This window comes from Asterias rubens, chromosome 3 (assembly GCF_902459465.1).
Source record: "Asterias rubens chromosome 3, eAstRub1.3, whole genome shotgun sequence".
Lineage (NCBI taxonomy): Eukaryota > Metazoa > Echinodermata > Asteroidea > Forcipulatida > Asteriidae > Asterias > Asterias rubens.
The window spans coordinates 14,540,552-14,805,775 of record NC_047064.1 but is presented as its reverse complement, the minus strand read 5'-3'; the positions used below and the strand labels follow the sequence as shown (position 1 = coordinate 14,805,775).

Here is a 265,224-nt window from a genome sequence, read left to right as displayed (position 1 = left end):
TTTTAATCGAAATATTGATATATCGCGATATGTCGCGATATCGATTAAATATCGCGATGTATTTGCTAGCTGAGACATCTTGCACCCCATAGGTTTGGAGTAAAACCAGAAGAATAGGTCATTAGAACACCTCTCTCATGCTATGACTGTCTCTTCTACAACTTTCACTTGGAGTTTGAAGACTGATAATGTCAAATTTAATTAATCGCGATTATATCGAATATCGCGATATATTGTTGGCGATATATCGTGATAAAATAAATCGATATCGCCCAAGCTTACTACGGAGCACAGCCAAGATCGAAAGCGTTTGATTTTTACCGAGGGAGGAAAACCGAATGGTCTGGGAAAACCCTTGTGGCACAGCAGAGAACCAACGATCAACTCAACTCACATATGGCCCTGGCCGGAATCACCTTGGTGAGAGGCGAGCGCTTTACGCACACGCTAACTATGCCACCACTTTTGAAAAAGTACATGTAAGCATTAAATTAATCCTATTTACAATGCCTTTAAAGACTTTTTACGCTTACAGATAATGAAGATACTGTAAGAGAGGAGAGCCACTAGTTCACATAATGTTTCATTTGTACTACTACAGGGATTTGGCAATATCAAAACAAAAAAATCGATACTTATATTACGTTTCTGTATTTCATTTTTTTTTTCTATTGAGTTCATGGCATTGACTAAGTACTTTTGGGGGGAAGATTGTGAATGTTATACAATCTTGCTCATGTCAACCATTTGAATTGGTCTCAAACTGCCAGTTTGCTGCTAAGTTGCAACTGTGATTTTTCTTCTTGATTCACTAGATCCTTTATGAGCAGATTGTAGAGGGTGCACTATATTGGAATCACCAGAGCCACATATAAAAAGAAATGCGTCAACTTGCGATTAGAAGCAACTTTGAGTCAACCGAAATGCATGGGCAAAAACAGGGTGCCAGCCTAGTCTAACCATAGGATTGCACTGCATTTAAACCCTAAAATGGTGTCCAGCAGCCAGAAAACTAGACCCTCTGCATGTCGCAACTCTCTCAGTACACAGCTCTGGGAATCTACCCTCTATAGACCTCTTGCACATGCCAGTACTGTCCGCCATTACGGGAAGCAACTTGGAAGTCAAAATGCACACAAAGGAAATGATCCCCAAGAGGCGGAAATGGTACCGCGCATTGTCTAGATGAGCATATCCAAAGAGTCTATTGATCACATTTCTTTCTAGGAGAACCAAAAATTCCTTTCAAAAGCCCAAACGGTGGTCAAGTTATACACATATTTGTAACTGGATAACTTTCTGTGGATGGATACATGAATAATGTACATGTAATGTGTATGGTACAGATAACATTGCATGCAAGGAACTTTTGGCAGAGTGCCACGGCTGCATAATCTGATAAGACATGATAGAACCAAAGGGAATTGGCAAGGGCATCTGACTCTAGTTTACAAGGTGTATTCCATGACCTTGTTTGGCTGCAGCTTCGATTTCATTTGACTGAGACAAACGACCCCAAACAAAACTACCCCCAGACAGTACTGGAGGACAAACCTAAAGTAAGAGATGTTTAATTTGCATCGGGGATAAAGAATATTAATTTTGATTTTTTAACCCCATATGTGTGTTCGCACTGTGTACTTTCCCGTGAAATTTTTTACACAGGACTTGGGAAAGTACCGACACAAATAGGTGTATGGGTAAAAACCAAAATTAAAAACCTTAAGTACATGTTGAGAGCAGTTATTCCTCAATGTTTCACTTATGTTGATTTATTAACTTAATGGGTAAAATTTGCAAACATAAGCAGATGAGTGAAAATTTGCATAAAAAAAAAAAAACATCTACCTATATGGCATTCCCATCCTTTATGTGATCCCCTGACCGGTGTATCATAAACTTGCAAGTGATACCAGGCTAAACAACATTTGATGGCTTCCAACATTTGAGGGTTGTGGCTGATCCACTCTAAATATGCGCTCAAGTAATGTAGCCTGCAAAAGTAGAATCAAGTCGTAGGCCTACAGCAACTGGTACCCTCTTATTTTTCTGATCATGTGACTTAGGGTGACTGTGTAAAAACTGAATTCTTTTTTTGGGGGAATCGCATCCAAATACTTGCATTTTGACATGCACGTACTAAGCGTCACACAAGCGCCATACAAGCAGTCAGAAGCTTTTACCGCAAGTGTGCGTAAAGCAGTCACTTTTGGGAACCAATCAGCATTGATTTTTAGCACACCCCTACCAGGGTTAAGTGACGAGAGGTATTGATATGGTGCGCTATCGATGGTAGCGATAACTTACAAGTATTACGTCAGTCCCCTTGCAATAGCTAGACGCTTCATTGAAATCTCAGTACAAACCCACTGTGTTGTTTCAATGCCACCTGCTACCACATATTCTCAAAGACATCATAATATGGCATATTCAAGAAAGTTTTAACTTATTTTCATATTATTTCCTTTAAAAAAGTATTTGGCTGTCAAAACACACAAAATTAAGCGCTGTGAGCAGCTTTACATTAACATTGCGCAGTGTAAGTTTCATTTTCCCACTAAGCTTTGCTTCCACACTTGTTCCTATTTTAACTTGGATTCAATTCATGGATTTTATGAATCCATTAAGTAAAGGCATCAAAATCTAGTTTTCTTTTCAACAACAACTGAATATTCATGTGTTCATCATAAATCATTTGGAGTTTGAAGCGTTTCATAAAGATAATAGAAACGGGTTGAAAGACAAGGATCTTGTGCACATGGAAAAGTTTGGCCCATACAATTTAATCAATGACGAATAAAGTATGTGGAACAACAACAAAAACTTCTGAAAAGTCGATGCCTGCTTGCAAATATTGCGCACGAAAAAGTGACTAACCCTTAAAAGTAACAAAATGAAGATAATCAGCTGTGATCACCGACAACTGATCGTACTTGATTCACTCGAATAGATCTTGCTCCATTGGTTTCTTGATCCAAGCGCCCAGTCCTGCCTTCTCAAAGCCCTGAACCATGACCGCCTTGGCTTGGTTGTAGTCCACGGCAAGAGCCTTGGCCTCTGCGTACGTCCTCGGAGGGGTAGCCTGTTGCTCTGTCGTCGTGGACAGCTTCCCGTACAAGCTCTTGAACGTCTCAAACAGCGATGATTTACAGACGCGCGATGGCTGCCCCACCTCCTGCTTTCCCGTCGTCGCATTGATCACTTCCAACTCGGCATCTTTTTCAGTCCAATTGACGCTGAAGTTGGGCGCCTTGCCCGGCTGGCGACTCTGAGTGTTACTCACCCCGCTAAGCATGGGGTGGTTGTGGTGAAATGAGGCGGGCAGCTCCTCCAGGGCACCCAGGCGGGCGTACAGGGCTCTGGAAAGATGATCGGAATGGTAGAGGGAGCCCAGAATGACGCTGTTCAAGTAGACTGGCTCGATGAAGTTACTTAGTAAGGACCCTTGCATACCCAGAACATTCCAACTGTAAAAAGAATACCAACAAATAAATTTTTATTGCAACACATCTCTTTATATCTTCTGAAGATGATACTCAATACACATTTATAACAAATAGTTTCTGTACTGAACACTGCCATGCCATACTCATAGTTAGGCATTAATACTTACATACATACACATATACCATGGCTAGACCTGATAATTGAACCCCTGATCAAATACAACTTAAATAAATCTATCGAGGGGTTTTTTGGTGATCTACTGTACATGTACATGTACTATCAAATTCAGTTAATGGTATAAACACAATTTAATTAGAGGTAAGAATCCTTAAAATTAGATCTACAAGAGCATTACATACATTGTAATTCATATTTAAAGGAGCTGTGTCATAAAATTCATCGCAGCCCCCCCCCCCCCTATACTCACAGTAACAAACTCAATTTGATTTTCCTGACAAGTACATGTATGCTTAAAGGAAGATTCAAAAAAATTAGTTGACAAATGCTAGTCTGGATGTGGACTAGGAAAACATTATTTAGGGGAAGTACATGTAACATCCCCACACCGGCCTTGGTCTTACAACAATTTCCACTCACAGTTTTCCTGTCATTTGGAAAAGAAGTTAACAGTTTTAGGCTTGATTTTTGTGTCGCATAAAATGTAAATGCTTACGTGCTAGTTTAAAGTTTTGTTGTACAGTGTAACAAGCTGTTCCCTTTTTGATGGGTCATAGCCATAGAGTTATATATAAGAACTAGAGGGCGCACTGGTGATGCTGCTCGCACAAACGCGACGGGACCGCAAGATGACAAGCGCGCCATTCTGTACGCGCGTTGAATATGAAATACACGTTTTGATTTTTTTTTACTGAACGCTCACGCGATGCTGTTTGTTCAACTTACAAAATGGCCGGACAAACGCACGCTGTGAGATGGCTGTTTTGTTAACTTAGAAAATGGCCGCCTGCCGGGGCGCATATATAGGCCAGTGCGCCCTCTAGTTCTTATATATAACTCTATGGTCATGTTTGTAGTACATGCAGGTGCAGGCCTAGAATTTCATCTTTGAGAGGGCAAGGCCATTTTCATTTTGCACAGGGCTCTTCCATTGCAAAATCATTAAGATTTTACTGGCAAAGCTAAATGTAGTGGCTTCAAGCCTGCGGTCCAGTGTTCATTTTGACCCCTGTATTAAATAAAAACCTGTGGATTAAATGTCATTGGCGATCTGTCATGAGGGGGGCAGGACAGTCCAAATTCCACACACACAATGAAAAGAGACTACACAGCTGGATGTAAAACATCCTGGAACACGAATAACCCTTCCAAATACCTGATCAGTCCCCACCTGCCTAACCCAAGTGGGTTATTTAGAAATCAATCTGTCACGTATGCCACCATCATCCAGACGTTACACATGTGGGTATGGCATTGAACTGTGGCAGCCAATGTTCATGGGTGAGGTATTTTGTTGGCAAAGCATAGTGCCACTGATACATGTGGGGCAAGAATGTACAGAATGAGAACATTCAAAAGCCTTGCAGCCATCAAAAGCTTTTTAGCCAGGTTAATTTTGTTGTCCTACTACATCATGAGGGATCAAGAAATACATTCATAAGGCCCATTTTCATGGCTCTGCTAACCACTGAATTCTGCGCTTACGATCACCATTCTCTGCTTACTTGCAAGCGCCGAATTTCTGCGCTACATGTAGCTGTGTAAGCTTAGAATGCCTAGTAACATGGAGTGCGCACGCGCACAAGCCAAAATTCACTGCTTAACTATGAAATACGCTTGATGTAAGCACAGAATTCCCTGCTACAGTAAGCGCCGATTCTGTGCTTAAGGTAAGCAGAGCCATGAAATTCGGCCCCGGTCTTGTTTTCCTCGGTCATTCATTGGTAATGCTGCACGGCAAAAAGTATCTTCTAATAAAATGAAAGATGATAGGATGGCTTTCAGAATTGATCCACTAAAAGTGTAGAGTACAATCTGCGTCCCAGCTGGACCCACACACAAGATGTTTTTTTCTAAGATAACTGATACATTAGTCGCAACATAATGCTCTCCTTCGGCCGGCATTTTATGTCTTTAAAGTACACGAACATGAACATAGAGTGCATATTTCTTGAGGCTCAACAACAGGCCTGGAATAACTAGCAGGCCCATTGCCCCCGGTCTTGGCCTTGGTGCCCCTTTAAAAGTTTCATTGCCCTGGTGCCCTTGAAATTTACAACTCCCTCACAGGGAGAAGGTGACCTTGCCCTTTCAAAAACGAAGCATACACAGCGTGAACATGATGCATTCATCACTTTACTCTAAACCCTAAGGGCTTCTCATGACGCCCCCATTCAAGAATACTCACATTCTCAAGACTTGGACAACTGCCAAAGCAGATCCGTTTATTCACAAATTGTCTACATATTTGGATAGGAATATTTTGTAAGTCACAATCAAGACATGTGCAATGAATTTCTTTTACCTTTAAGGGGAAAACTTTCAATCAAGTATCCAAAGAAATTGACAGGATGGATCATTTGTTTGTTTACAGTATTAAATTGGCATCACATTGTAAAAATTCTTTTACAGGCCTGGAGTTTGATCGTTGAAAGGACAAGGTCGTTTTCATTTTGCAAAGGGCACTTCCATTGGGAAATCTTAAAGTCTATTGCAAACTTTTGAAAGGGGATCCAAGGTCAAGGGCAATAGAGGTCATAGCCTTCGTGGCCTCCCATAATTTCATTCTAGGCCAGAGCTTGCAATATTTAATAACATAATTTTAACCATGTTCTCAAGAATAGATGGCATCTGTCTTTCGTAGTACATTGCCTTGGCATTATTCCGTCTTGCTCATGATGTCAACTCGTTCACACACAATTGAAACATGGAAAACATTATTACAAAACAAACAAATGGGAAACCTTTGGACTACAAAAATCAAACTTACAGGTAGAAACACCACAAATAAAGTGCTTACCATTTTGAAATGAAAAATAAAATTTGAGCAAAATCAAAACACATGTTCATGGTAGTGTCTACATGATCAACAAATTTTAACGAAATTTATATAAAAATTTCAAAAAATTCCGAACGTCTCCTTCAGCATGTTCTGAAATGGAAAAATGAAGTCAATGTACATTAAATAACGATTTCTACTACATAGTAGCTCCACAAAAACGATAACAGTTTGAAGAACTTTTTAAAAACAGTTTGAGCTGAACCACCAATTGCAGGTGCAGCGACCACAATAGGGGGGGTTTGTGTACATTGGTACAGTCAATGTCAAGAACTGGATGGCGTTATTTGACATGTAAATACTAAGAGTGATTGATAACTGGGCAATTCGTACCTGGCAAACATTTAACGGGTGCATGGTAACCCAGTTTATCAGGATGGTGGTTGATGTACATAATATGCACTGTCATAACCCTTTCAACCCCCCCCCCCCCCAACAAACAAAAGTCTGAACCCGCCATGAACTTCTCCGTGCAGGTAAAAATGGCGGGAAAATCAAGCGTGGTTTTGAATGATAGATGTATTAGACCAGCCTGCAAAGTGATATCATGTGGTGAATGTCACTCAGTTCCATGCATAGCTGTTCTACATGTAAATACATGCACCATGAATAACTAGTGCAGTTGCAGTGAAATGGTTCCAATTGGTCATATCATTCAACTCACTGGTTAAAAATACAAACTACGAATCTGAGACAATACAAGGTCTCAAACTATACAAAGTGTCAACATAAAACATGTCATGGGTTCGAATCCAACTCAAACTATTTGCCTGTGCTTTTCTTTTTCACAGAAGTCAGGAAAGTATACAGTGCTAACACACATCTGTTTATATGGTGAAACCAAAATGAATACTATTTATTCCTGATGCAAATTTAAAATTTATTAAAAATGTAAAACATTGTAATACAATAGTACAATTGTTTGAATAATCTTAAATAGTAAATCTTGTCTTTGGAACACAAATTTGAAATTTGAAATAAAAATGTAACCTTACCGTGACAACTTATCACTGCATGACATGGTCAAGAGACGTTCTCCCTGGAGGACCCCATCCCACGTCTGTATGAGTGGACCTGACCTGACTGGAATGGTGCCCTCGCCCGACTCAATCTTGGTGCGCAGCTGCCCTCTTGCCTTTCGGTTCGGATGCTTATCAGTGGAAGAGTTCTCTTCCCCCGTCGCTTCGTGGGGAGAGAAAATGCGAGCATCTCCGCAGGGCGACGTGCTGATGTACAGGTGAAACTGTATCCCAGCCTTGAGGGTGTAACCTTTTCCGGACGGGCTCGGAACAAAGATGGACTTCTCTCCCTCGTTCTGACTGATGTGCTCCAGGTGAGCGTAGAAGAACCTCATCAGGCCGCGTCTTGAGATGATCTCGGCGTGGGAATCGTTGATAGCGAGGCCCTGATCCGACATGTACTCCCCGTTGATGCATTTTGTGCCGGTACCAAGGGATATGACCTGAGCATCTTCAATCCCCTCTCCCTTGGTCATGACGATGCCGGCAGCGACCTTCCGTCTCGCCATGTTGCTGGGCAGCCCGCTGGTCAGATCGCTGAATTTGCCTTCTACTAAGGAATGCACGAGATCTGCAAGCACCTGCGGGACGTGCAACTGCAGGCCGTCACTCGGGATGGGTTGAAGACCTGGTAAAACCACAGGCGATATGTTGAATAATGCTGAGAGGGCTGCCTGAGCTGCCCGGGCCTTGGCAAGTTTCTTACTCCTTGCCGAGCCCTGAAATTTATGTTCGTCCACGATGGCTGCCATGATGAAATTCTTGGCGTGGCTCTGGCCGGATTCGGAGATCATCTCAAACTTGACGCCTTGTTTGAGTTCGTTCAGCATCATGATGGGGTTCTTCCTGCTGTCCGAGGACAGAGCACTTGCAGAGTTGAGAGGAGATGCAAGAAGGCTCATTTTGTTCCCATTTGGGGGTGATGACATTTCCGTCCCAGACGAGCTCTTGCTCTGTTGTTCCTTCTCAAACGCATTGAAAATCTTTGGATTCTCAAAGTTGTCTGCCGTGAAATCAGAATTGAACACTGGCTGTCCGACGACCCGAAGCACCTCAGATGGGTTAGGATGCTGGACAAACGAGTTAAGCACCACCTCCGCAGCGTGCATCTTGGCAAGTTTCTTGGAGCGACCGGTTCCTTGGAAGGCCTCGGAATTCACCTCTACCTCTACGGTGAATAGCGGCGCATGCACAGGCCCTGTCTGAAAGGCGGGTTTGAAAATCAGACCGGGCTTGATCTCATTGAGTTGCATGAGAGCGTTCTTGGGAAGCGGGGGACCCCTGGCACGTTTGGAGCGTTTCTTCTTGGGTTTCTCCTTCTGGATGTCGGCGTCGGCTTCGGGCATCTCCGGGTCGTCATCCTCGAGAGCTCTCTTGACTCCTTTCCCTTCTGCCCCATTTTGGTTGAGCTCCATCACTGGCTTCTCATCTGGGATGTTCTCTTTCATGATGACATTCTCACAGACAACGCTTTCTACATAAAAAAAAAAAAGAAAGCAAGAAAAATTAAGTTTTCATTTAGCTGGGTAAACAAAAATTATACCAACATGTTTGTCCTTGACTAAAAGTAGCTCTAAGCACTTTGTTGTGCTAAGCTACTTTTTGTGCTCAAGCAGCTCTGTGTAATTGGCCCAGTAATGCTCTATTAAGCGCTGCATGAAGGAAAAAAAGGAAAGCATTAAAACATGAAGATTCAGCAACCTACATGTACACTGTATTCTGAAAACGACACATTGGTTCACTAACTAACTCGCACACTTTTCTGATTGTACATTCACTTACGTATACACTTCATCCTCTGCATGCCTTCCTGCATCAACAGTTCATCACTCCAACATTCAACAAAATCCAACCCAATAATGAATGCTTTATGAAATACCCAGCCAGCCAGCCACACACACACAAACAGGCGCTGCAAATTCCTAAACTCCCCTTTCCAGTTGCCATAGTGACAGGCATTCAACCTCCATTACCCTCCCCCCCCCCCTAACAGGACTGAAACAAACAGAGGGTATCTTGGACTCACAACAGCATCTACACTAGTGTACAACATCCAAAAGTGATGACACTCGATCATAAATTTAAAAAACACATTTTTGATGGGTTCCTAGCAAAGAGTTGGCTCAGTTTTTTTGCTACCTGATTGATCGTTCCAGATGACCATGTTGATCGATTGTACAGAGTGTGAAATGTCTGCCAAGCAGGCTGCAAAGATCATATTGCTTTTTAACAAACGAATGACTCCCATATTTGGACTTGAATGACGAGTTACAAGTATAGTGCCCAATTTCATAAGCCTGTATGCAGCACAAAAACTTGCTTAGGACAACAAAATGTTCCTTAGCAGAAATAGGTTAGTGGGCCAGAACACCATATAGTGACCATTCCTGCAACCAGTACCCCTGTCATTTCTTTCTTAGCCATGAAATTTGCTTAGCAGAATTTTCTGCTCAACGGCTTTATAAAATTGGGGCAAGACACCGTACGCAGAGCCATGAAATTGGCCCCTGATTCAGTTCACGGCTTCACTCCTTACACGAAAGCACTGCATTGAAAAACAGTAATAATTTGAACTTACCGATGCAAATGTACAGTACGCATAAATTAAAGTTCAATATTGAGATATTTGCAATTAGTTGGCGCAAGACCTCATTGTACTTCGACTATAGTTGCTGAAGTAAACGAAACCCAACCTTGCCCCATACACAACCGTTTGCCAATGATGTGCTTTCCTTTGACCCTGAGGTGAAGTTTTAGCTTACAGTGTCTCCATGTACATGTACACTGACAGTACATACATGTGGGAAATGCACACTACAGTCAGGTTTACATGACAGGTTGCCTAATAAAATGCATATTACCAGGCTGATCAAGGAAGACTTCCAATGAGGCTGGCAGATTCCAATCTGCATTTGACAGGTGTATCAGAGTACACCTGTATGTTTTTTTTAAACGGGCAAGGGCACCAAGGCTTTTTCGCAATGGTAAAAGCCACCCTATGAGGACAAGGTAAATGTCTACTGTCAGCATTTTTTTGTTTTATGGGAGGGGGGGGGGGGCGTAATACATTGATGCCCTATCCACTTGACTGCAATGCTTGTATGTCAAAATTCTTACTGGACCAGAGTTTACTTTCCACGACCAGTATTGAAAGACTTATTGCTAAAAATATTTCACAAAGGGATATGTACAATGTACTCACAAAGATAATTACACAATGAAGTAGCCTACTAAAAAGTTGCTGAAAAACACAAGAGAAGACCATTGAGCTTGTTAACCAGCCCAATGCTGAATTCACTGGTCGCAGGCCTCCTGTCTAGCCCTAACATGGAGGTTTTTTCCTTCAGTCACTAGAAGTCACCAGGAACTAGGCTACATGTACAAGTTTCGTAAAGTACAACAAACTCCAAAGCATACACCTTGAATTCCTTTGTTTTCATTCCATACTAACCGCAATTTACTTAAACCACACACCTCTACAATTCTTGACACATCTCTTTGAATTTGATACACTGTTTTTGTATTACTAATAGGTCTTGCAGAAAGTCATACCCAATATTTCCCATCCAAAATTGTTTTCGAGTATAATCCTTTTTCCCACTTCAGTACAATGTACTCACAAAGATAATTACACAATGAAGTAGCCTACTGAAAAGTTGCTGAAAAACACAAGAGAAGACCATTGAGCTTGTTAACCAGCCCAATGCTGAATTCACTGGTCGCAGGCCTCCTGTCTAGCCCTAACATGGAGGTTTTTTCCTTCAGTCACTAGAAGTCACCAGGAACTAGGCTACATGTACAAGTTTCGTAAAGTACAACAAACTCCAAAGCATACACCTTGAATTCCTTTGTTTTCATTCCATACTAACCGCAATTTACTTAAACCACACACCGCTACAATTCTTGACACATCTCTTTGAATTTGATACACTGTTTTTGTATTACTAATAGGTCTTGCAGAAAGTCATACCCAATATTTCCCATCCAAAATTGTTTTCGAGTATAATCCTTTTTCCCACTTCAGAAACACAAAACATGTTAATACAACTGGGATCCACATGAATACCCGTGAGTTGAAAACCATTTAAAATCTTTCAAGCGAATAATCACTTTGTTTGTGGTCAAGGACCACTTTACAATCCAAAGGGCAAAGTACCCTTGAGTTGAACAAAAAGTTGTTTGCAGGGGACGAAAAGAGAGAAATGATATCCCTTTGAAAATTGTGCAACGTTGCACCTTCATACATTTATTGTATGTATCTACAGGCAACAAGCTTGTCGGTACTATGTAATTTGCATCAATGAACAATTAGGTGCAGAGGCCTTGAATTAACCCTCAGCGCCCACATCAATTGCCATGGTGCCCTATGCTTTTAATGTGGTGCCCTATGCTTTTACTGTGGTGCCCTTTGCAAAGTCCCAATACAAATTTACATTTTCCTCATTTTAAGTGCCCCCATACTAGAGCGTAATTGCTGTGCCCCTTCAAGAGCGAAGTTCAAGGCCTGGGTGCAGTCAGTTTTCCCACAGAAAGCCCCAAAGTACGCTTGAGATTAAATCACTTTTAAAATAAATGGCAACATAAATTTACTTGGTAAGGAGTACAGCAGCTTTCGGTATAAAGCATTTTAAGAATCATTTCAACTTGAAGTAATGCGGTTATGAAAATGTAAGTTTTTATCCCCCAAATTTGAACCTGAGTAGCATTACAAAGAGTAACGTCTCTCAGATTGTGTACCGGTATTCCAACTACCAATTATTCTCCCTGTGTGGATCAGACAACTACATTATACAACTGTTGCACACTGTGACGGGATCCATGGCGTTTTGTACACCCGAGGGGGAAAATGGCACCCGAGGCGAGGGTGTAAAACCCATGGACCCCAGTCACAGCGTGCAACATTTGTTTTGTTATACCTTTGTAAAATTGTTATTCCTCTTCTCGAAGTTCAGTTGTCATCTTCAAACATTATTACGACGGACTATTCATTGTTTGATAAGCAGACGAACAAGAAACAATTCCCTCGTACCCACGGTTGTTTCGTACACAGCGCTGGAAATCGACCAACGCTGGGAACGATCAAGGTGATGTACACCGGTGTACATCACTTTTCATGTTACCCGGCCCGTCGAGCCATGTAACATGCGTATTTGTTGCACGGCACGTGATTGGTTCTCGACCAATCAAACTTCACAATTTGTACAGAGGTATAACAATACATTTTGTTACACCTCTATAACAAATTGTGGAGTTTGATTGGTCGAGAACCAATCACGCGCCTAGCAAAAAATATGCATGTACCATGGCTGCACAGTGCGACGAGTAACATGAGTGATGTTAACCTGTGTACTTAAACTTGATCGTTCCCACCGTTGGTCAATTTCCAGCGATTTGTACGAAACGGCCGCGAGTTCGAGGGAACAGTGAATTATGGTTTCTTATTTGAACAACTGTTTGTCTGCTTATTAAACTACGCGCACTCCGTCGTTATAATACGTCTGAAGATGACAACATAAATTTGAGAATAGGAATAATCATGTTACCAAGGTATAACAAAAAAAATTGTTGCACGCTGTGATTTGGGGTCCATGGGTTTATGGACCCCGTCACAGCAAGCAACAATTGTAGTGGAATGTGACTAGTGAATACTGCCAATTGTGTACACAATGTAAACACAAACCTGCCTCAAAAACACTTCCAAAAAGATCATTATTGTAACTTATTAAAAATCAAACTCAGTATTTTTCATGCACTGTAAAATTTAACTTCCAATCCCCCATCAAAACAGCTCATAACAATTACCATAACTTACTGTGCAGTGTGAGCAGCCAAATTCTGCAATCATTTCCTTTCCTAATAACCGCTCGACTTCAAATCATTTCAATGGCTCAATAAAAAAAACGGGGCCGGTACTTGAAAGAGTGGTTTCCAAAGCACCATCAGATGTTCTCTAAATAATGAAGTTGGGCAAATAATGTGCTTTATAGTCCGAAACTAACACTAAGGGTTCAATCGTATTGACTGATAGCTATCTAGGCGTTGGGTTGTTCAGTGGGAAACGTCAATATAGACAAAGTGAAGCATCGGTGACCTGAGCTGACCTCATTCTTACAGCGCTTACCCGATACTTGGCAGTCAGAACAATAATGTCTAGTTGGGTGAATTAATGCATAATACAGGTCTCTGTATTATCTGTAATTTTCATCAATTGAACGGGTCCATAGATAACGACACTGTGGACGGATCATAATACTCGGAATAATATTCTTTTGAAAGGTTGAGCAAAGTCCATGATGTACGCCTGTCACGATACAGATTTTTGGACATACCAAAAACATTTTAACAAGTCCATACATGAAAATTGGTCAAAATGTAGTGTACATGTACAGGCACTGCATTATAGTGGTATGTATATGTCCATGTACAGGCATACTCATGTACAAGAGGAACATGGTGTGTAGTAGCCGACACCCCCCCGCCCCCCCACCCCATATTTGTAGTGAACAGAACACATATTTTACAATTTGTCTAAACTTAAAACTGTCTTTTATTTTCAAAAAAAAAAGAGACAATAACACAAGTTCAGTGGATTGGGAAATAAATGTTAAATCCTGATCTAATTCTCTCACTTGTGGACATTTTAGTTACCTTATTTTTTTCATGAACTTAAGGGACGTTAATGTATTTTAGGTGACTTTTGTTTTGGTAAATTTTAAACAAGAACTGAGCAATTGGGGCAAATTTTGTATGTAAATGTATGTAGATCTACAATGTATTGCATAAGCACCAGGTTAAGTGTTCCATAGGCACTTTGTGTTTTGCAGTGTTCTTCGTGTTTTTTTGAGGTTGTGATAATTTCCTTTTATTTTAGTTGGTTATCTACGCATGTCATTACTAACAAATACAACAAATCGTCTATCACTCACAGTCACAGCATGATGTTATTGTTTTCCAAACATCCCAAGTCTCTTTTAAATACTAACCCTAAACAAACTTCAAGGTCACTGCACAGTTATTTTAAATGTCAACAGAGGACCCTGTACGCTTTAGTCCTTGTCACATGGACTTGCACTTCAAGCGTGTTCTTAATGAATCACCGACAATAATATACCCTTACCTCTGACGAGGGTAGTGAGGAAAGCACACAGGATTTCCTAAACTTTGAAAGCGATCTACAAGTTTAGTATAGCAACGCCTATCCCAGGAGGCCCCATCACGCTACCTTATTCACTTGGTTACTGCATTAACTTTTCGGTAAACCTGGCGTACGAATAAACCTTATTGCAGGCTTCTCCCCGGGATTTTTAAGCACTGTGGTGTTTTGACCCAACCTTTTTTTTAGTTTGGCTAAAGGACCCTAAATTTAACTGAGGTCTTCGGAATGTTCTATACTTGGTATTCTGTGCATTCTGGAGCATTATAAATGTTTTATCTTGAAGATTTTTTTGGTGAAATTAGGAAAATAGTATAGTAAACAAAATTCAACATTTGACCAGGTGCGTTATTAAAGTTACAACACAGTGAGGTATTTCTAATTATTCAATTGAAGAACACCAGACAGCTGGATAGATTGCACGTTTCAGTTATCATGGAATTACATGTAATTTAATAATGTGTTAACAGTAATAAAAGCCTTTCCGAACGTCTTACACTGAACCAACCATGAAGCGAATCAAGGGTCAAGTAGGGGTCAAGATCCTTGAAAACCAACTGAATTAATGTGACACTGTAACTAAACCAATACACTTTTTTTTTTGGAGACACACATTCGTTCATGAATACTCTTTACTTGTTCACTTCATCAACCCAATTACCCAATAACTTAATACAACATGACATTTGGCCACGCGCACCCCTGTCCTTACACTGGTGCATCATTTCAACAAGAGAGGTCTGGTTTCCGCCCCCTACTGGTGAGTTTCCATTGATCTGGAACACCTCGCCAGCTTGGCCTGGAATAACACAGAGGCAATGGCCTCTGTTACCCTCAGGGTCGTGGCCTTGGTGCCCCTACAAAAGTTTCTCCATATACTTAAAGGCAGTGGACACTATTGGTAATTACTCAAAATAATAATTAGCGTAAAACCTTACTTGGTGACGAGTAATGTGGAGAGGTTGAATGATAGTACAAAACATTTTGAGAAACAGAAGTAATTTTCCACAAATTTGATTTTGAGACCTCAAGTTGAGAATTTAGAAGGGTGTTTTTTTCTTTCATAGTTATCTCGCAACTCCGACGACCAAACAAGCTCAAATTTCCACAGGTTTGTTATTTTATGCATAAATGTTGAGATACACCAAGTAAGAAGACTAGTCTTCGACAATTACCAATAGTGTCCATTGTCTTTAAGAATCTTTCAAATGAAAGTGCCTTTGCAACATGAAAACGGCCATGCCCTCTCAAAGATGAAATTCCAGCCATGCATCAGTGAGGGACTATGCCAATCTGTGAAGGAAGACCCGTGTCACCAAAAGTCCAATGTATCACACGTTGGAGTTATTTTGCTGTAGCCAAGTTCGTACAATATTTGTGATGACATTTTCATATGACACAATGTAAGGAAAAAATGACATACATGTGCACAGACAAAGAAAAATACGGAATTCAAAATGGTACAAAAAAGTCACATTTTACTGCTTAATTGTAACATGTCAAGTAAATAAATCATGGAGGTAGAATAAATCTAGTGTTCAACAAACTCTTTGAATGTTACACCTTTTTCTTAAGATTTGTAATACATAACAGGTTTCAGAATTATTTAAATATGGTGTGTTTAGCTGCGAACTTCAAATTCTACACACAAAGTGAACATTGTATGATTTAAAAGGTCCCAACATAAATGAAATAAAATCAGCTATCAAGGCCGTGTACAAAAAAGTTGCCATATTTGTACATTATCCGTGGCAATTATATGCAAAAGTTTTGTATGATTTTCAATTCAAATTTGTTCAAGAAAACAAATATGTAATAAGATATTCTGCTAATCGGGACATGCAATTTGTATTAGTCCTGCTCAAAAATGGCATACGAGCTTTACATTCAACAACACATCCCAAAAGGTCTCAAAATTGCATTTCTGACCCAGCACATCCGCATGAAAACAAATGCAAATGTCCTTGGCAAACTATTCATAAAATATTTACAAATATTTAGATTACCCTTAGTTAACCTTGGCATCAATTCTACTTGAACAAAGTCAGCCCAGTGTTCAAGTATGTAAACATTAAGTATACACACTGTCCGATGGCTGCTCTGGGTCAGTCAAATCAACAGTCAAAGTTGAACCAGTAAATTATTTCATCCTGCAAGATTGTGGCATACATGTAGCAAAATCGTTTAGAGTACATTGTCCCGAACAATTTTTCCGCACACAATGAAAGATAATCCTGACAACAAATGATAATTTTAGAGTGGCAATTGGTGCATTTTATTATAGCATTTTGCAATGCAATAAGTGTGTTGGAAATTTGTTCACTACAAAGACAAAGACCACTCCTCCAAGGCCACTCCAGACATGTACGGGACTAATTCTTCTGACTCATTTGAGTGGAACAAATTCTATCCAGTAATTTTAAAATTGTAACAACAGGAAAACAACAAACAATAAAGAGACATTCTGACTACGGAAGATGTTATTCCCCAGACTGCAGGAGGTGACAAGTCAAAAAACAAGCGTGAAATAAAAACACAACTCCATTGTACAAATTTATGGGGATCATAAAAGAGAACTGTTTTGGTTGCAGAAGTAGACCCAAAGAGGAGAAAGTTCACATCTGATTATGGCTGTAAAAAGTACAGGGTACATATTGTGATACTATTTTTATTTCTTTAAAAATAAAGATATATTAATATGAAGTTGTGCTCTTGATAGGTTTTGCATATCGTGTCTTAACTCTAAAGAATACATACATGTATGTACCGACTACAATACCAAAACAATCACTAGCTTGTTTTGGGTCTTTCTCTCAACTGCAAAATGTTATGTGTAATGCTTTGTAACTAACCGTTCCCCGTAAGGAGCAATTTTTATCATTTTTGCCAGATTTGTCAGCAGATTTGCCAAATTTTTACCACTTTCAAAAATCATGACACACATTCTAAGAGTGCGGATTTAATCTTCCATGGTTGCAACTTCGTCCTGAGCAGCTTGCGTAGGGCTTAAGGAGTTACGCTATTCAAATGCCACCCAGTAACTGGGACGCTGGTTCTAAAATTTACATTTGCGGTTCGCCCAAGATAATTTTTGTAAATCGAGTGCAACAGTGTCATGATTTTCAGAACACCCAGCCTAAAAAAAAATGCTCCCAAATGACACAATGTCTTGAAAAATTGCTTGGTTGCTTCTGGATGTGTCTAAGATGCAACAATAAGCATTGAATTGTTCTCACAATAATTTGTTGTGCTTAAAATTCATGATTTTTAAGTCAACAACGGACAGTATGTGTTCTAAGTTTTTGGAAGTCTTCAAATGTAAATATGACGAACTCTGGCTGAATGTGAACATAAGTTTTACACATTAATAAGTTTCCTTTCTTCAATTTACATGTTCTGAAATTTAAAATGAATGATTACATGTTTGTACCATAATATGTTACATGTAAAATGTTATAAACTATTTGGCGGACTATTACAGTTCCCCACTTGGCCGCCTACCATGGCAAGATCGGGTTGTTTGGGCACATGAGCTCATGGTACTCATGATTTAATTTAATGAACTCTGGGGACATCCCATGAACTCATGATTTAATTTTATGTATTCATGTGTCAATAAACATGTAGAAGTTTATGTGTCAAACAAATAAATCAGTGCAGAAATCAGTGCGCACAACGTACGTACGTTGCAAGTGCGGAGCACGGGCTTACTCGGTACGGTCCATGTGAGTTCTGCGTACTCACTGGACAGCTGGACTGGGGAAGTGCCGAGTAAGCACGGACTACGCACTTATGACGTGCGTAGCATGCACGTACTTAGTGCGCCGTCCGTGGAGCAAGTGACCGTTGGAAACATTAAAAAGGACTCACAGAGTCAGTGCGTTACGTTCGTTGTGCGCTCGTTGGCTGTAGAGGGCATGCGCGTCACCCGTACATCACCCGTACATCACCCGTACATCACCCGTACATCACCCGTACTGGGGGTGAATCCGTACGGGTGACGTAGAGAAAGTTCCTCATGCACTAAAAAGGCTACGTCGTGTATGCGTGCTCCCAAATCCGTACTGAGGCGGTACTCGCCACGTACGGATCCCCAAATCTTGCCCACGTTTTTGCAAGTAGACAGCACGCACTTGCACGTACGGCGGGTTGGGACCGCCGCTTTACAGGGTTTACAGAAGCTAATGGTGAAAGACTTCTCTTGAAATATTATTCCATAAAATGCTTTAGAAAACATTAAAACATTATCAATTCTCGATATCGAGAATTACAGATTTATTTTAAACACATGTCATGACATTGACACGGCGAAACCTGTGGAAACAAGGGTGGATTTTCCCATTATTTTCTCCCGACTCCGATGACCAATTGAGTCTAAATCTTCACAGGTTTGTTATTTAATATATAAGTTTTGATACACGAAGTGTGGGCCTTGGACAATACTGTTTACCGACCGAAAGTGTCCAATGGCTTTAATTTAATAATTTATAAACATTTTTCAAATAAATAATATAACAATGACTGTTGTGATGTGTGTATTTGCTGTTGCTTCCTGTAACCTACCACCCTGTGCAACTGTCTGTAGTGATTAGTTCCGTATTTGTTATGGTCTATCTTGCTATAAATTGCTTAATACAGAGCCATTCACCATCTCGAAATCTTTCACTTTGCACACACTTCACTTACTTACGTACACTACATATCATTCACAGTTCACCCTGCCTGCTGCAGTGCAGTGCTGAACCATTTCCTTCCTCCATTGTATTAAACGTAATCTACATCCAAAGCTACACATACAAATCTTAACCAATGTTACAACCCCTTTTAGGAATAAAATACATATTTTTCTTACCTCCTTCATTTTCAGCCATATTTGATGCCTAAAATGTAGCAAACAGTGCTCAGAAATTGCAGCAGTTCAAATGGTACGCATAAAAGCCACTGTCCATCAATTTCCTAAATCATGCCTTATTATTTAGTTTGGTTCCCATCCATCGGTCAACATGAAAACCAATGCGAAATGATGTCGGCGGAAACCAGACTTGTAACAACGCACGCTTGGTTTTCCCCATAACGCATTTTTACCACCTGCAAACATTAACTTGCGCCAGTCTTGTTGAGCTTTGGGGAATGCATGGGCGGGGTGGGGAGGGGGAGGGGGCATATAAGTCATGTATTCCAGTTTTTATATTTTAGATGTAACGAATTCAATAGCTCCGGTAATCGTCCTTTGTTTATTGAAGAGTTCTGATAGAAACATACATTTCTGTGAAAAAGATTTGCTTTATCAGGACGAAGAGTAATGGCCCAAGTGTAGTGCCTATAGTTTGCCCCTCATGCCTTTTGCTTGTACAAATAGTTTATCTTTTAACCTTTTCTAAAACCATGATTAACTGTATACAAGACTTGTCATAGCACCCACAAAATGGATTAAATCTGAAAGCTTCTGTTTCCATCTGAACTACAAAAAAACTTTCAAAGCCGATAAAAGGCCGACAATCTTAAGCCCACTTTTACTATTAACTTCAATTGCCAAAATCAATTAAGCCAACAAGGTGCACAAAATCCTAAAGAAAAAAATATAAAATAAAAAACCCGAACGATATTTTCATCACAATGTCACCAAGGATTTTTCAATATGATTGTGGAGCATTTTTGAAAACTGAGAATGGAATTGAATTTCCTTTATATGTGATGGACTTTTCCTTTATATAGCTGGTGCTAATAAACAAGGGCCTAAAATAACAATAACATTCAACACAATTGTTCAAGACTTTGAAAAATTGAGAATATGTACAGTCTGTTCAACATATGGGCAGATCCGAGAAAGGTCCAATTGTAACCTTTGTCACACACTACAAACAAAATTCAGCAATCATCCATAAGGACTTCAAACTATGGGTTTTGATGCATTGCATCGTGAAGTATCATTGATTTGGTTTGCAGTAACACCATTTATCTACTTTGCCGTCTACTAGAAGCTTAACTTGCTATAAATTTTTCTGACGCAGAGTAAAGTTCAGAATTCGGGAGACTACCTTGTTCTAAAAAGAACCATTCTTTATAAAGCATTCTTCATGGAGGTAGTAAATCGGAAGGGACTATATTACTTTCACTTACTGGATCAAGGGAACTTCTCATTACAACCTACTGCAACGCAGCGAGTCATTAATTGATCCCGATGTTTCAATAGACCGTATTGAATAACCCCTTTTTTGCTATGAAAGTTGCCATCCTGTATAGGGCAAACAGTATGCGCGTGAAAACGCGTTCATCAATGAAGCACGCAGCACGCAACATTCATGGTTTGATTTCTACGGCACATGCACGCACACACGAACACGTGTTCAATACGGTCTATTCAATACGGTCTATTAGTTTGCTGTAGTCATTGTCAAGATGTATTTTCCTGGCAGATGCCAAAACACTGGTATAAAAATCACTGGAATCAATGAGGATTCGACTTTCTAAATGTCCCATACACATTACTGTGCGAGTTCTAAGATTTATTCCACTTCAGTTTCTTGTTTGAAAACCTGGGGAGTAATTTTTAGCCAAGAGTGTTAAAAAAAAAACCAATGAAGTGACTGATGAATCATGAGGTATGCAATTCCTTTTTATTCTCAAAGTACTTTTCATGTCGCAAAATAACTGAGAGTTCTAAGACTTACCCCAGGTACAAATGTGACTAGAATCAAATGAAACCATTAAAATACTTATTTGAACATACCATTAAATTAGTTTTTAATTATCATTACACACAAACAAATTAACAATCATTTACAATGATTTTGATTTGATGGCATCTTGCCTAAAGTTTTAAAACTCAAGACAAATATTTGGGTTAACTGTGGATTTTCCATCATCTCATGAAGCTTCTTAGGCAGTTGCTACATGTTTAGAGAAAAAAAAATCCACATTTCCTATTTTGTGCAACTTCTTCCAAGTGAATGGTATTTAAGATTTTAAACTTTACATGGGGGTTAGCACACTGCAGGAACACCTCACAAAGGTCAAAATATACAAAGAAGAAATTGACCAGTGAAAATATCATGCAATATTATAAATGCTTCTGGCTCAAGGGCCCAATTTCAAAGAGCTGCTTACCACCAGAGAATGATTACTCTAGCCAAATTCTAATGTTACATGTAATTCTAATGTCACTGCTTTAAGCAATATGTTTCGCGCTAAAGACAGTGGACACTCTTGGTATTTGTCAAAGACTAGTCTTCTCTCTCAACATCTGCATAATAGAACAAACATGTGATGATTTTAGCTCAATTGGTCGTCGAAGTTGCCAGATATGAATGAAAAAAGAAGAAAAAACTTGTCACACGAAGTTGTGTGCTTTCAGATGCTTGATTTAGAGACCTCAAATTCTAAACTTGAGGTCTTGAAACCAAATTCTTGGAAAATTACTTCTTTCTCTAAAACTACGCCACTTTAGAGGGAGCTGTTTCTCACAATGTTTTTTTTTTTATGATCAACCTCTCCCCATTACTAGTTACCAGGTGAGGTTTTATGCTGATAATTATTTTGAGTAATTTGTTACCAATAGTGTCTGAAATTTAGCCAAGGTCGTTTCTGCTGGTAACAGTTACCCTGCTGGGAGCTGCAGGACATACTTGCACTCTTCCTCAGATAAAGTGGCCACATTCAAATGATGGTTAGTGACTTGTTTTAGGAGATGTTCAAATATAAAATAACAGTAAAATCAGGTATAAGGATAACTTCGTATTTTGGAATTGCTAGGTAAAAATACAACAATGGGTGAATGAAAAAAATATAGTAAGATTTGGGTGTGGAAACTAGCCCATTATTTCCATTCATGAATATTGATGGCAGACTTTGAAACACTTGGTGGCAACAGACATCCCAGGTAACTTTTCAATTGTTTGTGTAGAGTCTCGGCATGCACACACATCTAAACACAGTGGATTGCATTGACCTGGACAATTCTGCTGCTACCATGGTCCCCAAGAGTCTCCCATAGGCTTTTATACTGATTTTGATAAGTTTCAAACTGTCTAACTTTTGACTGTAGTTTTATTCAGGGCCCTATTTCATAGCTAGCTAGCTACTCAAGCAGAAAATACTACTTAAAAAAATCCTGCTTAGCAATAATAGACAGGACAGCAGTCACAAATTGTACATGTGACATGGTAATTTGGCTGGTAACCTTATTTTAGTGAGCATGAATTTGCTGTGCTCAGCTACTTTTTGTGCGGAAGATTCTCTGTGAAATTGTCGCCAGGTATGAGAAAGATTTCATGAAAAGATGAGTTTCTTTTTCCAATAACTCCAGGAGACATGGTGATAAATGTTTCATCCAACATGACGTACCGCAGAAAAAAACCTCAGAGATGTAAACATCGCTCATGGTTGGCAGGCTATCATTGCAAGTTGTGCCCGGTATGGGGCGAGAGTTTAAACCGCACGTATCGTGTAGGGTCTACACGGCCCATGCTCTTGCCATGTGTGTCACATTCCTTGTCTGCAATAATGATTAACACATTGCTGCTTGAAGATGGAGCCAGACTACTGCACTCTCACTCTCAAGTTTGACCATGATTCCATTGAGTCTGTATACATTCTACTGTTTATCTTCTTCGGTGTTGGCTGGTAGTTCAACTTTATTATCTTTATTAACCACAGTGTTCGCTGCCTCTTTGGTCCTTATGAAGGTACCCACCCGTTGACTGATGAGTATTGACCCGTAGACTGTCAGGGCCAGCATGCCGACTGTAAAGGTCCTGTAGCCAAAGTCTGCAACCTTTTTACCCAAAGACATGATGATGGTCTATGCGTAGACTTGATACAGACTTGATCAATACTGAAAAAGTGAAACCAATAATTCATTAAAAATAATAAAATGATTATATGGACGGAGGCCATTGGCACGCGAGTGTTACTCCCCTTGGGCCAAAATTCTCACTTTCTGCTTATTTCCAATGTTGAAATACAGCCCATTGAACTATGTCAGACAGTTTAACAGGGCACCATAATCGCAGAGTTCCGTGGTATTAAGCCTAAGCAGAGCCATGCAATGGACCCTTTTTAATACTCCTGGCTGATTTTGCTGACTGGCCAAAACTTGCAATTAAGGCATTGAGAAAGTAAAAAAGGGGCTTTGTTTCTGTAAGACCCCTTTTCCTTCTCAAGTTCTCTCAGCAGAGGCAGAGAGAGTCAAGCCCCATAAATCGGTCCAATCCACTCCGTATCCTTGACCCCAGCGCGTCTGAAATCAAAAGCTTTCGCTTTTTTTTCCCTATATTCTGTTGCTATCTGCAACTTCTGAAGCATTAGATCGGTAAGTTTCATGATGCAGATCGTTGCAGATGGTTTTTCAAGAAAGCAAAAGATTTTTATATCAGACGCGCTGGGGCCAAGGATACGGAGTGGATTGGACCGATTTATAGGGCTAAGAGAGTCAGTGCTTTTCGTCAATTCTTCAAAATTAGCCAGGCGGAAATCGCAATGGAAAAGTTTCCGTATGGCGCCACCACTTTTTCATTCGATATGAAATAATATAGTATCTAAGGAAAAGTTTCCGTATGGCGCCACCACTTTTTCATTCGAAATAGAATAATATAGTATCTAATTTACCTGATTGATATATCCCTTTTTGTAAAAATGAGTGAAAAAGTGGTGGCGCCATACGGAAAGTTATCCGTATCTAATTTACCTCAATGAGATATCCCTTTTTGTAAAAATGAGTGAAAAAGTGGTGGCGCCATACGGAAAGTTATCCGTGGGCTTTTCCATCCAAGTTCAAAACCCCTCTCATCTTTTGGGAGGGGGATGGAGAGAAACCAAAATGGCAGCGCCCATAGATGGGTAAAAAAAATCGTGATTACATAACCCACACTACAACAATCTTATTTCTGACAATGCATAAACAAATCTGATTCACTTTAAAGCTAAAACACATTGGGGCATGTATTTTGTTCACATGTAACTTAATTGACACATTTTTAAACAACAAGTTTCTTACTTTTGAAGAGTTTTTTTGGCGTGCACACACACCGCACAAGTGTCGTTTTGTTAGCTTCTAAAGTTCTAATATTGAACAATTGAGGGCGCTCTTCAAGATAACCGCGAAATCGAATTCAGAAAAACTAAACATTCAGAACTGCTGATCGATACAGAAAGACTTAGAGTCTTCGTTAAACCTTTGTAAGAAAATGACTGGCAATGACCCATTGGAAGATAGAAGGGTGGAGGATTTAGCTAACCAAGTTGCCGAAACATCGGATAAAAATGTTCCGGCCTTGCTACTTGCAATTCAAGGTTAGTTTAATAGTTTAAAAAACAGAATTAGCCAGCCGTGCCCATTTTGTTGGTTAATCGGCATTTGTCATGATTGTTACCAATACCATGGTAACTCCATTCAAGGATAGTCAATAATAATACTACCTACAAATTTTGCTAGATATCTCTTAACTTTTGGGCTGCTAAAACTGTATTCACTCCTAATTGTTTTGTTTATTTGTTTGGACTTAGAAATAAAGTGAATTGAATTGAATGTAACTTCAGCTGTAAATAACTAAATAACGCTACCCTTTGATTTGACCTTTTGTTTGGCTGCAAAATGAAATGCAGCTAGCTCCGTACTAGCTGGACCTAGCCCCACTTGTGTGGCCAAGGATAGCTGAATATTTAGCTATCCTTGGCCACACAAGTGGGGCTAAGCTTGACCCAGTAACTGGGGCGCTGATATGATACTTTTGTTAGAACTATTTTACTGTCACTGTTATTTTGACTGTCACTGTGTTTAGTGTTAGTAATTCTACCCATCAGCTTATTTTCTAAAAGTAGGGCACTGTAAGCCCTACTCCTTTTTATCGAAATTTGTCATTGTCGGTTGTAATTATTTTAGTTATTTTTGAAAGTTTAGCAGAAATCTCTACCGGAACCCCATTCATAATCAGAGCCATTCACCATTTTAAAGGCAGTGAACACTATTCTTGGTAATTACTCAAAATAATTGTTAAGCATAAAACTTAGTGGTAACAAGCAATGGAAAGCTGTTGAAAGTACGAAACAACGTTATGTGACAAGGGTGTCTTTTCTTCCACTATAGTATTATCTCGTACCCTCGATGACCAATTGAGTTAAAATTTTCACAGGCTTGTTATTTTATGCATATGTTGAGATACACCAAGTGAGAAGACTGGTCTTTGACAATTACGAATAGTGTACAGTGTCTTTAAATGCAGATTACACCCATTTAAATAAATTGTAATCACAGTCACACCGTAACTAAAGTTTCAAGTTAGTTTCCCCTCACTATTGTTTTCATTTTTTTTTATGTTGTATATGTTTGTTTTGCTTTCCCCCACTCCCCCCAGAGATCCTCGACAGTGTGGTACCTGGTTCCCACAAAGCAGCCAAAGTCAAGAAGGACATCTGGAATTATGATCTTCTGCAAAGTGTCCTCCTAGCACTGAGACAAGATTTCTCTCTGATTCAAGGAAAATGGAACACCGCTGCCTCACTAGCCAAGATACTTGCGTGAGTTAGGCCAAATCCGAATCCACGGCTGTGGCTACGGCTGTTGCTATGGGTGTTTCTATGGACGTCCTATACCTCAAGGCATGATGACGCAGAAATCTAGCCGTAGCTGTAGCCGCAAATGCAAACACGGCCTTAGATTCTGTGATATGATCCCATGATGGACAGGGCTTGATCTGTACGCTTGACCGCATGCCCGAAGCCAGTGATTTTAGCAATGGGCTAGTAAACTTATGACCACACAAGTCCCACGGTCTTGTGATTTTGCACAACATACCTCTTACTAAGGCCACATATAAAAAAATTGTTGATTGTCATTTTTTTTGCACATGGGGTAGGGAGGGAGTTTTTTTAATAAAAGTTTTGTTGGCATGCCAAATATCAATGGCAAACAGAGGGTTTGTGTGTTTTTGATGTTTTCGATAGTTTTGTTTTCAACAAATTTAACTCCTAGATGACATTTTCTGTAAACTTTTTTCAAACAACTAAGCACAGTGTAGCTTGGGTAAATATTTGAAGAATTGTTCGTGCTTTGCCAACATGAATAAAAACCTTCTTTAAACATTTTTATTTTTTTTTATTTTTTAAATGGGGTCAGGGGGTTTTGAACGGTCGGGCGAGAATGATCAACAATTTTTTTTTATGTGGCCTAATCTTCCTTTACAATACATATCAGCCTTTATATGAGGTGCCTTTTACCCAAGGTTACAAAGCGCCTACAAGAAGATGCAACAAAGAAGTCCAAACTCAAGATGTTCCAATGTGTCACACCATGGGACTGTATTTCCCCTGGCTGACTATACAGTGGACCGCTAAACCGAGACGATGACACGCAAAAATGTGAAATGTAAAGTGAAATAAAACAGTAGTGTGTTCAAAAGTTTACTTTGATTCCAATAATTATTCAAATCGGTTGAGTGTGATACCCCTTACTAATCTTCCTTACATGCATTAATACATTTCAGCATTTATATGAGGCGCCTTTTTCCCAAGGTTACTAAGCGTCTACAAGAAGATGCAACAAAGAAGTCCAAACTCAAGATGTTCCAATTTAAAGTGAAATAAAACAGTAATGTGTTCAAAAGTTTACTTTGATTCCGATAATTATTAAAATGTGTTGCGTGTGAAAACACAATAAATGAGATAGACCCTGTCTAAGTGTGCTTTGTAATTGGCCGTGAGGTATTGCAATAACTGCCTCAAACCATTTCATGTTCAATCTTACCAACCTCCAACCAGAAAACTCAGGAAGCCTCTGCCCAGCACTACCAGAATATTTACACCTAAAACCTAACGCATCACTAACTTTTCTTGACCCTACATAGACATTGTGCCGTCGGACTTGAGCCGACAGACACGTACGAGTACCATGCCATCTTCCTACCGGAGGCAGCGGAGAGACTTCTCATCCTGTCCCGCAACATCCAGTTCAGATACATGAAGATTCCCGAGAAGACGTTGACCCTGAAGGATGATCTCATCAAGGATTTCAAGGAAGCAATCGAAGCTCTACAGTGGCTCATCAGCGGACATGTGTTCCTCGCCATCTATGGTAAGAATGCCGGAGATGGTCAAGGGCTCGAATTTGGAAGACCATGGGACTTGTATCTCAAATTGTTTACTGAACCAACCAGAGATATTTTTACAAGACTAGAATTGGAATGAAAAAAAATAAAAATATTGGTTGTACATGCATCTGTTTCTCTCATGTATTTCTGATGTAGCCAGCAAAACACAATCTTTCCATCACCAAACATCTACCGCCGAAATGTTTCGAATCCAGGTCATGACACTTGTGCCCTTGAGCAAGGCACTTCAAAATTATTCGTAAAAAGTGGGGAAGGTAGTGCATTCTGCTCTACCAGCTAGGCTCCTAGTGGATGATACCAATGCCTCCATCCTGTACAGACTGTGAAGGGGGTAACCCTGTTTCAGCCCCAGGAGTAGGTGGCTCCTAGTGGATGATACCCAAGCCTACATCCATACAGACTGTGAAGGGGGTAGCCCTGTTTCAGCCCCAGGAGTAGGTGGCTCCTAGTGGATGATACCCATGCCTACATCCTTACGGACTGTGAAGGGGGTAACCCTGTTTCAGCCCCAGGAGTAGGTGGCTCCTAGTGGATGATACCCATGCCTACATCCATACGGACTGTTTCAGCCCCAGGAGTAGGTGGCTCCTAGTGGATGATACCCATGCCTACATCCATACGGACTGTGAAGGGGGTAACCCTGTTTCAGCCCCATGAGTAGGTGGCTCCTAGTGGATGATACCCATGCCTACATCCATACGGACTGTGAAGGGGGTAGCCCTGTTTGAGCCCCATGAGTAGGTGGCTCCTAGTGGATGATACCCAAGCCTACATCCATACGGACTGTGAAGGGGGTAGCCCTGTTTGAGCCCCATGAGTAGGTGGCTCCTAGTGGATGATACCCAAGCCTACATCCTTACAGACTGTGAAGGGGGTAACTCTGTTTCAGCCCAAGGAGTAGGTGGCTCCTAGTGGATGATACCCATGCCTACATCCATACAGACTGTGAAGGGGGTAACCCTGTTTCAGCCCCAGGAGTAGGTGGCTCCTAGTGGATGATACCCATGCCTACATCCTTAGGGACTGTGAAGGGGGTAACCCTGTTTCAGCCCCAGGAGTAGGTGGCTCCTAGTGGATGATACCCATGCCTACATCCATACAGACTGTGAAGGGGGTAACCCTGTTTCAGCCCCATGAGTAGGTGGCTCCTAGTGGATGATACCCAAGCCTACATCCTTACAGACTGTGAAGGGGGTAACTCTGTTTCAGCCCCAGGAGTAGGTGGCAATGTGCCCCTTGTGGCAGTTGATTTGGTTAAGAGCCTAAATAAGAAATTGTAGCCCTCACCTTGAAGTGGCTGTTGGGCCTGTTGATGTTGGCCGATATGTCATAAATAAATTATCGTGTCCATCATATCTCATATCATATCTCAGAATGGCTTATGGATAGTCTTGTGCTATTTTTGTATCTGCCTGTTGTTACATTTTCACATTTGGTGTGTTTTTTAAAAACTTGTGTGAGCAGTGCAATTTCTTCTTTTGGAGATCATTTAAGTTTTCTTATGTCTTATGTCTTATGTCCCGGGGCCGATTTCACAAAGGTCTAAGATTGGTCGTAGCTGCAAATCAATTGTAGTTGCTAAGAAAAGTGTGATGTCACACAATACTAATCCACCATGGTGATACTGAAAAATTGTCTTGCGATGAGTTTGATTGCTTTGTGAAATCGGCCACTGAAATGGTTTTGTCAACACAATGTGAAAGTGTTTTTTTTTTTTCAGTTCTTCGATCCAACTACCTCCTTCAGATGTTAATAACAGACGACAAAGAGACGGGAATTGTCATCTTGAGCATGTTCCAGAATGCAGTGAGAGTCAATCCGTAAGTCCACAAAGTGCACTCCATTAAAGACACTGGACACTATTGGTTACTGTCAAAGATCAGTCATTTCACTTGGTGTATCTCAACATATGCACAAAATTACAAACCTGTGAAAATTTGAGCTCAATTGGTCGTTGAAGTTGCGAGATATGAATGAAATAAAATACGCGCTTTTCACACAAAGTTGTGTGCTTCAGATGGTTGATTTCGAGACCTCAAAATCTAATTCTGAGGTCTCAAAATCAAATTTGTGGAAAATTACTTCAGAGGGAGCTGTTTTCTACAATTTATTATACTATAAACAGCTCTCCATTACTTGTTACCAAGTTAGTTTTTAGGCTAACAATTGTTTTGAGTAATTACCAATAGTGTCAACTGTCTCTAAAGAAAACTAAAATCATTGATTTGAGAGTTTCTAGACTCATCTTTTAAAAAGCTGCTTTTTGATCACCACAAGCAAAGCTCCTGCCAAAATATTTAGGGGTGCAAATTTTGTATCCATTGATCAGTTTCAGGATCTGAGCCAAGACCTACTGTCTTCTTTCAAGTACAGTAACCAATAGTGTATTGTAACGAAACCAAGGATGTCTCATAAGTGAACTTAATCACTGTAGGTTGCAAGCTTGATAAAACCTGTAAACAAGTGTTCTTGCTAGGTGAACCAGAAACACCAGGAATAATCCATACACTTCAATGATACATGTTAGTGTTTTGTGTTTTTTTATGGTCGCAACCAATCCTTGAACACAGGACAGACTGCTTTACTTTCCATCCGAAAGACAAAAGCAATTATGGTCGAGTCCAGTCTGGTGCAAGCTTCATCCATGTTATTCTGCATGACGAGACAGGTGCTGCTATCCTCACCTGTCCCGTCATGATGAATATGTAAAAAGGTCGCATGCTGCCAGAGTGTCGCTTTTCAAACACACATTTTATTTGTACTTAGAAGACTAGTATTTTTTTTAAAGCAACCACCTATTTGTCTTAATCACGGATGATTCGAAAGCAAAGCTGCCATTAATACCCCCCTCCCAGCAAATACGTTACACACATCAGCGCAACTACCAATAATCTCATTGTTAATAATTTATTTTTCGTTCCCCACCTTCTCCTCCAACCCCCTCCTCCTACCCCTTCCTCCTACTCCCTCCATCCATCCCCCAGTGAGGTGCTAAAGACACTAGATGAGAAAGTCGTACACAGTCTCCTTGATGAGGTGATCTACAAGCTATCAGCGTTTACTGATCCTGAGATTGGTGCGGCAGCAACGCGTGCCCTTGTCAATATCTCTGATGTACATCAACCTCTCATTCGATTACTCTACACTAGATACAAGTAAGTGCGAATAAACACCTAAATCACCTTTTTGTCTCAAAGCGCTTTCTTTTACCACAGAATTGTATGCAGAGCTATGTTCGGTGTTGTAGCTGGCCCAATTTTAGTGATGTGCTCTAAATCCAAATAAGTCCACAAAGGTTGAGCGGTTCACTTCAACAAAATTATTCATGTTTAGATATTGGGCCATCAATGCTGAAGTGCAATCTGGGGGAAATCTGTGCTGTGCAGCACAGTGTGTTTTGCTCAGAGTGCTGGGTGAAATTTGTTCGTTCTGGGCATGCCTGCTTGGCACTGCCCACCATGGCTACAAATCTGGCTATGTTTCAGTGTTGAAATCCTGTACAAACCCTGTTGAAACCTTGTAGGAATCAGGATAATGTAGGTTTAAGAACTGAGGATAGAACTAGTCGTGAAATACAGACCAGGATGGAATTGTTGTTGGTAGGCTTGCAAATTGCAATAAAACCTGGAAATCTGGTCTCTTATGATAAGTCTTTTCAAATTGCAACTTTAGGAAGTGTTTTGCTGTATGGTGGAATCCATGTGCAAGAATGAATAAATTAAGGGAATAAAAGGGTAGCAGCGAGTTCTTACACGGCCGTTTAAAGCCGGCAGGGTCGAATTGCCGTGTGATAAAGGCCCGAGCGGAAGATAAGATAAGGTAAGATAAGAACTTTATTATCCCACACTGGGGAAATTAAAACTGGCCATGATTCAAACAGTACAGACAAAAACGCTTAAAATTATTTAACAACAAACAGATAGATAAAAATATTAATTAAGAATATCAGGTATAAAAATATGTATTTAGCATGGATTAAAAATTATGCACAGCATACAAGGTAAAGGGTTTTTAGCGCACGGCATCGACCCTGCAAGGTTTTAAACAGACGTTTAAGAACGAGTCACTACTCTTTTATTCCCATTCATAAATGCCCTTTTCTTAAAAAACAAAAAAAACAAAACAATTACAGACACTTTGACAATTGAAAATTCGAGGTTTTAAATATTTGTTTCAAAAACTTTGTGAAGAGTCTGTTAAGCGTGGGTTGTGTGTACCCACTGCGCTTAGAAAAAGATTACGTGCGCGCTTAGAAATAGATTACATGCTGTTACTAATAGCTAGGAATTGCGTTACGCGTGATAATCTTGCGCGCCTGACACGCGGAAGCCAGCCGGTCATAAACACTGGTCATTATCAACCGTTTAAACACCCCCACGTGACGCGCTCTCCACCAATAGGAGTAGAGAAACTGTCTGGGGTATTTTTGAATGTAGAGTTTTGGATTTGTTGACAAGTTGTGGCGGTACATAATAATGTTCTTGGTATCATTCTTGCCTTGGCTTTTTTTTTCACAGAGGTTTGCGACCACTGTTGAGTCGATGGACTGGGAAAGGGTTCGGCCGTGACTTGAAGAGACTTCTGGCCTTACTGGACTCTGGAACAGCTCAACAGGCGGAGATGAAGGTGAGATGCTGCGATGGCTGACAGTTAAACCATAGCAACAAACAATGAATATTTATCGTTGGGTGGTCAGGTTGGTGTAGAGGTATCTTTTGTCACTGTCCACCTCTAGAACCCCGACTCGATTCACACCGGGGCACTATGTGGATTGGGCTTCAGTCCATACCTGATTGTGTGGGTTTTCTCTGGAACATTTCTCTGGGGTTTTCCTCGCTCATCTAAAACTGAATTGCTTTCCTTGTCTTCTCTCCATTGGGTTCATGGCTATGATAGTGATTAAGATCATTTCATCCTTCGCTTCACAACCAGAATAAATGGAATAAAATCACAAACAGATCTTGAAGTAAATGTGAATTGAATTGTTTTCCCTAAATTAACAACCTCACAGGAAGTGTAATTAAAGTTTAACCATCAAAATCGGTCTTATTCTGTCTGAGTTATTTGTAGTTTTGTATCAGAAGAGTTCGATCTGATAAGTTGAAATAAAAAAAAAAACCATTAACTTGCGAGGAGAGGAATTGGTAAACAAATATTTCTTTTAAGAATTATGAATTGACTGCCGCTTGTATATCTTGTTGTAGAGGCTTCATCAAGCAGCCAGAGCCATCCAAGCTGTATGGAGAGGATTTAGGTCCAGGAGGCAACTCAGGAAAGCTAATAATGCCTTTGCACGGTTGCAGAAGGGCTTCAGGTAAATACAGTCAGGACTTTCTCAAATATAGCTCGGACTGGCCCAACTATATCTGGGACTGTCCCAACTACAGATGGGACTGTAATGACATACAAGGCAATAACCTCTTCCAACTATTACGAATTGCTCGTAATTATTACGAATTTATCTTTTAAGCAAAACAAAAAAAGACAAAACCAAGTTACACTCATGTTGAGTCCAAGATTGAATAAATATGTATGAATAGGGGTAGCCTAACTACCCTGTGCTGGGAATGGTTCCAACTACCACTGGAACAGATGCAGGATTTAGGGTTTACATTGTTTAAAGGCACTATTGGTAATTACTCAAAATAATCATTAGCATAAAACCTTACTCGGTAACAAGTAATGGGGAGAGGTTGATAGTATCAAACATTGTAAGAAACAGCTCCCTCAAGTAACATAGGTTTTGAGAAAGAATTAAATTTCCACTAAAATATTTGAATTTGATTTTGAGACCTCAAAATTAAACTTTGAGGTCTCAAACTTTCTCAGGTTGGTTTTTTTAAAGGGAATGTACACATTTGGGAATTGTCAAAGACCAGTCTTCTGACTTGGTATATCCTATCATAAGCATAAAATAACAAGCCTGTGAACATTTGGGCTCAATTGATTAGCGAAGTTGCGAGAAAATGATGAAAGAAAAAACACCCTTGTTGGACGAATTTGTGTGCTTTCAGATAGGAATAAAAGACTTCTTGGTAAAAGTTTTAGTGAGACATTACCTCTTTCTGAAATTCTACGTTACTTCAGAGGGAGTTGTTTCCCACAATGTTTTATACTATCAACTATGTTGTTTATTATATACTATACTCCAATGCTCATTACCAAGTCAGTTTTTAAGTTAATATTTGTTTTGAGTAACTGCCAAACGTGTACCTTCCCTTTTAGTTAAGATATGGCCTCAAGTGAAAGTTTTAATTTTGTGTTGTTGATAAATCTCTTCAGAGAGAAGCAAGAGAAGCGAGATCTTCGAGCAGAGAAGGAGAAAGAACAGAGGGAGCTTCAGCATCAGCTACTGGTATCAAGAAGGCACGCTATCAGACACACTAGACAGAAACAACTAGATATGATCTCTGCTATGGCTCCTGGTAAGGTTCTGTTATTCCACGAGCGCCAGTGTTACAACGAATTTATCTATCAGTTTCACGTACGTCAACGCGCAAAGTTTCAATAAACGTTATTTTGCGATGAAGCGCACAAAGTTTAGAATGTAATTTGTCTGTATACGGAGCGTGACGCATTGACATTCACAATACGCACTGTGTAATAAAAACAGAGGAAGTAGTATATAAAACAGAGGAAGTAGTATATATGCTTTTATCCGCCTCGTAGTTCGAGCATCTGATTGGTGGATTAGCACGTACTGGAAGATAAAATAATATAACCTTTGTTGAATTGATTTAATTTGTTATTGCAGGCAAAGTTGACAAGTACCTTCAGATGTCTCAGATTGCGTCTGCAGTGAAGATCCAGGCACTATGGAGGGGAATTATTGAGAGACGTAAGCTCGGTTTAAGGAAGGCTACGGCACATCAAGTGAGAGCTGCCATCGCCATACAGAGAGTGGTGAGTGTGTGGTAGATTCTTAGATGAGCCATGTTTGAAGACTGTTTAGGCCACCTCTGCTCCTTGACTTTCAATGGTTTTTATATATGCTGAGCTGGAACTGAAAAGTAAACTGAAACCCACTGGGATTGGGTTTTAACAATCACTGAAACCTACCTATGTAGTAAAATCTTAAAAGAGTAGAAATTGTAGCTATTTGAAGCGCATTTGAAGCCGTTGGTCCCATGTGTTGTGTAATGCATGTAAAAGAACCCAGTGCACTTATCGGAAAGAGAAGGGGTTCGCCCCGGTGTTCCTGGCTGTGGCTGCTGTATGCGCCGTAGCACCTTGTAAAACCCTTTTAAGGTGCTAAATAATTGGGTCTCAGAATTCATCACTGCAATAACCTATCTTTCTGAAAGTTTGTATATACTCAGCGCCTTGAGTACCTTGTTTGGTAGATACGTGCGCTATATAAGACTTTGATATTATTATTATTTATTATTATTTTTGTTCTTGTTGATGATTCATTGTCCTTTTTGTACAGGTGCGTAGATTTTTGAAGAGACTGGAGGAGAAAAAGCGTGAGCCATTGTTGTTTCAGCCGCCCCCTGGTCTGACTGAAGAAAGACGAGTTGATCTACAACGAGAAATCGACCAACATAGAGAGGCACATCCTGTAAGCAACTCAACAATTTTGTCTCCTGTTTGTTTTCCTTTTTTGTGAGGGGGGAGGGAGGAGGGCTTGTCATTTCACTTGAGTCATCAGGAAAGACATCTATCTACAATAGGAGACTTTTGAGACGCTGGCAGCAGCAGCCATAACAGTCTTTTTTGCGGCTCTGAACATGCACGCGCATGCTCAGTATTGTGCGCGTAGGTCTGAGCACACGCAATGCTGTGAAAACGGACCGTCTAAAAGTCTCCCATTGCTTCTCATCACCCAAGAAGAAATAGACACATGCAAGGGTAGAACTTATTGATTTGAACAACTAGTGCTCTCGCAACTTTGACGACAAATTGAGTTCAAATTTTCAGTTTTGTTATTTTGTGCATATGTTGAGATACACCAAGTGAGAAGACTGGTCTTTGACAATTACCAATAGTACTGTCCAGTGTCTTTAACAGATTCAAATCAAATAAAAAATAAAAAATGCCCTGTCAGGCTTTCATGGAATCCTTTGCCAGAATTATCTTCTGATGATTAATGATGCACCTTGAACACTCAGCAGGGTGGATATGTGCGCATTACAATTCTTATTATATTTGTATTATTATTTTAATGTGTCTTGAAGCCGAAGCCGTTGAGTCGAGAGGCCCAGCAGGAACTCCATTCAGAGGCCCAGGAAATACTAGGAAGGTACTTGAGTGTCCGTATGGCTCATCGTAAGAACTACCAAAGAAGGGAAGCACTGCTAGCAACCCTCGAGACTGATGTCGACCTCTTGAGTGGTAAGTTCAAGTTTTGTGCAATGGAGAAATTGTAATAATTATTCCAATATGCAACTTAGGGTGCGTTCGATTGGGTTCCCGGGGTTGGCCCTGGTAAGGGGTTGCCACCAGTAAGTGTTCTGCGTATGGGACAGGTCAATGTCGGCTGGATCGAGGTGCATGACGCCACCATGAGAGGGCGAGTGATCGTTCAATTAGCTCTTGTCAGGGGCTCACTCGAATGAGCACCGCGGGGTCGACACGGGGAAGCTAATCGAACCTACCCTTAAAGAGAAGGTATACGTTTGGGTGTACATATTTATGAAGCAAAGTCTGTGACTGCTCTATATTCCGACAGTTTCGAAACCCCCTGATATGGTTTACTTTTACAAGCTAGGGTTAGGGTTTAGGTCAGGGTTAGGAAAACAGATAAGGGGTTTATCAAAACCCTATGTGCCGACAACCCTGTGTTCTGAAACCCCCTGATGGTTTGCGAGCTAGGGCTAGAGTTTCGGTTGGGGTTAGGAAAACACATTAGGGGTATAACAGGGATTCAAAACCCTATGTACCGACAACCCTGTGTTCTGAAACCCCCTGATAGTTTGCGAGCTAGGGCTTGAGTTTTGGTTGGGGTTAGGAAAACACATTAGGGGTATGGCAGGAATTCAAAACCCTATGTACCGACAACCCTGTGTTCTGAAACCCCCTGATGGTTTGCGAGCTAGGGCTTGAGTTTTGGTTGGGGTTAGGAAAACACATTAGGGGTATGGCAGGGATTCAAAACCCTATGTACCGACAACCCTGTGTTCTGAAACCCCCTGATGGTTATAAGCTAGAGTTTGGGTTAGGAAAACACACTAGGGGTACCGGAAAATAGGGTCGTCGAAATATAGGGATGTTGGAACACGGAGTTGTACCGGTAACTGCAAAACCAATCACAAAAACTCATCTCTGCCCTCATAGGTACCCATTTACATGTACCATGTGGCAGTGTCATGGCTGAGCGTTTAAGAGCACCGGATTCAAGCACTGGTGTTTGATCAGCGGGGTGTGGGTTCGGATCCCGGTCGTGACACTTGCTACATAAAAATGGGGAGGTAGTGCTTTCTGCTCTACCGGCCAGGCTTCGAATTGATGATACCCAAGCCTACATTCGTATGGACTGTGAAAGGGGTAACCCTGTTTCAGCCCTAGGAGTAGGTGGCAACGGCCTCTGGAAAAAATAATTGTAGCCCACACCTTGAAGTGGCCTTCAGGCCTTGTGTGTCAGGCGACTTGCATAACAAATGTATAAAAAAAACAGTAGGTGAAGAGGAATATTTGTAGTTGATCGTCTTGTTCAAGGAGACAAGTGTCATGACCGGGATTTGAACTCTCACCCTGACGATGAAGACGTTAGAGCTTACAGCGCATGTTGTAATTATTGTCTTTCAAACACATCTAAATAATTATTATTATCCTCAGATGCACCCAAACTACATGACCTGACCGAACGTGACATGCACAAATTCACTAGCCACTCAGCGCCCATCGCCGCTAAGGCATTAGCCAATCACAAGGAGCAAATGGTGATGCTTCGTCAGCCATGGTGGAAGAAGTTGAACGCTGCAGAGAGGACGGAGGAGGAGGTGGGGGAAGACTACGACTTCAATGTCTTCTGAAATCGGAGCTGTAACCGAGTAAAGCCCGGTTCATACTTCTTGCGAATGCAAAGCGCATTTTGGCACACATGGTTGTTTTCGCAGCGAATGTTTCGCGGGAGTTGAACACATTTCAACTGTTGCGAATTATTTGATGCAAATTGTGCTGTCAAATTTTTATTACATTCACATTCGCAGGAAGTATGAACTGGGCTTAATCTTTCCCAAACTTGAAATGTTTTACTCAAAGGGAAGGGGGGGAGACGAATTTGCAGTAGAGTTTGATAGTCAAATACCACGTTTGACAATTTTCTGATTTGAATCTGAATTCAGACGTTTTTAAAGTGTGCTTGGTTAAAGGCAGTGGACACTATTGGTAATTACTCAAAATAATTATTAGCATAAAACCTGACTTGGTGACGAGTAATGGGGAGAGGTTGATGGTATACAACATTGTGAGAAACGGCTCCCTCTGAAGTAATGTAGTTTTCGAGAAAGAAGTAATTTTCCACGAATTTGATTTCAAGACCTCAGATTTAGAAGTCTCGAAATCAACCATCTAAACACACACAACTTCTTGTGACAAGGCTGTTTTTTCTTTCATTAATATCTCGCATTTCGACGATGGATTGAGCTCAAATTTTCACAGGTTTGTTGTTTTATGCATATGTTGAGATACACCAAGTGAGAAGACTGGTCTTTAAAACAAATGCTCTAATTTTTGATCTACTTATCATGCACTGAGGAGACTGGTCCCAAATTGTCTGGGAGTTTATAAACTCCCGGAAATGCCAAGGTTTTTAATAAGTATGCCGAATTTTATAAAACTGCTTAAGCAGAAATTAAAGCTTAGCAGAACTAGTGTTAACATTAATAACGTTAAACTAGTTCTGCAAAGTACAGTTAGCAGGAAACCAGTCACACATTGCGTATGTGTAGCGTTTTTAATATCAACGTTTTGACGCGCTTAGCTACTTTTTGAGCTTATGCAGCTCTATTAACTTGGGCACAGGATCGAAGTTTCAGACTTTTGTGCCAGCATCGGTTCTTAACCCTGAAAAACCCAAAGATCCTTGCCCCCTGTTCCAACCGAGTTTGATAGATTCTGTGTTGTACAGCCAAGCCAACCATTCTAGGAAGCCAAGCACATCCTATCAGAATCCAAACGGTTGGGTTTTAAGTTTTACCTGGTACAGAATTCTGTTGTTTGTTTGAATGATTTTCCCATCAAGGAAACCTCGGCAAACTCCCACAAGGGATATAAACACCCAGCTGATGGCAACAGCAAATCTCTCTTTCACAAACATTGCTTTAACGTCTATGATTTTGAATTACACAAATCAAGAAATTGTGATTCACTAACTAGACAATATTTATTCTGGTCATTGTGAAATCGGCGGTTAGTGGGGGGATTCGAACCCACAACCATGTGATTGCAAGTCCTGCAAACTATAACCACTTGACCACGGTGACATTTTAATATAGTAATACATTTTCCTTTTGTGTAACATTTTACCGAGTAGGTAGTTTGTATCTGATTTATCATCACAGATTGTCGATGCATTAACTAGACGACAATACTTATTCTAGTCATTGTGAAATCAGCGGTTAGCTTGGGGATTCGTACCCACAACCTTGTGATTGCAAGTCCTGCAGTCTAACCACTTGACCATGTGGGGCTAGCTTAATAGCCAAAATGCCACAAGGTCAAACCTGTGAAAATTCAGTCTCAATCGGTCATCGGATTCATGAGAAAATAACGGGAATCCCACCCTTGTTTCCGCACGCTTGGCCGTGTCATGACACGTGTTTACTATAATCTGTAATTCCCGACGTCAAGAATTGATAATTGTTTTAATGTTTTCTCAAAAAGTAAAGCATTTCATGGAATAACATTTCAAGATAAGTCTTTTACCATTACCTTCTGTAAACCCTGTAAGTTATTTGTAAATCTGTGAACTTTTATTTTTTTTCTGTTCCAAAGTGTATAATGGCTTTAATCAATAGATTCCAGTTCCAAGAGTGCATTTTGAAAGATGGGGTACATTTAGTTTGAATAGCAGTACTGTTGAATAGATTTATCAAGCTCTCCCCTGAAACGGAGTTTCTTTAAAAACAAATGCCTTTTCTTATGAAATTTTTATAAAATTACTAAGAAACCAAAGATTAAGTGCAATAATGTTGTAAATAGTTTGTAGGTAATATTTATATGTGTAAATATTAATTTTGTTGTGTTAGGTACAACAAACTAATTACAAAGATTATGAGTAACATACCTTTAGATAGGGTCATTGTTTGGTTTTTGTCAACGTAGTGCCGATTGAACGATACATTAAAAGGTCACCTGTGAAAGTTTTAATTGTCTACTTGTTTAGAAGAAAAAAGGAAAAATGTCCTCAGCTTTGAACCTGTCCACATTTATCAAGGCAACAGCGGGTACCGGCTGTATCTCTGGCCACAGCATTCATGAACTGACACCATGGAAATTTGAATCTTCAAGCTGCCTTTAGGTGATCAATGGAGATTCATTTTTTTTCTACCAACTATCATTATAATCATCAGGGGCACCTCAGATGAAATAACTTTACTACCATTACCATCTTTATAACATGTAGCCTTTCGAATAAAAGGTACATAATTTGTAGTCACAGTCATTACCAAAGTTTGACCCAACCTTTAATTAGGCATTTACAATCCTAACTATTTCAAACGTTCAAAACCATCCAGGTTTGACAAGTTCAAGTAACAATTAAACCTCAAGAAAACAAAATCCACCATTGTCTGTTTTTTCTTCTTTGTCTTTCTCTTTATTTGTTCTGGTTGCAATCCAAAATAAGGGAAACATTTCATGCAATTCAAACAGTCATCTTGTACAGTCAACCCTTGTGATAACAAGATTGCTGGGACTGATCGATTTACCACGGGGTGTCGATTTAGCAGTCGCAACCGAGATTCCATGCACAACGTCACGCCAGAGGTGTTTATCCCTCATCATGTTTGGAAGGTCCACGATTTCAGCCTCTATCTCTCCCGATCATGTCGATGTAGTTGAGTGGTCGAGGTTCTCTATTAGGGCACACAGTAGTCTCCAGTATAACACGTCAAGAATGACCTGGTCTTTGGCACCAAAGCAGTGACCTGCAAAGCGGACTCTGCGTTGAGCAACAGTAGTAGAGATTGGTGGAATATCGCCGTAGATCTGTTCTTTGGTCTTGTGCTCACGCCATGAGATGTTCTGTACCCTCATAAGAAGCCTGGTGCATGTGCCGTCGGGGCGATCTTGAAACTCTTTTTTTATGGTCCAGGTTTCCACTCCATACAGAAGGATGCTCTCTACACAGGCTCTGAAGAAGACCAGCTTGGTTGTATTCGCTTTGTTTGAATGCCAGATGTTATGAAGCTTGTTGCAGGCATTCTAAGCTAAACCCTTGCGAATCAGGAAATCCTTCTTGCTAACGGCAACATAGGACCCAAGGTACCTGAAGTCGCCGACATCTTCGAGTTGTGTGCCATCACTGGAACATATTGGCAGGTGGTTGTCATCCTCATTGAATGTCATGTACTTGGTCTTCTTAATGTTGAGAAACAGATCGACCTTGGCTGCGGCAGTCTCAAGGGATGTTAAGAGGGCCTGTGCATCGCATAGTTCATCGGCGATGAGGGAAAGATCGTCTGCATAGTCAAGATGTAGGATGTAGTCCACCACAATCACAAAGAGGAATGGAGCCAATGTGTCCCCCTGAAGGATTCCTGCTGTTGTTAGAAACTTCTTAGTTGGACCGTCTGTAGTTTGGACAAAGCTTAGTGACTTCACCTACCCCTTTTGTGATGTCAATTGAGACAGACTTTGCCTCGATCGAACATCGAACACACGTACGTGCAAGTACATTCAATTCCTAGTCGTGAGTTTGCACGTTTCGAAAGAGGTTTTGTCTTACTGCTGCTAAATGCAGCAAAGCAACTAAAGATGGGGTCAGTTTGCAAAGTGGTTCGGTCCGACGTCTTATCCAGCGCTTTGCAGCAAACACTTCGAGCCGTCGTGCTTTGAGAATCAGGAATACACTACACATTTTGACATGAAGAGAAAAGTTCTTTTCTAAAACATGACGCCATCCCAACAATTTTTCCAGCAAGTGGGTAAGTTGAAGAAGGTACCTGAAAGACGTAACGAACCTAAAGGAGCATTTGCCTAACATGAAAAAAATCAGGTATTGTCTCAACTTTGAGGGCATGTTTTTAGCTTGCGCCAAGCGTCACTAACTTGTGTTGGCACTGCCCGCGATTCATCCCGCCTCGATTGACGTCACGAACAGCGCCCTCTCGGGTAGGGCTTTTTTTCGTATGTGTAAATAACATGGAAACTAATTTTTTTAAACCTTAGCTAATTGTTTATTCACATTCCACTCATCAAAACACATATTTTAGTGACAAAAGCTTTATTTTGACAAAATACCACTTCCAGGTGACTTTAAGACTGGAGTTGTAACTCTTTCTGTTCCTTGCTCTACACAAATTAATATGTACAATAACAATTATAGGGTTAAAAATAAAATGTAGTATTTTCCAGAATGTCAATGCTACTGCCAGCTTTTTACAACATAGTTAAGAAATTTTAATTTTTAAATTTAAAAAGCTCTAAAGCGAACATGAAAAGGTATAAAAGGACAATTTCAGGTGTTATTTCTTGAAGTATTTAAGTAAATTTAAGTCTTTGAGTTGTTTTGTCACAGCCTGATCCCATCCCTTATTAGCAGCTGGATTTATGGGCGATGGGTGCATAATCACCACCACTCTCACCCCATCTATACCCGCAGCTTCCAAAGCCTTCTTAGCGCGCTGCTCAGCAAACTTTCCAATTCCAACGACAACCTTGACTTCAAGAAGCTTCACCATCTTACAGACGAAATCGTCACCGAGTTCGACAATTTGTTTCCGCATTCCTACACGCATATCCGGCGGTGTGATATTCTTTCCAGTTTCGGACATGAAGACCAAGGAGCAGTGGTTGTAAACAAAAGCGTGACGGAAGAACTCTTCCGGTGTCTTGCAAAGTGTCTTCCATAAGCCCCAGAAACGACTGCCACTAACTTCCTTGCGGGGGCAGGAGAGGCCAACGATCTGTCTCTTGGGGTGCTCCTTTGGAGGTTTACCAACGTTTCCTGTAATGCCAAGAAAGTTGACAGCGGAGTCGTGTTCTCCAAAAGGTACCTTCCATGAAAAGAGAGGAAGAAACAAGATTAGGGAAATAAGATAGATTATCTAACAACATATGGAAAATAAAGAGGAATTATCAAGTTTACGTGACAACTGAACAAAATACTCAACTAGAAATTTCTTCCCCCATTTGGATGAAAAATAGAATTGAGATACCCAGAGTCTTAAGTCTAGAATTGGTTGCTGTCAGTACACACCCAAGTTCTTGTATCTCTGAAGTATTTTTCTTACCCTAGAGTGTATGTATTGAGGGATATTTGAACATGGGGTTGGCGGAACAGGAGTGTCAGAAGATAAACCAATCACCAAGTTGGCTGATTTGAATTTGGGTTGGGTGCATTTTAAGGATTTGCCCAATAAGTCAGAATCTGGTTTTGGTTTTTAATTTCTTAAAATGCAATATTCTAAAGAATTCCGAGGTAATAGATGGGTTCTTAGCCAAAATGCAAAGGGAGTTTAAAGGACAGGTCCGAATTGACGGCTATGGCTACATCTCTAGCTGAATCACTGGATATTTTGCATAGATGGGTTGCAATGCACCTTATTGACCGCCATCTTTGATGTATTACCAATGGAAAAGTGCAAGCGTGTATGAGCACTGAGCTGCGTGTGACTCTCAGCCAATGGTAGCATTTCATGCGTGCACAATTCATCAAAAATATGGCAGCCGATGACGTCTATTGCAATCCATCTATAGCTGAATTGGCCCCTTAGCAAAATTCGTAGCCATAGCAGCATTCTCCCTTAACAGTGGTCCACAAGCCAAATGCAAGTAAAAACAACTGCAGATGGGGACCAGTCAAAATTGTCGCCAAATTGTCCCCATTTCATTTGAAAGATTGACCAACCGGTGAAAATACAAATGGACTAGTAAAATGACACGCTATAACTGGCTCTGCTGGCCAGTCACTTAAACGTTAAGGGCAAACCCTACTAAAATACAAATGGACTAGTAAAATGACACGCTAACTGGCTCTGCTGGCCGGTCACTTAAACGTTAAGGGCAAACCCTACATAGCTGTAGCCGCATATACCTACAACAAGGCCTTAAAGTAACACGTTGCCTTGGATCGGTCGAGTTGGTCTTTGAAAAGCGTTTGTAACCATATGTTATAAAATGCATGACAGAATGATGTAAAAGTAGAATACAATGATCCACACAGTCATGCCTCAAAATTGCGTGGTTTTCATACCTCGACTAACACGGTCGGCCATTAACGGGAGTCAAATTTTTTACTCCCATAAATGGCCGACCATGTTTGCAAAGTAAAATGAAAACCACACAATTTCGAGGCAAATTTGCGTGGATCCTCATATTCTACTTTTAAAACACTTTCCAACCATATGCATTTTATAACAAACGATTACAAACGGCTTTTTAGAGACCAACTCGTCCGATCCAAGGCAACGTGTCCCTTCAAAAGTCGGTGCCCTAAAAACTTTGGAATGAAATACTGAAAATAATTACTCCATTTTGTGCCATTCCAAACGGTCCTGGATTCATTCCCAGGAACAAGATATCCTTGGTCGAGTTGCAATATTTCCTGATGTAGTCCTCGTGTGGTTCTCTGGCATACTCCAGAGGATTGTAGACGTATTCAATGGGCTTCTCAAACGTCAGCCCAACTACCTCTTCATTGAAAGGGGCGACAAGCTCACTAAGGAACCGCTCTGCAATACTGCTATTTGATGGTGGCACTTCATTCTTATTCGATGGTGGTACTTTGTCCGTAGTTACAGCATCTCTACTCTCAGTTACTTCATACTCTGCACTCTTTTCTGAAGCTGGAGTGAGAAGTTTTGCAGTTTTCGAAGAGGAGGGAGATTCCGTCTTACTTTTTCTTTTGGGAGGCATTTTTCTTTCAGTGCACTTGCTGCAGAGACTCCTTGGCTAAATTTTGTACCTGAACTGAAACCAATGAAACATTTGAAGAACAATTATAACTGGGTGTGTGTGTGTTCCTGTGTGTGTTTAAATAAGGGAATCAATGTGTGGTGAAGAGGTTTTCAACTAATTTTAAACCCCTTTCACAGAAAATTGTATTTTTTGACGATGTTTTTTAATTTCACTCAACAAAAAGGAAATACAAGCATTATGAATGTATTTTGAGTAGGGTGGGGAAAGCTTTAGGTAGTGTACAGTACACAGGAAACTACAGTTCTGGCTGGCGGAAAGGTTTCCGTACGGCGCCACCACTTTTTCATTTGATATGAAATAATACAGTACATGTATCTAATTTACCTCAATGAGATATCCCTTTTTGTAAAAACGAGTGAAAAAGTGGTGGCCCCATATGGAAAGTTATCCATGACTTTTAAAAATGTATACAATAAATTTGAATAAAAAGCCATTTAATTATGGATGCACCTTTCTGTATAGACCAAACAACACAATAATTCTTCAGAATGTCCTTAAAAACACAGCCCCCCCCCCCCCTTATACTTACGCTGCCCGAAACTACCATGAAATCTGCACGAGCCGGTCCGTCCACCATCGGTCACAGAGAGAAAAGAAGGAACAAACGTGCTCACATGTTGTTGTTGTTTTTATTGGCACAATACAAACGTTGCGGGCGCCCTTCTTTCTAAGAGGAAGTTTTCCACGAAAAATTTCTATTTCGCGTGCAGACGACACTTGTACAAGGAAGTAAATTTTTTCAGTGGCTTCTCAAGTTCCTAAAGTTTGGCGAAATGCTACGAATCATATGCGAATAAACTTCCACTGGTAGGAGGATCTAATGAGAAATCTGTCGCTCTGTCGCCATCATGCCGGAGCTAGAACATGTGATAGAAGAAGTGAAGAAGTTTCTAAAAGGTAATGTCAAAAGTTGAGAAGTTTCGTTCGTTTATTCTCTGCTGGGAGCTCGCTGTCATGCTGCAATTGCTTTGCTTTCAAGTTTCATATTGATCCATTCAACCATAGAGCGAGGACCAAACATTCAATTCAGTGCATTGCATGTGCGATGTCTTGTGCAGTGAGCAATCGTTGACACATTCTGTTGCATGTGGTTTCATATTCAGGCCTGTAGGCCTATTCTTCGTTTTTGAAAGGGCAAAAAGGTCTGGGAGCTGGAGGTAGATTGATTTCTACCTCCATGATTGATGTAACAAATAACGTGAATTAAATAAAGATATAATAAGATAAGTTTAATAATATGATTACTAAGTTATTGAGTTAGGTTTTGTATTTTGTAGCCTTTTTCCACTGTTCTTTATTCCTGATGCAAATGTAACTATTAAAAGAAAACATTGGTTGATTGCTACGGACATCATTTTCTTGTATGCGACATCAAATCAAATGTGAAATGTAGAGTTCCATGTCCAACAACCATCAGGTTGCAAACGGGTCACAGCTGGCCGGACAAATGATGCCACCATCAAGTTTTCTAATGCTTCACTCGTTGACAATGTGTCCCTTGCAGTCTGATCAGCAACCCCACAGTCACACTTTCGTGTTAAATCAATGTATCGGCTTATCATATGTTAACAAAATGTTATGAATTTAAATTTAGATGCTATTAATCTATGGAGGAAAAATTTGTTACAAAGTTTATCCAAGTAATTTTTTTAACAGTTATGTTTCCTCCTTAATAATTTTATCAACTGTTCGTTTTGCTCTTTGAACAATATGAAACAGCTTGAACAGCCAATCAAACTTTCTTCTTTCTAACTTTAAGTTTTAGATTGAAGGTTTCATTTTAATTTAGAAAGTGAAAGTACACATTCTTTTGAATCAAATAACAATTAAAAACAAGTTATTTAGATAATTTTGAAATGGACGTTGACATTACAACAAGCTTTATAAAATACAAATCTAATGTTAGTTTCTTGAACTTTTAAAACTTTTTACACTTTTTACTGGATAATTTCGTTACCTTACTTTGAAATCACCACAGAAAATAATTAAGAGGATGCTGATTTAGGCTGAATCCACCACGTAATTTCCACATTGGCTTGTTTTCCTGTTTGGTTTACCACCATTGTTGCAAACTGCTGCAATATACACTTTGATGAACCTCACATGAACTTTGACTTCAAGATCAAAAGGCCCTAAGTGGAGCTTTGAATGCTCATAACAGGATCCAATTGTATTTTAGTTTGCAGGGTTTTTCCCCTGGATTTTTCCAACTGTGTATTATAGACGTGTGGACTAGGAATTTGTGAAGCCTTGAATTGCCTTAATCACGCTGAAACAAGGTCCGGTGAATGTATTTTACTTGGTGTTTATCTCTGGTTTTCAGAAGGCCTACTATTTTATATTGGGTATTCTGTAAATGATGTTCTTCAAGTCCCACCCCCACCCTCGAAAAAGAAATTTAAAAAAGGAGAAACCATTATTTTGTTGGCGGATCCGCTAGCTTACAGTGCATGGGGAGTACCGTGAACCCATCAACAACAATAAATAAATCACTGATGAGAGACTCTGCTGTACAAGGTTGAGACGTCATCAGCCTAATTTGACTATTTTTTGCATTTACTTCTGCTAAACAAGTTTCATTCATGCTTAACAAGCTGGGTGGAGGCCTTGCTCTATGATCACCAACTTTAACGTTAAATGTTATAAAAATAACCAGTTTTTCACAGACAATTGGTTGAACTTTATACTTCCATTGACTCCACAGTCCGTAAAATCATAAAGTTGAAGGTTTTGAAAAGCTCAACAGGTGAAGCGGTTATGTTTTAGGATACCATGTTTTAGAGAAAGGGTTCTTGAAAGGATAAATAATATGAAAACTATAAAATGTCTAAAAACTTTTTAATCGGAAAAAGAAATAAGTGACAAACACTTAACTGAAGTCAGTTGTTCAATGGTCTTGATCAAAGAAGATTACAAACAATTGATTAGGCCTATGTTTGATTAAACAATGCAATTGTTTGTAATCTCTATTAGTGGCTTAAATTTATTATAGACTGCAAGTCTCACACACATATTTGAACCTGGTTTCATTGAAGTATCATAACACAAGACGAAATATACCCCTCTAGTCTAAAAGTTTTGTGATGATGCCAACTTCACCCCCTGCCCGCCCGTTGAAATGCCACTATGCCACTATGATTCAACTAGTATTAAGCCACTATTTTAATTCTAAGCCACAACCAACTGTCACAAAAGTCCTGTGGTTTAATACCAAAGTTCAGGCCTGATTCAGTTGCCTCCATGCCCCGGGTCATTGCCTCCTTGCCATTGAAATGGTTCGGTAAATGCTTCGGTAAAAATTTTCAATTTCCTCTTAGGGTGCCCTTACCCAAAGAGAAAACAAAAATGCTTTGGTGCCCTTGCCTTGTTTAAAACAAAGCCTACAGGCCTGAAAGTTCATAATACCTTTGCTGCATATTCTGTGAAAAACGTTATGAACTTAGCAGCATTACTGCTAATTTAATTGGGACCCCCCCTCCCCGTCATGATCCTTTTATTTAAAGGTATTCCCTAGTGCACAGCAAATCACAGAATTAGTCATAGGGGCATGAGACTCCCAAGGTCCCCATTTCCTTAGTGTTGGTGTCTCACTTAATACCTAGGCGCTGATCTTTATATAGTGGACATCAATTTAAGGTTTAAGGGAAGCAACACTTTGAAATGTGTGACACAAATGCTCTGTCAGTTTATTAAAGGTGAATGATTATAGAGAAACTTGTGAGTTTTCATCAGAAACAGATACTGACACTTGTGTGATGTTTTTACACTATATTCCGGATGAAACATTTTTCTGTAACCACAGTAACCACATCAAATTAATAACTTGAGTAATAATAATAATAGTAGACAGTAAAAAAGGAAGGAAAAAAAAAAGGGAAACTCAATTTTTGGAAAGGTACACACTTGGTAATTGTCAAAGACCAGTCTTCTCCCTTAGCATAAAATAACAAGCCTGTGAAAATTTGAGCTAAATTGGTCATCGAAGTTGTGAGAAAACGATGAGATGAATTTGTGTGCTATCAGGTAAGAATAAAGACTTTTATAGCTAGAAGTCTTTTATTATTTTAGTGAGAAATTACCTCTTTCTCAAAAGCTATGCTATTTCAGAGGGAGCCGTTTCTCACAATGTTTTATACTATCAACAGCTCTCCAATGCTCGTTACCAAGTCAGTTTGTAAGTTAATATTTGTTTTGAGTAATTACCAAACGTGTACCTTCCCTTTAAAAAAGAAGAAAGTGGTTTACATGCGTATTTACTATGTTACATAGTGTTGAACATTTTGACCTTTGCTGATATGATGTTGCGATGACTGTGTATGTTTTTTATTCCACTTAATCATAAGTTCAAAATTCAAAGTCTTGGTTATTCAACCGTCACATTCATTTATTTTTAGAACCCTTGTTTCCAGTTTAAACTTTTGGTGTTAAGGTTCACTGAAATCATTCAGATAAAATTTCTCACAACTTTCATCACAAAGACGCGTCGTCTTAAAATAAATTTTGATTTCCTTATCCCTGGCACATGTGGTCAAAACCCTCAGGCGGTTGGATTCTAAATCCGTTAACATTAAACTGACATGTGTTCCCTGGAGTTTTTCAGCACTTCCCTTTAAAATTAAGATGAACAAGAAAATGCTAAATTTAGAGCTCCACCGTTCACTTTGTATCCACTGAGATATGACAGCCGACAGAAAAAAAGTAAATAAAAATTGAAAGTACACTTATACTGACTGAAGAAATTCTACCAGTTATTTAATATCCTAAGACATCAAGGCGGGGCTCGAACCTCTGAAGCTTGTTTCCTTAAAGGCAGTGGACACTATCGGTAATTACTCACAATAATTATTAGCATAAAACCTTACTTAGTAACGAGTAATGGGGAGAGTTTAAAAGTATAAAACACTGTGAGAAAGCTCCCTCTGAGGTGACGTAGTTTTCGAGAAAGAAGTAATTTTCCACGAATTTGATTTCAAGACCTCAAGTTTAGAATTTGAGGTCTCGAAGTCAAGCATCTGAAAGCACAAAACTTTGTGTCACCATGGTGCGACAAGAGTGTTTTTTTTCTTTCATTCATATCTGGCAACTTCGACGATAGATTGAGCTCAAATTTTCACAGGTTTGTTATTTTATGCATATTGTTACCATCTGTGAAGACTAGTCTTTGACAATTACCAATAGTGTAGCCAAAATTAAGCTTGGGCGATATCACGATATTATCGAATATCGCGATATTAATTTGGAAACGATTTCGATATCGGATGGATTTGGTTTTAATCGAAATATCGATATATCGCGATATATCGCAATAATCGCGATATATCGCGATATCGATTAAATATCGCGATGTATTTGCTTGCTGAGACATCTTGTACCCCATAGGTTTGGAGTAAAACCAGAAGAATAGGTCATTAGAACACCTCTCTTATGCTATGACTGTCTCTTCTACAACTTTCACTTGGAGTTTGAAGACTGATGATGTCAAATTTAATTAATCGCGATTATATCGAATATCGCGATATAATGTCGGCGATATATCGTGAATAAAATAAATCGATATCGCCCAAGCTTAGCCAAAATACACAACAAAATATGCAGGCCTGGAATTTCTTCTTTGGCAAGGCAAGTCAATTTTCACTTTGCAAAGGGCACTTAAAGGGCAAGATGCCAAGACCTTCCCTCCCTTCCCTCAGTCATACTCTTTGATAAATGATTGTGATTTATTTTATTTTTTTAACTTTAGACAGCCCTTAAAGGCAGTGGACACTATTGGTATTGTCAAAGGCTAGCCTTCACAGTTGGTGTATCTCAACATATGCATAAAATAACTAACCTGTGAAAATTTGAGCTCAATCGGTCATCGAAGTTGCGAGATAATAATGAAAGAAAAAAACACCCTTGTCACCCGAAGTTGTGTGCGTTTAGATGGTTGATTTCGAGACCTCAAGTTCTAAACTTGAGGTCTCAAAATCAAATTCGTGGAAAATTACTTCTTTCTCGAAAACTATGGCACTTCAGAGGGAGCCGTTTCTCACATTGTTTTACACCATCACCCTTTCCCCAGTACTTGTTACCAAGAAAGGTTTTATGCTAATAATTATTTTGAGTAATTACCAATAGTGTCCAACTCTGCCTTTAAATGTAAATTTGAGCTATTATCATAAGTTGATCAGGTCTGCATAATAATGTAAGCAATATGAATCACACCATGGGGTCAAAGTATGTTCATATTGTTTACATTCATTATCTGAATGATCCTCTTCCATTGTATTATCTACACTTTTTATCTTCTATGTTGAAAAAAAAAGTGATACAAAGTTCAGACTATGCGGACATGAAATATATGCAGCCAAGTTAAAATGCAGCTAGAGTAAAACAATTTGAGGACTTTCTTTAAGGCCCTATAAGAACTTAGGTTTGTTTCTAAGTTAGATGAGATACTTTTGATTGACTTCAATTTGGAACTAATGAAACATTTTGTTATTGTTTGATGTAGAATTAAAGGCAGTGGACACTATTGGTAATTGTCAAAGACTAGCCTTCACAGTTGGTGTATCTCAACATATGCATAAAATAATAAACCTGTGAAAATTTGAGCTCAATCGGTCATCGAACTTGCGAGATGATAATGAAAGAAAAAACCCGCGCATGTCACATGAAGTTGTATGCGTTTAGATGGTTGATTTTGAGACCTCAAGTTCTAAATCTGAGGTCTCGAAATCAAATTCGTGGAAACTTACTTCTTTCACGAAAATTTAAACCGAGGGCCAAGATTGAAAAGCGATAAGCAAAGTGTGATGTCACAATACAAATTACTCATGCTAAATACAGATGCTAGATACATGTAGTGCATTATAAAATCAAGCCCTATTCATATTGGATAGGGCAGGGCCATTTTTATTCTGCAAAGGGGCACTTAGATTGCAAAGTCCATGTGAAACTTTTTAAAGGGGCACCTTGGCAATACCAAGACAATGAAGGCATCTGTAGCCCCTGTTTAAAGGCAGTGGACTCTATCGGTAAAATAATTTTGAGCATCAAAACTTACTTGGTAACAATTGCAATGGAGAGCTGATGATAGTATAAAACATTGTGAGAAACGACTCTCTCTGAAGTAACATATTTTTCGAGAAAGGAGTAATTTTCCCTGAATTTGATTTCGAGAACTTACAATTAGATTTTGAGGTCTCGAAATCAAGCATGTGAAATCACACAACTTCGTGCGACAAGGGTGTTTTATCTTTCATTGTTATCTCGCAACTTCGACGACTAATTGAGCTCAAATTTTCACTGGTGTGTTATTTTGTGCATGTGTTGAGATACACCAAATGAGAAGACTGGTCTTTGACAATTACCAAAGGTGTCCAGTGCCTTAAATTCATTGACCTGATTAAGTTAAAAAGTTAAAACAAATTGTTTCCTAATGATTAATACCACATTTTGTTCCTTCTAGATGTTGGGGATTACCTATCTATCACCCTCAAGAAGGAAAAACTGCAGAAGGAGACTAACTTTAAGCGAGAAAAACTTCTTAAAGATGTTGAAAGTATCCTGGATAAGCTCTCCCCTCCACTGATTGAGGAGGAAGAGGAGGAGCAAGGTAATAAGGAAGAAATTGTTCGGGACTCGAGGCATTTCATATATTATAGAATTTATGGTAATAAGATAATAATAAATTTTATAAGGCGCTGGTATCTAGAAAACTATTCACTGTGCTATGAATATGACCAAGGGAAAAATTAATGGGAGGCTTGACTAAAGAGGTAAGTTTTGAGATTGGATTTGAATGAAGAAATGTCAGGTTGTGATCTAAGGGTTTAAGGCTGCAACCAAGAAACATCTAATGTTTGTGTCTACTTACGGTAGATTTTGTGCAGAGAACTGTCTTGCCTTATATTCTACTAGCGCGGAGTAGATTTTTGAAATTCGGGAAACTTCTCAGTTCTGAAAAGAACTGTCCGAAATTGTGTACAATGTGGATATGTTATATTAAAATAGTGTTTTAGAAGTTAAATTATTAGTTGGTAATAACGAGAAACTTACACTATTGATGTGAAAAGCTGTCACCATGAAGTTTTGAAAGTTATCGTAATCTGCCTTTTAGGATGAGATACTAAAATACAATGATCATAACGAATCTGTTTACACTACTTTCTTTATAAATACAAACATTTATTTTTTAAGGGACATTTACAGAATAAGGTTACGAGCCAAACTACCATGTCACAAGTACAATTTATAAGTGGTATCTCCTGCTCATTTTTGCTTATCAGAAAAGTGTTAAGCAATATCTTTTCTTATTCTTAAGCAGCTCTTTAAAAAGAAAAAGTTAGAAACTCTTTCTTCAAAAAAACATAAACAGGTGTTGTCCCTTTCATTTTTACTTTTATTGGAGTAGAACTTATTTTTTATTTTATAGAACTGATCTTGTCATTCTTGTCGGCCAAACCACTCTCCTCCTCCCACCCCACATTTACTTTGGTAGTGTGTGGTACGTGAAGTATGTCAGTGAACTCCAGATCACACTGTACGTGCATCCGTCTACAAACATACTCTAAGTTGTACATGCTCCATTGTAGTCAGAATGTATTTTTAATTTATATATATGGGGTGGGGGCGACATATTTTAAATGTCAGAAGATTTTATCTCTCAACTTCCTGATATTTTCAGCTCCATTTGTGACCTTAACCACATTAATTCAATCGTTTTTTGTTCTTCGGCCATTAATATTGATGAATTCCCAGTCGGCCGTGTGTCATAAGTCACCTGCGTAATAATCACGACCCCAAGATTTTAAATTCAGCATTTCCTCAGCCACGATGACAGCGCTGGCCAGCACCGTGGTTGCCCCTGATAAAAGTCTCCCCCCGAGAGTCAGGCTGAGAAGAAACGTCACTTCCGTTTTTGTCTTCCTCTGAAGGGAACGCTTAGCAGCAGCTGTTGCAAAAAATGTGAATAGATATGTTAAGCTTTTAACAGTTTGTTTGGCAGGTCATAGTTTGAGGTTGGGGGATACAGGCTGGATGGGAGTTAAGTAACATTTTGAAATTTGCTAACAGTGCTAACAGATCGGTGTAAGTGGGTAAAAACCACAAATGAGTATTCTTTATCACCGATGCAAACCCAACACCTATTAAATCGTTTGGAGTACCCGCTGCTAAAAACAAAGGATTTGAACTGCCTCCTAGCCACTGGGCAATCTCGGTGGTCTAGTTGGTATGACACTGCTCTAGAATTGCAAAGGTCGTGGGTTCGAATCCCACCTGAGTAACATGCAATTTTTTTTCACAGAACTCTGGTAAGTTCTGAGTATACAGTGCTCACCTCACAGACATTGGTGTATATGGGTAAAAACCCGAAATAAATATTTTGAAATTCAATTTCAGGTTTTGCAAGGTAGGATTTATTTATCTTTCTAAGGGTCATCGTAACTCAAACACCCTGTTGTTCATTTTGTTTTCTTATTGCAAACATAGCTATATAGTAATTAAAGACACTGGACACTACTGGTAATTGTCAAAGACCACTTCTCACTTGGTGTATCTCAACATATGCATAAAATAACAAAGCTGTGAAAATTTGAGCTCAATTGGTCGTCGAAGTTGCGAGATAATAATGAAAGAAAAAACACCCTTGTCACCTGGAGTTGTGTTCTTTCAGATGCTTCATTTCGGGACCTCAAAATTAGATTTTGAGATCAAATTCATGGAAAATTACTTCTTTCTCAAAAACTATGGTACTTCAGAGGGAGCCTGTTCTCATAATGTGTTATACTGACAACAGCTCTCTAATGCTCATTACCAAGTCAGTTTTTATGCTAATAATTATTTTGAGTAATTACCAATAATGTTCACTACCTTTAAAGGGGGCACCTCAGTGAAGATAATAGGCCTATCGGTTGAAAGTTGTCAATGTTCCATTTAGATAATCTGAACTTTTTCGGAGAGTTTTCATTGTAAGGGTGTACTTTTTGAGAGATCTCATTTTGGAAAACTTAAAGGCAGCAACTGTCAATAATATAGACAACATTACGCCTCCCTATACTGTTTTGCAAAAGTTTGGGCGACAGTCGTGCGCCTTTATGAGCAAATATTTGGCATGGGGCAGAGGAAGCTTCAAATAGTCTACAAGTACAACTGATTTGTTTTCCTGTCACCCTTTAAAGTTGCAAATCCCTTTGGAATAAAACCCTTTGCAAGATCCTTGCAAAACCTAAAATTAAATTTCATATTATTTACTAAATTCCTTTCCACCCGGTTTACCCCACTCAAAATGACATGTATATGACCTGCCCTACAAACTGTTAAAGCATGAAACTCTAGATTATACCAAAAGAGTATTTCTACACTTAAAAAAAATTCACTGTGACATTGTGCATGTAGTTGAACCAGTCCTAGAGTTCATTTTACTTTCCAAAAAATATATTTTGTTTACCCCCTACTACAATAGCTTTTGTTATTGTGCACTTTCTGTATAACTCTTTTGCATGAACTGCATACATACACTTTCTAAGGGTTGAAGCCTTATCCTGTGTGCAGTAACTTTTGCCCAAGTTTACCTGTTTACCTTGTTTGGGCATTCAGGTTTCAGTGTTTCTTTCTTGCCTTTCACATGGTAGATCCCAGTTAAATTCCTCTCTTCAGAGGGGTGCCTTGCATTAAAGATTGGCTTTTCATTTACAAGCTGATAATTGCGTGTTTTTTCCAAATTCAAGTTTTTGTATTTTTCGGTTTGCCCCCACATTCCCAGATTTAATCTGAGGTATCTTCAACATGTTCTATGCACAGGCATCTTGTCTCATTACTAGTAAAAAAGTAGTTAGATGTATAATTATTAATAATAATAACCAGGGACTCTTAATAAGGGAATAAAAGGGTAGTGGCCTTCTCGCATGGCCACGACCACAACCCTACAAGGTTTTAAACTGCAGTTTAAGAACGTGTCACATAAATGCCTTTTTAGTTATAATGCGTAATCAAGTATTAAACTCAGTAAAACATTGATCAGTTTTTCCGACGTCCTTGAGCATGTGCTTTTAAAACTGAGACAGTTTTCGGAGATGCATTCGTGCGCGTGCTATGCATCTAAACTTATCCAAAAACAACCTGTTATAAACAGCTCCAGCTGGTCATAATCAACCGTTGAAACACTCCCTCGTGACGCGCTCTCCACCAATAGGAATAGCGAAATTGTCTGAGGTATTTATGAATTTTATTTTAATGGCAACCTTTGACAGACTGTTCCTGCACAAGCCATGGATTACTTGAGTGCTGATTTAGTACATGATCAATTGGATTATGATTCAATAAGTTAAAATGTCGTTACAGAGAATTTGTTGAATTAAATCAGTGTTGAATATTGATTTCCATGGCTATACATTAAGGACATTCATTACAGTCAGGTTAATCAAAATTTGTTCTAAAAATTTGACATATTTGGAAGTTTCCCTCAGCCAAGTAAACACATTGTATTCCTTTCTTAAATTGTATCTAAAAAAAAAAACTTGTTTTTATCTAGAGAACCTGTTACAAGATGGCAAGGAACTGCCTTTTGAACGAAAATCTTATTCAATTAAGTCACAAGAAAAGCACTTGCAGTCAAAGTATTGAGTAGAATGCATGGGTACAACAGCTATTTTGATGAATAAACATACAGAGAGTACACAAGTGTTGACACACCACCATGTAGAGTTAGCACAATGGAGGATGCACCAGACGAAAGATTACAAAGAATAGGATTTATGGGGGAAATCCCCCTCGCTGTTCATATGCTGATTAAAACGAAACAAGACTTTGGCACCAAACTGTGTACAGTGTACCAAATAGAGTGTACTATCATAGACTCTTCCTTGCTCTACCTCCATGCTCTATGGTACTGTACATTGTATTTCCATGGAGGTGGAGTGGTATTTCCTTGTGTAGGGATCGATCAAATTGCATCATTATTTTGTTTCCAAGTTATCATTGCCTGATCAATGACAATATGGTCATTTCCTTCCTGTGTCATGATTAAACAAGGAACAGACATTTTTGTTTTCATAGGGTCCCGGACTTGAAATTTTAGACTCTTAAATCTTTGAGGAGATTTTGTTATTTGATTATTTTTCTTTTGGGTGGAGGGTAAGTCACACTGCAGCGGTGACGAAAATGATAACGATCATGACGCAAAGAGAACGCATTCTATTGGTTGAATTGCTCCATGCATTCTATTGGTTGAATTGCTCCATGCAGAATATGCCCACGCTTATTCAACCGATCGAGGGCCTGTTTTGATAACATTCTCGTTGTCATTATTGAGGCCTGTGTGACCGGGGCCCTAAGACAAACAAAGAGTCTGCTATTGAGTCTATAGAAGTTTGATTGTCTTTGGTATGGATAATCAGCCTTTCATTTCAATTGCCAAGGCGATGGTCAATAGTAACCTTAACCTAGTCTAAAACAAATTGAAGAAATTAAGTTTATCCCCCCCCCCCCTTATTTTTATTGGGTGAGGTTTTGTTAGAAATTAATATTTCTCAGGATTAATATACCATCTTTTAGTACCAGCCAAAACTTTTAGCGAAGTAAAAAAAATATATATTATAATTATTATAATGATAATAGTAATAGTAATATTTGGTTTGTATATTAGCGATACAAACCATGTCTCAAAGCGCTTCCAACATTATTACCCTGATCACTTGGCCATTTCATTCCTAAAACCATCTGAGCTCCCTGGAATACAGCCTGTGTCGCCAAATATGTAACGCACTAAGCTAAACCATGGCTAAACCAACCACAAGAACCATCTCTGCCCTAACAGGCACCCATTTACCCTGGTTGGAGAGAAGCAATTATAGCAAAGTGTCTTGCTCAGGGACACAATTGTCATGACCGGGATTTGATCCCATACTCTGCTGAACAGAAACACCTGAGCTTGAGTTTGGTGCTCTTATCTGCTCGGCCACGACACCTCGAAATGAGACATTAATTGTATTTTTTTTTTTCAAGTTTTAAAGGAGGGAAGTCTTTATTTGTCAAGCAGAATCTCAGCTGAGCAATTACCAGGACTTGTTTTACACTGCTGTTAAAAATTAATTGGTTTTGGTTTGATTTGAACAAGGAGGAAGGAACACTCAGTCTTTGTTGAGGCTCTCCTTGATTTTGTGTACTTAAGCACATGTTGCCATTGCTGGTTTTTTTTTTTTCAGGGTGTGTTTTTTAAACAAATGAAAAGCAATGAACTTCGGGAAGGATTTCCTGTGATTAAATTGTCGTGAAGCCTAGAACACATGTCACGTACTCTCAGTTTAATTCTGCACACAACTTCCTGTCGTCCAATAATGAACAAAAGTTTGGTTTTTATTTGGAGGCGGTATAGGTAATATTTAATGGGTGATGGGGGAGGGCTCTTCATGGAGATTAAATTGGGATAAAGGCCAAGTGAAAAAAAAAAAACAGTTGATCATCCTGCATAGTTTTTGAGAAAGAGGTAATTTCTCACTTACAATAAATATTTTAAGTGAATTCTAGACCTCAGCTCGGAACTTCGAACTTTCACAGGTTTGTTATTTTACGCAAATGTTGAGATACCCCAAGTGAGAATACTGGTGTTTATAACAATTACCAATAGTGTCAATTGCCTTATTAAAGCCCCCCTAAAATAAAGAAATGAGATCTATCCTAAAGGGAGATAACTTCTACAGAATATTTTTAGTACCTTCCAGGTAATAGTTTTATTTTACCCTAAAGTCAAGAGAGATGGTCGCAAAACACTGCATGACTAACTCTGGTTGACTCAGGGCCTGGGTCTGATTTCTATTCAATAATACACATTAAGATGCATCATGAGATTGGGTATTTAGCTTATGTTTCCTTGACCTTGACATTCAATGCATCTTCATCACACTCCCAATAGACATCTGAATCAGATAAGGGAGGTGCCCATCCATCACAGTAAATGGATTTTCTCCAACAGCAGTGGAAATCCAGGTTTATGTGTCATGATACACGCTCAGCAAATGCCTTTTAGCTCGCAGACCATGTTACTGGGGTCAACATAGGGTGCGTTCGACTCACGGTGCTTGTTCGTGTGAGCCCCGTGACAAGAGCTAACTGAACAATCATTCGCCCTCTCGTGGTGACGTTATGCACCTCTCGGGCCAGTCCCAATGGGAGACTTTGGGACGCTAGGTGGCAGCAGACTTACCAGGTAGATTTCCATTGTTTACGTAGTTCTGAGCATGCGCACATGACCGAGAACAATGGATTTACCTGGTAAGTCTGCTGCCACCAAGCGTCCCAAAAGTCTCCCATTGAGCCGTTTCAAAAGCAGGGCACTTATAGGGCTGACCTGGGTGAGCCTCTGGAATGACGTCAATGCTATTTCGAACGTTGGCAGGGGTAGACCCGAGGAAGCTAATCAAACACATAGAAAGAGCTGATGGGTAATACATGATGTTGACCAATCTGGAATAGAGTGCACCTGATATACGCCAAATTTTGGCAGCCATCTGGGCTCAATTTCATGGCTCATGCTAACCATATCTAAAGAATCTGCACTTATGTCAGGGAATTCTGTGCTTACGTCAAGCATTTCAGAGGTTGCAGGGAATTTTTGCTTTGTGTGCGTACTCCCGGTAACTATTAGGCATTCCGAAGGCCAAAACATAGAAAGTGACTGGAATGGGAGACAATTCACATGCGAGTGGTGCAGCCATGAGGGCCTTTTCCAAATTGTTTTGTGGTTTTGTTGATGAACTATTCATAGAGTATGAAACGTGCATTAATGTAAGCTGACCTGCTGACCCCCGTCGATTCTAATTGGTTTGGACTTTTGCTATCTTTTAGCAATAGCAATAGTTGAGATTATAATGATACACTTTAGAAACCTGCAAACAAGTTGGAAAAGGCCCGCGTGGCTTCGCCACTCTCGTGTTTAGTCTCCCGTTCCAGTCGCTTGGGACCGTGGCTCTATGAAGCTGTCCAAGCCACAACGGCCTTGACCAAAGTCTACCCTTAATTAAACTGACAAGTAATCTCTGTCTTCATAACCACACGACAACATCTCTTGGGACAGATCTTCTTAAGGACAGTGGACACTAATTGGTAATTGTCAAAGACCAGTCTTCTCACTTGGTGTATTTCAACATTAGCATTGAATAACAAACCTGTAAGAATTTGAGCACAATCGGTCGTCAAAGTTGGGAGATAATAATGAAAGAAAAAACACCCTTGTCACACGGAGTGTACTCTTTCAGATGTTTGATTTCGAGACCTCAAATTCTAAATCTGAGGTCTCAAAATTAAATTTGTGAAAAATTACTTCTTTCTCGAAAACTACGTCACTTCAGAGGGAGTCGTTTCTCACAATGTTTTGTACTATCAACCTCTCCCCAATACTTGTTACCAAGTAAGATTGTGTACCCACCACACATTTTCTCACAGTCTCTTTTTGTATCCATTTGTAGAAGAGTATGCCGATGTGGACCTACCTATGAGTCCAAGCTCGGAGCACATCCAAGAAGAAGGGGAACTTGAAGAGCTGTACGAGGACACGGTTCCAGCCGAGTCGACCCACAGCAACGACTCATCTCACAACTCAGAGGAAGAGCAGGAAGATAATAAGATTGGAACTATTGACCTCGATGGTGATCCATACGGTGGGGAACCATGTCATTTGATTAATAATGATCATATTAATTATACCTATAGTTCTTATACAGACCCCCTTGTGCTCTCACATGCGCCTTTCTTGTTTGCCATTTTTGGGGTCAAAATCATCCACAAATATGTACAAATATCTGAATCTGAAACTGATAAAAATGGTTGATGCGCCTTTTAATCAGAGGTGTCCGTGTTGTGTAAGGGTCTAGAAATCAATATAGACCCCCTTGCATAACGTGAAGTGCTGTCATAACACTGAGGTCACACGCACTTTTTTAGGCACAAAGAACAGCTATCGTCCAATGAACCTCTTACTTTTGGCCTCTGGGATGGTGCTTTTTGAGAGTGTGACGTCATATATTGGTGTCTATAGACGATGTGACCTGTGACATCACATGTTTACAAAAGAGCCACTAAGCTTGGACTTCCTGCAGGCTTGATTTGTACACAGCTCAATGGAAGAAAATATAAAATCTTTTATTTTATGGAGATTGCACTGTCTAATTCTTGTCAACTTTTGATATGATTAAAGGAGGCACATCTCAAAACTTGTCCAGCTTTTACTTTCATAACTCTTGGTTTTATGTGGAAATTATGACACAAAATGACAACATTCCCATAGGACCAGTGTAGTACAGTGCCTGCCATAATACTTAAATAATGTACACAAGGTCACACTTATTGTAAACAAGGTCTATAGCACTTTACAATATTATCATATCAATGTACTTTACATGAGTTCTCTAGTCATTGTACCCATAATATGCCTGTAATCTTTCTCCAGCTCCCTGGGGAGTATACAGCCCTGGGCACTCCAAAGGCTCTGTTGCAAACACTATGACAACTTCTACCCTTGCTGGTACCCATTTATACCCCTGGGTGAAGAGAAGCACTATGTATTGAAACCACCACCACAATCCAATGACTTAACCACCAGAACTTGAATTCAGCCATGATCCATACCCATTTCTCTATGACGTTGTGTCGTGGCAGAGCGGTCAAACGCACTTGACTCAAGCTCTGGTGTTTCTAATGGTCCATTGTGTTGTGTACATGTACATGTATGGCACTTAAAAGAACCTAACCTTTCTCAGCTCCCTGGGTAGTATACAGCCCTGGGCACTTCAAAGGCTTTTTTGCAAACACTATGACAACCTCTACACTCGCTGGTACCCATTTATACCCCTGGGTGAAGAGAAGCACTTGTATTGAAACCACAGGAATTGAAGTCACAATCCAATGACTTAACCACCAGAACTTGAATTCTGTGTGCTAAATCCCTCGGCCATGATCTATGCTCACTTCTCTTTGACTTTGTGTCGTGGCAGAACTGTCAAACGCACTTGACTCAAGCTCTGGTGTTTCTAATGGTCCATTGTGTTGTGTACATGTACATGTATGGCACTTAAAAAGAACATAATACAATATTTATGCACAGGGATTACTCCTTCAATATTGTGTTATTGGTATCCATAGCAACTGCATAAGAGATTACTGTTTTTAACTGCATTATTCAGAGACAAGGCTATACAACCATCTCTCAACCTTCGTTCTGCAAACAGATATCTCCTTCAAGAAATCAAGTCTAATCGCACCTGGGTGGACAGATCTTTTTCTATTGCGGCACCACGTCTCTGGAATCAACTACCTCTTCACATCAGAACATCCACTTCTATTCACTCTTTCAAAACATCTCTCAAAACACACCTCATGTTGATAGATCTGTTCTTCTGTATGTAATCTGTTCTTTGTGATTTTTGTTTGAGTTTCTTTGTAATGGTGCCCTGAGCACTTTTGTGGATATGTGCGCTCTATAAAATGTTGTTATTATTATTTTTATTATTATTATACTTATTAATCAACTTGGTAGATTTTTTACAAGTGGTTGGTTTTGGGTTCCCCTCCTCCCCCTTCCCTAAAATATAGATATTTGTCAATATGATCTTCATCTGATTCATGTCGAAATTAATAAGTAAACTTCGTCTTTCATTTTAGGGGATGTAAAGGTCAACCCCATTGCTGCGTCAGATTTGACTTCACCGAGTAAAGAGGGATTCCTCGACAAGAAAAGGAAAGGTACAGTGTTAAAATTAACTTAGAGTTTCAGAAATTTTACCTCCCAACTTTCAGTGAAGAGATTGGTCCCTAAAAATCCAAGTGCCAATTCTTGTATTCCTGCTATATACGCTTGCATCCATGCAATGCAAAACTTGTAATCGTTTTTTCGAACTTCTACAGGTTTGACAGTTTATGTTATATGGTGGATTACATACACTTTTTGCTGGCAAAACCAATTCTGTAATGTTCCTTCAGCGCCTTGTATCCTTTGGCAACTTGGCGCTTTATAAATACTGTTATTATTATTATTACTATTATTATTATTATTATTATTATTATTATTATTATTATTATTATTATTATTATTATTATTATTATTATTATTATTATTATTATTATTATTATTATTATTTTAAGAGGAGCACATTTAGATTAGTTGACTTGATTAAGGGTCATCAGTCAACATCCAGAATTCCAGGCACCAATATTTCTCATGGTGGCTGGTAAGTGTCACTAGAAGTGCTTCGTTAGGGCAGCCCCAATTACTTGGATTATTGACTCGGAAGCCTGGATGCCTGCATAGGGGGGGGGGAAGTAAGGGGGAGGCACTGCAGTAGAGGTCATGAGGGGATTGACCATTCAGTTAATATTAGAAAAAAAGAATCTCGCCTTCACTGTGCTTCCTCCCCCCCCCCCCCATCTTCATCAATTCCAAAATTAAGATAGGAGTTCTACATTCATAACTATAGGACACTTTGGGCGTTTCACGTGTCGCTTTGCATTGCATTTTAGTATTAGAAAAATGAATCCTGCCTAAACTGTGCTCCTTAATTCACCCCCCCCCTCCCATTTATCTGCTGTAGCATGACACTCTCAATGCAAGACCTTTCTAAATCACCTTCCATTCTTTTGGACAGTAGGGCAGTTTGGGCTACAGGGTTGGCAGAAGCGATACTGTATCATCAAGGCCAACGTCCTGTACTACTACAAGAGGAAGACGGATAAGGAGCAGTGCAACCAGATTGTCTTGACTGGATACCAGGGGCGGGAGGCCCCAGAGTTTGAAAAGAAGAACAAGAGGAAAGACTGTCTGTTTGAGGTGGTGTGCCCGGCCAAGAGGTCCTATCAGGTTCGACAATTAGTCCCTATTATTTGCCTCTTTTAATGGCACTATGGTGGATTTCAAAAAAGACTAATCTTATCCGAGTCAGGACGAGTTATTCGCCCTAACTTAGGAATAGCCGCACATTTTTTATATCTTCTTGGACGAGTCCCAAGTGAGAAACACTGTGAGAAACAGCTTTCTTTGAAGTAATGTAGTTTTTGAGAAAGAGGTAGTTTCTCACTAAATTTTTTAAAGACTTCATATCTGCAGCCTTTTTATGCATCTGAAAGCACACAAAAAGCACACAAAATTGTGCAGCAAGGTTTTTTTTCCCTTCATTCTCTTGCTACTTCGATGACCAATTGAGTCCAGATTTTCACAAAGTGAGTATACTGGTCTCTGACAATTACCAAAGGTGTCTAGTTTGGTAGAAAGTACCTTGGTTATAATATACAGTACAGCAGCTTTCGATTGTATAAGGCATTTTGAGAATCATTTCTCTTTGAAGTATTGTGGTTAAGGGAAAACAACAGTTTTTATCCCCCTCATTTGGATCTGAAGTTACTAATAGTACGGATTATATTTCCTGCTTGGACATAACCACTTTAGATTTTCTGTGATACCTACAAAAAACCCGATCACGTTTTGCAATGAAATTTTTACAGGTTAGTCTATATTTATATAGGATTAAAACAGTCATACGGTTTAAAAAACCAAAGGTATACTTTTCCCTCTAATGAAAACATAAAACATATTGTCAAGCAGTTAGGGTACTTTGATGTGGAACCATCATTTAAAGTCACCTGGAAATAGAATATTTTTTCTTTCAAACATAAGAGTATATGCTTACGAACAATAAAACAATTTTGTTAGTAATTGTTTGTCACGATTTATATGTTTAAAAAATATATAAAGTTGTTTGGGGGGCTGACTCCGCCTACCCCTTTTGTGACGTCAATCGAGGCAGACTATAGTATATAGTAAACACACGTGCAAAGTACATGTATGTCCAAGTCGTGAGTTGGTACATTTCAAAAAGTGTTTTTCTGCATTCAGCAGCAATACACCTGGTCGGCATTGCCGGAAAATAACAAATTGAAACGTACAAACTCACGACTTGGTCCGTACATGTACTTTGCAATTGTGTTTACTCTACGCATTACAGGCAAAGTCTGCCTCGATCGACGTCACGAACAGCGCCCTCTCGGGTCGGGGTCTACTCTTAAATTTGTAAATAACATAAGAACTGATTTTTTTAAACCTTAGTTAACTGTTTATTCACATTCCACTCATCAAAACACATATATTAGTGACAAAAGCTTTATTTTGAAAAAATACCACTTCCAGGTGACTTTAATACTTTAATTGGCAGGCCATCTTGAGTTAGAATTGCTGATGCAAGTGCTGCCCAGACTTTCACAGGAATGAATAGGAGCTCCACCTTTGCACCAAAAAGCTTGCAAGAATTGTAACTACACATCACATAGTTTATGTGTCATTCTCCAGGCCATCTGGCATGTGGCCCTCCAGTGGGGGCAATAATGAATGACGTGGCCCGGGGTGGAGGGCAATAATGAATGACCATGAGCAGTAGCAAGAAGACGCTCCCAGGGTTGCTTTATTAAAAAGGAGTTAATGGGTCTTATGAAGCAAAATCACATTTGATATCTCCCTTTCCCTGTACCCTCTATTTTCTTGTAGTAGAATGTTGATCCGATTCTAAGTCATTCTGGGCCCAATTGCATGATTTTTTTTCAAAAACAGGTTACCAGCCAACATTCCTTAAAGATTGCACTGTTGCGACTGGTGCCCCACTTGTTTTTTTCCATAGCAAAGAAATTTGTTAAGCACTATTTTCTGCTTGACAGCTTTATGAAATTGGGGCTAGGTCTTGTGCTAATGTGATCACACTGGCCAAGCTGAACGCTACGCGCGCATTAGGCGTGGTATGAGGTGCATGCTGGTCTATAGCTAGCAATCAAGTTTGATCAATAGCTAGACCAGCATGCACTTTACTCAACAGTGAGCGCTTGCAGGTCTTTGGCCCTTTACCTTTGGCGCCCTTTACAGTGTGTGATTCTATGGGCTGTAAGCGCAGAATTCTGCGATAAGCATGTGTGTAATTGGCCACTAAGTTTGCTTATAAATAGCTTCAGCTAGACCAGTTTCATACTTCATGCAAAAGCAAAAGCACGGCAAGTTTTCCTGTGATACAATTTGATAAAAGGGGTGTGCTGATTATTTCGTCACTACAATTTGCTTAGTATGAGCCAGTGTTGCTGGTTAACATAACCTTTTAGACATTTCACCATTAATAATGTCAATTACTATCAATTTTTCTATTTACAGTTCATTGCTCAGAATAAGAAGGAAATGCACGATTGGATAAAAGCCATAGCGTTCGCCAGCAAACTTGCACCAAGCTCAATAGGTATGATAAGAAATCTGATAGAAATCTTACTATGGCCTGACGTACGTCGACCCTGGCAGAGTCAAGATGTAAGGTTGAGTCACACTGCAGGGATAATGAAAACGATAACGATAACGACTTAAAGAGAATGCATTCTTTTGGTTGAATTGCTCCACGTAGAATACGCTCACGCTTATTCAACCAATCGAGGCGCTTATTTTTAACATACTCGTTTTCGTTCTCGTTATCAAGGCCTATGTGACCGAGCCTTTAGGCCATTAACTATTTTTCACATTGATACTATAGGTCATTTTGGTTGGTAAGCAGTTTCTGAGTGGTCTAGGGCGGTGGACTAGAGTTTACAGAATAAGGGTTCGAATTTCTGGCCTAGTTGTTAGTCTTGAAACCTGTGTCCTTGAGCAAGATATAATAATTGCTTCTCTCCACCCAGGAGTACAAATGGGTACTGTTGAGAGCTGGGGAGTAACTTGCAATGGACTGCCGTCCTGTCCAGGGGGAATAGAAACATTTCAGTTGGGTAGTGCCCAGGAAACAGGATGTAGACATTTCTATAGACTGTGCAAGTCTCCCGCAAGTGTAGCGCACATTTGAACTTCTGGGACCATTGTGGTCCCAATCTTACAGAGTTTTATGATGGGGAGATTTTTTTCGTCCATTATTTTAGTTTAACGTACCTAAAGACCATAAAAATTACATATGTTGTTGAAAATGTAATACTAATTAACAACAAATATAGAAGTACAAATAAATTCAACAATATAACGAAAAAAAAACCGATATGAAAACTTGACCTCAGGTCAAGTTACTTGAAAAAAATTAAGAATCTTTGCCCATCTCTGATCACGAAACTTACGCAGACGCTTGTTTTGTTCGTGCACGCAGGATGAACAGCCTTTTCATTTGTCATTTAAGCGTCAGCTTCCTCTTTTAACTGCATCACGCATTAATCTAACGCCCTCGCGAACATTGTGCGTCCGCGTAAAACCCAGCTTTTGATAAGTTCGCAATCTGAGTTGCAACAGGGGTTTCAAAAAGTTTAAGATCAAATAAACATCCTTGTCCCAGAATGTTCCGTTTGTCTAAACATAAACTATAACCGATTAATTGCATAAATGTTTAAAAAGCTAAAACTAAACTGAACAAGCTCTAATGAGTATTTTTGTTGTTCAAATTCGGTATTTAGAATAAATTAATGCAACGATTTGATTTGATAAAAAACAAGTTTTTTGTTTGTAGTGTTTTCTCGCTCTGATGCACGCGAGACTTGCATAGTCAATTGCAACGTCACTTTTTGCAAACCAAGGCTTTGCAAGATTGGATAACTATGGGAAGCCGTAAATGCAAAACAAAAATAGCAAATTTTTATGCTAAGCAAAAAAATTAATGTGGCACTAGACACAACAATGACAACTTTATGGACTGTTGGCTGGTGACCAGTTTCTGCTAAGCTATAACCGATCTGTGCTTACAAAGTTTGTATGATTACAGGCTTTATGAAATTGGGGCCTGGTCTTTTGTTGTTGAGATAAATGCATCAGTATCCATTAGGCCTACGGGAAACCTAGACTGGAGACTTCTTGTTTAATTCCTCATTCCTTCTTTCATCAGACCCTCTTGCCAAGTCAACGCCAAACAACTCTGGAGGCAGCGAAGAGATGTTGGACTATGACGACACGTCCATCCCGGTGATAAACAACAACGAGGCAGACGACGACGACGGCTACGGCGAGACATACGAGGAGCTGGATAACTATCAGTCGACTAAGACCGGCATCCTGCCTCCTCCAGAGATTCCAGTCACAAACATTGAGGAGGAGGAACCTGAACCGATCGATGAGGATATTTATGAAGATGTGTCTGGTCAATCAAGCGATCCCCTACCGCCACCTGTAACAGTACCATCACGTCCAGCAAAATCGGCCGCAAACTTGCCCCTCCCTCCGGAGCCGTCGACTGCACCCCCCGTGCCGACCACGCACAGACCCCCGCCTAGTCTACCCGTAGTGGAGAAACAGCCCGTGACGCCCTACTCGCCTCACACACAAATCAAAGGTAAGAATGAGAAGAATCTCAAGAATGACACAAAGTCATCTGTGAAAGGAGGGGGCAAACCCCCGCCGCCGATACCGACACGAGCTGAGACGACAAGTTTGCCCAAGAGAGAGTTGTGGGAAGAAGATTATGAGAATATTTACATCGGGTTGTGGGACTGCATGGCTGATGACAAGGATGAATTGGAATTTAAACGAGGCGAGATGGTGCATATTATAAGTAAGGAATACGACACATTCAGCTGGTGGATAGGAGAGAGAAATAACAAAGTGGGTCTGGTGCCCAAGGACTATCTAATGAAAGCATACATGATTTGATAAAGGCTCCAATCTATACGGTGTTTTGTTTACTAATGCTGATCTGAACTTTCCTTTGGGGACTGTGCTTTTACTCTGTCTAATGCACACCTTTTCCCCATCTCTTGGTCATTGTTAACTAAGCTATCCTTTTTGGGATATTCTGTGACCCTGTCTTCCATAAGGTTTCATTGTCACAATTGGTCCCCCACTCCTTTTGTTGCTAAGCAAATAAACTGCTATACTTTATAATGGATATTATGTGACCCTGTCTTCCAATCAGGGCCCAGTTTCATAAGCCCTGTAAGCTCAAAAACTTGCTAAGCACAGACAACTGGTTACCAGCTAAAATTCCATAAGGTTTCATTGTCACAATTGGTTCCCACTCCTTTTGTTGCTAAGCAAATAAATTGCTAAGCAGTATTTTCTGCTTGTTAGCTTAATGAAGTTGGGCCCAGAATATCAATCAGGAAACCTTCAAGACACTGGACACAATTGGTAATTGTCAAAGACCAGTCTTCTCACTTGGTGTATCTCAAGATATGCATAAAATAACAAACCTGTGAAAGTTTTAGCATGATTGGTCGTCGGGAGTTGCTTGATAACTATGAAAGAAAAAAACCCACCCTTGTTACACAAAATTGTGAGCTTTCGGATGCTTAATTCGAGACCGAGACGAGACCTCAAATTCTAAACTTGAGGTCTTGAAATCACATTCATGGAAAATTACTTCTTTCTCGAAAACTACGTCACTTCAGAGGGAGCCGTTTCTAACAATGTTTTATACTATCAACCTCTCCCCATTACTCACTACCAAGTGAGGTTTTTTGCTGATAGTTATTTTGAGTAATTACCAATAGTGTCCACTGCCTTTTAATGCGTATTGTCAACTAATATCAAACCAGTAGGGGAGATGGCTTTTTAAGCATTCGATCCATCATCATTCATCAGTGGCATGAACAAGAACATTGTCAACTGATAACAAAAAGGGGAGGGAAGAAAAGATAAATTGGGTAGGGGTGGTATGGCTTTCAATTGGAGACCTTAGATGGTCCTTTTTAACAATGGTGCGCTTGCTCAGACCTACACCCACAATACTGAGCATGCACTCACACGCTCGGAGCCGCAAAAAAGGACCGTTATGTCTGCTGCCACCACTGTCTCAAAAGTCTCCTACAGAACCTCAGTAACATTTGAAGGGAAGCTTTCCCATATCAATATCCTCAAACCCTGGTAGTTCTAATGGAAATCTGGAAAAGTACCTGATTCCTTTAAAGCAGCTCTATGAAATTGGGCCCTAGCCATTAGCTTTTTTCTTTTAGTTTATACCATAGGTAATTTTGGCTGGTATGCTAATTCTATGTTAGCCCTATTTGGAGTGAATTATTGTTGTATACATTTAAAACGGCTGTTTATCTCACTGCTGAGGTGCCAACTGTGTGTATATGTATCTTAAACTACATTGGTATATTACAAATCATTTCCATGTGATATTGATATGAAAAAGGACTACAACTTCCTGTTCAACAAGAAATTATAATGAAAATTTACATCAAAAAACTAATTCTTGCTGAAATTCACTTCCTTTGAAAGAGGAAATAGGAATCACTCTGGTTCGATTTCTTTGGGTTAATTGTAAAATGTGGAACAAATTTCTCTTTATCTGTTGCTCTATCGCTGCCCTTGAAGGATATGACATTATAAAGTTGTTACAATATCTTCCTATACTAATTGGTAACGGAATAACAGAGTAGGCAACAAGGTCTTAGGGCCATGTCACACCTGGCAACCAGTTCAAGGCAATCTCCATGATGATAAAGGCATTCACATTTGAATGTTGACACATTTTTCTCGGGGATGGAAATACAATTTGTCAGCAATAACGCATGTACTATGGATAACAAAAAAAAGTTAAATTTCACTCCTCTACACTACCAATGTGGTCCTGGAGCATGTGTAACCCAGAAAAAGGGTACCCTTAGAAAACTAATGACTTAAAACTAATTTAAAAAAAACACTAACTGTTGGGGCACTTGCCTGAACAAATGAGCCCTTACTACACATGCACTGATGTTGGTTGCCTCCTAGTTGCTTGCAAAGTTTGCCTCGTGTGCGAAGGACCTTAGACCGCAGTATTGTGGCCATGCGTTTGAGGACTAGGTCCTTTAGGGCACAGCCACGACCCAACAAGGTTTTCAAAGGCCGTTTACGACTTTCCATTTCAAATATCATAAAACTTTTACAATTTGTGAACAACTCTGATAGTTTAGCCTCTAGCTCACTTTGACTCTGTGCTGAACTTCTATCGATGTTGAAGGCTATAGGTAGCTCTTCTGACAAAATTCAAATTCTTGGTCAGAACGGATGAACTGTCCCAGGTATTTATGAACTTAATAATCAAAGATTACCTAGAATAAGTTGGTATCATCCCAAAATATTTATGCTTTTTGGAATTGTGCTGCAAAAAGTATTAAAATGTTCTCTCTATCATTATCTCGCTTAAAAGTATCTTTGAGACTAGAAAAGATTTTCTAAGACGTAACAAATGATTCCTGGAAGGGGAGAAGTGGTAGATTTATAGGTTTTCACTTTGAATCTCCAGGAATTTGTTTTTTTATCCTTTTTGTGGTTTTCCATTTCTTCAGTTTTTGTAAAGTTAATGGCTTTTGTGGATTTCCATTCCTTTTGGTTTTTGTAAAGTTTAAGGCTTTTGTGGTTTTCCATTGCAGCTCTCTATCATCCCAATCATTTATTGTTAGTCATAGTATTTTTTAATGTTATCTTCTCCATGTCAACAATCTATCATGCTAACTAAAATGTGTCATGTAATTTGTAAATTTTAGAGATTTTGTGACGATTTGAACGACTTAAATTGAAATCCTAAATAAATGTGGTATTTTTCTATGTATTTTTTCAGTTTTGTGGGAATGCAAAAATAATGTACATAATTTCACTTCAGTACAATGCCATCATAATTTTAAATGAATAATCCTCTTTGAATAAAAATTATGTAAAAAAAACAGAGAAAAAAAGACGCTGGACACTATTGGTAATTGTCTAAGACCAGTCCTCTCACATGGTGTATCTCAACATAAGCATAAACCTGTGAAAATTTGAGCTCAACTGGTCGTTGAAGTTGGGAGAGAATAGTTGAAGAAAAAAACGCCCCTGTCACATGAAGTTGTGTGCTATTAGATGCTTGATTCGAGACCTCAAAATCTAATTCTAATGTCTCAAAATCAAATTTGTGGAAAATTACTTCTCCAAAACAGCGTAACTTCAGAAGGAGCCGTTTCTCACAATGTTTTATACTATCAACAGCTCTCCATTGATCATAACAAATAAGTTTTTATGCTAACAATAATGTTGGGTGATGACCGATAGTGTCCACTGCCTTTAAACTACATGTATATTCCTAAAATACCGTTACTACAAAGTGCAGTATGATGGCATTGTATTATCAGTTGTATAAAACAGTTTATACCAAATAAAGTATTTCCACTTAAAAAACTGATTTCAAAGGGTATTTGCTGTTATGTGTAAGAATTTTATAGCAACTTTCCTCCAGCTCTCAACGTTTTTTTCTGCAATTATTGCTGAATCTACTAAAATATTTTGACTGATGGAAGTCGAATGGCAAATCTGTGGGCTCTCAGATAAGACTGGTGTACAGGGGTCTGATTTAAGAGCACCATTTACTGGTTTGTATCAGTGGGATTGGTTAAAGACAATGGGCACCTTTGGTAATTGTCAAAGATCAGTCTTCTTACTTGGTGTATCTCAACAGATGCACAAAATAACAAACCTGTGAAGATTTGAACTCAATTGGTTGTTGAGGTTGCGAGATAATAATGGAAGACAAAACACCCATGTCACACCATGGAGGTAGAATAACGAAGTTATGTGCTTTCAGATGCTTGAGGTCTTATTCTGAGGTCTCAAAATCAAATTCAAACATTTAAGTGGAAAATTACTTCTTTCTCGAAAACTACATGACTTCAGAGTGCGCCGTTTCTCACAATGTTTTATACTCTCAACAGCTCTCATTTGCTAAATACCAAGTCGGTTTTTATGCGAACAATTATTTTGAGTAATTACCAAGAGTGTCCCTTGCCTATACATGTAATCGCAAAGTATACCTTTGGTTTTTGGAACGGTTTTATTGTTTTAATTAGTCCAATATAAATGTAGATGTATACAATCAAATTATCTTGTGATTATTTCATTTTAAAAGATGGTCGTGTTTCTGAGATATCACGGGGAAAGTCTGGAAAACTACTGGGGGTGTGGGGGCGTAGACTTGGGGCCTATATGTGGGAGGGGGTAGGTCTTGAAAAGCACATCTAGGGATATTGAGGGGGGGGAGATGGGGGCCATGTTGGAAGGGGGGAGATGGGGGCCATGTTGGAAGGGGGGGGGAGAGTTTTGAATCCTTAGGAAAGGGTAACTTCTACAGTGTGGAATTAAAAATCAAACACAATTTTAGACGCAAAGCATATACAAATACACATACAAAATGCTTTATTGTAACTAAAAAATATTGCCTGGAGAGGCAGTTGATAAAAATTACGAATTCCTTGCCAAGTTTTTATAACATCGGTTGATCTACATGTAAATAACTCCATGGGATTTTTTTGACAGACTAACGGACAGACTTAAGTAATCATATTGAATTAATTATTGATTTACAGGAAACGTCAAGTTGCAATGAATCATGCCATCTTCATGGGGGTCACAGGAATAGCCCCTCCAAAACCCAAATATTACCGGTCTCCGCTGGGAATGCCGATGATTTGCCAAACCAAACACGACATCCCCCCAAAAAACTTTGCGGTAAAAATGTGAACTTCTTAGTAAATCTTAAGCGGGATTAAACAACTACATACAAAGCCCAACTACAGCCACAACATGCAAGTTTTAAAATAAATACTCATTGGGCGAAACAGCACAAACATTTTTTGAAGATCGTGCAATTTAGGTGCATAGTAATACTCTCTGTGAACATTTTAATAACAGCTTGTGGCTGAATCGCTCAAAATAATCACACCACAAAGCAATTTTGTTAGCCAGAATTGGTTACCAGCCATAACACCGTCTCACTCTAACTGGTTCCCTGCTCGTTTTTTCTGTGCGGTAATTTATTCCAAAAGAATAATTTTTCAGGAAAGTGAGAAAAGATGAAACACAATAGTCTCCCACCTTTAACATTCCATTGCTAGTCGTAATTCAGTGAATATTAATACGCCTCGTACCAATTCATGATCGACAAATCTCGCTGGTAAATTGACCATCCTTTGGCACCTGCTTGTTTTTGTTGTTTACCAAGTACACACCTCTTATCAACACACAGGGTAAGTATGCATGCATAGGGTGCGTTCGTTTAGCTTCCCCGGGTCGACCCCGGTGTGTGGCGTTTTTTTTGTCCAGGACGAACGTGGGTAATTATCTGCACACGTTCATCCTGGGAAAAAAAAACGCCTTACACCGGGGTCGACCCGGGGAAGCTAAACGAACGCACCCATTGTAGACTACTACCAGCATGCGCTTTATGAAGCAAACAAGGAACTGTTGCACATATGCAATGATCGCTAGCTACATGCGCAATGATCGCTAGCTACATGCGCAATGATCGCTAGCTACATGCGCAATGATCGCTAGCTACATGCGCAATGATCGCTAGCTACATGCGCAATGATCGCTAGCTACCTGCGCAATGATCGCTAGCTACATACGCAATGATCGCTAGCTACATGCGCAATGATCGCTAGCTACATACGCAATGATCGCTAGCTACATACGCATGAAAAGATGGTTGCACACACAAGTTTCAATCATTGTATATAATATTCCAAAACTCCATGAAGTATAGTAAAAACAAATATAACATGATTCTTTTGGTTTTACCCTCTCACCGATGTGTATTAGCACTGTATACTCAGTACTTCCCCGAGTCCTGTGAAAAAAACCAATCACAGGCATATTGACTAGTGCCCGCTAAGGTACCATTCCCGCAAAACACACGCGCGCGCGCTCACAAGCCTATATTTATTAGTTCATCCCACGTGACCAGGTTTCAGCCAACCAGAATACAGAACAAACAAGAGGTGTGTTATAACTTCACCTAGTCACTTCGTTTTTTTTTTTCCCCCCCGAGGCAAAGGAACTACCTTGTGAACCCTGAATGACAAGGGGAGCTAATATTACCAAATGTACTAGCTAAATTTTATACAGTAGTCACTTGACAAGCAGCCACAAACATTAATGGAACAGAAATTAATTTACTTTTAAATGAGACCATGATTCAAATCATACTTGGTTCATGTCCAGTGAACAATGCATTGAGCCAATCTTAGGTAATACTTAAAAAGAGCAGATTTAAACCACGGTCTCTGGCATACAGTTCATCTTTTCCAAAATAATTATACTGAAGTAAATTGTTTCCCTTTCTGGGACAAAAAAGCAATGAACCAATTTACATGAAAAATAATTTTAAATTGGGTTCCTTTAGAGTGCACAATTCATTGAAAAAATCTGACATCAATTCACATCAATTCACAAATTACAGAACACTATAAGTAAAAAATCATCCTGAGGTATCGTTTCAAATGAAGCACATACAAACATAATTGTAGCACTTCGCACTATTGACAGAAAATTTTCTCAAAATACCCATATTCTACCAACAAGCTCTCACGGCATCAGCACGCAAGATCGTAATACTGTCAGTACGCATGCTCAAACCATAGAAATAGAACCCGGAGAACGCCGTGTTTGTCATTGTGGGAGCGGTTTCGTTGAGAGATCTATTTTATGGACGCGCATATGCCACTTATTTACATGTGAATGGCAAAATATTTTGCCATATACAGTAGGCGTCACATTGACCAACGACAACACATCTTGCTGTTTTGCCATACATGCGTGTCATGCGAGGCTCATTTTGCCATACACACGAATCACGCGATGATCAATTTTTCTTTTTGTCTCTCTTACAAATAAAATGTGCCTCAAACTTTGTAAACCACTAAGTGTCATGTGGCTGGCGCGACATGTCAACCACTTCCCAGGATGCCCTGAAAATAGCATCTCTTGGCCTTTACTCCAGAGGGCGCACTATATTTGGCACTCTATTGCAAATTGCTTTCCGATCATTATGCTCTTCCAATGATGATATATTGGTTCAACGGCAACTTGTAGCTGCAGCCTACTTTATAGAGCAATGACATTGTTTGTAAAGCGAGTATAGGTGGACCAGGTCAAAAGCTGTAAAACCTCACATGCATGTTCGGCGGGTCACCAAATTTGGCGTCTCAAGGTGTTCATTTGTTTACTTGTTTAACAAGCTCTAAGATTGGTACCACTCGACACATTCTTCACATTAGTCTTCTGTCCACCTTCTTTTTGTTTTACTGCACTCGGATGTTTCTGAGCGATAAAAGTGAAAGAAAACCCCACAGGTAGCAAAAACAATAAAGGACATGCAAATTAAATTACTGTACAATTCTTCAACAAGGTTTATTTATTTTATTTTGTAAGCAAATTTTTAAAATCTTGTTAATTGAAATACACACTCCTTGGTCCAGAAAGGGGGGTTAAAGAAATTAACTAATACAGCATTGTGTTCAACTATTACAGCAATGTGTTCGATATGGCAGAAATTTTACGGTAAATTGACATTGTTTGCGTACTTCTTAATTCTGCACATACTTCCAAGAACACTCAATAAACCTGGTAATTTTGCTGCCATCTAGCGCCCACAAAAGTCCCCAAATGCAAGTTTGCAGAAAAGTATGCCGTCTCGCAAAACCAATTTCATAGAACTATTATTTATTAACCACACAAAAATTGCTAAGCACTTGAGGTGTGCTAAGCAAAAACAAGCAGGGAACCAACAGGCCTGGAATTACACGGGGGGCTGTTGCCTTGGTGCTACTTCAAAGTGTCATGCAAAATTTTAAGATTTGCCAATGCAAGTGCCCTTGGCAAACGTAAAATGGCCTTGCCCCCTCAAAGATGACATACAAGGCCTGAACAAAACCAATCAAAACCGGTGTCTAACAGATAGCATTCTTGCTGGTCAGATAAATCTGCTTAGTAATATTTTTCATTGGCACATTTTTTTAACAGCTCTTTTAAAATTTGGATAAATGGGTTCGGAGGGACTTCCTGATTTATGGTCTTACGTTTTTTCTATTTACAGTATTTACAAGACTTATCTGTACAGTTGACTAGACTGTACACGATTAAGTGGGGAATTTTGTTTTAAACATTTCTACAAGTATACTATTCTAGTGCATTTAAAACGGGGGCGGGGCAGGGAGAAGAAAAAAAAAGAAAACAAAAAGAAAACAAACACAAACAAAAACCACTACTTGACAAGTTAAAAAGCAATGGGACAATCATTCTTCATTAAAAATACAAACAGGAACAATTCAACACATCAAGTCAGCGAGCGTCCAATCGGAGTGTGTCGACGAACTGTGCGTTTAGTTATATTTCTTTTAAACATCAATGTTTTCACCGGCTCATCATAATTTAATTCTTCTTTCGCTAGAAGCCTCCGGACTTAAAATTGATTGAATTGAAACTCACATTAACGAGGAGTTAGTCAAATCTTTTTGTACATACACGTATATATTTGGCAACATGGCGTGTTGGTTGGATGAAAGGGAGTTTGCCAGCACCAGAATACTGCTTTAACGTTGTTTTTTCAAGCGAGAAACAAAATGTCGTCCAGTTGCGAGTTTGAGTGTGCAGATTGCGTCTTCTTCCAAATAACTCCTTTTTTTGCAACTCTTGAATGAAATCTCATAAAAAGAAAGCAAAAATATACAATCTGGCCAGTTCATCCATCGAGAAATCCTTTTCTTGTCCACTTTTTTATTCCCAATGTAAAATTGAGTTTTTATTTTTGTGTTAGAAAACTCACTACGCTTTGGTCTCTTTCTCTTTCTCTTTGGCTGTTATAGCGTCCCTCATGTCTTCTTCTTTAGACTCCGTGTGCCACGTCAATCTCTCTTCGTAGAATGCGATGACGACCTGGGGACACTTCACATTGGCTTCTTTCGCTCGGACCAAGTCGGCGCGGTCACTGCCTTTCCTACAAAAAAATAAAAGAAGGAAAACAAATTGGTCAAATGAGTTGGCTAAATCAGTGTTGAGAGCATGTCCATTTCATTCAAAGGCACTGGACAGTTTGTATACTTTGAATAGGACCCTACCATTTCATTAGGAATATAAGTTCAGAATCTTTTTCCGTAGCTCCAAGGATTTTCTCTGGTTCCAGTTTTCTGTCAAAGCCCTCGGGCTCTGTCGAGCTTGCGCTTGGTGTGCATTCTAGCGTCTGGCCCTGTAAATAAGAATGGCAAAGAATTAGTTACAAATATTCTGCTGTATGTTTCCCTTCAAGCAAATACAAACTGCTCGTCCTGAAACACATCAGGTTTTTTTTTTTTAAACCAATAATTTTATTTGAAGATAGGGTGCCTGACATAGTTTAGCAAACATAACTTGCGACTGTCCGTTTAAACCGTTTCTACAAATTCCAATCGGAACTAGGAGCCCATCTCAGCACACTTTCAAGGACTAAAAGTATATATATATCTTCTTCTTTTTTTGGCGTCTGGCAATTTTTCGCCTTGTTTTTCTCTACTTTTGTCCTTGGTGGTATAGAGTGCTTTTGTGGGGGTTTGTTCTATATACATACATGTATGTATTTGTTTCTCTCTAGTTCTGTGTTTTGCTGTTTCTACAGGGCCCCCAGGGAGAACAGTGTTTTTACACTGATGGGGCTACCCTGTATAAATAATACTTAATAATAATATAAGTTATCACACAAGCGCAAGTGGAATACGGAAAAATATAGCGCTTCGGCCTCGTTGGATATGGGACACACAAGACATTAGCCGTGCAACATAGGTTTTTATCACCACTCCATTCTGCGAATCAGATTGGAGGATTAGCGCGTACTTGAAGATAATAAACAATAACACTGTAATCCAGTCTTTACAGTCTGTATATTCAGTAAACCACAGGTAAATCACTCCGTTGGGATTCGAACTTGTGACCTTTGCATTGCCATAGCAGATCTCTTACCAGCTAGCCCGATGGCTAGAGGCAGTTCAAATCCTTAGCAGCGTATATTAATAACAACTAGTTCTTAGCACACTTTTACAATAACGTATCAATGCGCTTTACATTAGTGCCCTGGTCATTGGGCCAATATCATTTCTTTTTTGATCTTTCTCAACTCCATGGGGAGTATACAACCCTGGGTTGCAGTGGCTTTTCAAACACAATATCAACCTCTACCCTCGCACGTACCCATTTTTACTCTTGGGTGAAGAGAAGCACTTGTAGTAAATTACCTTGCTCAAGGACAATAGTGTCACGACCAGGATTCGAACCCCCAGAGCTTGAATTCGATGCTCTAAACACAGGGTTCAAATTTGACACTGGACAACTGGCCGAGGCAAATGATTTCAGTGATTGGCCAGTAAACTCTGAACAGGACAAGTCTAGTGGTCTTGTTTATTAACATCTTTGTCTTTAAAGACTGAAGCCCAAGGTTGAGTCTCACAAATATATTTCAATCCAAGTCATGACACCACATGATTTAAAGGATTTGGATACTTTTTGTTACACAAAACACAATGTCCACAGATTGACAATAAACTTACAGTTTGAAGATAATGATGGTAGAAAGTATACCTTAAAATATTAGTTGCCGAGGTGCTGTAATTTGGGAGAAATTAGCAAAACAATGGCATGAACATATAATTTACGAGCTAAAATAATTGTTGTCTCCTGTGACAAAAATGAGTAAAAAATTTAAATTTTCGTCTCCTGAGACAAAAATTATTTTTGTGACTTGTTTTACTCATTAGTCAAAAACTACAGCACCTCAGTAAGTAGTATTTCAAGGGAAGCTTTCTGCTATCATTATCTTCAAATATTGTGAGTTTAATGTAAATCTGTGGACATTGTGTTTTGTGTCCTACAAAAAGTATCCAGACCCTTTGATTAAAAAAAGGATTTGACCTTACCGCCGTCATCTTTGCCATTTTAGGAACTCCTTCACCACCGTTGAGTTTGCGTTTATTCGCTTGCTGAGGTAATTTGACCGAGTCAAGGTATACCTGGATGAGCTCTGGACAATCAAGATTCTCCTCGGGTTCCCATGTGTTCTGGTCACTGAATAACCATAGAAAAAAACATGCAAGCGTATTTTAGTTTTGGTTATCTCATGAGTCCCTGAGCTTGTTCGCTTGTTCACACTAGTCTGTGGTCCATAGTAAAGGCATTGAACACGTTTGGTAATTGTCCAAAACCAGTCTTTTCACTTGGTGTTTCCCAACAAAAGCATAAAATTACAAGCCTGTGAAAATTTTGGCTCAACTGGTCATCAAAGTTGCAAGAAAATGATGAAAGAAAAAACATCCTTGTTGAACGAATTTGTGTGTTTCAGATAGGAATAATAGACTTCTGGCTGGAAGGCTGGAATTCTTTTATTACTTTAGCGAGAAATTACCCATTTCTCAAAATCTATGCTACTTCAGTGGGAGACGTTTCTCATGTTTTATACTATCAACTGCTCTCCAATGCTCATAACCAAGTATGTTTTTATGTTACTATTTGTTTTGAGTAACTACTAAACGTATACATTCCCTTTAAATGGAGATGCTTATGACGCTGAACTTATCAGTCTTGCGGAGAACTTTCGACTAGTCCTCAGGCCAAATTTCATAGAGCTGCTAAGCACCCAAATTTGCTTAGCATGCTATTTCTTCCTTGATAAAAACTGGCTTACTAACCAAATTTATTCAGCTGTTGTTTGCTTATCCTGAAAATCACGTGTAAGTTTGGTTGGTATTCCTGTTTTTATCGAGACAAAAATGTCATTCTACGCAAATGTTTGTGCTTGGCAAATCTATGAAATTGGAGAACGCTATTGACTTTAGAGTCAGTCCTCGAGTGCTTCAAAAGGGAATATTGTTATCGTTGTTTGCTTCTCATATGCAACTGTAGCAGAAAAAGCCCTATCACTACCCCAATGTTCCAATGGGCAGGGTACACTGTGAAGTAAAAGGAACTTAAAGCACGGGTGATTAGCGTAGAAGTTGTGACTATCGTTTGCTTACTGATTGACTATTTGAGGTGCGACTTGTCAAGTAGCATATACTTCATTAGTCGCCTAGGCTTGGATGACCTCAAAAACCTACTTGTTAAACAGATTGAGAAGAAAAAAAAATCCCCTTTAAAGGTAAGGGCGAGTAATAAATTTCACTAGTCCCCCAGGCTTAAAAGGACAAAATGGCAACTAGGCTGTTTGTGATAAAGGACTATTTTATCCTGCCCATGTATATTGTACACCACTGTGTTATCTTCCTACTATTAAAGGCAGTGGACACTATTGGTAATTACTCAAAATAATAATCATCATAAAACCTTTCTTTATTACCAGTAATGGGGAGAGGTTGATAGTACAAAACATTGTGAGAAACAGCTCCCTCTGAAGTGAAGTAGTTTTTGAGAAAGAAGTAATTTTCCATGAATTTGATTTTGAGACCTCAAGTTTAGAACTTGAGGTCTCAAAATCAAGCATCAGAAAGCACACAACTTCGTGTGACAAGGGTGTTTTTTTCTTTCATTAGTATCTCGCAACTTCTACAACCGATTGAGCTCAAATTTTCACAGGTTTGTTATTTCATGCATATGTTGAGATACACCAAGTGAGAAGACTGGTCTTTGACAATTACCAATAGTGTCCACTGTCTTTAAGTGGTATGAAAGAATAAAGACCTTGGTCACGAGCTAGGAAAGCAACCATCGTATACTGCCTTAGTTATTTTCTAGACTCATATCACTTTATGACTAGACTTACTCTGGGTAGCCTTTCCATTTGAGGAGGTACTCTACTTTGCCTCCTTTAACCCTCCTGTTGAGGACCTTCTCCACCTGGTAAGCTTCCTCTTCCTCCTCGTCAGCTGCGCTGCCCTCAGCCATCGGGTCTTTATCCTCCTTCTTCGACATGGATTTATCTTTGCTCTTTGGGTTACTTCTTCCCATTATTTTCTGACGACCTTGTGCTGATAAATCACGGCTCTGTAGAAAGGCAACACAAAAACAAGTACGTTAATACTACATGTATCAGTAACCGACATTGGAAAGATTGAACAGATAAATGTTCTGATTAAATAAAGGCAGTGAGAAACAGCTCTCTGAAGTGCTGTATTTTTTGAGAAAGAATTAACTTTCCACGAATTTGATTTCGAGACCTCAGATTTAGAATTTGAGGTCTCGAAATCATGCATCTGAAAGCACACAACTTCGTGTGACCATGGTGCGCCAAGGCTGTTTTTTTCTTTCATTAATATCTCGCGACTTTGACGACCATATTTTCACAGGTGTTATTTTATGCATATGTTGAGATACACCAACTGTGAAGACTAGTCTTTGACAATTACCAATAGTGTCCAGTGTCTTTAACACACAACACACATGGTAGTGAATTGTTCCCTTGAGTAGCAGAGCAAAATGCTCCCCAAAATGGATCAGTTGTTACTCAAAAATCAGCATTGCTACTAAATATTGGCATTCAGTGCCCACAAAACTATGCAAAATTGTTGGACGTCATGATTTTTGAAAGTGGTAAGACTAGCTGTCGAAATTGTACGTGTTGGACCTGAAAGTCGTTCGAGTTTGAGTCGTAACCCTCCGGCATCGCCGTCGGCAGGAGGGTTACGTTATCGCAACTATAAACTGCTCACTGCTAATGAAATTCATATTAGAACAATTTTTTTTTATTATGCAATACTTTCCTCTGTCTCTGAAACGAAGTGATATTTGATTTAAAATGTCACGACCAAAATAATTAATAGACATAAATCAAATGTGTTTTACAATTTGACATACATGCTGAAAATTGTGCTTGGCTTGCTTTTTTCCCAGACTTACACAGCTGACAAGTGACAGCAGACTCAGCCCAAATTTTCCGCAGTCTTTTTTCATTTCATGTATGTGGGGCCTCTATTTTATCAAACAAAACATGAACACTGTGACTGTCTGCTCTACCAGTCGAGCAGTACAATCATTTTAGATTTTTTAAATAGATTTAACTTATTTAACCCAATCCACCATGACCATCATCCACTTTCTTACACTTAAGGTTTGATGGGATTTTTAACATTGTAGGCTTATGCCTTTTAACACCCCATTTTGTATCCATTTTCATTCAGGTATTTGTCGAAGCTGTTTTTGAACTGATTGGTTGTCTTGGCTTTGAGTTTGACCACTTTGGCTGGGAGTCTATTCCGGTTATCTACAACTCGTTGCGTGAACACCACAGTATGAATATACTCTTGTGGAGGGATGTACTTATTGGAAGATAGATAGATTATTTAGATAGATAGAAATCACATGACAATTGAATGACAAACAACAATGGTATGCAATTGCAATTGCATGCAATGCAACAATGTCGATCCAGGAATTTTATGACTTAAAAAAAGCTACAACAACTTGCAAGTTCCACATCTTCCTCATTAATAGGCTAGCACTTGGTAATAAAATTTAATTTTAGGTTTTTGTTTCAACTGAATGAAAACCAAGGGGAACCCTACAAACGACCTGTGCCACTGTTTATTGCAACCCTTGCAAACACATGCAATAAACACATGCAATATCCGTCGGTGTCGGTGTCGGCGACACACAATACATTTGGGTCGGCCAATCGTTAGAACACACATGTCATTTCGTTTAAAAAACTGTTTATTTAATTTTAATAACATATAAAACACCGTTCAGTCAATTAACTCAAATAAAACTAAACATTTATGTATGTTTAGAAGTTTACTAATACACATCAAGGAGACAGAAAGACAAGAAACTTACAGTCTTTTACTTCTTAGGTGATTCTCAAGATTGTGAAGCATGCATCCGAGCACACGAACAAGGCGGGAAAACAGACTCATACAACAACCTGCAATTAGTTGATATAGCGCCCCCTTGCGTTGAACTGCGGCTCTCCTATCCTACATCACAAAAAGGGGGTGGGGCCAGGTGGGGGATGGTGTGGTGAGAGTAGAGGCTTTAGACATGCTTTTTGCTGTTCGGTTTGGTCATGGTCAAACCAACTACCTCTATGGTCAAACATGGAGGTAGGAATCAAACTACGTCTATGTTATAATAGATGTTGAATTTGCATCGGGATAAAGAATATTAATTTTGGTTTTTGCCACACACCGATGTGTGTTAGCACTGTATTTTCAGTACTTTCCCGAGTCCTGTGAACAAATATCACAGGCATGTTACTCGGGTGGGATTCGAACCAACGACCCTTGCAATTCTAGAGCAGTGTCTTACCAACTAGACTACCGAGGTTGCCCGGTAGCTAGAGGCAGTTCGAATCCTATGTTTTGGCAGCGGGACCACAACGATATAATAGACGTTAAATTTGCATTGGGGATGAAGAATATTAATTCTGTTTTTTTACCCATACACCGATGTGTGTTAGCACTGTATACTCAGTAATTTACCCCTCTGTTTAAACCATTAAAATGTCAATCAGGTGAAAGGAAAAAAAACCACCATAATTTGTACTGTTCCTTGATACCCAAATTCATATGCGCTCTGGTTGGCAGGCATTGGGTTTGATTAGCAGGCATGCTTGGTAGGCACACCTTTTTTTAATTGAGTCAAAATTACAATAAAACTCAATTTTCTATTTCACATATTGGTCTCTGATTATAAGTTAATCAAAGTCACATCACCAATTGTATACCTCAAAGATGAGCCGGCCCCCACCTCCCCCATTATGGGAAGTAGAATTAGTCTGAGTGTTTCCAAAGATCATCCCAAGGAAAATCTATTGAATAGGCCACCACTGTTTCCATCCTGAGTCACTTGCCTATTCGGCACCCACTATAACAACAAGCTAAATCCCAACTCATTTACAAAAACATCCCCCCATTCATAACCAACCCCGCCCGCCCACTCCTCCATAAACACAACACATCACATGTAGTCTTGGTGCAAGACGTTTCTCGTTTCCTTTTCACGCACACCGCGGCCAATTCACCGACAGCGCGCGCACCGACTCACCTCTGCGGTGGACTATAAGTCAGGTGAGTCGGTGCGCGCGCTGTCGGTGAATTGGCCGCGGTGTGCGTGAAAAGGAAACGAGAAACGTCTTGCACCAAGACTACATCACATGGAGCTTTTCAACGAGAGGGCGCTGTCCAACAAGACCGTTCACAATGTTTAAAGTCTGGTACCTTCAAAGGACAACAGTAATTATCACTTTAGGAGTAGTGGAACCATACGACTGGAATGCAGACAACCTTGTTTTTTGTTATGAGCGCGAGGTTGACCCGTCCGTGGGTTGACCACAACAATACAATACAATCAGGAGGGCAGCGGAAGTGTTTAGTTGCATTATTTTCAACAGAGAGACCGGTGATGCTGTGCACAATGTCAACGTTGTGTTGATTGGGCCGTGTTGGTTTGGGGGTAATTTTTGGGTCTAAACATGGGAAAGCTGCTTTATTTTGTTTCACATCTGTATCTGTTTAGTGTGGTGACTGCAAGTGTGTGTGTTCATCGGCCACCAGGCCGAGACGAGGTAGGCAAAATACATTTTCTTGCTATGTTTTTTTAGTTACACAATCACGATTAACGTGTCAAACAAATTTATAGTTGCGATAATCGTAACCCTCCATCCTCCCGACGGTCGGAGACCGGAGGGTTACGACACAAGACTGATATTATCGGTGTAACTAGCAGTTTTTACCAGTTTTTGCCAGACTCGTGATCAGATTCGTCCTTTTTTTCCACTTTCCAAAATCATGACAGACATTCTAAACACATGGAGTTGATCTTTATTGTATGACAACGTCATCTGGAACCCTTAAAACAACATCATGAAAATATTTGGCAGAAAAAACGACAAAAACTTACCAAAAGACTGACCGAATATATCCATAATCCATAGCGGGGCCAACTAGTGATTTTGAACGTCGCACTTGCTTGGCAACAACCAATCAGCGTGACCCAACCAAACACGCATCTGGACGAGCCATGGCTGTCGTATGCGTATCGGCCATTCCAGCTTGCAAACTCACCGCCTGTGTGTGTAAGCACCGATTCACGGACCGAAAAAGAAAAAGGTGTATCTCTTAATTTGAGTCATTGTAGACCCAGTGACTGGGGCGGTCCTACTACTTGCCGTCAACTCGCCGACTTGCCGTCAACTCGCCGTCAACTCATTTTCGTGCCGTCAACTCAATAAATTTACATGAAAAATCTATAAAAGGGGCACGGAAGTGTTAAGTCTGGGCTAAACTACATATTTCTCATGGTTTTCGGTAAGCGCTAGATTCCTTCTTTTGAAATGTTGACATTATAATAATTAATAGGCCTATGACCGATAATGTCAAAATTTCGAAAAAAGGAATCTAGCGCCCCAGTCACTGGTTCTAATCTTATTGTGGTAAATTATTTACTATTATATATTATTACATATCGAATAAAAAAAGTGGTGGCATGAGGCGTGATACAGAAACTTTTCAAAATTATTTATGATTAAAACATTGTTTTTGTATGAATTGTAAACTTTTTCAAGTGATTTTCTAAGATACCCGTGCATGATGTGTAGATAGAAACATTAGATAGTGTCTTACTTTCATATGCCGCCTGTGTCTTACAGGTATAACTACAGGGTCCAATTTCATGGCTCTGCTTACCGCCAAATCTGCGCTTACGATCGCGATTCCCCCGAATTTCTGCGCTAGCCTTGTAAGCGTAGAATGTGGAGAACGCACGCGCAGACGCCCAAATTCGCCGCTAACCCGTGAAATACGCTTGCCGTAAGCACAGAATTCCCTGCTTCCGTAAGCGCCGATTCTGTGCTTACGGTAAGCAGAGCCAAGAAATTTGGCCCAGATTGTTTCGACAGACGGACAGACATTCACATACATATTTATAGTTCTGTTTTCAAGAGGAAACAAAATCGTGGTATAGTTGACTTTTGGTACGAATGCAGTTAATTGAGTAAAACACTGACGATGCGCAAAACACTCATTGTAGATCATACAGCTCAGCAATGAGTCAATGACTAGTCCATAGACACTGTTTAAGTGGACTTGTCGTTATGGCAAAAGTACAGCAGCTCCGGTTTACTGAAATTGAGATTACAGGAAATTGAGATTACAATTTAATTCAACTGCATTTATCTCTTCCCCTGAGCCAGAATCATATAAAGTCTTGGTAAAAAGGTATTCTACAGAATGGAATGCCTAAAATGGTGTAATATAATTGCTTCTTTTAAAGACACTAGACGCTATTGGTAATTGTCAAAGACCAGTTCGTCTCACTTGGTGTATCTCAACATATGCACAAAATAACAAACCTGTGAAAATTTGAGCTCAATCGATCGTTGAAGTTGCGAGATAAAAAATGAAAGAAAAAACACCCTTGTCACATGAAGTTGTGTGCTTTCAGATGCTTGATTTCAAGACCTCAAATTCTAAATCTGAGGTCTCGATATCAAATCCGTGGAAAATTACTTCTTTCTCGAAAACTACATCACTTCAGAGGGAGCCGTTTTTCACAATGTTTTATACTATCAACCTGTACCCATTACTCAGAATCAAGAAAGGTTTTATGATGATAATAATTTTGAGTAATTACCAAAAGTGTCCATTCAAATCAATTCAAGAATACATTTTATTTCCATACTTCCATAAAAGAATAACAACAGTTACATGTATTAGGAGTAAAGCAAAACATATCATTAAGTAAGAGTAAACATGAATAAATTAATAGAGGGCGGGGCTGTTTTGGTAAGCATTTAGCTTGTAAAAAACATCCAGACAGACAAGAAAACAAGACAACCAGACAGGCAGACAAACAGACAAAAGGGCAGATGAACATAATACATGACACAATGAATTCGTAATAAAAGCGACAGGATGCCAGAACAGTTTAAGCTGAAATTAAATCACATTGAAAATTAAAGTGTCAAATTACGTTAAATTGCTTTAAAAAAATAAGCTGGTCCCAGTGGTCCGTTGGTGCTGCAAGTTATGTTCAGGCTTTTTTCCCCCCTTTTTGTTTATACCATACATGTAGATCTTGTTTTGCTACTAATCTGTTAACTTCAACTTCAGACTTTGGTTTTATTTGGAATGTGGAAAATTGTTGCAAGTATTTTTTAAATGATTCAAATGGAGCCAATCGCAAGTTAGATTTGAATGATGTGGTACAATGAATACCAGACCTACCAAGTCTCACGCATTAGGCGTGAGACTCACGCATTTGGGCTCTGTCTCACGCTCACACGCACAGCAACTATTTTCTCACGCATTGGGGCCAGACACCGGGGAAATTTTTTTTTAACGACAATGCCTTGCCAAATCGCCGGGGGGGGGGGGGGGTGGTGGTGAGCTTTGAAAAATTTCACACATAGCTGGCCTCTGGACTTGGCATCTCTGGACGAAGCTTAGTCACATGTGACTGCTTTTACAATGTGAATTCCTTTGACTATAGAGATAGAACTTGTCTAGTTCAAATGGTTCAGGGCACGTTTTTGTGTGATTTTGTAAGCAACCTTAGACACAACACACAATTCTGAATGAACATGTCACATGTTATTAATGGTAAAATCGTACCATGTTTTATTGCCCATCCTGAGGTTGTTGAACAATAGCTTGCCCGGATCATGTGATGTACATTACAGAAATGTCCAATTAGAGTAATCTCCTGTGGCCAATTATGTCACGGGCATGGCACCAAACATGATACTAAATCGTACCAGCAAAATGCTTACTTCAAATTTTCTGCAGCCATCTATTTGTCAGAAAGAAATGATACACGGCTTCAGATCAAGTGGTTCTTTTGCAATTACTACCCTATCTTAGTCACAAATGACTGCCTTTACAATATGTGAATTCCTTTGACTATAACGTTTCTAGTTCAACAAATGGTTCAGGACACGCTTTTGTGTGATTTTGCAAGCAACCGGAGACACAATACACAATTCTGAATGAACACATGTTAATGGTAAAATCGTACCATGCTTTGTCCAATCTGAGGTTGCTGAACAACAGCTTGCCCGAATCATGCAATGTACATTACAGAAATATCCAATTGGAGTATTCTCTTGTGACCAATCAAGTCATGGCACCAGACATGATTCAAAATTTAACCCGCAAATTGGCTCACTTCAAAGTTTCTGTCAGACATTGTTTTACTAATTTCTCAAAAACTACAGCACTTCAGTAAATAGTATTTCAAGGGAGGCTTTCTACTATCATTATCTTCAAACTGTGCAAGTTTAACGTAATCTTTAAGTTTTGTGTTAGAAAAAAGTACATTGACCCTTTAAAGCCATTGGACCCTTTCGGTTCAGAAAAAAAATTAAAAGTTCACAGATTTACAAATAACTTACAGAGTTTACAGAAAGCAATGGTGAAAGACTTCTCTTGAAATATTATTCCATGAAATGCTTGACTTTTTGAGAAAACAGCAAAACAATATAAATTCTCGTTAACGAGAATTACGGATTTATTTTAAACACATGTCATGACACGGCGAAACGCGCGGAAACAAGGGTGGGTTTTTCCGTTGTTTTCTCCCGACTCCGATGACCGATTGAGCCTAAATTTTTCACAGGTTTGTTATTTGATATAGAAGTTGTGGTACACAAAGTGTGGGCCTTGGACAACACTGTTTACCGAAAGGGTCCAATGGCTTTAAGGCAAACCTCAACTATTTGTGATAGGCCAAATGTCTAGACTGTGGTTCTGAATCATCCCTTTCATGATATATAAACACGTACAACTCACTCTTTTATTTCATAAAGTACACTAACAAGTAAACTTTAAGGCAATGTTAGGTCATACCATAGTATACAAGTACTCCAAAAATTAATGGATGACCCTGAAAACTTTTTAAAGTAGGTAAAAAGCACAGCAGCTGTCGATTTTTTTGAGAAAGGATTCCCTTCCAAGAAATTTGTTTTTTAAAATTTTGTACCCTTATACATTTGAATCTGTACATTTGAATCTGAGAAACAATCACGCATGAATCAAATTCTCGGATAACTGAGGGATGGTGTCCGCTTGCAACTGCTGCAGCCAGATAGTTTACTGAGCACTGTAACCTCACTAAACGTGGATGGATTTCACTTTTTTGGTAACAATACGGGGACATTTTTTTGCTGGGTTCTCAGCAAGCACAACCCTGTTCAGCTGAAACTTTTTTAACTTTGACTTTTAGTGTATCTTTGTACTTGCTTATGACCCAACCTTTATGAGCACAATTTCATAGAGCTGCTCTTCGGAGAACACATTACTGAGAAACAAAAGAGGAAGTCGTGAGTCAACAAGGGCTCACCCCGCATCTTGAAGTACCAGTCATAACAGGAACAGGAAGCCCATTTATTGTTATTCTTGATGGATACTATTATGTTTCATAGAAAAATAGAAATCGTAGAAATTGATGCTCACTTATAAAAGGGTGAAGCAGTTAACCATCATTGGTATTTGGTAATCATGATTCAGCCCTTTGTTGTTGTTGTTGTAACAAACATTAAGGGCTCCTTTATGTGGGAAATTACTGAAACATTTTAAGGGACTTAAGCCATGTTCATACTTCCTGCGAATGCGAATTCGATGCGATTTTGACAAGAGAGTTGCTAAGCACAACTCAATACTATGAATTATTTGTTGCGAATTTGTAACGTCAACATTCGTATCGCATTCGCATTTGCAGGAAGTATGAACCGGGCTTATAAAGGCAGGGTAAACTCTTGGTTGTTGTTAAAGGCAGTGGACACTATTGGTAATTTAGTCAAAATAATTATTAGCATAAAACCTTACTTGGTAGCGAGTAATGGAGAGCTGTTGATAGTATAAAACATTGTGAGAAACGGCTCCCTCTGAAGTGGAGTAGTTTTTAAGAAAGAAGTAATTTTCCACGAATTGTGTTTTCGAGGTCACGAAATCAAGCATCTGAATGCACGAAACTCCGTGTGACATGGGTGTTTTTTCTTTCATTATTATCTCAGAACTTCAACAACCAATTGAGCTCACATTTTCCAGGTTTGTTATTTTATGCATATGTTGAGATACACCAAGTGAGGAGACTGGTCTTTGACAATTACCAATAGTGTCCATTGTCCACTTGATTTACCCCAATGATATAATGCATAAAATAAGAAATTTGTGAAATCTTGGGCTCAATTGGTCATCAAAGTTGCAAGAAAATAATGAAAGAAAAAACACCGTTGTTTCTCAATCTTAATATAAACCACAAGGGAAACTGACTGGGTAAATTTGTAAATGATTTTTGGGGGTTGAACAAAGAATCGAACCAACGACCTCCGGATTAATGTGCTGGCGCTCTACCAACTGAGGTATCTAGCCCTGTATTGGCGGTGTCCCTATATTGTCAATATCTTTGTTCGGGGGTGCCAGTCAGAAGCCATACAACCGTTAACTGCCGTGTAGCCAGGGATCACACCCAAATTACGATACAACCTGGGAAGCGGCAGCTAGGGGATCACCTTAAGGGGATGCGACTTTTTGTTTCTAGTCAATTCTTTGTTCAACCCCAAAAATCATTTACAAATTTACCCAGTCAGTTTCCCTTGTGGTTTATATTGATATCTGAAACAAAAAGTCTGTACCAGTATGTTTTTTTGGTGCATCAATGACCAAATAGATAATAACAATAAAAAACTGTTCCGTTTCACTGGTTTCACATCATGTAGGTTTGGTTCACACATATCCTGAGGTGCTCAAAAACACTCTCAGTTGAAGCTGAAAAGAAAATCTGTCTGAATTTTAATAATAGTTTTTGTAGAGCAGGTCCATGAGCGGCGTTTGCAGCGGTTACCGGTGCTATATAAGTTTCCATAATTATTTTTTGAAAATTGTATTTATAAACTCTATGAACACCTGCCCTTTTGTATTAAGCTCTGGAATTATATAAAGTTTAATTTTTTTTTTTTTACAAAACAGAACCATAGGTTGGATAATGCTGCTGAGAAAAAAACAGATGTCATACGGTGAAGGGTTTGATTTTAATCTAAAATGAAATAGTTAAAGATGTGCTTTGATGCGCCTGAGATGAGAAACATAATGACTCTTTAATTTAATCCTAAGTTAGGAAGAGTGTTGTGAAATCGACTGCTGGCATCTTAATTACGTGGCCCAGTGGATAAGAGCACTAGACTTAGCTCTTGTGGTTTCTGATTAGGGTTATTTTAGGTACTTAACATACCATAGAGCAAGGAAACATACAGACCAAGACACTGGACACAATTGATAATTGTCAAAGACCAGTCTTGTTACTTGGTGTATCTCAACATATGCATAAAATAACAAACCTGTGAAAATTTGAGCTCCATTGGTCATCGAAGTTGGATAATAGTGAAAGAAAAAACACCCTTGTCACACGAAGTTGTGTGCTTTCAGATGCTTGATTTCAGGTCTCGAAATCAAATACATGGAAAATTACTTCCGTCTCGAAAACTTTGTTACTTCAGAGGGAGCCGTTTCTAACAATGTTTTATACTATCAACCTCTCCCCATTACTCGTTATCCAGTAAGGTTTTATGCTAATAAATATTTTGAGTAAATACCAACTAATGTCCACTGCCTTTAAACAACCATTGGAAAATGGGTTCCATTTCTGAAGTTGATCCCTCCCTTTAAAGTTACTATCAAACATTCTGCTGCATCAATTGTGTAACCTTTGACTATGCAATAGCTGAAGAGGTCAAGGCAACTATCCAGACATTGGAATAATTATACAGTATGATGAGGGTTTTCACCCAGGATTTCGCAAAATGCTGAATGGACAGGAGGTCCACAGAATGTTTATTAGCAGCTGGTTAACGTACAGGTTGTAAGAGCCTAAACGCCGAGTCACACTGCAGCGATAACGAGAACGATAACGACCACGACGCACAGCGAACGCATTGTGCTGGTTGAATTGCTCCACGCAGAATACGCACACCCTCGTTATCGTTCTCGTTCTCGTTATCGTTATCGCTGCAGTGGGACTGGGCCTTAACAATACTGCGCAATCTGGACCATCTAAAACAGAAAATTATTTACAACTTTGGTGAATCAAAATCAAATAATAAATACTTAATATTTGAATTTTGTTGACATCGGCCTCAATTTGCGTGTATTGGCCACAATTGTTATGTGTTACCATGGTTACAGTCATTTCATTTCATTTTATTTGCCAGCAAACATGAAAAAACACAAACATGTATTAAAAAATTGCACATCAAAGATTTACAAGAAAAAGCAATATTACAATGGTTATAAAAAGAGAACAGCAAAAAATATGCAAAAACACTAGCAAATTACTGAGAAACCTGGCCTGGCCGCGGGCAGATATAAGGATTGTGTAGGAAACACCTCCAGTGGGGGTGGAACACAAAACACTACAGACGAAAAAAAAGACAAGAACCCTGGCAGGGAAAGCCAATAGTCACTTATTTGATTGTGTATCGGTCTGAATTTGCGTGTATTGCCCAGATAAGCAAGTTTGTGCATAGGGAGTCGGTGATACTGCACAAAATAATTTGTAAAGCTCATTAAAGGCAGTGGACACTATTGGTAATTACTCAAAACAATTATTAGCATAAAACCTTTCTTGGTGACAAGTAATGGGGAGAGGTTGGTGGTATAAAACATTGTGAGAAACAGCTCCCTCTGAAGTGCCATAGTTTTCGAGAAAGAAGTAATTTTCCACGAATTTGATTTCGAGACCTCGAAATCAACCATCTAAATGCACACAACTTCGTGTGACAAGGGTGTTTTCTTCTTTCATTATTATCTCGCAACTTTGATGACCCATTGAGCTCAAATTTTCACAGGTTCATTATTTTATGCATATGTTGAGATACACCAACTGTGAAGGCTAGTCTTTGACAATTACCAATAGTGTCCACTGCCTTTAATTACATATTTAGCAAGTTCAATCGCAGGTTAAAGAGTGTAACTTTGATATTGCTCCAAATCAGTCTGGAAAGGTGCAGCTGAAAATGTTACCTTTAAAGACACTGGATACTATTAGTAATTGTCAAAGACCAGTCTTCTCACTTGGTGTATATATCAACAAGATGCATAAAATAACAAACCTGTGAAAATTTGAGCTCCATTGGTCATCGAAGTTGCGAGATAATAGTGAAAGAAAAAACACTCTTTTCACACGAAGTTGTGTGCCTTCAGATGCTTGATTTTGGGACCTCAAATTCTAAATCTAAGGTCTTGAAATCAAATTCGTGGAAAAATACTTTTTTCTCGAAAAGTATGTCACTTCAGAGGGAGCGCTACTATCAACCTCTCCACATTACTCTTTACAAAGTAAAGTTTTATGCTAATAATTATTTTGAGTAATTACCAATAGTGTCCACTGCCTTTAAAGCTTGTGTTTATTGAAAAGCAGATGCTGGTACAATGAGCAGCGGACTGTGTATAATCATGCGGCACTTTTTCACATGGATGGATGAATGTTGCGTTCACTCCGGTGGAGCAAATTAGAGAGGGTTTGTAATTCTTTTACAGGCAGACAATTTTCTACATCCAGTTGGGCATGCTTTCTCATGTATAGAAAAGACTGTGAGGACATTATGCTTTTAATGATGGTTTTAGAAGATAAGTAGACAAAAGGGTAGATGACTGATTATTTTGAATGCATTTATATCAAAATAATACATTTAGGGTCTACAAGTGTTATTTCATTTACTTGATACTATCTCAGATGGACCTTGTTTTTGAAGAATTGTTCACAAATACCTCGTACAGTTTCACTATTCCTATTGGTCGAGAGCGCGTCATGTAGGGGGGTGTTTAAACAGTTGATAATGAACAGTGTTTATGGCCGGTTGTGAGCGGATACTCCACGCTGGTCTTGGTGCAAGACGTTTCTTGTTACGGGCGAGCGGGCGCGCTCTGTGTGAAAGGAAAACGAGAACTTGTTGCACCAAGACTATACGCGCACGAACGGAACCGGAAACTGTCATAAATAGGTTTCTCAGTCAAAACAATGCAACACACGTGCGTCGTACATGTACATACAGAGCTCAATCATGTCGGAAACGGATAAGTTTTACAGAGTTTCTTACTTTATTACGCCTTTTAACCAAAACAGCATTTATGAATGGGAATGAAAGAGTAGTGACGCGTTCTTTAACGGTCGTATAAAACCTTGCAGGGTTGTTGCCAAGTGATAAAGGCCCTTGCCTTCGGCTCAGGCCTTTATCAAACGGCAACGACCCAGCGTGTTTTAAACAGTCGTGAAAGAACTCGTCGCTACACTTTTATTCCCTTAATAATGGAATTAACTTTTATCTGTGAGTTTTCAGACTCAGTAATTGAAAACTAATTAAAAAATAAAACTGCTGGTGCAATACTTTTTCAGAATTTGATGCTTTTATCTGGCTATTATTGAATATTGCTTTTTAAACAGTAATCTGCTAAGCATGCTGAGCAAATACATTTGTGTGGAACCAGTCAATAACACTGCTCTTTTGGCTGGTAACCTGTGCCCAATTTCAAGGCTTTGATAAAGAGCAGAGCAATAAGGCCCTGCTACATGTATTTGCAACTTTTATAAGCGTTTTGGTATTTTGTAAATGATAGCATAAAGGAAAGACTTTAGGTCCAGTCTGTAATGATAATTTGTTCCGTACTGATTACTGTGCATCCAGGAGAAAGCAAACTAATTAGATTTCGCAAGGTTCATTCAAGCAGAATGACGTTCGACAGAATTTCCAAATTGCCATGAAAGGTTGTGAAGTCAAGCAGTGTACGGCCCTTAATGGCAAAACAGCCTTGCTAGAAAAATGACATTTTGAGAAAAAGCAAGTACAGAGGTGTTCGGTTTTGCCACTAACCGGGATGAAAGTGTAAAAATAGGAAAATATGCCAAGATGGAACATTATATAAACGATGTGACCGATGTTTACATTCAAACCGCCCTCTGTTGACAAAACACTATATACGTCATGTTTAGCCGGGCAAATGGCCAAAAGATGCATATAGTCATGGTAAGACTGCATACACTTTCTAGCTGGCTGCCAAAACACAAAGGTTTTGCCCGGCGGTATGCGCGCCAATCATGTTATGGTTTTTGTGTGACGTCAGAGGTCACATCGTCTATATTCACATCCAGACATAGCATGCCTTTGAAACATAAGAAAGGGAAAATCACCCACAATTTACTGGGAAAACATAAAATAATTTTTGAGTTTGGCTGTTTTGCCCGAGAAGGGCAGTGTAGCAGATGAAGAAGGTGAATTTGGGGTTTTTAGCATTAAATCACCACTCCACCCTTTGAGAATACACGTAGGCCTTGGTGCCCTTGCTCTTTCAAAACAAAAGCATGCATGCCTGTAAACCATAAGGGAAAACTGACTAGTTAATTTTTTAAAACTCACCCAGTCATTCTCCCCTGTGTTGTATTTCTTGATATTAAAATAGCCAAAAATCCCATCCCTTTTAGGTGATTGCCTGGCTTCCGCTTCCCAGGTTGTATCATAAACTCGGGTGTGATCCCTGGCTACAAAAACATGACAGTTACCGATTATATGGTTCTGGCTGGCGCTGGCCCCGAACAAAGTTACTGACAGGAATATCACCAACATAGGGCGGAAAAAATCATTTTGAAAAGCTCAGTTGGAAAATAAACCAGGTGTCATTGGTTTAAGTCCTGCTCCAGTGAATTTTTCTTTTTTTTTAAAACCCAATTTAGAATTTGTATTTATAAATAAAGCCCCAACAATATTACCCCAAATACTTCCCCGGGAATTGACTCCTGAAATATTGTCTGACATTTGCAGATAAAGTATGGCGTTCATTTGGACCAAACACCAACAGGCCGATTAAGAAAAAGAAGTGCGTCTCATCCCCTACGCATCCATGTGGAATATGAAGATGATGTTGATAAGCTACCTGCAGCTACCTCTTTTCTAGTCAAGGTAATGTCCGTTAGGTTCTCCCCAGGATTTGTAAAAACTTTCAGGGGGCATTCTGGAACCCAAAGTTGCAAGATTGGCCGAAGCACACTGAATTGAAACAATTTGCAACTTTTCTAAGCGTTTTGGTATTTTGTAAATGGCCCCATGAATTATGATACCATAAAGGAGAGACTTTGGGTCCAGTCTGTAATGATAATTTGTTATGTGGGTGTTTACTGTGCATCCAGGAGAAAGCAAACTAATTAGATTTTGCAAGGTTCATTCTGGCAGCATTTGTCGGAATGGTTTTATGTTATATAATGTATTCAGTACATTTATTTCAATGCTGTCATACAAAACAATAATACAATAGCGTACATTTATGTCGAAATTAAAACAAGCAATATAGTATATAATGAGGTATGATTAGGTACACAATACTTCAAAAAAAATAAACAAGTAGTAATTTAAAGACAACATTTAGGTGTAAGGTTAAAGCCATTGGACCCTTTCGGTACAGAAAAACAAAAAAAGTTCACAGATTTACAAATAATTTACAGGGTTTACAGAAGGTAATGGTGAAAGACTTCTCTTGAAATATTAGTCCATGAAATGCTTTACTTTTTTAGAAAACGGTAAAACAATATAAATTCTCGTTAACGAGAATTACGGATTTGTTATAAACACATGTCATGATACGGCGAAACGCGCGAAAACAGGAGTGGGTTTTCCCGATATTTTCTCCCGACTCCGATGTCCGATTGAGCCTAAATTTCCACAGGATTGTTATTTTATATATAAGTTGTGATACACGAAGTGTGGGACTTGGACAATACTGTTTACCGAAAGTGTATAATGGCTTTTAGCAAAATCCTTTTGTGCCCTAACCTGTTGACAGACAAACATGATACTAAGGAACACAAACAAAGACAAAGACAAGGGACAACATGGTCAGACGATAGGTGTAGGCATACAAACAACACAAAGGCGAGTCATCATTAAATGGGTTGTTCTAAAACCCCCTCGACCCACGACCCCCTCGACCATCGACTTTTGCGCGATCTTTTTTTTTGTACACCGAAATTGCCACAGTTCACAACCTCAGCCAATCACACACAAAATTGTGTATGCTGACATCGACTACCATGCCTCGCACATCACAACAACACAGCGTACGAGACACGTAGTATGCACGAAGCAAACTTCGCATGATTGGCTGCCGAGATCGGGCCTGTGCAATTGTGATGTACAAATAAAAAACCGCTGTATTTCCACGTGTGTCTCTTGGCCGATCCAAGATTATTATCCCAACTGGGAACCTGCATGTACCGCCCGAGTACGATTACGGCCAATTCATCAGTGATGATCAGGCGGACCCATTTCCGGCCGATCGCTCTCGTCCTGTGTACTATGGTACTACTAGTTGCTCTATAAGCGGAGCTCAAGGTTGTAGATCCGACCATGGAGTTAGAATTCTACCTCCATGACCCGCCCGACCGACCGAATGGCCACACGGTCGTGCTTGGGGTCCCCAATCGGTGTGCACTTGTCGTGCGGAAGCGGGGAGTAAATACTCCCAATTCTGTGTGGCTGATGCAGATAATATAACCGCAGTCTCAGACTTGAAGTCAAGTCTAGTCGTGGAAGGAAGTTGCGTCGCGGATCACACACTGTGAATTCTAAATCGGAGACTTAATTCTTACTCGGCCGTAAAGCAACATTTTATGAATTCGGAATTGGGACATTCTTCGAACACGGGGTGGACGTCGGAGAGTCGTGGGTCGTGGGTCGAGGGGGTTTTAGAACAACCCTCATTAAATGGACTCGTACGTTTCCCTATATTAATGGTTATGTGTGTAAGCACTGTATGCTCAGTTCTTTTCTGACTCCTGTACAAAAAATCACAGGTATTTTTGCTCGGGTGGGATTCGAACCCATGACCCTTGCAATTCTAGAGCAGTGTATTACCATATAGACCACCAAGATTGCCAGTTATTAATATATAATTGTTTTTACAAAGCTCTACTGTGCCATAAGTAGCATTCATAAATACCTCAGTGTCACATAACCACGGGATGTGGCTCCAAACAACAAATGTAAGAAAGACAACCAAGCCATGCACTCATGAACCGCACCCTAAACTAAGGCTACAAGGAATTCTTAAACTCACCCAACCATGGCACCCACTCTACAGAACAATAGTCACCTCTCAATGCACACACATACACCCTACATCAGCCCACTCATGTCTTCCCAAATAAGGACTTGTTCACTCAACTGGAGTTCACTGACTGCATCACAGAACTAAATGAATATTCATTGGGTCTCTAAACTCTTGACCAATAAAATAAATGAGGGAAATATTATGGTTTATTTACAACACTAGATCACTTGTGACACTCAGACAGTTTCGCTATTTCTATTGGTGGAAAGCGCGTCACGTGGGTGTGTATAAACCTTTGTTTATGACCAGTAAAAAGTGTTGAAACATTTTTATTTTCATTTTAAATGGATGTTTTATGATTTATGAGAGTTTGATCCTGTAAAAAAAATGTGCATATTTCATATTCCACATTTTGCACGTATTAGCTTGATTATTAGCTTGTGAGTCGTGCTTGAATGGTTTCTCAGTTTTTTCTGAGGGTCGGTATCTGTTAGCAAATGCTTTGGCCAGAGTTGTGGCTGGTACCTGCTGTCTCCTTCCTAAACAAGGATGGATTCAACGTTCTTTTGAAAAAAACAGTAACAGTTTGTTGCTGTTTTCTCAGACTCTGGATTTAGCTGAAAATTGTCAAGCGATTTTTGTTTTTGTGTGTGTGTGTGTGTGATAATTTTGTCTATCACCACACACTGACAAAAACAATCTATGAACTTCAGAGGCCTCAAAAAGTCCATGGCACACACAGCAATTGCCCTGGTGCCCTGTGCTTTTGCTGCAATGCCCTTTGCAAAGTTTAAGAGCAAATGTACATTATCATTTGCCTCAACGAAAGCCCCTTACCAGAGGAAAATTGCCATGCCTCTTCAAGAACGATGTACAAAACCTGTACACAATTTCCCTTTTATAGCCGAGAATGTATCAATTGCCACTCAAAAATCATCAGCTTCTACTCAATGTTAGCACTTAGTGTGCACAAAATAAGCTTCTGACTAAAAGTTGCTGGATGAAATCGATCCCTATATAAACCTTACCTTACCTTAAAATGGATACATAAACCTTTAGGGGAAAAGTTAAAAGACCACAATCTCCCTTTAAGGTTGATGCCTTCCTCTAAAGGCCGAGTCACACTGCAGCGATAACGAAAACAATAACGATCACGACGCAAAGAGAAAGCATTCTATTGTTTGAATTGCTCCACGAAGAACACGAACACGCTCATTCAACCAATGGAATGCATTATCTCGTTATTGTTATCGTTCTCATAATCGCTGCAGTGGGACCTAGCCTTTAGGAATTCATTTTTTCACATTACTTGATTTTTCTCCACTTACATGTACTTATAATGTAATTCCAGTGGACATAATCTGGCTATAAAATGTTGTACTTTCTACTCAACACCAGGATTATAAACCCTCGAATGCCCACAAATTGTTGTCATGAAACAAGTTAAACTGTTCTGACGATCAACATGGATTTTGACTTTTGACTCTCAGATTAAATCAATGCATTGCTGGGGAAAGATGTGGAGTTACCATGGTAACCCAAAGCTCTGTTGTGCTCCCGTTAAATGTCATTACTTGCGCATCAAGCTGGTAAGGCTGGGAGGGACGGAGTCGCTTGGGAAATGCAAAAGTGACGGTTATGTCTTGCCATCTGTTTTCACCATCATGAAAGTATATTAAGAATGTAACAGATAATTATGGGTTCATTAACGTTCCTGGTCAAATAAAGGGCGCCGGTTTGAATGGGTGGGGGGTGGGGTGTTCTGTGAGTCAATGGTTCTAAAACAGCACAAACACAAAATGATTTTTCTTGCAATGCTACTATTGATTTGAGTTGAAGGCATTCTTTGGTCGTTCAGACCAAGTAACACTGGGAGTGCTCAGTAAATTAAAGCGAGCATTGATTACTCAAGAGTGAGTGAAGAATGCCGGCCATTTGGATGTTGGCAAACTATCCAGAGCTTCTTAATAGAATGTAGGATGCCGCTAGAAACTGAAAAGCAAATACTGTTGCCATGGTGACTCGATGGTTAAGTTCAAAAGGTGACTCTCCTTGCTTTGAATTCTTTGGATATCCGTTCTTTACTCGTTAGTCAATGATTCCGTTGACGCACATTCTGCCTACATTGTTAGTCTCAATGTACAATTTGTTGAATTTTGTAATCACGTGATACGAAAAACCCAAATAAAACAAAAATTACCAAAACTACATGAGCAAAATAGAAAACCTACACATAGTCCTATAAGTTGCTGTTCATACATAAAAAAGGCAAATAGTAAAAAAGAAGAATGAAGAATTGAAGAATGTTTTTGTTTAGTTATTTGTTTTGTAAATCTTTCTGTCTTTGAGGGGGGGGGAAGGCATATCTCAGAATTATGGTCGGAAGAAACAACTAAAATAAATAGAACCTGGTAGTTTGTGTCAAAGGCACTGGACACTATTCATAATTACTCAAAATAGTTATTGCCATAAAACCTTACTTGGTAATGAGTATAAATGGGGTATAAAACAAAATTGAGAAACAGCTCCCCCTGAATGCTGAAGTAACGTAGTTTTTGAGAAAGAAGTAATTTCTCACTAAAATATTTGAATTTGATTGAGTCCTTAAATTAAGATTTTGAGTTCCCGAAAATAAGCATCTGAAAGCACACAACTTGTGCAACAAGGGTAAATTTTCTTCCATTATTCTCTCGCAACCTCAACGACCAATTGAGCTCAAATTTCACAGGTTTGTTATTTTATGCATAATTATGTTGAAATACACCAAATGAGAAGACTGGTCTGTGACAATTATTACCAAAGGTGTCCACTGCCTTTAATAGGGGCTGATTCAGGCCTTGAATTTTGTTCTTGAAGGGACACAGCAATTTTCTCGGTGGTAAAGGTCACATCTGAGGAAAACGTATTGGAACTTTGTAAAAGGCTCCACAGCAAAAGCACGGGGCACCACGGCAACTGCTGTGGATGCAGTGGGTTAAGTCATGGCCTGCTGTTTCTTGAATTGAGCTGTTTCGACTCAGACGTCCACTTTTAGAGAACACCAGTGAATTATTTATTTGTGTCAAAAGCATTTGAGTTTCAATTGGGCATCGCTTCTAGGTTCACCTGCAGCTATTTTAAAGTGATCTCTTAAAGGGAAAGGTTCTGACTAAAAATTGTGAAATGGTAGGGGTGTTTATATCTAGGCAAGACCTCAGGGCTAAAATGCAAGGCATCTGAAATCACACAACCTGTGCGACAAGGGGTGTTTTTTCCTCCAATATGCTCCTGCAACTTTGACAACCAATTGTTTTCAAATTTCCACAGGTTTTTTATTTTATGCAATATTAAGGGATTGTGTACCTTTGGTTATTGGAATCCCCTGGTTGTTTCAATCCTATACAGAGATACCTTTAAACTAAACCTATGGAATATGTAATTTCAAAATATAGGCCTACATGGTAGAATTTTCGAGATATTGCTGAAAATTGGGAGTGGTTTAAAACACGCACTAACCAGAGAAACGATACTGTCAGTAACGCTTCTCAGATTCAAACTTTGGGGGATAAAAACTAATATCTTTTCCCATAACCATGATAGCCGCAGTAGTTCAAGTGAAAACTTTCTCAAAATGCAGTAACGATAACGCGTACCAAGCATAAAACAGACCCTTTGTGAGAAAGCTGTGTAATCAGTCATGACTACTTATAGTCTATGTACAAAGCTACGCTGATGTGTATTGACACTTAAAGAGTTGTAATACTTCAAGCGTTAACTGTATCTCGGCTTTGGTGGATGTGATGATATGGAATTGGTGCTCCACGATTTGAAATGTTTCAGCGCAGATTTCCCGTGTTGAGCAGTGCCACATACCCAGGACTCCACCCAAGTATAGACCTTCAGTATTACACCCGCCCCCCTCGACACACACACATACAAGAAAACTATGGTGACGTTTCTCATTTATATTTACAGATTTATTAACATTTTACGTTCTACAATATTTACAAGCTCTGCCGTTAACTTTACTCTTGTTCTGCCTTCCTCTGGTGGGGGGGGGGGGAGATGTTCCGTTCTTCTCGTCTAACGGTCACGTGCGCTCACTCGCAGTGAGGTCCCAGTCCACCTTCATCAACTTCTCAAGTACCACCAGTGCGGGGCTTCTCCCAAGGCACAAGCCCTGTACATAAATACATAATGAACACCATTCTAACTACTCGGTCTATTTAAAACAAGTCATCTCATAATATCACAAAAGAATACAAACTTATTTCTCAGAGCCTTTGTTCCACTCGGGCCCATTAATTAAATACCGCAAGAATAGAGAAACACAATTTGAAATTCGGTTGGCTAACTCGCCCGTCTTGGATATTGAATCACATACTCTTTGCATTATTAAAGATTGGACAACGTTCTTCCAGTGACAGTAAATCAAATAAATTCTCTTAAACTGTACAATAAATGCAAGGTTCCACTTTAAATTTAACAACATTTAATATAAAGTTTAACTTACAGGAATACTGGCGAATCCTGGCTTTCTCGAAGTTCTGCTCAAAATTGCCACATATAACTCCACTGAAAACTATTGTTGGTTGAACTCTCACTAGTTCTCACTGCCAAAGGCTGGCTATGCCCTTTCTCCTAAGGCTCGCAATTTAAATCTTTGAGGCAGGATTCACACCCTCTCCTCAAGAAGCTCTGATGTCGAATGCCAAAAATACATATTCTATTCCCATGGGGCCTACACACCCTCCCAAACCAGAAAAGAAACTTAGGAATTTTATTTGTATTCCCCCTTAACTTTTTATCCCTGCTCACTTAAGCCTGCTCATGAATATTCATTGTTCCAAATAACCCTTAACTTCACCAATCAAAACCTTTGTTGAAGTCACATTACTTCTTTGCATAAAATAAGATGGCTCACCAAGTTTAAGGAATTTTGAGGCGCGGTTTGGCCACTCAAAATAAAAACTTGTTATCTTACAAGACAAATTTAAAGTACTATACATGCACTCTGGCCATACACAAATTATATTATGTTACTCTATTACCATAAGATCTGGAGTAATTTCCCTACTTTTGTTTCACTCTGTGCAAGCAGTGTGAGGACATGACACACATGCTTTTATTTGACTTTCTATAAAAGGTCTTAATTAAAGGTAGATTTATTTTTGGCATTCCTGCAAGAAATTTACGTTCCAAGTTACTACAAAATAACTCACTTGGCTAAAGTACACGACGAGCGCCGGACTGTAAGATTTGTGCAGTTTGTAAGGATTTCATAAAATTTGTTTGGCATTTTTTGGAACTCCTGGTAAATGGAGTAAATTGATCTGGGGTGGTCTCCAAAATAATTGGTCGCAAAAAGAAATATTCTGTTTATGATCTACTAACTCCATACACTCGTACTAGAAACCTCCGTTCTGCCAACAAAGACACCCTCGTTATTCCTAAAGTTACCACCAAAGCATATGGTCAACGTAGTTATCAGTTTGCTGCACCTCATTTATGGAACAATCTCCCTCTACACATCAAACAAGCCACCACGATCTCAAGTTTCAAGACTCTTCTCAAAACATATCTATTCAAATCTTCATATATACTTAATTATTCTTTTGTTTTCCCTCTGAGCGCTTAGAGACCTTCTTTTGGAGGTGTTAGGCGCTATAGAAATACGGTTGTTATTTATTATGTACTATTTAAAACATAAAAAAAAAATCAAACTTCATGTATGTTTCTCTTAACAAAATTTTGATTATCATAACAATGACATTTCAATTTATGACCTTACATGTATAGCACTGAGCCAATGATAGTTTTCTGAAGAGTTCAGTGAAATTGTGTGGCAAAGTATTGTTTCATATCCGGTTGATTCGTATGGAGAAATGTCAGAATAATTTGTTTTTGAGAATATTAATTCCTTCATTCAGCTCCCCTGAATTTTGTTCATCTTTAATATTTGTTTTCCTGTAGCCCCATACCCCATACCAAGAGTTGCTTTTAACCTTGTAAACTGGCATAACAAAGCCTCATCTCTCAGATTGTTAGTTTAAAGGAACACGTTGCCTTGGATGGGACGAGTTGGTCTATAAAAAGCATTGTAACCGTTTGTTAAAAGTAAAACACAATTAACTAACACGGTCGGCCATTTATGGGAGTAAAACATTTGACTCACATAAATGGCCGACCGTGTTTGTCGACAATGTAAAAGGACAACCGTGCAATTTCGAGGCTTGTTTGTGTGGATCATTGTATTCTACTTTTACAACATCTCTCTACTCATATGCCTTTTATAACAAACGGTTACAAACGCTTTTCAAAGACCAACTCGACCGATCCAAGGCAACGGGTTCCTTTAATTTTTTTAACGAAAATCACCAAAATCTTGTTTTTTCTTTCATGTTTTCCTTCAGAATGATCTGTTGCCCGCTGCCGTCTTACTTTTATCTCGTATGCTTAATGTTTGGTCGTCAGCTACAGGCCCTGTTAGGCTAAATAGGTAAGTCATCCATGTCCCCCATCGGTGCATACAGATTCGCTCAGGGCCCTTCCATAGAGCAGCTTCGTAGCCGATTTGGCGCTTACTGCGCGAGTTTACATTTCACAGCGCTGCTAACCGTTAATACACGAAAAAGTACTTTAATGCTAACCTTCTGGTGCCTACTGTATGAATTTTCAGCAAACTGTTCTGCCATAATTGGCACAAAAATCTGCCTACCGTTAAGCAGGGCCGTGAAATTGGATTCAGGGGCTGTTTTCACAAAGAGTCAAGATTGATCTAAATTGCAAATCAATGGTAGTTGCTAAGTAAAGTGTGATGTCACAATGCAAATCAATATGGTGATACTGACAATTTGTCTTACGATGATTTTTTATTGCTTTGAGAAATCGACCCCACTTGTGATAAAGTACTACCGGTACATACATGTGTACAGTGTAAGAACTCTGTTTTAGCATTACTATTGATTGTAATGAGGCAGATTTGTATTTGATATGTTGGTCCTTGAGGGCGCTGTTGTTTTATCTTGTCGTCATTTGTTTCTTTTCAGAGCATGTGCCTACTCGCATTACTACACCTTGCCTAATGATACCCATGAGTACTGCCTTGGTGCTTGTGGGAATGTCACACAATGTGGGCCTGTCACGATACCTAACAAACATCTTCATGTGAGTACAGAAACCCTAGAAATCTACCTTATAGGGTGTCATGGCCGAGGGGTATAAGAGCATCGAATTCAAGTTCTGGTGGTTGAAGTCATCGGAGTGTGGGTTCGAATCCTGGTCGTGGCACTTATGCCCTTGAGCAAGATACTGGGTGGGTTCGTTTAGGTTCCCTGGGTCGTCCCCGCCGTGCTCACTCGGGTGAGCCCCTGACAAGAGCTAATCGGACAATCACAATCACAATAATGATAATAAGAACTGCATATTATTATAATAAATAATAATAATAATAATAAGAACTGCATATTATTATATACTAGTACTACTCTGAATAGAATGAAACCACAGTGTGTTGTGTGTTACCTCATGATTGTTCATTTCACCGTTATTAATTGCTTCATATCCATTTTTCATTATTACTTCTAGGCGTGCTACACGTGTGATGAGAGCCAGAGCCAGTGTAAACAAAGCGGCGGGGAGACGGGTCCAGGGGTGGCTGACACGGATTTCATTCTCTACGTCACCGCGGAGATGACCTCTGATTGTCTGATAGAGGACACAACGGCGCATGCGTCTTTCTGTCAACTGGAGGCCACCCTGGATAGGTTTGTGACTTGAAATGTCATAAATAATTGTAATAATAACTAACCAATTTTCCAAGCGCATAACACATAGTGATTAAACATGTCCCTATGTGCCGTAGAGAAAAAAAGGCCAACAGAATATACAAGATACAAGATGTACTAGGTATCAAACAAAATGCATGAAAACAATGTGGGTCTGTAGAGCAACTTTAAAGTTAACAATGGAGTCAATGTTTTTTAAATGTTCCGGGAGATTGTTCCATAAGGTTGAGGCAGTGTGAGCGAAGCTGCGTTCACCATATGACTTGGTCAAAAATGGTGGAATAGGCCTAACAACATTTTTTCCCCTTCTTAATAGAACAAAAGATTTCTTGTAGGTGTGTACAATGTTAGCAGCTCTATCAAATAAGGAGGCGCAAAATTATTTGAACATTGATAAGCAATATTTTGAATGAAATGCGAGAGTGAATGGGTAGCCAGTGTAAGTCTCTTAGAGCAAGAGTTGAATTGTAGTGTAAAGTAATGCACACAAATACGGATATTGTGACTGTGTAAACAGACAAGACTGATGAGTGGCTCAGTTGCCTGGATGAATATTAATACGAATGAGATGGTAGCTTTGTCTTTATTTCAGGATTTGTTTACATCCTTTTGATGCAGAATAGGGAAGCAGCAGAACAGAAGAATACATTTACCCCTGACTGGTAGTAAATAGGAATCGTGGCTTTTTGTCACACTCATTGCACTGACTCGTTAACCATCCTTTGTTATACTAAACTGGGAGGCATTCTGGACCCAAAGTGTGGTCAAAATATTCTGAGTTGAAATGAGTTCCTTGGAATGTTGTTACGACTTGATGTTTTGCTTGGGTTTTAGTTCCCCTCTAAAAGTTCCCCACACACTTTACTACTGTCCAATGGAAGTGCCCTTTGCAAATGGAAAAAGGCCTTACCCTGTGTAAGATCAAATCCCAGGCCTGCTCTCTGTGTTCTGGTCGTCCATGTTTCATCGACAATGTGTTCCGACACGCATGTGAGTATAAAGACAGTATCAAATATGATGTCACCACTCAAAATTGCCCTACAACATGGCGTCTGTGAACGTGTACGTGTGCGTGCTTGTGCCATATACATGTAAATAAAACCGGGAAGGCTGCGTGCTGCGTGATTCAAACGTCCTGCCCTGCAAGATGGCCACTTCCATAGCAACAAAGGGGTTATTTGATACGATCTATACAATGTAGACCATGTTCGACCATGTGGTGGGCTATTGGTTCAGATTCCACCAAGGTACCCTTGTTGTTTCCCTCTAACCATTTTCATTTGTTATTTTCCGTGCAGGCCGATTGCTGGCTACATAAACCTGTGTCCGAGCGCTCTGAGCACCGATCCATCCCACCGCACCATGCAACTCACCACCGTACAGCATGAGATTATTCACTCATTGGTAGGTATTCATCAATATCCATCAAGCTGCTTAAAAGCAGTGGACACTATTGGTAATTACTCAAAATAATTATTAGCATAAAACCTTACTTGGTAACAAGTAATGGGGAGAGGTTGGTAGTATAAAACATTGTGAGAAACGGCTCCCTCTGAAGTGACATAGTTTTCGAGAAAGAAGTAATTTTCCACTAATTTGATTTCGAGACCTCAGATTTAGAACTTGAGGTCTCGAAGTCAAGCATCTAAAAGCACACAACTTTGTGTGACAAGGTGTTTTTTCTATCATTATTATTTCGCAACTTTGACAACCGGTTGAGCTCAAATGTTCACAGGTTTGTTATTTTATGCATAATTATGTTGAGATACACCAAATGAGAAGACTGGCCTTTCTAAGCAGAAGACAGTGGTCGAAAGTGTTCTGCTCAGCAACAAAAAGGCAGGATACCACTCACATTTTGTGACATATTGTTTTGACTGGTAACCATATTTTTGTTATGCTTAGCTACTTTTGGTGCTTTTAGCAGCTCGATGAAATTGGGCCCAGATGTCAGAAATATAATTTTTAAGCTATGGTTGTGCATCTACATCTCATAATTTTCATTGCGTAGACTTTGTGTGCGGCCCTATGATTAGAGACAGCTAGTCGAAATGTTGAGACCAATTATGAACTTGATCACTCCGCGATGAAGTTAATAACAAGACGTCCCCTCGATCCACTAAAGCAAAACACGTCTAAAGCAGAACCTACCCAACTCATTAGAGATAGCCATTACATGGTGTTACCGCAAACCTTTCTATATCGTATTTCCACCATGCAAAGTTTCAAATCCTACTAAAGCAAAACAAGTAGTCCCTGTCGATTTTCTACCTTCCGCACAGGTAGTAGTTAAAACGACGGACAGTTCCTGGGTGAAGAGAAGCTTATGGTTAAGCATCTTGCTCAATGGCACAAGTGTCACAACTGGGATTCGAACCCACATCCCGATGACTGAACCACAAGAGTTCGATGCTCCTATCCGCCCGGCCATGACACCTCACACTACTGCAACAGCTTTTCTAAAAGTTGCTGAAAAGGCCAATAGCCGTAAACAAAGTTGCAGGATTTAAGCACGCCTAAGCTGCTTCTGTTTATCTTGCTGCATCTTAAAAACGAAGATATGGTCAGCGTCCTGCTGTTGAATACAAATTAATAATAATAATAACAGGTATTGTGTAGTGTCTTACTTTTCATTTTTTTGTTTTTCCCTCAGGGTTTTACTGCCGCCTTATATGCCTTTTATCATGACAGTGAGGGTCTGCCGTTTACGCCTAGGGACCCATCAGGTCTACCACCGTTTAGTGAAAGGTAATTTATTACAAAACTGCATTGAAAACACATCTTATGACACGCCAACTTTTCTTTTTGGTCCATGAAAATCATTTGAAACGGTTTGTTATGAAATCAGTGTGGTTAGAAAGACGTTTTTAAAGTAGAATACAATGTTCCACACAAATATGCCTCGAAATTGCATGGTTTTCCTTAGTAGTAAACTAACACGGCACGCCTTTTTGTGAAGTCAAGTTTTTGACTCCATAAAATGGCCGAGCGTGTAAGTTCGCAAAGTAAAAGGAAAACCACGCAATTTCGAGGCATATTTGTATGGATCATTATATTCCACTTTTAAAACAACTTTCTAACCATATTGATTTCATAACAAACAGTTTTAAACGCTTTTCATAGACCAACTCGACCGATACAAGGCAACAGGTCCCTTGGAATTGGATGTTTATTTGCCACTGAGTGACTGGGAGAGTCTATGTTAATTTTTGATTTTTACCCATATACACTGATGTATGTAGCACAGTATACTCAGTACTTTCCCGAGTCCTGTGAAAAAAAATCACGGGGCATTTTACTCGGGTTGGATTCAAACCCACGACCTTTGCAATTCTAGAGCAGTGTCATACCAACTAGACCACCGAGATTGCCCGGTAGCTAGAGGCAGTTCGAATCCTATGTTTTAGCAGCGGGTACTGCAAACGATTTAATAGATGTTAAATTTGCATCTTTATCCCCGATGTTAAATTTGCATATTTATCCCCGATGCAAATTTAACATCTATTAAAGAGTCTATGTTGTTTGTTTGTGTTTCTTGACAGCCTTGGACTGTACCAATGGAGTGATAGGGTGATTAAAGAGCTTAAACGGACGGACTGGGATGTACGAGGAGGCCAGATAACACATACGATACACACAATGGTCACACCTAATGTTAGGGTAGGTGGATTACGTACAGAGTTCTATGTATTTAACCCAATGGGAAACTTTAGACTATCTGCCATTCACCAAGAGAGGGCGCTCTTCACCAGGTAATGTCAACAACTTAGGAATAGGAGAAGCGTGAGTGATGGTCACTGACAGCAAATACATTGCGTTTTGCGTGTTTTTGATTTTGTATTTAGATTTAGCCAAACTGTATTTTGTTTTTCATAACACAATGCCAGCATAAACCGCACTGTTCTGGAACAGGACGTACCGGACACGAGTTCCCCAAGGATAACAAGTGGTGTGCATGAGTTTTTGGGAGTGTTTCTTCTAGGGTAATTAGCAAAAATTCCAAAATGCTGACCTACAAAAAAATTGAGAAGAAATATGAAGTTTAGTGTATGACAATGTATCTGATTTAGTTTTCAAGAGGCTGAGAGACTTCTAAATATTTGTGGAGTATTTTTGAATTTTTAGCATTTACCATTGTTTGCTATAGGAGTTGTGCACCCTTACCTGGTAGGTCTGCTGCCCTCTAGTGACAGAGCTTTCAAAAAGTCTCCCATTGCATATATCTGTTAAAGACACTGGACACCTTTGGTTATTGTTAAAGACCAGTCTTCTCACTTGTTATATCTCAGCATATGCACAAAATAACAAACCTGCTGTCGATTTCACAAAGAGTTAGGACTCGTCTTATCTCGAGTTAGGACGAGTAACTCGTCCTAACTTAGGATTAATCTTAAGGTCTGCATGCTACAGTGCAGGGTTGGGACTCGTCCTAAGTCCTAAGATTAGTCTTAAGTTAAGAAGAGCTTTGTGAAATCGACGGCAGAACAAATTGATGTCAATTGGTCATCGAAGTTGCAAGATAATAACGGAGGAAAAAAAACACCCTTGTCACACGAAGTTGTGTGCTTTCAGAGTAGCGCAGATTTTGATAGTTCAAAGCATTTTGAGAATAATTTCACTTTGAAATTGTGGTTATGGAAAAGTATCAGTTTTTATCCCCAATAATTTGACTCTGAGAAGCGTTACAGACAGTAACATCTCTCAGATTTTGTATTCCAATTATGGATTATTCTTCCTGTATGGTCATAATTGCTCCTGATTATCTGCGGTTTCTTAAAAATGGGACTACCTTTTGAAATGAAATTGTCACAATTTATTATGATTGTATAATCTACATTAATATGGGATTAAAATAATCAATTGGTTAAAAAACCAACGTTATACTTTCCATTTAAGATGTTATGAGCTACAAAACTCTAGTGTCCTTAATTTGAGCCTTGTTGTAATCTAACCCTTGAGTGGTTTCAATGATGATCTTATAATAAAGTAGCAAGGGAAACTAAAATGAATTTTTAAACAAATTTACAGAGGGAGGCTAGAGCGCATTTTGACTGCCCAGTCATGGTTGGAATGGAAGTAGAGAACAACGGAGGTTACGGAACAAAATTAACTCATTTTGAAAAAAGACTTCTGGAGGTAAGGTTTAGTATTAGTAGGATTTGAAACTTTGCATGGTGGAAATTCGATATAGAAAGGTTTGCGGTAACACCATGTAATGACCATCTCTAATGAGTTGGGGTGGTTCTGAAAAGAACCGTCAGCTTTCTCCAGAAGACGATCAGAACATACTGATCGAAACGTCGAGTTGAAACCAACGGTTCTTTTTAGAACCACCCCAACTCATTAGAGATAGTCATGACATGGTGTTACTGCAAACCTTTCTATAGGTTTAGTATTGGTAAATCTTTCTGGTAATGAAACCAAGGGACTCTTAAAAGAGTGACTAGTGCCATGACTCCCAATTAGATACATGTACTTGTTTAGAGAAGATGAAGAAATAGTCAGTTTGAGATGTGCGCCATTTTTTCCCACGGATCGGTGTTTCCCTCCCAGGGGTTAGAGACGTTTGCAGAGCTAGCGGGTGATATGGCACGATGAAGGAGGAAAACCCACATAATATGTAGCATTTGAAAACATAATGATGGGCTTTTTCTGAGGTAGGGCCCACAGAGGTTAAAACAGGTTGGCAAGAAGATTAGGTAGCCAGCTTGCACGTTAACAATGGATTTGCATTGGTATGTCATTCATTTTCATACAGTAAGCACTGGAAGAATGGCATACCTTTTTGTGCTTTACATTTGCTTTGAAATGGAAACTCCCAAAGTAAGCACAAATGGGCCATTGAGCAGCAGTATGAAATGTTTGTGGTCTCCCTATTTTTTCAATACTTTTATTTGGTGTGCCAGTCAGAAGTCACAACAAAAGTTCTAAAATTGACTAGACCTGGGCCCAATTTCATGGCTCTGCTTACCGTAAGCACAGAATCGGCGCTTGCGGAAGCAGGGAATTCTGTGCTTACGGCAAGCGTATTTCACAGGTTTGCGGCGAATTTTGGCTTCTGCGCGTGCGTACTTCACGTTACTAGGCATTCTACGCTTACAAGGCTAGCGCAGAAATTCGGCGCTTGCACGTAAGCGGGGAATAAGAAAGGCGGTAAGCAGAGCCATGAAATTGGGCCCTGGATTTGAACCAACAATCGCCGGATTAACGTGCCGCCACTATAACCAACTGATGAGCTATCTAGCTTTATGATATTATCTGTCTCAATGCAAAGGCATGTCTTTAGGGACCATTGCTTACAAGCTCTGCTTCTAAAATAGATCCCTCTGCAGTCTCATAATTGTTTTCAGTTAGTTCTTGCTATATATCTTTACTGTAAAGTTGGTTTCTATAAATTGATCACTCTTGAGTGATAATGTCTATTGTTGTTTAATACTTTGGAAAATAAATAAACCTTAAACCTTGATGTTAGTGGTGTCCCTAGTCAATATCTTTGTTTGAGGGTGCCAGTCAGTAGCCAGAGAGTTGTTAACTGCCATGTAGCCAGGGATCTTACCCCCGGATTAATGTGCCTGTGATCTACCAAATGATTTATCTAGCCTTATGTTTGGGGTCTCTCCAGTTTGTCAATATCTTTGTTCTGAAAAAACAGTACTATGTTCGTTTGACAGAATGAAGCTATGACCGGGACACACACCCATGAGCGCGTCTTCTCTCGTCTGACTCTAGCCGTCTTAGAGGACACGGGATGGTACCAACCCAATTACGACATGGCTGACCCTCTGGACTGGGGCAAAGGACTTGGATGTGATTTTGTTAGAAAAAGCTGTAAATATTGGATGGATAAACAACGCGAATCGTAAGTGGAGTTGTGTCTCGTGTCTTGTCGAGAACGTTTTAGATTTCCTATGAATTATAACTTATTCAACTAAATGTACCTGTTGTGCATAAATTCGGACTTGTGGAAAATAATTACAGTTTTTACGAAGGCATCTTGTGGACAAGTTTGGAAGGTGGTGCATTCTGCTCTAGCAACAGGGCTTCTAGTGCCTTATGGACTGTGAACTTTCAGCCTCAGGTGGCAACGTGTCCCTGGTGACAGTTGATTTGGGTCGGTTGCCCAAATCAATTAAGTGTAGCCTTCACCTTGAAGTGGCCATTCGATCTTGTGAGTTTGGGTGATATCTCATTACAAAAAATTAAATTAAAAAACTTGGCATAGTTGAACCAAAGTGAGGTTTACAAATTTTAAAAGTTTGAAATGTAAAAGCATATGGGTTCTAAGCATTCAGGTTAGGTATCAATGTATATTCAGGTTGTGTATCCATCTACTTCTCTGTGTGGATTTGTTGTTTGAGAACTCCTCTTGCTATTTATTCTACTGCTGTTGAGTAGATTTCAGAATTCGGGAGACTTCTTATTCCTCTACGACGGCTAGAGCAATCTGGTTGAAATGTTGAAACCAATAAGAGCCCACTATGCGGCATTGAAGTTAATAACGAGAAGTTCACTAGGTGAAAGTTTAGTCCCGACCGATTTCCTACCTTCCACCCAGGTAGTAGTTAAAGCAGAACAGCTCTTTTCATAGCTAAGTAGTCTCCTGAATTCTGAAATCTACTCCTCAATAATAGAATAAATAGTAAAACAAGTTCTCAAAGAACAAAACTACAAAGCAGAGTAGATATATACACATGGTATAACAATGCAATTAAATGAGTTTAACATTCAAGTTTGGCCACTTTGTTTTGTTTTTTGGTCAACTGACAAGTTCCCCCCAAAAAGTCATTGTTTTTCTCCCTTTTTTTTCTTTACAGTCAGGAAAAATTGAGCCCTTTTTGTGATGTAATACGTGAAGAGCCATTCACATTGACGTGCAGTGTGGGTAGAAAGTCAGTAGCTCTGTGTAATCTACATCAATACAGCACGGACTTGGATCCCAAATATCAGGTACAGTGGAGACTACGTCACATGACTTCATTTACATGCCCATTAGGCCTGGGCGAATAATTTGAATATCCGGTTAATGGCGAATAGGTTTTCCTATCTGTAACCGCAAATGCCTTTTTTTTCTTAACCGTATGTCCGCAATGGGCGCGAATACCTATTTATAAACCGGATAGTCCTGTAATTACAACCAAGTAACCGGATATTCTTTAATATCCGAATATCCGCGGACGTCGGGCGACAACTGATAGGAATGTTTTGTCTGAATCCTTATGACACTTCTATTAAGACAGCATAAAACAGCATAAATTAAGTATTTAACTATGCGCACCTCCGTTAAGAGTTTAAACAATGACATTTCAAAGATTACAAAAGTTTTCCTTCACGTAGAGTCAATCACGATCAAAAGAAAAAGCAAATCGCCATCTTTAAATTAGACACTGTCTAAAACTAATATCAATCCGCTCAAAAGATCTCATTCACAAACGAACAGAGCCCCCCCCCCCCCCCTTTTTTTTAAGAAGGCGCCCTCTAGCGGGAAAAAAACTATTTGAATATCCGGTTAATTTCGGATACTTGGCCAGCGGTAACCGAATACCAAAATTTCACTATTCGCCCAGCACTAATGCCCATACACCGATGTGTGTTAGCACTGTATACTCGGTACTTTCCGGAGTCCTGTTAAAAAATATCACAGGCACATTACTTGGGTGGAATTCGAACCCAGGACCCTTGCAATTCTAGAGCAGTGTCTTGCCAACTAGACTACCGAGGTTGCCCGGTAGCTTAGAGGCAGCTAAAAAAGTACAATAACAATTATAATAATATTCTTTATCCCCGATGCAAATTTAACATCTATTATATTTCATATCCATGGTTTCACCACATTAAATAATCCCTAGCATACAATGCAAAATGCTAAATATTTGTAAAACACGAAAAATACTTAGAAGTCTTACATTTTTTTTGCAGTAAAGGGAAAATTGTTCATTGACTCTTGAACTTGAATCCTCTGCTTAATTTGATCTGGGGAGTCCCTGGGACTGTCCAAATAAAAAAAAAACGCCGCTTAACCCGCAGTGTAATTTTCCAAACGTCTGAGGCATCAATCTTAAAAATTGCCCCTACACCTCCCAGTAAATAGGACCATTTTATGTCATCTAAAATACCCTAAGTTGGAAGTCAACAACCCCCAGGTCACAATTGGGAAATGTTTTTACACTGTATCCATTCTCTTGGGTTCTCAAATCTGTCTAGAATAGAACATTTTGAAGGCCTACAAAATGAATGAGGCTGAACGCTCTGTTTACCAACGGACTGCACATGACGTCATTGACGACCATCTTTGATGACAGACAGCGAAAGCGTGGACACACTGCGTATAATATCTCTCAGCTGATAAGCCTTTCATGCATGCACGTTTCATCAACGATGGCAGCCAATGCTAGGGGTGTATTTTGCTTCCCAACTTAATTATTTGTATTCTTTTCTTACAGTATTTTGATTCATTGCCGGGAGTTAGTAGCGAAGATTTAGCAAAATATGGCGGAACGTCTGAGTTAGCAGATTATTGCCCTTTTCATCAGGTTGGTATATACTAATATTTATTAAAAAACTTGATATCATTGTTAGTTATGTGTGGTAATGAAACAAAATATTTTTCAAAAGTGCCTTGAAGCCTGTAACAATCTTTGGAGAAAAGATCAGTTTTGTTTTTTTATAGAAATTAAGACATTCATTTATCACTGGTATGTAAAATTCTTCATATGCATGATCGAGAGCCAGTTCTCACTGGTCCATTCACCATTACGTGCCAGTTGTAGCTTGACAATGTATTTCTGTTATCAATAAACTTCAACATTTCCTTTTTCTGTTAAAATGTTATGTTGCATTAAAGAATCAAATTCCTTTCAATTGTTTTGCAGCAATTTAATTATAAAGAACCAAGTGGTGCTAAAAAATCTACAACGTGTCAAATTTCAGCAAATACACCAAGTAAGTACGAAGGACGCATGGAGTGATGTGTTTAAACGGTGCACTCGTGTTGTGGGTCTGGGTTGTGGTTTTGGGGTTCAGCAAGACGTTTTATCACAATTGCTTTGTCTTTTGAATGGAGCCCTAAAAGGCTGGAAATCTTGTAAAATATTGCTGTTTGGAATTGCCGAGCACCTTGGTGGATAAGTGTGCTGTATGAAACTTTGTTGTTATTATCGTTGTGGTTATTAAACCAAATGTATATTTATACCTCGCCATGCAAGTCCTCAACTATAGTTATTGTCAGTATCATTCATCTTCTTAAAGACACTGGACACTATTGGTAATTGTCAAAGAGCAGTGTTCTCACTTTGTGTATCTCAACATATACATAAAATGACAAACCTGTGAAAATTTGAGCTTGATTGGTCGTCGGAGTTGCGATATAACCAATGAAAGAAAAAACAGCCTTGTCACACGCAGTTGTGTGCTTTCAGATGAAAATTACTTCTTTCTTAAAAACTACGTCACTTCAGAGGGAGCCGTTTCTCACAATGTTTTATACTATCAACCTCTCCCCGTTACTCGTTACCAAGTAAGGTTTCATGCTAATAATTATTTTGAGTTGTTACTAATAGTGTCCATTTAGTTGACTGTATTAACCATCTGACTTTATAAACTCTGCGATATCACAAATGTGATCAATTACAATTGACTATTTCAGGTAGAAGTGAGAATGTAGCCGCAGAGTATTATGGGATGGGGTCAACGTGTGTAGAGCACGGGGTAGCCTGGCGACAGTCACAGTGTGATCAATATCAAGCACAGCAAACATGGGGAGCAGGATGTTACCAGGTTAGCACACATATTCATCTGTTATCCACCTTCCTTACTCCATTTCTTGCATGCCTGCTTCTCGAAAACGTTGTAGCCGCATCCTTCGCAATTCAGCTCTAGCTGCGAGTAAGGACGATTAGCCCCCCAAATTATTATTTCTGCAAGTTATATTTGTTTTGGCCAATTCCACGGTTAAGCCTTGGTTCATACTTCCTGTGATTGCGAATGTTGTATGAATTTTGACGCCACAAATTCGCAAGGAATAATCCGTATCCGTCGCCCTGTGCTAAACTCCTGCAAAACATTCGCAAAATAAAAAATTTCAAGAATTATATCATGAGTTACCAATTTTGTGTGTCTTGTATATCATACATGACACATTTTTCTGGATCTCATCTTTGGTGCTGAAGTAGGTCTAGGTTTACCTTAACTTCTACGGGGATATTAGTTATTAAACCTTTTCAGTAAGGTAATTACAGCCCAAGGAACCTCACAAGTACATCCAAAAGGTAACCAGAATAACCATGGAATTGCCCTTTTAAAAATGTTGAGCATGCCAACCTGTTAATACTTGTGGCGCTATTTGTTCACTGGTTGTTTGTATGGTATGTTTTTTTGAAAACCAGACAATGGGAACGATCTCATTCTTCCAAATACCAACAGAAAAGTATCTCAGAAACGTAAATTTAGGGTTTTACTCATATACACCGATATGTGTTAGCCTTGTACACTCACTACTTTCCCAAGCTCTGTAAAAACAATCACATGCATATTGCTCGGGAGACATTCAAACCCCAGACCTTTGCAATGGACCCTTCCCATGAAATATGCTAATCACATTCACGCATGCGTACAGACCCTGTTGGTTGGCAAACGCCATAGAGTTGTGCACTAAGCAGACGCGCAATCGCGTCTGCGTCACGCACCCATTAGCCGTGTACATAACAGCGCGATGTTCCCTCATTTTGCCAACCAAAACGTTAGTGCGCACGCGCTATGTGCAATTTACATATTTCATGGGAAGGGTCTATTCCAGAGCAGTGTCATACCAACTAGACCACCGAGATTGCCCAGTAGCTAGAGGCAGTTTGAATCCTATATTTTAGCTGCAGTTAATGTTGCTTTATCTTCTGGGTGTCAATAAATTCCTTTTTTTTTCTTCACGCATTTCTTGTTAGTATTCTTGTGGTAAAGATGGCCTTAAAATCACCATAGAGGGGGTAAACTATTTGTGCTCCTGGGAAGGTCAGTCGATCGCAATCAGGGTTACGTCGTCAGAATACCTCCACACAGGAAAGATTGTCTGCCCGTCTTGTCAAGAACTCTGCGGATCATTATGTCCTCGAGGTTCCAAACGTGGAAAAACTCTGGAACTTACAGTTAGTGGTAAGCAGCGATCAGTCATGTTTTTGTGTGTTTGTTTTTTGATACACTGGTACCACAGACTCTTTTTTTATTGCAATGCACAATAAATTGTGTAATCTTCATGTATGTTTATTTCCAGTAAGAATAAACCATTAATGAATGAAGGGATGAATGATCTTTCTTAGCAGTAATTCGCTTGCCAAATGCCACTTAAGGCACTGGACACCTTTGGTAATTTTCAAAGACCAGTCTTCTCACTTGGTGTATCTCGACATATGCATAAAATAACAAACCTGTGAACATTTGAACTCAATTGGTCGTCAAAGTTGCGAGATGATAATGGAAGAAAAAACACCTGTGTCACACGAAGTTGTGTGCTTTCAGATGCTTGATTTCGGGACCTCAAAATCTCATTCTGAGGTCTCAAAGTCAAATTCGTGGAAAATTACTTCCGTACAGCCGTTTCTCTCAATGTTTTTTTACTATCAAAAGCTATCCATTGCTTGTTACCAAGTAAGTTTTTATGCTAACAATTATTTTGAGTAATTACCAATTAGTGTCCAGTGCCTTTAAAACACCTGAAGACCAGTCAAAAAATACTCTAGGTGGTCCGACTGGCTAGCGCTGTTTTGAAAAGCATCCCTTTTTCATTTGAAATATGGACTTCTGAAAAAGGTGGTGGACTAGTAAATGACAAGCTAACTGGTCCCGCTGGCCGACCACTGACAAAGTTGAGGGCAAAATCTGTAAGGGTGAAAGTAATATAATGCTACGGCTCTGGTGCTTCATCTGGATGTGGGTAAAGATAAATTTTGTTCATCGAATCCCGGTCGTGACACTTGTGTCCTTGAGCAAGACACTTTACCATTGCTTCTCTCCACCCAGGGGTAAAATGGGTATTGTGAGGGAAGAGATGGTTTATGTGATTGATAAGCTTTGAGCTTTGTAACTCGTAGCACTGGCTGTATACTCTCCAGGGAGCTGAGATGGTTTCAGGAATGATTTAAGGCCCAGTGACCAGCCGTCGATTTCACCAAACTCTTCCTAACTTAGGGATTAATCTTAGGACTTGGGATGAGTTAAATTCCGAATCGCAAGACCTACAAACACATTGAACCCATCCTGAGTTAGGACGGGTTTACTCGTCCTAACTTGAGATAGGATTAATCCTAGCGTTTCGTGAAGTCAGCTGCAGGGGTAATAATGTTTGAAGTGCTAAGAGACACCCTAGGGCTGTGGTTAAGCACTTTATGAAATCAATCTTTTTTACTATTATTATAAATATATATTTTGAGTTGAGGTGTTAGTTGTAAGACTATAGTACAACACTTCAACGCTCTGATTAGAGTTCTCTTATTGGAATTTGTAGCCTGAAACACTGTACTAATCTTGTCTGATCTACAGAACCCGGTGATGAAGGGGAATGTCCCAAGCTAGCTTACGATTCTATCGGAGTATGTTCAGAAGACTGTATCATTAGTGACCAGAGTTGCGGTTATGGCAAGAAGTGCTGCTCCAATGGCTGTGGGCATAGGTGCATGAAGATAGTCAAATCTTTATCAACAGGTAAGCTATTCAAATTCATTTCAATGGTTTCATATCGTAACAGGCTAGTGTATCTAAGCCTGGGCGACTAGTGAAATTAACTACTAGACTAATTTGCGCCTCAAATAATCGCGACTTTGACACTAGTCGCGGCCATTTTTGTATTCATAAGATGCATTGCCGCAGGCGGAATCTATGCTGGAAGAATTGAAGGATTGTTTCACTGATGTCTGATTTTGTTTTGTAAGTAAATTATCTTGTCGTGAGTAGTCGTGAGCCACACAATTGATTCATCAAGCAGGAAGTTGCGACCATTTTTGTAGTAGACGTGGCGGTATGGTTATTGAGTAATAAAATATAAACAAGTATTAGAGACTCGACTAAGCAATCAATAGTCATGACTTTGACAGTAGTTGCACTAGTCGCCCAGGCTTAAGTGTATCATCAGGGATGATCCAACTTGAATCCAATTTCTGGAATTTTCGTAGAACCTTTGTTCTAGTAGCGTGTCCAGGGCCCAATTTCATAGAGCTGCTAAGCATAAAAAAATTGCTTAGCATGAAATTTTGCCTTGATAAAAACAGGATTTCTCAACAAAATGTCCACGTGATTTTCAGGATAATCAAACAACAGCTGAATACAAGTACCAAGCAATAATCAACAAATGTAAAACTTGGTGAACTTGTTGGTAATCCTGTTTTTATCAAGGAAGAAATTTCATGCTAAGCAAATTGTCGTGCTTAGCAGGTCTATGAAATTGAGCCCTGGCCAACAGTCGAGAGAATCATATTCTGATGGCCAAGTCGTCAGAGGTGTGGGTTCGAATCCTTGTCGGGGAAACCTGTGTTCTTGGGTAACATACTTAAACTATTATGAGGAGTATACGGTAACCTGCCAGGGTAGAGGTTGTTGATGTGAATGATTGGAAATCCTTGCGCCAAGTTGGCTGATGGTCATAGTTGCTTATTATAGTTGATATTAAGTAATGCACTACAAGTGAAACTGACTGGGTAAATTTTCAATGATTTTTGGGTTTAACAAAGAGAAATTGACCGCAGCAGGATTTGAACCAGCGACTTAACTTGCCGGTGCTCTACAAACTGAGCTCTCTATCTAGCCTTATGCTGGCGGTCTCCCTATTTTGTCAATATCTTTTTTCGAGTGTGCCAGTCAGAAGCCATACAATTGTTAACTGCCATGAAGCCATGGTTCATACCCAATTGGTAGAGTGCTGCCACATAAATCCGAAGGCCGCTGCCTCGAATTCCAGTCGGGTTTTTTTTCATTTAACCGCAAATTGCTATTTATATTATTAAGGAAATAATCACAAAATTGCTCATTTTTGTTTACTTCCACAGATGAACCTTGTCCTGGTTTAGCCCCGGATGTCGCAAGGTCAAAGGTCACGGTAGTCACTGTTTTACTTTCATTGTCTTTCACTCTACTTTTCACAAATTTATCTTTATAATTTTGTTGCTTGCCTTAAAAAAGAATAACATTTCATAAAGCGACCAATTTCTTGTTCTTTTGTATCTTTGTACATTGCTCCAAAATTTGCCCACGTCATTCCTCTTTTGTTATTCTTGAGTGATTACCGAAACCATCAAACTCAAAAACTCATCGCCTCTCGCTTTTTAAAAATTAACTTCCGCAAAAGTATGTATTTAAACACTTCATCCCAATAAGCACATATTGTTGGTATTTTGATCAAATTTTGTTTAGTGCAAAGGTAAAAATATGGAGAAAAAAAATTGTTTGTAATGTACACGTAGAAACATTTAATTAGGAAAATATCATTTCAACACTTTGCGTTTACTTGAACCTTTTGGGTTGAGCTGTAGTAAGTCCAATCTTTCATGCTGTTGCAATCAGGTACAAGCAGGCGTGATGTTACTTTAATTTGATTTCTGATGTCTGTAAAACTACGCAAAAATGTTACTATACATATGCCTTTAAATCTCTCAACTGGGCCCAATTTCATAGAGCTGCTAAGCACAAAAATTTGCTTAGCATGAAATTTCTTCCTTGATAAAAACAGGATTACCAACTAAATTTCAACGTGATTTTCAGGATGAGCAAACAACAGCTGAAAACCAGTAACAAGGAATATGCAACAAATTGAAATTTGGTTGGTAATCCTGTTTTTACAAAGGTAGATATTCCATGCTTAGCAAATTTTTGTGCTTAGCAGCTCTATGAAATTGGGCCCAGGTTGCTGTTTGGGATTGGTCCCTATTTGTTTCAAAACTATTCCTATAAACCCCTACAGTATACAATTGTTGCACGCTGTGACTGGGTCAGAGGCGAAGCCAAGGGTCCCACTTTGTCTGAGGCGAAGCCAAGGGTCCCACTTTGTCCAAGGCGAAGCCAAGGGTCCCACTTTGTCCGAGGCGAAGCCAAGGGTCCCACTTTGTCCGAGGCGAAGCCAAGGGTCCCACTTTGTCCGAGGGCGAAGCCAAGGGTCCCACTTTCCCCGAGAGTATACAATCTTAATTATTTTAATTTCCTGGTTGTCTTAATTCTTTCACTTCCTCTCAGGGTGTTTTCACTTCTAAAACTGCCACTATTTAATCAGTCAACATGTAAATAGCAACGCACAGGCTTTTAGTAGTACATGTACCTCTGTAGAAAAACATGTTCAATTTGTCATTAAACAGATGATTTTTTTATTAAAGAATGAGCAAAGCGCAAAATGGCTGTTTTTTATTGTGGAGAACATTAGTTATGATGCGATCAAACAAATGAGTCTTTTATCGACCCAGGGTGTTTTTTTAGTTGTAAATACATTTAAAAAGAGCTTAATCTATGCTTTAATGCTGTAAAATCACATGTTGGTACCATTAAGTTGTGCAAGTAGAAACGCCAAGAGATGTGAGAAAAAGAAATTTAAAGTCAAATTGTTTATTGAACATGCATCAGCACAATTTTTGTCATTGTTTATTTTGACCCTTTTTGATGTTATTTATCAGGATGGAAATTGCCAAATGCCAATTATAAACAAACTAAGATAAATTTCGACATTAAAACCATACTTTTCAAAATTTCAACCCTTGGCCTACTTCGGCTTGTTTCACCATAATTTCCGACAAACGACTCGTTTAGCTTGATCGCATCACATTTCAGAGAACTATTTTCTGCTGTTAGAGGTTGTTGACTTCCTCCCTATGGGGATATAAATATAAAGGGTGGTAGCTTTAATAATTCAATAGGACAATTTGAGGCAAATTGCTCAACTTCTCTCAACTCATGTTGTATTTGTTTGATTACATCTCATACACATTTAGATTCGAAGTGGAGTGTTTTTTTATTTATTACGAGAACAATTTTGATGAAATTTAGCAGAAAAGGTTGTGCACAACATTAGTAGAGTGAAACTGCTTTTAAAGTCGACAGATTTGACGGTCATGGTGGAAATGGTTTTGCCTTAAAGGTTTTAATTTTTGCGGAATGTGAAAAACAATAAGTTTTGATCTCGTCCACACTCTGTTGTTTAAAAACAGTGAAAAATGAGCAAGGTTTTTTTTGGTCTCACTATTTTCCTTGCGACTCCGATGACCGACTGAGCTCAAATTTTCACAGCTTTGTTATGTTTATGTTGGGTTACACAACGTGCGAATACTGGTCTTATAACAATTGCGAATGTTATTCACATGCTTGTAAGGTTTTACAGTCAAACCCGTAGCATATTGTGAGGCCGTGGTCAGGTGGTCACAAAAATTAGTCACAACATTGAATATTCATAACAATCTTGTAAATATGTATGAGGTGTAATAAATTTGACTAACAATTTTTATAATGTCATGAAATAACTATTGGGAATTGCTGGTATTTTTTAATAAACAATTATTTATAAAGGTTAATGAAATTAAGTGTAGCTTAATAAGCACAGAGTAAATTACAATTATGTAAATGAAGCTGCATCCTGTTTGATGCAAGGCATGAAGACGACAAACAAACACCCTAACATACAAACAAATAACAAGTCAAACAAACAAACAAACAAACAAACAAACAAACAAACAAACATAAGCTGGGCATTTGATAACTGAGGTAAATTTGTTTAAGTAACAATAATTTAAGTAACAATTAAACATTTAACTGCGTAAATTATGTGCTTTTAAAAATTTGTCTTTTGTGCAATGGATTCTGAACTAACATTCTGCCATTCTCAAATTTGAGAAATCAAAGTGGCTTAGATTATTTTTAACACAATAAAGTCTGAATACGATTGAAATATTGAATAGATAAAAAAAGTAAATATATAACATGTTCCACCAGGTGTATTTTGATTTTTCGAGACAAAACATGTATCTTTTTGAAGACAAACCATTATGAGTTTGTGTTATTGTAATTTTCAATTGTATCGATGATTTGCCCCAGTTTTTGTTTGTTTTAAGAATTATTTCCCAACACACCAGTATATAGATTGTTTCCATTCTGTTATTTCCCAACACACCAGTATATAGATTGTTTCCATTCTGTTATTTGTTCAGATGTAGCTATTTTGTTTCTCTGGACTCTACTTTTACCAGTCTTGAAAACAATTTGAGCACATGGCTTAGTTTGCGGCTTGAGCTTCATCAGAAAATTAAAAAACTTTTTTCAATATTGGACTGGGAACAACTAGGGAATGGGCCCTTAGCCAGAGTCCAAGCCTTGAAGGGAATTAAGGCCTAGGACTGTGTAGGAATCAATGGCTGTGGCTAGGTTTGGCTAGGATACAGTTTATGCCTACACCGTTATGGTTCATCAACGTTTGGTGGACGAGTACTGTATATTCATTCCCACCCTTAAGTTTTCATAAAATAAAATAAAACACCAAGCAAAAAACCTTGATTATTTTGAATGTGGCAATCAAAATAAGCAATGGCGATATAGGGATCCTGAAGCGATGCTGGTAGAGTACAATAATTTCCACCCTCTAGTTTAAAAAAAAATGTAGGGATCTTGTGCCGATTTAGAGATCTTGAAGTGCTATTTCAGATGGAAAAATATTTCTGGAGGATTGGTACTGGTATGAGAAGTGAGCTTTCAGATTAAAACTTGTCTATGTTTCTGATAACAAGTAATTGCTTGTCGACTGCTACAGCAAAAGACACTAAAATCACGTACAACTGTAAATTACCACAAGTGTTGCATAAAACAAGAATGACTTGCCCAATGGCATGTTACTCTATGTGCAGTGCCGCCATATTTTTCATCTAGTGGAGGAAAAATGAAATAGCAAAGCTCAACAGCATATAATTGATTGTATTTGTGTTGCATTTTGAAACAGTATAGCATGTGTAAATATCTTGTTCTTTTATGTTGTAGTGCTTGAAGCACTTCAGTATTATTTAATCATGCAATACACAGGAGGGGGAAAATGGTTGTAAAAAAATAAAAAAATAAAAAGGCAATCGCAATTGGGTTATCCCGCTGCTAGATATTCATTTAATTTGACTCGTAATCCAAGGATTAACACCCATTTCAGACAGGTGCGCCAGAGTTGTGCCAAACCAAAAAGGTTAGGGGCGACTCTAGGTTGACCCAAATAAATTTCAGCCAGGAGAAATTAAAATAACATTTACATTGGCTCGGCTCATGACAAGATTGACGTCTAAAATCAAGGTGCTCCAGAGCCGTTCCAAACGACTGCAACAGTCCATCTTTCGACTTCTAGCGCATCCAGTTACTCCTGGACTGCAGGACTTGTAATCATAGGGATTTGGATTCTGATCCCTCGGCTAACTGCTGATTTGACAAGAATAAGTTTGTTGTCTAGTTACTGAATCACAATTTCTTGATTTGTGCGCTTCATAATCATAGACGTAACACCAATGTTTTCTGTGAATCAGCTCGGTGTTTATATCCCCTTGTCAGAGTTTGCCGAGTTCCCTTAACGGGAAGATCAATCATTCAAACGTGTATGCGCCAGACCACTATAAGTTCCATACAAAAATGCGCAAAGTTCCCTTATTTTGAAAACCAGTAGTGTCGTTTAGCTCCCGTCAGGGGCTCACCCGAGTGAGCACCACGGGGTAGACCCAGGAAAGCTAAACGAACGCACCCATTAGTAGTGTTACTTCGCATGTACCATGTGCAGTTTACATATTTCCTGGGACGAGTACATCGATTTCACATTATATTTAAACCTACTGTAATGTTGTTTTTTATGTGTATGTACATTATAATTTTGATCCACCGTGCTAAGATGTTAAGGTTTAAAAGACTTATATGCTTCATGAAAACAGGGTCCAATGTTATAATTCCTAACAAATATTGGGCCCGAGTTTAATTTGTTACTGCGTTTAATTATTGTTAATTATTAATTTATTTTTCATGGTAAAGTGAAAATTTATTATTTAATTTTAGCTTGAGCCAAAACCCATTATCTTTCTTCTTGCTTTTAAAACTTTAATCGACCACTTTTCTAATTATTTGGATGATTTGGATTTTTAACTTCATAGTGGCAATTGAAATAGAAACTGTAGTGTAAGTACCTCAACATTTGATAATAAAAATAAACACAATTACAGGATGTTCCTTTTTCCTTCTTTTGTGTTTGATGTGTAGTTCACATTCTTATTAAAGGGAAGGTACACATTTGGTAATTACTCAAAACAAATATTAACTTAAAACTGACTTGGTAACAAGCATTGGAGAGCTGTTGATAGTATAACACATTGTAGGAAACGACTTCCTTGTGAAGTAACGTAGTTTTTGAGAAAGGTAATTTTGACACTTTTCTAGCTAGAAGTTTTGTATTCCTATCTGAAAGCACACAAATTCGTCCAACAAGGGTGTTTTTTCTTTCATCGTTTTTTCTTTCATCATTTTCTCACAACTTTGATGACCGATTGAGCCCAAATTTTCACAGGCTTGTTATTTTATGCGTATGATGGGATACACCAAGTGAGAAGACTTGTCTTGACAATTACCAAACGTGTACCTTCCCTTTAAATAGCTCCATGGTTGTACCCCAACGCGTTCAACCCTTTGGGGACCCTTCATCCTATATATTCATCATAAAATGTCAAGACATTGCCAATATTGTTCATTTCTTTCATCGAAACAGAAAACAGAATGCTAGTTTTATATCTAGACATGACCTTAACTGTGACCTCTTTATCTTAAATTTCAAACACTCTGCTAGTTTTTCAAGGAAAATTGGCAACCACAAAAGAAAACAATCTTAAAACTGCACGCTTTGTTAATATTCGTGAAATTTAATATAATTTTATCACATTCATTCTACATTATGAATATTCAATAAAATAAAAAGAAGATTAATATCCAATGCAATTTTCAGCGGCTGCAACTTTTCACTATTAGAAAACGAAATCGATAAAGGTTATTTTTTAAATGATAATTAAAAAATTAAAATAGAAAGAATACAGTAATCCTACTGTACAGGAATTTTTTTGTATGTTACAGCAAAATTTGACAGCAAAGACCAATCAGAAATAACCGGGACAAATTGGATGAATGTAGAAATTAAAAAAATATGGCTGGTGTATGAGTTTTAACCACATACATAAAGAACCTATAGACGGACAGTAGGGGGCACCAAACTGTAAAATTTGGTACTTTCTCAAACCATGGGCGGAAGTTAACGTGGACCCGCTGCTTTTAGTACACGTTTTGGTATAACCTTGAGGCAGTGCCCACACTTCATAATTATGTTTAATAAATTTTCATGAGATATTGACCCGATGCTGGATTGTAACCTTAACATTTAAGACAACACTTCATAAATATTCCATATGACTGTTTACAAATGTTGGGCGTTGAGGTTTAACTGTTAAAATGTCATTTTTAAAACGACCTTTTTTCCGGGAAATCCAGTCTAGACTCACTCTGTTACACACAAGTTCATATTTTGGCCCGCCGTGTTGCGTACGCTCGCGTCGAATGCACACCAAACAACCGCGTATCGGTAGCACATAAGTCCATGCGATATGCGTCATCAACGCCCGCGCAAAAAACGCACTGACGCGCACTTTGGCTGGAAAGTCCGTGACGAACATATTTTCTTTGCAAAATCCTTCTACGAGAAAACAAGAGGTTCACATAATGTAGGAACTTGAAACACCATGTGGACGTACACAGGTCCACACAGCGTTTCTTACAGTGTTGAAGAATCGGTTTTTAGTTAAGAGTACAGAACAAAGGAATGTCCACAAAGTGACTGCAACACAGAGCTGGATGGTTCCCCTTTATTCTACACCTGGAACATCTCAAATGTTACAATTCAGGAAGTTTACAGACTTTATGCATCTCCAGAAATACAAAACTACAGGTTTGGAAACAATGCTTTGGTGTGTGCTTTACTTCTAAAGAAAATTTGACGGGAGCAAGAGACTTTTTACAAAATCAGGTAAAATTCCTGAGAAATCATATGCCTGAAATAACATTTACTTCATGCACAACCAAATAATTTATACTTTACAGATGATGAGGCCCATAATTTCTTCATCACATAATCCTTATCAATTTAAAGGCAGTGGACACTATTGCTAATTACTCAAAATAATTATCAGCATAAAACCTCACTTGGTAACGTGTAATGGGAGAGGTTGATAGTAGAAAACACTGTGAGAAACGGCTCCCTCTGAAGTGACTTAGTTTTCGAGAAAGAAGTAATTTTCCACGAATTTGATTTCGAGACCTCAGATTTAGAATTTGAGGTCTCGAAATCAAGCATCTGAAAGCACACAACTTCGTGTGACAAGGGTGTTTTTTTCTTTCATATCTCACAACTCCGAAGACCAACTAAGCTCAAGATTTCACAGGTTTGTTATTTTATGCATATGTTGAGATACACCAAGTGAAAAGACTGGCCTTTGACAATTACCGAAAGTGTCCAGTGTCTTTAAGATAGAACTAAAAATTGTCCATTGGCTTGTTAGTAACGTCTTAATTTGACTAGACTTAACCGTACATTGCCAGGTTTTGTACACAAACGGACAAAATGTTGAATTGTTTTATTTTTTATGCTTAAGTGCATAGCCACAATCACGGGTACACATTTGGTTTACAAAAACACAGAAAGAACAACAGATAAACATTGAGTAACTTTTTGCAGATTATTGTCTTTGACAAACTCCAGAACTTTGTAATTATTTGATGTATAAATAACAATGAGATAACTGCTACATCAGTGGTTTTCAAACGGTTGTCCATAAAAAAGGCACAAACAAAATTCGAACCATGATTATGTAATAGATGTTAAATTTGCATCGGGGATAAAGAATATTAGTTTTTTGTTTTTTTTAACCCATGCACCGATGTGTGTTAGCACTGTATACTCAGTACTTTCCCGAGTTCTGGGAAAAAAATATCACAGGCATGTTACTCGGGTGGGATTCGAACCCACGACCCTTGCAATGATTATGGCTGTGCACTTAGGTTTACTTTCCACGGTGCTCAAATCACTGGCCTCTGGTCCTTCGTAAATTTTGAGCCCTGACCTTACGTCACGCTGTCTAACAATAGAGTAAAGACAGAATAGCCCCCTTTTGCAATAAAAACGATAAAAACAATAGTTGTTGTTAACGTCTGCTTGTCTTGCCTCCTTTTCTCTTCCCGGCAAAGAGATGCTTGGGCATCTTACTCGGGATCTTACGATCAGCTTCACCTTTCTTGGCCAACATGTTGCTCTTGCGTTGGACGACCTTTCTCATTTTCTCCACCTTCGTTTGTTGCTGTGGGGGGGGGGGGGGGGGCGGGAGGAAGAAAAATCAAAGTGTTAAAAAAATTGTGCAAACTAAAAAAAATTCATCACCTAAAAACACTACGGGAAAGCTCCACTTAAGGGTTTATGAGTTTGGCCACAAAAAATTGAAAGTATACATCCTTTTCACAGAGTGGGTGCGTTTACATTAAATAACTGTGGCAGTGTTGTAGCCATGGTGGGTGGTGCTGGGGGAGCCTGCCAAGAACTAGAAAATTTTGCCCAGCACTCTGAGAAAAAAGACACTGTGCTGTACAGCACAGATTTCCCCCAGATTGCACTTCAAAAAATGATGGCCCCATATCTAAACATGAATCATTTTCTTGAACCGCTCACCCTTGGTGGACTAACTTGGATTTAGAGCCCACCACTAGAATTGGTCTAGCTACAACACTTTGCTTGGGTCATTATACTGAAAAAGGTGAACAATTTATATTTGAAATGTTGGCAGCATTGCACAGTTTGGGTAGGAGTTTAAATAAGGGTATCAAATACAATGGTGTTATAATAAGGGAATCGTAACTTATCCTCGTTTTCAAACTGAATTCGATGTTGGAGTCCTCTTTAAATTTATAAATGTTGATGAGATCAATAACGGACAAAGGACACTTACTACGCTGTCTCTAACGCCTGAGAGATCTCTTGGTACGCGCGTACTGCTGATAGAGCGCCCTCTAGAGTCTTTACGCTGTCTCTTAGCTACCACTGGTGTTCTGCTACGGGATCGTGTCCTGGTGTAGTGTCCCTAGAGAAAAAAAAAAAACCCAAAAAACACAAATGTATTTAAAACAATATTGGATCATCGGCTGTTCCTGTTGGGTGCCTCAAGACTGGTCCCCCGTATTTATCCACAAGGTTAAAAGACACTTTTGGTAATTGTCAAAGACCAGTCTTCTCACTTGGTGTATCTAAACACATGCATAAAATAACAAACCTTAATAAAAAAAATTAGAGCTCAATCGGTCGTCGAAGTTGCAAGATAATAATAAAAGAAAAAACACCCCTGTCACACAAAGTTGTTTGCTTGATTCATATGCTTGATTTCGAGACCTCAAATTCTAAATCCCAGGTCTCAAAATCGAATTTGTGGAAAATTACTTCTTTTACGAAAACTACGTTACTTCAGAGGGAGCCGTTTCTCACAATGTTTTATACTATCAACAGCTCCCCACTACCTAATACCAAGAAAGGTTTTAGGCTAACAATTCTTTTGAGTAATTACCAATAGTGTCCACTGCCTTTAAAGACAGGTACTGGCTTTTTAGAACCACTGATTTCAATGATACAATGATTTCATTGGATAAACATGCAGTGACGTAAACATGCAGTAGCGCATTGGGACACCCTTCGGGAGTGAAAAAGCACTATATAAAAACTTAACATTATTATTATTATTAACAACCACAAGAAAAGTCCAGCCTACACAAAGAAGGATGTGTTGTACTTACGTCCTCTGCTGGTTCAACCCCTAATTCTGTCATCTCAGACATGAATCTCTTCCTCTTGACCTTCAGAAACAAAACGGATTCAAGATTAATTAATTCATAATTTACATATTTTATCAATCTGCAAATACTTGGTTGCTTGAATCTCATTCCTGTTAAGTCGTCACAACCAGGCCTGATACTTCAAAGACAATTAACCGCTTTACAAATTTCTGCTCAGCAGAAATGAGCAGGATAACAGTAGGCAGGTAACCTTATTCTGGTAAGCATAATTTGGTTGTGCTTAGCTTTGAAAAAAAAAACACTGATCATTGCCACGGTGCACCTTAAAATGTTCTTAAAATGTTTGAGTCATAGAAATGCCCCTCACTAAGGAGAAACCGCCTTGCCCTTACAAGACTGAAGTACCGAGGCTGGGTGCCCCCTGCCAAAATTAGACGATCCAAAAAATAGTGAATATTCATTCAATAAAAAGACAACAGATACTTAAGCTATAATGTTTCACATCGGACCATAGACCCCTAAACTAATGACCTAATACATCCAGGGGTCTTGTGTTATTCAAATTGGGTGCAAGTGTTGACTATTGGCCTTTTCAAAAACTTGGCTTTGGCTTGAATATTCGTCTCAGGCTAGCGTGGCCTGGGGTTGATTCTACATTTGCATTATGCAGTGCGTACGCACTCAGGGATTCAGACATGAGAACGGAGCCTGAAGCTGAATCCAAAGCTGAAGCCGTGGTTTCTAAAAGGGCCTATGAGTCAATAATATTTCCAAACAGTGGTAAAGGCCTCGACTTCTGACCCCAAGCGACGTCTTACTTTGAGAGTCAATGGCATGATTTACTTACAGGTTGTGCTGGTCGAGGCATGTGAGGTTTATTAATGCGACGTTTCTCCTTTGATGCATTCATGATCAGTGTCTTCTTGTCACGAATCCTTGAAGAAAAAGAAAAAACACCAAACATTATTTTAAGTTTTCAATATTAAAGAGGGGCTCCAAAAAAATTCATGTTTATTTTTCAACAGTTAAAAAATCCATTGGCGAATATAAATCCCCAATAAACTCAAAAACTCTTTTCAAAATGATGTAGACCAATTTCTCTGAAAGTCAAACAATTTTTTCTAAGGACCACATTGTATTTTAAGACACTAGACACGTTTGACTCAAAGTACATATTAGCATAAAAACTCACTTGGTATCGAGCAACAGAGAGTTTTTGATAGTATGAATAGCTTGAAGTAAGAGAGATTTTGAGAAAGAGGTAATTTTTCACTCAAATATTTGAAACTGAGAAAAAATCAGGCCTGAAACTTGTAGGCCCAACAATTTTTGAAACAAAGTTGTTTTTTCCCTTCATTATTTTCTTTCAACTTTGATGACCAACTGGGCCCAAATTTGTTCAGTTTTAATTTTGTGCACATGTTGGGATACATCAAGTGAGAATAATGGTCTTTGACATTTACCAATAGTGTCTGGTGCCTTTAACTGACAAATGTAAATTAAACATTTAAAAACAAATAAAAAACAGAGAACGGACAAATTTGTCTTCTATTTCGTTCAGCAACTTCTTCGTTGATCTATCTACTCATAATTTGAATATATTTATAAAACTTGTAAAATGTGTAAGTTTAAATGTAGGGCAGCAATGAAATAAATGTGTGCACATACAAATCTACTTACTTCTTGGCAGTTTTTCTTATCTCCTTCATGTCATCATCTTCATCCTGAAAAAGGAGAAAACAAATCAAAAGCATCATTACCACTGAACAAAAACATCAACCCTCCTACTCTTGTTACCATTTTCCAGTGAGTTGACCAACCACTTAAAACTATTCACAGAGCTGCCAACATTTGCATCTTGCAATCAGAAATGTTATGTACAACAACTAGAGAGACATTTCAAATTACATTCAATGTAATAGAAAAAACTTTCCAAAATAGGGGGATTTTCAAATTTGATCATCAAAGCATGGAAAGTGTCATGGCCGAGTGGTTAAGAGCATCGAATTCAAGTTCTGGTGCTAATTCACCGGAGTGTGGGTTTGAATCCCGGTCGTGACACTTGTGTCCTTGAGCAAGATACTTTACTATAATTGCTTCTCTTCACCCAGGGGTATAAATGGGTACCTGCGAGGGTAGAGGTTGATATTGTGAATGAAAAAGCCTTTCAAGCGATATAAACTATTGCCCAGGTTGTATACTCTTAAGGGAGCTGAGAAACATAAAAGGGATGTTACATGTATTGGCCCTATGCCTAGGGCACTAAATGTAAAGCGCATTGATACAGTTATTGTGAAATGCGCTATATAAGAATTGGTTATTATGGAAAGATTGGTTTATTTTCAGGGAACTTTCTGCAGAATCAGGGAGAGTTGGCAGCTTTGCATTCCACTGCACTTGTTGTGAATGGTGACATTGGTTGTGCATAGAAATAACTGTACATTGTTTACTGTGTAATTCACCACATGATATAATATTGCAGGCTGGCATGGTTTTTGTATCATACAAAAACCACCACAGTGGATGGTATTGATTGGTCAGACAGTAGGAGGGTTGACCAGGTTGGCATAGTTTATCATTCAAAACCCACCACAGTGGATGATATTGACTGGTCAGACAGTAGGAGGGTTGACCAGGCTGGCATAGTTTATCATTCAAAACCCACCACAGTGGATGATATTGACTGGTCAGACAGTAGGAGGGTTGACCAGGCTGGCATAGTTTATCATTCAAAACCCACCACAGTGGATGATATTGACGTGTCAGACAATAGGAGGGTTGACCTAGTATTGGGTGATACATTCACCGCATGACATCACATAACACTCTGGCTATAGTTTATAATCATACAAAAACCACCACAGTGGATAATATTGACTGGTCAGACAGTAGGTGGGTTGACCAGGCTGGCATAGTTTATCATTCAAAACCCACCACAGTGGATGATATTGACTGGTCAGACAGTAGGAGGGTTGACCAGGCTGGCATAGTTTATCATTCAAAACCCACCACAGTGGATGATATTGACTGGTCAGACAGTAGGAGGGTTGACCAGGCTGGCATAGTTTATCATTCAAAACCCACCACAGTGGATGATATTGACTGGTCAGACAGTAGGAGGGTTGACCAGGTTGGCATAGTTTATCATTCAAAACCCACCACAGTGGATGATATTGACTGGTCAGACAGTAGGAGGGTTGACCAGGCTGGCATAGTTTATCATTCAAAACCCACCACAGTGGATGATATTGACTGGTCAGACAGTAGGAGGGTTGACCAGGCTGGCATAGTTTATCATTCAAAACCCACCACAGTGGATGATATTGACGTGTCAGACAATAGGAGGGTTGACCTAGTATTGGGTGATACATTCACCGCATGACATCACATAACACTCTGGCTATAGCTTATAAATCATACAAAAACCACCACAGTGGATAATATTGACTGGTCAGACAGTAGGTGGGTTGACCAGGCTGGCATAGTTTATCATTCAAAACCCACCACAGTGGATGATATTGACTGGTCAGACAGTAGGAGGGTTGACCAGGCTGGCATAGTTTATCATTCAAAACCCACCACAGTGGATGATATTGACTGGTCAGACAGTAGGAGGGTTGACCAGGCTGGCATAGTTTATCATTCAAAACCCACCACAGTGGATGATATTGACTTGTCAGACAGTAGGAGGGTTGACCAGACTGGCATAGTTTATCATTCAAAACCCACCACAGTGGATGATATTGACGTGTCAGACAATAGGAGGGTTGACCTAGTATTGGGTGATACATTCACCGCATGACATGACATCACATAACACTCTGGCTATAGTTTATAAATCATACAAAAACCACCACAGTGGATAATATTGACTGGTCAGACAGTAGGTGGGTTGACTGTGTACTGTGTAGATAAATTCAAACCATGATATTACATGAAAATTGCAGGCTGGCATAGTCTATCTGCCATTCAAAACTACCACAGTGGATGATGTCGACTGGTCAGACAGAAGAAGGGTTGACTGCGCACTGTGTAGATGCATTCACCACATGATATCGTAGTGCAGGCTGGCAAAGTTTATATATCAGTCAAAAACCACCAGTGTGGATGATATTGACTGGTCAGATAGTAGGAAAAACCACCAGTGTGGATGATATTGACTGGTCAAACTTACCGACTCGTCGTCATCGTACATCCCAGCCTGTTCTCTCAGCTCCTCCTCACGTTCCAACTCCTCCAGCTTGGCCTCGATCTCCGGATCCACGTAATCAATGATGTTGTGTCCCATCCACATCTCGGGAATGATGTCATCTTTCTCGTCCTCCTTGACGTCCCACTCCCTCTGGAGGTCCAGGATGTAATCGTCGGCTGCCTCCAGCTCGTAGTCTCGGTACAGCTTGCGTTTGGGTTGGTCTACGTCCATGGCGTGCTGGCTGGAGCGGTTGGCGATGGCAGCTGGGATGCATGGTGGCCTCGGCTGTTGGAATCCATATTGGAAATACAAATCAGTTTTTAATACATATATTATGTTAAGACAACACTCAAATCTCACCCATTTACAAGAGCCAATGATCATTGGAATATGGCGCCATATTAATGTACGATTGATTGATTGATTTAATAGGTTGGTTCATAGATTGGTAGGCACTCCAAAAATGGACAGAAATAGGTAGATCTGAACAAAAGAGAGTTTTTGTATCGTTAGAAAGAGTGCAAGAATCATGATGTGTGAGATGAAAGGGGATTGTGAAAGTGCGTTTCCAAATTCATATTTGTCACCCTTTCACTTTTCACTTGGCTCTGTCTAAATCAGGCTGGACACCTAAATCAGGCCTTGACACCTAAAAGGTACAGTCATAGATTGGTACATACTCCCAACAACAACAAGTAAAAACCAAAACAACAAAACTTAAAAAGATTTTTTTTTAAATATAGACAACATCAGTCACAACATCAGCCTTTCCAACAGAGGAGAACAAAGACCCTTAAAAAGTAATCTGCAATTATAATAAAACAGGAGAATCAAAACCAAATAAAGACAATTTTCTGACCTTGGTATCCCTCTGAGCTGGCATGGCGACTCGGAGACGATTAAGAACCTCTGTGACTTTCTTTCCCTTCATCTTCATATCAACTCTCTGGGCTAAGAGACGGTCACAAGCCTGCAAGGATGGGAGGACACAATACATCAGGGCCAAATTTCATAGAGCTGCTCAAGCATAAAAGGTAGCTCAGCAAAACAAAATAGCGCTTACCAGACGTGGGTTACCAGCCAAAATACCATGTCACATGCACAAATTGTGACGGGTAACCTACTCATTTCTGCTAGGCAGAAAATAAAGAAGCAATATTTCAGAGGGCCCAATTTCATAAGCCAATTTGAGATATGGCGGACAAAATACTATAACATTGTAAAGTTTGGGCAAATTTTTCTGAACACTCCCAAATCAAACAGTACACAAAGAGCTGCTTGAGCTGAATATTTCTAAAAAAAATTCTGCTAAGCAAAAATGAGCAGGGTACCAGTCACAGATTGTACATGACAAATTGTAATTTTAGCCGGTGTTATAAGTATAGTTTATTGTGGCTATTGGAGAGTGCATTGGTTGCTGTGGGTATAATACATTGTTCGCTGCATGTACAGTGCGCTGCGTTTGAAGTAGAAGAAAGACATTTTATGTGACATGCAATTGACCACTTTGTAAGGGCCGTTATAATTCTTAGTAGCCCACAGGGCAAGTTGAGAAGTGGTGTCTACTAACAAGCCCATAGCAGTTTTACTGGACCATGTACGCTGGGCTAGTGTTAAGGGTGAGCCCTGCACATCTTATCAATCCACATTCATTTAGGCCGTGTCCGAAACGACGACTTCGGCTACAGCTACGTCTAGATCAGCGCGTCTACCAGTGTTGAAGAATAGGCAGACGCGCGCGATCTAGCCGTAGCTGTAGCCGAAGTCGCCGTTTCGGACACGGCCTTAATGTCCGATGTTGGGGGTAAATGTAAATGACCTCTAACCTCTGTCTTGACCTCCATGACCCCGTCCTCGGTTACTGTGCTCATGCTGATAACTGGAATATCATCTTCCTTAAATTTATCGAGGAATGCCTTGAAATAAGATCAGACAAAGTCAAAATGAAATTAATTCCAATATGCTTTCAATTTGCTGCGATATTGCACCAACATCAGTTTCAGGTTGTATCGTAATCTGGCATGTGATCCTTGGCACACCGGAACAAAGATTCTTTATTTATTGGAGGATCTCAACATATGCATAAAACAACAAACCTGTGAAAATTTGGACTCAATTGGTCATCGAAGTTGCTAGAGAATAATGAAAGAAAAGACACCCTTGCTGCACAAATTTGTGTGCTTTCAGATGCCTAAACAAGGCTTCAGGCCTGAAGTTTATTAATATTTAAGTGAGAAATTACCTCTTTCTCAAATACTTCAGAGGGATCCGTTTCCCACAATGTTTTATATTATCAACAGCTCTCCATTGCTCGTTACCAAGTACGTTTTTATGCCAACAATTATTTTGAGTAGTTACCAGTAGTGTCCAGTGCCTTTAAATGACCCCACATACCTTTTTCTCAGGAGCTAGTTCATCCAAGGTCACGATGTCCGTCTTATTTGCGCACACAATCAGAGGCTTGTTAGAGAACAGCGGGCGGATACTTTCAAACAGCTCCACCTGTCAATCAAATTGAACACTTAATCCATCAGAACCCTCATAGTGGCAGACACTCCAAGAACAGGCCTCAACAAAACCCACAGCACCCTCAGCAATTGCTGTGGCGCCCTCTGCAAATTCCAACACAAATTTATTTTCCTCATAAAAGAATCCCAGTCATGACACCCGTTATTATTCCTTCCCTTCACCCAGGGGTATAAATGGCTACCGGCAAGTTGATATAGTGTATATATGTACAGGCCTCCAGAGCGCCTTCGGGCTCTATATTTACCAGGGTGAGAAAGATTACAGGAATTTTATGGGCCCAATGACCAAGGCCCAATTTCATAAGCGTTGCTTAAGGGGTAAGCAAATTTTCATACTTACTGTAGCAGACAAATTTGCTTAGGGGCAAGCGTATTTCACAGGTCAGCAAAAAAAAAAATGGGTGGCCATATTGCGCGTTTACCGTGGGTTTGCATTGTGACGTCTTTTATTTTCGTGTGGTAAGCACCGGAAGGATAGCATACCTTTTCATGTGCTTACGGTTAGCAGCGCTATGAAATGGAAATCACACAGTAAGCACAAAAACGGCCGCTAAGCAGCGCTATGAAAATGGGCCCAGGGCATCAATGTTAAGCGCTTTGATACATTATAATTTGCGCTATTTAAGAACTAGGTATTATTATTACTATACCTGCTCTTCGACGGAATGACCACACTGCTCCGACACGTCCAGGATGTAGAGTACAGCAGCCCTAAGATGAGCCAATGCCGTGATGGCTTGCATCTCAATGGTGTTCCTATCCTCCAATGGATGATCCAGGATTCCTGGTGTGTCCACGACCTGCCAGCGTAGGTAACGGTAATCCATGTGACCTACGTACAGAGACTTGGTGGTGAAGGCGTAGGGTTCAACTTCCACGTCTGCTCTGGTGACCTGATTCAAATGGAAAAGCATAAAATAACTTTGGGTTATGAACACTATTTTTGAGTGTTGAACAATCATGGGGGGGTGACATCAGAAGAATGAGTCTCATGGCCTAATGAAATTGAATGATCATATAAGACCACTGAATGCTAAACTGGTGAAATTGAACTACCCCTTTTGATTAAAGGCAGTGGACACTATTGGTAATTACTCAGAATAATTATTAGCATAAAACTTTACTTGGTAACGAGTAATTGGGAGAAGTTGATGGTATAAAACATTGTGAGAAATGGCTCCCTCTGAAGGAAGTAATTTTCCACGAATTTGATTTCGAGACCTCAAGTTTAGAATTTGAGGTCCTGAAATCAAGCATCTAAAATCACACAACTTCGTGTGACAAGGGTGTTTTTTCTTTCATTATTATCTCGCAACTTCGAGGACCGATTGAGCTCAAATTTTCACAGGTTTGTTATTTTATGCATATGTTGAGATACACCAACTGTGAAGACTAGTCTTTAACCGTTACCAATAGTGTCCACTGTCTTTAATGAATGCTGATTCAACGAAGCATTTTCTTTTCAAACCAAATTGAATGAGCCGAGTGTGAAAATGAATTGGATTTTTGTTAAAATTGGCCAAAACAAAACCTTAAAATGTTAAATAATATAATTCCAATACCTTGTTCATGAAGCTTGACTTTCCAACGTTGGGGAAACCACACAGCAACAGTGTGCGTGTGTTGGGATCGATCGACGGTAGACGAGACAAATGTTGGCGGACTTGTTCCAGATACTGTAAACTCTGATTCTGGCGTTTCATGATGGTGCACATGCGACCCATAGCAGCACGCTTGAGCTGCTTACAACGGTAAAGAGTGTCTCCATACTTCAAGAGGCGTACATAGTCACGGGCAACGCTGCAGAGAAAATATCAACAACTTATTGATAATCAGGCTTGATACTTAACTGATGCAATGAAGGCGATTGCCTCCGTGCCCTTTAGTTATTGGCTTGGTGCCCTTGAAATGTAGAAACATACAATTTCCTCAAAGGGTGCCCTTTACCAAGGAGAAAATGCCTTGATGCCCATTGCCCTTTCAAAAACAAAGCATACAGGCCTGGATAATAATTACAATAATTTGTGAGGCTCATCTTTCTCGCTCGCAGCCGTGAAGCTGAATTGCGAAGGACACGGCTACAACATGTTTGAGTCGCAGGCATGCAAGTGTGCCTGTGGCAGTCAGCCATATGTATGGCCATGGAAAATTGCCCGAGATTGAAAGTTTTTTACGGAGGAGCAAAAACGGTGGGCCCGGACAGTAAGGACATATGGTATGAGTGCAAAAAATAGTTAATGGCCTGATGTTTTTCGTCACTAGCAGAGTTTTTCCCAAATGACAATTTGAGAAAAAAATAAACCAATGCATTTTTCATTCACATAGAAATTCTGAGTCTTACTTGTCAATGAGATGTCTTGCAGTGTTGATCTGTCCAAGAGCGAGCTTGTAATGATCTTTGTCATAGAGAACATTCATTAGATCAGCATAAAACGGATGGATGTCCTATAAAAAAGCATCGATCAACATGATAAATAAAGTGTTTGCTTTGACAAAATACAACAAGGTCATCTATCACAAGGTGCAATGAAAACAAATTTGATTCTCAGCTTTGCTGATTTTACTAGAATAATTAGAAAGCTGTAATGTGATCCACTAACTGCTGCTTTATAGGTTGTATCATAAATTTGACTGTGATCCCTGGCTACACGGCAGTTAATGGTTGTACACGTTTGACTTATGACCAGCACCCCGAAAAAAGATATTGACAAAATACGTAGACCGCCAATACAGGGCTAAATAGCTCAGTTGGTAGAGCGCCGGTAAGCAAATCTAGAGGTCACAGGTTCAAATCCCACTGAAGTCAATTTGTCTTTGTTCAACCCAGCTGTCACCTCACTAAACATGGATGCATTGGACGATCATACAGAAATACTGCGACAGTTTTTTTTCTGTTAAGCAACTAGACCCTGTTTAGCTGACCTTTCTTATAGTTTTGCCTTTAAATCTGTATTCTGTTGACAAAAAACAAACATTGACCATGCTCATTTGTTGTAAACAAGATTAGTATCTTAACCCTCCTACTGATACACCATTCAAAACCATTCAATATCCACGAATGTCTACAACCCCATCGTTTTTTTACACACAATTTACCTGTGTGCATAACCCTAGCCGCATGGTTTCAGATGGTCAGCAAGCTGTTAAACAAATCCTGTAGTGTCTATGACATGGTGTGTGGTAACCTGGCAGTAATGAATTGGTCACCCCCACACCCCCTGATATCACCCAAAGTCATGACTTAGTGGGATCCTTGATGCACCACTTAAAACAATCCTCATAGGATGCTGTACCTGGTTTATCACTTTGTTTCAAAAAAGGCACCAATATTAATGAATCAAGACTACTTAGAATTTACTCACCTCTAATTTTGGAAAATCGGTGATAATCATCGTGAGTTTGTCATGGTAATTCTGCTGGGTGTATTTGACTTTGCGCATGTAAAATTGACGGATACGACTGATCTTGTAATGTTTGTGAACGACCGTAGGTGTCTTGCGCTGTGTCTTAGACAGCACAATGTCGATGAAGTCCTGTTGGTGAATAGAAACCAATTCAATGTTAGAATCACAAAACAGTGTGGAAAACAACACATTATTGACTTGAGAGAATTTTATTTTATGTGACTTGAAAGAATTTGGTTTTACGCGACATTACTAGCCGTGTACACAAAATTGTGTTTCTATTTAAAAATGATTTCGCCTCCTGGCATGCCTGGAGAAAGATCTAAGGCATAGGGCCAAGAAGCTGGCACTATTAATCGGGCTATATACTGCTTGAATTTGGGGTAAAAGAAAAACTGTTTTACTTTTAGAACTATGTGTGCTTTATAACATTAAAACAGAAATATAATTGCAAAACCTGACGTAAAGTCTGTAATTTTAACAAGAACAAAAAACACGAACTAATGGTCAGACGTCATCTTGGTTTAAAACTGTGTTTTGACCAGTCCATTATGATATGGGTAGATTTAGCGTTTACCAACAACAGAAGGCAGGCGACATGTGAGGACCTTCTCTACACTTGGTGCGTTCGATTAGCTTCCCTGGGTCGATCATGCGGTGCTCACTTGAGTAAGCCCATGACAAGAGCTAAACGTTAACACACGCGCCCTCTCTTTGTGACGTCATGCACCTGGGGCAAGCCCCCAAGTGACCCACTCCACAAGCAGGGCACTGGGAGCTGATCCGGTTGAGCCCCTGGAAGGACGACAAAGCTATTCGAATGTACCGGGGCAGACCGTGGTCGACCCAGGGAAGCTAATTGAACGCACCATCTGTGTGCACAGTTGAAGGTCTTTACACAAGGCCCGCTCTCTATTTTTAATGTTGTAAGCGCCAATATATCCTACCTTCATCATATGTATGTGTTGGGCGCGATCGGACAATCTATGCGATCGGTCGATCGCCCTGCCCTATTGAAAGATCTATTGGGCGCGCAGCAATCGGTCGATCGTGCAACAATCAGTCGATCGCGCAACAATCAGTCGATCGCCCAATGAACATCTTTGTGCAATTGATCGATCAAGGTACAAGTATTTTTTTGCGAGATCAGCCGATCGTGCAGGAAAAGTTTCGCGGGATCAACCGATTGTACAGGAAAAGTTTTGCGCGATCGACTGATCGTGCACGAATGGGTTTGGGCGATTGACCGATCGTGCAGGAATGGTCTCGCGCATTCGACCAATCGTGCAGGAATGTGCTTATGGACTGGTCTAAACACGGTTTTTAAGCCAAGATGGCATCCGACTGCTCCCTGTGAAAGTTCAGGGTTTTATTCTGGTTAAAAATTCAGACTTTTCGTGACATTTGAATTTGATGATTTAATATTTGTATATAAACCACACATTGACATAGTTCTAATAATTCTTTGGTTTATTTGCAGTTTTTGAGACATTTCAAACTTGTTGTCAGCGGCGTGTTGTTGGCACTCTGGTCTGGACTTGTTGTCGGCTTGGTCGGCTTGTTGTTCTTTTTTGGGGTCCTACTAAAAGCCGACAACTCGCCGACAACAAGTCCAGAGCGCCGACAACTCGCCGCCAACAAGTTTTAATTACCTCGAAAATTGCCAATATACCATAGATGTATTAGAACTATATGTGTTCTGTAATATAAACATAAATTTAATGGAAAAACTTCACGAAAAGTGTGAATTTTTAACCAGAAAAAAAACTGAACGTTCACGGAAAACGGTCGGACGCCATCTTGGCTTAAAATCGTGTTCGGACCAGTCCATTATGATGCGGGTGAGTCAGACTTAGCAATAGAGGGCGGGCGTCATGCACTGTGCACACTGCAGTGAAGGTCTTCACATGAAGCCCGCCCTCTGTTGTTGACAAGTGCTAAATCTACCCGTATCATAATGGTCTGGTCCAAACACGGTTTTTAAGCCACGATGGCGTCCGACCGCTTTTCGTGCAAGTGAAGTTTTTTTCTGGTTAAAAATTCACACTTTTTGTGAAGTTTTTCCATTAACTTTATGTTTATATTACAGAACACATATAGTTCTAATACATCTATGGTTTATTGGCCATTTTTGAGGTAATTAAAACTTGTTGGCGGCGAGTTGTCGGCACTCTGGACTTGTTGTCGGCGTTGTCGGCGAGTTGTCGGCTTTTAGTAGGACCGCTTTTTTGTTGTCAGCTTTTATATTTATTAGTTAGTAGAGTACAGTAGGACCGCCAACATACAGATTGCTTGTGTTGGAAGCGATATCGGATAACTTTCAAATGGCAACACCACTTTTTCACCAATCTTTACAAAAAGGGATAGGCCTATCTCATTGACTTGAGTCTTGAGTGACAATTGGATAACTTTCCGTATGGCGCCACCACTTTTTAGTTTTACCCTCATTTTTACAAAAAGGGATATCTCTTTGAGGTAAATAAAATTAGATACTATATTATTTCATATCGAATGAAAAAGTGGTGGCGCCATACGGAAACTTTTCCTGACAATTTGACAATTAATTAATAATATAGTAACAATATATTAATAATTAAATCAATCATATAAAAAAATCAGTCAATCAATACAAATCAAATTGATCAAATTCAAAATTTTTAAAAGAACGAAAGGTTACCTTTGACGTCGGAACGACGGTTATTTTCTTAAAATTATACATCGACATGATGGTTGCTATAGTAAGGAGACAAACACTGGTGAGAAAAAAAAACGACACTCTGTGAAAAACCGGTAAAACGCTACAAAAAATTACGGAAAATATACATTCCGTACCGCATGTACGTTCTTAATTAAAGAGCGTGTATTTCAGACACGTGGATTGCGACACCACCGAACGGTCTGGTTTCGTACAGCAATCCCTGTATCAAATAAGTAGGACAGCGGTAGAAGAAGAACCAGACTAGTAGAAGGCATACATACATGGTAATCCTACTGTTGCATAGCATCTCATGACAATAAAGCTGGGTACCATGCAGTATGCGTTTAGTCTCTTTTCAAACAGTTTTTTGCAGATGGCTCTCGCTTCGTCGCCACCACTTGAGGGACAGACGAAGGGGCGGCCGGAGTGGGAGAGGACCTCCATGGAGAGACTGGGAAGAGGGAATGTTCATCAAGATAACACAAATTGCCCAACTAGTTCAGAATATTTCCCCCACTTATTCAGTAAAAGCTGATTTGAAACGTGGACCCACTCATGCAAAATATTTCATGGTATGGGGATGGGGAGGGTGGGGGTCGCCCTCGTTTTTAGGGCGACTGACACTGGTGTATTTTGTCCAGTATCGGCATTAAAGGGAAGGTACACGTTTGGCAATTACTCAAAACTCTAAACAAATATTTACTTAAAAACTGACTTGGTAACGAGCATTCGAGAGCTGTTGATAGTATAAAACATTGTGAGAAACGACTCCCTCTGAAGTAGCATAGATTTTGAGAAAGAGGTAATTTCTCACTAAATTAATAAAATACTTCTAGCCAGAAGTCTTTTATCCCTATCCGAAAGCACACAAATTCGTCCAACAATGGTGTTTTTTCCCTCATTATTTTCTCTTTTAATAATTTGGGGTCCATTAAGTTTTCATATAGTCACGCACTCTTGTTTTTGCGGACTAGTATTTTCTGCAGCTTTATGAAAATTGGGCCAGGTCCTTCCATCGTAGCTAAACAAGGGCTTGCTTGGATGGGCCAATGTGCCAGGTCTAAAGTCCCCAAACCACGATGCGTTTAAATGTTAGACCATCGGGAAACATTCAAAAAGTATTGAAGAAGGAGCTTTTGTTGGATTTTCCTGACAGTGATGTGTTCAAGTGGGTGTGTGTGTGTGTGGGGGTGGGGGGGGGGTTTACATTTTGCATGAGTGTCCAACTTATAAACAAAAAGCATCAAAGTTTACGTGAAAGCGCCCCTGTCATATACAATGAGTAATAGCACTTCTCACTGCTGCCCGTGATCAATGTAGCTAAGGGAACCGTTCCACCACTGGCTTTTTCAAACAGTGTCATCTTCTTTGTGAAACCACGAGCCGCAGCCCCCCACCCCCCCTCCATAAAACAAAACAAAAACAACAGCAACGAACAAGCAAAACAGATCAAGACAAATAAACAAGTTTACACACATGCTCGAAACACCATAAGGTGTAGAAAGTATACCTTTGTTTTTGAACCCATCTCTCTAAATCCACATTAAATTAAAAGGGAATTTATATTTCATGTTATTATGCATTAATCAACAGATGAAGTGCTTCTTACAAAGAAAGTTGTTTCGGGGTAAATTTTGCATTTTTTAAAAAGTTTTATTCCTCTTTTTTGTATTGTTTACCCCCAAAACACCGGTGTGCAATGTATACTCAGTACTTTCCCGAATTTTGTGAACACAGCTCACAGGCATATTACTCGGCCGGTGGGATTCGAACCCAAGGATTAGTACTGCGAGATACAGTGCACTGCAGTGCTAACACACACGAGTGTACATGGGGTAAAAACCAAAATATATGTTTCGGAGTAATTACCAACGGTATACCCTCCACTTAAAGACTCTGGACACTATTGGCAATTGTCGAAGATATGTCTTCACACTTGGTGTATCTCAACATATGCATAAAATAACAAACCTGTAAAAATTTGAGCCCATCGGTCATCTTATTAATTAAAGAAGAAAAAACACCCTTGTCGCACCATGGTCACACAAAGTGTGTGCTTTCAGATGCTTGATTCGGATACCTCAAATTCTAAATCTGAGGTCTCGAGATCAAGTTCGTGGGAAATTTCTTCTTCTATCAACCTCTCCCCATTACTCGTTTAATCAAGAAAGGTTTTATGCGAGTAATTATTTTGAGTAATTACCAAGAGTGTCCACTGCCTTTAACAAGAATTCAAAGTTCATCACAAACTATTGAAATAATTTGCACTATTTAGGCGCGAAGTTAAAGTTTCATGTTTTAATGAACAGGATAAAGAAAATGTAAAGCAGGTAAACATTAAAATAATTGTATAATTGGAAAGATTTGTCCTATCTCTCACTATTAATTAATTTTCCAAGTGAATTTCCCCTCTTCATCCACAGTGAATTCCATGATGACAATAGTTCAATTAATTACATTTACAATAAATTAAATAATTTTATATACACTTAAACACTAGAACCAATCACATACGGCTGCTTAAACACACAAAAACAGCTTAGCACAAAACAATTTTTTTAACCAGAATATGGTTACCAGCCAAAATTCCATGTCAAAATGTACCACCTGTGACTGGTATGCTGGTTATTTTATAATTTTGTCTTATAAGAAAATTGTTAAGCAATGATAAAGCAGCTCTATGAAATTTGGCCTTGATTTGTACTTCGAGAATGCATGTTTAATATAGTTACGTAAAATAACACAATTATCTGTAACATAATATAATTAGCCTTTCCCATGAAATTACACATACACTCTCGGTTGGCAAAAGCCATATAGTTGTGCACGATGTGCAGCTGACAAATTTCGAAGGGTCTATTTTACATAATTTTTTATGTGCAAGCAGAGGCAATAAAGTAATATGAAATTTTGCCGTGATTTGTACTTCAAGAATGCATGTTAGTATAATTATTATACGTAAAATAATATAATTTGCTGTAATATAATATTTAGCCTTTCCCATGAAATATGTGTTAATTACATATACTGTTGGTTGGCAAAAAACATAGAGTTGTGCACGATGTGCAGCTTACATAATTTCGAAGAGAAGGGTATATTTTTACACAGTTATTACTACGTAAAGAAATGCTTGTTTAAAGGTGCCGAAATGTACCCCATAATACGATGATATTCAAAATCCTGTGCATGTTGGACCCACGTTCAACTGGACCCCCCCCCCCCACTAAATAATGCCATGGATTTTGTTTTGTCAACGTACTGATTTATAGACAAAATTGTTCCAGAACATTTTAGTTGAGTATTACATTGCGTATTGCTGATCAGAAAACGGCAACCCTTGCCGTGTTCATAAAGAAGAATCAATCCTAGTTCAGCGAGGTGATAGCATAAAGGCGGCGTTTCCTTCGACGTCCTTAGCCCGATTTCTAACCAACGGGGGCATATCAGACGAAACAACATCTCAAGATGCTTACTACCTTTTCAAAAGGCTTGGTGTCATACCAAAATAAGACCCTACACTTGAAGGCAGTGGACACTATTGGTAAGTATTCAAAATAATTATCAGAATAAAACCTCACTTGGGAACAAGTATTATGGGGAGAGGTTGATAGCATAAAACATTGTGAGAAACGGCTCCCTCTGAAGTGACGTAGTTTTCGAGAAAGAAGTAATTTTCCACGAATTTCATTTCGAGACCTCAAGTTTAGAATCTGAGGATTCGAAATCAAGCATCTGAAAGCACTCCACAACTTCGTGTGACAAGGGTGTTTTTCTTTCATAGTTATCTCGCAACTCCGACGACCAATCAAGCTCAAATTTTCACAGGTTTGTTATTTTGTGCATATGTTGAGATACACCAAGTACGAAGACTGGTCTTTGACCATTACCAATAGTGTCCACTGTCTTTTAAATGAGGCCGAGGGCGTTCAGGCATACATTTTTAGGGCGCATTGACTTTAACCGCAATTTCAGAATAATTTCGGGATGGTCGAGTATACACCTTTTTTAAAAAGCTTTAATCATTCCAAATTTGTTTAATAAATAATTTATTTAGATTTTTGACTGTTTTAGCAAACTTTAACAGCAACATTTTATGTTCTGAGCTCTCATAAGTAGGCCCCCTATTGTATTGCACACAAATTCTAGCTTCGCATCTTTATATATTCTTATTTTAGACATATTATTTGTGTACAAAGAGTTCAACTCAAATGAAACACATCATTCTCAATTTTAAAGTCATTCCTATTAACGAGGTTTATCTCTAACTTAACAAGTCTAGGTTTAAACCACAGATCTAAAGTATAAAAAAGAACATAGAAGGGAAACATTCACGGTTAACCACCACACCCCAAGTATGAAAGGGCACCATACAAAAATCTGTACATTATTGCAATAGATACAATTAAAAAGTTTACATGAAAGGGGTAGGCTGTGTTAGTGATTTAAATTTACTTAATAATTGTGTGTAACTATAGCCTATTCGAGTCGCCAAAAGAGAAGCAAGGACGTCCACACTCTGGCAAACACCCTGCCCCTTTTTGTTAAAGGGTTTGAATAAGTGGACATCCCACAGTGTCTATTCGTAGTGTTGAAGATTTTTTTTAAGTGCACAGAACAGAGGAATGTACAGATAGTGTTTGCAACACAGAGCTAGAGCTATCAACCATGTACGCGCCACGCACAACTCTCAGCCAATGGTTTCGGCTTATGACGTCACATCCAAGAGGTCTACTTCGGCCCTTCCATGGCAAAACAGCCTTACTCGAATATCTTTGTTTCTTACAATTGAGCCATTCTAAGTAATTGAGGGAATTTTTTTCCATTTCAAAGTTTCGAAGGCATACTATGTATGGATGTGAATAAACCAAATGCATTGACGTCATCCAGCCGCCATCTTCGAGGAAAAACGGTGACCAAACAATCGAGACGACAGATCTGTACACGCGGCGCACAGTATTGGCCAATGAACAACCTCCTTTTGACCACTAGGTGAGGGCGCCTTACTGAAATGACGTCATGTGCATAAGGTCTAGTGTCCTCACCTCTTGTGCACTTTCGCGTTTTTATGGCAATACAGTATCTCTGTATACTTTCATCAAAAATGAATTTTTCGAGTGAGAAAATGGCAGGGCTGACTTGTGCAAATACGTTTTCACTATATGCGGCTTCGTCTCAATGATATTTATCAGGGAACCTCTGCCACTAAAAAGTAATGGGAGACTTCGGAACGGTAGGTGGCAGCAGACTTAACAGGTAAATTTCCATACGTAGTTTTGAGCATGCGCACTTTACCTGGAAAGTCTGCTGCAACCAAGCGTCCCAAAAGTCTCTTATTGTCTACTGTCACAACTTATTTAACCAACTTATTAACCATAGATGCATGACATGTTATAATTTCCACGGTGATAAGTTTTACACAAGCCTAAAACTGTAAGGCTGTTTTTCACAGCTCGTTTAGTTAAAGTACAAAATCGTTAATACAGTATCACATTTTTAAATGATTTGGTGTGTTTGAGAAATTTCACTTCACTCCAGAAAACTAGCATAAGGAATTTGAAATAATCTTTAGTTTTCCTCGTCGGAAATCAACTAAAATTGCAAAGTAAACAGACTCTACTCCTTTGACGGCGAAGAGGGCGCTATTGTGACATTATCTTTTAGATTTGTTGTCCGCAACGTGCTGCAGCTGCCCGATGAAGTCATCTTCGTCCACTACGTCATCACCTAAAAAGTTAATTGACAAATCAATAATAAAAAATTGAAAATAAACATTTATTAGGTGCACACTCAGCATTTTCATGTAAGGTATGTGGGAGTACATTTTAATTATGATACCCACTCATTTGTTTACATAGCATCATGTACTGGGTGCTGTGGCGCAATATGACCAGGACCGCCAAGGCAAACCCCTTCTCTTTTCGATAAGTGCACTGGGTTCGTTTACGTGCGTTACACAACACACGGGACCAATTACGGCTTGTACGTCCCATCCGAAAGACGAAGCATCATTGTCAATCGTCTTGATTAAGGACAAATGTGTCACGAATAAGATTAGAACCCACACTCTGCTGATCAGAAATACCAGAGCGTGAGTCCGTTGCTCTTAACCGCTAGGTCACAAAACGCCACAATTACCTATTGTTTCTAAGTGAGTTTTTGTATTATGAAAGTTACTTCTTGTTTTTTATATTTGGGGGAAAAGAAAACTTGACTAGAGCGGGATTCGAACCAACGACCTCCAGATTAACGTGCACGCCCTCTACCAATTTTAAGCTATCTATTTGGCTAGATAGCTCAGTTGGTAGAGCGCCGGTACATTAATTCGGGGTCGTTGGTTCAAATCCCGCTCTATAGTCAAGTTTTCTTTATCAACCTCAAATCATTTAAAATCTAGCCAATTAATTTCCCCTGTGCTTTATTAATTGATTATATTTTAAATGACCAGTTCAGTTTTGTGAAATCCTACCGTTTTCTGACTTAGAGAGGGCCTCCCTCAGCTCCTTGACAAGTTTAAACTCCTCATCTTCCATCTTGGTTTCTTTCTCCTCCTCCTCAACATTACCAACATCTGCATCTTCGTCATCATCATCATCATCATCATCGTCGGCAGATTGGTCACCAGCATTTTGCAACCTGCTGATTTCTTCAAGCTCTTGCTCCATATCCGCATCTTCCTCCATATCCGCATCTTCATCTTTCTCGTCTCCATCTTCATCCGTTCCTTCCTCCTCCTCCTCATCATCATCATTCTCATCGTTTTCCCCATCAGAGTAATTGTCACCATCTGCTGGAGTGTTCTTGTCGATCACCTTATTGTCATCTTCATCATCATCATCTTCGTCATCCCTGTCTCTATCCTTCCCATCTGCAGTAGCTTCATTCTCAGCGCCTTCTTCATCATTATATTCAGTGTCTGGCTTCATACCTTCTTTAAGGCCATTAGTGTCTTCTTCATCACCATCGTCATCTTCGTCGCCGTCGCTGTCGTTATCATCATCATCTTCATCATCATATTTATTCTTAATGACATTATCTTCGTCGTCATCGTCGCTGTCGTAATAACCATCACCTCCTTCCTCCTGACTGTCACGTAGTATCTCGTTGGTCTGTTCTCCTTCTTCGTCATCACCATCATCGTCGTCGTCATCGTCGCTGTCATTGTCATCGTAGTTCAAATCTTCTGAGCTTTCAGTTGCGTCTGATTCCTTTCGGTTGATAAGTGACTGCAACTAAGATTTTAAAAAAGAAGAGAAATTGTTGATATATTATTTAAATAAAATTAACACCGATTATTCTTTTCAAAATGGAAGCAGAAGAGAAGGTTGATTTAAAGACAACCCATATGGTGACTCCTCACTCTTAAAGGGAAAGTATACGTTTGGTAAATCACTTTAATAATTAATGGCAATAAAAGTTGACTTGGTAAGAATTACAGCAGCTTGCAATAAAAAAGCGTTTTGAGAATCATTTTACTTCGAAGTAATGTGGTTTTGGAAAAAGATATACTGTCTTTATCTCCTGAAGTTGGATTCTAAACAATGTTACTGTCAGATACAATCCCAATATCGCTATTCCAAACGGATTATTATTCCAGTGTGGACATAACAGCTCCATATTTCTACAGGGTAGTTTTACTGTATATCTACACTCTACATAGGATTAAACCAGTTGAACGGTTGCAGAAACCAAAGCTATATTCTTCCCCTTTAAAGCCATTATACACTTTCGGAACAGAACAAAAAGTTCACAGATTTACAAATAACTTACAGAGTTTACAGAAGGTAATGGTGAAATACTTCTCTTGAAATATTATCCCATGAAATGCTTTACTTTTTGAGAAAACATTAAAACAATTATCAATTCTCGTTGTCGAGAATTACGGATTTATTTTAAACACATGTCATGACACGACGAAACGTGCGGAAACAAGGGTGGGTTTTCCCGTTATTTTCTCCCGACTCCGATGACCGATTGAGCCTACATTTTTACAGATTTGTAATTTTAAATATAAGTTGTGATACACGAAGTGTGGGCCTTTGGACAATACTGTTTACCAAAAGTGTCCAATGGCTTTAAACATGAATGTGCAATATGACAAAAGTTTGTTTTTAAACATTGGCGTAACATTGTTTAAAGTTAAGATGTCAAAAACCCACCAAAAATTCGATTCGAAGTTCAAGCTCAAGACTTGTTTTTTTTTTCTTTTTACTTACAATGTTGTAGATTTTGGTGATGAGAGTTTCAGTCTCCTCCTCAGTCGCCTCCCCGTCATCTGACAATGAATCTCCATCATGTGAAGCGCCCTCATCGGTAGCTCCTTCTTTCTCTTTATCGCTATCCTCTACGTCATTATCGTCATCTCCATCTTCATCTTCATCATCTCCTTCGTCATCTCCTTCGTCTCCTTCATCATCAACGTCGTCATCGTCGACGTCATCGTCATCGGTAGTCTGCTGTTCCTTAAGATTTGCCTCCCCTTTTTCATCGTGATCATTGTCACCATCATCATCGTCTTCTTCGTTGTCATCTTCAGCGTCTTCTGAATCTTCTTCATCCGCATTTGCATCTTTGACTTCCTCCACTCCTTCTTGACTCTGATCTTCATCACCATCATCATCATCTCCACTATCATCTTGAAGATTTTGGTTTAAAAGTTCTCCTTCAACATCTTCATCATCATCATCGTCGTCATCGTCTTCTTCGGTGGCGGCATCCTCTTTCATCTCCTTATTGTCAATGGTGTCGTTGCCATCGTCATCGTCATCATCATCATCATCATCATCACTTTCTTCTCCACCATCATCTTGAAGATTTTTGTTTAAGAGTTCTCCTTCAACATCTTCATCATTGTCATCGTCGTCAGTGTCGTCTTCGGTGGCGGCATCTCCTTTCTTCTCCTTATTGTCAATGGTGTCGTTGTCATCATCATCATCGTCGTCATCATCTTCAGTGACGTCGGCATCGGTGTCCATGATCTCAACTGTGACCGGTGGTGACTTTCTTGAGAGACTGTGCAGATCCTCCCCAAGCTGGTCATTTACGTCAGCCACCTCGTCTACCTACAATGAGAATAATGTATAATGGGATGTGAGGTATTGCATGGGTGAGATTGCAATATATATATTAGATTTTGTTCTTTTGGGGAACTTGTCTTGCTTTACATTTTACTACCGCGGAGTAGAGTTTCGGATTTCGGGAGACTTCTCAGTTCTGAAAAGAACTGTCCTGCTATAATAATCATGTGCTGCAGTTAGAACGGGGGGGGGGGGGGGTGGTTACGAGAGAGGGTGTTTGCTTTTTATTTATGCCAATTCATAACTTGACCCTTATAAACGTTTGAACCCATCACTGATTACCGTTTTTGTTAAATTGTCTGTAACTTTCTTGAGAATATAAAAAATGTTAGAGGACATTTTAGTTGGTAACCTTTTTATGGTAAGCATTTTATTTTTTGTGCTTAAGCAGCTCTATGACATTGTGTCCAGGATGATGTTTGCACAGTACCAATTAGAGGCAGAAGAAGCAGAATTACGTCGAGCCAAACGTTTGGAAAGGGGCACAATCCCAGAGTCCGCATGATACTACAGCTACGGTGGCCGCCTCAAGCCATGAGAGCATAAACAGGTTTGTTTCCAGTCACATCCAGCCTTCCGGAAGGCGCCTCGACTCCACTGTCTTTATATCAACTTGTAATGGAACATTTGTTAACGTGATATGAAAGAGAAGGCACCGTCTTGAAATGTCAAGAGGTCCATTGGGACACCTGTCTCACCCTCAGAGAGGCAACAACGAGGTGAACGGGAAAGATGCGAAGTGAAAAGACTCTGCATCACTTCGAGCCATCATCACCATCATGCATCTTAAAGGCACTGGACACTATTGGTAATTACTCAAAATAATTGTAAGCATAAAAACTTACTTGGTAATGAGCAATAATATAAAACATTATGAGGAACTGCTCCCCCCCGAAGTAAGGTAGTTCTGAAGTATAGTTTGCACTTGCACCCCAGCTTATTATAGACCGTTACAAGGTGCTTCAAATTATGTGCATGTCATGAGGATGGGTCTTACAGTTTAAAACAAAGCTCTACATACCTGCACAAAATTGTTTTTATAAGAATAACTAATGACCGCTTTGGGACTCCTTTGAATTTGGGTGTGAAAAGAACCGATACATATTCGGGGAAATGTGCTTTAAGATCACACCTTTAAAATATACTTGTTATACTTTAAAATGTCAATAACTACACTTTTGTAAAGGTTATTTCTATATAGGAAACCCTTTTGTGGTGCTGTAAATGTCCACAATGATTATGTTGCCGTTAAGCATATGAATGTAGTTTGTATTGTGGTCGTTTAAAGGCACTGCATGGACACTATTGGTAATTTCTCAAAATAATTGTTAGCATAAACAATTTACTTGGTAACGAGCAATGGAGAGCTGTTGTTAGTAGAAATTTAATAGGTTTAATTTCTCACTCAAATATAAGTTGACTTCAGGCCTGAAGCCTTTTATTATGCGTCTGAAAGCCTTAGCAACAAGTGTGTTTCTTTCATTATTCTCTTACAACTTTGATGACCAATTGAGTCCAAATTCCCTAGTTTTGTTATTTTATGCGTATGTTGAGATACAAATGATTATACTGGTCTTCTGGTGAGAATACCAAACGTGTCCAGTGGCTTTAAATATTTCAAGTTTTTGTTTAGCTCTAATTTTGTTCCCGCCTTCTTAAGTCTCCTGCCTCTTCCTCTTCGTTCCTTGAGAAGAAATAACAGTCTTGTGTTAGTGTACCATCCAATTAACATGACGGTGCGGGTTTTTAATAAAGAGGGCGAGGAGTGCCTGGGGCCGGCTAGATCGTCACCCAGAAAGGGACGACTTTTTATCTCGCTGTTTTGGTGTCGATAAAGTATCGTCGTTATTGATTTTTTTTGGCATGTCTCCCGGGGATTCCGTAGTTTGCATCCGGACCACAGTATGGTTTCGCATTTTAGTTAATAAATGAAGGCAATGATTGAGATGTGACAGATAATTCATTGTGATAGTCAGACTAAGCCAAAACATTTTTTTTACGTTGCTTTGAGAAGGAATAAAGTCAATAACAATAATTTAGAAGCGAAGTTTGTTCTAACCCCATAATAGTACAATTTCGAACATGTATTCATGCACAATAGTTTCTGTATTTAAGGCAATGTATACTTATGGTTTTTGGAACATTTCGAGTGTTTGTAAAATGCAGTTGTACACAATGATAATAGCTTGTAAAAGATATCAGTTGTTATGCCGCAAAATTTGAATCTGAGAAGCGTTACTGGCAGTTTCGCTTCTCAGACTGTGTGTTCCTAGTGAAGATTGTTCTTCCTGCGTGGACATATTAGGGAGTTTTCGTTTTCGACGACGGATGGTTCTGCGACGGTTTTCAGCCAAACGTTGTCGTTTTCAGCACAACGAAGATTCATCCCATGTACTGTTGTAGAAATTGAGGGACGACCGTCCTCAAAGCCGACGCATGCGCAGATGGCGCCAAATGTCATCATTACCGTCGCTGAACCATCCGTCGTCGAAAACGAAAACTCCCTAATAACTAGCTCCGGATTCGGTGACATCTAAAAAAAACTTTTAAAAACGTGACCACTTTTGAAATGAAATGAAATGCTCACACATTAGTTTTGCTAGCTGTATATCTACAATAGGATTTAAACAATCGAGCGGTTTCAAGTAACAATACAAGGTATACTTTGCCTTTAATTCTTCATGTTTCTACGTCAGTCGATACTAGTTCTCATTTATTTATTTATTTATTATGAAGATTATTCCCAAGGTAACTTAGTACCGTAATTGAATTATGCTTCAAATTATAGATGGGACTTGGCATCTGCTTTAGTTGTGATTCACAAGCGAGTCGAAGTCCAAACATCAAAAGCTCAATTAATGCTGTTAATTGTTTACAATATTCTCGTTAAAGTCATAGTGTTCCTAAGGGTGCACTCCACTAAATAAGGAGAAAACAAAGACCCCTTTTTATGAAATGAAGCCACGGGGAAAGATGAAATAAGATTATGCTCATCCTCAGAATCTCCAACTTGGACTAATGATGCGAATATGCTGATCACAAATACTGTCTTATACCTGCAGTGAAGAAAACTGATTATTCTTTACAAAGAAGGTGTGTGCGGGGGGGGCAGGCTTAATGAACAGACCTACGTGTTTGTTTGTTTGAGACGGTTCACTGGCTTTCAAGTTGAATAGGTGCGGCCTCGTTCCCAGGGGTGATCAATCTCGCCGTGCCATTTTCCCCTTAGCGCGTGCTGCTCGCTCATTCGTGTCGAGAGGTAGGCTCATAACTTACAAGATTTAGGCTTTAAAGATTTTCAAATTTTGCCTTTGAATTTGGGGAGTACCTCATGAATACAGGCCACAGGTCGTTTTTTTTTAAAGAATAAAACAGAAAGAATTTTTTTTTTTTTTTCTTTTTCTGGGGTAATAAGCAAAAACTCCAAATGGCTGACCTGCCAACACTTTAAAAGAAATCTGGAGTTCAGTGGTCTGAAAATATTTATCTTCGAAAAGTTTTCAAGAGGCTTAGAGACTCTAAATTTTGTGTATGAGTAATTTGTTAATGTTATGACGGGGATGGGGGGGGGGGGGCTTGGGAGGACGGCTGGGGGGGGGGGGGGGGAGGCTTCGACACACTACCAACCCCATACACGAAGCACTTACATCCACCACTCAGCATGATCAAAGTGTTCATTGGCAATTCGTCAATATGAAACGATATAGCTTACCCTTTTAGTGGGAATGTTTACGTCGTCCGCCGAACCATCTCCAGTCTTCTTTGACGTCTCCGCTAGAAAATAATGGAGAAATATGGAGGTTAAAAAAAATGACATTTAGAGTGCACTGTCTGACAAGTTAGTGTTTAAAATCGATTCAAGTGCTGCAGTTCCACGGGAAAAGGTGGCAATTTATTTTAAACTTTCTACAATTAAAGGTAGGATTTGGTATAGGGCCTAAGGCTAATAACACCATTGTTAAATTCTAATCTAAAAGCTTACTGCTTAAAAAGTTAAGACTAGAACAATTTTTCTATGAAAGATTTCCTTTTGACAGCAGTCATATTCGAGAAAAATGTAGTGACATTAAAAAAAATGCAACACTTGTACAACCAAACATTAAAGGAGCACGTTGCCTTGGATCGGACGAGTTGGTCTTTGAAAAGCGTTCTGTAACCGTTTGTTATAAAGTCGATATGGTTAGAAAGATGTTGTAAAAGTAGAATACAATGATCTACACAAATATGCCTCGAAATTGCGTGGTTTTCGTTTTACCTCGTCGACAAACACGGTCGGCCATTTATGGGAGTCAAAACTTTGATTCCCATAAATGGCCGACCGTGTTACTTCGCGACGTAAAACGAAAACCGTGCAATTTTGAGTGATACTTGTGTGGATCATTATATTCTACTTTTAAAACATCTTTCTAACCATATGCATTTCATAACAAACGGTGTCAAACGATTTTCATAGACCAACTCGTCCGATCCAAGGCAACGTGTTCCTTTAAGGGCATTGTGTTTACATTCTGAAAATTACATGGTAGTAATTTTGTCTTTGGACTCACCCAACAGATTTAGCCCAAACTTTCACAGGTTTGTTATTTCATGGCTCGGGAACTAGTTTGTCAACTTCCAATACCTCGGGGAGCTAATATCGACTAGTCACCCTTAAACCATGTAATGTTTGTATAATATAGGTTTTCTCGGTCAATTTTCGGAAAATGAGCAGCCAATTTAACCACCAAGCTATTCTATTTCGCGCAAAATCGAATGCTACTCAAAAGGGTCATTCGATTTCGTTTTGGGATTAGTCAAATGTAATGTTGCGTCATTCGAATTAACAAAATAATCATTCATCAAAGCAGCATTCAAATTCGCAGACGCTTCTTAAGGCGTGTGTGTCACGAAAAAGAATGACGATACGCTAAATTGAACAGAGTGCTAAAGGAATTTGACTCGACCCAAAACGAAATGGCCGAATTCTGAATTTGAAACGCAGTAACAACTGGAGAGGCAAAACAGCTTTAATTCGAACGCATGAAAATGAAATTGACTGCTCATTTGCCGAATTTGACCGAGAAAACCTTTAAAACAACATTTTACGTACAATACGTATCTCGTGTACGTACGTTACAAGTATCGTCTACGTTTACGATAAGACGGGGTATATTTTGTTTTATTTATGCATGTGGCACTATTGGCAATCATAGAGCTCCGTATCAAACACAGCGGCTATACAAATTGAGCTCCCAACTATGACGTAACGTGAGTGATTACGTATAACGGAGCTTTTTGCGAATCTTTCAGAAAAGCGCTGGATATGGTTATTTGAAATGACTGTTTTTTTTACAAGATTAGACTGGATTTCCTTGTTTATTGAAAACATGTTAAATTAAATTCAGCAACGTTTACGACTGGACATTTTTGTTCACGCAGATCTTCAAGACACATTAAGGACATACAAGTCATGTATGCGCCGTTTTTTCTTCTTGTGTGTCTGTCTGTAAAAACACACACTCCTGCGATTTATCACACACAAAGGTGATGAGACGGGAATCCTGACCTCGCCTGTTAAGCACAGTCTTCTTATTACATGACGGGAGCCGATGTAATACCGTTGGGATACATCGTCAAGTCAGCTCTAAATGTCAAGATGAATCCCGTAGACTTAGTACACACAGTGTGTGTAACACATTGTGTAGTGAGTTGGAAATTGATTTCACCTCTGTGACATTAGACTGGTCCTCGTTTTCTGTAGCCGGGGACTCAAAAACTAATCAAACATAGCACCGACCTGTTACACAATTTGATGGAACCGGAATGGCCCAAAGGAGAGGCTTTTTACTTTGTTTCAAAGGCAGTGGACACTATTGGTAATTACTCAAAATAATTATTGGCATAAAACCTCACTTGGTGACAAGTAATGGGGAAAGGTTGATGGTATAAAACATTGTGAGAAACGGCTCCCTCTGAAGTGCCATAGTTTTCGAGAAAGAAGTAATTTTCCACGAATTCGATTTCGAGACCTCAGATTTAGAACTTGAGGTCTCGAAATCAACCATCTAAACGCACACAAATTCGTGTGACAAGGGTTATTTTTCTTTCATTATTATCTCGCAACTTCGATGACCGAGGAGCTCAAATTTTCACAGGTTTGTTATTTTATGCATATGTTGAGATACACCAACTGTGAAGACTAACATTTACCAATAGTGTTCACTGCCTGAAAGAGAGGATCGTGAGTGAAAGCCTAAACTTGTGATTTGTGACCTGCAATTCTTGAACATTTTCATGCATATTGACCAATACGTTTGAAAGTTTTGGCTGTTGTTATCGATGCATGCAAATTTGCTGCGTCCATCTTTGAACAAAAATAGGCTGTGACATGTAAAGAGGCAATCATCAAGGAAGTTGCAAGTCCAGACAAGAAAAACACATCAATAAGGATGACTATAAATAAGAGCGTTTCTCCCTCAATAGTGGTCCACTAATGCATGTTAAAACACATGGAGACAAGTTACAATTCTCTCAAAGTAAACCGACTGGCTATATGTACGGTGTTGCAAAGCATCCTCTGATGATAAATCGTATGAAACACAGACTAGGAACAAAACGGACTATGAAAATTATGATAACTGGTCCTGGTGGCTTACACATCAATGGACAAAGTAAAGGGCAAACCATAGAGCTATATAGAGGCAAACAAAGAATTTATGCATTTCAAGCAGAGTTCACGGTCTTCAGTGACTCCAGCACAGCAAGCACGCTGGTCACTAATGTTCAGCCGATCAACAAGCCCACCGGTCCCCCTTGCCGTGAGGCGAAAACATCACCCTACCCAAGCATTCTTACCTTTTACGTTTATTAAGAAAACTGTCGACACAACGAACACGATAAATATCCTTCCGAGAAAGTGACACATAGTGCTTAATTCCTTGGTTTTCAACTTGTTTTCTTGGGACCCCTCCGTCCAAAAAAAAACTAAACTCGACTATAAAGGTGTTGCCAACACGCAACAAAGCTAGACTACGGAATGCACGGGAAGGTCAAAAACTCCCCTCTAACAAAATGGTACATGCTAGTGAAAAGGTTAGTGACTTCATCAACCTAAAAGTATTGAAATGTTTCACTAGGTAAAATAATGTACCCTGGGAAGAAGTGTATTCACATCTGTCTCTGCTGCCATTTTATTTTGTTTTCTTTGCTGTTTCAATGTCAGTGAAAATTATGAGTCTTGCATCAACGAAACTCCGCTGCTGCCATAATATAGACCTTGAGTTCCTATAGATTCACCGTAATTTCTTAATTTGATTTGTGGAGTGTTCATGTCTACCTCATACACCCAAAATGTAAGGTGTAGGCCTGCAGTGGAAGCGAACAAAACTAAATTCGCAAATATAGATTAGATTACCAAGTTTTCTGTGAACATTTCCCGGACGAGCCAAATTTTTATCAAAATAGCCATTGGCGCAAAAATATCCAAGGCGGTAAAACAAAACTTGCTTGCGTCGATGTCCCTTTAACGTTACCCTTGCAGACTATTGCCACTCTAGCTATTCTTCCATCCTTGCTCTGCTGGCATTTCCCCTTCAAGGGACGCATAGAGCATACATTGTTGACATAGCTGGCCATGTCAGGGGTCTCTGCTGATGACACCCGACGGTGGAGAGACCGAGAGAGGTTGTCCCCCCAAGAGATATGATTTCATATCAGAGAATGGAATATGCAAATTCACGGACTGAAACAAAATATTTTCTTGTTGAGGCAAACAAAATGTCAGTCAATTGGTTTCGGCACGCCATTATACGTCATTGTTTATTTCAGCCTCTGGTTCTATTGTTTTAATCATATGTTAAAGACACTGGACACTATTGGTTATTGTCAAAGAAAAGTCTTCTAACTTGGTGAATCTCAATATATGCATGAAATAACAAACCTGTGAAAATTTGAGCTCAATTGGTCGTCAAAGTTGCGAGATAATAATGAAAGAAAAAACACCCTTGTCACACGAAGTTGTGTGCGTTTAGATGGTTGATTTCGATACCTCAAGTTCTAAACTTGAGGTCTCGAAATCAAATTCGTGGAAAATTACTTCTTTCTCGAAAACTATGGCACTTCAGAGGGAGCCGTTTCTTATAATGTTTTTTACTATCAAGCATTCCCCATTACTCGTTACCAAGTGAGGTTTTATGCTGATAATTATTTTGAGTAATTACCAATAGTGTCCACTGCCTTGGAACGTACATGTAGATGTGTACAACTTAAAAACTAACGTGTAAAAATTTCAAAAGGTGGTTGGGTTTTCGAGATATCGCCGAACATCTGGAGCGAAAATGTCCACGCAGGAAGAATAATCCCTAATAGGAATAAACAATCGAGAAACGTTACTGACAGTAACGCTTCTCTGGTTTTTCATTTCATTTCATTTTATTTGCCAGCAAACATGAAAAAAACACAAACAAGTATTAAAAAATTGCACATCAAAGATTTACAAGAAAAAGCAATACAATGGTTATAGAAAGAGAACAGCTAAAAATATGCAAAAACACTAGCAAATTACTGAGAAACCTGGCCTGGCCGCGGGCAGATATAAGGATTGTGTAGGAAACACCTCCAGTGGGGGTGGAACACAAAACACTACAGACGAAACAAAAGACAAGAACCCTGGCAGGGAAAGCCAATAGCGACAAAAAGTCACTTTCAAAGTGGCTGACCTTTTGGTTCGGGACAATAACGAGAATTAACAAGACACACCCTCCACAGGAGGAATACGTTTTACCCACCAGCCAAGCCAGGCAACTCATATATAAAAGACAAGCAAGAAAAAGAAAAAAAGCATTTAAAAAAAACAAAAAAAACACAGTTTTGGCCCCCAAAAATGATACCTTTTTACATAACCATAACACTTCGAATTGAAATCTCTACAAAAATGCTTTATTCTATATAAAAAGCTGCTGTTCGCTTCTAACCAAAACTTTGTGTTGCCATAGGTTTTAAGAGTGATTACCAACCGACGTATAGATTTCCCTTCAAACACAAAACCTCTCTTTAGAGCAACTCGGAAACTGGTTTTCATTAAGGCCCAGGCCACATTCGAAAAAGCTAACCAGCCTAATTATGTTCAAGAATAAGGTCATTATTGTGATGCTTGAACACAATTAGTGTCACAGCCGTTTTTCATCCTACTCAGCGATGGTAAGCTCTGATTGGCTATTATACACCGCCGGATAAAGTAATTGTATTAACACTTCAACGTCATTGGCTGCTACGGAGGCCCATGTAGATCAAGGACAGACTCATGCAGACTATTACACTGTATATAGATGATTCCATGTTCAAGCCAGCTGCAGCGTCTATAATAAGACACCGTAATTCTTTCAATCGACCACACTCGACAAAACAACAAGGACATTCAATTAACACCTGTGCCTTTATGTTATATTTCTATAAATAAACTTGAATATTATTGTCCCCTTACAACGGACTTTTTTTGCTTTGCCAAATCCCTTGTTAGTGAGAGAGAGGAGAAAACCCGACAACATGTAGGAAATATCTTTATCCCCGAAGAGTTTTTCTTTTTTCAATGCAAGTTTTCTGAGCCTTTCCTTGTCCTCGACTTGACGATTCCCCCGTTGGCAGCAGCTGATATGAAAACAACATGGGGGGGGGGGGCCTATATATACCTAGGGAAAGACTTCCGAAATGATCCGTCGAAGGACACTCTAGATCTTTCTGTTTGACTGATGTCCAAGAAATTAGTTAATTAGCATTACTTCCAGCGCAGCTGATGCCGTCAAGATTCATAAGTTATTGATATCAATTTTATATGGTCATTGTCCGTAAGTGTAAGGCCGTAGCCAAATTGGCGACTACAGCTACGGCTACGGCTGTTGCTAAGGGTGTTGCTAAGGACGTGCTATACTTCAATGCATGATGACGCAGAAATCTAGCCGTGGCCTGAGTCAGTGAAACAACAAGGGCCCAATTTCATAGAGCTGCTAAGCACAAAAATTTGCTTACCATGAAATTTCATCCTTGATAAAAAACAGGATTACCAACCAAATTATCCATTTGTTGCATATTGCTTGTTACTGGTATTCAGCTGTTGTTTGCCTATCCTGAAAATCACGTGGAAATTTGGTTGGTAATCCTGTTTTTATTGATGTGAAATTGGGCCCTGGCTGTAGACATTTTCCCGCGTAAATACGACGTAACCTGCGACGTCATAGCTTACAAAAGAGCAACATAGACTGGGTCCAAGTTCATAGAGCTGATTAAGTACATACGTATCTCAGCACAACAAAATTCAGCTTACCAGAATAAGGTTACCAGCCAAGCTTCCACGTCACATGTACAATTTGTGACTGGTATCATTCCGATTTGCTGAAAATTAAATTGTTCTGCAATATTTTCAGCACCATGAAATTTGGCCCTGCAGTATTAATGTCCTTGAATGTATACATTGTCACTATTTTTGTAAACAAAGGTTATAGTCTTCGTTGCACTTTTTGTGTTTTATTAATCTCAACAGCCAAATAGGCATGGCCCTACGTATACCACTGGGTGAGCAGGTGAGGGCGCAATCCTTTATAAGAAAACAAGGACACAGTAGAATACGTATTTATACTGTCATGATTGCGTTCCGAATAAGTTTCACCTTGACAATTATGAATATGCAACGAGTTCTTGCATATTCATAACATTCATGTTAAGGAAAGCAAACTGCGCAATTTTACATTTTCTCATTTGTTGATCTTCATTCAATTTGAATAATTAACACACAGTGGACCCCTGTTCAGAACAAACATGCATTATTTTTTTACGAAATAAGATTTCATATAAAATCACCTTCGTTTGACTCGCTTTTCTCAAGTTCATCTCGGAGCATATGGATCATGGCCAAGGAATCCTTCTTTTTGAAGAACTGAAACAAAACAAAATAAACAAAGAATGTTTGGTTAAAAAAATAGAAAGAAATTTTAAAGGGAAGATAAACGTTTGGTAACACCTCATTGACAACAGCTTTCGATAAAGAATTTTGACTGTCATTTCACTTTAAAGTATTGTGGTTATGAACAAAGATATCATTTGGAATCTCCCATTTTTGAATCTGATAAGCGAATTTCAATTTGATTACTCCATTAAAGACCCTGGACACTATTGGTAATTGTCAAAGACCAGTCTTCTCACTTGGTGAATCTGAACATATGCATAAAATAACAAACTTGTAAAAATTTGAGCCCAATCGGTCGTCGAAGTTGCAAGATAAAAAAACACCATTGTCTTACGAAGTTGTGTGCTTTCAGATGCTTGATTTCGAGACCTCACATTCTAACTCCGAGGACACGAAATCAAATTCGTGAAAACTTACTTCTTTCTCGAAAACTACATTACTTCAGAGGGAGCCATTTCTCAGAATGTTTTATATTATCAACCTCTCCTCATTACTCGTAACCAAGGAAGGTTTTATGCTAATAACTATTTTGAGTTATTACCAATAGTGTCCACTGCCTTTTACATGGTACTCTTCCTGCATGGACATAATTGCTCAGGATTTAAGGTGATATCTCCAAAACGCGACTGTGGAAAATGTCCACATGTTTATATAGATGGTTTAATATAGATGGTTCCAAACACCAAACGGATACCTTTCCTTTAAAACACGCGTATAAGATGTATACAAGAACTCGTTGCCCAAAGCTTATATTTTCATTTAAACGATTTCAAACCCATGTTGAAAAAGGACAGGCAAATGTCTGAATAATTTAGATTTTTCACTTGTAGTATTACTTTTGTCTTTCTTCAATTTTCACTCTCGTAATTCCACAAATTAATTTTGGAAGAGTCATCGATCAATCATTCTCTCTTGACATTCAGTTTCTATTCCTTACGGCTAGTCTCACCTCATTGACGCAATCCGGTAGCTGGTCTGGATTCTTGAAGATAACCAACACACAGTCATACTTGTTTAGAACACGAACCTGTAAAAGTAAAAAGATAGCGGCTGGGATTAAGACTAAGTAGTCCTCTGATAAAGGTTGACTCTGAGACGCTGCCGTAGCAAAACTAGCCTTTTACCAAGTCGCAGACGTCATCGAATAAGATGAAATATAAGGCACGAAAGAAGGCCAGCACGAATGGTGCCATTTTGTATGCTACAATACCCCCCCCCCCCCCCTTGTTAGGATGACGCATCCATGGGGTAAATGCGACTTGACAGAAAACTATAGATCTGAGAGAAAAGATGTTAAGTGATTAACCAAATGTAAAACATGTCAAGGTTTAGTCGTGGAAATGCAACAAATAAACACCACACTGTCATTGTATTTTTGTTAGTTAGAGTGCAGAAGCGTCATATTGTAAATATTGCTGATGGTGAAGGGTTGGGACCGACGTTACAACCTCTTTCCCACCGTAGGTATGTAGCGCAGCCACAGACTCTGTGGGTGCGTTCGTTTAGCTTCCCTGGGTCGACCCCGGTGTGTGGCGGGTTTTTTTCTTCCAAGACGAACGTGGGTAATTATCTGAACACGTTCGTCCTGGAAAAAGCAAATGCCACACACCGGGGTCGACCCGGGGAAGCTAAACCATGGCTAAACGAACGCACCCACATCTTTTCACGAAGCAATAAACAGATATTTTCGTGCCGTTAGTACGTTCGACCTAGTTCCACCTCATCAGAATGTTTGAGCGTGAAACCAGACTTTCTGCTTCTATTCACCCATCACTCTTGATTTGCTGAGATATAGGCCTACGTACAATGACCTATTCGAACAGCTTTATTCCACATGCTGCAACTCTATGGAACTCCTTGCCTGGTGCCAGTTTCCTATCATCACAATCTAGACTGTTTTAAAGGCATGTTACACACCGAACGAAGCACGTTAGAGACAGACGGTATTCGAACCCGGACCGGGTAATCTGAGTTACTGAAACAGTCCCAGCAACTTAGCCCACTGAGCCAGGTACTCAGTCACGGGTCTTTTCATGGCAGCTTGACCCCTGCAGTGAACAGTCGTATATCATCCGTTGCGTTTTGTACAGAGAGGCACACTATGGGTGCGTTCGTTTAGCTTCCCTGGGTCGACCCCGGTCTGCCCCGGTACGTTCGAATAGCTTTGATGGGGCTCACCCGCGTCAGCCCCCAGTGCCCTGCTTGTGGAGTGGGTCACTTAGGGGTGACCTGAGGTGCATGCCGTCACCACGAGAGGGCGAGTGCGATCGTTCGATTAGCTCTTGTCAGGGGCTCACCCGAGCTGTGAGCACTGCGGGGTCGACCCAGGGAAGCTTATCGAACGTACCCTATAATGGCTCTGTAAAGTGTATGTTTTTCGGTTAGTCAAAGGCAAACCAATGCAGTTATACCAATGCAGTCAATAGCGATGTACATCTGTGTATTTAAAGCCAAGCACCTGTCCTTGCCGTTGCGGATAAGCAAAGGGGACCAGTCTTGTCGGGCTCTTCCAAAACCTCGGCTTAGGCCCGTCTTCGGGGTCAGGGCTTCAGACTCTGGAAACTACAACACGACGTATCACTACTCCAAACTTGTCCAGACCGGGAGCCAAAGTCGGAGCCGAGGTTTGGAAAAGGCCCAAAGCTATGACGTCAGCCACACGCCCCTTAATTTCTGAATCATTCATACTGCGATGAACCCAGGTTACAATTTCACCAGGCCCCTATATCTGTGCATATATCGATCCTTAGACAGATAGCGGTGAACAAGCTCATTTTTAGTCCGGGTAGCGCTTCTTATTCTTAATCTAATTATTCATCGTGCTGTGGAAGATACATCGCCTTTCCAGATCCGCAGATTAAAGGCTCTGGACACATAGGTAATTACTCAAAAATGTTTTAAGCATAAAACACTTACTTGTTAACAAACAGTGGAGAGCTTTGGATTGTATAAAAGATCGTGAGAAACGGTTCCCTCTGAGGTAGTAGTTTTGAGGAAGGGGTAATTTCTAACTAAAATATTACAGGCCCAAAGCCTTTTATTTTGACTCCTAAAAGCACACACTTGGGCAACAAAAGTGTGTTTTTTCTTCATTGAACTATCGCAAATTCGATGGCCAATAGCTATATAATTTTCGCAGGTTTGCTGTTGTTATTTTAAGTTGAGAGACACCAAGTGAGAATTCTGCTTTCTTGACCACTACCAAAGGTGTCCAGTGCCTTTAATCTTATCTCATCATGGAAGATACATCGCCTTTCCAGATACACAGATTAATATTATTCATAATTTTGAAACGAAATGTTGGGGACTTCTGGCTTGAGGCGGCGTTCTTGACGATTGTGAAAACCATCATCGAGCTTCAAATCGCGTCTCCGGTTTCAATCTCAAAATTGAAAGAACCTTGGGGAGAATGTTTTCTTAGGGTAAGGAATCGGGATGTTTTTTCCCCCGTCCTTGGAAACATCATCGAGTATAAAAACGGTATTATTCCAAGATAGCACTTGTCCTTGTAAACACTCACGTACATTCAAAATCCACAAGCAGCAAACATACAGACTTCCTACTTATAAAACAGCTTGATGAAATACAATTCTCATCTTCTTCATTATGTTACTGTGTTTGGTGCTTTTACTCCAGGGTCGTTTTTCTTAAAGCGTGGTTTCGAATCTAGCTGAAGCTACCTCAGCCGCTTTGGGGCTGTTTGTTCTGGTTTACAGGTTTTCAAATTATAGACAGAGGCAAACAAGTATTTTTTGGTAATTGGAGGATCAAGAAGCTTCTTAAGCACGAAAATAGCTTATTTTGCCTACTTTACACATTTGTACTGACAAAAATATCATGCCATATACATTGCTTGTGACTAGTATTTAGCTGTTGTTTGCTTAGCATAGTGGAGTCTTGGTTGGTAATCTGATTTTACATAGCAGTGATTTTTTTGCTTAGGCAAAATTGTGTGCTTAAGCAGCTCCTTGGGCCCTGTATAGACAATAAACCCTTCCCATGAAGTGTGAAAAATGGACATCGCGCGTGCTTAAGTTGGCAAAACGAAGCGTTGTAGGATTGAGGTATTTCTGAAGGAAAAAAAACCTGATTACTATTGCGTAAGAATTCAACGTTTCGATCAAGCTTTTCTGACCGTCTTCAGGAGAAAAGATTGACCCTCTGATGATGTATGCTTTGCGAGTGTACTGTGAATGGGTCACATTAATACGCCATGTTCATAACAACCCAATAATTCAATCCGCACAGCAGGAGCAATAATTGTATCAGCCTGAATATTATTTATAATTACCGTAACAAATAAAACACCTGTCTCTATCTCAGTCCACAATGCACCGAGGAATGAATAGGCATAAGGTTAAAGACACTGGACACTATTGGTAGTTGTCAAAGACCAGTCTTCTCACTTCGTGTATCTGCACATATGCATAAAATAACAAACCTGTCAAAATTTGAGCTCATTTGGTCGTCGAATTTGCAAGATAATAATGAAAGAAAAAACACCCTTGTCACACGAGTTGTTTTCTTTCAGATGCTTGAGTTCGAGACATCAAAATCTAATTCTGAGGTCTCGAAATCAAACTCGTGGAAAATTACTTCTTTCTCGAAAACTACATTACTTCAGAGGGAGCGGTTTCTCACAATGTTTTAATCAACAACAGCTCTCCCTTACTCGTTACCAAGTAAGTTTTATGCTAAATATTATTTTGAGTAATTACCAATAGTGTCCACTGCCTTTAACCTGTTTGCTATGCCTACAGTGGAGAGAGACTTAATAATCAATTTGTGTGTAGGGGGGGGGGGGGCATTACGTGCCTCTGGTCATGTAGCGTCTTCAAGCCTAGGTCAATAAGGATGCTTCTCGAAACTGTATGACTACAGACCATGAGGAACTCCATTGGCAAGGAACTACAATTGGTAGCTTTACACAAAGCTTTAAATTTTTACAAATTGAATTGCAAATGGACTTTAAACATGTTGACTTTCAAACTATGAAAACATTAGTAAGAAACGCTGTGTTTATCATGTAACTGTAAGTGCACTGTAGACCACTTCCATTGGCCGCCATCTTTGATGAAACGTGTACGCGTGAAAGGCTACCATTGGCTTAGGCCTTGTCCGAAACGACGACTTCGGCTACAGCTACGTCTAGATCAGCGCGCCTACCAGTGTTGAAGAATAGCAGACGCGCGCGATCTAGCCGTAGCTGTAGCCGAAGTCGCCGTTTCGGACACGGCCTTAGAGTATAGTGTACAGCGCGTACGCTACACGCTTGCACTTGTCCATTGGTTTACATCAAAGATGGTGGTCAATGACGTCATGGGCACTCCATCAATACAAACATATCGCTTCTTGGAACTGAATGAATACAGATCACGAGGAACTCCCTCGATAGTTTTACTCAAAGCTTTCAATTTAATAAATTGTATTGCTAATGGACTTTCAACATGTTGATTTTCACACTATGACAACGTTGTTATAAGACACGATGTATGTATCATGTAACTACTGTAAGTGCACTATAGCTCTCCTGCACACGGCGTCACAAGCCCATAAACAGTCCCTCGCTGAGGGTAAATAAACCGGCCGATTGTTTGCTTACTGCGCGATTTTCATTTTAGCGCTGCTAACCGTTAGCTGACGAAAAGGCAAGCCTAACTGCACGAAAATGAATGACGTCACAATGCACATCCATGGTGGACACGCAAGATGGCCGCCCAATTGTCTTGCTAATCTGTAAAATACGTTTACATCGTAGACATGTGTCTGCTACAGTAAGCACGAACGATTGCTTACCGTTAAGCAGCTCTACATGAAATTGGGACCAGCTATCATTGGCTGAGGAGAGACGTGGGTGCGATTACACGCGTGGACGTTAGCATTGCTTGAACATCGAAGATGGCGACCATGCAATGCTTGGGTTCTAATCAATGATCGTAGGCCTTTAGCGCCGTTGGTCATTTAATACTTAGTTGGATCTTTGCCATGTTCAGAGCCCAGCTAGAGAACTTGACATGTTAAAATGTTTCGGGAAATGGTTTATCTGTATTGATGTTTTGAAATGAAGTATGCATGCGTTGTGTACGCTGATACGACGTTGAAATGCGCGTTAACTTTTGCGAAACGTGCGCTGAGAATAAAGTTGCCCGTTCAAAACTCGCTTTACATTCGTAAATGAAGGAAAGTGGGTGATCTATTTATCCACAGTTAATTGGCATAATAAATCATAAAAATGACTCGGCCAAGCTTATGTTGAAACGTGGATTGTTATGCATATAATTAAACCGTGGGCATGTTAATAGGATGCCGGTTTGTGACGCGTCTGATGCAAGATGGCCTCAGGTTTTGCAAATATTGATTTTAATGTTTGCAAATAAGAGGGCTGCACTCTAAACAAACTATCGTGTTGTTGATAAGAAAGTTCTTGCTCTGCCAAGGTGTCAGAGTTCACAGGTTTTCTCCTGTCCTCCTGACAAGGTAATTTCTTGTCTTGTTATTACCTTCTCGCATGATGACAAGCCTTGTCATTATCTGGTCACAAGGTTTTCATAATGACTATTGTCATTGTCTTGTCAAATTCTTGCATTGGTCTTGTCACGGTAACCCTGTGAACTTGTCATGCATTATTATTGTCAAAACCTCTGATACAAAGTTGTGGTTTGGGTGAACTTTGTAGTTTGGTCCAATATTCTATACGGCACTGGCTTGCACACCGCGGAATTCCTCGCGCCAGTTTCTGTTGTGGATGCTCTCTTGTTACGCCACTTTATTCAATAAAACATGGCATTTTAGGCATTGCATAGTGGGGTATCAATATTTGGTTTGCGGTAACACCATGTGTATACCTACTTGCCAGGTAGATTTTGTTCTTTAGAGAACTGTCTTTATATTCTGCTAGTATTGCGGAGTCAAAAGATTAACAGAATTCAGTGACTTCTCGGTTCTAAAAATAACTGTTCTGCTTTTTAGCACCTGGGCGGAAGGTGGCGAATCGGCCGAGACTACTACTTTAGCTTTTAGTGTATCGTTATTACCGTGACTACCGCGGAGTGACTTCTTAATTTGTCTCATTGCTCTTCGCCATCGTCAGGGGGGACGATGGTATAAACCAAATGTAACAATCATGTGCCTCTAGTTTTCATTAGCTTGATAAATTAATGACAATCGGCCAAGTCAACGTTCGATAAAAATTTTTACAGCAATCTAAAAAGAGGATATTAAACATCCCATGCTATTGAACCTTTCAATCAAGCAATTTTGTTTTTTAATAATGACGGAGGAGCACATGGGAAGCAGAACGGCGCTATCATACGTCATTTAATAATAAAGTTAATTACTAGCGTGGAAAAGATCCACTTAAAACAAAACAAGGTTTAATTAATTCGAACAATTCCTTTCCCCCTATACATGTATATCGTAGTACAAAGTAGACGTATAAACGGACGAGCATATAGACTCTAATTGATTTGCAGTGTACGATGGCTGAATAGATAATAGTATTGATGACGTCACAGTTTGTTGCATAAGAATTGGGAACCTTTGTGTCTCAATACGACTGTTGGAAATACAGTACCCAGTTACAACACTTATAAGCAATGCAGACCAACCGTGACGTCATCAGTGGGGTCAAGTGCTGTCAATGGGTGCGTTCGTTTAGCTTCCCTGGGTCGACCCCGGTGTGTGTCGGTTTTTTTTTCTAGGACGAACGTGGGTAATTATCTGCACACGTTCGTCCTGGAAAAAAAAACCGCCACACACCGGGGTCGACCCAGGGAAGCTAAACGAACGCACCCATTGCTAGTGCACACAACCATTTTAAATGTATTAGTATGAAATATTAACGGGCCAGAGCCGCCCACGAGCCCCAAGCAATGGTTTCGAAAAGGGTCACAAAGGTGAATTTAAAATGTAATCATACCAATCGTCAAAATGGCTTCTCGGAATCCGACTAGTTGCTACGACAACCACTCTGCAATCCTCCATTATAGCATACTTCGTCACATTGCATGATTTGTGCATCCCTTCCTTCCATCATTGTCAATACCAAACAATAGAACAGTACCGCCCAAACTAGTCTTAAATTGTTTACTTTTAAGCGCTTAACAATTCGCGGAGTTTAGAAATTAATCAAAAGTAATAGGAAGTTCAAATTTACATAATGACATTCTACGAACCGGACTATACACTAAAATACATTGCATCATCAAACCTGATAGATCGATGGTGACAAAAATTCAGGCAACCGTGCACGAGTGATTCATGCATGTCTCTTTCCTTCATAGCCCGCCAAAATCCATACCCAAATTACGCGGCAAGAAATTTACCTCTTTTTACCCAAACCCGCGTTTATTCACACGTCTCGTTCTCGGACTTTGGATCGAAGGCAGTGATAAAAGAAAATCGTTACAGTCCACTTACCTCGTCGCTAGGCAACGCTTCGGCATCATCACTGGTAGTTGGAAGTGCCCCTATTTAAAAAAAAAAGATGGAAATGAGTATGAATATTTGATGTGGTTATATTGGAAAATGGTCACAGAGTATGCATGATTTAACATTACTCTGACGTGGCGTGTGACGGGGTATCAATTACGATTCTTTTCTTGTGGCATAGTCAACATTAGTCTTGGTGCAAGACGTTTCTCGTTCCCTTTTCACGCACACCGCGGCCAATTCACCGACAGCGCGCGCACCGACTCACCTGACTTATAGTCCACTCACCGCCCCGGAGAAACGTCTTGGTCCGTGTGCATATCGCTCGGGAAATTCCGAGCACATTCCAATCATTCCGTGCTGCGCTAGGCCTGCATAACTCTGACGTAGCAGTATCAGCATAATTTCCCACAGTCTGGTATCTGTACGTCTTCGGTGCAACGCAACCAGAAACAGCCAGGCTTCCTCGTATGGTAGTTGATGTGTAGGGCTTGTACATTTACGTTCGTCTTTTAATTTTTGTAAACATGATTGCTGTAGAACGATGTGCGAGTTTTAGTTTGCCCTAAAATACGTTTTTGGGGAAGATTTTGAGAATTTTTGTAAGTGCAATTAATTGAGGGAATGGAATCTTAAAATGTTAAGAACGAGGATGTTTAGCAACAGAGCTAACAGAAATAGATCGATGTACACGAACATGGGATTTTCTGGCATTTTTAGTCTTAGTCCAAAGGGTAACTTTGTAGGTAAAAATAATTATAGGGGCACAGTGCCTGAAAGTACTTTTATGCAGAAAAAACTAAACACTACATCCGAAACTTCCGTATCATACTCACACAGCTTGGTCAAAATCAACCAGTGGTCGACCACCATTAAATATCTAAGCCTATGAGTAATTTGACACGTCTTCGCGAATAAGAGGCCCAGACACAACACCACGTTGGCATTCGGTTGTGTACTGTGTGCATGTGTACAAGAAGGTACATGTACATGTCAGTATCCTTTGTCCACGGCTCCACGCACTTGGCCACAATTAGACGTGACATGTAATGGAGGACAATTTTGGCGAACGATTGTGATCAACTGTGCTTTATAGTTAAGTGCCGATAGCCATGCAGGATATCTTTCTTTATTTTCGAAATAATGTGCAAATATACCCATACAAGTTACAAGTTCTCTCATCTGAAAATAAAACACTCGACTCCTCGAGTCTTGCCGATGCGGTCAGCAATATTGTTATAGTATTTTTTCATTGACTGACAATTTCTTCCCTCTAACAATCGATCGCAACCGCTGATCTCTAATATTATAAATAATAACATAAAGATCAGTGATCGCCTTATGCGCAACAAAACGAACATGGTATGTATTTCCCCGGGTTCCCGCCGTAGCATGATGCAGCGAGGCTTTTACTCGACACGTCGGGTGCATGCAAGCATAGAGTAAGGATGCAAGTTACCAGGCTGGCCCGCTTGTCTGTTTCCAGTTGTGCGCGTGCGTAGTATTTTGTTGACCCACACGTTGAATATGTATGTGAGGTCACATAACTCAAACATGCACACGGACCAAGACGTTTCTCCGGGGCGGTGAGTGGACTATGTCAGGTGAGTCGGTGCGCGCGCTGTCGGTGAATTGGCCGCGGTGTGCGTGAAAAGGGAACGAGAAACGTCTTGCACCAAGACTAAGTCAACATTGGCGGTTCAAAAACGATTTTGCTCACTATGGCGAAACTAAGTTAAATGCTGCTTGGCGAGAACATTCATTGTCAACATTAATCCAATTAATTAAATTTACTATACGGGGTTGGTAGAGCTGACAACAATATAGTCTCCGACATGCAGTGTTCATGATTTGAGTGATCAACCATGATACATGAAATAACGATCCCGTGGTTATTCATGTTGTCGAGTCAAGAGAGAAAAGTGAAGAAAACACAAACCATGCAAAATGTTTGGCATGAAACACACTGTTCTTAATTTGGGCTGAAACAGTTTAAAGTGTTTTAGTTTAACATAGCAGGCGTTGGATGGACGACATCACAGAGTTTGGAACCGTCACAATGTATGATGCGACGCGCACAGGGGAAAGATCAAGATGGAACAATGATTGAAAGGCCTTCCTCCTGCAGTGGAGCGACCGTAGGCTGAATAGATAGTTTAACATTACTTTTTTAGTTCAAACAAAAACAACCTGATACAAAATAATTTCAAAAGGTGGTCGTTTTTTTTTATAGATACCACCGAAACTCCGGAACAAATAATGTCCACCCAGGAAGAACAATCTCTGTAAATATACAATCCGAGACGCGGTTATGCGGCAATGCTTCTTATACTCGAACTCTGTGGTGTAAAAAGTGGTATATTTTAACAATAACCGTAGTACTTCGAGTTGTTATTGCCCTTGCGCTAAGCAAATGTTGCAGCTTTACAATAATTTTCCCCTACTAGTGGGTCCCATTATGACGTGGCATAAGCACGTTGGTCACTTCCTCGCTATTCCATTGTCTTTTATTAAAAACAACAAAAGAAACTATTTATAATTGGCTGAATAATAAAAACGCCTCTGCAATGGAGCGGAAATTACTCGGTTGTAATTACTTACTGATTAAGAGTAGTGTTTCATTTTGTTTTCTCTAATTAGTTTTCACCTGCGCTCAATTATGGCAAAGGACATGTTATTACAAACTTAAAGGATTTGGGTACTTTTTGCAACACAAAACAGATTTACATTAAACGTACACTGTTTGAAAATAATGATAGTAGAAAGCATACCTTGAAGTATTAGTTCTGAGATGCTGTAGTTTTTGAGAAATGAGTAAAACGATGTCATGAAAATACGTTTTTACATGCTAACATAACTTTCGTCTCATGATCACTGAAACGAAATTTATTTTCAAGACATTGTTTTACTCATTTCTCAAAAACTACAGCACCTCAGCAAGTAATATTTTCAGGGAAGCTTTCTACTATCATTATCTTCAAACTGTGTATGTGTAATGTAAATCTGTGGACATTGTGTTCTTTGTCCTACAAAAAGTACATAGACCCTTTAAAGGGAAAGTCAGGTATTTTCAAGTTTCGAAAATGAACCAGTCAGGTTTCAAAGCGGCAGCCATCAGGGGTTCATCACAAAGGGATACAACTTTATTTCTTCTTCAAATATCAAGTAATAAAAAACAAGGGACATTTTTTCAACCAGTCAATTTCCCTCACTATTTATAACAATTTTCTTTTTACATAATGACATTTTTAAAATGAACGATGCCATTATAAGGAACTTTCATCAGAAGGCCTGTATACCTTATGTATGTTTTCCTTAAAAACAAAATTAAATCAATTATAGGTTTAGAAAGTATTTTTTTTTTTTATTATAAGGATTCATTTAAAACCATACATTTGGATTTAGCAAGTTCAGAAGTTACGTTGTTTTCTTTGATATAGCACCATTATAAATATTCGCACAAACACAGCCGTAAAACATTATACCCTATTCATTAAACAAACTAATAAAACTGTATCACTTTCGAAGGAGATGTTGGTAATAATTCACGAATTGATGTAGGCGTTCAGGTAGCAGTTTAAAATGTTTGAGAGCAATAGCTATTTTTTAAAATCTGATTTATACGTCTACGTTATTATCAATGTGACAATCTTTTATGTGACGAAAACAATCGAAGTATTACCCAAGAGTCATTTGTGATATTTAACACCATAAATTTAGTTTGTGTCTGTAGAGCCATGCACTGTTCATTATAGCTTTGTTTAGAAATAACCAATGTACTTTGGGGGGGGGGGTGTTCATTAATGACAACATAAATGTCAGCTTTTAACAATGGCAGGATCTTCCCCAGAAACACGCTTAAAGACACTGGACGTTTGGTAAGTGTCAATGACCAGCACAGCAATATTTCCTTCTTTCCATAAAGAAAATTATTGTAGGATAATGTTTATTAATCATAGGCAGTGGACACTATTGGTAATTACTCAAAATAATTATTAGCATAAAACCTTACTTGGGAACGAGTAATGGGGAGAGGATGATAGCCCAAAACATTGTGAGAAGCGGGTCCTACTGAAGTACCGTATAGTTTTCGAGAATGAAGTAGTTTTCCACAAATTTGTTTTCGATACCTCAGATTTAGAATATTAGGTCTCAAATCAAGCATCTGAAAGCACACTACTTCGTATGACAGGGGTTATTTTTCTTTCATTATTATCTCGCAACTTCGATGACCGATTGAGCTCAAATTTTCACAGGTTTGTTATTTGATGTATGTTGAGATACACCAAGTGAGGAGACCAGTCTTTGACAATTACCAATAGTGTCCTGTGTCTGTGAATCATTTTAATCACTTATCGTATGAGAGTAACCATGTATTAAAATGGTTTAGCATGGTTTGCCTTAGTTTAATAAGGTTTGCTGTGGTTAACCGTGGTTTACCGCGGTTTATTATGGTTTAGTTAATTAAAATGAGACCTTTCACAAAGTGCGCCGGTTGTGGCCGGCCGAATGTCAGCAAAACATCAGTGTTGAAACAAAGCGCAATTAGCTGAAATATCTCTTATGATTTGTTGGATTGTTTCCAACAAGTTAAACTTATTTTTGCAAATTGGTGAAACATTTCTACAAACTATGGCTTTCCATTATTTTCCAGCCTCGGGTTGGCAAAAACGTTGGAAAAATGACACGTGTTCCACCAATCAAAATATCAAGTGGCCTACACATCAAAATGTTCCCAACGCAGCAAACACTACGGTGGTTATTACTAAACTGAAACATTACACGGCAAGTCCTGAACACTTTGGACAGTATCAGAAACGGGGGCAGACGGTGGCAATTATCATTAAAAGCATTTATCATCTCAACCAAACTAATGATCATTACCAACCAGACAAACCATGAAATTAGGCTGTAAAAGTTCAAATCATGCGTGTATAAACTGAACAGGGAGAAGTGCATCTGAGCGTAACATGACGGTGTTGCCTCGGAAGACCTCGGTGAAGCATTTTTTTACCTCAAGTCAAAAACGAGTGGCAAAGCCAAAACTGAGAGTAAATTAGACTGGTATATTATGTGTAGTTTTCTAGAGGAAATTGAAGGCTCAACAATAGTGACCGCAGAATGGCCAAAAAACTACATGTAACCATTCACAGTGTATGAATACTCCATTGGTTGCTTGGTTTGGGAATTTGTTTTCAGACACAACAGTAAAGTGGTCACCATCTTCTAACACGTCTGTTAAATCTATTTTCTTGGATGGCAACTATCCGAACATTACCATTTCGGCGCCTTATAAATTAACGATTGCTTGATTGATTGATTGCTTAATTAGTTAGTCAACCAATCGATCAATTGATTGACTAGTATGATGCATACACCGAAAAGAACATTTAGGTACCATGTTGTCTACTGACGTGCATTACGGAAATAGACGTCCATGTTTGCCAAATGCTTAGAGTGAGTTCCGTATTTTTGCTTGGTGACAAATTGCAAGTTTGCCCGGCTTACAAAGTACATTCTCCCGTCTGACACGTTTACTCTATTGTAAATTTTAATGACGCCTTAAGCGTGACTTTTTAATTCACTTTCGAATTCTCATTTTCACAATTTACCCGTCTTCAAAATCCGATATTGGTCTCTGCACGTCGCTACAACCCTAGATGGTATACACACCACTCAATAAGAAAGTGCAATTACCTCGGTGATATACACTGCATTCATCTTGAAGGTGTTTCCATCTGCATTTTAATCAGGAGTTCTTTAATTTAACGCGAAAATGGAAATCCACTTCGCCTAATCCCACGAAGTTTGTTTACCTTGAGCCGACCACAAACTGCTCAGCTTGGTCAAATCTCATTACGTTCTTATATAGACAGGCTGATTTTGAATGCATTTATACAAGATGCAGTGCTAAGGCTTATAGTATATATTACGTCTGGAAGTACACGGTATGGGACGTCTTCAGTCGTGTTCGCAAGAAGTTCGATGATGCAACCAATATGATGTGCAAATCTCATGGTACAAAGACTCATGTACGATTCAAACCAAGACGACATCGGTGAAATAAATAGTTTTTAAAGGTAGTGGACACTATTGGTAATTGTCAAAGACTAGCCTTCACAGTTGGTGTATCTCAACATAAGGATAAAATAACAAACCTGTGAAAATTTGAGCTCAATCGGTTGTCGAAGTTGCGAGATAATAATGAAAGAAAAAAACACCCTTGTCACACGAAGTTGTGTGCGTTTAGATGGTTGATTTCGGGATCTCAAGTTCTAAATCTGGTCTCGAAATCAAATTTGTGGAAAATTACTTCTTTCTCGAAAACTATGGCACTTCAGAGGGAGCCGTTTCTCACAACGTTTTATACCATCTACCTCTCCCCATTACTCGTCACCAAGAAAGGTTTAATGCTAATAAATATTTTGAGTAATTACCAATGGTGTCCACTGCCTTTAAAGGCAGTGGACACTATTGGCAATTACTCAAATAATTATCAGCATAAAACCTTACTTACGTGGTAATGGGGTAATGGGGGAGCTGTTGGTAGTATAAAACATTGTGAGAAACGGCTCCCTCTGAAGTGACGTAGCTTTCGAGAAAGAAGTAATTTTTTTCACGAATTTGATTTCGAGACCTCAGATTTAGAATTTGAGGTCAAAGGTCAGCACGCTGCTCTTAATAAATTTGTGCAGGGTATATCCTGCACAAAATGTTAAGAGGCATGAGATAACTGCATGCTTTCAAACCCTTTGAACCTGGCCGACAACCATTTACCAAGTGTCCTCACACCACTTGCCACCATCTGGACCGGTTTCCCAGGGTTGTTTATCAATCTTAATTGCTATAAGCAAAGTGTGATGTCACAATACAAATCACCATGGTGATGGTGGCACGATTGTTTTGTGCGTAAAGTGCTCGCCTCTCACCAAGGAGACACTGGTTCGATTCCCGGCCACCACAGCCATACAAATGTGAGTTGAGTTGTGCGTTGGTTCTCTGCTGTTCCACGAGGGTTTTCCAGGCCATCCGGTTTTTCTCCCTCGGAAAAAATCAAACACTTTCGGTATTGGTTGTTCTCCGTGGTCATAATGGGTTGAGGTGGCTGGCAGCTGAATGCGCCCTTGCATGCCTGCTTCTCAAACTCGTTGTAGCCGCGTCCTTCGCAATTCAGCTCTATAGGATGAAATATTTCTGGAAGAATTTGCAACTCGGGATACCTTTTACAACGTCATATTTACGGAAATTTATTCCTTAATGTGATGGTCCTTCAGAGCCAAATACAAGACAGTATCGATTTATGATTTGTTTGACTTGCTGTTCAATTTCCTTTGTCATCTTCAAAGAGTGTTTCTACCTACATGTACATGGAATATATTCATGTCTTTGTCTTCAATAACAAACCATTGCAGTCAATGTTATAAGGGTCTACGTGCGCTTTCCCTCCCCAGACCTACCACCTTTAGGGGCGGATCCAGAGACTTATTTTGCCAAGGGGGGGGGGGGTGGAGAAATAGAGAAAGGTGGTAAAGCGGTGGGGGGGGGGGGGGGCTAGACATCCACTGATCCAGCGGTCCCGTCCCTGTTGACAGAGAAAAGGGGTGCAGGGTAATTTGCGAAAGCCGGTATCCTTCTCTCCCGTTCCCCTCGGAGTAAAGAAAACAGTTTTGTGATCTAAGCGATATAATAGTGCACCAATTGAATGTAATCTATTTTGAATAGGGGCAGTCTATTAAAGATAAGAAGGTATAGCTCTTAAGGCAGCTGGATGGTTGGAGGACGAAGATGTGAATAGTGGTCATGACAACTTGACAAGACGGAAGTGAAGATGTTTGCAGAAGATGAGTGTGGTTTTAGGAGGAGATGACTAGGAGGCAATGACAGGATTATGGGAATGAGCAATATCAATTGGCCTTTATCACGCTGTCATCATCTTGGTCATGTTCCCTGTTTTCATAACAGTAATGAACGCTAACATTCATTGAGCAAACATGGCACCAGACTATTATTTCGTCCAGCCTCAGTTTGGTTTCAATGAGTTGGAATGGAGTAAAATCAAGATGGCAACACCATGTACAAGGTAAAATTAATAGGCAAGAAGATAGGTCCTGGCGTTAGAGCAAACTAGTCGAAACGTTGAGACCAATAATTAAGAACTTACTCTGCGGTAGTGAAGTTTTAAACAAGAAGTCCACTCGATCCACTAAAGCTATACAATAAAGCAGTAGGCCTATAGCTCCGGTCGATGTTCTACCTTCCGCCCAGGTAAGCAGGCAGTTCTTTTCAGACCTGGGAAGTCTCCCGAATTCCCAAAATCTACTCCGCGGTATAGCAGAATATGAAGGAAGACAAGTTCTCAACCTTGACCCAAACACCTGATCATCAGAAGGTACGTATAGGCTAAAGTGATGTTGGCTTAAATGACTTCTTCAAAAGCACTTAGCCAACTCAACGACGTAGCCGACTCAAATAGATACACAAAATACATCTGTTTATAAGCGAGCCGTTGTTTAAAGAGACAACGCAACAATAGCATTAGCTTTTACACACAATTATCTGTAATAGCATAACCACAGAAGCAATTATCTATAATTACCAACGCCAATTAACTATGCTATTATAAAATGACAAAAGCGAAAATGGTATGTTTTTTTTTCAGAACCCACAACTGACTTTTTATCTTCACGTGCAGATGTGCGTTTTCTGAAAGCATTTTCTCACTGCAGATTCGTTTACTTTTGCCTCCCTTTAACTTTGCACATAAGGAGCTTTCAACATTGCAATTTGTAGTAACTAAAAACCCATAACTTTAAAGGCAAGGTATACCTTTGGCTTTTGGCATTCGGTTGTTTTAACTTTATATAAAGGTAGATATACAAGAGAACTATAACCTGTGAACATTTCATTTTAAAAGGTGGTTGCGTTTTTGAGATATCGCTAAAAATCCGGAGTTATTAATTACGTGCGCGCACGAAGAATATATTCAATAATTGGAATACACAATCTGAGTAACGTTGTGTCAGTAAAAATTCTTGGATTCAAATTTGGGGGAGTAAAGACTGATAGTCTCCTGACGATGACTAGAGCAAGCTAGTCGAAACGTTGAGACCAATTCAGAACTGACTCCGCGGCAGTACAGTTAATTACGATCCTATAAAGCTAAAGTAGTAGTCCAGTCTATTTTCTATACCATCTGCCCTGGTAATAGTTAAAAAGCAGGACAGTTCTTTTCATAACTGAGAAGTCTCCCGAACCTTCGATTATCTACTCCGCGACAGTAGAATAAAGCAAGACAGTTCTCTAAGAACAAACTCTACCTTGCAAGTAGATACACACATGGTGTTACCGCAAACAAAATAATAATACCTCACCGTGCAATGCCTCAAATCCTATATAAAAACTGATAGATTTTAACGTAACCACTCTACTTCAAATGGAAATGTTTCTCAATAATATGCTTTATACTATCGAAAGCTGTTTTAGGCTTCTAATCTAAAGTTTGTTTGCCAAGGGTAATCACTCTGGAGTTGATTTTAAAAAATCCTTGTCTGTGCTATATCCATTTTAAACATATTACATAATTATATTTGTATCGTTGGGAGGCCCTGCTCAACGTGTATTCCAATTGTATATATGTCTAAAGATGTAAAATAAAATAAATAAATAAATACGTATATCCAAACGTAAACCTTCCCTTTAAGCCACCGTTAGCAGTGACACTTTGCAGCGTGGATACTAAACGAAAATTACCGTTTTGGTTGCGGGGCTTTTTGACACAAGTTCCCTGCGTCTGTTTGTTCAATCCGAGCTCGACTTTCCGCGAAACGGTGCCTTGGAACAAAGTTTAGCTTGTTATAATAATCTCGTCCGTTGCAATTAGCCATGATTGAACAATCTGTATTGCTCCCAGCAAAACTATCAACCACTTTCAGTACCATTTCATTCTGTGCCTGCTGACCATGCTGTTTTTAGATATCATCCATGCTTCGGACGGGACGTAAAGCCGTTGGTCCCATGTGTTGTGTTACGCATGTAAAAAAAAACAAGTGCACTTATCGAAACGAGAAGGGGTTTGCCCTGGTGTTCTTGGCTGTGCTACAAGGTGCCTCGGCGCATTAAAATGCGCCGAGGCATTTCGTTAACCCTTATAAGGTGTTCATAATTGGGTCTCAGAATCCATCACTGCAATAACCTATATCTTTCTGAGAGTTTGTGTATACTCAGCGCCTTGAGTACCTTGTTTAATAGAAACGTGCGCTATATAAGACTTTGATATTATTCCGTATTTTTCTAACGGTAACGCCATGTCTGTTGACGCTGCTCTCATTTGAGTATGCCTTCACACCATGTAACACGAGTTACAGTGAGTAACTCGGGAAAAAAGCAAATAATAATTGTAAGTTAGCAACATGAGTATAAACTCGTGTTTGTTTAACACTAGCAGCAGTGAGTACGGTCATAGATGTGAGCAAGTAATGTGTAGCAAGTAATGTGTAGTGGTTTGAAGCAATGTGAAAAAACATGAATAACTGTGAGCAACAAGATTAATGATGACTTTAAGTGAATACATACGTTTGGTAATAACTCTTAACTTTAATAGCAATAAAGATTGCTTTCGGTATGTATAAAGCAATTGAGAAATATTTCAATTCAAAGTTGGCTAATGTGGCAATATAAAAATATCTGAGTTTTTATGCCCCAAATTTTAATTTGTTGCGAATACTCACTGCCTTATCTTTTAAATAGTGACACCAATTTGTTGACGATGCTATACTCGTATATGAGTATACAGTTACGCGAGTCACAGTGAGTAACTTTGAATGAAACACGAATGAACGAGAGTAGCGTAAGTACAACATTGTGTGTCACAATGTGAAGCAATGTGTAACATGAGCAACAGTGAGGAACATGATTAATGATGACTTAAATGGAAGGTATACGTTTTGTATTCACTCTTAAAACTAACAGCAATGCAAACTTATGATTTGAAGCCTTTTGGTAATGAGGTCACGCAGTTGTTATGCCCCAAAATTCAAGAAGCGTTACTGTGAGTAATGCTTCTCAGATTTTGTACTTCAATGAGAGATTGCGATTATTGCGTTGACATATTCGTTCCTGATTTTCGGCGAGATCACCTTTTCAATTATTTGTGTTCCGTTTTTTTTAGTTTTGTTGTTTGATTGAAACAATGAAATGGTTTCAAAATAAAATATGTTTCTTTGTCTTTAAACAAAAGTGACAGGCTTCGAGCAAAGTTTTGTTCTAAATCCGCAATTGAAGCCAGGTTGGTTGATGTAATCGTATACTTTTGGCCGGAGACATGTTCACATTTAACAAGGGCATCGACATAATTTTTCAGATAACAGCATCCCTGCCTTACAAAATAAAACACTTGCCAAAAATGTACTCTTAAAATTGTAAAGTTCGTACGCCATTGTTTAAGATCGGGCATGTATAAAAAAAAAAAACATACAAAACAGACTGCCTAAATTTAAAGGCTGCGTATACCAGTCTTATTCACGCACAGGTTTGTCGATTACTTCGCATCACCTCCATTCACCAAACATTTTATGAAAATGGATTTTGAATATCCGTTTTAAACAATTTAGAAAAAGGAGGAAAATATGTAAACTTGGGAGGAAAATCAAATTCCAACCACAATGCCACAATGGTGTCCCCTGTTGTGTAAAACCTGTGATTATGAAATAATTCTTTAGTCACTCTCGTTTCCTTTATAAAATTAAATCTGGTTAAACGAGATTTCATTCTTGTTCTTTTGTATATGAACTTCGAATGGATTGAATTTATTCTCAAACCTGAATGCCCGGCACAGTGTAAATTGAGTTCAATTTTTGAAGAATTTTTGAGGGACTTTACCTCGCCTGACATCCAATTTCCGGAGTTATTTGTCCCCTAGAATATCTTTTGTGGATTAGTTTAGTGTGAGTGTAAACGTTTCATGCCTGTATACAAAGCGACTCTGCGCTGCGAAGAGTTCTTTTATAACTCGCACAAAATCAATCCATTTCGAAAAGACATTCAGGCGTTCGGTTATTTGATCTTAAATTTTAATTTTGCACACCGTACAGAAAACAGTTTAGTTGGCATGACAATCATGTTGAGCATGGTTAAAGGAAAGGTACATGTTAGGTAATTACTCAAAACAATTTTTAACTTAAAACTGACTTGGTAACTATCATTCGGAGAGCTGTTGGTAGTATAAAACATTGTGAGACATGGCTCCCTCTTAAAAAAAACGCAGTTTTTGAGAAAGAGGTAATTTCTCACTAAAAAGTCTTTTATTCCCATCTGAAAGCACACAAATTCGTCCAACAAGGGTGTTTTTCTCTCATCATTTTCTCGCAACTTCGATGGTCAACTTAGCTCAAACTTTCACAGGCTTGTTATTTTATGCTTATGTTGGGATACACCAAGTGAGAAGACTGGTCTTTGACAATTACCAATATTGTACTTTGCATTTAAGTCTGGTTTGTAATAGATATTTAATTTGCAAAATGTATTCATATTTTGGTTCTCATACTCCGATGTGTGTTAGTACTGTAAAACCCAGTACTTGAAAAAAAAGTCTTGTTTATTTTAAATTTTTAAACAAGACTAACTTTGGCTTTCGGCTGGCTATCGTGTATAACATGTTCATTGTCTATGGCGCTAACATTACCATTTTTGTCTTCTGATAAAGAACCTTCATTAATGTAAAATGACTTATTTTTTTGTCTATTTACCACTCTAAGGCGATCAATACACAGCGAAAATGTGTCATTAAAACGAGAGGATAAAAATGTCCTTCAAGCTACGACGACTGGCCTCATCTATCCCAACCTTTATGAGGTGGCTATGGTTCAATAATGGCTCATTACGAATCCTTCAAAGAGGGAGAGTTTCAAGCAATGATTGGCAAAACCTTGTGCTAAGAGCTGCTTGGGAAAAAAATCTTCACACATTTTCCGGTTATGAAAGCGTATTGCCGTCACATGAATACACAAAATCTCTCTTAGAGACACTGGACACCTTTGGCAATTGTCAAAGGCCAGTCTTCTCGCTTGGTGTACCTCAACATATGCATAAAATAACATACCTGTGAACATTTGGAAGAATAAACACCCTTGTCGCACGAAGTTGTGTGCCTTCAGATGCTTGAGGTCTCGAAATCAATTCAAATAATTAGTAAGAATTACTTCTTTCTCAAAAACTACGTTACTTCAGAGGCAGTCGTTTCTCACATTTTTTTATACCATCAGCAGCTCTTCATTGCTCGTTACCAAGTAAGTTTTTATGCTAACAATTATTTTGTGTTATATAACCAATAGTGCCCAGTGCCTTTAAGGTTGGATAGTTGTCGTGTACGTACACGATAAGAGATATGGTTTTTATTCATGTGCCGGGAATACGCTTTCGTATCCGTTAATGTTTTATCTGTAGCTTTTTTTGTGCATGGTGGCTTTTAGTAGATTCGTTGATGTACATTTTAATGTGATGAATGTGAGATGCCTCTATCTCTGAAAAGTGACAGTTGTCTTTTATGTTTTTCCCCCACTGCTCGCCATTGAGCAAATTGGTAACCAGCAAAACAATATTTATTCCTGTCACGTGGTACGGTTTTGCACATTTTCTGCATGCATTGCACGAAATTGCAGCAAGTTTGTGTGTGTTTCTAAGAAAGAAGTAATTTCTCAAAAAAATATTTGAATTGAAATCGAGACCTCAGCTGAGGTTGCGAATTCAAGCACTGAAAGCACACAACTTGTGCGTCAATGGTGTTTGTTCTCGCATCGGACGACCAATTGAGTTCAAATTCTTTTACAGGTTTGTTATTTATGCATGTGTTGAGATACACTAAGTGAAAAGACTGGTCTTGGCAAATTACCAAAGGTGTCTAGTGCCTTTAATGAAACCTAGTTTGATTTAATTGAATAGGTTTTGTTGCAATTGGTCGTGAACAGACCCTAATAAATGTACGATATGTGCTCCTACATTCTGTTGCATACCTGGCCTACCTGAGAGTTGTACATAGCATTTATGGAAACAATGATTCACGTACATCTACTATGGCCCTCTTCAAACCATTTATACACATTCTGTTTATCAAAATTGCGTAATGTCAAAGGCTTCCATTCTTGGTTAAATCTTAACATTCTCATATACTTACTTTCCAATTATCAGATTTAAAAACATCACTATGTATTACATAAAGCTGAAAAATACACACTCTCTCATGGGTTTGCTGATGTGTATAAATATGCTGAACACTTGTCTATTTGCAAACCCGCGTAAAAAACGTGTTGCAACCTCAGAAAGAGTCGACACAAAACAATCAGGTTTAGCTTCTAATGGGATTGAACGCACCTTTCTCGGCTTAAAACCTCGCATAGTACAGCTCTACGTTTAGAAATAATGTTTATTATAATACATTTTGAGAGTGGACAATCATTAAGGTCAATAAATGTGCTCATACTTACGGGCATGTGCCTCGTCCGTCGCTAAGAAGAACATCAAGACTAGACATCCTACAATTCGAGTCGGTACGCACATCGTGGGCGAGACGAAGACGATCCGTCTACCGGGGCTGAAGGAGTGGGCGTACGGGGTCGACAGCAGACACAACACGCCGGACAAGAGAGGAGAAGGTAAGCAAATACTTAAGTAGCTCAGTGAACAAGATTTACAGTCACCGCGAGAACCCTCGTAGCTGCTTTGATGCAGACAACCAGCTCCTCAACGTGTGCTGCCTGTTAAAACCGCGCCAACATAAAACCACTATTCCTCATTGATTCACCACTACACCGTTGCCATTAGGGATGTAAAATACAGCTCTGCGCATGTGCACTGTCTGCAGAAGATGACGGTTGCTAGGCAACGGATGGCTGCAAAGCGTTCATGCTTAATCAGTTTATTGAGGATGCAAAGGCAAGCTCCTCTCCGAGTGCCAACAGACAGATCTGGTTTCAGACTCTGCGGGTTCTCAAAGCAAACTAACCCTTCAAATTAACCCAGTTTTTTACGACTGTAAATTTCAAGCAGTCTGCTTCTAGATTATGGCCTACATTTTGACGTGGTGCAGGAGACAGGAAACATTTCGGTTACTTGGCCCTACTCATTTGCATGATCAATTAGTGTCCACTGCAATGAGCCAGCCAATAACAATGATGTATGAGAGGTCTTATGCCAAATTGGCAGCCACGATTGGGCTCCACCTACGCCCAATTAACAACTTAAACTGATAGGTCACATGTCACTTCATACTTGTGTCTAAATTGACATACTGACTCACCTAAAGCAAAGTCACCCAAGTTGGGCTAGTAAACCTATAGCTTGGACGATCATCAAATTTCGGCGAACAAGCCATACTCGTATATATTCTAAACTCTCATCTCTGTTCTATGATAAAACCAAAAGTAAGTATTGAATGGAAGAAATTTGACCAATTCGATGGGCACTGGTTGAATCTGTCCCCGCACCTCTATGGTACCAAATAATTTGACCTATCCCCGGCCCTCTGTTGACCAGAGCCTCTATATCCTATGTGTACCAAAGTCAACGGGCCCTATTATTTCACAGTTTCCAATCCCACTTTTTATTAAGAGATTCCTTCTAAATAAAAAACGTACATACAATTGTTTGTTCTCTTCAGTGTCCAGTAGAATATTCTCCTTTGATGCTCTCCTTTTAAAACTAAAAACATATTTAAAGGGCAAAGTATATTACCTTTGGTTTTTGTAACCGTTCGATTATTGTAACTAAGATGAAACTAACATGCGTAACGTAAATGTCCATCCAGATATCACCAAAAATCTGGAGCGGTTACGTCCCTGCGTAATTGGAGAACACAATCTGAGAAACGTTAATGTCTGTAACGCTTCTCCTTAGATTCAAAACTCGGGGGATACAACGATATATATTTTTGCGTAACCACATTTCTTCCAAGTGAAATTATTCTCAAAATGCTTTACACCAATTAAAGCTGTTGTTGGCCTACTTCTAACCAAATAAGTTTGTATTGCCAGTAATTTTAAGAGCGATTACCTAGCGTGTGTACACTTCCCCTTTAAGTTTCAACAATAGAGATGTGTCAGTTCTCTGTCGGGGCACATGAACATGACTTCTTTACCATGAAATGCACCTGCCGACATTGATGATGAGTCTATGTCGTCACGGTAATTGTCTTTTAAAAGATACATCCATCATGTGTTACTGCAAGAGGGCTGGCGAAGGGAACGTCCAAGGAATGATGGAAAAAAACACCCAAAAAACACATGAAATGACAATTCTGAACACACAAGGAAGATATTCTTCAAGATTAATTTATTGTGCTGGCGCCCCGAACCACTTTACTCAATCAGGTAATCTGTGTCATAAAATAAAAACAGTTTTTCAATACATTAATAATATCTCTACCGAGGACAATTTTAACATAGTTAAAAAAAATTACAAACTAATCTTATTTCCATTGGCTTTAAATCATTTTGATAAAATTTTGCGGCCAGCCTTTCTGGATTGCTTTTGTTATTGTCTTACCTTGGAGATGTTTGAGATGTTTTCAAGTTACAAAGTAAAACAAAAACTGTGCTTATTAAAGCTAGGTAAATGCAACTGTAGAAATTCATTCACCAAAAATACGGAGAACACCTACAGATACGTAGCCATATATGGTAACCAAGGTTTTAAAATGTCTACCTTTTTTAAACTGCGGATGGGCGTGTCAAAAGAAGAAGAAAAAGAAGAAGGGAGCATAATGTTGACATCAACATAAAAATAGGGGCAATGAATGTACTAGGACGATGTGTTGTTGTCAATTGTTCGATTTGACACCCTTCTGTTGATATTTTAAAGGCAGGGTACACTTTTGACGTTTGCCTTAGCCCTGTAGTCTCACGTGATGTATCCAAACATTTGCATAAAATAACAAATCTGTGAGCATTTTGGTACCATTGGTCATCAACGTTATGGAAGAAAAAACACCCTTGTTGCATAAAATTGTGTTTTCAGATGCCTATAAGAAAGGCTTAAGCATTGGTGTAAACGCGACAGTGGATCTTGATCCGCGGTCGTAAAAAAAAAAAAGCCGGATATAAATCCACCTTTAGGATCTAGTGTAAACGTCGTCCTAGTGTAAACTGGGTCTTAATGTCTGAAGCCTCATGATATTAAACTTTGTGTGTGAACAATTACCTTTTTATCTAAAACTACAAGGACTACAAAAGGGTGTCGTTTCTAACAACGTTGTATAATATCAAAAGCTCTCCAGTGCTATTAACCAAGTACTTTTTATGATCATTCATTTCTGGAGGAATTACCATAGAAATAAGGTATACAAGTCATCTCACCGGCTGAGCCAGTGTCACTCATTGTGGCTAATGATATGGCTAGCAGCCATTAGCTGCTAGCCACAGCCACTGACACAAAAATGGCATCCTGAGGACAGTGCATGTTTAACAAAAATGTCCATAAAATGTTTAAGGTTATAAGAATGCATTGAAGACAATGAACCGGTCATGTGTCTCAAGCATAAAGGAAAAGCAAACAATACTAAATGTCCAATCAGTATCATAATCAAAATATTAATATTTACATAATTTGGATTCACACCCTTTGATTAACACCAATACTATCCGAGTACTGATATTCAACTAACATTATGTTCTCTCAATTCAACATATTTAAGTACAAAGTTTAGGTTTTTTTTTCAAAATTATCAAGCTTATAAAAGTGACATATTATATATACACAAGAAAAAATTAAAATTACAAAAAGGTATAAAATATTGCTCTCATTTTCCCTGTGAACTAATCAATATACAATACCAGCGCATTGTTTATAAAAAAAAACCTTAACAATAGATTGGTTCACAAAACCATTACAACTTTAATCATAGGAATGGGGTGTGTGCTTATATATATCTTTATTTTTTATATTTTTTATTTAAGTCGCCTGACACACAAGACCTGAAGTCCACTTCAATGTGTGGGCTACAATTTATTTTTGCCAGAGGCCCTTGCCACCTACTCCTGGGGCTGAAACAGGGAAACCCCCTTTACAGTCCATACGGATGTAGGCTTGGGTATCATCCATCAGAAGCCTGGCTGGTAGAGCAGAAAACACTACCTCCCCAACTTTACAAAGCCATCATGGTTAAGTGTCTTGCTTTAGAACACAAGTGTCACGACCGGGACTCGAACCCACTCTGCTGATCAAACACCAGAGCTTGAATCCGGAGATTTTACCCGCTAGGCCATGACTAACCAACATAAAACCCGACTATGTGACGGGGATATACAATCTGTTTTGGGAAATGATTTTCCACTTATTTGTTTTTACAACGAAAACTAGTGGCAAATCTAGAGGTTTTAACAATTAATTGCTAAAAAATAACATGGAATGATGCTATTGAAGGTGTTTACACACTTGGGTGTGTGTGATGTGTGTTTTTGTCTAAGCAGCTCTATACACATTTTGGTATTATATTGGAATTATTCAACGTGGAATGCAGAGAGTCTATAACTTTAACATTTATGAAATGGAAGACTTGAACTAATCATTATCCCAAACACCTTGCCTTGGATCGCACGAGTTGGTCTTAGAAAACCAACACAGTCGGCCATTTTGTGGAGTCAAGATTTTGACTCCACAAAATGGCCGACCATGTTTCTTCACGACGTATAAGGAAAACCGTGCAATATCGAGGCATGTCTGTGTGAATAATTTAATTCTACTTTTAAATTATCTAACCATTTGCATTTCAAAACGCTTCAAACGCTTTTCAAAGACCAACTCGACCGATCCATGGCAAGGTGTTCCTTTAAGAAAGTAACTATTACTATTAAACTTTCAGGTACAACCATTCACAGAACATCAAAATATCAAAATATGTTAGAATTGTCAAGACTAAAAGAACAAGCCAACACACTTCCCAAATGAGATTAACACATGGTTGTACTTTCTAGTAATAGTTACTTCTTATTATCGACCCCCCAAAAAATTCACCATCACTAAATTAGGCAACATCTTTACTTATAAAGAAATTTAAGATAAACTTCCTCCTCTGTTTCTTATGTACAACCCTAAGAATCAGGGCCCAATTTCATGGCTCTGCTTAACGCCAAATTCTGCGATCATGATTCTCCAAGCGCCGAATTCCGCGCTAGCTGTGTAAGCGAAGAATGCCTCGTATCATGGAGAACACATGCACACAAGCCAGAATCCCCTGCTAACCTGTGAAATAATTTCCCTGCTTCCGCAAGCGCCGATTCTTTGCTTACGGTAAGTAGAGCCATGAATAATGCTGCTAGGTAAGAAAATTTGCTTAGCATTAAATTTCTTTCTTGATAAAAAAAAGGATAACCAACCAAATTTCCATTTGTTGCGTATTGCTTGTTACTGCTTTTTAGCTGTCGTTTGCTTATATCCTGAAAATCACAGGGAAATTTGGTTGGTAATCCTGTTTTTATCAAGGAAGAAATTTCATGCTAAGCAAATTTGTGTGCTTAGCAACTCTATGAAATTGGGCCCAGGTCTTTTATATTTAGAGTCATTGTGCTCAACTTTCATTTATCAAAATAAATCTGGAAAATTTACAATTACAAAAGACCTTTGGCTTTATACAGGTTTAATTGGAATATCTCATGAGTTATTTGTTTGTTCATCTGCTACACAAAAAATATTAAAATGGGAATGATTTATTAGCAAAAAAAAAAAACTGAAATGACAGCCACACTATCAAGAGTGTTTATGGTGATCCAAGCCATAAACAAGTTGCTGATATAAATTCACTAATCAAAACACCAAAGCCCCCAAAAAGGTTGTATAATAGGTATATCTTTTTATGTGATTAATGTGCTCAAAATTTAGTCTTCATCTTATTTTCGCGTAAATACAGAATTTTTGTAATATTGTTGGCGTGGTGTGCTTCATCTTTAGCAGTGTTTTTTTTTCTAAACTCAAAAGATACTTTTTTTAGGGTAAAACCTGTCCTTAAATAACATCTGCAAACCGTAACATGGGGTGTCCCGGCCGAGCGGATAAAAGCACTGAAGCCCCAATTTCATAGACCTGCTAAGCACGACAATTTGCTTAGCATGAAATTTCTTCCTTGATAAAAACAGGATTACCAACAAAATTTACATTTGTTGATTATTGCTTGGTACTTGTATTCAGCTGTTGTTTGATTATCCTGAGAATCACGAGGAAATTTGGTTGAGAAATCCTGTTTATAATCAAGGCAAAATTTCATGCTAAGCAAATTTTTATACTTAGCAGCTCTATGAAATTGGGCCCTGGTGTTTATATTCAGTAGAGTGTGGGTTCATACCCCGGTCGTGACACTTGCTTCATGGAAATGAATTGCCAGCCAGGGCACAATTTCATAGCCCTGCTTCATCAGCAGAAACTTTTGCTTAACAATTTTCTAAGCAGATATGAGCAGCATACCAATCACAAATGGTACATATGACACTTAATTTTGGCTGGTAGGCCTACCCTTAGTCCGGTAAACTTTGTTAACTTTGTTATGCTTAGCAGCACGTCATCGACACACGTCAAAGTCAGTGACTTGCCTGTCATTACTTTGATAATGTGTCTAGGATCGATCAGGACAGATGCAAGTTAATTGCTAAAACGCAAATCTTATATCTTGTAACAGGACACTGTGTATTGGATGCAACAAAACTTTAAAGGCACAGGGGTGGATTTCACGAAGAGTTAAGACTAGTCTTATCTCGAGTTAGGACGAGTTACCCGTCCGAACTAAGGACTAGCTGTACATTTTTGATATCTCTTAGGACTAGTTCTAAGTTAGGACTAGTCCTAAGTTAGGACTAGTCCTAACTCTTTGTGAAATCGACCCCTGGACACCTTAGGTAATTGCCAAAAACCAGTATTTTCACTTGGTGTTTTTCCCAAAATATGCAAACAGATTACAAATCTGTGAGAGTTTTGACTCAATACGTCATCGAAGTAGCAAGAGATTAAAAAAGAAAAAACACTCTTCTTGCACAAATTTGTGTACTTTCAGATCCCTAATAAAAGGCTTCAGGCCCGAAGTCTTTGAGTTCAAAAACTACGTTACTTCAGAGGGAGCCGTTTCTCAAAATGTTTTATACTATCAACAGCTCTCTATTGCTCGTTACCAAGTAAGATTTTATGCTAAACCATTAGTTTGAGTAATTACCAATAGTGTCCAGTGCCTTTAAACTTGAGAACCAAGTGTTTATGACGCATGACTCCTATGTCGTTCACACACATTCATGACTGCTGAACCTAGTATTAAAGGTAAGTCGTGTGTCCTTCGTCACCGGTGTTGGCACAAGGGCCTAGATAATCTGCAGGAACATGACCTCTCTTTCCATTGAATTCTGCGTACCACCACGTATCGTCGTCCCTGTTAACGATGGTCAAGATATCACCAGCTTTTATATCAAGCTCCTCATCTCCCTGAAGAAAAAAAGAAGAAAAAAGCTGAGAGGATTAAACTTTCATGTTTTTAATTCTTGTTAGACTGAATTCATTGGTATATTTATTTTTTTTCAAATAAAATTGGGCTAAACTTTTTTATCTTTTTACTAGAGCGGAACTTTCTAAACCTGTAGCCTGCGGATTAAGCTCTGCGAATGCATGGATGTTTCTGCAGCAAATGTTTGGCAGGAGTCGAACACAGTTCAACTGTTGTGAATTTATTGTTGTCAATTTGTGACGTCAAAATTCGCTTTGCATTCGCAGGAATAAATTCGCTTTGCATTCGCAGGAATTATGAACCGTCCCTAAACGTTGGGGTGCTCTACCAACTGAGCTATCTACATGTATTCCTGATGCTTGGGAGTTCCCTTTTTTGCCAGTATCTTTGCTCAGTGGTGCCGTCAGAAGCCATACAACCTGTAACTGCCGTGTAGCCGGGGATCAAACCCAAGTTAACGATACAACCTGGGAAGCGGCAGCCAAGGGATCACCTTAAGGGAATGCAACCTTTTACTTCAAATATCAAGTTATAAACCTAACTGGTGTGTTGTTCGAAACTGGGAAATACCCGACTTTCCCTTTAAGTTTGTAATAACATGTCATTTGGCCTAATTGAGCGCAGGTGAAAACTAATTAGAGAAAACAAAATGAAACACTACTCTTAATCAGTAAGTAATTACAACCGAGTAATTTCCGCTCCATTGCAGAGGCGTTTTATTATTCAGCCAATTATAAATTGCTTCTTTTGTTGCTTTTAATATAAACACAATTGGAGGAGGGGGATACCCTCAAAGGGGTTGTGACTTTTTTGTTTTCTTTGGTTATTTCAGTTCAAACTCCATCTTGAAAATAGTTCCAGCTGGATTTATGAATGAACCACTACACGTCAGAAAAATCCAATATCATTTCGCCATGCTGTGTGTCTGTTTTCACTACAACAGATTCAGTGGTCACATTTTCCCATTGGTTTTTTTACGACGCGGCGCGAGCAGCGCCCTCTAGCGGCCTTGGATGTCCCTACTTATACATTGTATGGTACAACTTACCTGAGCTTCATAGTCAAATTTAGCCATGAACTTACTGGAGTCTTTCGCTTTGATTTGTCCAATAACACCAGTGGAGTAGTCGGACATTGCAGAGTAAATCCCATCTGTAAAAAAAACAGAACAATTTGTAAACAATAAAATAGTGGCTTCTTATATAGCGGGCATGATATCCGTCACTCAGTAACGCTCAAGGCGCTGCACGGTAATTCCAGCAAGGTATGTGGGACTACATTTGAATTATGAGACCTACCCCTTTTTCAAAGCACGTAATGGTTTACAAGGTGCTGTCTCGCTCAGGGACACAGGTGTCATGACTGGGACTCGAACCCACACTCTACTGATCAGAAACACCAGAGTTAGAATCCAGTGCACTTAAAGACATGGACACTAGTGCTGGGCGAATAGTGAAATTTTGTTATTCGGATACCGCTGGCCAATTATCCGAAATTAACCGGATATTCGAATAGTTTTTTTCGCCGCTAGAGGGCGCTATTAACAAATATTTAAAAAAATATTTGTTTTGCCGCTAGAGGGCGCTGTTCGTTTGTGAATGAGATCTTCTGGGCAGAGTGATATTAGTTAGACAGTGTCACTCGGTTCATTCATAAAATGACCGGATCTAATTTAAAGATGACGATTTGCTTTTTCTTTTGACCGTGGATGACTCTACGTGAAGGAAAACTTTTGTAATCTTTGAACAAATTACGTCAGAAATGGCATTGTTTTAACTCTTCACGGAGGTGAGCATAGTTAAATACTTAATTTATGCTGTTTTATGCTGTCTTAATAGAAGTTTCATTAGGATTCAGACAAAACATTCATATCAGTTGTCGCCGGACGTCCGCGGATATTCGGATATTAAAAGAATATCCGGTTACTTGGTTGTAATTACAGAACTATAAACAGCTATTCGCACCCTATGCGGATATCCGGTAAAAAAAAAAAGGTATTCGCGGTTACGGATAGGAAAACCTATTCGCCATTAACCGGATATTCGAATAATTCGCCCAGGCCTAATGGACACCTTTGGTAACTGTCAAAGACCGGTCTTCTCACTTGGTGTATCTCAACGTATGCCAAAATAATAAACCTGTGAACATTTGAACTCGAATTCGTCGCCGAAGTTGCAAGATAATAATGGAAGAAAAAACACCCTTACCACACGAAGTCGTGTGCTTTCAAAAGCTTGATTTTGGGACCTCAAAATCTAATTCTGATGTCTCGAAATCAAATTCATGGAAAATTACTTCTTTCTCGAAAACTATGTTACTTCAGAGGGAGCCGTTTCTCACAATGTTTTATACCACCAACAGCTCTCCATTGCTTGTTTCCAAGTAAATTTTTATGCTAACAATTATTTTGAGTATTTACCAATAGTGTCCATGTGCCTTTGAAGCCATTCGGAACAGAAACAAAAAAAGTTCACAGATTTACAAATAACTTACAGAGTTTACAGAAGGTAACCGTGAAAGACTTCTCTTGAAATATTATTCCATGAAATGCTTTACTTTTTGAGAAAACATTAAAACAATTATCAATTCTCGATAGCGAGAATTACGGATTTATTTTAAACACATGCGATGACACGGCGAAACGTGCAGAAACAAGGGTGGGTTTTCCCGTTATTTTCTCCCGACTCCGATGACCGATTGAACCTAAATTTTCACAGGTTTGTTATTTTCTATATAAGTTGTGATACACGAAGTGTGGGCCTTTGGACAATACTGTTTTACCGAAGGTGTCCAATGGCTTTAACCGCTAGGCTATGACATGCAAACGGCTTACCTTCTTTGGATGGAGATGATACTTCTGGTGGTGGTGGTAACGCTCGATGTTGGTCTATCTTCATTGCAGCTGGGATAGGGGGTAAGGTTTGTCGGCTCCGCCCATTTGATATACCCCCACCACTGCCTCCACTCGACTTGGCTGCCATGCTACCATCTTTATAGTAGCACTCGTACACGACTTGTGCTGTACAAATAACAAAGTAGGATAATATTGATTTACCTGATTTTTATTGTTTATTCATAAATACCCTGGACAGTTTCTCTAATCCTATTGGTGGAGAGTGCGTCACGTGTGGGTGTTTAAACGGTTGATAAGGACACAGCTGAAGCTGTTTAAGAATGGCTGGCTTCGCGTGTTGGGCGCGCACGGCAAATGTACGCCAGTTTAAATTATGCAGGATGAAATTAATAGCTATTAGTAACAGCGCGTAATATGTGTGTACACGTGCGTATACACACTGACCGACGTGCACAAATTTGTTTTACAAAAGTTTTTGAAAAATCGCAAACTACGAAAAAATTCACAAAAGAAACAGTGTCACATTGTCTATAATAGTGAGATTATTTTGCTTTTTAACATAAGGGTATTTATGAATGGGAATAAAAGAGAAGTAACTCGTTCTTAAACAGCCATTTAAAACCTTGCAGGGTCGTGGCCGTGCAGGCCCATGCTTTCAATTCGGGCCTTTATCACACAGCCACGACCCTGCCGGCTTTAAACAGCCATTTAAGAACTCGTCGCCTACTATTTTATTCCCTTATTCATTTTTGTCTGAGGTGTGTGAGTGATCAGCAGAGGGTACTATTAAATAGCTCCCTCTTCTGGTCACTAACAGTCGCTCGGTGCATAGACATGCACTAGTGACCTCCTTTTTAGTCCTCATCTGTAAAACATAAACCATTGAAATGTCTGGTTTACAATTTCTAGAACTGCATGATTTTAAGGGCCTTATCACACAAGGCAACTTTGACAGGCAACTTGGAGGCAGCCAGCTGCAGTGCATGCTACAGGACCACTTTGGTAGCACTCACCAATTCTGTAACGTTCCTTTAAAGGCAGTGGACGCTATTGGTAATTACTCAACATATTTATTTGCATAAAACCTTTCTTGGTGACGAGTAATGAGAGATTGATGGTATAAAACATTGTGAGAAACGGCTCCATCTGAAGTGCCATAGTTTTCGAGAAAGAAGTAATTTTCAACGAATTTGATTTTGAGACCTCAGATTTAGAACTTGAGGTCTCGAAATCAACCATCTAAACGCACACAACTTCGTGTGACAAGGGTGTTTTTTCTTTCATTGTTATCTCGCAAGTTCGATGACCGATTGAGCTCAAATTTTCACAGGTTTGTTATTTTATGCATAGGTTGAGATACACTAACTGTGAAGACTAGTCTTTGAAAATTACCAATAGTGTCCACTGCCTTTAAACCTGATTCATACTCAAGGCAAATGTAAAAGCAAAGCAAATTGTATTATGTAAACAGTGGGAAGACAGGGCAGTGCGCCTTGCTTGCCTATGTTACGAAAATTTGTATTGCATTTGCTTTGTGGAAAGTATGGTATTTACGTGTTATGGGCAAATTGTTTTCAGGAGGATTTAAAACTTGATATGGTGGGGGGAACAACTATGTTTCCTGTTTTCTTCTTTTTATGCGCTTTGAGCACCTTATTAGGTGGATACATGCGCAATATAAATTTTCCTTATTATTATTATTATTAGAAAATAAGGCACTATGAATTAATCCCTTTAATGAGCTGTTGTGGCTCTTGAAAAAATGTGTTGGTGTACTTTTTAAAACTATTTTTATGAGATATTGCGTCACATCACGAAGCCGGACGGCTACACTAAACTGATAAGGGCTGATGACCCAAATAAACTGTCACCAGGGGCACGTTGCCACCTACTCCTGGGGCTGAAACAGGGTTACCCCCTTCACAGTCTGTAAGGATGTAGGCATGGGTATCATCCACTAGAAGCCACCTACTCCTGGGGCTGAAACAGGGTTATCCCCTTCACAGTCCGTAAGGATGTAGGCATGGGTATCATCCACTAGGAGCCACCTACTCCTGGGGCTGAAACAGGGTTATCCCCTTCACAGTCCGTATGGATGTAGGCATGGGTATCATCCACTAGGAGCCACCTACTCCTGGGGCTGAAACAGGGTTACCCCCTTCACAGTCTGTAAGGATGTAGGAATGGGTATCATCCACTAGGAGCCACCTACTCCTGGGGCTGAAACAGGGTTATCCCCTTCACAGTCCGTATGGATGTAGGCGTGGTCATCATCCACTATAGGAGCCTGACTGGTGGAGCCGAACTACCTTCCAAACTGTTTATGAAGCGAGTATGGTTAAGTGCCTTGCTCAAGGGCACAAGTGTCATGAGCGGGATACGAACCCACACTCTGCTGCTGACAACACCAGAGCTTGCCAACCAACAATGGAACACTATGGGAAGCCATAAATGCAAAACAAGAAAAGATATAGCCATATCTAACAATGTTAATACACAAACATTCAAAAATAATATTGAATTTGTTTGAAATAAAGCAATTAATTTTATTTATCAACAACAATAGAAAGATCAGAATTGGCTGGTTTCGTTACCTGGTTTTAAACTTCCTGTAGCCTTTTGTGAGATGAACAACTGGATGTCTTTGTCCTCGTTGCAGTCAGACAATGCTTTTCTCATATCATCAGAATTCTGTCAAACAATTAAACAAAGATTATGAATTGAATTGATTCAATAAATATAATGTTACTTGTATTTTATTTTCTTCCAACCCCATAACCCTGGGAGTATTATTAATAAACATCTAGGCCTACAAAGGGACTTTTTTTTATGAGTTACAAGACGCTGTACATAGTATCTACAAATGAACATAAATTATAATAACGTAGCTTAGTATAAAAGCAAATGAGTTTTTAACATGCTTTTAAGGATTCAAGAGATGAAGCCAGACAGATGTGAAGATGGAGATTGTTCCATAATGACTGTGAAAACTTGTTGGCTGTACTGCGTGTAGGTGCAGAGTTTCATGTTGTGAAATATTATAAGTTATCACACAAGCACGAGTGGAATACGGGAAAATATAGTCTTCTGCGTCCCATATCTAAAGAGGCTGAAGGCCGAGTTGGATATGGGCAGCAGATGCGCTAAATTTTCCGTATTTCCACGAGCGTGTGATAACGTACTTATCTTCAAGCAAACTTGCCGCGTGACCATAGAACACACAAGACGCAGGTAGTGATATTAGCGGTGTAATAAAGGTTTTTATTACCACTCCATTCTGTGAATCTGATTGGAGTCTTAGCGCGTACTTGAAGATGAAGTTCAATATCTTAATATCTTAATAATATACCAATTTTAACTGACGAGAGAAATGAGGGCACATGATGCTCATGATTGGGTGATCGTGAGGTATTAGTATCATATAATAATAATAATAATAATAATATCGAAGTCTTATATAGCGCACGTATCTACCAAACAAGGTACTCAAGGCGCTGAGTATATACAAACTTTCAGAAAGATAGGTTATTGCAGTGATGAATTCTGAGACCCAATTATTCTCACATTCAACCACTGGTTTGAATCCTGCTTGGGGCACTACGTGGATATGATGTGGCTTTAACCTGCCTCGTGTCAGCGTTTAGTATAGTTGCGGTCAGTGTCATTAAACAATTTCTGTTGTGTGTATTTGCATCCACATAATGGCGGGAAACCATGCACCCTATCAAATTGGATTAGTACATGCTAAATGACAACCTGTGCCTAATTTCATGGCTCTGCTTACCGTAAGCAAATAATCGACGATACATCAAGCGTATTTCACTGGCAAGAGGTGGATTTTGGCTTGTGCGCATGCATACTCCATGTTACTAGGCTTTCTTCGCTTTTGGTAGCACGATTGGCTTGTGTGTAAAGCACTCGCCTCTCACCAAGGTGACCCCGGTTCGTTTCCCGGCCAGGGCCATATGTGAGTTGAGTTGTGTGTTGGTTCTCTGCTGTGCCACGAGGATTTTCTGTACCATCCGGTTTTCCTCCCTCGGGAAAAATCAAACACTTTCGATCTTGGCTGTGCTCCGTGGTCATAATGGGTTGATCTGGCTGGCAGCCAGAGGCGCCTTTGCATGCCTGCTTCTCGAACACGTTGTAGCCGCGTCCTTCGCAATTCAGCTCTTAGCTGCGAGTAAGGATGATTAGCTCCCCCAAATTATTATTATCATTACACAGCTAGTGCAAAAACTAAGCGCTTGTCCTGAATGGTGATCATTAGTAGAGAATAGACCGATCCATTCGGCTTCGCCCACGTCGCACAGGTTGAGCAAGAACACGTGAGCCTCTCCAATGCCATTCTGCCTTAGAGTTATAACTCTATGCATTTTGCACAACTCTGCCACCCGCGCCACCCATACGCGCACGCATGTCAGACCTTATTTTGTCTGACTTTTGGTTGCGCAATGGGTTGTGATTGGTGAATATGCAATGGGGCGGAGCTCAATTGATCGGTCTATTCATCAGAAAGCAGAGCCATGAAAGTGGGCCCTGTAAACATGGAGGATACGAAGGGAGAGGGGGGAAAGACAGAACAAGCTAGCATACCTCATCATCACTACAACACTGCAGTGATATGATGTTGGAGAACACCCACATTGTGTTCCTCAAGAAACGAATTCTCTCCATTTCAAGCTGCTGGAAGATCTAGAGTACAAAACCGTAAAGAAAAATTTTCAACATTTATTTGACGGTGATTGCGTACACGCACAGTCACTTTTTAACTACATTCCTTCTTTATCGATTTAGAAACACTCGCGAAAACTGCAGCACCTCAGTAATACCCCGTTCACACAGCCCTAGGGCATTACAAAGATCATGCCAATCACCCCGATCTCAAACAATTATCAAGTCGGGGTATGATCGCTGTCAAAATCCAGCAATTTGGCAAGTTGAAGACTCCGCCCAAACTTTACTGCTTCTACGTTAAAAGTGTTTCTGACTCGCTGCCACTAGGATTACTGAAGATTACACCAATACCAATGCCGACCAAGCAGTTTTCTAATTCCAAATGGTTGCCAACGGTGCTGCGTTTTTATTACGACCACAGAGATCCACGCTGCTTGTACGATAATGGCATTCCCACTACGACTTTGCCCCGCTTATTGTTGGCCACGATTTCATGGAGCTGCTTAAGCACAAAATTTTGCTTTAAAGCAAAAAAAATCTTGCTCAGTAAAATTAGATTACTGGCCAACACTCCACTCACTTGTTACGCTAAGTACACAAAACCTAAACACCAGTCACAAGCAATATATATGGCATGAAATTTTGGCCAATAACGTGTGCTGAGCAGCTTCCTTGAAATTGGGCCCAGAGATGCATTTGGTACCCACTGTCAACTCCCTTAATGTGCTTGAACTCAAAATTCTTAGTGACATTACCGTGACCAGTTTTTTCTTTTCTCTCAATGGGTAGACACTATGTTCTGCTGAAACTGTCACACTGTGACTTTTATTGTGTTTGTCTCAATAATTGTCCCTATAAGTCAGCATTAGGATGACAAAAGCCAATCTATGACCATACATGTACCTTTAAGATTTATATATTTTACCAGAAACTTACCACACAAAGTTGTGTCATTCTGTCTTCCCATTCTTGCCTTGTCTGCTCTAAAGTCACTACTTCTTTCTGGTATTGTGCATCTATAAAATTAAAATGATAAGAATTACATAATAATAATAATAACAATAACAACTGCATTTCTATCTAGTGCCTAACAATTCCAAAAGAAAGTCTCTAAGCGCTCAAAAGAACAAAAGAATAATTATGTATGATGAATTGAGAAGAGTCTTGAAACTTGAGATCCTGGTGGCTTGTTTGATGTGTAGAGGGAGATTGTTCCTAAATGAGGTGCATCAAACTTATAACTACGTTGACCATACGCTTTGGTGGTAACATTAGGGATAACAAGGGTGTCTTTGTTTAATCAGGACGGAGGTTTCTAGTCGGAGTGTATGAAGTGAGTAGATCTTTCAGGGAAGTGTGTCCACTTCCACAACTGCATACGTACATATTGATGGCTTTGGAATCGACTCTACGACTCGAGGTTGGAAGAATATGATTTCCAGAGTACTAATGTAGGCAAGAAACCAAGCAAGAAAATGAGTAAGAGACAAAACAGAAGATGGAGAGATGAACTAAGTACACATAGGGGCATTGCTTGGCAACAGACAGCGCAGGATAGAGTGAAATAGAGAATTGGTGAGGAGGCTTTCCTCCTGCAGTGGAGTGAAACAGGCTAGAAAGAATAATGTAGCCTTATCAAATGGCAAAAGTTGTGGGTTTTAAACACGTCACAGTGGATGAAGTGAAAATGACCTTTAGACATTTTCTGAATTTTTTGGGGAGATGTAATTACAGTGGATGTTTTTAACTCCCAGAACAACTTAGGTGTTAAAGGCAGTGGACACTATTGGCAATTACTAAAAATAATTATCATCATAAAACCTTACTTGATTACGAGTAATGGGGAGAGGTTGATGGTATAAAACATTGTGAGAAACAGCTCTCTCTGAAGTGACGTAGTTTTCGAGAAAGAAGTAATTTTCCACGAATTTGATTTCGAGACCTCAAGTTTAGAATTTGAGGTCTCGAAATCAAGCATCAGAAAGCACACAACTTCGTGACACAAGGTTTTTCTCTTTCATTATTATCTCGCAACTTCGACGACCGATTGAGCTCAAACTTTCACAGGTTTGTTATTTTATGCATATGTTGAGATACACCAATTGTCCATTGTCCAATAGTGTCCACTGTCTTTAATATGGCCTACAGACTGTAGTACCATTCCCTTTAGGACGTATGAACAAGCCATTAATCTTCCTGGCATCATTTTTTTCTTTTTTTTTGTGGGGGGGGGGGCTGGCCAGCATACCCAGCATTTTTGTTTGATTTCAACAAAGAGCTAGGACTAGTCCTAACTTATGACTAGTCTTAAGAGATATTAAAACGTATGGCTAGTCCTACATGTAAGTTAGGTCAAGTAACTCGTCCTAACTCGAGATAAGACTAGTCTTAACTCTTTGTGAAATCCAACCAAGAAACGTTTTGCAGACTTACCTGCTTGAGTTGACGTCTGCCTCAACTTATCTTTCTTTATTAGCAACTGTCAATGAAAAAAATACTGAAAATTTAGCAATTACTTCTTTGCATTTAATTTAATTTAAAAAATCTTGTATAGTTTTGGAGGCATCGCATAGTGAGTAAGCTTAATGGTGAGGTACCAGTGTCTATTTGGTTTGCGATATACTTTACTGTGTGGATTTGGTTCTTTGGGAACTACATGTAGGTCTTGGTTTTTATTCTACTGTCGCAGAGTAGATTTTGAATTTGTGAGACTACTCAGTTTTTAAAACGAACTGTCCTTCTTAATTACTATAACATTGGCAGAAAGTAGGAAATCGGCCGGGACTCCTACTTTCACTTAGTGCAAATTATTTTCTAGTTTAATCAAGGAAACTGACAACACTTTTGGTATCAGTGTTTGTTGACGTTTCCCAACCACAAAGATTCAAGTATTCTTTGCATGTTTTTATTCTATGCAAGGGAAGGGGAAATACACTTGGCATGTAATTTAACAAATTATGCACAATGCATGATGGACACTTTGTATTCTAAGCCTAACCCTAATTTCACCCCAAAAACAAAATAACAATAATAAAGACATAATAGATGTTAAATTTGCATCGGGGACAAAGAATATTAAATTTTTTCATAATTTTTTTCTATTTTACCCATACACTGAATTTGTGCTGGCACTGTGAAAAAATATCACAGGCATGTTTACTCGACTGGGATTCGCACCCACGACCCTTTCAGTTGGTAAGAGACTGCTCTAGAATTGCAAGGGTCGTGGGTTAAAATCCCACCCGAGTAAATGTGCCTGTGATATTTTTTCACAGGACTCGGGAAAGTACAAAGTATACAGTGCTTACACACATCGGTGTATGGGTTAGAACAAAAAAACTAATTTAATAATAAAATTTAATAATAAAGACATTTGTTAACAATAATAATAATAATAATAAAACAGTATTTATTAAAAGTACAATTAAACCTTTCTTGAAAGCGCTTAACAGCAAAACAAAGAAAAAATTGTGAAAGCTTGCGCGCGCAAAGCGTGAAAGCTTGCGCGCGCAAAGCCTGAAAGCTTGCGCGCACAAAGCCTGAAAGCTTGCGCACAAAGCGTGAAAGCTTGCCCCCACAAAGCATGAAAGCTTGCGCGCACAAAGCCTGAAAGCTTGCGCGCACAAAGCGTGAAAGCTTGCGCGCACAAAGCCTGCTTATACACACATGTGTAGTTTTACAGGCCTTCTCTGCAATCTGGGGTGTCCCATATGGTTTTATCTTCATTTTGTTATGAATTTAATCTAAGTTATAAAATATAATTTTACAAAAAAGGGGGGTAAACGGAGAAATCACAAACATGTACATGTGTCAGAATCCAGAAAAGTCAGTACAAAAACTTCATCTACACTATTGAAAGCGGATCACACCACTTCCCATAGACAATCAGGTCTATCATAATTCACAAAAGATTTCCTGTTACAAATTCAGCAAGACTACCTGCTTTATTGAACAATACATCCTCTAAAGGTCAAAAGGTCAAAAGGGAAGTGTCTAAATATGTCTGGCATCTACACTGTGGTGCACCCTACTAAATGGGGAAACAACAAGAGCGCCAGCCTCATCAATTTTTTTGAAGGCCCTCAAAATATTCTATATAAGACAAATTTAAGAGCCAAATAAAAGCGTACAGTTTCAGAAATTTGCCCAATTGCGACATTAGGGTTGTTGACTTCCAACACTAACAGAACATTACAGAATTTGGTTTTGCTAACAAAACGGCTGCTGGCAGTGTAAACACTTTATTTAATCCACCATACATAAACTGACAAACCTGTAGCTGTTTGAGATCGATCAGCCATCAGGGTCACAGTAAAATAGTGAAAAACCGATTACACATTTTGCATTGCATCGACGCCAAAATAAAATTTTATAAAACGCTCACGGAGAGATAATCTCTAAACGCGAAGTTGGATTATTTGTTTTTCATCAAGTATGACATTTTAGACAGAAATATTTCATGGGATGTTTTCAACTACCATCATCATTAGACCGTGTAAGTTTTACTTAAATCTGTGATCTTTACGATTTTTATTTCTTACCAATTCTGTAACGTTCCTTTAAGTATTTTGTATGACATTTAGCTCTGCAAAACATTTCCCGTTTGCTCCATGGACATTTTTTTCAAGAGTAATGCTTATCCTCAGATGCTTGGAAAATTACAACAATGTAGGGGCATTTTTATTTGCAGAAAGAATAACGAGATGGGCCTTGGGACTTCCCTTATCAAATTGAGCAATTGGGGACGATTTCACAAAGAGCCAAGATTGATCGTAACTGCAAATCAATCGTAGTTGCTTAGCAAAGTGTGATGTCACAATGCAAATCACTATGGTGATACTGACAATTTGTCTTAGAACGGGTTTTAGTGCTTTGTCAAATCGACATTGAGGAGTAAATGTATAATTTTGCTGTAAAAAGCAGTGAGACTTTTATGTTTTTTTATAATATTTGTATAATATTTTGCATTTTTGCACTATAGGCTATTGACCCCTTGCACGCGCGTCACACGCGGCGTCCGATACCACGCTCACCATGTTGGTGGTCAATAGGCTTACGTGTAAACGCCGCGTCACCTAAAAATCTGCACTTCACTGAATAACACAGGTTGACATTGACCACCAAAATGGCGCATCCAAGATTATTGTGATGATGACGTCAGGTGAAATGGGTCAATAGGTGTTTATTTTGTGGGATGCACCTCAGCGTTGAGGACATGTGTATGCATATGTAAATTACCAGGAAATAGTAATAAATGAACTGCCCAGGTCACTGGGCCAATAGACCCCTTGAATAATGAGAAAGGCTTTAGGGATGATAGAGATTACATGCACAATTTTACACACAATGAACAGCTATCGCCCAATGATTTGCCTCCTTTGGCCCAACTGAGGGCGCTTTTTGGCCCCAGTGAGGGCGATTTTTGAGCATGTGACTGGTCACCTGCAAGGGGTCTAAACCATTCCTGTAATATTTCTAAAAGGGCTCCATGGCCAGTACAAACTGCCAAGAGCTGCAGTGGCGCTCTGAAGGCCCAGTCACACTGCGGCGATAATGAAAATGATAAATGATAACAACGCAAAGAGAACGCATTCTATTGGTTGAGTTGCTCAGCGCTGAATACGCGCACTCTTATTCAACCAATTGAGGACATTCAACCAATTGAGAATGTGCATTGCAAACATTATTGTTTTCGTTCATGTAGTCGAGGTCTGTGACCGGGCCTTAGCCCTTGTGAAATGTGAACTAAAAAGAAAATTTTCAAAGGAAAAGAAATCTGCCCTACCTTATCTTGGTCCTTGGTTGGACCGACTAAGCGTCCTTTCATGTAAGCATCGTCAGCAATATCTGCTTCCTTGCATTTACCTTCATATGTTCTCTTACTCTGTTCACAAACAAAAGAAAATATCAAACAATCAACAATAGTAATTTAGCTTTTCAAAACTATACAAAGTGATTTCCTAGTCCTGCTAAGTTATGAGAGATAATTGGCTTTTGCCCTAACGATTTTAACACATCTGGGGAGGATTAGACTAATCTTCAATTGTCTTATCTCGAACTAGGACGAGTTACTCATTCCAACTTAGGACTATCCTTACGTTTTTTGACAACTCCTATAAAGACTCTGTGTAATCGACCCCTGGCCCACTTTGCAAGATACTGGACACTATTGGTAATTATCACAGACCAGTCTTCCCAATTTGTGTATCTCAGCATATGCATAAAATAGCAAATGGTCGTCAAAGTTGCAAGATATGAACAAAATAAAACACCCTTGTCACATGAAGTTACCTGTGCTTTCAGATGCTTGATTTGAAATCAAATTCGTGGAAAATTACTTCTTTCTCGAAAACTACTCCACTTCAGAGGGAGCCGTTTCTCACAATGTTTTATACTACCTACCTCTCCCCATTACTCTTTACCAAGTAAAGTTTAATTCTCACAATTGTTTTTTTTTTCTCAACAAGAGTATTGAATAAATGTGTATTGAATTGAATTGAATTGAAAGGTTTTATGCGAATAATTATTTTGAGTAATTACCAATAGTGTCCACTGCCTTTTAAGCTTCATTCTCCCCTTTTATAAGGTACATGTAAGTATTCAATTTCTGCGCTACAAACGTGAACAAATATTTGCTAACCTGTGAAATAGACTTACTCTTTAGCATAAAGGTTTTTTCTCCATGTACAAGCTAGCGTAAGAGACCAATACGCACAAATTGCGGGTCATTTTGGGGTCAGTACGCCAGGGATTTTTTTTCAAATAAAAAGAATGTTAGCTACTAATTTTACAATAATTTGAATGCTCCAGGATGCACATTTGGGCATTGAAAACCAAGATTAACGCCGAGTAGAAAACACACGGAAAACCTCATTTCAATTCAGTGTCCTTCGACCAAACTTCAAAAATGTTGGTCCAGAAAGCCTGCCAGTTTTGAAAAATCATGAGGAGAACCATGGTATAGACTTGCCTGCTTCCATAAAGCATTTATTTACACCAATGTAAACTTAATGTAATTTTAGCTAACTTGTTTCTAAAAGCAATACTTTTCTATTCTGAAATTGAATAAAAAGGTCACGGGTCTTATCCACGATCCATTTTTATAGCACGTAAATGCTGAATATAGTGCAATGGTTGGGGAAAAAAACGTTTTAAACTAATTATTTCTTCTTGGAAGATCTACCAGCTGTCTGACTCATTCAATGAAAGGATTTGTGGGAGCATTAATAAATCTGTATGAATGCAATCTGTTCCTATAGGACAAACCACACTAAATAGTGACTGAATCGTGCGCAAATCCTCCTAAAGGTTTTCAAAATCAGAGATATAAGATGTTATTACTTCTAAGGGCTGCTGAAATACGTTCCATAAATTGTGCCCTGAGGTTGTTGATTTCAAAACTATAAAAGTCGTGCGACCGACTACAAACTTACTTTTCACAGCTGTAAAAAAAAGCTTTGTAGTGTTTGCCAGGAAATTTGGCGATTGTTTTTCTTTTCTTAAAAATGACAAAGATCAACATCAGGTACATGTATATAGGATTTGAGGCATTGCATGGTGAGGTATCAATGTATATTTGGTTTGCGGTAACACCATGTGTGTGTCTACTTGCCAGGTAGAGTTGTTCTTAGGGAACTGTCTTGCTTTATTCTACTGCCGTGGAGTAGATAATCAGAGGTTCGGGAGATTTCTCAGTTCTGAAAAGAACTGTCCTGCTTTTTAACTATTGACAGTCATCGACAGTCTCAGGACGATGACTAGAGCAAGCTAGTCGAAACGTTGAGACCAATTTCAGAACTGACTCCGCGGCAGTACAGTTAATTACGATCCTATAAGCTAAAGTAGTAGTCCAGTCTAATTTCTATACCATCCGCCCTGGTAATAGCAGGACAGTTCTTTTCAGAACTGAGAAGTCTCCCGAACCTCCGATTATCTACTCCACGGCAGTAGAATAAAGCAAGACAGTTCCCTAAGAACAACTCTACCTGGCAAGTAGATACACACATGGTGTTACCGCAGACCAAATATACAGGTACATGTATGCCAGCCGTCGATTTCACCTAACTCTTCCTACATGTAACTTAGGATTAATCTTAGGACTTAGGATGAGTTGAGTCCCGCATCCAAATACGTAGGACGCATTGAACCCATCCTAAGTTAGGACGGGTTACTCGTCCTAACTCGAGCTAGGATTAATACTAGAGTTTCGTGAATTCGGCTGTAGGGGTGTTATAAATGAGGAATAGTAAATTTTCTGCATTCGTGCAATGGAGAGAACATTATCATTCATTGAAAGATGGAATGTTCCATTCAACTCCCTTTTAATAGTGGTCATTGTTCAAATGCTAGTGAGAACACCTCAGGACCAGTCAAAACCATAGAGCTATATATATTGACTAGAGCGCTAACACCCCGTTATACACGCACTAAAGTTTTGAAGCCGTGTGGGCGCATCCATGTTTAATGTACAAACCAATACAAAAGCTTGAAATTTTGTACGGCAAAACAAAGTAATTTTTTCACAAATTTGATTTCGAGACCTCAAGTTTAGAACTTGAGGTCTCGAAATCAACCATCTAAACGCACACAACTTCGTGTGACAAGGGTGTTTTTTCTTTCATTATTATCTCGCAAGTTCGATGACCGAATGAGCTCAAATTTTCACAGGTTTGTTATTTTATGCATATGTTGAGATACACCAACTGTGAAGGCTAGTCTTTGACAATTACCAATAGTGTCCAGTGGCTTTAAAGTGAAAGGGCTGGTTGGTCCTGCTTACCGGCACCAAAGAACCCCTGACTTTGGTTTGCCTCATTGAATGCAACAGTCAATCTTTCAACTCATGAAAATAATCTCAACATTGAAATGAATAAATATTGATTATTTGTATGTTATATGCAACTTGACTCCCTAAATAGCAGACCATTAGGTGACAATATCTGCGTGTGACGCCAGTACAATGGGTCAATAGATGGGTGTCCAGATAAAACACAGGTTTTCTAAAAGACAGACAGACTTAAAGGCACTGTACGCTATTGTTAATTACTCAAAATACTTGTTAGCATAAAAAATTACTTGGTTACAAGTAATGGAGAGTTGATGATAGTATAAAACATTGTGTGAAACGGCTCCCTCTGAAACATTGTAGCTTTTGAGAAAGAAGTAACGTCTCACTCAAATATTACAAGACTTCAGGCCTGAAGCCTTTTATTTTAGGCATCTGAAATCAGACAAAGTAATGCAACAAGGTGGTTTTTTCTCGATACTCTCTTGCAAAATTTGATGACCTTTGAGCCCATTTCACAGGTTTGTCATTTTATGCATATATGGTGGGCTACACCAAGTAAGAACACCGGTACTGATCTTTGACAATTACCAAAGCTGTCAGTGCCTTTAAAGCCATTGGGCCCTTTCGGTAAACAGTATTGTCCAAGGCCCACACTTCGTGTATCACAACTTCTATATCAAATAACAAACCTGTGAAAATTTAGGCTCAATCGGTCATCGGAGTCGGGAGAAAACAACGGGAAAACCCACCCTTGTATCCGCGCGTTTCACGGTGTCATGACATGTGTTTAAAATAAATCCGTAATTCTCGCTATCGAGAATTTATATTGTTTTACTGTATTTAGCATTTCATGGAATAACATTTCAAGACTACCTTCTGTAAACCATGTAAGTTATTTGTAAATCTGTGAACTTTTTTTTCTTTTTGTGTACCGAAAGGGTCCAATGGCTTTAAAGGGTGTATGTACTTTTTGTAGGACAAAAAACACAATGTCCACAGATTTACACAAGAAAGCTTCCCTGAAAATATTACGTGCTGTGGTGCTGTACTTTTTGGGAAATGAGTAAAACAATGTCATGAAAATTAATTTTGGTCTCATGATACCAAAATTATTTTAAGCATTTACAAACGTATTTTCATGACAGTGTTTTATTAATTTCTCAAAAACTACAGCACCTCAGTAAGTAGTATTTGAAGGAAAGCTTTCCACTATCATTATCTTCAAACCCTGTAAGTGTAATGTAAATCTATGGACACTTTGAAAACATACCCAAATCCTTTAAACATCTACATGTACCTTCATTTCCCATCAGTATATCACTAAATAATATAACATAAAGAATGCTTTAAAATATCTAAGTAATATAATATAATTCTTTTCATTTGCATTATGCTCTGACCAAATACAAAGTTTTCAAGTTGTCTGGTTAGTAACAGTTGCCTTATTCTATGCATAAAAAATGAAATGTGTATTAAAATAAGTATGGAAAATGCAGGCAATACATTTAACAGTACACGTATGTCATTTCCTGTACATTATTTTCTTTGCCAAACCACAACATCCCAACCTAAATCTTTGATATGAAGTTGATAGCTTAAGTACTTCCTTGTTTTCATATTATGTTGGCTTTTACACAGACTAGACAATGCACATGAACACTGTACACTGCTGGAATAAAAAACTAGGATAGACTACGCATACATAATAACATGATTATCCCTGGTTGCCAGGCAAATGGATTATGGTAAACTGATGTGCACACAGTGATGTTCTATTTGAACAGGAATGTGCATTATCACCTTCTCCTAAAATGGGCAGTTACTTGCATTCAATCGTGGGTTTTATGGTATTTGATCATTAAACAAACTGAAGTATGTGTGTGGTGTGAGACCAGTTGTAATATTAGGAGAACAAAACGCCGTAAATTTGCTGAGCAAAGTAAAGTTGTCATATAATGGCACAGACACCTTTGGTAATTGTCAAAGCCTAGTATTCTGACTTGGTTTATCTCAACATATGCATAAACCAAAATCTGTAAAAAAGAAATTGTAAAGGTTGCAAGAGCATATTGAAAGAAAAACACCCTTTCAGATGCCTAAAAAAGCTATAGGCCAAAAAGTCTTTTAAAAATCTTTTAATGAGAAATTACTTCTTTCTCAAAAACTACCTTACTTCAGCGGGAGTCGTTTCTCACAATGAAATACAATCAATAGCTCTCCATTGCTCGTTAACAAGTAAGTTTTTATGCTAACAATTATATTGAGTAATTACAATGAATTACCAAAAGCGTCCAGTGCCTTTAAACAAGAACAGGATGCAAGCCAACTCCAAACAGTGCTCGCATTTGGGGGGGGGGGAAATCCACAAGACAACAGCGCTTGTGGTTAAAAATGTTAACTGGACTAGAATTCTAGACCACAATCAAAATAAGGGAAAGCTTTGAAACCCAGTTTGAGGAGCAGTGGGAGTATAGAACATGCATTGAAGTTAACTGGGGTTTTGGGAGCTGACGTTCAGACATGTAAAGAGAAGATAGATTACATTCGTCTTAAGTTTGGGTATTAATAACACTTCATTGTGTAATAACTCAATAGAATTAAATGACAGTGACAAAGGAAAAACTTTTTTTGAAATAGTTTTTGAGATATTGTTAAATGATTTTCAAAAAGCTGCTTTAGTTCAAACCAAGTAATTTTTTCTGCCATTAATTTTAAGGGTGATTACCAATCATCTTCCCTTAAAGTTAAAGATTTTACAGGCCCAACTACAATAACTTACATGTATGACTTTGTTGTGCTGATCCCTCTTGGCAGTAATTAATCTCTTGATGCCATCTTCTTCCTTCCTTCGTTTCTCTTTCTGAGCTTCGCGGAATTCTTCCACCTTTTTGGCTTCCTCTGTCAGCCTTATCGAGATGTTGATGTGAGACTGGCCGCAATTCTCCGTCTGTGACACAACTTCATCCCAGGATGTTTTTAAGGTTCTGTAACCCAACAAAAAAGTAATCAAGGTTTTTTCTTCAGTTCAATAATGTAGTTGATCTTAAATTTGCATTTGGGGTTTTGGTTTACCCTTACACTGATGTGTGTTAGCACTTTGTACTCGGAACTTCCCTGTATTCTGTGGAAACAAAAATCACAGGCACATTACTCGAGTGGGATTCGAACCCACTAATAATCTGAAGGTAATTACTGAGTATACAGTGCTAACACACATCCGTGTATGGGTAAAACCAAAATTAATATTCTTTTTGCCCGGTGCAAATTTTACATTTATTCAATCGTTGCAGAACCCACTGCTAAAACATAGGACTCTAACTGCCTCTAGCTACCGGGCAACCTCGGTAGTCTAGTTGGTAAGACACTGCTCTAGAATTGCAAGGGTCGTGGGATCGAATCCCACCTGAGTAATATGCCTCTGATTTCTTTCCACAGAGCTCGGGAAAGTACTGGGGATACAGTGCTAATATAAATAAGGGTAAAACCCATTAATATTCGGATCACTAGTGAAAAAAGTTGGATAGAATGAAACAATGGTTTTCTCTCTCATTCGGTCTAGTAAATTTACTCAGCAAGTAATAAACTTAACTTACCCTATCTCATCTTTTCCACCTGAGCTCTTTGCAATTTTGACGAGTGTTTTTCCAAAAGCGTCCTCTGCCTTTGCTCTGCAAGAAACAAGTACACACAGAAAACAAGTCTGAGTCTCAACTTACAAGTAGTTCATTGTACATGTACGGCATATTTACCTTGGGAGGCACGCAACTCACAAAATTTCACAAATTTTGACAATTGTAACAATTTACTCCCCCATTTTGTATCTGTATCAATAAACAACATTTTTGAAAACCACAGCTTGGGCCTTGGCTCCGGCTTAGGCTTTGTTACTTAGATAGTGCACTTTAAATAGAGGGTTTCAAATTGTTGGATGAAACATAAGAAGCCATAGTAGAAGCCATAGCAGAAGCCATAGAGTAAGCCATATCAGAAACCGCAGAAGAAACAATAAAGTAAGCCCAGAAGAAGCCATACTGGAAGCTACTAAAGAACCAATAGAAGAAACATAGCAGAAGCCAAGAAGGAACCATATTAGAAGCCACAGCAGAAGCTACAGAAGAAGCCATAGCAGAAACTGCAGAATAAGTCAAAGTAGAAGCCACAGAAGAAGCCATAATGGAAGCAATTGAAGAACCCGCAGTAGAAGCATAGCAGAAGCCAAGAAGAAACCATATTAGAAGCCACAGCAGAAGCTATAGAAGAAGCCATAGCAGAAACTGCAGAATAAGTCAGTAGAAGCCACAGAAGAAGCCATAATGGAAGCCATTGAAGAACCCACAGTAGAAGCCATAGCATAAGCCACAGTAGAAGCCAAAGCAATAGCCATTAAGCCATAGTTTTGAAAACCACAACCTTGTCTGTCAAAACTTCAGCTTGACTTCTCCCAACTATACATGTAGCTAGAAAGATCAGGATGTTGACTTAACAGACTAACTAACCTCTGTTTGAGAAATTCTTCATAGTCTTTACACATCTCTCGTCCTTCTTTCATCCGTTTGAGCAGCACATCATAACCATTTGTGCTGTTAAACTCAGTGTCCTGTATAGAGAATAAACCAGAACAAAAAAAGTTAACATCTATTTCTACATTTAGTAAGAAAAAAACTTGTCCAAGATCACAGATTCACATAAAACTTAGAAGGACTAAAAAATCCCTTAAGTGAAATATTTCTGTCTGAAATGTAATATTTGATGAGAAACAAATAAAACTAATTTCCCTTTTGGGACTTTGGAGTTTCCCTTTTGGGACTTTGGAGTTACTTGTACACATACAAAAATGTGTAATCGATTTTTAACTGTTTTCTTACGACCAAGACGGTCGATCCATCTCAAACTTCAACAGGTTTGTCAGTTATATATATGGTCGATTACATAAAGTGCCTACACTTCCAGCAAATGTTTTGTTAGCAAAAACCAATTCTGTAATGTTCCTTTAAGTTTGACAAAACAACTGTGTTTTAATTATAATAAAAACCTTGCAAAACCTCACCTCCAACAAAAACAACTATCCTTATTCCTTATTCTTTAAGTTTATCCCGATACAAGAGCACTTTCACATCTCAATGAAAAGATTGCATAAAAAAAAGAGCGACCTCAAAGTATAAAAATATTTAGTACTAATAACTCAACAATACCCTTGTCATGCTTGCCCTCAAACAATATTATGACTTGAGTCAATACAGAAAATGAAAATGATCACATCCCATAAATGTCGTTATTTGAAGTTGAGAAAATTGATGGGAGTTTTCTGTAAAACATGTTGATCCTGTTTGTTCCTGTATTTTAAAGGGATGGTGCAGTATTTAGAAAGAGCACTATTCATTCTTACTTATTGACTAGCTCTCAAGAAGTACAGTGCTTGGATTTAAGAGATGTTGTACAAATTTAAAACAATCAAATCCAGGTAATGTGCTCTGAAACTTTAATCTATGAGAATTGCTTTGCTGCAGATCAGTGCCCAAGTTCATAGAGCTGCTTTTTATACAATGTAACAGCACAAAAAGTAGCTAAGCACGACAAAATTATGCTTACCAGAATAAGTTAACCAGCCAAACTACCATGTCAAAATTACAACTTGTGACTGGTGTCCTGCTCATTTTTGCTTAGCTGCTTATTTTCACATTCGACTAATGTCCTTCAAACCAGGGAAAATGCAACTGTTAATCCTCCCGAATCCTGTTCAGGAAGTTGTCTATTTTAGAGGATTTGGGGCTACAGGAACACGTATCACTGCTGGGCCAGGCTTACATACCAATCTTATCCAACTGCAGGATTGTAGGCTTTATTTTGGAAAGGGCAAGGGCACCAAGGCGATTTCTGATCGCCTTGGAAGGGCACCAAGGCGATTTTTTGTACTGCTAAGTAGGTATAAACATTGTTGGTAAGTTACCACAAAATTGCAGGATTGGTATTTGAGAAGTTGGGAAGATCTCTAACCAGGATTTTAAATATTGTTCACCCACTTAAAAGCAATAATGAATAAACCTAAAAGCAAGGATACTGAATTAAGGGGTTTTACAAATACCGTCCCTTGAAAAATAGTGGGTTCCCCAATTCAACACCCAAAAAATGCAAACTTGTGTGTGTCTGTGTGACTAAATTGATGTACAGTTAAAGGCAGTGGACACTATTGGTAATTACTCAAAATAATTATCATCATAAAACCTCACTTGGTAATGAGTAATGGGGAGAGGTTGATAGTATAAAACAATGTGAGAAACGGCTCCCTCTGAAGTGACGTAGTTTTCGAGAAAGAAGTAATTTTCCACGAATTTGATTTCGAGACCTCAAGTTTGGAAATCAAGCATCAGAAAGCACACAACTTTGTGTGACAAGGGTGTTTTTTTCTTTCATTAATATCTTGCAAATTCGACGCCCAATTGAGCTAAAATTTTCACAGGTTTGTTATTTTATGCATATGTTGAGATACACCAACTGTGAAGACTAGACTTTGACATTTCCAAATAGTGTCCACTGGCTTCAAGAATATTACATTACCAATCATCTAATAAAAGGAAGAACTAAAATACCTTTTAACACTGAAAACTGGAATGACATAAACATACAATACCCTTTAAATTGAAACTTAAAACATGGAAACAAAATTGAAACTAAGTAGGATTTGAAACTTTGCATGGTGGAAGTAAGATATAGAAAAGTTTGCGGTAACACCATGTAATAACAATCTCTAAATGAGTTGGGGTGGTTCTGAAAAGAACCGTTGGATTAACTCGACGTTTCGATCAGTATGCTCTGATCGTCTTCTGGAGAATGCTGGACTCTGATGCTGCATGCTGCTTAAGTACTGGGCGGTGGATCAGTGGTGATGCATGAAGGCGGGAAATAGAGGCGGGAAGTGAACTCGATGATGCGTGGTGAAACCTGTTGTGGAGCCTTGGGTGGTGTGTGGGGTGTGTGTGCTCACTGAACCGTGTCAGTAGGAACAAGCACAGGGGATAGTGAGGGTGTGGGGCCTAGGTGACTGAGGGTATAGATGACCCAAAGCAGTCTAATGGTTGGGGGCCTAGGGGGTGACCGTGGATATAGAAGATCCATTGGTCGGGAGAAGGGGGAGCCAGATGTCGCTGATGTGGAAGCTGATGTCTTGGGGTACGGTGTCATGCTTGTGGATCTCTATGGCCTCTCTGATGCGTCTAGGGTGCCACGCCTGGATTGGAGCGATGATTTCTGCTGCTTCCCAGTTCACTCGGTGTGCTTTTCTGCTTTGGGTCATCTATACCCTCAGTCACCTAGGCCCCACACCCTCACTATCCCCTGTGCTTGTTCCTACTGACACCCCCCACACACCACCCAAGGCTCCACAACAGGTTTCACCACGCATCATCGAGTTCACTTCCCGCCTCTATTTCCCGCCTTCATGCATCACCGCACACTTTTCTATAAAATTGAAACTCTTATTTCCTCCTTGGGTAAAGGTCGGACATCAAATTACAGGGCACAGGAAATTACAAAAACTACTGTTTAATTCCTTCTTACTCAATGTCAAGTCTACTTTCTCAATATATGGTATGAACTTAATGACTACACACTTATGGCAGATAGCAAGAAAACAAACCAATACAAGCAATATCCTAGACCCAGTGACTGGGGCGCTAGATTCCTTTTTTTGAAATTTTGACATTATCGAAATTTCGTAAAAAGGAATCTAGCGATCCAGTCACTGGGTATAGCAATATCCCAAGGGTGTGATATTCATGGAAGCCAGTCAACTTGCCTCCCAGCAAAGTTGCCCCTAGACCTAGCAACCCCCCCCCCCCCCCACCCCCTTTTAGGCCACAAACAAATAATGGCGTCGCACTTTGTGAATTGTTGGATTCATCAAAGGATCTGTATCTGTTTGGTACTGACTCTGAAAAAAAACGTCAATAAAAAACTCACATGGTAAGAAGTACGGCAGCTTTCCCGCTTTGGATAGTATACTATTACTAGATCAATTTATTTTAAGAAACATTTCACTTCAAATAACTGCAATTATTGAGAAAGATTACTGGTGGTTAAGGATTACTTCTAGAAACTATATAACTTATAGTTTCTAGAAGTAACCGGTGGTAATACCACACACGATAGCGATTGTGTATTCCTATTCTTCCTGCTTTAAAATTAAAGAAAGGCGTTATTATTTAAAGTTAAATAAGACAAAGTCAAAAACGGGTACCGATTTAAACCTACCCAAAAGTGTTCCACAAAGCGTGTCATTTTGTTGTCTCCTTTGCTGAAATGCCAGTGGGAAATGTCTCGCACAAACTTACAAACACATGAACATGTACATTAAAATAGTACTATGTGTAGCCAGCTAGTTCCGAAGTCTCTCTGGTTACATCGGATCACACATTCTCTTCTCGATGACAACGCTCTGCAAGCTAGCTAGCAATCAAGCATTCCACACATGTGGTTTGGGTTGAGAGAAAAAAAACTACAACTTACAAGCATGTAAACAAAACTTCGTTTTACTTTCTCGATTACACTTTCTGTTTAATTAAATTGCAAATTTCTTCACTAGTCAAGTTGGGATTATGAATCATCTGTTCGACACCACAACTTAAGGATCCGTTTTAAAATTAAACATTTATCACAGGTTTTCCGCAACCTCTTCTACACGGAAGTACAAAAACATAAAAAAAGATACATATCAAGTAGTCAGGTATCAGTCTAGCATACGCGCATATACATTGCAAACCACGACAGGAATCTATACTAAAAACGCCTCTTGACCTTTTACCAATTGACGACTGTTGTGTGTATGGTTGAATGCGCAAAGGGTAATTTGTAGGATAAAACAGTCGTTAGTAGACTTTCCCATCGTAATTCTAAGTTTTCGTTTCACTTGTTCCACCATTCCCATTAAAACAAACAATTATATCAGTTTTTAAATACCGGAGAATCTGTTTTCTTTCAATTCTTTAAAAAAAAAGAACCATTCGCAAAAAAGGGTTAGTTTAGAATCAATGTTCAAATGTTCCGAATCCGACCTAGACGACTGGAAAAACGTCTACACAATTGACCAATTGAAAACAAGCTTATAAAATATATAAACCAATGAACGCTTTCGTTTAAAGAATAGCGGGCATTTAATTTTTCTTTAGTTGTTGTCAATGTGATCACGTCAGAAACACCAAATCGAAGAACGGTAAGTTTGATACATTTTTAAAACTTTTTATTCCATTGTATCCGTTTATCTTAAAACATATAAACCAGCGCAAAGTAATACAGATGTGTAAGAAAATGAGGGTTTTGTTAATATTGTTTGTTTTCCTTGTTGCCTAATTTCCGGACATTACTTTCATTTAGTTGACTGCACTTGACTTTGTCAGTTGTACATGATGATGTTTGGCGAACTTACTTGAACTTACTTGAATCCACCGACGCCATCACACAACTGGGGAGGAGACGGTGGTTCTGGTTACTGGGGCAGACCGCTTAGATAAGCTTATGTAGAGCCCCCCGACGTTCTTTAGGAATTTATGCACATGTCCCTTGAAAATGTTCACACTTGAAGCTTCAATTGCCTTTCGAGGGAGAATGTTCCAGTAGTTGACCACTCTCTGGCTAAACCAGAACTTCCTGAGATTAAAAGGTTGGATCTTGATTTGTACAGTTTAAGATGGTGACCCCTGTCCTGTGCTGCATGGTTGACAAATCAAAGAAGTGTTCAGGGTTCAAGCCCTCAAGGCCCCTGAGTATCTTAAAGGTCTCGATAAGATCTCCTCGCAGCCTCCTGCACTCCAGGGTGGTCAATTTCACTTCCCTGAGTCTGTCAACATAGTCTAGGTGAGATAGACCTCCAATCATTCGCAATGCTCTCTTTTGAACTCTTTCTATTAGAGATTAGGTCAATGTCCCTTTGAAGATGAGGCCTCCACGCCTGTACACAGTAATCTACATTGTGTAGGTGTGGTCTAACCAGTTCTTTGTACAGTCTGATGGTTGTTGAGAGTCAGAGTGTTGCCATGATGGTTGTGTTTTAAATTATTTAGGTGTTAACTTTACGGCCTAGATATAGATTAGGGTGTTTTATTTTTATTCTGTGATTAAGCCACCTGGCTTATTCCAACCTTAAGTTTTATTTATAAATATAATGTTGCTTGTTTTTTTTTACCAAGAGTAAGACAAGAGAAGGAAGTAGGCCTATAATTAGCCTATAAATAAGTTCAGTTGTTTAGTTGTTATTCTTTTTTCATGTTTGTTAGACCCAGTAACTGGGGTGCTGTACTCTTTTTTGAATTTTGACATTATCGGCGAGTACGACAGAGAATGTCAAAAATTCGAAAAAAGTAGTACAGCGCCCTAGTTACTGGGTCTAGTTTTTTGTGTAAATCAAATGTAACTTAGTTTGATTTTGACTTTGATTGACAGCATTCATTATAAATATTGTTGATTGTTGAATGTTTTGCGGAGGGAAATTTATTTTTCAGTCTCTGCTCCTGCAACCACTTTTTTATTCGCTAAGATTATTTATGAAATAAAATACTAAAGAACTTAATTTTAAGAAAAGTTTAAAGGAAAGTTTTAAGATACATACAAACTTACCACATCTGTGCATTGTCCACTGTTAAACAACACTAATAGTAATACTGTAGTCGATGGTATGTTTACCTAACCCAGTCCAGCCAGGTGGAATTGCACCCAACCTGACAGAATCAGGGAGAGCGCAAGCAGCTGATTACAGAAATCTTGATCGGCAACTGTGCGAGTCCAATGCATTGCACGTACCATTTATTTACATCCTCTCCAGACAGAAGAGGAATAGAAAAGTTAATGCAAATTAAATCAGGTATATATAAGCACCCACCTACGTACCTTGGTGATGGACCATAGTGGCTCGGGCAGACTTTACTCTTCCCAATCTCATATTACTAACCCAGAAATTGTTTCATTTCAAATTTTCCTGATCTACATTGTTTTGCACATTTTATAATAACATTTGATAATTACATTTGATAATGTAATTCAATTGAATTTTTTTTTTAGCTTATCAATCATACAAAGTAACAAGTGAGCATCATGTCTTCAACTGAAGATGATAGCAGCATCCCAATCTTACCCTCTGACTCGCCAGGAAGCTCTGTCTCAACCACATTACAGGTAATTCAGTCATTCGGGTGGAACAAAGAACACCCTGTAAGTTCAGGGCTGTTAAAAGCACTGTACACGTTTGGTAGTTGTCAAAGACTAGCCTTCACAGTTGGTGTATCTAAACATATTTGCATAAAATGACAAACCTGTGAAAATTCGGCTCAATCGGTCATCAAAGTTGCAAGATAATAATGAAAGAAAAGTAACCCTTGTCACGCAAAGTTTTGTGCGTTTAGATGGTTGATTTCGAGACCTCAAGTTCTAAATCTGAGGTCTCAAAATAATATTCGTGGAAAATTACCTCTTTCTCGAAAACTATGGCACTTCAGAGGGAGCCGTTTCTCACAATGTTTTATACCGTCAACCTCTCCCCATTACTCGTCACCAAGAAAGGTTTTATGGCAATAATTATTTTGAGTAATTACCAATAATGTCCACTGCCTTTAAAGGCACTGTACACGTTTTGTAACTAGTTACTCAAAAAACATATTAGCATAAAAACTTACTTGGTAACAAGCAATGGAGAGCTGTTGATAGTATGAAAGATTGTGAGAAATGACTCCCTCTAAAGTAACTTAGTATTTGAGAAAGAAGTAATTTCTCACTAAAATAATTAAAAACTTCTGGCGAAAACCCTTTAATTCCTATCTGAAAGCACACTAATTTGTACAACAAGGGTGTTTTTTCATCATTTTCTTGCAACTTAAACAACCAGTTCAGCCCAAATTTTCACAGGCTCGTTATTTTATGCATATGTTGGGATATAGCCTACCATACCAAGTGAGAAGACTGGTGTTTGTTACTTCTTCTTTTGATGGTATTGTAGAGTGAGACAGGTTCTAACAAAACACACAGTTTGAAATGATACCCATGCGTGGACTCTTTGTGTAGGCTATTTACTCAGCATCTGACTAGAGCTTTTAATAAGTAAATCACTAACCAACTATTCACAAATCAAGAAGAACGAAAACTAGGGGATGCTTTCCCCGGCGTGCAGGTTTCCAGCAGAGCCGTGCTGACACCCCTACCGGTCCATCGGCACCGTCACTACAATTCAAGTACAACATGTATGTACAGTGTACTTTTGTATGTACATGTACGCTGGAATTTGGTTAAAATACATTGTTTTTAACTACTTTTTGTATTTTTGGTACCTTCTGGAAAAAACCTCTTGGGATCTTCACTAGGGGGTCTGAAAGTCTTGTGCATCGTAGAGTTACAAAGTAATGCAATAGGGCAGGTCATTCCATAATGTAATGGTACTTTGGAAGAAAAAAATATCATTCTTGAAGGCAGTTGAGGAAGATTGTGGTATGGGGTGTCGTGGCCGAGTGGATAAGAGCACCGAATTCAAGCAGTGGTGACTCTGTTGAAGCAGTGGTGACTCTGTTCAGTAGAGTGTGGGTTCGAATCCCAGTCGTGACACTTGTGTCCCTGAGCACTTGCGTCACTTGTGTCACTTGTGTCCACTTCAGAATAATCTTCTCTCCACCCAGGGGTAAATGGGTACCTGTGAGGGCAGAGTTGGTTCTTGTGATGGATTAGCTTTGATGCGCTACATATTTTTACACATTTAGCTGCACAGGCTGTATACTCCCCAGTGAGCTGAGATGGTTTAAGGAATGATTTAAGGCCCAGTGACCAGGGTTAATAATGTTGAAGCGCCATGAGCGTCACTGCGTGACGGACCTGAGCGCTTTATAAGAAGCCACTATAGTGGCTAATAATAGTGCACTATTATTATAGTTATTATGGGTTGTCGCCCCCTCCTGGATCTATGCATTTTTGGCTGAAGATGCTCCATAGCATTGATACTTGATATTAACACTATGACAAATGTCATGTTTCATGCTAGTTGTCAAATAACAGATGTGCTCTTGTGTTGTCAGAATGAGCTGAACAAAACCATAAAATGAAGAAGAAGACAAATTTGTCACACTTGTATCTTGTATTATCTTCTTCTTTCTTTAGGATGAATACCAGGAGTTATTGAAGTACGCTGTAGTCACCCCTCACTACGATCCGGCCAACTTACCTCAGTCTCTTGCTCAAGCAGCTCATGCTTTTTCTGGGCGGCAACGACAAGACGAACTCATCTTCGAAGATTCCACTGGTTTGTTTTTTTGTCAATTGTTACTTGAGTAATCTTATAAGGTGCTACATAGTAATTGGGTCACGAACTTCAACAACTAATCTTTCTGTTTAAGGTATATACTCGGCGCCTTGAGTACCTAGTTTGGTAGATACTTGCGCTATTGACCCATTTCACCTGACGTCATCATCAGAATACTCTTGGATGCGCCATTTTGGTGGTCAATGTCAACGTGTGTTATTCAGTGAAGTGCGCATTTTTAGGTGACGCACATTTACACGTAAGCCTATTGACCACCAACATGGTGAGCGTGGCATCAGTCGCCGCATGTGACGCGCGTGCAAGGGGTCAATATAAGACTTTGATATTATTATATTATCATAACAATCTTCTAGTACCTTATGACTATGTCATCAGATTGAAAGCCAGGCATGCCAGTAGTGCATTGGTTCCCTGAGTGTGACACTTAAGTACCTTAATTTGATGTTTGGTGTTTAAATGTTGAGTTTGAGCGTAGTAAATTTCTGAGTTTCAAGGTTAATATACCCCCACAGGGGAAAAAAAAACTATTCTCTGAGTTTTTTATTAAAAAAGAAAAAAAGAAAAAAAAACAGTTCAATTCAAATGTTAAAACTGTTTCCTTTTGATGCTTGTCATTTTTTTGTAAAAACAAAATTCTGCTCCAGTAAAAAATCTGAGCTGCAGGCCCTGCGTCTTGTGAATTTTTCTTACAAATTTGAACCATACGCCTCATTTCATAGAGCTGCTGAGCACAAAATTATGCTCACCAGAAAAAGGTTACCAGCCAAAATACCACGTCACAAGTACAATTTCTGACGGGTATCCTGCTCATTATTGCTAAGCAAGGGTGTTTGTAGCAGTTTGTTCTCACTTTAAATGATTTCCTCCTTGGTTTGTTTCCTCTCTTTTTAATAGCATGCCCTGCTCTATACAATCATTTATTTATTTTGTGCTCATATTGGTATTTATCCGTTTTTTCTGTTTTCTGTCCTGAAAGGCATAGACCTTATGCACATGACGTCATTTCAGTACGGCACCCTCGCCTTGAGGTATAAAGGAGGTTGTTCATTGGTCAATCTATGTGCGTTTCGATTGTTTCGTCACCGTTTGACCTCAAAGATGGCGGCGGGATGACGTCAATGCATAAGGTCTATTCCTTCTCAAGCTCTGCTTTCGGAATGTGTCCCCATACCACTTCCTCTTCAAGTTACTGTTTGTGGCCATTTTTGATGCCTCTTTTGTTAGTTTACTCAATATTATTGTCTATTTCCTGCCTGCACTTCTGTATTTTCATCTTTTTGTGATATGCGAATAAATGTTCAATGAATGAATGAATGAATGAATGAATATCACCAGGTTCAGAGGCAACAACAACAACAACAACAACAGAGGCAAGCTCTAGTGCTGAGGCTCTTAGAGGCAAAGAGAGCATTCAGGCCGTACAGGGTTCCACCACTGATGAGGATATCTCAGACAATGGGATGTCACAGACTACAGGGGAGAGGGAACCAAGGAGGCGTATTCCAGGTAATCTATGACCTCAAGGCAATCCTCAACTGTTAGTCTATGGGTGCGTTCGTTTAGCTTCCCTGGGTCGACTCCGGTCTGCCCCCGGTGCGTTCAAATAGCTTTGACGTCATTCCAGGGGCACACACGGGTCAGCCTCCCCTGCTTGTGGAGTGGGTCACTAGGGGCTGGCCCCAGGTGCATAGACCTTATCGCACAATAGACGTGGAATGAGGTGCATGCTGGTCTAGCTAACTATCAAATTTGGGTACTAGCTAGACCAGCATGCACCTCATTGACAGTTTGCGCTTGCGCAATGGTATTTGTGAAAAGGTCTATGACATCAATACGAGAGCGGTGAGTGATCGTTTGTTTAGCTCTTGTCAGGGGGCTCACCCGAGTGAGCACCGCGGGGTAGACCCAGAGAAGCTAATCGAACGCACCCAAAGATGCCTCTCTCCGTTTTAGTAATCCTAAATCATCCATGGTATGCTGCACTTTCCATGTTGGTATTAATTAAAGATATAATAATAATTGGTTTGTGGTAATCCCATGTGTGTATCTACTTGCCAGGTAGAATTTGTTGTTTAGAGAACTTGTCTTGCTTTATATATCTACTACCGCTGGGTAGATTTAGACTTCTCATTAACTTCACAACCGCGGAGTGAGTTTTAAATTGGTCTCAATGTTTTGACTAGCTTGCCCTTGTCATTGTCAGGAAACTGAAGAATATGAGAGACGTGGCCTATATTATAGGGGTTCAGGGGTTTTGGTGTGATTCACGGTGTGAAGTCAGTGACATTCGTCAGTCTCCTAAAGGCCGAGTTATACAGTCACTCGCATGATGGTCAGGCTATAAAAATCTTGAGGCGCAATCATAAAAAGACACAGTTTTTAGGCCTCAGCGATGACTACAAACTGTGTTTTTTTAGGATCTCGCATCAAGATTTCCATCGCTGACCATCGCGCAACCGAGTAGAGAAAATGATCTTTCGTTTTGTTTTATGAAGATCAAATGACCCCAGTACGGTCCTACATGAGCGGTCTGGTTGCCACAGCAACACCAGAGACACCAGACTCTGATGCGTCCACATTATCAGAGTCGGACCTGTCAAGAGGCAGTGGAATGTCGCCCTCTGTTGACCAGGACTTGGCCAGGATGGAGGCAAACCTTGATAATTGGAGTCTGGACTTGAAGCGCAATGTTCTGGTAGGTAGAGAGAGCACCTCACATGGAGTGCGTTAACATAAGTACATGTATATACATAAGTGTTTGTGTTTCCTCAAAATCTAATTCTGAGGTCTCAAAATCAAATTCGTTGAGAATTACTTTTCTCGAAAACTAGGTTACTTTAGAGGGAGCCGTTTTTCACGTCGTTTTATACTACCAACAGCTCTTCATTACTCGTTACCAAGTACGGTTTTATGCTATTTTGAGTAATAACCAACAGTGTCCAGTGCCTTTAAGGATAACAAACTTTGTCCAATTTTGGTGAAAATTATTACTGAGTATAACATTCACACTAGACCTATTTTTTAAGTTAAATATTTCCCTCTAAAGCAAAGTCATGTTGCGATTACTTGGAGTTATTATTGGCATTAAAATACGTGTTTGTTTGACTTGTTTCCTTAGGCTGAGCTGAGCCAGTCAAAGATATTATTGATTGAGCGACATCGACAAGAGATACGAGTCATCAAGGACAGGTACACGAACAATTTTTAATAATAATAACAAATTCTTAAATAGCGCATTTCACTAAACATATCAACGGTTAAGAGCATCGAATTCAAGTTCTGGTGGTTAAGTCACTGGAGTGTGGGTTCGAATCCTTTTCATGAAACTTGTGTTATTGAGCAAGATGCTTTACTGTAATTGCTTCTCTTCAACTAGGGGTATAAAAATGGGTACCTGCAAGGGTAGAGGTTGATAATGTTTATGAAAAAGGCTTTTGAGCTGCCATGGCGCTCGATGCTGTATACCCAACAGGGAGCTGAGAAAGATGAAAGAGATGTTATTGGCCCAATGACCAGGGTACTGATGTAAAATGCATTGATACAGTTATTGTGAAATGCGCTATATAAGAATTTGTTATTATTATTATTATTATTATTATTATTATTATTACATTAGTGCCCTGGTCATTGAGCAAAGAACATTTCATTACTTTTCTCAGCTCCCTGGGAAGTAATAGCCCTGAGCTACTAAGGCACTCCAGAGGTTTTTTTCATACACTTGAGTGTGCAAAAGCCTTTCTTGGACTCAAGTTTTTTGTAAAAAAAATCACCTCTTTAAAAAAAAAAAAAAAATTACTCAAAGGGAACATTTGTAACAGTGTTTTGCATCTTTGGTGCTCTTAATACCAAGTACGTTTTATGATCATAAACTTATGAACTAATAAAAAAAAATACACAAAAGGATACTATTACTTACCTTCACAAAATGCAGGATACACTTTTCGTAATTTTGTCAGAGACCAGTATCCTCTTTCGGTGTATTCCAACATGATGAAAATATCTTAACAAAGACTTTGTTTCTATTATTTATTATTTACATTGAATGCACAGACACGGTCGAGATATCGACCACCTCCAGAATGAGATTGGGAATCTGAAGGAGCTTCTACACACGTATGAGGTGTCCATCGAGCGCAAGGACGGCGTAGTGTCCAATCTAACGAGGGCGCTGCAGAGACAAAAAGAACGATTTGAAATGCTGAGAACGTTTCAGGCTTGGAAACTGAGACACAGTGAGGATCGCAGAGAGGTCAGTCAATAATAATAATAATATTGACTTCTTATATAGCGCGCATTTTTGTCACTCGGTGAACTCAAGGTGCTTTAATATACAGTATACTTTCCTGCAAGGTTAAGAGTGGGACTACGTTTGAATTATGAGACCTACTCCTTTAACATAGCACCATGTTATGGTTTGCGCAACATCCCGCAGATCAAACCAGGAACACAGGGGCAAACTCCCCTTCTCTTTTCGATAAGTGCACTGGGTTCTTTTACGTGCGTTACACAACACCTGGGACCAACGGCTTTACGTCCCATCCGAAGGACGAAGCATCATGGCTAGGTGTCTTGCTTAAAGGCAGTGGACACTATTGGTAATTGTCAAAGACTAGCCTTCACAGTTGGTGTATCTAAACATATTTGCATAAAATGACAAACCTGTGAAAATTTGAGCTCAATCGGTCATCGTACTTGCGAGATAATAATGAAAGAAAAAACAACCCTTGTCACACGAGGTTGTGTGCGTTTAGATGATTGATTTCGAGACCTCAAGTTCTAAATCTGAGGTCTCAAAATCAAATTCGTGGAAAATTACTTCTTTCTCGAAGACTATGGCACTTTAGACGGAGCCGTTTCTCACAATGTTTTATACCATCAACCTCTCCCCATTACTTGTCACCAAAAAAGGTTGTATGCTAATAATTATTTTGAGTAATCACCAATAGTGTCCACTGCCTTTAAGGACACAAGCGTCAGGCCGGGGATTCGAACCCACACTCTGCTGATCAGAGATACACAAGTTTGTATCCTGTGCTCTTAGCCTCTAAGCCATCACACGCCATAATGGAGTATTTTGCATGCTCAAATAAGCTCTACATTCCTGCAGTGTAGACAAACTATTACAGTGATTGTACAGCAGAAACTATTTAATCAGGCCCGATACTTCTCGAAGGCAACAAAGGACAAATCTAAACATATTTGCATAAAATGACAAACCTGTGAAAATTTGAGCTCAATCGGTCATCGTACTTGCGAGATAATAATGAAAGAAAAAACAACCCTTGTCACACGAGGTTGTGTGCGTTTAGATGATTGATTTCGAGACCTCAAGTTCTAAATCTGAGGTCTCAAAATCAAATTCGTGGAAAATTACTTCTTTCTCGAAGACTATGGCACTTTAGACGGAGCCGTTTCTCACAATGTTTTACACCATCAACCTCTCCCCATTACTTGTCACCAAAAAAGGTTGTATGCTAATAATTATTTTGAGTAATCACCAATAGTGTCCACTGCCTTTAAGGACACAAGCGTCAGGCCGGGGATTCGAACCCACACTCTGCTGATCAGAGATACACAAGTTTGTATCCTGTGCTCTTAGCCTCTAAGCCATCACACGCCATAATGGAGTATTTTGCATGCTCAAATAAGCTCTACATTCCTGCAGTGTAGACAAACTATTACAGTGATTGTACAGCAGAAACTATTTAATCAGGCCCGATACTTCTCGAAGGCAACAAAGGACATTGCCTCCATGCCCCCCCCTCCGGTCATTGTCTTGGTGCCCTTGAAATGATACAGTAGAAATTTACATTTTGTTCATAGGGTGCCCTTGCCCTTTCAAAAGCGAAGCATACAGGCCTGTTTAATGGAATTGCAGACAAAACTTGTATGTGTACATGAATTGACCTTTTCCCCCCCAACTCCTTTGTGTTTTGTAACTTGATTAAAAATACTGTATTAACTTGACTTCCTCCCAAACACAAGATTGTCATCAAAGAGGATAATGTTTGATTTGTATCATTTCTTATGTCTCGACACCGCCAGACTTTCACTAGCAAGCTAGCTGTCAGGCAGCGTGAACGACGCCAGATGACTAAAGTATGGGGTGCTTGGCACAGTCTGATCGAAGCTAAATGGAAACAACGTGTTGAGAAGGCGTGCCAATCCAAAGCCCAAGAAGTTTGTATGTCACTCACCAATGACTACGAGACACGACTCGCTTCGGTGAGTACATAGCTTCACCTGGAAACCATTTTTTTTAATCTTGATGTACCTAAAGGCTGGGTCACACCATCAAAACGTCCAAAATCTTCCTTTAAAAAAAACAAATTGTTAAACATGTTCGGTCTTGCTAGCACAGATAGCTTTGGCACGACAGTGTCTATAATGTGTCCCATTTGTTGAATTCTGGTAATGAATTGGGTCTGGCCTTTCTTTGAACGAGTTGAATCAATCTTGAGGAGCGAGAGCATCAAACTGAAAAATGCTTCAGAATTTGTTTTATCTCATATTTTTTTAATTGTTGGTTGCATTTGTGAATAGTTGAACGAAGCACTGGAGTCATCGCGTACTGAGGTGACGCGGCTCCACGCTGAGAGAGACATGTACGAGGAAACAATGAAGAAAGCGTTCATGCGAGGTGTGTGCGCCCTCAATCTGGAAGCCATGACAATGTTCCATGAGAATGAAGGTGAGACAGAGCCCCCTAATGAATATTCATATATGACTATTATCTGGGGCCCAATATCCTGAATATCATAGAGCTGCTCAACAAGAAAAAGAATAACTTTGCTAACCAGAACAGGGTTACCAACTAAAACACCATGTCACTTGTACAGTCATGACTGGTAACCAGGGCCCAGTTTCATAGAGTTGCTTAAGCTCAAAATGTATCTTAACTCTACATAATTTTGCCTACCAGCACAGGGTTACCAACCAAAATGCCATGTCACTTGTACAACTTGTGACTGCTTAGCGTAAAATTGTTTAGCATAATTTTCTGCTTAAGCAGCTCTATAATTAGGCCCTGGTTTCAATAAAAACATAGATGTACATGTACATGTAATGACAATATTTGCATCTCACCAGGGTCCAATTCCATGCAGCAGCTCAAACATGGTCCACCATTTTGGGGAGTCAAGAATAGGTGGTTCTACAAAATGGCGGACCGAGTTCAAAGTTCACAAAGTAACATGAAATTAATACAATTTCAAGGGATATGTCTGCCCTCACAGGTACCCTGGGTGGAGAGAAGCAATTAAAGTAAAGTGTCTTGCTCAGGAACACAAGTGTCACGACCGGGATTCGAACCCACACTCTGCTGAACAGAAACACCAGAGCTTGAGTTGGGTGCTTTTATCCGCTCGACCACGACACATGGCCGTCACTTCATTCAAACTTTTCTCTGAGAATGTTTCTTTGTCTGTAAACTTTAAGATAACGGTGGGAACAGTCGACCTAAATCTGATGATGCCCACCGACACCAATTGCCAACTTCGACAGGAGCACCCCACAACCCCCACCCGGTGGCACCCCACACCTCTCACCCAGTGGCTGGAATCATCAACACAGAGCCCCAGTCACGTACCGTTACGAGCCAGGGTGCAACCACCCAAGGCACAGTCACCCAGAGTAGTTCAGGAGCAATCGGCAAAAGTGGGGTGAGTACGTCACTGATTTACATCAATAATTTGTACTTTGAGCCTCTGTGTTTATATATTTTAAGACAATTTAACATCATCCTCTTTTCAAGATTTATCTTTTATTTTTAGTATTGCCAGGGCACAAGAAAACTACTTGAAGAAGTCATTGAACAAAGACAAATTGATAAAAGATTTGAGCTATTTATCGTAGCCCATGTTGGCAGTTTTCCCGCCTCTTTATTTGTGTTTGGGATAATTGTACATGAACAAATACTCTGTATGTGCGTATTAGGCGTGGAATGAGGTGCATGCTGGTCTGGCTAGCGATTAGACCAGCATGTACCTCATCCAACAGTTAGCGTTTGAGTAATCCGTATTTGCGAAAAGGTCTATTGACCCCTTGCACGCGTATCACACGAGGCGACCAATGCCACGCTCACTATGTTGGTGGGCAGTTAGGTTTACGTGTATTAACGTCGCGTCGCCTAAAATGCACACTTTCACTGCATAACGCGCAGGATAGAGTTAATATAAAAATGCACAGTGAAATTGCCCACCAGTATGGCGCATTCAAGATTTTTCTGCTGATGAGGTCAGGTGAAATGGGTCATTAGGCTTAAAGGCAAAGTATACCTTTTTTTTTTTTTTTTACCTTTTGTTGTTTTTTAATCCTATATAAATATAGACCTTATATAAATATAGATTATACATTCTTCAAACTAACATGTGAATTGTGAATATTTCTTTTACAAAATGCGGTCGCTTTTTTTTTTACATATCACCAAAAATCCAGAGTGATTATGTCAATGCAGGATGATTAATTTGTAATTGGAATACACAATCTTAGAGACGTTACTGTCCGTATTGCTTCTCAGATTCAAATTTGGGGAGACAACAAACTTAAATATTTATTCATAAATACCTCAGACAGTTTCGCTATTCCTATTGGTAGAGAGCGCATCACGTGGGTACGATAAACCTTTGTTTATGTCTGGTAAAAAGTGTTAATTCGTGGGCGTGACACGCGACCTTGCACCTGTTCTTATAAGACAGTTTCTTCATTCCTATTAGTCGAGAGCAACGGCTGAATCAGTTGTGCCACATCACGGGATACGCGCGATGCATTCCCTTATAAGGAGTTGTTTACCCGAGAGCGTGGAGGGCTTTACCATTTCATAGCTGGAGGGGTGTTATGTTGAGAGAAATCATTTAACAGCTAAAACTTTTGCATTTATTTTACTTTTGACCAAAAAGTGATGTGTTTTTGACCGAAAAGGTGTTTATGAATTGGAATCAAAGTGTGTTGAATCGGTTTTCAACTAGTGGTTTAAACCCGCCGAGGCCTGGTTCTTGATAATTTACCTCGACTTTGTCTTGGTAAAATTATCAAGAACCAGGCCTCGTTGGGATTAAACCACTAGTTGAAAACCTCTTCACCACACATTGATTCCCTTATCCATAACCGCATTACTTCAAAGTGAAATGACTCTCAAAATGCTTCACACTATCAAAAACAACTGTACTTTTAACCAAGTAAGTTTTTATTGCCATTAAATTATAAGAGTGATAACCCAAACGTATAACTTCCCTTTGAAGATGTCTTGTCCGAAATGATTTTCTTTCTTTCTATTTTAGTCGTCAGCTTCTAGAGCAGCTCACAGCTACAAGACGACAAAAACCATCACAGCTCGAGTCTCTACGAGGCCAGATACTGCGAGGTCAGGGCAGTCGAGTGGAGCAAGCTTAGCTCCCCCTATGAGTTCAGTCATGGTCGAGAGACATCACCCTGTTACACAGGTCTGTATGGATTGATACTAATACGCATCTCTTATTATTTATGCACATATTATTTATCACAATACTAACTCAAAACGAAGGCGATGGGTGCAGCCACTGCAAGTGATGGGGGACCTGTGCCCATAGCCTCATTTCGGGTAAGAATTATGATGCATGCATAAATATTAAGAGAGGCGTATACATACACCCCGACTACTTTTGCGTTGCTTTCCAAAGTAGAGGGAAATATATTGATATTTTGTTTGTCCCTTCTTTTTCTTTTGGGGGGGGGGGGTGAGGTATATGTTTTTGATAATTTTGTTAGCAAGCTACACATTACATTGCTGTATAGCTTGACGTCTTCTAGAATTTGGTATGTGTGTGTGTGATAAAGTACTTGTTGGACCAAGGACAAAAGGGGGGGGGGGAGAAAAGGACTCCATAGGGGAATTCTAGGGACTGAAGTGCTCCACAAAGAAATTTGTGTACAAAGTCTATGGGAAACTGTTAAGTGCAGAGACAAAGGAAAGAACAAAATCATGCTCTACAACGATGCACATTTGAGAATGTGTGCTTTCTTTTGTGTGTGATCATGATTGTTGCTTGTACTATGTTGATACAGAGTGAGCCCCCAACTATTTTTGGTTGTAGAAGTAAAGTTTGAAAGTTCTTTTTTTTAATAGTTAAACCTGCTTAAACTGAAAATACTCTGTTCTTCCCTTAGCAAACCATTGGCCATGCGATGGCTTCCCAATACCCTGTAACAACAGGCGTGGCATCTATGAGTAGGGACTCCGCCCGTCAGACACTCCAAGGCCACGCCCAATCCTACCAGCATGTTCCTAGGCAGCAACCATCGGGCGTGGCCCAGAGGAAGATCGCAGGGCAGAGTGGGCGTGTGGCACTGACGTCAACTCCCAACATCCACACAGTAAAAGTGGTCCACTAGACCAAAAATAAACGCAGCCATCTTTGTTGGGTTCCCAGTATACCGGCAGGCTCATTGTACATGACAACAGAAATTCAACACAGAAAAGTTGAACATAGAAAAATAATTATAAACCTTTTTAAAGTGTTGCTTTTATTCTTATTTTGTACTTCTTTTTTTTTTTTACAGAATTGTCTCATGTTTTTTTCTTAAATCAAAAAGGACTGTGTTATAAGCCCTGTTTTTTAGTATAACAATGAATTGTGAACTTTATGCATATATTTGTCCTGTTTTTGTTTTTTGCAGATTTGTTATTACATTTTTGTTGGCCTGAAGGTACGAACATTAAAACACACTGGACACAATTGGTAATTGTCAAAGACCAGTCTTCTCACTTGGTGTATCTTATCATATACATAAAATAACAAACCTGTGAAAATTTGAGCTCAATCGGTCGTCGGAGTTGCGAGATAATAATGAACGAAAACACACCCTTGTCACACTAAGTTCTTTGCTTTCAGATGCTTGATTTCGAGACCTCAAATTCTAAATTGTGGTCTCGCAATCAAATTCGTGAAAAATTACTTCTTTCTCGAAAACTACGTCACTTCAGAGAGAGCCTTCTCACAATGTTTTATACTGTCAACCTCTCCCCATTACTTGTTACCAAGTAAGGTTTTATGCTAATAATTATTTTGAGTAACTACCAATAGTGTCCACTGCCTTTAAGTCAAAATATTAAAATTCACATCAGTAAAGACGTTAATTTTACCAATTCCAACATATGGGAAAAAAATGGAGAACAAACTCACGAATAGTTCAGTGACATTTAGCACTACACTAGTGGCTTTATCAAATATTTTTTGATAGATGAACATTGAGTTCCAATACAAACAAAATTTTACATATTTTTTAATGTATAAAGTTAGCAATGATACCGTATTGTAAAGTATTTGTATTACCTCTATCATTTTTTAGATGCTTTTATAATAAATGTTTTATTTGAAAAACGACTTTACAAAGATGCCATATTGTTGATTTAGAGTGGACATAAATGAGATGTCTATCGCATAGATTATAAATGCTTCTTTGTCGACGGCGCGAGCTACACTCAGGTCAATCTGCATTTTCTGTGCCGCGTCATAAGTGACTAATCACACCACGTCTGATTCCAACCACCAGTAACAAGCAGAACATGCTTCTTCTTCAAGACTGACTGCTGCTCTGGAAATTTAAGACCCACAACACCAACGAGGAGAAGAAATCATTTAACATTTCCATCGTTAGTTGCCGGTGAATCTTGAGTACTGTTTGGTTCTAACAAGTAAACATGATGATCGACCACTTCATTGTTAATCGTCTCTGCACCTGTGATTTTACCTGGTTGCTTTTGGAAGCCAAGACGCCTAGGGATAGCTGCACTCATATCATTATTAGTGGCTACGTGGATTTCAAAGTGCTCGATACCAATGGCCTGACCATACTCAATAAGCTTCTTACAGCTCATGGTACACAATCCCTTGCCTACCTTATCCTCTCGTAACCAGTACCCAATATCTGCCGTCTCGGTTGGGACATTGATGGTTCTCAGAGAAACAACACCAAAGACTTCCAGTGATCCGTGCTGATTGGCATCATAAATCACACAATGCAGACCATTGCCAGAAGCTTCATGAGCCATCGCTGATTTGATGAAACTTGCTGAATCTTCAACCTTCTTTACCGCGGTGACCCAGGGTAGATATAGGCTGAGGCTGGCTCGGCTTTGATCCACAGCATCAAACAAGGCACTGGCGTCCGTCTCCTTCACGGGCCGAATGAAAACGGACTCTCTTATCGCCAATGGGAAATAGCGAGGTACTTGAAGCGAATCCATGGATCATAGATAAGAAACTAAAAAAGCCAAAGAAAATGGAAGTCTACTTAATAAAACTGAAAGGTTGTAAACTTTGGATTAGGTGCTTTTTGGGCTAAAAGAACATTTGCCATGGAAGAATGGTTGTTTAAGATGTTTGTAAAGAAGAACGAATGAATCCACAGTATATAATAAGGGAATAAAAGGGTAGCAACAAGTTCTTTAACGGCTGTTTAAAACCGCCAGGGTCGTTGCCGTGCGATAAAGGCCCGAGGCGAGGGCCTAGGCGAGGGCCTTTATCGCATGGCAACGATCCTACAACGATCCTGCAAGTTTTAACGGACCTTTAAGAACGAGTCATAATACTCTTTTATTCCATTCATAAAAATTAATGCCCTTTTGTTAAAGCGATTGGACCCTTTCAATACAGAAAAAAAAAAAAAGTTCACAGATTTACAAATAACCTACAGGGTTTACAGAAGGTAGTGGTGAAATACTTCTCTTGAAATATTATTTCATGAAATGCTTTACTTTTTGAGAAAACAGTAAAACAATATCAATTCTCGTTACGGATTTATTTTAAACACATGTCATGACACGGCAAAACGCGCGGATACAAGGGTGGGTTTTCCCATTATTTTCTTCCGACTCCGATTAAGCCCAAATTTTCACAGGTTTGTTATTTGATATAGAAGTTGTGATACACAAAGTGTTGGCCTTGGACAACACTGTTTACCGAAAGGGTCCAATGGCTTCAAAACACGTCAAACAAAATATAATTTAATATAGACACTTTGTTGTTTTGATGCGTGTGGGTTGTATTACGCGCCGTTACTAGTAGCTATGAATTGCGTTCCGCGTGATAATCTTGCGCGCACGCGCCCAACACGCGGAAGCCAGCCGGTCTTAAACAGCTTCAGCTGTGTTTTTATCGGCCATTAAAACACCCCCATGTGTCAGTGACGCACTCTCCACCAATAGGAGTAGCAGAAACTATCTTGGGTATTTATGAATATCTTTTTAAAGCATTATAAGTTATATTTATAATTATATTATTATTTATATAGAAGAAATAAAAATCAAGAAAAAGCAGATCCAGTAACTGGGGCGCTGTGTGTAGGCCCAATGAAAAAAAAATTGTACGACCGATAACGACAACTTCTTTAAAAAAAAAGAGTAGGCCTAGGCTACAGTACAGGACAGCGCCCCACTTGCTGGGTCTATAAATAAACAACATTATCTTGTTATTCAAAATTTAAAGGGCGTTAAGTCAACACTCACCAGGCTGGCCACACATTGATTCAAACAACCAAAACACAACGTATACACACACGTACGTACACATGTCACAAATTATCCACAAAAAAGAAAGCGCCCTCTCTTGCTAAAACTTAGCCTGAACATCTGACATCACACTACAAGGACCTTTCTTTTGTCAATAAACAAACCGCCTAAGCTGGCCGGCCGAATGTTGGTAAAAATATTAAATCGTCAAATCGATGTTTCAACAAAATTCAACATTTTCTGGAAAAACCTCCTATAATTAGTTGTTTTGTTTCAAAGAAAATCAACACATTTTAGTTACAAAAAATAGTGATCTTTTCTTGATTTGCACGTACGGTATAGTTTTCCACCAATCTGGGTTGGCAAAACCTCGGGCTGTGTGACGTTACAAAAGAAAGGTCTATATTATGTGTTGTCTGAATATTGAGCAGTCAGAGGCTGCTTGCTATAAGGGACGAATTCAAAATTAAACTAGACATTAGGTGTTTGTAAACAAACACAAAGCTGTTCCGTGTTCTTTTGCTTTGATTATGTGTTAACATTACCAAGGAGTCTATAACTGAAAAAAGGTTTGAAAAATAATGTACAGTGTCTTGAGTAAAATTAGGGCGTTATAACGCCCTAATTGAGAACTAGGGCGTTATAACGCCGTAATTTAGGGCGTTTTAACGCCGTAAAATTAGGGCGTTATAACGCCCTATTTTTCAATTAGGGCGTTTAGGGCGTTATAACGCCGTAATTTAGGGCGTTATAACGCCGTATAGGGCGTTATTACGCCCTAATTAGTGATCCAAAATTTCACCTTGAGCTTTTTGAAAGAAAACCATTACTTGTGCCTGGAAAAAAAATGCCCTGTGTTTGTGCTTTATCCAGGGTGGGTTCAACAGAGACTTTGCCCTCGGGAGACCAGACAATATTCATTGAAAATTGATGGGGCTACCCTGGTCAGGATTTGCTCAGGCCTACAATAACAAGTGAACAACTGGATCCGTTGGTTTTTGTATGGGGCTGGGATGGGACTTTGTGAATAATAATGCTGACAATAAGGGCTGGGCTTGGTTGCTGGTAATAACAGGTACTCGCCAGGATGCAGTTCTACTATACAGGTTTAACCAATCGTAGAAATTGGTATATCTTTTGGTTTAGATTTGGAAGTGATGGCGCCTATGTGGTATAGAATGGACGGATGTCAGACAACTCGTCCGTCGGACAACTCGAACAACCGTCGAGTTGTCTCAACCGTCGAGTTGTCCCAACTGTCGAGTTGTCGAACCGTCAAGACTGTCCGAGCTGTATAATACCTAAATGTCGCCCGACCTAAATGTAGCCCAAAACTTGTTCCTATGTGTCCCCGACCCCAAACCTTTTCCTAAATGTCGCCCGACCTAAATGTAGCCCAAAACTTGTTCCTAGGTGTCCCCGACCCCAAACCTTTTCCTAAATGTCGCCCGACCTAAAAGTAGTCTCAAAGTTGTACCTAGATGTCGCCTAGAGTCGCATCTATGTCGCCCCGACCTAAATATACCTTCGTATTTGTACCTAAACACAGTAACCCACACTTAACTTACCTTTTGCACACATTTTGCTGAATAAAACTGAACGTTTAAATTAACGAACTTCAAAGTCGTAGTATACCTTAAAGGCAGTGGACACTATTGGTAATTACTCAAACTAATTATCAGCATAAAACTTTAATTGGTTACGAGTAATGGGGAGAGGTTGATAGTATAAAACATTGTGAGAAACGTCTCCCTCTGAAGTGACATAGTTTTCGAGAAAGAAGCATTTTCCACGATTTTGGTTTCGAGACCTCAGTATTAGAATTTGAGGTCTCGAAATCAAGCATCTGAAAGTGCACAACTTCGTGTGACAAGGGTGTTTTTTCTTTCATTATTATCTCGCAACTTCGATGACCAATTATTATTGAGCTCAAATTAATTTTCACAGGTTTGTTATTTTATGCATATTTTGATGTACACCAACTGTGAAGACTAGTTTTTGACATTTACCAAAAGTGCCCAGTGTCTTAAAACCATTACTGCAAAGAGTTTTGTACGAGCCCTACTTTACAGGGCGAAGACGGACAAACAATTATTAGCTGTTCCGACCTACCGTCGGAACAGGTGTTGTTTTCGTCGAGATTTTTATTATTTTTATTATTATTATTATTCTTTGTTTCCGCCTAAAACCCCATAGCGTTTGTACAGCGTTTTTGTTCAGGCCCCTACTCCTAAAGTATGAGGATAAAATATTTAAATCATATATCAAATTGAAGCTTAGAACATAAGCTTTACTCTAACAAAAAAAGTGTAAACATTCTTCATTAATTAACCACGTGGTCTTCATTTGAATTTTTAATTTGTAAACTTGATGCAGTCACTTTCATGTTATTGTGAAATATTCTCTTTGGTAAATGCCATACAGTATGTACCTATCATGAGTTGTGACTTCTTGAGATGAGTCTAGGCGTTTGAACATAACTGGATGCAGTCACTTCCATGTTATTGTTAAACATTCTCTATGGTAAATGCAATTCAGTATGTACCTATCATGAGTTGTGACTTCTTGAGAGGAGTCTACTCAAGTCTCTTTTTCTTGTTTTTCTACATACGTTCTGGACCACAGCGCAGTGTCTGTTTCTTCGTTTCCTAACCGAGTTCTGGACTAATATGCTTTGTACACGAAGGCTTAGGGTTTTCGTTTAACGAACGTGCATATATAAATAGGGGTTTTTGACGATGACGACATACCATGGTGTCCACAGAATTACACTAAACTTAAATAGTTTGAAGATAATGACAGTTGAAAGCTTCCCTTAAAATATTACTTGCTGTGGTGTTGTAGTTTTTGAGAAATTAGTGAAAAAATGTCAAATTTAGACTCCGAGGTGTTTTCTTCGTGGACGAACGTGCGTAATTGAATAGGGGTTTTTGACGACGACGACGTCCTCGTCAAAAACCCCTAAAGGCATCTAATACTACATTTCAACCCTACTTAATAGTTAAAGGCGTTAGCAGTTCATATTTAGTGACAATGGTCGCAAAATCATGAAACGAGAATTATTTCGCCGGATCATAATCCCCTCTGTTAATGCACACATGTACAAACCCACAATGTTTACATCGTGCCCTTCTAGCCTAGTGGTCATCAGTCGCGACTACACATCTGAGAATTGCCAGTTCGAATCTCTGTCCGAAATCAATATTTTGTATCCCCAAAAACTAAAAATATATTTCTTTTTGTAATATTTCAGTTTGATTCTTATCTTTATATCGGTAGTGTTGCCTTTTCTTTTTCTCAAATGTTAGCCCAATATAACCTGTGTGCATGCATGACAGCACGATTATGGGGGGTGATGGTTCAACCGACCATGAATCACGGACCATATGCACAAAATAAAATATTCAAAAGAATATCCATATAATAGATTTGTCTGGTGTATAAACTGATGTCCCAGCCATGGGATTTTCGTGTCTTTTTGCTAGATTCCGCGCTCCCCAACCAAGGTGACTACAAAACGTCTCTAATGGACAACAATGGTATATTTCGACATGGTTTTTTTCCCAGCAAGAGTTGTGGGGCCCAATTTCTCTAGTATTTATTTTGGGTATTTTGTTTATCTGTTTCATTTAAATATATGGTTAAGTTTTATTTTACGCTAACTGTTTTTGTGTTTGTTCTTCCTGTAATTTTGAATTGTTTTGCCGCTACATAATATTACACCCACTAAATAGAATTGCTTACATTGCTTTCTTCGTTAGAAAAAGGGGGGGGTCCGTACTCGTTAAGGTTTGCTTTTTATGGGCCCCTCCATCCCCTACATGTGTTTGGCATTGATTTTTAGTTTTTGTTTTCTATTATTGTACGATTGCATTTGCTTGTAATAAATTATTTATTACCTTCTGTGTAGACTAAGCAAGTCTCGCGCGTATTTGAACTTGCGGGGCCATTATGTTCCAAACCTTATGGAGTTTTACGTGGGAATTTTTTTTAGTTTAATGTAGTTTATGACCATGAATATTAGAAATATTGTTGAAAATGTAATACTAGGTAACAAAACGTATACAAGTAAAATCCTTTCAACAAAAGAAATCCTACTTTTGGGATATCGACATTCCGAGATAAATTATCACAGGAAGACGACATTCTTCTTTTAGAATGTCGACTTCCCGAAATAAATTACCACAGGAAGATGACAACTGACGTTTAGGATGTCGACATACCGAGATAAGTTATCACAGCAAGACGACATCCTACTTTTAGGATGTCGACATCCCGAGATAAATTATCACAGGAAGACGACATCCTACTTTTAGGATGTCGACATTCCGAGATAAATTATCACAGGAAGACGACATTCTTCTTTAAGAATGTCGACTGTTTGTAGTTATAAGACTCCTTGGGGATAGGAGAAAAATTTGAAAAAAACCGTGACCTCAATTTGACCTCTACTTCCGAGTCAACCGGAAGTGGGACCATATCTCAAGAACTACTCAACCGATTTTCAATTTGTTTTCACTTAAATACAGACTCATTGACATTAATATTGACTGTGAAAACTCGTGACCCCATGTTGGCCTCTACGTCCGGGTGAACCGGAAGTGGGACCATACGCCAAGTACTATACAACCGATTTTCAATCCTGTTTGTTCAGTTTTATCCTCCTAAGGCATTAAAAATAAACTTTGAAAATCCATGACCCCAAGTTGACCTCTACTTCCGGGTCAACCAGAAGTGGCACCATATCTCAAGAACTACACAACCGATTTTCTAACTTTTTTCAGTTACAGACTCCTTGGGCGTTAGAGATTAGCCTTAGGTTACCGTGACCCCATGAAGTGGCACCGTAACTCAAGACACTGTACAGTATTTTTCAAACTTTTTTTCTGTTATAGACTCCTTGGTAATGTTAACACATAATCAAAGCAAAAGAACACGGAACAGCTTTGTGTTTGTTCACAAACACCTAATGTCTAGTTTGCAATGTTTTTACACAAATAGAGCTACGATTTTATGGATAGTCGAATTTTCCACAGGGGTAGACTAGGGGTATTGTGAAGAATTTGTCAGATGTTTGCTTCTACTGGAGCCTAAAAAGCACATCCCATCTCGACCTCTTTGGATATTAGGTGCGGGTGCACCGGTATAGAGATTAGTGGTTCACCCCCACTTGGTAGCAAAAGAATAAGGACAGTTTAAAGCCATTGGACACTTTCGGTAAACAGTATAGTCCAAAAGCCCACATTTCGTGTATCACAACTTATATATAAAATAACAAACCTGTGAAAATTTAGTCTCAATCGGTCATCGGAGTCGGGAGAAAATAACGGGAAAACCCACCCTTGTTTCCGTTCGCCGTGTTTAAAATAAATCCGTAATTCTCAATATCGAGAATTGACAATTGTTTTAATGTTTTCTCAAAAAGTAAAGCATTTCATGGAATAATATTTCAGGAGAAGTCTTTCACCATTACCTTCTGTGAACCCTGTAAGTTATTTGTACATCTGTGAACTTTTTCTTCTGTCCCGAAACTCGTGTATAATGGCTTTAAAGACCCATGCAAAAGACCAGTCTTCTCACTCGGTGTATCTCAAGCTATGCATACAATAACAAACCGTTGAAAATTTGAGCTCAATTGGTCGTCGGAGTTGCGAGATATAACTATGAAAGAAAAAAACCACCCTTGTTACACGAAGTTGGTTGCTTTCAGATACTTGTTTTCAAAACCAAACTTGAGGTCTTGAAATCAAATTCGTGGAAAATTACTTCTTTCTCGAAAACATTATACTATCAATCTCACCCCATTACCTCGTAATCAAGAAAGGTTTTATGCTAATATTAATTTTGAGTAACTACACACTGCCTTTAAATGGGATACATGGTCCTATACCGAGAGGGTTATAGGGACCGTCATTTTTCAAGATTGATGCTCGGATGTTCGGAAAATTACACCATTGTATGTGTGTTTTTATTTCAAGGGGGGGAGGGGACTCGAGGGGTGGTTAGTTTTAGTATAAACTTTCCCCTTTAGTGTAAACTGTGATCATACTTCTAAAGTTGTCGTGTGTTTTGTCTTTAACACTTTTTATGCACTGTACGATACGTAAATGGGGTTTATTTAGTGCTGTAAATTTCACACCTCAATATTTGCTAGGCCGGCGTTGCATTGCTGAAGGCTTTAGCTTAAAAACACAGCAAAAGATTGTTGGAGATTGATTGACCTCCGCCCCTAGTTAGCCACCAGGGCCTATTGAAGTCTACTGTTGAGTTTCTATTATTGAGCCATGGTAAGTTATTTTGCCGACCCTGCGCGGGAATTCCATTGGTATGTAAATAGATGCATTTAAAATTTAGCACAAAGAATGTTTGTTGGATCGTGGATAATGGATCGTGGATATTGGGTGAGCTACAGCTAAACCAAGGGTTCACATAATAAATTTACCTGTAACCAAATGGCCCAAATAGAAAACAACCACGAACGATTCGACGCCCTGCAAAAAATTTATATACTTCTCACCTACTGGAATATCATCATTTTTAAGGGGGGATTTTTTTTATAGGAGTTTCCCGTCTGAAATGGCAAGTCAGCTTTGGGTGGCCCCTTTTACCTCAATGCTTTTTCGCAATAGATTAGTTCCTTCTCCCGTAAACCTTTAGAACATCCATAGCAAAGCAATCAACAACATTAGTTTAAATGTTTTTGTTGAAATGTCGCAATAAAGCAAAATACTGTTGGATTTGAAACTTTGCATGGTGGAAATACGGTATTGAAAGGTTAGCGGTAACACCATGTAATGACATCTCTAAAAGAGTTGGGGTGGTTCTGAAAAGAACCGTTGGTTTCAACTTAGTGCTGTAAATTTCACACCTCAATATTTGCTAGGCCGGCGTTGCATTGCTGAAGGCTTTAGATTAAAAACACAGCAAAAGATTGTTGGAGATTGATTGACCTCCGCCCCTAAGAAGCCACCAGGGCCTATTGAAGTCTACTGTTGAGTTTCTATTATTGAGCCATGGTAAGTTATTTTGCCGACCCTGCGCGGGAATTCCATTGGTATGTAAATAGATGCATTTAAAATTTAGCACAAAGAATGTTTGTTGGATCGTGGATAATGGATCGTGGATATTGGGTGAGCTACAGCTAAACCAAGGGTTCACATAATAAATTTACCTGTAACCAAATGGCCCAAATAGAAAACAACCACGAACGATTCGACGCCCTGCAAAAAATTTATATACTTCTCACCTACTGGAATATCATCATTTTTAAGGGGGGATTTTTTTTATAGGAGTTTCCCGTCTGAAATGGCAAGTCAGCTTTGGGTGGCCCCTTTTACCTCAATGCTTTTTCGCAATAGATTAGTTCCTTCTCCCGTAAACCTTTAGAACATCCATAGCAAAGCAATCAACAACATTAGTTTAAATGTTTTTGTTGAAATGTCGCAATAAAGCAAAATACTGTTGGATTTGAAACTTTGCATGGTGGAAATACGGTATTGAAAGGTTAGCGGTAACACCATGTAATGACATCTCTAAAAGAGTTGGGGTGGTTCTGAAAAGAACCGTTGGTTTCAACTTAGTGCTGTAAATTTCACACCTCAATATTTGCTAGGCCGGCGTTGCATTGCTGAAGGCTTTAGATTAAAAACACAGCAAAAGATTGTTGGAGATTGATTGACCTCCGCCCCTAAGAAGCCACCAGGGCCTATTGAAGTCTACTGTTGAGTTTCTATTATTGAGCCATGGTAAGTTATTTTGCCGACCCTGCGCGGGAATTCCATTGGTATGTAAATAGATGCATTTAAAATTTAGCACAAAGAATGTTTGTTGGATCGTGGATAATGGATCGTGGATATTGGGTGAGCTACAGCTAAACCAAGGGTTCACATAATAAATTTACCTGTAACCAAATGGCCCAAATAGAAAACAACCACGAACGATTCGACGCCCTGCAAAAAATTTATATACTTCTCACCTACTGGAATATCATCATTTTTAAGGGGGGATTTTTTTTATAGGAGTTTCCCGTCTGAAATGGCAAGTCAGCTTTGGGTGGCCCCTTTTACCTCAATGCTTTTTCGCAATAGATTAGTTCCTTCTCCCGTAAACCTTTAGAACATCCATAGCAAAGCAATCAACAACATTAGTTTAAATGTTTTTGTTGAAATGTCGCAATAAAGCAAAATACTGTTGGATTTGAAACTTTGCATGGTGGAAATACGGTATTGAAAGGTTAGCGGTAACACCATGTAATGACATCTCTAAAAGAGTTGGGGTGGTTCTGAAAAGAACCGTTGGTTTCAACTTAGTGCTGTAAATTTCACACCTCAATATTTGCTAGGCCGGCGTTGCATTGCTGAAGGCTTTAGATTAAAAACACAGCAAAAGATTGTTGGAGATTGATTGACCTCCGCCCCTAAGAAGCCACCAGGGCCTATTGAAGTCTACTGTTGAGTTTCTATTATTGAGCCATGGTAAGTTATTTTGCCGACCCTGCGCGGGAATTCCATTGGTATGTAAATAGATGCATTTAAAATTTAGCACAAAGAATGTTTGTTGGATCGTGGATAATGGATCGTGGATATTGGGTGAGCTACAGCTAAACCAAGGGTTCACATAATAAATTTACCTGTAACCAAATGGCCCAAATAGAAAACAACCACGAACGATTCGACGCCCTGCAAAAAATTTATATACTTCTCACCTACTGGAATATCATCATTTTTAAGGGGGGATTTTTTTTATAGGAGTTTCCCGTCTGAAATGGCAAGTCAGCTTTGGGTGGCCCCTTTTACCTCAATGCTTTTTCGCAATAGATTAGTTCCTTCTCCCGTAAACCTTTAGAACATCCATAGCAAAGCAATCAACAACATTAGTTTAAATGTTTTTGTTGAAATGTCGCAATAAAGCAAAATACTGTTGGATTTGAAACTTTGCATGGTGGAAATACGGTATTGAAAGGTTAGCGGTAACACCATGTAATGACATCTCTAAAAGAGTTGGGGTGGTTCTGAAAAGAACCGTTGGTTTCAACTTGACGTTTTCATGAAGACGATCACAGCATCATCGAAACGTCGCGTCGCGTCGAGTTGGAACCAACGTTCTTTTTAAAACCACCCCAACTCTTTACAGATAGTCATTACATGGTGTTACCGCAAACCTTTCCATATCAAAATACTAGTAGCAAATTTGTCAATATAAATCCCCCCATGTTAAGAAACAAACTTTACACCTCTTTTTTCTCGTCTTGTCTCAGTTCAAAACAATACTTGGAATTCAGTTATCCATAATCCATAGTTCCACTCAATTTACAACACGACTATACTTTCATAGGATTTGAGGCATTGCATGGTGAGGTATCAATATATATTTTTGGTTTGTGTATCTACTTGCAAGGTAGAGTTTGTTCTCAGAGAACTGTCTTGCTTTATTCTATTCTATTTCTACCTCCATGATTCTACTGCCGCGGAGTAGATTTTTCGAGTGTTCGGGAGATAGGAGACCTCCAGCTGGACGGAGTAATAGTGAATGTCACGTGAAGTAGGTTCCACCAATCAAATGACAAGGATCTGTATGTCAGTTATATAAAAAAGTCTAAATCGCGTGTCTGATCTAAGTTAGGGAGCTATAGCCTGCTGTACATACTAAATTATATACCCCATGTGACCATGTTTCAGCCAAACAGAAAACAGAACTAGCAAGGGGGTGTTTCTCGCTCACTCCGTATGCATGTTTTGCTCCGATCATCACAAGTTTCTATTCAATAGTTTTGTCCCGGTGACTTAGTCGGCACTTCGTCGAGAGCAAGCCAACGGAGCACACCGTACTTCGAAGACAACACCCGGCGTCTCGATGGTGTTAAGGTAGCAGGTCCCAATCATTCTGTGGAACTGCTCTTAAAGGTGTGTTGAATTGGATTGAATTGCATTTTACTCATGTTTTCATCTCGTAAATGTCACAACAATGTAAACTTAATGTAATTAAAGGCAGTGGACACTATTGGTAATAACTCAAAATAATGATTAGCATAAAACCTTTCTTGGTGACGAGTTATGGGGAGAGGTTGACGGTATAAAACATTGTGAGAAACGGCTCCCTCTGAAGTGCCATAGTTTTCGAGAAAGAAGTAATTTTCCACGAATTTGATTTAAAGAAACTTGAGGTCTCGAAATCAACCATCTAAACGCACACAACTTCGTGTGACAAGGGTGTTTTTTTCTTTCATTATTATCTCGCAAGTTCGATGACCGATTGAGCTCAAATTTTCACAGGTTTGTTATTTTATGCATTTGTTGAGATACACCAACTGTGAAGGCTAGTCTTTGACAATTACCAATAGTGTCCACTACCTTTAAAGCCATTATACACTTTCGGAACAGAAAAAAAGAATAAAAGTTCACAGATTTACAAATAACTTACAGGGTTTACAGAAGGTATGGTGAAAGACATCTCTTGAAATATTATTCCATGAAATGCTTTACTTTTTGAGTAAACATTAAAAAAATTATCAATTCTCGATATCGAGAATTACAGATTTATTTTAAACACATGTCATGACACGGCGAAACATGCAGAAACAAGGGTGGGTTTTCCCGTTATTTTCTCCCGACTCCGATGACCGATTGAGCCTATATTTTTACAGGTTTGTTATTTTATATATAAGTTGTGATACACGAAGTGTGGACCTTTGGACAATACTGTTTACCGAAAGTGTCCAATGGCTTTAAGCAATATTTTTATGTAATTAGCAAGTTTGTTGTGCTTACGGGCTTTATGAAATTGGGCCCATCACTCTTCCAAGGGCGGATCCAAACCAATATTTTCCCAGGGGCCAAAATCTGTCCAAGATTGAGCATGCGAGAGCGCGGAGCGTAAAGGCGTATGCAGCGTGTGGTCTGCGCCCGCTTAAAGGAACACGTTGCCTTGGATCGGTCGAGTTGGTCTTTGAAAAGCGTTCGTAACCGTTTTTATAAAATGCATATGCAGAATGTACAGAGATTAGTGTCAGTCTTATTGATTTTAAACAAAAATGAATTAGTGCCCATGATCCGATGGATTAATCTAAATTGAAACCATCTTAGTTTAGTGTCCACAGTACATGAGTAGGGAATGTTAAAAATCAAAGACCACTTCGAAGAATCGAGGTTGGTATTAAGTTTGACGTTCCAATTGTCAATAAATTTCCTTTTGACCTGTTTAGATAGGACTAAAACATGATAGATTCTTTGTGATCCCTTTTTTGTCCTTTAAAAGGACTTCAAGGTTGAAAGGTAAAAAAGGAAAATTAAGATGCGAGTGTTCTATCAAGATGTCCTTAAAGGACGACTTAATAGCTCTTAACACCCCACTATACTCCAGGAAGTTAGTGTGGACACTAAATGTGTTCTTGAAACCTTCAAGAGGGAGAAAATCCCCATTCTCGTCAATAAGATCACAAATAAACTTAACTCCTTTGCTTTCCCAATGTTTATAATAAATACACTTCCCACCAACTTTAATTTTATCATTAAACCAAAGCGTGCTCTTTAATACCTCCACTGCAGTTGTGGGTATGTGGACCCGAGTAAAATTATACCACGATTTGAACACATCGAGCCAAAAATTATTATAAATTCTTTGCGTACCCACAAATTTTGCTGAGCCACCTTCCAATAATAACCAACGAGTAATGCCAAAAATATGTTTACATAAAGTGGACCAGTCTGACGACTGGTTAGCCTTGTAAAGTCTACGTAACCAGGTGATTTTTAAAGCGTCTGTATACGCACGGACATCAGCCATCCGCAACCCACCCAGACCATAATCTTGGAGCATTGGTTTCTAGCAACACGGTCGTGTCCTTTCCAAATGAAGTTAAAGAACATAGTGTTTAATTCTTTGATCATATTACAGGGTGGGCCGGGGATGGTTAACACAAGGTAAGTAAGTTCAGACAAAAGTAAAGATTTGACAACGGCAATTCTCCCTAGAACGGTTAAGTGTCTCTTAGACCAGTTGAAGATTTGTCCACGAATGGAACAAATAACTCTATTGTAATTTAACAAAACCATGGAATTTAGGTCAGTAGAAAACTCAATACCAAGAATTTTAAAAATGTGCTCATCCTCAACCCAGTTCACCTTAATCTCTTCACAAAGCTTTTCACCACAACCCTTCTTAGAACCAACCCAAATGGCGTTCGTTTTCTCAATGTTAACTTTCAATCCAGACATACTTGCAAATAGGTCAAGAATTTTAAACGCTGCTTGCAAAGACTTCTCGGTGCCATTCAAAAACAATACCGTATCATCCGCATACTGGGATATTCGAAATTCTGTACCCTCAACCTTAATACCTTCAAGAATTTTGTCATTGCATACCAACATGGATAAAACTTCTGCACACAAAAGGAACAAGTAAGGGCTTAATCCGTCTCCTTGCCTACAACCTCTCCCGATCTGGAATGATTCTGAAAGGAACCCATTAACTAAAACTGAAGACGAGGCTTGGTTGTAAAGTACCCGGATCCATTTTGTAACTGAGGGACCGAAATTAAATTTAGCGAGCACTTTAAAAATAAAATCGTGAGAAATGGAATCGAATGCTTTTTCAAAGTCAATAGAAAGAAGTAAACCCGGAATACTATTAGATTCAGTGAGGTTCAGTAAATCATACATCAACCTAATATTTTTTCCAATAAAACGGTCTGCCATGAATCCTTTCTGACTTTCATGAATGATAAAGGGAAGACAGGATTTCACTCTCTCTGCAATACATGCCGAGGCAATTTTGTAAGATGTGTTCAGCAGCGAAATGGGGCGCCAGTTTTTCAAATACTGCCGAGGTTTGTTCCCTTTTGGCAGGAGAGTAATAATCCCGTATTTCTGAGTGACCGAAAGTTGACCTGAAACATTATAAAATTCAAAACTAAAACCGTCTGAGCCTGGGGACTTCCCCCTTTCGCCCTTTTTAACACTCGCATTAGTTCTTCATGGGACAGGGGCCCCTCAATGCTATCACGCATGCTGTCAGAAAGAATACTCTTGTCAGCCGCAGCAAAAATAGAGTTTAAATCAATATTATCATCAACTCTCCGAGTAGAATAAAGTTTTTGGTAGAAATTCCTAGCCTCCTGTAAAATGTCATTGGAACTAGTAAGTTTACAATTAGCGTCATTAATAACACATTTCATCGCTTTGTTGCAATCTTAGGTCAATTAGAGGCATCACGATAGGGGGAAAAAAAACACTGGAGCTGTAGAATTTGGTGCTTTGGGGGAAACGTTTTTGTATCACGCCACCACTTTTTCATTCCATATGATAGTATCTAATTTACCTCGATGAGACATCCCTTTTTGTAAAAATGAGTGAAAAGGTGGTGGCTTTATACGGAAAAGTATCCCTTTGGGGATTAGTACATTTTTATTGCAAGACATTATTTGATAGTGCTATATCATGAGTTACAAAATTATGCAACACGGCAGTGCGGCATTAGATGGTTTTTAATTATCACATCCATGAATAAACATGTTGAGTTTTCGGTTACATCACCAAAACAATGAAGGGTTGGTCGGTTTTCGGATCTGTTTTTGCATTATGCAAGTATTTGCATAAATACTAGTTACATTTTAGTGAGAAATTACCTCTATTCCAAAATCTATGCTACTTCAGAGGGAGCCATTTCTCACAATGTTTTATACTATCAACAGCTGTCCAATGCTCGTTACCAAGTCAGTTTTTTAGTTAATATTTGTTTTGAGTAATTACCAAACGTGTACCTTCCCTTTAAAAGTAGAATACAACGATCCACACAAATTTGCAAACTTCTGTACATTGGATCATTTTCAAATCTACCACACCATAAGACCTTGATTAGACAACATTTATACTATTATTTAATTTGATTTGATTTTGATTTGAAATGGTTTATACACAATGTTCGCGTCCAGAGGCAAAATTAAAACATGATGTTGTTGTACACCATTTGAAAACTTTAAATGCGAGTGGGACGCACCTCTGATATTGATAGTACAAAACATTTTAAGATATCCTTTGAAGTAACATGGTTGTTTAAAAAGATACCAGCTGTTATGTTCCAGTGGTCGATTTCACAAAGAGTTAGGACTCGTCTTATCTCGAGTTAGGACGAGTAACTCATCCTAACTTAGGATTAATCTTAAGGTCTGCATGCTACAGTGCAGGGTTGGGACTCGTCCTAAGTCCTAAGATTAGTCTTAAGTTAGGAAGAGTTTTGTGAAATCGACGGCTGAAGCGTTACTGTGGTAACGCTTTTCAAAATGAACTATTGTTCCTGCGTGACCATCTCTGAATTTTCGGCGATCTATCGAAAGCGCGACCTTTTGAAATGAAATGTTCATATTTTTTTCCTGCTTTTTACACACACAAAAAACTTATTGTATCATAATACCCGCATACACTGCTATTCATAAATCATAATGGTTTGTTATGGTCGTTCATCGCAGCAAAAAAAAATACATCACATCACATAACGGAGCAATAATGTTTCATTGTACCACAAAACGGACGTTCACTAGAAAAGATGTTGGTAAAATACCCGTATAAATATTTAGTTCAACGTATGTATATCTATATAATATAACTAAACTATTAAATTTAATACAATGATATTAAAATGAAATAGTATCGTAAAACCTCTACTGAAGTATCATTTATATCCATATTTTGACAATATGAATAATTCAAATATTGTGTATAAAAATATGTTAGTATAAAATATTAATAGTTGATTAATGACATTGTCATTACATTGATGGGCAAAACTAATGGATACCGCCTGAGGCTATAAGAAACACAACTGGCTCAATGTTTAAATTCATTAAAGGCACTGGACACTATTGGTAATAACTCAAAATAAGTATTAGCATAAAACTTTACTTGGTAACGAGCAATGGAGAGCTGTTGGTAAGAAATTTTCCACGAATTTGATTTCGAGACCTCAGAATTTTGAAGAACGGTAATGTTGTGGAGCTAGCACTAGTTAACAAAATTACCTCCCTCCCCCTTAATGACACTATGTTTTCGACAAATTTTCTCTGAACGAATTTTGACAGATTTTTCATATAAGTTTATCACAAAGTGTAGATTAGCGGTTTATTTGTTGCTTGATATGTTTTCTATGTTTTTCCCTATATTTTTGTATTTTCGTTGTTGTTGTTTTTTGGTCTTTTTTATGCAAGTCGCCTGACACACAAGGCCTGAAGGCCATTTCAAGGCTTGGGCTACAATTACTATTTTTTCCAGAGGCCGTTGCCACCTACTCCTAGGGCTGAAACAGGGGTGCCCCTTTTACAGTCCATACGGATGTAGGCTTGGGTATTATCAATCCAAAGTCTGGCCGGTAGAGCAGAAAGCACTACCTCCCCAATTTAGATTTGTGAGTGTCTATGTTAGTTTGTGAGTGCATATGTATGAAAGAAAAAAATATATCTTGCACCTAAACAAACAAAACATATATGTATTAACAATATACTACTTTCTGTTATTTTTGACAGGGTTGGCGTACATCTCTAGAAAGAAACATTCATCTAGTAGAAGGTTCTGTCGAAACCGATGACTTCTGACTACTAACCGGATACATACGGTAAGTTTAATTACTCGTTTTTTCCGTCCGTCTGTCCGTCCGCCCGTCCGTCCGGCCGTCCGCGTTAAAGTTTTTGAAAATGTTTAAGTTTTTGGTTTAAATTTAAGTTTTGGAGTGGAGTTGTTTTGGTATGAACAAGCCCAAGTGAGATTGTTAAATATAATTACCAGTAATTTTTTTGTAATTTTCTGATATTTTGGGGGAAAAAAACAAATGTTAAAGTTTTTTTGGGATAACAAAAATGTTAAAGTGTTTTGTTTTCAGGCTGAAACATTGACATCTGGATTTAAAAGAAACAAACTCAAATCAAAATCTTAAAGTTTTGAAATTATTTGTTAAAACAAAAATCAAACTCTCTGTCACTGGTTCCAGTTGAATGAGCTGAAACAATGAAAAACATAAATGATTATAACTCCTTATTGCAATGATGTACTGACTTGAAACTTAAGTCAAACATTGCTTCTTATATGTAGATTCATTTGAAAAGATAAAACTCAAGGAATTATTCACTGGTTCCAGTTGAATGAGCTAAAACAATGAAACACATTAAATGGTCATAACTCCTAATTGCAATGATGTATTGACTTGAAACTTAAGTCAAACATTGATTTTTACATGTAGATTCATATGAAAAGATAAAACTCAAAAAATAAATCACTACTTTCAGTTGAATGAGCTAAAACAAAGAAAACCATTAAATGATCATAACTCCTGATTGCAATGATGTATTGACTTGAAACTTAAGTCAAAATTGATTTTAACATGTAGATTCATATGAAAAGATATAACTCAAAAAATAAATCACTACTTTCAGTTGAATGAGCTAAAACAATGAAAAACTTGAATATACATAACTCCTTATTTCAATGATGTAATAACTTGAAACATAAATCAAATATAGCTTTTTACATAAAGATGCATTATAAGATACAACTCAAAAAGTGCATCACTGAAGAGTGCAAACCTTTAATCAAATATTGTTGCTTATGTACATGCAAATAATATGAATAGATAAAACTCAAAGATCACTGGTTCCAGTTGAATGAGTTAAAGCAATAAAAATTGTCATTACTTCATACTTGTCAATGTCCCCACCCTTTTGACCATCAGTTTATCAATTATTGGTTTTTCTGTCAGTCATTGGTTCTATCTGGTGATCGGCAGATCGCCATGGCAGCTTCGCTGTTCAAGTTAGTTGTTGTTTTTACCACTTTTTTAGGGGGGGGGCGGGGGTCTTTATTCTGTTTTGCTCGATTTGTTTAAGTTTTTGTTTGCAATAGCCAGTGATAAAAACACATGCATCTATTTCTTGATCTTGATCGAAATTATTCAACTGTTAAACTGGATCACAACTTAGTAGATTTCTGATTTCGGGAGACTTCTCATCGTTCTGAAACGAACTGTCCTGGGGTCGATTTCACAAAGAGTTAGGACTAGTCTTATCTCGAGTTAGGATCAGTTACTCGTCCTAACTTAGGACTAGCTATACGTTTTAAATATCTCCTAGGACTTGTCCTAAGTTGGGACTAGTCCTAACTCTTTGTTAAATCGACCCGAGCACTATCTACTATACCTTATGGAAGTGATGGGACAGTTCGTTTCAGAACAAGAAAGTCGCACAAAATCTGAAAGCTCTGGCGTTTTGGGGGTGAAAAATCGAGCCTTTTTATGCATAAATTTAGGAAAAAAAAAACTTTTTAAGCACTTCTGATTCATATAAATGTATCGTCTATAATTACGAACTGCAAAAAATCAGTCAATAATTGTGATTCGTAACCAGACGACAATACTTTATATAGGCATTGTGAAAATAGCAGTTAGCCTGGGATTACGAACTCACAACCTTGTGGCTGCAAGCTTCTGCAGTCTAACCACTAGACCACGGTGCCATAAGTATTTATTGGTGGCAGCACTTTTTAGCCTTGTACAAAATTGTTCCAGTAGAGGGATTGAAAGTAATATTGTTTAAAAGAAAATGTGGTTCTGTAGAGGATTACATGTAGGTTTTTATAAGGGTTTAAAAAAACTGGCTTTTAATCTCAAATTACGTATTTACCCATAGTTGTTAAGAAAATATTATAAATAAATAAATGTCTATCTTAATTTTAAAGAATTAGTGAAGCAATAATATAACGGTGAAAAGTCCAACTATAGTGCCATGCGATTGAAGACGTCATCGATATCTATAATATGATATTGTTCTATAATGAAAAATGTCCCACTTTCAAATTATTAATGTTATTGTTGCAAGTTTACACAATTACAAGGGAGTTGTCATAGTTGATCATTGCATTAGATGTGTTCAAAATCGTTCACCTCGTTCCTCGCACCTCGCGTTATCGGATATCCCAGATAAAAGAGTTATTTTGGCAGGGGAAAAAAATGCGAATGGCAAAGGAAGAAAAAGTAAATACTTCCACCGGAAATAAAAACCAAAAACTACACACGCATTTGCGACTTTTCTCCCTCGGCTCTTTTTTCCTTTCCCCTTCCTCCCCTTCCTCCCCTCCCCCATTATTATTTTGTCCTTTCTTTTTCTTTCCTTCCCTCTTTCTCTCCCGTGTTTTTGTTTTTTTGTTTGAGTGTATGATCGTTCGATAATAGCTCTTGTCAGGGGGGCTCACCCGAGTGAGCACCGCGGGGTCAACCCAGGGAAGCTAATCGAACCACTCTATGATCGAACTCACCCATAGATCATTCTAAATTTCCCCTCTTGACTTGTAACTAAATACTAAGGATGATGCTCTTTCTACCAGCACAACGTAAACCTGTAAACCACGAACTGAAATTTCTTTCATCGGGATAATCAAAAAGTAACGACCCAGCAATTCATCAGGATTACAAATTGATGCCAGGTATTTAAAAAACCTTCAACCAATCCATTGTGTACATTCCCCTTAGGCTGAAAAATAGTAATCATTAACGGGGGGGGGGGGCACTATTTTTGTTCCCATAGGATTTATCACCTGCGATTTTGAAGGACAGAAATGAATTGGACGTGCACAATAAGCCTTGAAATAAGGGTCTCTTTGAAAATATAACAGTCTTTTCGGCCAACTCGGTGGTGCAGGGACTAGAAGAACAAAATGGACTCACGTAAACCTCTTCATCCACAAAAAGTGATTTCCCATAAATCAATACTATTTATATTCCTTCTAAGTTCTATGATGCTTTGATGCGATTTTTCCAAAGGGAAGGCTAGTTCTGCACCCCCCCCCCAAAAAAAAAAAAAAAATATATGTATAATCTAACGGATTTTAAAATCAACATTTTTCCAAATCAATGATTTTGTAGAACGTTTCCCGATCAAGTTGTTTCAAACGAACTTAAATGGAAAAGTTCGATACACAAAAGGAACTCATGTGTTTCGAGCTGAAAGAGACAATAAACTATATTGTAACCACAATTGTGACTATCTGTATTATGAGCATGTAAAAAGCGTTTAAAAGGTGTTCTTGATGAAATGATGTTCTTTTGGAAAGATGTTTTAAAGGATATGGGTACTTTTTCAAAATGTTCATAGATTTACATTAAACTTACAGGGTTTGAAAATAATGATAGTGGAATCAAATATTACTTACTGAGGTGCTGTGATTTTTGAAAAAAGAGTAAAACAATGTCATGAAAACAATGTTGAATTTGTTTGCAAATTTTGAAAATAATTTTGGTCTCATGAGACCAAAATTATTTTCATGACATTGTTTTACCCATTTCCCAAAAACTACAGCACCTCAGCGCGTAATATTTTCAGGGAAGCTTTTTACTATCATTATCTTCAAACTGTGTAAGTTTAGTGTAAATCTGTGGAAATTGTGTTTCTTGTCCTACAAAAAGTACATAGACCCTTTAAAAGTAGAATAATAATGATCTACACAATAACCCTCGAACATGTGTTTTTTATTTATTTTACTTCGTAAAAGAACGTAGTCGGCCATTTTGTAGAACCTAATATAAATGTTGTGACTCCACAAGATGGCGGATCGTAAAATGAAAACCAAACAATTTCGAGGTACTGTGGATCAATATATTATTCTCATTTTAAAACACCTTTCCAACCATGCTTTCAGGGCAAACACTTCTTTTAGCACAAAACACCCAATCCGAAGTTAGAGGGACATGTTGCCTTGGATCGGGTGAGTTGGTCTCTCAAAAACGCTTGAAACCCTTTTTGTTATGAAATGCAATTATTAGAAAGATGTTTAAAAGACACTGGACACTATTGTAATTGTCAAAGACTAGCCTTCTCACTTGGTGTATCGCAACATTTTTATGCATGAAATAACAAATCTGTGAAAATTTGAGTTCAATTGGTCGTCGAAGTTGCGAGATAACTATGATAGAAAGAACACCCTTGTCACACGAAGTTGTGTGCTTTCAGATGCTTGATTTCGAGACCTCATAATTTAATTCTGAGGGTCTCAAAATCAAATTCGTGGAAAATTACTTCTTTCTCAGAAACTATACGTCACTTCAGAGGGTGCCGTTTCTCACAATGTTTTATAGCATCAACCTCTCCCCCATCTCGTTACCAAGTAAGGTTTTGTGCTAATAACTATTTTGAGTAATAACCAATAGTGTCCACTGCCTTTAAAGTAGAATATAATGTTCCACACAAATATTCCTCGAATTAGCACGGTTTTGCTTCTACGCCATGAACTAAGAAGGCACGCTATTTTGTAGACTTGTGGACAAGTCGTTAAATCGGCCCCACGCGCTGAGATAGTGCTCTCGCGAGATTACTGCTCTCACGCGAACTGATGGCTCCCCGATTTCGATGAGGAGTCGAAATCGGGGAGCCAACAGTTCGCGCGAGAGCAGTAATCTCGCGAGAGCACTATCTCAGCGCGTGGGCCGATTTAACGACTTGTCCACAAGTCTAGTTATTTTGTGGCGATCCTGATAAGTATACTTCGCGACGTATAAGGAAAACTGTGCAATTTCGAGGCATATTTGTATCGTATATGCATTTTAAAACAAACGGTTTCAAACGTTTTTCACATACCAACTCCCCGATTCAAGGCATGGTGTCCCTTAGACGTGTCTTTCAATGTTATAAGTAGATTTCTATTTTATCTTTCTTTCTAGACGTTAGATCTATCCATCTTATAAAAATGGATTTCCCAATTGCGATAAAAGACTCGGTGTTCATCCGCCCTGTGAAGAAGACGGATGCCAGTGCCTTGTTTGATGCTGTGGATCAAAGCCGAGCCAGCCTCGGACCACATCTACCATGGATCTCTGCAGTGAAGAATGTTAAAGATTCTGCAAGTTTCATCGAATCAGCGATGGCTCAAGAAGCTTACGGCAATGGTCTGCATTGTGTGATTTATGACGTCGATCAGCTCGGAGAACTAGAAGTCTTTGGTGTTGTTTCTCTGAGAACCATCAATGTCCCAACCAAGACGGCAGATATTGGGTACTGGTTACGAGAGGATAAGGTAGGCAAGGGATTGTGTACCATGAGCTGTAAGAAGCTTATTGAGTATGGTCAGGCCATAGGTATCGAGCACTTTGAAATTCACGTAGCCACTGATAATGATAAAAGTGCAGCTATCGCTAGTCGTATTGGCTTCCAAAAGCAACCAGGTAAAATCAGAGGTGCAGAGATTGTTAACAATAAACCAATTGATCACCATGTTTACTTGCTTAAACCAAACGGTACTCCAGGTTCACCCCAAAAGTCTAACATCGTTCTTCTCTTGGTTGGTGTTGTGGGTCTCGTCGTTGCATTACTACTGGCATTCAGATTGCCAGAGCAGCAGTCGGTCTTGAAGAGGAAGCATATTCTGCTTGTTGGTGGTGGTTGGAATCAGACGTGGTGTGATTACACTTATGACGTGGCACAGAAAATGCAGATTGACCTGAGTGTAGCTGACCAGGAAGGCCATTGGGTAGAGAGATTGGTGCTGACTAAACGAGTTTACACATTCCACTCGATAGACACTCATGGTCCGGTTGATCAACTCACTAAAGACATCTACGATATACTGACATCATCAGGCATTGAATTCTCTGGCGTGACGACTACGACAGACCAGCTACTCGTTGCTGTTGCCACTGCTGCTAAGAAGGCTGGATTACCAACACTCAACCCTGATGTCTTCGCAAATGTTCGTGATAAGGTGATCCTGAAGTCTCTAGTTAAAAGCAAGGCCCCAGTCTCGAGAATCTCGGCATTTGCAGATCTAGAAAATGCAGCTAAAGTTGTTGGCTTTCCGGCTGTCATGAGACCTGTATCCGGCGTGGGGTCCTTATCAACTCGCCTTGTACAATCCAATTCTGAACTTATTGAGGTATATACACAACTACAAAGAAGTGTAGACGCACAGAAACTACTCTTCGATGGAAACACTGATCTGATGCTTGAGAAATACGTCACAGGTAAAGAGTACGATGTCGACATTATCATGGAGAAAGGCGTAGTGAAGTTTGCAGCAATTACTTTCAATACGATTGGGAAGGCACCATGGTTCCAGGAGAAACAAATGACGCTACCTACGTCAAGCGTGAATCAAAACACGCAGAAAAAGATGGCTCGGTATGCTGAAGCTACTTGTAACCAAGTTGGTCTAACTGATGGGGTGTTTCATATAGAGGTCATAATGGAGGGAGATCGGCCTCATCTGATCGAGATCAACGCTAGACTAGCTGGGCTTAAGAGTAGGAACTTCGTCAAAGCTGCTTACGATGTTGACCTCTTGGAGTCTGTCTTTAACATTGCGTTAGGTGAGCAAGTAAAGGACCTTAGCAACAAGGGAATCCTTGATGATAAAATGGTCAAACCAAAGTACACCACAACCAACTACATCAACGTAGAATTTTCAGGTGTCATAAAGACCAACACCTTTCTTGAAGGCATTGCACAAGACCGAAGGGTGATCGACACTGCATTGATGGTTAACAAGGGTCAGAGGGTCGTTGGGCCAGAGGAAGGGGTTCCATATTTTCTTGGTGTTTTTATTGTTCAGAGTGAGGTTTCGGATGAGGAATCGATAAGGGTGTCAGAATATCTACTGGAGAAGATCGATCAGAAGCTGGTTATAGAACCACTGTCTAATATCCATGTGCAGAACACGCCTGTTATTGGAATGGAAGACATCTACGGTCTGCGACGACGAAAGTTCCGTGCATTGTCAGCAAACTTGGAGGCAGTTGCTTTACGGTACGGCTTTGAGGAACTGCTGGTCCCGATTGTAGAGAGATCGACTTCATTTGCTGAAGATGTTGTTGGATTGTCACCGTGGCCTGAGTGGGATCCAAGAGGTTGCTTCTTCTTTGATATCCAGGATTATGCAAAGGGTTTTAGTGAGAAGAAAGAGACGACATCAGTTCTTCTTATACCGGAAGGAACTCTGTCTGCCGCTCGTTGGCTGGGCCGTGAAATTGCAGAGAATGATAACATTGCATTCCCCATCAAAATCTTTTACAATGTTCCGTGCTTTAGGAATGAACCGACTGACACACTGTCCTCACGAAAGAAGCGTCAGTTTGATCAATTCGGTCTTGAGATTCTCGGGGCACAGGACCTCGGTGCTGATGTGGAGATCATCTGCATGCTTGGTGACATGCTGGAGGCAGTCGGGATACCCAAGGGTAAGATCATCTTCCGAATCAGTAACGTACAGATTCTGATACAACTTGTGAAAGACTCTGGAATCAATCATCTTGACACTATTAAGGTAAAGGAGGCTATGGACGAGATTGCAGAATGCAGAGCTAAGAAAGCATCGAGCTGCGTAGAGGACAACGAGAGGGCCTTCTGGAATGTCTTGAATGAGTACCAGCTCAAACAGCAGGAGAAGACGTCTTGGATAGCCATGTTACGTCACGCCACCGGTAAAGTCGACACCAAACTTCGCTCTGAGTTTTCGCCAAGCTATAAACCACTGTTTGATGATTTGGAAGATATTTCCGTCGGTCTGGAGAAGCATGGGTACGCGGTTGTGGTTGATTTGTGTGTTGTGCGGTCGCATGAGTACTACACCCACTTTTCGTTTGAGGTTGATGTGGTTGATGGCAATCGACGTTTCCTGGAGATTGCCGGAGGGGGACGATACAACAAGCTCGTTGGACACTTCATCAAAGATAGGACCGACCAAACCAAAAACATCACCACTGTGCCCTCTACTGGCTTTGCCTTCGGTATCCAGCGTGTTATTGTAATGCTGAACGAAATGAACGCTTTCCAGGAAAACATCTACAAAACAGCTGAAAGAATCATCACCTTTGACGAGTCTTCTGCGGACGTCCTGCTCGTTCCTGACATGACGTTGGGCGCAGTGGACGGGTACCTGGACGCACTATCTTGGTTGAAACAGCAGACTGGGATGTCAGATAGTCGGGTTGATATTTACATCGGGGAATCGGCACCCGTTTCTCGTGACAATCTTCTTGATAATTATCGCAAACAAAGACGGATAAACAAAATTGTTTATCAAAACAAAACATCCGAAATCCCTTGAAGGTTCGATGACATTATTTTGTCAACGACATCACGAACTGAGACACAGTATACAAAACCACAATTCATATTTTGTTTTGCACAATAAACAGTTTTCTATTGAACAATTTTATGAATTTTCAACGCTCCAATAGCTTTTTGTTTTTTATTTGTTGTTTTTACAATGATTATGCAAAGCAACTTTTGCACCAAAAGTGTCAGTTCGTGAATATGGAAAATGTTTATGTTTTTCGTATGTTTTTTTTACAGGAATGGGTGATGTCACCCAGAAATAAACAAATTTTCTGACGTTCAAATCATACACTGAAAGAACACTAGTTGAAAATACAATGACATTTTGTAGGAAAGCTTTAATTGGCCTCCATTTTGTAATTGTTTTATAATATTGTTAAAGGCAGTGGACACTATTGGTAATTACTCAAAATAATTATGAGCATAAAATCTTACTTAGTAACAAGTAAGGGGAGAGGTTGTTAGTATAAAGCATTGTGAGAAACGGCTCCCTCTGAAGTGGAGTACTTTTCGAGAAAGAGGTAACTTTTTACGAATTTGATTTCGAGACCTCGGATTTAGAATTTGAGGTCTCGAAATCAAGCATCTGAAAGAACACTGTGTGACAACTTTTTGTGACAAGGGTTTTCTTTCTTTCATTAATATTATCTCGCAACTTCAATGACCAATTATTGAGCTCAAATTTTCACAGGTTTGTTATTTTATGCATATGTTGAGATACAGCAAGTGAGAAGACTGGTCTTTGACAATTACCAATAGTGTTCAATATCTTTAATTCGTGTGTCAGTTCATGTTGTCGCGACGATTTGGGTGATTTTGATGATGTGCTTATTTTAAGGGTAAAATTTCAAATTATGGTTGTGGAAAGAAAAACAGCAAAATTTCGTACTATTTTTAAGTAAAATATTCATTTCTTTTCTTTGAAAACTAACGTTATAGTTGCTTTCAGACTTCATTGTTTTTGTAGACATGTCCACATTAACATAATTAAACAATGAATTGGTTGTATACCCATCACCTGAAATGCCAGCATAAATAGTTACAAAATTGGTGGAGGTAGTTTAATTTATTTCAGGTTACAGAAATGTCGACTTCAGTATTGTGAATCATGCACTCCATTCGACCTAAACATAAGAGCCCATGTGAAACGAGATATTTTAGAGTGGCTTAACACTCTGTTGAATTACAAATAGGACAGGCCTACTTCTCCTTTTTTTTTTTTTTTTTTTTTTTTTTTTCTTTTAAATTCATCTCATTATTTTTCTCAAATTCATCAACAGTTAGTTTTTAAGTTAATGTCTTCGAAGTCATTATGAAACATGGATTAATACGCGGTTGTGATTACATTACATAAGGGTAGTATTTTAGCAGTGTAAGCTGTTTAGTGTTTTCTCAGAAAAGTAGACTCTGTACTGATTTGAAAATTATTCGTTCAAGCAGGTCTTTTTATAAACCGAAGTGCCTATGAAGTGCCTATATAGTGTTTAGCTCTGTTTCCAAAACGGATCCCTTTGCAGTGTCGTTTTCATCTATATAGTTCTTGATATCTCTTTACTGTAAAAGGGTAATCGTTATTTGTTCAAACTGTGGAAAATGAAATAACCTCGAACAAGTTGACCGTTGAATGATGCACATGATATACATAACTGCATGGTCGCTGCAATAATACCTTCATTATTATTAAACAGATTATGTTTAGTCTTATTTTAAAAGGAAATTGGAATACTAAAACCACCAAGTTTATGCTAATATTAAATTGCAATTTTACTTTCTGTATTACATTATCCCATGTGTGTTCCTTTCACAGTGTTGTGTATACGCATTGATAAGTTTGACGGCACATGGATGGTCGCCCGACTGATCTCTAATATACTGGGTGCGTTCGTTTAGCTTCCCTGGGTCGACCCCCCCCCCCCGGTGTGTGGATTTTTTTTTCCAGGACGAACGTGTGCAGATAATTACCCACGTTCGTCCTGGAAAAAAACCGCCAAACACCGGGGTAGACCCAGGGGAGCTAAACGAACGCACCCATTAACTGGATAGCGGGTTGGGTTGGTCATTGAAGTCACCACGGATGCCATTTTGAAACACCCAAAACTTTGCATACATCCCTGTTTTTTTAACCGAAATTATTCAGCAAAATAAATACCTGCTTGTATGGCAATAAACTGCAATTGTTTATTTTAGGGGATTTTCAGGCTGAACACTGTTTTTTTTTTATATATTCATGCAGCGTGTGCATAAAAGAAAACATTGGGGAAATTAAAAACATGTTTATGTGATAATATCCCCTCTTTAAAGGCAGTGGACACTATTGGTTACTACTCAAAATAAGTATTAGCATAAAACCTTACTTGGTAACTAGTAATAGGGAGAGGTTGATAGTAAGTAAACAACATTGTGAGAAACGGCTCCCTCTGAAGTGATGTAGTTTTCGAGAAAGAAGTAATTTTCCACGGATTTGAGGCATCTGAAAGCACACAACTTCGTGTTACAAGGGTGTTTTGCTCTAGAAGACTAGGAAGACTGGTCTTTGACAATTACCAATAGTGTCCTTTGTCTTTAAATTAAAAAAAAATACACCTACCCACGGGCCTGTGCACAGTTGGGGTGCGTTCGATTATATATAGCTTCCCTGTGTCGACACCGTGATGCTTATTCGGGTGCCCCCCCCCCCCCCACCAAAAGAGCTAATCGAACCATCAGTCACCCTCTCGTGGTGACGTCATGCACCTCGGGCCAGTCCCAGGTGACCCGCTCCACAACAAGCAGGGCACTTGGGGCTGACGCGGGTGAGCCCCTGGAATGACGTCAAAGCTATTCGTCGAACTTACGGTGCAGATCGGGGTCGACCCTGGGTAGCTTATCGAACGCACTCATGGAGATCACCAAAAAAAGGAAAACAAATGTTGCACAGTGTTTTCTGAAAAGCTTCTGAGATTCATATATATTAGTGAGAAATTTACCTCTCTAAAACGTCACTTATCAGTTTAAAATGTTTATACTATCAATAACTCTCCGTTGCCTGTTTCCAAGTTATATGGTAATATATATATTTTGAGTGGTTACATTACCAAACGTGTTCCGTCGACCAAGGGCGTTGAATTTACTGCAAGGACGGTTTTGCACGGGGCGGACACAACTGCTATGCAAATGTGTCCGGGCGGACACAATTGCACTATGCAGCAGCGTCCGGGGGGACACGATTGCATAATATGTAAAACCGTCCGGCGGATATTATTGCATATGCAATAATGTCCTCCGAATAGTATTGCATAGAGGACATAATTGCATGCGACACCCACCTACCGCGATTTGGAAATCATACGGAGAGCCACAAATGCAAAGCAAAACTACATTTCGTAACGGACTTGAACCGTTCGTTGTCTATTACAACCGCTCTTGATGTTTGAAGGTTTGGAGACAAAAACAAACATTTACAAGTAGGGGCCTTTCAAATGATGAGGCTTGATTACAGTTAAAACCAGTAAGAAGAAGGTCCGAATTTGAAAGATGTCGGCATTTTCAAACCAAATTCATGGGAAAGACATGAGTCGAGGGACTTTTCAATTTCAATAAAACGAAAGCGAGTATATCATACATAAAATCACCAACAAAGCTAAAGTATTATGCAAACAGAATCTAGTAGCTTCCCAGTGTGTGTTAAACCATGAAGAGCTATAATCATTCGCTCTTGGGGAAATTTACTGCTCAACTTCAATATAGTCTTTTTGGAGTACATGTACTCAACTGTGTGAACGATTTCGGTGGTTGTCGACCATAAGCCATTTGAGATATGGTGTTCAATACTACGACATTAAAGACACTGGACACTATTGATAATTGTCAAAGACTATAGTCTCCACAGTTGGTGTATCTCAACATAATGCATAAAAAAACAAACCTGTGGAAATTTCAGCTCAATCGGTCGTCGAAGTTGCGAGATATTAATGAAAGAAAAAAAACCTTGTGATCGCACATGGTCACACGAAGTTGTGTGCTTTCAGATGATTGATTTCGATACCTCAAATTCAAAATCGGAGGTCTCGAAATCAAATTCGTGGAAAATTACTTCTTTCTCGAAAACTACGTCACTTCAGAGGGAGCTGTTTCTCACAATGTTTTATACTATCAACCCCTCCCCATTACTCGTAATCAAGAAAGGTTTTATGATAATAGTAATTTTGAGTAATTA

General features: G+C 39.2%; 12 protein-coding genes across 15 annotated transcripts; 5 read left to right on the top strand and 7 right to left on the bottom strand.

Moving 5' to 3' along the window:
* Positions 1-461: 461 nt before the first annotated feature.
* On the bottom strand, positions 462-19,602 carry LOC117288175 (double-stranded RNA-specific editase 1-like). Its single transcript, XM_033768909.1, has 3 exons — positions 19,488-19,602; positions 7,459-8,956; positions 462-3,467 (listed from the first exon to the last, which is right to left on the bottom strand). Exons 1-3 carry the CDS (start codon positions 19,504-19,506, stop codon positions 2,939-2,941), a joined length of 2,046 nt encoding a protein of 681 aa, XP_033624800.1. The 5' UTR covers positions 19,507-19,602; the 3' UTR covers positions 462-2,938.
* Positions 19,603-24,776: 5,174 nt separating this feature from the next.
* Positions 24,777-38,104, top strand: LOC117288332 (IQ calmodulin-binding motif-containing protein 1-like). The gene is made up of 12 exons (XM_033769145.1): positions 24,777-24,925; positions 25,987-26,149; positions 27,475-27,701; positions 29,459-29,558; positions 30,723-30,893; positions 32,256-32,364; positions 32,943-33,052; positions 34,021-34,163; positions 34,493-34,641; positions 35,168-35,299; positions 35,916-36,072; positions 37,516-38,104. The coding sequence occupies exons 1-12, from the start codon at positions 24,820-24,822 to the stop codon at positions 37,710-37,712; spliced, it is 1,764 nt and encodes a 587-aa protein (XP_033625036.1). The 5' UTR covers positions 24,777-24,819; the 3' UTR covers positions 37,713-38,104.
* A 4,021-nt stretch (positions 38,105-42,125) lies between these two features.
* On the bottom strand, positions 42,126-45,430 carry LOC117288299 (single-strand selective monofunctional uracil DNA glycosylase-like). Of its 2 annotated transcripts, none has more exons than XM_033769104.1 (3): positions 45,351-45,430; positions 44,374-44,797; positions 42,126-42,899 (listed from the first exon to the last, which is right to left on the bottom strand). In XM_033769104.1, the coding sequence occupies exons 1-3, from the start codon at positions 45,398-45,400 to the stop codon at positions 42,369-42,371; spliced, it is 1,005 nt and encodes a 334-aa protein (XP_033624995.1). In that variant the 5' UTR covers positions 45,401-45,430; the 3' UTR covers positions 42,126-42,368. The 2 variants fall into 2 exon arrangements, with proteins under 2 accessions (XP_033624995.1, XP_033624996.1); XM_033769105.1 differs by having other exon boundaries at positions 44,374-44,814; positions 45,353-45,395.
* Positions 45,431-45,538: 108 nt separating this feature from the next.
* On the top strand, positions 45,539-68,874 carry LOC117288630 (src kinase-associated phosphoprotein 2-B-like). Of its 2 annotated transcripts, none has more exons than XM_033769555.1 (7): positions 45,539-45,720; positions 52,274-52,420; positions 60,270-60,461; positions 62,461-62,541; positions 63,444-63,652; positions 65,978-66,059; positions 67,668-68,874. In XM_033769555.1, the coding sequence occupies exons 1-7, from the start codon at positions 45,672-45,674 to the stop codon at positions 68,426-68,428; spliced, it is 1,521 nt and encodes a 506-aa protein (XP_033625446.1). In that variant the 5' UTR covers positions 45,539-45,671; the 3' UTR covers positions 68,429-68,874. The 2 variants fall into 2 exon arrangements, with proteins under 2 accessions (XP_033625446.1, XP_033625445.1); XM_033769554.1 differs by having other exon boundaries at positions 63,441-63,652.
* A 6,212-nt stretch (positions 68,875-75,086) lies between these two features.
* Positions 75,087-83,373, bottom strand: LOC117288287 (chromobox protein homolog 1-like). The gene is made up of 5 exons (XM_033769081.1): positions 83,300-83,373; positions 81,291-81,511; positions 79,453-79,600; positions 77,629-77,756; positions 75,087-77,507 (listed from the first exon to the last, which is right to left on the bottom strand). Exons 2-5 carry the CDS (start codon positions 81,473-81,475, stop codon positions 77,336-77,338), a joined length of 633 nt encoding a protein of 210 aa, XP_033624972.1. The 5' UTR covers positions 81,476-81,511; positions 83,300-83,373; the 3' UTR covers positions 75,087-77,335.
* Positions 83,374-84,798: 1,425 nt separating this feature from the next.
* LOC117287931 (leishmanolysin-like peptidase) lies at positions 84,799-122,008 on the top strand. The gene is made up of 17 exons (XM_033768567.1): positions 84,799-85,028; positions 96,270-96,407; positions 104,943-105,028; positions 105,579-105,696; positions 106,117-106,295; positions 107,615-107,720; positions 108,970-109,064; positions 109,859-109,976; positions 111,345-111,452; positions 112,988-113,175; positions 114,131-114,263; positions 115,757-115,846; positions 116,186-116,255; positions 116,959-117,089; positions 118,250-118,457; positions 119,841-120,002; positions 121,340-122,008. The coding sequence occupies exons 1-17, from the start codon at positions 84,936-84,938 to the stop codon at positions 121,447-121,449; spliced, it is 2,133 nt and encodes a 710-aa protein (XP_033624458.1). The 5' UTR covers positions 84,799-84,935; the 3' UTR covers positions 121,450-122,008.
* A 7,269-nt stretch (positions 122,009-129,277) lies between these two features.
* Positions 129,278-144,169, bottom strand: LOC117288452 (nucleolar GTP-binding protein 1-like). The gene is made up of 14 exons (XM_033769320.1): positions 143,946-144,169; positions 141,227-141,397; positions 140,206-140,309; positions 139,427-139,664; positions 138,515-138,757; positions 137,731-137,838; positions 137,163-137,252; positions 136,196-136,306; positions 135,319-135,621; positions 132,825-132,868; positions 131,992-132,079; positions 131,145-131,204; positions 130,310-130,441; positions 129,278-129,667 (listed from the first exon to the last, which is right to left on the bottom strand). The coding sequence occupies exons 1-14, from the start codon at positions 143,991-143,993 to the stop codon at positions 129,515-129,517; spliced, it is 1,893 nt and encodes a 630-aa protein (XP_033625211.1). The 5' UTR covers positions 143,994-144,169; the 3' UTR covers positions 129,278-129,514.
* A 3,963-nt stretch (positions 144,170-148,132) lies between these two features.
* On the bottom strand, positions 148,133-187,174 carry LOC117288236 (serine-aspartate repeat-containing protein F-like). The gene is made up of 8 exons (XM_033769012.1): positions 186,884-187,174; positions 172,395-172,444; positions 164,926-165,003; positions 163,871-163,946; positions 156,753-156,814; positions 152,180-153,025; positions 150,433-151,195; positions 148,133-149,690 (listed from the first exon to the last, which is right to left on the bottom strand). Exons 1-8 carry the CDS (start codon positions 186,954-186,956, stop codon positions 149,617-149,619), a joined length of 2,022 nt encoding a protein of 673 aa, XP_033624903.1. The 5' UTR covers positions 186,957-187,174; the 3' UTR covers positions 148,133-149,616.
* Positions 187,175-193,541: 6,367 nt separating this feature from the next.
* Positions 193,542-218,879, bottom strand: LOC117288330 (proline-serine-threonine phosphatase-interacting protein 1-like). Its single transcript, XM_033769143.1, has 12 exons — positions 218,433-218,879; positions 214,682-214,782; positions 213,779-213,853; positions 212,965-213,169; positions 207,183-207,281; positions 203,831-203,876; positions 202,334-202,413; positions 201,317-201,415; positions 199,318-199,414; positions 196,703-196,888; positions 194,918-195,021; positions 193,542-193,850 (listed from the first exon to the last, which is right to left on the bottom strand). The coding sequence occupies exons 1-12, from the start codon at positions 218,457-218,459 to the stop codon at positions 193,683-193,685; spliced, it is 1,287 nt and encodes a 428-aa protein (XP_033625034.1). The 5' UTR covers positions 218,460-218,879; the 3' UTR covers positions 193,542-193,682.
* A 455-nt stretch (positions 218,880-219,334) lies between these two features.
* On the top strand, positions 219,335-234,241 carry LOC117288209 (centrosomal protein POC5-like). Of its 2 annotated transcripts, none has more exons than XM_033768973.1 (12): positions 219,335-219,390; positions 221,232-221,345; positions 223,308-223,449; positions 224,806-224,976; positions 225,966-226,165; positions 226,589-226,659; positions 227,521-227,719; positions 229,516-229,695; positions 230,014-230,161; positions 230,908-231,131; positions 232,749-232,910; positions 233,614-234,241. In XM_033768973.1, exons 2-12 carry the CDS (start codon positions 221,265-221,267, stop codon positions 233,836-233,838), a joined length of 1,803 nt encoding a protein of 600 aa, XP_033624864.1. In that variant the 5' UTR covers positions 219,335-219,390; positions 221,232-221,264; the 3' UTR covers positions 233,839-234,241. The 2 variants fall into 2 exon arrangements, with proteins under 2 accessions (XP_033624864.1, XP_033624865.1); XM_033768974.1 differs by lacking the exon at positions 219,335-219,390 and adding an exon at positions 219,706-220,031.
* Positions 234,242-234,495: 254 nt separating this feature from the next.
* Positions 234,496-237,050, bottom strand: LOC117288319 (putative ribosomal N-acetyltransferase YdaF). Its single transcript, XM_033769128.1, has 2 exons — positions 236,954-237,050; positions 234,496-235,710 (listed from the first exon to the last, which is right to left on the bottom strand). Exon 2 carries the CDS (start codon positions 235,691-235,693, stop codon positions 235,082-235,084), a length of 612 nt encoding a protein of 203 aa, XP_033625019.1. The 5' UTR covers positions 235,694-235,710; positions 236,954-237,050; the 3' UTR covers positions 234,496-235,081.
* A 9,661-nt stretch (positions 237,051-246,711) lies between these two features.
* On the top strand, positions 246,712-261,445 carry LOC117288156. The gene is made up of 3 exons (XM_033768875.1): positions 246,712-246,858; positions 252,468-252,556; positions 257,642-261,445. The coding sequence occupies exon 3, from the start codon at positions 257,668-257,670 to the stop codon at positions 261,016-261,018; it is 3,351 nt and encodes a 1,116-aa protein (XP_033624766.1). The 5' UTR covers positions 246,712-246,858; positions 252,468-252,556; positions 257,642-257,667; the 3' UTR covers positions 261,019-261,445.
* The last annotated feature ends 3,779 nt before the right edge of the window (positions 261,446-265,224 follow it).

Bases quoted from the DNA above. Each gene is read 5' to 3' on its own strand.
- LOC117288209 (XM_033768973.1), top strand. From the start codon at position 221,265: ATGTCTTCAACTGAAGATGATAGCAGCATCCCAATCTTACCCTCTGAC. The intron at 224,977-225,965 runs GTAATCTATGAC...TGTTTTATGAAG, and splicing joins ACCAAGGAGGCGTATTCCAG to ATCAAATGACCCCAGTACGG. The intron at 229,696-230,013 runs GTGAGTACATAG...ATTTGTGAATAG, and splicing joins ACGAGACACGACTCGCTTCG to TTGAACGAAGCACTGGAGTC.
- LOC117288330 (XM_033769143.1), bottom strand. From the start codon at position 218,459: ATGACACGCTTTGTGGAACACTTTTGG. The intron at 213,170-213,778 runs GTAAGTTAAGTT...GTTGGGTTACAG, and splicing joins GGTGGAAAAGATGAGATAGG to AACCTTAAAAACATCCTGGG. The intron at 203,877-207,182 runs GTAGGGCAGATT...TTTCATTGACAG, and splicing joins CAACCAAGGACCAAGATAAG to TTGCTAATAAAGAAAGATAA.
- LOC117288156 (XM_033768875.1), top strand. From the start codon at position 257,668: ATGGATTTCCCAATTGCGATAAAAGACTCGGTGTTCATCCGCCCTGTG.
- LOC117288319 (XM_033769128.1), bottom strand. From the start codon at position 235,693: ATGGATTCGCTTCAAGTACCTCGCTATTTCCCATTGGCGATAAGAGAG.
- LOC117288332 (XM_033769145.1), top strand. From the start codon at position 24,820: ATGACTGGCAATGACCCATTGGAAGATAGAAGGGTGGAGGATTTAGCT. The intron at 27,702-29,458 runs GTAAGAATGCCG...TTTTTTTTTCAG, and splicing joins TGTGTTCCTCGCCATCTATG to TTCTTCGATCCAACTACCTC. The intron at 33,053-34,020 runs GTAAATACAGTC...AAATCTCTTCAG, and splicing joins CGGTTGCAGAAGGGCTTCAG to AGAGAAGCAAGAGAAGCGAG.
- LOC117288287 (XM_033769081.1), bottom strand. From the start codon at position 81,475: ATGGGAAGAAGTAACCCAAAGAGCAAAGATAAATCCATGTCGAAGAAG. The intron at 79,601-81,290 runs GTAAGTCTAGTC...ATGGTTATTCAG, and splicing joins AAATGGAAAGGCTACCCAGA to TGACCAGAACACATGGGAAC. The intron at 77,757-79,452 runs GTAAGGTCAAAT...TCTTATTTACAG, and splicing joins AAATGGCAAAGATGACGGCG to GGCCAGACGCTAGAATGCAC.
- LOC117288175 (XM_033768909.1), bottom strand. The intron at 3,468-7,458 runs GTAAGGTTACAT...TTCTTTTTACAG, and splicing joins TGCAGTGATAAGTTGTCACG to TTGGAATGTTCTGGGTATGC.
- LOC117288299 (XM_033769104.1), bottom strand. From the start codon at position 45,400: ATGGTGGACGGACCGGCTCGTGCAGATTTCATGGTAGTTTCGGGCAGC. The intron at 44,798-45,350 runs AAGTATAAGGGG...GTACAAAATTTA, and splicing joins ATGGTAGTTTCGGGCAGCGT to GCCAAGGAGTCTCTGCAGCA. The intron at 42,900-44,373 runs GTAATTATTTTC...TTTTCATGGAAG, and splicing joins TTGGAATGGCACAAAATGGA to GTACCTTTTGGAGAACACGA.
- LOC117288630 (XM_033769554.1), top strand. From the start codon at position 45,672: ATGCCGGAGCTAGAACATGTGATAGAAGAAGTGAAGAAGTTTCTAAAA. The intron at 63,653-65,977 runs GTTCGACAATTA...TTCTATTTACAG, and splicing joins CGGCCAAGAGGTCCTATCAG to TTCATTGCTCAGAATAAGAA. The intron at 66,060-67,667 runs GTATGATAAGAA...TTCTTTCATCAG, and splicing joins ACTTGCACCAAGCTCAATAG to ACCCTCTTGCCAAGTCAACG.
- LOC117287931 (XM_033768567.1), top strand. From the start codon at position 84,936: ATGGGAAAGCTGCTTTATTTTGTTTCACATCTGTATCTGTTTAGTGTG. The intron at 107,721-108,969 runs GTAGGTATTCAT...TTTTTCCCTCAG, and splicing joins ATGAGATTATTCACTCATTG to GGTTTTACTGCCGCCTTATA. The intron at 111,453-112,987 runs GTAAGGTTTAGT...TTCGTTTGACAG, and splicing joins TTGAAAAAAGACTTCTGGAG to AATGAAGCTATGACCGGGAC.
- LOC117288452 (XM_033769320.1), bottom strand. From the start codon at position 143,993: ATGTCGATGTATAATTTTAAGAAAATAACCGTCGTTCCGACGTCAAAG. The intron at 138,758-139,426 runs GTATTGGAATTA...CATTTGAATCAG, and splicing joins AGTCAAGCTTCATGAACAAG to GTCACCAGAGCAGACGTGGA. The intron at 131,205-131,991 runs GTAAGTAAATCA...TTGTTTCTGAAG, and splicing joins TGCCTCGACCAGCACAACCT to GTCAAGAGGAAGAGATTCAT.
- LOC117288236 (XM_033769012.1), bottom strand. From the start codon at position 186,956: ATGTGCGTACCGACTCGAATTGTAGGATGTCTAGTCTTGATGTTCTTC. The intron at 156,815-163,870 runs GTGATTTTATAT...ATTATTTTCTAG, and splicing joins GAAAAGCGAGTCAAACGAAG to CGGAGACGTCAAAGAAGACT. The intron at 153,026-156,752 runs GTAAGCTATATC...TTCTCATTGTAG, and splicing joins TAAACATTCCCACTAAAAGG to GTAGACGAGGTGGCTGACGT.